The sequence below is a fragment of the Meles meles genome, chromosome 1 (genome assembly GCF_922984935.1).
Source record: "Meles meles chromosome 1, mMelMel3.1 paternal haplotype, whole genome shotgun sequence".
Classification (NCBI taxonomy): Eukaryota; Metazoa; Chordata; class Mammalia; order Carnivora; family Mustelidae; genus Meles; species Meles meles.
In genome coordinates, this window is record NC_060066.1 from 196,187,813 (window position 1) to 196,464,706 (window position 276,894).

The following is a 276,894-nucleotide window of genomic DNA, read 5'->3' on the forward strand; positions in this document are numbered from 1 at the left end:
TGGGTTAAAGCCTCTGGCTTGGTCTCAGGTCATGATCCCAGGGTCCTGGGATCAAGCCCCAAATCCGGCTCTCTCCTCTGCGGGGAGCCTGCTTCCCTTCCTCTCTCTTTGCCTGCCTCTCTGCCTCCTTGTGATCTCTGTCTGTCAAATAAATAAAAAAAAAATCTTAAAAAAAAAAAAAGAATACAATAGAGCCTTATGTCTGCTGTTCAGTGGTCCGCTACGGCCAGCTATCATGTTGGTAGCTTGAAATCAGCCCTGTTGGGAGTACTTATACCACAGAAATGAATGAGTGCTACAAATCTTTTGAACCTTGGCTCTGTCACTGACTCTGTGATCCTGGGCAAGTCACTTCATTTCCTCAGCTTCAGTTTCTTTCTTTGTAAAATGAGTCTAATAAATACCAGTTCCTTTCTCTTCCCTTTCCTTGCAAGAGGATAATTTGACACTTGGGATGGGGCATTGGTTGTTCTTGGATGACGGGGAGCCTTCGTAGCCCAGGTAACTGCTGATACCCCTCCCCCCTTCTCCTCAGTTGGTCACAACGCTGCCCTGGGCTGGTGTTGTCCAGAGAAAGCAACTGTCCAGAAATAACTCCACAGGCACTTATTATGTACCCCGGGGAGAGGAAGGGGAAGACTAGAAAGGAAGGAGGTAGCTATTGCTCTCCACAGTTCATTGTTTCATTGTTTATATTTGACCTTATGACCTGATAGTGGCTCCTCACATTATGGTTGTTTCACAACAAATGAACCTCAGCTACAGCAGCAGCCAAAACTCAGTCAGCAAGGCAAGATGTGGAATGGGGAAGAACGTGGGCCTTGGAGTTAGAGTTAGACTTGTCTCCCAGGGCTGTCATCACTGGCGGTTTGGTGTTAGGTAACTGTATGCCTATCACCGAGCCTCAGTTTCCCCACCTGTAAAAATGGAGACCATGACAATGACTGCACAGATGTGTCAGAAGTCTCGGGGGAGGTCATGGAGAGAAAACCATGTGTCCTCTGTCAGGGACCATGACATGTGTCATCAGATGTGAGCAACTAACCGCAGCGACATTGTTGGTTGCCTAATACCTATTCTCTCCCTCTTCCAAAATAGAAGAACCCCAATTTTATTTGGAGTAACAGTGTATCTGGCCTAAAGATGGCATTTCCTTATAGCTAGGGGTAGCCTCGTGACTGAGTTCCAGCCAATGAGATGTTAATAAAAACAGTTGCTAAATCTGGAAATGCTGCTTCAAGAGAGTTGACTCAGCTAAGTGATCCCCTTTAGCCTTCTCCTCCTTTTCCCTTCTTGCCTGGAATTTGGTGCCACAGCAGCCATCCTTGACCTTGAAGCGATCTTGAAAGTAGAAACTATTGGGACGCCTGTGTGGCTCAGTCAGTTAAGCGTCTGCCTTCGACTCAGGTCGTGATCCCAGGGTCCTGGGATCGAGCCCTGTGTCAAGCTCCCTGCTCAGCGAGGAGCCTACTTCCCCCTCTCCATCTGCCTGCTGTTTCCCCCTGCTTGTGCTCTCTCTCTCTGTCAAATAAATAAATAAATTCTTAAGAAAAAATAGAAACCATTTGCTGTGATGGTAGAAAGAATGATATAAGGAGCCTGGGGCCATATTGGGGTGGCACTATTTCCTGTTGTCTATTGCCTACCTCTGGACCATTTTTATGGGAGAAAGAAAGAAAATTATCTCTTGTTTAAGTCTCTGTTATTTGGGGTTTTCTTTATATGCAACTGAATCTAACCCATCCAGATATTACTGGGTGGAGCATGGAAGACATAAATGGAGAGGGGCTGCCTCTTATTGAGCACCTGCTATGGGCTCGTATGATTTACACTTTTACGTAGTTTCAGTCTTCTTACTTGACGTCTCAGAAGCATTGGACTCTGTTGACCTTTCCCTTCTCAAAACTCTCTCATGCCCTGAGTTCCATGACCTCACATTCTTCCTGGTTTTGAAGAGTCTCTTAAAAAAAAATTTTTTTTAAGATTTTTATTTATTTATTTGACAGCGAGAGAGAGAGATCACAAGTAGGCAGAGAGGCAGGCAGAGAGAAAGAGAGAGGGAAGCAGGCTCCCCGCCAAGCAGAGAGCCCGACATGGGACTCGATCCCAGGACCCTGAGATCACGACCCGAGCCGAAGGCAGCGGCAATTTTTATTTGGGGATAGTCGATACACACTATTATATCAATTTCAGGGGTCCAACTTACTGATTTGACAAATTTACACAACATGTAGTGCTCACCACAAGCGTGGCTCTCTTCTGTCCTGTTACGTTGCTTCTACGGTTATCACTGATGTGTTCCATATGCTGTGCCTTTTATTCCTGTGGTTTAGTCATTCTGTTCCTGGAAGCCTGTATCTGCCACTCCCCTTCACCCATGTTGCCCACCCCCTCGCCCCTCTGGCAACCATCACTTTGTTCTCTCTGTTTAGAGGTCTGATATGCTTCTTGCTTATTTATTCATTAGGTTGTGGTTTTTGGAGTTTACTCATTGTGGAATCAAATTCCGTGATGAGGAGAATCATATGGTATTTGTCTTTCTCTGTCTGACTTATTTCACTTAGCATGATATCCTCTAGGTCCACCCATGTTGTCTCAAATGGCATGATCTCCTTTTTTTATGGCTATGGAATTTTCCATCATATATATGAGATGGGGTCTTTCTTGATTATCAAGGGATAGAAATCTCAACTTCTGTGGGACAGAGGCAGAAGGAGAGGGTCTGCTCCCAATTTCTCTACTCTTGTGACTTTCATCAACTTTTCTGTTTTGTTTTTTTTTTCTTTTACTCAAACTTGCCTTGTTCTCTTTCACTGGTTAATCGTGGATATTCTGTGCAGTCTGGTGGATTACCTGTGACTCAACCCTCATATCCCTATAGACCCATTTTCAGCCTCCTGGACGAGATCATATTCTTTTTTGTTTGTTTGTTTAAGAAGCAGCTTTCTACTGAGCAAGGACTCCGATGCAGAATTCGATCCCAGGACCCTGGGATCACGACCTGAGCCGAAGGCAGACGCTTAGCCGACTGGGCCTCCCAGGTGTCCCTGCACTGGAGCATATTCTACCAATATAAACTCTCACTGCATTCCATTACAAACATTATAGATGGTATGGCTAACACAAGTATGCTATGGCTAACACAATTCTGATTTCCCATCTACTTCTGTACACATTTGATTAATACTTGTTCTCCCCAACACAACCACCACTAATTTGTAAGCTCTAGCGGAGCAAGGACCTTGTCTGTGTCTGTTCACCATTAAATCCCAAGCACTTTTTTTCCATAGGAATTTAATGTCTTTTACAAACATGGATGCATGTGCTCATTTTCAGATCTGGACACTGAGGCCCATTCCAAGGTCATACAGGTCACACAAGCATCATGGGAGTAGACTGCAAATTTGCCTCCTAAAACTGCCTTTTCCTCTTTTCACTCTACTGTCCTCTGAGATGGGGGAAGTGTTGGAATTGTACCACTTCTGGGTGTGCAGCTCTAGAAACCTTATCTGATTCCTGAAGTCTTTGGAAAGGGATCTGAAAAGAATGACAGTTTGCCTGAACTTTCAGGGGTGGGAGAAAGTTCTCCTTTTCCCTTTCTCCCATTTACGTCTCTCTTTCACGTCTTCCTCCCTCCCATCTCTATCCCTCTCTCCTTTCCTTTCTTTCTTCCTACTTTCTAAAATATGCCCAAAGTTCCTGTGCACTGTCAGACCCTCCTCTGGAAGATGGTGACATAGAGATGAACCAACCCCAGTCTCTCCCCTCAAAGTGCTCAAAATCTAGTCTGTTAGAGTTCTAGGTCAAGTCAATCAGTTTTAACCCAGTATGCTTTCCTCTCCTCGGACATTATTCTTACTACATTAGTTAGACTTTTTGGATGCAAGTAACCCAAACTGACTCAAGAATGGAATTTAATGGAAGGACATTAGATGGAGTCCAGAATTGAAAGGAAAGCAGGATAATCAGCCTCAGAAAACAGGAGGGTGGGCAACTAATGGAGCCAAGTTCACACTCCGAGAACTAGCTTGTGAGATCAATGCCATGGGCCCTGGCAATGCCACTGTCCCCACTGTGATTACTCCAGCTATCCTTCTGTCTGACAGTGCCCCTCAATATTCAAAGACCTGAGTGAGGGACGCCTGGGTGGCTCAGTCAGTTGAGCATCTGCCTTTGTCTCGGTTCATGATTCCAGAGTCCTGGGATTGAGTCTCGCATCGGGCTTCCTGCTGGATGGGAAGTCTGCTTCTCCCTCTCCCACTCCCCCTGCTTGTATTCCCTCTCTTGCTGTCTTTCTCTCTCTGTCAAATAAATAAATAAAATCTTAAAAACAAACAAAACAAAATAAAACAAACCAAAAAAGCCCTGCAAAGACCTGAGTGAGAGCATCCCATAAACCAAGCTTTGATCGCTTACTTGGCCTTATTCCAGCTGCCTGGATGCAGGGGAAAAAGGTAATTGCTCCCTTTCAGGGAAGGATGGGAGTTGACGGTCAGAGCTCCTGACACTGTTGCCCTCATTTCCCTATGGTTATTGGGTGGCACAAAGGTCAAAGGAACTCTTGAGAGGTCATGTATACATCACATCCCTGGACAATGATCAGCTGCTAAGTAGCAGGGCTGTGACCTGAATCTGAGTCTAGGTAGTGGAGTAGCAATTAAGGTTCTTTGTTGCAAGCAACAGACACCATCTCTGCCAATTTTCAGGGAATTTAAAAGGGAATTTATTGGAAGGATGTGGGCAAGGCTCAGAGAATTTGTGCGTAGCTGGGGAAGCAAGTCTGGGGACATACAGGAAGCCAAGGAGAGGTCAAGGGCTCAGGATTAGATTGCAGATACAGTTATCCCCAAGTGCTGCTTCTACCAGCACCATGAATGACCTCCAATAAGATCTCCTAGCTTGGCCACACTGTCTCAAAACTCAAAATTCTCAGGAGAAGATGTTTGATGACATTAGTTTCCATTTTGGCCCTGTCCTCCAGGGCAAGAAGAAGCATATGGTTCCTTTTGTGAAACGGGTCATTTGGAGTTATTTTCCGTCAAGACTGCAAAGGAAATTAATGCATTGGAGGGAGGGCAGTATACCAGGTATCCATCATCGCAAGGATGGCCCATAGTAGACAATCATGTGCTTCAGAAGCATGTAGCAAAAATAAGCTCATACATCTGTCTGTCAGCTGGGCAGCTCTGATGCTCTCGTTGGACTTGTCCACGTGTCTGGAGGTTTGTTGGCGGCTGCCTGATCTAGTCTGATCTTGGTTGCGAAGACAAGGACCTCTGGCTCTGTAGACATGTTTTCATGGATAATGGCAGAGGCACAAGGGGAGCAAACCTTATCACACAAGCGGTTTCTAAGCCCCAGCTTGTATCACATCTGCTGACACTCTATTGGCCAAAGCAAGTCACATGACTAAGGCAGCGGAGTGAGGCAACACTGCAAGCTTCCACGGCAAAGGGCGTGAATAGAGGGAAAGGTGAAGAATTGGTGCCACTTTTGCAATCCACCGAGGGAATGGTGTGTGCCACTATGAGGATCCAGCGTCTATGGCAGATACTGAATTCCAAGTTCTTCTCACGTTCCGCATCATCCGGCGCCCCAGGCAAAAATGCTTTTCTGTGGGATGGGACTCTGTTCCCATTCAATGGTATCCCCAGACTGTCAGATTGGTGAGAGCAGGGATTTTTGTCTGTTTTTTTTCACCACAGAATCCTGCTGCCTAGTATATGTGCTGCCGAAGCGAGCACAGAATCCTGCTGCCTAGAACAGTACCTATTACGTATCAGGTGGTTGAATGAAAATTCCACTGTGAACTTACCTTACACATCTCACCAAGGCTTTTTACTTTTGTGAGGAACATGTATGCTATGGAAGAAAGGACCTAGATTGGAGACATACCAATCTGGGTTAGAATCTGGACTTTATCATTTACTGTTGGTAAACTTGGGCAAATTCCCCAGTCTCCCCGAGCCCTGGTTTCCTATAATGGAAATCTTTGGGGGTCACTTCTCTGTGCAATCTTTCCATTTTCTTGTAATTGTCCCTCACATCTTCACATGTGTAGTGTGATCAGGCTTCTAGTATTAGGTGACCCCGGACCCCTCCCTCGACCCTATCTGATCTCAACTGATCCAGGATGACGATCTGACGGGAGATGGGCCAATCTCAGTCTCTTCTCTAGGAATTTGGAATTCCAGTTTTAGCCTTAAATGGAGGAGATAGGAACTCAGGGGGTCACTATGGCCATTTTCAGCTAGAGAGGGCTGGTTTATGGCAGGAGAGAGGAATAAAGCCCTCATTCCAGATTATTTCTTAGGCCTAGCCACCTGTCAGACAGCGAGGTAGGTAGCTAGGTAACCACTGGTGTGATGGTTTAGGGACTAGTCTCTTGTTTCAAATTACGTTGGTTAAGATTCTGGCTTTATCACTTACTAGCCATGTGACCCTAACTGAGGTATTGAACTTCTCTGTGCCCCGGTTCTCATCTGTAAAGTGGGAATGGTAGTAGGACCTACTTTATGGGGCTGTCATAATGATTAAATCAAAGGTCATAGAACAATGTCTCTACGGGGTGAGCACTAAGTGAGCACTACTTACATTATTCATGTCCATGGATTTCAGGTCACATCCTCTGATCCTTAAACTTAGTTCCCCACCTTTTCAGGAAAATCTCACTTCAGTGGATTGTTGATTCCAATGCAAAGAAGCTGAATGAACATCTTTTCACCTGTGCAATGGGGAAAGTTGAGAATTGGAGTACTTAGAGTGGTAGGGAGGGTTCAATGAGATGAGCAAAACTCTTGGCACTCTGTAGGTAGGTGCTCAGTCTGCATGGTTCCTGTCCTTCCTGCCTCAGACTTCAACCATGTTCACTCACTCACCTTGGCCAGATGAGGGCCAAGGTGGGAGATGGTGCTCCTGGTTGGGCAGTCTTGCTTGCAGCTTGGTTTGGCCCCTTTCTAAGGTCAGTTTGACCTGCTCTGAGAAAGCACTTGGAACCACACATCTCGATCCTTCATTCTGTACTCCTGAGGTGGTTCCTGATCTTGAGGTGGAATCCGTGATTTCTTCGCTCAGGAAGACTTCGTGTCTGGATGCACTCCAGATCTTCTCATTGCTAGGGAAGTGGCACAGGGCACAGCAGCCCTTGAGGGAAGGGGGCAGAGAGCTGAACCCACCCTTCATCATTTGTCCCCTGCTGGCACAATCCCTTTCCTGCTCCTTGGGAGCTACAAAGGAAGGGAGAAAGGCATGCCACTGGCTTAGGAGTTCAGAGGCAAGCAGCTTGGAAATGTGGACAGGAAATTCTTGATTCGTGTGGTAGTATTCTGGGGTGGAGAACAAGTCCACGATGTGGAGGTTTTCTTCCTCTGGGCTGGCTTCCTCGGCCTTCCAGCTCTTTCCTTTGGGGCCTCTTTCTAAGCCCACTCAGCCCCGCCCAGCCCCTGGGCCAAGCCCAGCAGGAGGTATGGGTAAGTAGGGTGGGAAGTTCTAGAGCCAGTTTTGTCTCCTGCATCCGTTTTCATACGGACGAGCAGGAGGGTGATCTAGAGCTGCTTTCCTTGTCCCTCCCCTGCCCCTTCTCTCCTGTGAGGAAAACTGTTGTAGACATGGAATAGTATTGGCAGATGATTCTGAGGACCCATAAATCTCTGGTCCTGAGATGTTTCCATGTTGGTCCAGTCCTGGGCTGGGATTCTGCTTCAGTTTCCCTACCTAGGTCTCCAGCTGCACATGAACATAGCTTCAGACTTTCCATATTGCCTTCTTCTTGGCTCCACTAGTCAAGCATCTACCCAGGCCACATCAAGTCCCCCACCTTCTCTTGGATCCCAAACATGGGACTGCCTGACTTCCTCTCCAGGATTTGTCACCAGAGCTGGGTCACCCCTAGACTCATCTTGTCAACATCCTCCCTACCTCCACCAGCTCAACATTCCCCATGCCTGAGCTGACTGCCGTCATTAGATTTTGATTCTTATCAAAGAGAAAACCTGGGGAGGGAGTGTGGGTTCTAGAGTCAGACCCTCTGGGCTAGGATTCTGGGATCATTTTCACTAACTTGTATGACTCTGAGCTGGTCACCTCTTCTTTCTGAGTCTCAATTTGCACACCTGTCTAGGAGGCTAATGATCCCCTACTTGGAGTTGGGAAGATTTCATGAAATGGCTTATCCATAACCCTTAGCATGTTCTGGAGGCTTGAGAAATGGCTGTCCACTGGCCCTCTTCCACATACCAGTGCAGAAGGGAAAGGAGTTTTGGATCATCATTACTCTCTAATGACTAAAGTCATCCCTTGCCTGAAGCTTTTCATAAACTTATTATCAGATCAAGATATCAGCATAGTGCTGGGGGTTGGGTCTGGGAACAGGAAACTGCACTGGAGCAACAGGTCCCTGACGTCAGATTGGGCAGAGACAGCAAAACCGTGGTGGAGCACGTGACCCAGGAAACAGAGTGCCTGGGTTGAAATCCCAGCTTTAACTCTGTTGAGCCATTGGCAAACTGCAGTACTTCCCACACCCTCAGTTTTTCCCACCTGCTATATGAGGGGTAGATTAGCATATGCTGCCTAGAAGCATTTTAAGGATTAAATGAGATAATCTGTGTCAAGTGTACAACACGCAACTTGCCACAAAGTCAGCACTCAAAACACCTTTGACATATAGGCCATTTCCAAGTTTTTGCTACTTGATTTTCTCTTTATTTGATTTAATTAGGAGAAAAATCCCAGGAGAAGAATTACTGTCTCCTAAAATACATTGGCAAATTGCTTTCGAAAGGGTTTTTCCAGTTACAATGCCACCAGCAAACTGTGTAAATACTGGTTTTTCGAATGTCTTCACCAGCACTGACCATTTTAATTTTTTAAAGTTTTATATGAGATTTCTCATAATTAACTTGGTTTTTTTTTTTAAAGATTTTATTTATTTTTTTCACAGAGAGAGACACAGAGAGAGGAAACACAAGCAGGGGGAGTGGGAGAGGGAGAAGCAGGCTTCCTGTCGAGCAGGAAGCCCGATGCGGGGCTCCATCCCAGGACCCTGGGATCATAACCTGAGCTGAAGGCAGCCACTTAACGACTGAGCCACCCAGGCGCCCCTAATTTAGTTTTTGTCCTTTTGACAACAAAGGTGAACAGGATGTGTCAATACGTAAAAGCTTATTAGAATTAGGGAGGGTTACTTTTTCGTTGAAGAAGGAACTTAGAAAAAAAACATATGCACGGTTGGTAAATATCTTGAAAATTGAGGATGTTCTTCTTCCTGTCAACTGCTGCTACTTCTCTTTTCTGAAACATCCATTCTATATATCTTGTTCAGTTCTCTCGGCTTCAATTGTAGGTCTGAAATGGGCAAAGTCCCCGAAAGATGATGATGATTTAACAGTTTTTGATGAAATTTCAGATCAATTTCTACGTCCCTTATAAAAAATATATTTTATTTATTTATTTGAGAGAGAGAACAAGAGGGAGGAGGGGAGAGGCAGATGGAGAGGAAGAAGCAGGTTCCTTCCTGAGCAAGTAGCCCTATGCCAAGCTCGATCCCAGGGATCCAGGATCATGACCTGAGCTGAAGGCAGATGTTGAACTGACTGAGCCACCCAGGTGCCCCTCAATGTCCCTTTGAACATGATGCATTTTATCATGACAATTTTCTGATTCAGGAGAAACTTAAATTTCTCTACAAAATTATTGAAGGTGACCAGACTCAGTTTCTCCATCTGTAAAATGGAAGGGAGGTGGGGATGAGGCCATCTCAAAAGGGCCCTACCTTTGAAAGGGAGCCACTTCATGGGCCTGCCAAGACCAGCAAGAACTTGGTTGGTAAAACATGTCTTGGTGGGGTGGAGGGCACCTGGGTGGCTCAGTTGGTTAAGTGTCAGACTCTTGATTACAGCTCAGGTCCTAATCTCAGGGTTGGAGATTGAGCCTTATGGCAGGGTCTATGCTGACCATGGGGCTACTTAAAATTCTCTCTCTCCCTCTACTCCTCCCCGCTCCCTGCACACACATGCTCTCTCACTCTCTCTAAAACAAACAAACAAACAAACACTTCTTAGAGGGAGGAGGAAGTAAGCCAAGACCAAGCAGCGTGGTGGTTCTCAATGCCCTGCTTGTTCATCCCCCGAACCTGTAGAATACAGGAAGCTAAGAATGCAAGAGAAGCAAAGAGGAGCCAGGGGAGACCAGAAGGTGACATTTCACTGACCTCCACCCACAATCACATGCATCCCTAGACATACAGGGAGGGGCTCTGAATATCCCACTCTCCAAGCTCTTGGAGTTCAAGCCAATTTTATGTAACTTCCCAAGAAAGACTGTTTTCCCCATCTCAGCAGCCCCTAGCTTTTTTTTTTTTTTTTTTTTTTTTGTCTGCATTGAATTTATCATTTGCATTATTTTGCATTTGTCTTCTTTGGCATTTTTGTTGGTTAATGTCTGTCTTCCGTACTAGAATATAAACTCCATGAAAGCAAGCCCTACATCTGTCTCATTCTCTGATATATCTCTGGTTTCTGGAAGATGTTGGGTGTTTAAGGAAGGGAAAGGTGACCCCAGTGGGCTGGAGATGTGGGGGTCATGCAGGTTGACAACCTCATGTTACATGTATTCATTTCCTTTATAAAAATGGTCTGGAACCATATGTAATTGGTAGAGGTGGGATTTGAACCAGGCAATCTGACTCCAGAGTCCATGTGCTTAACCATGATGCTTTGCAGCTTTGCAAAGGAAGACTGCAGCCATTAAATCCACATGAATATTTACTGACATGGGAAAGAATATTTTCTGCGGGAAAATATTTACAACATGTCGGTGATGGAAAGCGACAGGCTTCAGTATATGGCACTTACCATGCAAGGTTCTTGGGAGGATGAAATGGGTTAACACATGGAAAGCACCTAGAACAGTATCTAGGACTTGAAGTGCTTGTAGGAGTTGTCAAAGTAGTTCATGAGCCCTCTCTTGTCTTCAGGATGGATTAGGGAGAAGTCGGCTCCCCGGGCCACAGTGTGGAGAGGTTCCCGGATCATTGGAGAACAGCCTCCCTGGGCTGGAAATAGGGTGTATTATGCCTCTCTGTCTCTCTCTCTCCCTTGCCATTCTGGGGGTGGGGGATAAGCTGGTGGAAACAACAGGACAGACAAAGCTCTCTTTATCAAATTCTCCTCTTTCTACACTCTGCCCACCTATTAACATCACAGATCCACCCCGAGGTCCAAAAGTGGTAAAACAGGTTCTACCCTTTGCTTTTGTAACCTCTGCCTAGGTGGTGACTTCACATTCACTTTGCGACATGGTATCTATATTCCTGCATCTATGAGGCAGGGTAGGCCCCATTTCCACATCCTATTACATGGCTGCAATTATTGCCTTGGGTTTTCTAGGACCCTTGGGTTCTCATCGTGAATTCTTCTCTCTTACTGGTTTGGGTGGGTTTCTCCTACTGGCACAGGTCCTAATGATTTCAGCCGGGATGGGGGCTCCTTCTGAAGTAGACAGGAGTAAGAGGAATCAGAGCAGAGAGTCTGTGTCCAAATTCCCCTCAAGTTCAAAGGGCTAAAATGGGTGGAAAAATGAAGACAAAGTTACGGGGCCAGAGGCACGGCCCCAGAGCTGAACTGCAACTGAAGAACAGGAGGCTGAATTCCAAGTGGGGCGGAATCCTGGGCAGTGACCCACTCCTACCTTTTAAACTCTGCAGCTTCAAAGTGCAAGGTCTGGGAGGGCAGCTCCCATTATCTCTCCAGGCTTTCGGCCTTTGACTTTTGCGGAATTATTTTCAGAGTGAAATTATAGAGTCACAGATTTGATTTGGCATCTGCTACCAATGGCTTTGCCCAAAGTGGGGCCAATGAGCCCTGCCATTAGCCATGTGTGGACATATCTTGGGGTATAAAAGGGCAGAGTTACAGACAAAAAAAGTGCCCAGGATGCCCCCCAGGCAACGTAATACATTTTGGGGAAGAAACAGCTGCAGGAGAAGGAGATGGAGAACAAACAAGCTGGGGAAGATGGGACACCCAGTCAGCAGGTGAGTGTTCTGGATGTTTCTTTGGCTTCATTCTGCTGTGGATTCCTGACTCCTACTTCTTGATGATCCCCAGTTCCTGGCCTATGGGCTTTGCAGGTTCAACTTTTTCTAACCATATCTCCCTCCCCCTTTACCAGCTGGTTAGTCCTGCATGAAGAAAAGGTCATTGGCTCCTGCCATTCTTTCCCTTTCCAGCCTGGAGTCACTCCTTTGAGCTCTTGAGCCCACTCTGAAAGGACTCTACTTAAAGGTGCAGTCTGGTCTGGGCACTCCATGCCTTCATCTAGTCTCCTCTTAGCGAGGCAGGGTGATGGAAGGGTTAAAAGCAAGAGCTGAAGCCAGACTGTCTGGGTTTAAACACTAGTGGCGCCCCCTGCCGCCCCTCCCCCACGTTATGAACCAGATAACTAGGGCAAGCTATCTAATCTCCCTGGGTCTCAGTTTCCTCTTCTGTAAAATGGGGATGAAAATAATAACACCTAACTCATAGCATTGTAGGGAGGATTAAACCGAGTGAATGTCTGTAAAGCCAGGGACACTAAATGAACCACAGTGAGTTAGGTGGACAGTTCTGTACAACAAGGGTCACCCCACCCAAAATGCCATCAGAACTAGTTGAGAAACACTGGCTGAGAGCATGAAGCACAAATGCCTAAATTGAGTCACTGACTTACCACTTAGGTTTCATGATCTTAGACACTTACTGAACCTTTCTGTGCCTCAGTTTTCTTATCTGGCAATGAAATGAGCTGTGAAATAAGAACAATGATAGCTTCCCTCATAGGGGGTTGCCTTGAAACTTACATGAGTTAAAATATACAAAGCTTTGGGGCACTTGGGTGGCTCAGTCGGTTAAACCTCCAACTCTTGATTTCTGCTCAGGTCATGATCTCGGGGTCATGAGATGGAGCCCTGTATCTGGCCTTGTGTTCAATACGGAGTCTGCTCTCCCTCTCCCTCTGCCCGTCCCCCTGTGCATGCATGCCCGTGCTTGTGTATGTGTTTTCTCTCAAATAAATAAACAGAACTTTAAAAAAATGTATACAAAGCTTTTAGGGCAAGACCTGGCACACAATAGCCAAACATTTTGGCCAGTGTTACTATTTTCTGTTCCCCTTATCTGATGTTGTAGGCATAACAGGAGGCAGGATACCATATATCATAAGCATTTTTCCCATATCAGGAAACAAATCTTCTTTGACTGTTTCCTTTGAAATTTCTCCAGAAGAAAAGTTTTCCTTGGAAAACTTAATTCCTATATGTGTGACTCATAAGAGAAAACACTTTCCTTAAGGCAGGGAAAATGAAACCGGTCGTGTCCTAGCTAGTGGTGAATTAAACCAGCTTGAAGAGCCAAGGTGACTTAGGGATTGATACGCTGCAAATAAAAGAAACTATCGTGCACATGAGCCTAAGCAAGAAAAACACACTGGAGAAGGGAAAGGGGGGGAAATCTGGATGAGCTCACAGACAGGAAGTAGACAGGTCTCATGAGGAACTAGAACCAGGAACTAGAAACTTCAAAATAGACCCAGACTCCACACTCGCTCACCACTCCCTCTGCACTGCCCTCCTCTGAGCCATCACCATCTCTTGGCTGGATCGTTGCGACATTTTCTCTGATTTTCCCCTGGTTCCCCACCAACCCGTTCTTCATACAGCAGCCAGAGTGTTTTTTTTTTTTAAGATTTATTTTTTGGGGTGCCTGGGTGGCTCGGGGCATTGGACATCCAACTCGTGATTTTGGCCTGAGGTCATGATCTCAGGGACGTAAGATCCACCCCCACATAGGGCCACGTTCAGTGTGGAGTCAGCTTAAGATTCTCTCTCCCTCTTCCTCCACCCCCACCTTCCCATGCTGGCACACTCTTGCATGCATGTGCGCTCTCTCTCTAAAATAAATAATCTTTTTTTAGAAGATTGATTTATTTATTTGAGAGAGAGCATGAGTGAGCATGGGGGTGGGGCAGGAGGAGAGGGAGAGAATTTTCAAGCAGACTCCCCACCTAGTTTGGAGCCAGATGTGGGGCTTGATTCCATGACCCATGAGATCATGAGCTGAGCCGACACCAAGAGTTGGATGCCCAACTGACTGAGCCACCTGGCACCCCAGTCTTTTAAAGATGTAGTGATATTGTGTTTCTCTGCTCAAAACTTTTCAGTGGTTCTCCATCATACCCGAGGGCAGGAATGTGTCCCTCTTGTTCACTGCTGTATCCATGGGTATGGAACACAGTAGATGCTCAATAAATTTGTTAAATGACAGAATGGAAATGCACCAGGATTCAAGGCAGAACCACTCTCTCCTCCCTCTGAGGCTAATAATTTCTTATCATTCTTTGTGGCTCTATCCCTTGGCTCCTTCCTGTCTTCTTGGCACACCCATTCATGTGGCACAAAATGGCTGTCCTAGCCTGAAACTGTGTCACCTCTCAGCTCCAGCACCACCTGCTAACACATACCAGGGTCCTAATTCCAAATGTCCAGGAAAAAGATGTTTTGGTTCAGGTGAAGGGTCTGCCCCTATCCATTTGGTCTTGGCTGGGAAGCCCACATGTATGGAAAAGGCATTTTCAGAGAGGAGAAGCCTGGGCTGGCTGACCAGCCCCAAAAATTGCTGAGCAGGGGTGGGGAATCCTCAGTTCTCAGGGAGTCCAGTACTAGGTTTGGGTGGGCAGTTTAACCTCATAGAGAAGATCCCAAATAGAATCCAGGATATGAAATGGATATAATCAACGAACTACTATTTTTATATTGAACTACTGAACAATGTGCCAGGCACAGTTCCAAGAATTGGATAGGAATCCATCCAATCTTCCCAACAATGTTATGAACCAGGTCCTCTTATTCCCATTGAACAGATGGGGAAGCAGAGGCACAGAAAGATTGTGGTGTCAGAGCCAGAATTCTAACCGAACATTAGAACAGAATTCTAACCTGCACCTGTTCCTTAATTACCTAAACAAGATAAGGATATAATTCCCTTCATATACCAAGGAAAATGAGGCTCAGAGAGATAAAGCAGAACAAAGTACCAGGGTCACCTGGCTACAAACTAGCAAAGCCTTGATGGCAGTCATTCAGCAACTTGCTCCATCACCTAGCCCACCACAGGTGTTTAAAAAATAGCTTTGTTGAGATCTATTTCACATACCATCCATTTCACCTGCTTCAAGTGTACAGTTCCATGGTTTCTAGTATAGTCATGGATACGTACATCCAACACCACAGTCAACTTGCCAACTATAATTTTATGGATTCCCCCATCCCAAAGAGGGAAGTGAATAGCCAACAGGCGTATAGAGAGTAGTTGCAGAATGCAGGCCACTGCCTCAACCACTGTGAGAATGATTCTGGAAACCCCCATGGGAATAACTGTGTTTCAGAAAGATGACGGCTTGTCGTGGTGCAATGGCACGGGGCAGAGCTGGGAGGAGGCAGGAAGATGAAGCCCCCACCCCATGGAGACAGTGATGGTCCAAAGCTGAAACTCTGGCCTTTGGGACCTCCCCCGCCTATCCAGACAATCTCTTTTCTTGCCTCTCTCCTTTACTCTTTGGACAAACACCTGTAGTCCTTCAAGACTCAGTACAGTTATCTCCTCCTCCAGAAAGGCTTTCCTGATTCATGCTCCCTGGTTGGGCTAAGTGCTCTGCCATGGTGCCTGCTGGGCATCTTTTCTTCACAATAGTTTAGCTCCTCTCCGTCTTGACTCTACCTCTGAGCAGTCCCCTCAGTGCTAAGTGCCTGGACATTTTTTTTTTTAAGATTTTATTTATTTATTTGACGGAGAGACAGAAAGCACAAGCAGGGGGAGCAGCAGGTAGAGGGAGAGGGAGAAGCAAGCTCCCCGCAGAGCAGGGAGCCTGATGTGGGGCTCAATCTCAGGACCCTGAGATCACCACCAAGCCAAAGGCAGACGCCCAACTGACCGAGTCATCCAGGTGTCCCATAAGTGCATGGACCTTTGGAACTAAAAAGACATAGATTTAAATCCAGGGTCTGTCATGTCCTAGCTCTGTGACTTTTTTTTAAAAAAAGCGAACTCTCGCCCACAATGTGGGGCTCAAATACATGACCCAAGATCAACTGCCATGCTCCTGGGGAATCTGAGTGACTCAACCAGTTGTGTGTCTGACTTCGGCTCAGGTCACAGTCTCAGGGTCCTGGGATCAAGCCCTGCATTGGGCTCCCGGCTCAGCAGAGAGTCTGCTTGTCGTATTCCTTCTGTCTCTCCCCTTGCTTATGTGATCTCTCTTTCTCTCTGTCTCTCAAATAAATAAATAAAATCTTAAAAAAAAAACCAAAAACAAAAAGAGTGACATGCTCCACTGACTGGGCCACCTTCTGGTCTCCAACCGTCTCCCCCAAATTCCTGTGACGTTGGCAAGGGATAGCATGGCTGTGGGGAGACGACCTCTGGGTGGCCCAAGGAACGGTGTTTCTCACAGTTACTCTTGTTCTTCTGTGCTATATTTTTCTCGCAGCCCCTCTCAGGCACTTCTGGACACTCCCTGAGTCTCTCGTGCATCTGAGTGTCACTAGCACTCAGCAGATTTCACTGAGGTTTGGGCGAAGCAGGACAAGTCTACCATCATATGGGCACCAATTTGAAATGATCTAGAAGACATCGCTGTCCTAAAATTTCATTGGCCATTACTGCCAAGAGGAATTTCTTTCTGCCTGTATCCCTCTTTGAGAATCAGCTCCCTCCTATCTCCTCTGGCCTCTCCCTGGCGCCATTCCAGTTCCCAGCCGTCTACTCCGAAACCTCTCACACTCCACAAAGGATTTTCTTCTCTGGACCAGACCCCAAGCTAAAGGTCAGGCTGAAGCTGGCCCACTGAACACTCATTAACATGCCCTTCATAACAAAGGACCAAGTACACTTGAAAATCACAGTGTTTTGCGGTGCCTGGGTGGCTCAGTAGGCTAAGCCACTGCCTTTGCCTCAGGTCATGATCCCAGGGTCCTGGGATCGAGCCCCACATTGGGCTCCACGTTCAGCGGAGAGCCTGCTTCCCCCTCTCCCTCTGCTGCTCCTCCTCCTTGTGTGCACACACTCTCTCTCTCTCCCCGCCTCTGTCAAATAAATAAATAAAATCTTTTAAAAATATATTACAGAGTTTTTTTTCCCCCTAACAAAATTAAATTCTTACATTGGGGTCCCTTTCCCACCTGTTTTGGGGAAGCTCAAGAGAATATTATAAGACATAATTCTCCTGTCTCTAACAAACTTCCAGGAACTGTGGGAATCCCCCCACCTCACCAACTTGCCCCTGTAAATACATATTGCTAATAACAATTTTATTTGAGAAATAATTCACATATCACAAAACTTACCATTTTAAAGCACACAACTCAGTGGTTTTTAGGATATTCACTCACAAGCTTGTGCAACCATTGCTGCTGTCTAATTTCGGAACATTTTCATTATCCCCAAAAGAAAGTTGGTACCCTTAGTAGTCACTTCCTATTTCTTCCTCCCCCCGCTCCTAGCAGCCACTTTATAACTGATCTTAAGGGCAAACACTTAGTCTTTGACTATTAAGTATGATGTTAGCTGTGGGTTTTCTATAGATCCCCTTCATGAGTGTTCCCTTCTAGAGGGTTCCCTTCTACTCTTACTTTGTTGAGGGCTTTTATCATGAAAGGGGGTTGGATTCTGTCAGAAACTTTTTATGCACCTACAGGCATACCTTGGAGATACTGTGGTTTTGGTTCCAGACCATTGCAATAAAGCAAATATCGCAATAAAGTGAGTCAAATGAATTTTGGAGTTTCCCGGGGCGTGTTACAGTTATGTTCATGCTATACTGTAAGCTATTACGTGTGTGATAGTGTTATGTCTAAAAAAAGTACAGACCTCAATCAAAAAAATATTTTGTTGTGAAAAGACGCTAACCATCATCTGAGTTTTCAGTAAGTCATAATTTATTTATGTTACAAATATAGTAAAAGGGACAAAGTTTGAACTATTGAGAGAATTACCAGAATGTGGCACAGAGACATGAATGAGCAAATGCTGTTGGAAAAAAATGGTGTCGACAGACTTGCTTGACATGGGGTTGCCACAAACCTGCAATTTATTCAAGAAATGCAATAAAGCAAAGAGTAATAAAACAGATTAAGCCTGATTTGAGACAATCATATTTTTGACTTTTATCCTATTAATATGGCATATTCTATTGAGTGCTCTGTAAATATTATTGTGATTTTTTAACACATTTTAGGTTCATCTTGGTTTAGGAGGTCAGATGGGACTCATTTTAAAGGAAATTTGATAGATGACATTACAACTGTAGGCTTGGTTACTTAAGTTAACAGATTTTTTTTCCTTTTACAAAGTTTTCCTGAAGGAGAAAATTCATTATAAACATATAAAATATGATGCAAAATGAGATGCTCAGGCTTTTTAGGAACTATCTTTAGTTCTTTAGTGTCAGTCCCTCTGGGACTGAGAAAAACTATAGCATGCATGATGATGAGTTGTCTTGATTGGTGCCCTAATTGGTCAAATGGGCCTCACTGTAAAGTCTAAAGCCTCCTCAGGGATCCAAGAAGTCACCAAGGCAGGGGGGAAATTGATCAGTGGCCTCTCAGAGGCAGGAGTCTCCTTGTTTTATTTTATTTTATTTTATTTTATTTTATTTTACCTTATTTTATTTTATTTTTTAGGAGTCTCCTCTGTTGGAAGGAAAATAGAATGAGGTTTGAACAAAAATAATGGTCCACAGGAGTCCACTTTCTCCCTCCTATTATTATTATTATTATTACTATTATCATTATTATTTAATTCTCTCTTCTGGAACTTTCTGCCTCAAGAGGAGAAGTGGCTGTAGAAAATCTCACTCCAGATGGAGTTGTGCATTCAGCTTGGCCAATTACCACTTTGAGGACATCTGTTTTTGTATGTCCACCGTTCTTTCCTTTGGGGAACTTCCATCCACCCCATGTGATGCTCGCAGGGCTGCCAATCACAGGCCTCCACCTCCCTGACCACAGATGTGACTCAATTCTACGTCAACTAGAGTTTCTCAGGGTTTCGGAAGCTTGAGTGGAGGGAGACATGTGGGGATGAAAGGTAGTTGGAGGTGAGTCATTTGATGTGTTTACTCTAAAGCACTGGTTCTCATATGTGGTCCCTGGACCAACAGCATCAGCTTCTGGGAACTTGTCAGAAATACAAGTTCCCGGGGCCCTATACCACACCTAACTGAATTAGAAATTCTCTGGTAGGCCCCAGTGATCATCTGTATTGTTTTGCTTTGTTTTTTTCTTTTTTTTAAATATTTTATTTATTTATTTGACACACAGAGAGAGAGAGATCACAAGTAGAGCAGCAGACAGAAAGAGAGGGGGAAGCAGGCTCCCTGCGGAGCAGAGAGCCCGATGCGAGGCTCGATCCCAGGACCCTGAGACCATGACCTGAGCCGAAGGCAGCAGCTTAACCCACTGAGCCACCCAGGCACCCCTTGCTTTGTTTTTTTCTAAGTGTATTGATTTTTTTTTTTGTAATCTCTATACCTAATGTGGGGCTCAGGTTTATGACCCCAAAATCCAGAGCTGCAAACTTTTCCAACTGAGTCAACAAGGTGCCCCAGTAATCTGTGTTTTAACAAGCCCTCTGGATGATTTTGTCCTAGAGAATCTGGAAATTTCTGCTAGTGGGATTCCCAGAGCTTAGCTGGATCTTGACGGCAACATCTTGGGGTGAGAGTTACTTTGTTACTACAAGAAGGAAATCATGGATAATGGTGGACGAATAGCAATTTTTTTTTCACATTTTATAACCCTGAGTCGTATATTCCAGTGTTGAAGGCTCCAGTGCCTTCAGGGAAGAGCAGATGATGAACTGAACAAAGCCATCTGAGTGGGAGACTGGGAGTAAGGTGACCGGGACTGGGACAAAGGTGGGCAAGACCATGTCCTATCTAAAGGGGGCTGGTTACCTACCCAATATCCTTTCTCTCTATTTTGCTAACGGACCTACCTCCAAGTTTGTTTGGGTGATTGTGTAACTTGGGGATCATGATTTTCTAAGCTAATCATGAAGTTGCTGTTTCTAGTGTCCCCAGCCTCCCAAGCTGGGAGTGTCCATGTGACTCAGCCAATGAGAGGGTTACAGAAATCTAGCAGGGGACTTCTGGGAAAGCTCTTGGTTTCCTAGTAAAGAGTTAGCCATGACTGGAGCCTCCCCTTACTTGTTCTTCCTGCTTTGAATGTGGGCGTGCTGCCTGGAGCTGGGCAGCCATCGTATGACTGCCAGGGTAGGGCAAGCATGAAGGGAAATGTCAGAACTACAGTGAGACAGAGCCTGAGAGAACAACGCTAGAGGCTGCCTGCTTCCAGACCTTCTGTTACATGGGAAAAACCATAACCAAAAACACCTGTTTGTTGAAGCAGTTTAAACTTATCCCATTGTATTTTTTATAAATAAATATTTTTTTTGAACGTTTAAAAAAAAACTGGTTTATCTTCATAAGTTCATGGTCATTTGAAACTGAGTAAATCCTTCCAGACTTTTCTATGTGCATATTTACTTTGTAAAGGTATAAAATACACTTCTTTGCAGAAACCTGCTTTCCAGATGTACAATAAATGATGTGCAGTATTGTACAATATTAAAATAATGTGTAATATTATAAGCATCCTTCCCTGACATGTACTATTACTTAACACTTTTCATTTTAATGACTGAAGAATGTCCGTTGTATGACTGTAGCATAATGCCTTTACGCAGTTTTTTTTTAATTACAGTTTGTTTGTTTTTTTAATAATTGGACTGTCAAGTAGTTTACGGGTTTTTTGTTTTGTTTTGTTTTTTTGAGGGGGAGGGGGAGGTTTGCTCTTATAAACAATTCCAGAGAACATCCTTGAAACTAACTTGTAAACTTCTGAACTTATCCTTGTAATTACATTTCTGATTATTTCCTTAACTTCTTAGAAATGAAATGACTAAATCAAAATGTAATAAATAGCATGCTCTCTTAAGTAAAATGATACACGTGCCTTTGGTTCTGTTTCTGCTACTGTGAATAACCAGCCACTCATTTATTCATTATCCATTCACGTAAGAAGCCCAAGAGATGGTGTTAGGCGCCAAGTGGCACTAAATGGTGAGTCAAATAAGGTCCCTGTCTTCAAGGAGCTCATGATGGAATGGCAGAGACAGACAGGACAACAGGCATGACAAGATGGAGTAGAAGGAGTGACAATTGTGGTAGGCAGCTTCTCACAGGCTTCCAAATGTTCCCCATCTCCTGGTGTTCGTGCCCTTGTATAATTTCCTGCCTGTGGGTATGGGCTGGACCCAGTGAGTTGCTTCTAGTGGGTGAAATGTGACAAAAGTGATGAATGTCACTTCTGTGATTAGGTTAAGAAGGACTGTGATGTCCACAGAGAGTGCTGGCATGCTCTCTTAGACTTCTCATGAGCTCACTCTGACAAAGCCAGTTGCCGGACTTGCTTGACAGAGAGGACTATGTGGCAAGGAACTGAGGGAGGCCTCTGGCCAGCAGTTCTTGAGGAACTGAGGCCTCCGTCCAGCAGCCTGTGAGGAACCGAATCCTGCCAACAGTCCCGTGGGCTAGGAAACAGATCTTTTCTAGTTGAGCCTCAAGATGACCAAAGACTCAGCTAAACCGTGCCTGACTGCTTGATCCAAAGAAACTGTGAGATGAGGAATGTGTGTGGTTTTAAACCAGTACATTTGGGGGAAATGTGTTATGCAGCAATGGATAGCTCATACACGAGGGGAGTGGCACAAACAAGCACAGCATGTGACAGGTGTACCATGAGTGTGGGGCACCAACCCCCTGTCACAGGAGGGGCTATGTCTAGGAGGATGTTGAGAAGAGAGCAGGCTTGCATTTCAATAGGTAAGCTAAGAAAGCATCAGTTTGGGGAAGAAGGGAGGGAGGGCATTTCCAGGCCAAGTCTGCAGAACAGTGGAACTTTGTGTCCATTTCCCACACCTGTTACCAGCTCACTTGTCACAACCTTGAGGAGAGGCAGTTTTTAAAATTTTAATTCCAGTACAGTTCATACAGTGTTGCACATGTACGACACAGTGATTCAACAACTCTATACATTACTCAGTGCTCATCACGGTAAGTGTCCTCTTAGTCCCCACCACCTATTTCATCCATCCCTCCACCCACCTCCCCTCTGGTAGCCATCGGTTTGTTTGATTAGTGGTGAATATACTGTGGAATCACCAGAGCTTAAGTTTCAAGGGCACCTCACCTGCTCAGAACCCTTCCAAAGCCCAGGAAGGAACCAGGTAGTTTTGTATTAATAGTTTTGTATTCTTTTTCTTAAAGAGGTCTCATGACTTCTGGCCTCTGTCTCAATGGATCTGCCAAGACCTTTTCACTGTCCCTCACTTGGCCCTCTATCTACAGCGTAGACTCACTAGCTTATATTTTTTTTTATTTTATTTGGCTCTGTTTCTTTGAAAATTGATTCTTAGCAGCCTAACCTTCCCATCCTGCCTTCACTTCCTTAATCTAAGGACCCTATTCTTGAACTCTTTTAATCATCTTGACTACTGCTTTTGACATTTCTAAGAGTTTTCCTTTTCGGTAGTGGTGTCCAGAACGGATGTGTTTTTCTAAGTAGCAAATCTGGCCCCTGACCAAATGGCATCTGAGCAGGGCCACTTCGGTGGAGCTGACTAAACTCCAGGGAGAGACTCTCTGCCTTGTTTGCTCCCTGCCCCTCCTAACTTCAGAATGGCAAAGGTTTGGAGAACTAAAAGAGGGAGTAACTAAAAAGAAGGTAGAAGGGTCAACAGGACAGGGAGAGCTTTGCTCTTTCCTTAGGGGTAGAAACTCCCTGTTGGGAGGCTGAAGGCCATATTTCAAGATGGTGATGGTTTCCCAGAGGGAAGGAAACTGACACCACCCATGCCCACTCTGTGTCGGGAACCTGGGCTTTCCCGTCATTATCTCATGGAATTCTCACTACATTTCTTCAGGTTAAAATCAAGACTCCCCATTGTTTAGCCAAAGAAACTGAGGATCAGAGGTGAGAGGCAGTGAGCATGCAGGTCCAGGCCCAGCTGACTCGAGAGCCCATGACTTTGTCCCACCTCAGGATGCCCCATTCTTTACCGGTTCTCTGAGGTGGCACATCACCTACACTAAAGTTCTAGATGAAAACTGGTGAGCTTTGCAACAAACTTCCACCTGGAAATAACTTTTATAAATGAAAACTTCAGGTAGGCTAAAGTCTTGTTTCTGGAAAATATGTCTAAAGGAAGAAGACCCACCAGTGTGCTGAGAGCCGTCCTAGGTTGGGATTCATTTCTAGAGAGAGGGGGAAAAAAATGATGAGAGAAGGCAGGAGATCTAAGCCCCAATCTAGAAAATTGGGATTGAGAGGCATGGGGCTAATGAGGAAAGCCATGAAAATAACAAGCCCTATTTAGCAAGTTCTTACAAAGGACCAGAACGCTTTCTATAGTCAGTGCGTCTTAATCTCACAAGGTAGGGTTAGCGTCCCTACTTTAAGTTGGGAGCCTGAAGATGAAGAAATTTACACACAGGGAGTCAGTAGTGATGCAGGACTTGAACCTAAGTGTGTCTGGCTCCAAAGCCATTGCTTTTAAATTGGGCTTTACTACTTCCAGGAGAATCGGGGTGGGAGAAATCTAGTTCTTGTGAATGAAGTTAACATGGCAGAGTGGGGGTGAGTAAGTGCCATAAATTGAGAGGGTGGGTATTGGGGTGGCTAGGGTGCCCCCAGACCCGGTGTTCTGGGGCAGCCGAGGGGACTCAGGAGACTCTTGGCAGCCAGCAGCTTGAGCACTGTGGAAGAAGCTCTTGGGATAAGAGTGAGTGGAGAGAAGCAGAGTCAGTATCCACTGACTTCTCTCCCGATTGGCTCAGGAATTTGATGGGTAGGGACTTAGGCCTCAGGGATGCTGCTATGAGGCTGGACCTGGAAACTGGAGCTCGCTGGCCCTCCAGGTGCTTCCGCCCCAGAGCACTGGAGCCTCACACCGGTGTTGGGATCCTGCCCCTTTTTTGGGACTTTAGCTTAGTGATTTAACAATCTTAAACATCAGTTTTCTGTGAAGTGGGGATAACCAGAGTACAGATAGTCAAACAGTAAATGATAATTGAGTCACTGGGAGAATTCAGTGAAGTAATGGGAATGAAGGACTAACCCAGTGCCTGGGATCCTGGTAAATGGCAGCCATATTACTGTGAGATCCCATCCTCCATGGAGCAGGTGAGGCTTTTTCTACTTTCCACTTATTTTCACTCTCAATTCCTACTTTGGTAGGTGAGACTGTAGTTCGATGAGGGAATAAATTTAATGCCTCTTTCCTTTTTCCTTTGTTCACACTCTGAAAGAATTTCATTGGTTTTATGGTGCACAGTTCATTTCACAATTGTGATTTGTCTCTTACCTGGAAGTTTTTTGTTGTTGTTGTTTTGTTTTGTTGAGACAGAGAGAGAGAGAGAGAACACAAGCAGGGAGGAGGGTCAGAGAGAGAGGGAGAAGCAGACTCTCTGCTGAGTAGGGAGCCCAATGTGGGGCTCAAACCCAGGACCCTGAGATCACGACCTGAGCTGAAGGCAGATGCCCAACATACTGAGCCACCCAGGCACCCATTGCCTGGAAGATCTTTAACTGTCATATAAAAGCAAGAGATTTTTTATGCTAGGAATTTTCTCTATACAATATTTCTTTAAAAAAATTAATTTTAAGTGATCTCTACACCCAACATGAGTCTCGAACTCACAACACTGAGATCAAGAATCACATGTTCTTCCAACTGAATGCTCTAGGCACCCCATGTGTCTCTTGTAGACAAAACATTGGATCAGCTATGGTTCATTGGTTAAAAACATCAGTGACTAATTCTGATCTTAATGACAACAACAACAACAACAATATGTTATTGGGAAGCTATGGAATAGCTCAATGAAGAGAAGGCTGACAATCAGGCCTTGGTGAAAAGATCCAAGGTAGCTCCAGGGATCTAGGTAGTAGGAAGTGATGAGCAGTTTATCCAGGAACTATCCAATGTGCCTTATGTTGATCTACCCAAGGTTAAATTCTTCCATGAAACTGTTTGATTGACCTGAGTTGTGTTGTGTACCTAGCCCCTCTGTTCAGGGAAGGAAAGGGCACCTTGATTGAAATTCATAGTAAGGGAGCATACCCTGGGGGAGAGTAATGCTCAGAAGGTAGGTGGAGGTGCTGTTACTGGGAAAGGGGTGTGTACGCTGGAAGAACCTGTGTCGTCTACCTATACTGTTCTCTCTGTCTTGAAATATCAAGATTAGGAATTTTTCAAGCATTCTCAAATACGCAGAATTGTGGAAAGCATAAAACAACGAACACTCTTACGTCCATCTAAATTCCACAATCCTAACATTTGCTACATTTGCTTTCATTTTGCTCTGAATTTTTAAATTTGGGGAACTATTTGACAAGTGCAAACACTGTGGCCCTTTACCCTTTAAATACTTCCTGTATCTCCTGAGGATAACACTGATCTCCTACGAAAACGCGATACCATTACCACACCTTAAAAAGTTAATAAATATTCTGTAATATCTTACAGAAAGTTCATGTTCAAATTTCCTTAACTGATAGAAGAATGCATTTTATAGTTGTTGTTTTTTTTTCAAGTTAAAGATCAAATCAAAGTTCACTCGTTGCACCTGGTTTTGGGTCTCTTTATTCTTTCTTTCTTTCTTTTTAAGATTTATTTATTATTTGAGAGCGAGAGAGAGAGCAGGGGCAGGGGGAACAGGCAGAGGGAGAGGGAGAGAGGGACTCCCAAGCAGACTATCCACTGAGCCCGAGCCCAAGTTGCGTTTAATCTCAAGAACTTGAGGTCACAACCTGAGCTGAAACCAAGAGTAGGATGCTTAACTGAGCACCAAGGTGTCTCTCTTTATTCTCTCTCTCTCTTTTTCAATATTTTGTTTATTTATTTGTCAGAAAGAGAGAAAGAGCACGTGAGAGAGAGCAAGTGAGTACAGGCAGGGGAAGCAGTGGACAAAGGGAGAATCAGGCTCCCTGCTGAGCAACGAGCCCGGTGCAGGACTCAGTCCCAGAACCCTGGGATCATGACCTGAGCCAAAGGCAGACGCTTACCTGACTGAGCCACCCAGGTGGCCCTCCTCTTTTTTCTCTTTTAATCTAGAGCACTTCTTCTACAAGTTTGGATTTTTCATGACATCGACATTTTGAAGAGTCCAGACTACTTGTCTTGTAAAAGATTTTACATTGTTTTGTTTCCTTTGCATTGCTTCTGGGGGGGGGGGACATTTTTTTATTGTGTTAAAATATACATAACATAAAATTTACGGTCTTAGCCGTTTTTCTTTTTTAATTTTACCTTTTTAACATTTTTTAAGATTTTATTTTTATTTGAGAAGGAGGGAGAGAGAGAGAGAGAGAGCCCACAGTGGGAGAGGGAGAAGCAGACTCCCTGCTCAATAGGGAGCCCAAGGTGGGGCTCCATCCCACGACTCAGGGATCACAACCTGAGCTGAAGACAGATGCTTAACTGACTGAGCCAGCCAGCCAGATTCCCTCTTTTCAGCTTTTTAAAATTTATTTTTTATTTTTTATTTTTTTTAAGATTTATTTATTTGACAGATAGAGATTACAAGTAGGCAGAGAGGCAGGCAGAGAGAGAGAGGAGGAAGCAGGCTCCCAGCCAAGCAGAGAGCCCGATGCGGGGCTCGATCCCAGGACCCTGGGATCATGACCTGAGCTGAAGGCAGAGGCTTTAACCCGCTGAGCCACCCAGGCGCCCCTAAAATTTATTTTAATGCAGGCTCCACACTGGGTGTGAAGATCAAGACCTGAGCTGAATGAGACCTTGAGTTAGATGCTTAACCGACTGAGCCACCCAGGCCCCTCTGTTTTAGCCATTTTTAAGTGTACAAGTCAGTGGTGTTACATACACTGGTAGTGTCATACAACCATCAGAACTATCTATTTTCAGAAGTTTTTCATCATCCCAAACAGAAACTCTGTGTTAATAAACAGTAACTCCCTATTTCCTCTTCCCCCAACTTCTAATAACCTCTATTCTACTTTCTGTCTCTGTGAATTTGCCTATTCTAGGTAATTCATCAAGTGGGATCATACAATATTTGTCCTTTCATGTGTTGGTTATTTCAGTTGGTGTAATGTTTTCCAGGTTCATCCATGTTGTAGCATGGAACAGATTTTTATTCTCTATGTTGCTTTTCATTTTTTATTTATTCATAAAGATTTATTTCTTTATTTTAGAGGGAGAAAGAGTCAGCGGTGGGGGGAAGGACAGAGGGAGAGGGAGAGTGAATCTGAAGCCGACTCCACTTCCTGGGGAAGGCCTCACTCTCATGACCCCGGGAACACGACAGTGGAAACCAAGAGTTGGACGCCTAACTGACTGTCCCACCCAGGCGTCCCTCTGCATTGCTTTTTAAAATTAATCTGTCACTATGTTTGCCTTGACAGCACATAAACTAATTTTAATCCATTAGAGTCTTATATTTATTTTCTTAGAACTTTTTTCACAAAAAGGCACGATTTGGGTGTTTTACTAAATTTAAGAGAAACTGCCCAGACTTTTTAAAAAAAGAGTTTGTTTATTTATTTATTTTAGAAAGACAGAGAGCACATGTGGAAGCAGCAGCAGGCGTGGGGGTGGCAGAGAGAGAATCTCAAGCAGACTTCTTGCTGAGTGAGGAGCCCGATGCAGGACTTGATCTCTTGACCCTGAGATCATGACCTGAGCTGAAACAAAGAATGGGACGCTTAACCAACTAAGCCACCCAGACACCTCTGCCCAGACTTCTCTACTGGTCAAGTTAATTAGATCTAACTCAGCAAGGTCATAATTAGTGGCTTAATTTATCACTAAACTAGGGGGAGCCTGGGTGGCTTAGTTGGGGGAACATCCAACTCTTGGTTTCAGCTCAGGTCATGGTGGCAAGGCTGTGGGATCAAGCTCCCTGCTCAGTGTGGAGTCTGCTTGGGATTCTTTCGCCCTTCCTCTCCCTCCTCCTCTAATCCTCCCTGCAAGCACTCTCTCTCTCTCTCTCTCAAATAAATAAATAAAATATTTTTTTAAAAGAAAATTTTTCACTAAACTGGAATAAAATTAACCTTCTATAACAAACATAGTTTACATAATAACCACTGTTTTCTTTCCCTTTTTTTAGAGAGAGAGAGAGAGAGAGTGAGCAAGGTGTGAGAGGCAGAGGGCAAGGAAGAGAGAGAATCCCAAGCAGGCTCCATGCTCAGCAAGAAGCCCAATGCTTGGCTTGATCCCACGGCTCTGAGATCAGGACCTGACCACAAACCTGTGATACCCAGGCACCACCTCTTCTTATCTTTCTAAACAAAGGAGAATGGATAACCCAGGGCTTATCATTCTCCAAAGCACTTGAATTAATGGCTTCTCACCTTCTTGAGTTTCCTTATAAAGATCAGTATTTTAGGGTATATTACAATTTTTTCCCGTATTTCTAAACTCATGAAAGCTTCATAGCATAGCTTCTATGTCTCCATTCTTTTATGATTTTTTAATCATTTATATAAGTATGTATCTGAATAATTACAAGCACTTTACATATTTTTAATTCTCATACAGCTCTGTGAGATAAGGACTTTCCCCCCTCCTCTTCCTTCTTCTTCTTCAATAGGTGTTTTTTTTTAATTAATTAATTTATTTTTTCAGCGTAACAGTATTCATTGTTTTTAATAGTTTTTTTTTTAAATCTCCATTGTATAGGTGAGAAATAAGAGGTACTGAGAGGTTATTTGACCTGTGTGGTGTCATCATATAACTATCAGTGGGAGAGCCAGCAAATTCTGGGAGAAGAGACACAATCTCTCTAAAGAGGTCTTGTTCTTAATCTCTACACATTCTCACTTTAGGAAGAAAGAAACAAACAGAAACAAAACAATCCCAGCAAACTTGCCTGATATGTATAACATAGAAACGAATAGTCTCCTTCATCCTCATCAACAAGAATTAACTGTTTATGTTTTACTTTTAAATCTAAAGGAATACAAATGCACAGATAACAGCATTCTTAGGGGAGGACACAGACATAATTAAAAGCAAACATTAATCTATCCTCTGGTTGGCAGGAAACTTCCAAGAAGCTTAAGTTTGACCCATCTCTAGTCTAGGATAAGGGAAGGGGAAGGCTGGAATTGGACAGGGATAAGGGTTGGGGATGACTCAGCTTGGTTATGGGCAACTGGCCAGGATCCCCATAGCAAGGGGTCACCTGAACAGGAGGGGATCCCAGAGTGGGAATAGGAGGTCAAAGTGGGTCACACTGATGTTAAATACAATGAAAGCAGGGCAGAAACCAGGTATTCTAGATGAATCCAGTCAGAAAGGATGATCCAGTACCAGTAAGGGAAGGAGCTGGTCTGTGGGTCTCTTGTTGCCCACTCACAGTTATGTGGAGTTTCAAGGCTGTGCCAAGACAGCTGCTATTGGACATTTGTGCAAGAAGGTACTATCTCAAGTGTGTTAATTAAAATAGAAAGGCATCCTGGTAAAAGAGTGTTGGACATGGCAGGGATATGATCATGAGTGGGAGACAGGCACCCAGAAGTGGTTAAAGTGGGAGCTGTTGTAGATAGTACAAGAATGGGTATCACAATGGCCTAAGTCAGCAGTTCTTAAATGTTTTGATCTTAGGATCCCTTAACACTCTTAAAAATTATTGTGAACCCCAAAAGCTTTTGTTTAAATGGGTCATAGCTATGAATATTTGCTCTTTTACAAATTAAAACAGAAAAATTTAAAGTAAAGCACATATTTGAATACATATTCCTTAGCCATCAGAGCAATAACATGGGAAACTCCACCATACTTTTGGGAGAACAAGAGTGAAAAAGTAAAATACTGAATTAGTATTATTTTAAGATAATTTTTATTTCACTCACTCCCTAATAATGTCTTGGAGACTTCCATACTTGAAGAAACACTGGTCCAGATAATATGTAGGGTCTTATATCTAGGTGGTCCTGTATAGTCTACAAAGCTCCTTGAATTGGGAAGAGTACTCTTATTCCCAATTTTATAGCTGGAAAGCACATTGCCATGGGAGCGGGGGAGCGACCCGGCAGAGGAGGGACCCTGCCTCTGAAGAGTTCCTGCTGAGATGGTGCCCTGGGACCCTTACTGCAGCAACTGAGTCTTCTAAGCTTCCAATAATTCCCAGGACTGGTCATGTTCACTCAGATCCTGGAAAGCTGTAGAACTGTCTGGAACTCCAGGCTGTCTGGGGTGGGGGGGATGTTAAAGGCAAGGACATCAGGTGCTCAGATATCCATGTGAGGGACTCTAATATAGTCATCAGGCAAATATGGAAGGATTTACCTAGAAGGCAGAGATAGTGGGTACTGAGCATTTTCAATTTTAATGTTATCCCTTCTCAGCTTTCCCCATAGGAAAGAAATCATTCTAGGTGTCTAAAGCAGAGAAGAATTACTTTAGGAAAATAGATGTTTAGAAAAAACTGGAAAATCTGAAGAAGAGAGCTGGAGACCAACTGGGGGGTTACTGATCTCAAGAACATACCTCCGTAACTAAGGTTCGGGAGTCGGAAAACTAAGAATGGGGAACTGGTCTCTGTTGTTAACAACTACCTTTCTGACTCATGGAGCTGGAGACAGAAACCGAGATACTGCCACAGAAAACCCCCACATCTCTAGTGATGACCCTACTGACCAGTAGAAACAGCCGAAGTGCAGGAAAATGGCCTCTTTCTCATTTTTCTTGTAAATCGGACCCAAGTGCCTCTAATCGGCAATACGTAGTTTTTATCCAGAACCCTAGTGATCAGCGAGCCTGAGAGGTGCCATCTTTAACCTTCCCACTTCCGCAGTATAGGAAGGCTCACTAGAGAGAAGTGGGAATGGATATTGAGCCCCAGGTGAACATGTGAAACACACAACATTTCTGACCACAGATTGGTTGGAATGTGAGTTCCACAAGGGCAGGAGTTCAGTCTGATTTGTTTTCAGCTGTGTTCTCAGAGCTTAGTATATTACAAAGTAGCTGCTAAATAAATAGGTAGCTGCACATCAAAATGAAGGTTTCCCCAGGAGTTCTTCTGGTGAACATCAGGTGAACTACGGAAGAGGCAATAGGTCTAAGTTACTCTGACAATGGCCGGGTCTATCTGCATGGCCTCTATGTCTGCTTTGACCAATAGGCTATGATGGACATGTTCCTGTGTCAGCAGAATACTCTCTAGCTCCATCCGTGTAACTGCAAATGGCAAAATTTCATTCTTTATTACGGATGGGTAATATTTGCGCATGCACGCGCGCGTGCATGCGTGTGTGTGTAACATCTTACTTACACATTCATCAATCTATGGACACATGGTCTATTTCCATAATTTGGTTATCATAGCTACTGCTGCTATAAACATTGGGGTGTTTGTATCCCCTTGCATTAGTATTTTTATATTCTTTGGATAAATACCTAGTAGTGTGATTGCCGGATCATAGGGTAGTTCTATTTTATATTGCTCTTTAGAAAATATTTTATTGTGGCAAGAAACACATATCATAAAATTTACTACCTTAACCATTTTAAGTGTACAGTTTAGCGTATACTGAACAATTCCCCCATCTCCTCCCTCTAGTCCCTGGTTACCACTAGTCTACTTTTCATATTAATGAATTTAACAACTTTAGCTACTTCACGTAGATGGAATCATATAGTATTTGTCCTTTTGTGAATGGCTTATTTCACTTAGCATAATGTCCTTAAGGTCATCCCTATTGTTTTTTTTGTTTTGTTTTTAAAATATTTTTATCTATTTTTGTGTGAGAGAGAGAGAGAGCGCGAGCATGCCCATGCATGTGGCACATGACATGAAGCTGGGGACAAGAGAGAGAAGCTGGCTTCCTGCTGAGTAAGGAGCAGATGCAGACCCAATCCCAGGACCCTGGGATCATGACCTGAGCTGAAGGCACACACTTAACTGCCTGAGTCACCCACCCACCCAAGATTCATCCCTACTGTAACATATGACAGGATTTCCTTTTTTCTTTTTTAAAGATTTTATTTATTTATTTGTCAGAGAGAGAGATCACAAGCAGGCAGAGTGGCAGGCGGAGGAGGAGAGAGAAGCAGGCTCCCTGATGAGCAGAGAGCCGGATGCGGGACTCGATCCCAGGACTCTGAGATCATGACCTGAGCCGAAGACAGCAGCTGAACCCACTGAGCCACCCAGGCGTCCCTAGGATTTTCTTTTTAAGGCTCCATAGTATTGTTATACATATATATCACATCTTGTTTATCCTTTCGTCTGCTGATGAACATTTGGGGTACTTCCACTTCTTTGCTATTGTGACTAATGCTGCTATGAACATGGCCACGCAAACATCCCTTTGAGACTCTGCTTTCAATTCTTTTGGATATATACTCAGAAATGGGAATGCTGGGTCATACAGTAATCCTTTTTTATCCCACCAACTATAGATTGCTTTTAGAAGTTCAACTGTCGTGTGTATAATAAGATATTGTCTTAAACACAACAGAGAAGTGAACAGAAATAAAACCCAGGCCATTGTGCTTCAGATATATCAATGAGGAGAGTTTTAATTGAAAACTGTTAACAAAACACTGATCATACATTCACTGTTTTTTTAAAAATGGAGATGCATAACTTACAGATAGTATTTTTAGACACTTTCAGTGTGATTAGGCTTGTGTTTTGATTTGCATCTGTATTTGTTTAGAAAGAACTGGCTACAGGGGCACCTGGCTGGCTTAGTTGGAAGAGCATGCAACTTGATCTCAGGGTCATGTGTTTGAACCCCACAGTGGGTGTAGAAATTACTTAAAAATAAATAAACAAACTTTAAAAAAAAGACCTGGCTATAATATTTTTATCTATTTTATAGTTTTTAAAAAAGATTTTATTTATTTACTTGAGAGAGAGAGTGAGCACAAGCAGGGGGAGGGCACAGGGAGAAGCAGACTCCCTGCCTGGGGGACCCCCATGTGGGGCTCGATCCCAGGACTCTGGGATCATGACCGGAGCCAAAGGCAGACCCTTTACTGACTGAGCCACCCAGGCGTCCCAATTTTAGACTATTTTAATAGCCTTTCTTCTTTAATTAATTCTTTAATAGCATTTCTTAAATTTTGAATGAAATATTTGAAATATTTCAAATTTACAGAAAATAATATAACAAATATCTACTTACACCCAACTCAAATAAAACCATATTTTTTTGCATATTTCTTTAGCTCTGTACCCAAGAGTAGTGCAGTAGGTCAGGAAAATAAACAAACAAACTAACAATAAACATTTCCACTTCTATTGACGGTGACAGCAAGTAAAGATTCATGAAATCAGAGAACAGAAACTAGTAAGTAAAATGAATTCATACATGGCTACGTAAACTCTTCCTGTAGTTTGAGAGAAATCATGGTCTCTGAAGCCACACAGACCTGGGTTCAAGTCCTAGGTTTGCTTCTTGCCAGTTGTGTGGTCTTGAGCAAGTTCCTTAACCTATCTTTTTTTCTTTCTTTTTTTTTAAGATTTTATTTATTTATTTGACAGAGAGCTAGAGATCACAAGTAGGCAGAGAGGCAGGCACAGAGAAAGGGAGAAGCAGGCTCCCTGCTGAGCAGAGAGCCCGATGGGGGGCTCGATCCCAAGACCCTGGGATCATCATCTGAGCTGAAGGCAGAGGCTTTAACCCACTGAGCCACCCAGGCACCCCCCTTTCTTTTTTTCTATTAAGATTTTGTTTATTTATTTAAAAGAGAGAGAGTGCAAAAGAGCAGGGGTAGGGGAGAGGCAGAGGGAGAGGGAGTAGCAGACTCCCCACTGAGCAGGGAGCCTGACCCGAGTCTGATCCCAGGACCCCCGGATCATGATCCAAGCCAAAGGCAGACTCCCCAAACGACTGAGCCACCCTAGGTGCCCCTCCTTAACCTATCTTTGCCTAAGTTTTCTCATCTGTAAGATGGAGATGATCATAACACTTCCCAAGTTTGTTGGGATGATTGAAAGAGAAATATGAACACATATATTTATTATGTACAGTAAGTGACAGAGAAAAGCTTCAGTAAATATTAGTAATTACTTATTTTACTTATTGAGCACCTACTATATGCCAATCACTCTTCTAGTACTGAAAATTCAGCAGTGAACAAGGGAGAGAAAGACCCCTATAAGGGTGCCTGGGTGGCTTAGTTGTTTGGGGGTCTAACTTTAGTTTGGTTCATGATCCCAGAGTCGCGTGGGAAGCCTGTTTTCCTCCCCTCTGCCTGCTGCTCCCCCTGCTTGTGCGCGCGCACTCTCTCAAATGAATAAATAAAATCTTTAAAAAAGAAAAGACCCCTGTGGTGCTTACTTTCTAGTGATAGACATTAAACAAGGTAATTTCAGATACTAATAGGGACTCTGAGGAAAAGGTATGGGAAGGGGATGCAGGAACTACTTTAGACAGCAGACAGGAGGTCAGGGAAGGCCTGTGGGAAGTCTTCCGGGGTGAATTTAATTGAGAGTAGCAGAAAGAATTAGTCATTGGAAGGTTTGGAGGAGAGCAGGAACAGTATGTGCTTAGGCTCTGAGGTAAGAAAGCTTGGTTTGTACAGGAAGAAAGGACAGGATGGCTGGAACTGTATGTAAGGGGAAGGGAGGCTAGCATGACATCTGAGAGTTAGGGAGCACAGGTCAAGAAGTGCCTTGTTGACCATAGATCAGAGCTTAGATATTATTATTATTATTATTATTATTATTATTATTATTATTTTAGATTTTATTCTTAAGGGACTGTGACGATATTGGAGGGTTTTTACTGTTAGTAGGTACAGCATCCTTTGCTCTCGGGAGGAATTTGTATGCTTTTCTCTGGCCCTGTTCTAGAATTCCGTACGTGCATATGGTTTAGGAAAAACTGTTCTGGGGAATAGCACATTGGCTACTCATGGGCTCCCCCCAGTGGAACTGGTGGCTCAGCCTGCATGGTTTCACATGAGCAAAAGCAAAGTAAACGGGCAATTTATCTTTTCAGTCAACAAACATTTATTGGGCCCCTACAAAGTGCTAGGCTCTGTTTCGGTGTCGAAATACATCTGTGAACAAAACACAGACACCAGTGCCCTCCTGGAGCTTACATTCTGGGTGTGTATATGTGGGAGAAAGACATTTAACCACATTGACCAGCAAATTGTTGGATAGAATATTGTTATTGGAGAAAAATAAGTGAGGAATTGGGCTAGGAGGTGCAGGGTGTCTCAGTTTTAAACACAAGTGGCAGGGAAGTTCTCATGAAGAGGGTAACAGGTGAACAAAGATGTAAGGAGGTGACAGGGTGAATGATGAATTATCTGGGGGAAGAGCATTCCAGGCAGAGACATCAGCCAAGCACGAAGGGCCCGAGTGTATGTGCAGGTTTGAGGAATAGCAGGGAGGCCAATATGCCTTGGGAGGGGGGGCAATGGGGAGTAGAAGATGAGGTTAGTAGTACTTTGCGGGGAGTAGGGAGGTGTCACATGTTGAGGGGTTTCTAGACCAGTTTAAAGACTTTTTTTTTTTTTTTTTCCCACTTGAAAATAGTAGTCCAGGGGCATCTGAGTGGCTCAGTCCGTTAAGTATCTGCCTTCAGCTTGGGTCATGATCTCAGGGTCCTGGGATCAAGTCCTGCACTGGGCTCTTTGCTCGGTGGGGAGTTAGCTTCTGTGTCTCCCTCTGCCCCCTGCTCATATTCTCTCCATTGCTCTTTCTATCTCAAAAAAAAATAAGATCTTTAAAAAAGAAAAGAAAAGAGGAGTCCATTGGAGAAGGAACATGATCTGCTTAAAGGTTGTTTTTTTTTTTAAAGATTTTTATTTATTTATTTGACAGAGATCACAATTAGGCAGAGAGGCAGGCAGAGAGAGAGGGGGAAGCAGTCTCCCTGCCGAGCAGAGAGCCTGATGTGGGGCTTGATCCCAAGACCCTGGGATCATGACCTGCACATAAGGCAGAGGCTTTAACCCACTGAGCCACCCAGGCACCCCTCTGCTTAAAGTTTTAACAGAAGCTTGCTGCCGGGTTAATAGATAGTGGAAAATTAGGGTATGAAAAAAGAGCAGTCACACATTGTGGCTTTTACCAAGAGAGGCAGTGAATGGTCAGATTCTGAACAAATTTTGATGGCAGATTCTGAAGATCTCTCTGATGAATTCAATGTGGGGGTGCAAGAGAGGAGTCAAGGATCGTAGTAAATGACATTACTTAATAAATTGTTGTCATAGGAAGAGGTGATCAAAGAATATACAGCCAAAAACTTAGAAAAAAAGTAATTTAGAGGTGCCTGGCTGGCTCAGTCAGTTGAGCATCCAACTCCTGATCTTAGCTCAGGTCTTGATTTCACTGTGGAGAGTTCAAGCCCCACACTGGGCTCTACACTGGGAGTGGAGCCTAATTTAAAAAAAGGAAAAAGAAAAAAAGTATTTTAGAGGTGTATCAAGCAGTTTAAAAATAGTGGGTAATTTTTCTGAATTTTGTGGTATTAAGTTTTTAAAATTTGTAACTTGTGATTTCTCACCCCAAAGATTCATTTTTATACCTCGTATTGATTTGTAATTTTGGATTTTTTTTTAAAGATTTTATTTATTTATTTGACGGAGAGAGAGATCACAAGCAGGCAGAGAGGCAGGCAGAGAGAGAGAGAGGGAAGCAGGCTCCCTGCTGAGCAGAGAGCCCAACGCGGGACTCGATCCCAGGACCCTGAGATCATGACCTGAGCCGAAGGCAGCGGCTTAATCCACTGAGCCACCCAGGCGCCCCGGATTTTTTTTTTTTTAACAGGGCCCTCAAATTAAATAAATCTCAAGCCCCTGCAATACCTGCATTCAGTCTGGCTCCTTGCCCATATTTGGGCAGTAATTTAAAGTTATCGAAGCATTAATACTGTTTCTGACATAAAATAATGGGCACGAAATAGAAGTCATTGTAAGATTAATACAAGTTTAGAAATAAACTAATACTGGGGATTGAAACACCACCTTGGACTCGCCTCCCTACCAGTGTCTTCCAGAATTTCTCACCCATTCTTCCTCCTACAGTTTTTCTAAATCTGTCACATACATCGGCATTTCTTCTCACGATCGCTTTGGGGAGGCAGGCATTACACGAGTCTAAAAAAAAAACCCTCTAAAAATATGAATGCTAAAATATTCTTTATGCGGGCTGTTTGTGCTTCAGCTGCCCTTCACCACCGCCCGCTGGCAACCAAGCACCACCTCTCCGCACTACCACTTCCAGGCTCCCAGCGAGCCGTAACCAGGGGCGGGGCTCTCGGGAGGGCGGAATGGGCGGGGTCTATATCCTTCCTCGCCCCGCCCCGTGAGGCCTGACACATGCGCCCAGAGGCTTCTGGTGGAACGAAGTGTGGATTGTGCGGTGACCCTGGCCTCTGACTTCCGGTTCCTAAGGATGCGCATCCGGGTCACGCTAACGCCGCGGTTTCCTCCATCCGCTTGGTTCTGCTGTGAGTCTGGACCAGTACCCATGTCCTGCTTTGGGGCCTCTGCAGCCTGAGAGTGAGTCTTCGCCGAGACAGGGTCTGATGCGGCCGGTCGAATGCAGCCTGTAGGGGGACGGCTCAAAAGTTCTGTCTCGGTCCCCGTGGGTGGGGATTCTCTTTGCCTGTCCCTTGTCCCTGCAATGCTTCCCTCACTTCAGCCCTTTCCCTCGCCGGCCTCGCCTCATTCACCTCGCCTTAGCCTTGCCGGTCCCCGCGCACCTCTGGCCTGGCTGTTTCCCCATCTTCATCCGCCGGTTACAATCCCGGGTTTCTTGCCTTTTGCCTCAGCGCTTCCCTCACCACTGCCTCTCGTTTTCGCCCGGCTCTCCTGTTAGCACCTCCCTGGTATCTCGCAGTTCTTTCCCGAAGCAGGACGGCCCATCTGCTCATTGTGCTTCCCTTCCTCCACTGCGAAACTGAGCCTGTCTTTCTGGGGTCCTAGGTCCCGTCCCCCTACTTCCATCACCTTCGACCCCCATATCTTCCTGGGACTAGTAGGTGACATTTGTGCTTCGCCTGGGGTTCTCCCGCCTTTTCTTAGCTAGAGGAGGGCTTAGCGAAAGCCCCAGTCTGGGCCGATTTATCCGTCCCGGGGGAAGTTTTGCCTTGAGGCGTTGTATTAGAGTCAACTCTGGTAGCTTCCGTAGTTAGGGAATAACAAAGGCTTTCCCAGTTCTTTGCTGGAGCTCAGTTCCTGGGGGGCTCTCTCTGGAGAGGGCTAACAGGTGGCAGGCACACGGAACTGCTAGAGATGGGGCTTGTGTGGTCTTGTTAACTGACAGGCCATGAGGACGTCCTGTCATTTTTGTGTTCTCTCTCCCATGAGAATGGATGTGCACGGCTGAGGTAAAAGTGCAGATATTCTCGGCACGATCACCTTTGTTTTCTGCATAGGCTTTACTTACAGGACAGTTGCTATGACAGAGGACAGTGTTTCTTGGGAGATTTTTAGCCCCAGAATTGTAAGCTTGTTGCCAAAAATTTTAGTATCACTGAAATTTTGTTTCCTGCTAAAGAATGCACTGTTAGTAATTTCAAAAGTACATTTTCTTTGCTTGAACTCAATGTGCATATGTATCTTTATCCTTAGGTCTCATAAATTGTTTCTTCGTTTTTCCTGTATTGACAAGTTTTCTATTTTTCTTTCCATTTCTTCATAAGCCAGGCATTATACTACATTATTACTTCGACTGTTATTCTTTTACTTTTCTTTATTGTTTTCACTTTACTCTTTTTTTTTTTTTTTAAGATTTATTTATTTGAGAGGTGGGGGGAGCAGAAGTAGGAAGGGCAGCGGGGAGGAGAGAATCTCAAGCAGACTCCCTGCTGAGATTGGAGTCTGCTCAGGATGGATTTCATGACTAAGATCAGACCTGAGCCAAACCAGGAGACACTTAACTGACTAGTCTTAAAATCATCTTTTTCTCATTTGAGACTTAGGTTTCTCTTAAATTTCTTAAATTTCTGTAATGGCTCTTAGTCACCTCTAAGATGAAGAGATTGGATTTCATAGTGATTAGTGTCTCATTTCTCAAATTTTGTGATCTGAGGTGTATTTTGAGACACAGGTTTGGATAATTTTATTTTTATTTTCTGATGTTTTTAGTGGTGTCTAGCATTTGATTGCAAATGTTTTTGTGTGAGCAGCTTCTGAAATATAAATTGTGCTCTGAAATTTAGTGCTTAAGTGAACAGAATAAATACAGCTTTTAGTATCTGCTTCACTTTTGACTGGTGAGTTATAGAAAAGTTTCTCTCATATGATACATATACATATGCAAGCATAGCATAGACCTTGGCTCATTCCAGAATTGAGCTGCTCCCTTCAGCTATTTTTAGCAAAGGACTTTGGAACGTGGCCATATTCGTCCTGGAAGCCACAGAGAAGGACCCTTCTGGTTGGCTTTCAGGCCTATCTAACTGCTGAGGGAAGACCTTTTGAAGTTCCTTACCCATACCTCTTCCCCAGCACCTATACTGGAAACTCTAGTTTCTGTTCATCCTGGCCTCATCATCTTGCATCCTTAAAAACTAATCCCAGTGAGAGTGAGTATGGGCTGGCTCTCTCTGTTTCCTCACCTCCAGGTTTATAGACTTTTTTTTTTTTTTTTTTTTTTTTTTTAGCCAGGGGAATTCCGTAGATAGACTTTATTTGGATTGATGCAAGGCCCTTTTTCAGCCTTTTTCATTTCTCAACTTTTTATTTCTTGAGCATGTCTAAGTCTAAACCTAGATGGATTTCTCAGTTTACAGCTGGAGGGAACCATAGAGCTCAAACTTACCCCTTCATTTTACAAATAAGGAAATCAAGATTTTAAGAATTGGTGATTTTTCCAAGGTCAGTTTTTACAAATAAAGAAGTTTTGTGCATGCACTCAGAAGTGGGTTTTAGTTCCCTCAAAGTTGTAGGTCAGAGAGCACAACATAGTATTTAGTGGTTCGTTTCAATACATTTGTGTCACCGGAATGAGTTTTAGGGTAAGAAATTTATGACAGATTTTAAAATTGAAGGCTGGGGGCGCCTGGGTGGCTCAGCAGGTTAAGCCTCTGCCTTCAGCTCAGGTCATGATCTCAGGGTCCTGGGATCGAGCCCCGCATCGGGCTCTCTGTTCGGCGGGGAGCCTGCTTCTCCCTCTCTCTCTGCCTACCTGTTCTCTCTCTCGCTTTGTCAAATAAATAAATAAATAATCTTTAAAAAAATAAATAAATAAAATAAAATTGAAGGCTGAAGTCATTTCACCTTCAAAGATGGACTCTAGAAAAAAGTTGTGTTGTGCAGAAGTAGAAGTTGAAAAGTCTTAGGGAGTTTCTCTCTTTTTTCCAAAATTACTTTAGCTTATTATGATATAAATGCTGCGTAAAAGCCTTTACATGGAATGAACATCCTATGGTCTTGCTGGAGCAATTGTGTTCGCGCTCCTGGTCTTCCTACCCAATACTAACAGACCTTCTAGTTACTGAAAAGCCTGCATGTTGTACCTAACTTCCAAACAAACAAACAAACAAAATTATCACTAGAGATAGCTTAGTGTATGTTTGTAATGCTCAGGAGAGGAATCGCTGTCAGTTTTCTATAAAAATTTCTCTTTTAGTTTAGCAGTCTTAGCTTGTACCCCTGAGGGCTCAATTTAAAATAAATTTCTGCATATTAGCTTATGCCTACAAGATTTTCTGTTTTTATTTGGATTACTTATTTTTGAATGCTGTTGTTCTTCTTCTTCTTTTTTTTTTTTTTTTCATTTTACTTGCTACTGTGCTTTTCTTACATGGTTAATTTTTATTCTTGAACCCTGGGATATATTTTAAGGAAATGTAGCTTTAAAAATTTGAGAAACAAAGTACACCTCTTCCATGTTCTTACCAGTTGTACCTTGCAGCGTGATGGTTTCCGTGATCTGCTTGATCCACTTCATAACTTCATTCTTTTTGTTTTGCCTTCAGATAAAAGGCTGATCGAACTTTTTTGGTAGTTTGTCTAAAAGACTTTGTGTTCTGCATATAACAGCAGGGTATTTTAACTGAAATGTATTTTAAATGGGGGAAGAATAGTTCAAAATAGTTAACATAGACTAGTTTAATAATAGAAATAATTCAAAGTATATTTAAGAATATTAGGAATAGTTTATTCTTCTTATACATTCATTTATATCAAGGAGTTAATTTGGAATAAAGTTGAAAATAGGTGGGCTTTCCATCTGCTAATTAAAAATGCAGGTGCATGTTCTTATACAGAATATATGGCTTAAGCTGTGAATATGTTTTATTGACAGAGAACATAGTGAATAATGGAATGGTAACCGCACCATCATCTCAATATTTTTATTTGGTCCCATCAACCTAAATTTTAGGGTAATTATTAAATGTAAAAATAATGAGAGTATTTTCTTTGTTATTTATAGTATATTTAAAAACAGTTATTAGAAATATGGGCTTCATAAAATTTATCTTTACTATTTTCTCCTTTTAAATATGTAGTAGTGTTTTACTTTTTTTTTTCTTTTTTTAAGTAATCTCTGCACCCAACATGGGGCTGGAACTCACGACCCCGAGATCAAGAGTCATATACTCTACCAACTAAGCCACCCAGGCATCCCTATATTAGCATTTTAAATTAGAAAAGGAAATGTGTAAGTAGTGCTAGCCATTCAACACCCATTGAAATCATAAAATTAGATTAAAAACTCTTAACAGAGTAGGAGTAGAGGGAACATACCTCAACATAATAAAGACCATATATGACATTTGCATCACAAACATAGTCAACAGTGAAATAGTGAAAACCTTTTTTTCTAAAATCAGGAACACTGCAAGTATGCCCACTCTCACTGTATTTATTCAACATAGTATTGGAAGTCCTAGCCACAGCAGTTAGGCAGAAAAAGAAAAAAGAAATGTATCCAAATTGCTAAGAATAAGTTAAACTGTTACTATTTGCAGGTGACCTAATTCTGCATGTAGAAAACCTAAAGTTTCCATAGACAACTATTAGAATTAATGAATTAAGTAAATTTGCAAAATAAAATACCAATATACAAAAATCTGCTGCATTTCTACCAGTAATGATGAACTATTAGAAAGAGAAAACAGGAGCACCTGGGTGGCTCAGTTGTTGTTAAGTGCCTGCCTTCAGCTCAGATTGTGATCCCAGGGTCCTGGGATTGAGCCCCACATCAGGCTCATCAGGCTGCTTGGTGGGAAGCCTGCTTCTTTCTCTCCCACTACCCCCTGCTTTTGTTCCCTCTCTCGTTGTATCTGTCAAATAAATAAATAAAATCTTTTAAAAACAGAGAGAGAAAAAAAGCAATCCCATTTACAGTGGCATCAAAAAGAATAAAATGGGGGCACCTGGGTGGCTCAGTGGGTTGAAGCCTCTGCCCTTGGCTTGGGTCATGATCCCAGGGTCCTGGGATTGAGCCTTGTGTCAGCCCCACGTCTGGCTCTCTGCTTGGCAGGGAGTCTGCTTTCCCCACCCCTCTCTCCCTAATTGCCTCTCTGCCTACTTGTGATCTGTCTGTCAAATAAATAAATAAATAAAATCTTTTAAAAAAAAAGTAAAATGTCTAGGAATAAATGTAATCAAGGAAGTGAAGGATCTGTGCACAGAAAACTCTAAGAATTTAAAAATTGAAGATGACGCAAATAAATAGAAATATAGTCCATGCTCATGTATTGGAAGAACTAATATTATTACAATGTCCATACCACCTGAAGCAATCTATAGGATCAGTGTACTTTCTTTCTAAATTCCAATGGCATTTTTCATAGAACTGAAACAAGGAACTCTAACATTTGGGTGGAAAATTAAAAAAAAAAAGAAAAACTTAAAAAATAGTTCTGACTTATTGTAAGTTAACAGATCCCCCCTAGGCAGTCAGTGCTTAAAGTCTTAAAGATCTTGCTACAGATTGTGTTGGATACACTTCAACTTATTAGCTTGGTTAATATTTGTACTAGTTAGATTTGCTTTAATTTGCCTTAGAAAATAGTTAGCAGTAATCTTTGTAACACATGTCTTTTAGCAAATTTATTTTGGGTGCCTACTGTGTACCGTTTTAATATACATATATATATATATATATAGGTTGTTCATGTGAACTAGGTAACATTAAGGCTGACATATACACTTAAATCCCAAATTTGGTTTTCTTTGTACATATTTGAATTAAACTATAAGATTTAATATAATGTACATTATGGGGGGTAGCCAGAAAAAGAAGCAGCAGCAACAGCAGGTGGTAGAAAACATAATTAGAATTAAAATAAACCTTAGTCCTAAGAAAGTGTCACTTCTTACTTCTTACCAGTGACAGTGGTAGATGATTTTTTAAGCTAGATTTTATGGTTTTCTGTTTTGAAAATACTTTGGTTTTTCATCATTAATTGAGTTTAAGGTTCTTGTGTTAATTTGCATCACAGTTTAATATAAAATCCTATTCTTTATAGGTACAATTAAATAAATTTCATTTGGGAAACTTCACAACTGAACTGTAAAAATGTAATGGTAGGGGCACCTGGGTGGCTCAGTGGATTAAGCCGCTGCCTTCAGCTCAGGTCATGATCTCAGGGTCCTGGGATCGAGCCCCGCATCGGGCTCTCTGCTCTGTAGGGAGCCTGCTTCCTCCTCTCTCTCTGCCTGCCTCTCTGCCTACTTGTGATCTCTCTCTCTGTCAAATAAATAGAATAAAATCTTTAAAAAAAAAAATGTAATGGTAAAACAGTAAACATTAAAGGAGCTTTACATAGCTCTTACTATGTGCCAGGAACTATTCCAAGTGGTTTACATATATTAATTCTTTAATCTTTACAGCCCTGTTAAGTACTGTTCTTATCTCCATTTTACAATAGAGGAAGCCAGGCCAGAGAAGTTACATAACTTGTCCAAAGTAACAAAGCTAGTTAGCCAGAGAGCTGGATTTGAGTTTAGTCTCTCTGGCTTCAGCATTCATGACCTTTTTGTACAGAGTTCTACTAGTTTAGTGATTTCTTCCTTTATAGGTTAAGGTTACCTTAGGGGTTCTACGTGGTCTTTTTATCAATGCTGGCTTAAGGCAAATTGCAAACCCTGTATTTCCTATGTTTCTTAGAAGGCAAAAATCATGTATTAAGAAAGGAAAACAGGATTAGATCTTTCCGTCTTAAAAAAATTATCTTGTTGGGGCACCTAGGTGGCTCAGTCAGTTAAGAATATACCTTTGGTTTGGGTCATGATCCTAGGGTCCTAGGATTGACCCCACATTGGGTTCCTGGCTCAGCAGGGAGTCTGCTTTTCCCTCTCCCTCTGCTTATGCTCTGTCAAATAAATAAAATCTTAAAAAAAAAAATTATCTTGTGGAAGTTGGTTACTTTTGAGTTTTTAAGAGAAAAGGTAATACATTTAATACAGTACATTCTATATTATTAGAATGTCTTACCTCTAGATCTTAATATTTTTCCTTTCTTTGATCTGCAAAATATTAAGCAAATTTATGTAGTAGTCTCAAGCTCTGAAATCTTAGTGTCCCCAATATGAATTTAACAACTCTGAAATATGAAACAAAACTAAAACTGAAATTTCTGACTTAGATGTATCTCATTTTCAAATTTGGAAATTTGTGCAAAATTGTTTTTAGTTTTACTTAGAAAAAAGGAGAACTTTTGCAAATTAATTCCTTTGTAAATTGAAAAATGGAAATAGTAATTTAGAACATTGTTAATCATATTAATATTATTCTTTTGTTCTTTTATTATTCCCAAATATAAAAATTCTTGTGTGTCCTAAGGGAAGGAGATGATTTTACATCAGTTCAGGTGGTAGTTTAATGTAAGAGTCTGGGATGAGATATGCAGAGTGATTCTTCTGAGTATTTTAAAAACAGTTGAGAATCACAAGATCTGGTTAACAGGAAAAAACGACAGTATTCTGATAAGAAGAGACGCTTGTTTAGGGATACTGCTTATTTTATTTCTTACATATGAACTCCCATTTATTTATTCAGACATTAATTAAGTACACCATTTTTCATAGTCTTGATTTTTTTCTTTTTGGTGGGAAAATACTGTTATGGAGCTGAAAAGTCTAAGCTTTGTTGTGATGATTTACTTTTTGGTATTTAGAATGTTTCTTGCTTTGGTTTAAATGTTTAATTTTTATTTCAAAAACAACTCTTTTTTATATGTGGGTTTGATAATCAGTTTATCTTCTAAAATTTCAGTAGTTTTTTTTTTTCACCTGAAATTTAATAATGTAGCAATTACTGAATTTAGGAAAATTGTTTATTGCTATCAGCACTGTTACTATGGGAATAAATTAGAATGATTAGCTCTTAGGTGGAATTGAACTTTATTCTTTAGTTTCCATAGTAGTTGAAAAAGATTTAGGTCAGATTCACCTGTTGTTCCTCCTTTTTTCAAAATAAGAGGGAATTTTAATTTAGCACAATGATGTTAATTTTTTCCCACTAGATATGATAGTTTCTCTTTTTATTGATGGCATAATCCAAAATAATGTGTATATAATTTGGTTTTTAGAAAATTTCAGAATTTAGAGAACATTGTAGGATAAAAAATAGTATATACATGACTTAGGAAAAAATACCCTGGAAATCAGTGGGTTATTAATTCACTGAATTTTTCAAATCCGCTTTTACTTTTTACCAAATCTTTGCTGTCGGTTCAGAATCCGTGATTAGATAACAAGACCATGAACTCTGAATAAGAGTTCTTGAGAGTGAGAATGAGAGCTTTTGCAAAGAAAAGAAGCCGTCTCTAGTATTTGCGTGGCATTTAATAGCTAGATGAACTGAAAATCTTTGTTTTGTCTCATTTCTGTGTATCTCCTGTTAGTATGTATTTATTTAGTTTCGGTACCTCACATTCTGTGAAATTGTTGTCTATTTGGAATAACTCTGTTAAACTATTAATTCTTACACAGATGGTTTCCTTTTCCTTTTTTGTTCTTTTTCAGAGGGTTGCTTTGAAAAAACTGTAATTTAGAGAACCACCAAGACTCAATGTTATTTCCTGTGTAGTTTGAAGTGGATGTTTTCCTCCTTTTCTCTGGCCAGTTTTTTATATTCTGATTAAGTGGCTTTCAAATTTTTTTAATCATGACCCACTATAAGATGCAGTTTTTCATTGTTACCAAGTCCTTATACACATATGTACATTATCTAGTACTTGTACGTATTAATGTTTAAAAGTGAAATAGGAGTTTTGTGAAACAGTATTATCCTTACTACTGGTAATGAATTGTACTATTTTTTATTCTATTTTGTTTTATTGTATTTCATTCAAAACTGTTGGTCTCCACTAAGTAAGATAATATATTAATGCGTTTGGAAAGTTTGGAAAACGCAGTTTGGAAAATTCTAATGACTGCTAGATTTTTTCCAATATCGTCTTTTTTTGTAATTGAAATGTTTGGGTTTGTTATTTTCTCTCTCTGAAATGTATTTGATTCTGTTAAGCTTTTGATCTAAGTAACTATGCAGAACAATTGAGAGAGGGAGACCCTATTGCCCTAATTGTCGTTGCTGTCATCTGTGTTTTACTTTGTCTAGGCACATTAGTTTTAGAACCACAGTAATACGGAATCAGGAGCTTGAAAACGCTTGGTCACATGCAGCGCTTCTATCATTGGAATCCTTTGCTAGATTCCAAATAATAGTCAAAGTTTAAGTTGATGAAGTTGCTTTTCACCAACTCTGCTCCTGCTCTTGGCAACTAGTCAAAAGGTTACAAAGCTGCTTTATTCTGCTTTCTTCTGGCTCCAGTCCAGTCTTTGTAAGCCAAAAAAGAGAACTGAGGCGTACAGAAGTTTGCTTCTGTGTAGATGATCAGGTGAAAGTGATATGGTTGAAGAGTGGACTGCATGTATGTTTATGTATCGTCCGGACTCCTTTCCTGTAATCACAAAGGGGAAAAGATAGTAGAGGTCCCAGGAGTTCCTAGCATCTCGTAGCCATTAGAATGAGGCAGCGTCAGCAGCATGCCCTACCGTTTATCACCACCACCTCCTAACGCTTTATGTTCCAGGCACTGTTTAAAGCCCTTTTTTTTCACTTGGGGTGCCTGGGTAGCGCAGGCGGTTAAGCATCCAACTTTTGGCTTCAGCTCAGGTTGTGATCTCAGGGTCATGAGGTGGAGCCCTGTATGGGGCTCCACACGCAGTAAGGAATCTGCTGGTCTCTCTCCCTTTCCCTCTGCCCCTTCCACTTGTGCTCATGCGCTTTCTCTCCCTCCCTCTCTCTCTCTCTCTCAACATAAATAAATGAATCTTAAAAAAATAATAAAACACTTCACTTTATTCACTCATGTACTTGGGAAGCCTGGGAGAATGAGAAGGAGAGGATAAAGAAAACTTGCCTCAGTATTATTATCTGGCTTGTGAATTCTGGCTACTTGTGAGTGTGGCATGGCATAGTGTGCATTTTTAGCTTGGTCAGCTATCTGAAGTCATCAGTGTGGCCTGTGATGTTCCGTATTGAATGGCACATAACTGTGGTTTGAGACCTAAGGCTTTGAGGCTAGACTGTCTGGGCTTGAATTCCAGGCTGGTGACTTACTAGGTAAATAACCCTGGGCAAGTCCCTCTCTGTACTTTAGTTTTCCCATCTGTAAAATGGTGATAATAATAACTAGTACCTATCAAAGACTTACTGAGTGGATTAAATGAGTTATACATGTAAAGTACTTAGGACAGTGAGGCATAAAAAACATTCCATAAATGTTAGCTATTAATAACTCACAATGCACGGTTGGATCTCCTGAAAGTATTTGTGACCATGATGAGTTCTGTCTGTTTGCTAACAGGATGTGACTGACATTCAATGGTTTATTGTCCTGGAGCTTAAAAACAGCTTTCCTTGCAAAGGACTTACAGGGGAGGTTCTCGTGTAGGATATTTGGACTCAAAGCCAAATGAGAAGGGCAAAGCTACAGGTCCAACGTATTTAATTTCTCATAGGAATCTCTTGTTACTTGGATCTTATCCTTAATAATTTTAATATTTTTCCCTTTCAAAAACTAAAGACAACTAGTTGCTGAATTGACTTTCACTCAAGACCAGATTTCTTTCCTGAATTTATCTCGTGTCTAAGATATTTATTTTATTTTTCTTTAACAAATAGCTATATGATGTTTACTGTGGTGCTAGGCTCTATCCTGAGAGCTTCACGAATATTAGCTCATTTAAATCTTATAACAAAGACACTTTTTATTCCCATTTTATGGATGATGTATGGATGGATGGATGAAGTTTGAGGCACAGGAAAGTTAAATAACTAAACTCCCACACCTTTCATCAGTGTAGAGCTGGGTTTTGAACCTAAGTAGTCTGGCTCCAGAGCTAATGCTTCAGGCTTGCCAAACCCATCTCTTACAGAGGTAAATTATGCTGAAAAGAGTAAAATAAAAGAACAAGTGTTCAGAGTTCACTATTATTGTGAAACTAATATGACACTGTACGTTAGCTACATTGGAATTAAAATTTTAAAAATATGGAAAAAAATTCACTGTTCCTCACTCTGCTGAAATGACAGCACTGAATTTTTGGGTGATGAATTCTCAAAGGAGTAAATAAGTTTGGAGAAATAAAACAGTAATAAATGAATTGAACCTAGATTTTATAGTTCTGACAGCTAAAGACATGCATTTCAAAAGTCTTCGTTCTGTTAGTATAGTGTAAGATAAATTTTATGTGAATAATGGAGAGCTGATGTATAAATGTGTTATACATAGCTTTATAAAGTGTGATGTAAAGTTTTGACTTTTGAAGGTGGAAGAGGTAGGGTACAAGTTTTTCAGTATAACTGGAAACAGCGCCTTTGTAGGATATTCATGTTGGAATAAACCATGTATCAGGCCATAGTACCTACAGAAAAAATTATGATTCTCTTAGAAATGTTAACTTCACAGATTAAAGGAGGATAAAGATAAAATTTTGGAGGTTTTGAGTTCCATGGAGTCTGGATCTCTACACATTAAATTCTTGTGCTTGTGACTGACAAGTTACTGAAAACAAGGAGAACTGGAAAGAACATAGAACTGTAGGATTATCGTTAAGCTCACTTTGACAAATATAATTCAGATTAACTCATTCCTTCTCAATACTTTTTACTGTGGTTTGGAATTTTTCTTGTAGAACAGATCTCCTTATTTTATCAGAAGCTTGTGGGGATAAGTTTTCATAATTTTTATTAAAGATTGTCTTATAAACAACTTCAAAGGATGATTTTCCAAGAAATAATATTAGAAATTTTAAGAACAATTCTTCTTAGAGAATCTATTCCTGATCAAGTATTTTTCCTATTAAGAATTTAGTACAGGGGCGCCTGGGTGGCTCAGTGGGTTGAAGCATCTGCCTTCGGCTCAGGTCATGATCCCAGGATCCTGGGATTGAGCCCCGCGTCGGGCTCTCTGTTCGGCGGGGAGCCTGCTTCCTCCTCTCTGCCTGCTTCTCTGCCTACTTGTGATCTCTGTCAAATAAATAAATAAAATCTTAAAAAAAAAAAAGAATTTAGTACAGCCTAGGGGCCCCTACGTGGCTCATTTGGTTAAGCAACTGTCTTCAGCTCAGGTCATGATCTGGAATCCTGGGATCTAGTTCTGCCCGCATCAGGCTCTCTGTTGAGCAGAGTCTGCTTCTCCCTCTGACCATTGCCTTATTGTGCTCTCTCATTCTCTCTCTCTCAAATAAATAAAATCTTAAAAAAAAAAAAAGAATTTAGTACACTATAAATGTATTTTTAAAAAATTCTTCTCAGTAAGTTCTGATAGTATTCTGTTATTGTAAAGTTACTATAAATATTCCTACAGCTGACAATACCATAATATGTTGGTCAGTCACATCTCCCAAATAAAGTAACCAGAAGAATTCACCAGCTTTACCACAGTCAGTTGGCTGGGCTGTTTATTTATGGAAGGAGTTCACCAGCATGGTGATGGCTTTTGTCTATCCACAGACAGTTCTGTGGATACACAACTACACAGAAGGTGTAGTTGGTTAAAATTCCCCCCCACCTCCCCAGAAATGTGATTTGTGCTGATGCCTGAATTGTGAGAACTAAAAGGCTTTCTTAGGGTACCTTGAAAGACAGTCTGAAGGTAGATCAGCTGAGTATAGGTCTGCTTGATTTTTGTGTCTACTTCAGCAGGACACTTGAGTACAAAGGACTCTGAGTAATATGTTAGATATGTTAGAAGTTTTTTGAAAGGTAATATATCGAGAAAAGTTACTATCAGTTGATGAGACTGGTGAATTTCTAAAAGATAAGAAACAATAAGATTGGATCAGTAGAGACTAGGAGAAGTAGTCACAGCTGAAGGTATATGTAGAAGTTTCAGAAATGGCGGCACCTGGGTGGCTCAGTGGGTTAAAGCCCCTGCATTCAGCTCAGGTCATGATCCCAGGGTCCTGGGATCGAGCCCCGCATCAGGCTCTCTGCTCAGCAGGAAGCCTGCTTCCCCCCTCTCTCTCTCTGCCTGCCTCTCTGCCTACTTGTGATCTCTGTCAAATAAATGAATAAAATCTTATAAAAAAAAAAAAAAGAAGTTTCAGAAATGTATCAGACTCCAGGCAGACAATTATGAAGAAATGAAGGGTGCCTGGAGTATAGTGATTTTGAGCATTTGGTGTTTGTCCCCTGGATAAAGCCTGGGAAAGTGCTTTCCAGACACATTGAACAGTCTGCTTGTGGAGAGCATGTATTTTCCTATGGTCTATTCTCCCCATGGTGTTTAGTGTGTATTAATTAGATTATGTCATTCCTTTGTTTGAAACACCCATCGCCTTCCCAAACTCCATATCATGTATTATAAGGCTATGATCTTGCCCTTGCCTGCTTCTCGGTCTTTGTTTCCAGCTACTCGTTCACTTGCTAACAATGGCCTTTTTGCTATTTCTCAAACATGCCAAGATGTTGTCATTTCAGTTTCTTTTTTTTTCTATTTTTATAAATTTTATTTATTTGTCAGAGAGAGAGAACGCATGTGCGAGCGCACAAGCAGGGGACCCGCCAGGCAGAGGGAGAATCAGGCTCCCTGCTGAGCTAGGAGCCGGATGGAGAACTCAATCCCAGGATCCTGGGAACATGACCTGAGCTGAAGGCAGATGCTTAACTGACTGAACCACCCAGGTGCCCCTCCTTTCAGTTTCTTTTTACTTGTTTTCCTTCTGAAACCTCTTCCTTTGCATCTTCTTATAACTCTCTCCTTTTTGTTATTCAGATCTCTGCTGAAATGTTACCACCTCAGAGAAGTTACCATCCTGTCTGAAATAGCTCCCTTGTAGTCAGTCTCTGTTCTTTGTGTTGTTTTCTGTGGTACTTACTACTTTGTGAAATTACATATTTGTTCATCTTCCTGTTAGAATATAAGTTCCTTGAGTCTGGGGCCTTCGTGTTTATCACTGAATTTCCAATATCTAAACTAATGCCGGACACATAATAGACATCCAATAAATGTTTTATAAACGAATGAGTGAATCTTGAGATTAGAGAAAGAAGCATGGGGAGCCTGAAGTCACTGTAGAGTGCTATAACAAAAGCAGAGGAAGCAAAAAGCAAAATGAGTAGTTAACGCCAGTGTTTCTCCCCAGGATAAAGCTTTGCTAGCTACTCTGAAAGTGAGAGTCTTGGCATAAGAGGCCAGATATATCCTAATAATTTGTGATGTTCAGAAGAGACAGGGATTCATATCTAGAAAGCAGGTTACCAGCAGACCTGGCCTAACTGTGTATTTCTCCCCTCTTCATAATCAGTGGAAGTGAATATGTATAACTAGAACCTACTTAAAACAACAGATGAACAAAGATTCTCATCCACTCCGAGGAAAAAAAAGTTGAGTTAAAACGCCCAACTACAAAAATGAACTCTAGAGGCACCTGGGTGGCTCATTTGGTTAAGCATCTGCCTTTGGCTCAGGGCCCTGTCAGGCTCCCTGCTTCGTGGGGAGCCTGCTTCCGCCTTACTCTTCCTCTGTGCTCTCTCTCAAATGAATAAATACAATCTTAAACAGTGAACTCTAAAAATCTAGATTTAATCATTTGAGGAAAATTAATGCTATGAAAGAGAGGAATCAAATGTAATTGACGCTAAAGTCAATAGTGAATAGTATAAACCAAAGGAGATTTTAAAGATAAGCATTTTTAGTAATTTGAGGAAATAATGAAATAAATATAAATGTTGAAATTTTATTTTATTTTTTTTAATATTTTATTTACTTATTTGACAGAGAGAGAGGTCACAAGTAGGCAGAGAGGCAGGCAGAGAGAGAGGGAGAAACAGGCGCCTCACCGAGCAGAGAGCCCGATGCGGGGCTCGATCCCAGGACCCTGAGATCATGACCCGAGCCGAAGGCAGAGGCTTAAACCACTGAGCCACCCAGGTGCCCCGAAATTTTAAAGAGAAATAGCAAATATAGCAAAATAATAAGTGTAAAGGTTGAGTTAAGGGGCACCCAGGGGGCTCAGTCAGTTAAGTGTTCAACTCTTGATTTCGGCTCAGGATCCCAGGGTCATGTGATTGAGCTCTGTGCTGGGCTCCGTGCTGGGTGTGGAGCCAGTTTAAGATTCTCTATCTCTGGGGCGCCTGCGTGGCTCAGTGGTTAAAGCCTCTGCCTTCAGCTCAGGTCATGATCTCAGGGTCCTGAGATCTGAGCCCCGCATTGGGCTCTCTGCTTGGCAGGGAGCCTGCTTCCCCCCTCTCTCTCTGCCTGCTTCTCTGCCTACTTGTGATCTTTGTCTGTCAAATAAATAAAATCTCCTCAGCCCCCATCCCACTCGGGCACATTCTCTCTCTCTCAAAAAAAAAAAAGAGTGAAAGGAATTTCTCAGTTAAAAAGCAGGATGTCAGCAATAATGACAGTAAGATCCTCTGAAAGTTCTCTCCTTCATAAAAGCAATGGGAACACTGGCAGACATAGAACCAACTCTTCCAGAACTCTGAAAATTAGCCATAGGTTTGCAGCAAACTGGGAACATTTATTCAAGAAAAATGGCCACAATTCAGGAAAACAGTGAACTTTGTAACTTGACCAAATGCCATCCTCCTCTCCAGTTCCACAGTAGCTTTGAAAACTAGCAGCCTCCAATCATGGTGAAAACTAGCAGCTTAGAAACCAACTGGAAGCGATGGAACAAGATTCTTCAAAGCCCCATTCTCTTAGCTCAGGTCATGATCTCCCTCCGGGTCCTGGGATCGAGCCCTGCATCGGGCTCTCTGCTCAGCAGGGAGTCTGCTTCCTCCTCTCTCTGCCTGCCTCTCTGCCTACATATGATCTCTCTGTCAAGTAAATTTAAAAAAAAAAAAAAAAAAAAAACCCATTCTCAGTGAATTGTCAATTGAATTTGACCTGTCATTACTTGTTCTTATTGACCTGTCTGTTAGTTCCTTACAAGACCTCATTTGCACACTTGAAGGCCTTCCCCCCCAGGGTGTTCACTGAGAAAAATCTAGAGGCAATTACTGAACATCTCAGCTGCCTGTGGTAGTGAATAGCAGTTGGGGCAAACAGGCTAACCAAAAAAGCTTAAAAGGAAAAGCTGGGGAATAGATGTGCATAGGAGATCTGTAAAGCTCTGATGTGTTCCTGGGAATCTAGAATGCTGTTGCACAGATGTTGAGCATTATGCACGTTTAGGAAGGACCTGAGAAAGCCCTAAACTCTCAGTTCTGGTTCATCTTGAGGCTCTGTGCCTGCAGATACTAAGGCAAAGCCAGAATTGTGAACTGACTGGTTGAGTGCTGAAGGCGTGCCCTAATATATATAGAAAGCCCATCAGTAAGGACTGAGATATTTATTGGTTCCAGGGGACTAGGGAAATCTGTCTAATCATTAGCTCACCATTAAATTAACAGCAGAGACCTCAGTGGCCACATACAACAAAAAATCTAGATTCTGTAGAATTGGTTACTCTATTTCCTTGTCTTATATTCTATCCCTTACTGCTGCTTGAATAATAATTTACTTTTTATCTGTCTCTTCCTTCCAATTAGAACGTAATTGTACCAAGATCAGGGACTCTTTGTGCACAGTGCTTTATTGCCAGTGCCTAGAACAGTGCCTAGTACAAAAAAATATTTCTTTCTTTCTTTCTTTCTTTAAAGTAAGCCCTGTGCCCTTCATGGGGCATGATCCCAAGATCAAGAGTCACATGCCCCACCGCCTAGGCCAGCCAGGTGTTCCTTAAATATTTCTTGAAATGATGAGTAAATGAATGACTCCAATATTAATCCCCTTGAAGTCACTGTTTTTATTTCTTTATTTCATTTTAAATTTTATTTCATTTGTTTATTTAAGTAATGTCTGCTTAAGAAAAATTAAGTGGGTCTCAGACTCACGACCTTGAAATTAAGAGCCACATGTTCTCCCAGCTGAGCCAGTCAGGCACCCCACTGTTCTTATTTTATTGTTGTGTAGTTTATCTGTTTCATTCCTTTGCTGTTATTTTATTTTAAATTTATTTGACAGAGATCACAAGTAGGCAGAGAGGCGGGCAGAGAGAGAAGGGGAAGCAGGCTCCCCGCCGAGCAGAGAGCCCGAGGGGCTTGATCCCAGGACCCTTGGATCATGACCTGAATCAAAGGCAGGGGCTTTAACCCACTGAGCCACCCAGGTGCCCCCCTTTGCTGTTATTTTAATGGGATGGATTTCTGGAGAGAGAGAGGATGTAAATGGGTATGCTTCATCAGCTCTCCTGAACCAGAATGTTCTGATTACTGATTTTGATAATAGGAAGTTCATTGAGAGTAAACTGCTTTGGATGAGGTTTGGAAGGTTTTATGGTAGAAGTCATTCTAAAGAAGAGAACGAAAGAACTATACACACGAGGGGCACCTGGGTGGCTCAATCATTAAGTGTCTGCCTTCAGCTCAGGTCATGGTCCCAGGGTACTGGGATGGAGCCTCGAATCGGGCTCCCTGCTCAGGGGGAAGCCTGCTTCTCCCTCTCCCACTCCCCCTGCTTGTGCTCCCTCTCTTGCCGTGTCTCTCTCTGTCAAATAAATAAAATCTTAAAAAAAGAAATGAAGAACTACACACGTGCATTATGGTGTAAAACCTTGTGCAAAAACCTTGACAGACTGCATGAAATAGATATTTTAGAAAATGTTACCAAATTTGACCCCAGAAGAAAGAAATTCAGGAGACTAATAATAAAGGGAATCAAAGTTATCAAAGGACTGCTTCATAAAAACTGTTGGACCTAGATGTTTTTGTAGGTATGTTACCTCAAATAGCCAAGGAATAGATAACTCTGTTCCAGAGCATGGATAGAGAAGGAAAGTTTGTAGTTCTTTTAAGGAAGCCAGTGAAATGTTGATTCTAGAGCTTCATGAACACCACAAAATAGGAAACTATGGAAGAATCTTACAGGTATCAATGTAAAAATCTTAAATTCAGTACTAGAAAATAGAATTCAACAGTATGTTAAAATAATATTCTGTAATCCAACGGTTTTCTTTTCTTTCTTTTTTTTTTAAGATTTTGTTTATTTATTTGAGAGAGAGATGGTGACAGACATAGTAAGAGAGAGCATGAGTGGGGAGGAGAGGGAGAAGCAGGCTCCCCACTGAGCAGGGAGCACGATGGGGGGCTCGATCCCGGGACCCTGGGATCATGACCTGAGCGGAAGGCAGATGCTTGATAGACTGAGCCATCCAGGAGTCCCCCTTCCAGGGGTTTGATTTCTGAAATAAATGCATATATAGCTCAATACTAGAACATCTATTAACATGTTTTAATAGATGAGAGAAAAACCATATGGGTCATCATTTGGAATGCCAGAAAAGCGTTTGACCAAATTAATATCCATTCCTGATAAATGTTCTCCATTTAATTAAAATTGATGAATTCCTATTTGACATGATTAAGGAAAAACTTATTTCAAACCAAAATCAGTATCATACTTAGTAGTGTTATGGTAAAAGTATTCTCATTGATGTTAGAAACAGGAAAAGGATGCCCAACATTTAGTACTTAATATTATAGTAGAGGTATAAGGGAGCCTGGATGGCTCAGTCGGTTAAGCTTCTGCCTCTGGCTCAGGTCATGATCCACAGAGAGCCTGCTTCTCCCTCTCCTTCTGCCTGCTGCTCCCTCTGCTTGTGTTCTTTCTCTGTCAAATAAATAAATAAATTGTTGTAGGTGTATAAACCAATATCATTAGGCAAGAAAATGATATAAGAGGTTAATACTGGGTAAGAGGAAGGAAACTATTTTTATGCAGCAGGGGAAAATAGATTCATGACACTTAACAATCAACCATCTTACTGTTCTCATTATTAGAAAGAAGGAGACTTTGGTAAAATGGCAGTTTACAAAAGCACCGGTACCAGTAGCTTTCCTATATATACAAAATAACTTTTTTGGAAACTATAATGAAAAATATAAAAACAAAAAGATAAAATAGAAAAATAAATAGAGAGGGTCTACTAAGAGATATTTTAAAAAAGAATAACTGGAAATATATATTGGGCCTTTAGGTAGGAGAGCTTAATATTGTAAACTTAAATTTTTCCCTAAATTAAGTATTTAATGCAATTTAAAACATTATCGGTTTTTGAAAATTTGACAACATTGCTCTGGAGCTCATTTGTTTTTAAAAATTTTTTTTTTTAATTTGATGGAGAGAGAGAGTGCACAAGTAGCAGAGCTGCAGGCAGGAGGAGAGGGAGAAGCAGGCTCCCCGCCGAGCGGGGAACCCAATGCAGGGCTCAATCCCAAGACCCCAGGATCACCACCCAAGCAGAGCTGAAGGCAGACGTTTAACTGACTGAGCCATCCAATGCCCCTGGAGCTCATTTGGAAAGCATAAAATCTGAAAAAGGAGAATGAAGACTAGCCTTTCCAAGTATTAAAACATACGAAATTACTGAAAAAAAAAAAAAAAAAAAGCCTCTACAACATGTTATGAAATTATAATAATGCAAGTTACATCTGAGGAAGTACAAATAGATCAGCAAAACTGAACAGTTTATATACAGAAATTTAGTTTATTATAAAATTGGCATTTCAGATAATTGGAGAAAAAGGCAAGATTTACTAAGTGTTGGTACAACTGGCTAAGCATTTAATAGGTGAAACAGAAATAACGCCTAATGCTTAACAATTATTATGCATCAGTGTTATTATCATAAGCCCTTAACATTAATTAACACATTTAACCCTCCTAACATCCTTGTGAGACAGATCATATTATGGCCCCCCATTTTATAGTTTAGGAGATCGATGCATACAGTAACACAGCAATTAAGTGGCAGAAGGTAGGATTTGAATCTAGGCAGACTGATTCCATGATCTGTTCTCTCTTTTTTTTAAAGATTGTATTTATTTATTTGAGAGAAAAAGAGAGAGAGAGAATACACAAGCAGGTGGAGGGGCAGATCCCCAGGACCCTGGGATCATGCATGACCTGAGCCGAAGGCAGAAGCTTAACAGACTGAGCCACCCAGGTGCCTCCCATGATCTGTTCTCTTAATCACTATGCTATTATTGCCTCTCTAAACATATATGTAATGTAAGTAAGGAGAGCTCCTTACTTCAGTTATAAAGATAAATGACAAGGGGAAAGAAAATGTATAAGTGGAAAGACTCATTTACAAAATTTACAGTGTCCTCATACCAAATATTAAGAAAATGATCAACAATTCCCTAAAAATTGGGCAAAAGATAGGAGTAGGCAGATTTACTAGAAAAATGTCAAACATCTCAAAAAACTTATTTCCAGGGTGCCTGGGTGGCTTGGTGGGTTAAGACTCTGCCTTCGGCCCAGGTCATGATCTCAGGGTCCTTGGATCAAGCCCCACATCAGGCTCTCTGCTCAGCGGGGAGCCTGCTTCCCTCTCTCTCTCTGCCTGCCTCTCTGCCTACTTGTGATCTCTCTCTCAGTCAAATAAATAAATAAAATCTTGGAAAAAAAACTTGTTTTCACTTAAAATTAGAGATATAAATCATGCAGTTTGAGATCATGCTTTACCTGCTGAATTAGGCAGACATTTAATTTAAAAAGATTGATGGTACTTGGTACTGGTTAAGGCACAGGGAAGTGGATATTAATGGTTGCAGTCTTTTTGGGAGATGTCAGGGTTTTTTCAGTCTGGTAGATGTTAGGGTTCATGAGAGAAGCAGAACTACTTAGGAAAAAAAAATAGACAGACACACACATATATATACATGTGTGTATAAGGCCTAAAAGTACTTAATGTTGTGGGTAAAGAAGGCAATTTTCAGGTATCCTAAAAGGAATCTAGCACAGAGGGTGCAGTTAGCATCATCAGATCCTGCAGAAAATACAAGTAAGATATGGACCGAATACACCAAAATGAAAGGCTTTGGTACAGAGAAAGAAATCATCAACAAAACAAAAAGACAGCCTACTGAATGGGAGTAGATATTTGCAAATGATACTTATAATAAATAAGAGGTTAATATCTGGGGCACCTGGGTGGCTCAGTAGGTTAAAGCCTTTGCCTTCGGCTCAGGTCATGAACCCAGGGTCCTGGGATCAGGCCCCGCATCGGGCTTTCTGCTCAGCGGGGAGCCTGCTTCCCCCTCTCTCTCTCTGCCTGCCTCTCTGCCTGCTTGTGATCTCTCTCTCTGTCAAATAAATAAATTAGGTCCACTGTGCAGTGGACCTAAAACATTCAGAATGCTGGGGCACCTTGTGGCTCAAGTCGGCTGAGCATTCAACTGTTGATTTATTTTGGCTCAGGTCGATCTCAGGGTGGTGAGATCAAGCCCAGACTGCTCCACATTTAGCATGGAGTCTGCTTGTCCCTCTTTCTCTGGCGCCTCTCCCCCAACACACACTTACGTTCACACTCTCTCCCTAAAATAAATAAATAAAATCTTAAATTTTTTTTTTTTTCTTCAGAAAACCACATTGTAAATTGATGTGCTGTCATCCAGGCTTTGTTGTTATATTTACATAGTGCAGGCAGACTAGCTTTAGCATAATTCTTAAGGGCCCTGGCATTTTTGAAATGCAAGAGTCAGCCTGTCCTTTGAAGCTTTGAGGCCAGGTGTTGATTTCTTCTTTCCAGCTATGAAAGTCCTGGGTGGCATATTCTTCCAACTTAAGGCTCTTTCATCTGCATTTAAAATCTGTTGTTTAGGGTAGCCACCTTCATCAGTATCTTATCTAGATCTTCTGGAGAACTTTATACAGCTTCTACATCAGCACTTGCTGCTTCACTATGTGTTTTTATGAAACAGAAATGGCTTCTTTCTGTAAATCTCATGAACCAGCCTCAGCTAGCTTCACATTTTTCTTCTACAGCTTCCTCCCCTCTCTCAGCCTTCACAGAATTAAAGAGTTTGGGCCTTGCTCTGAATTAGGCTTTGGCTTAAGGGAATGTTGTGGCTGGTTTGATTTCTATCTAGACCACTCAAACTCTTCCCATATTAGCAAGGAGGCCGTTTTTCTTTTCTTTTTTCTTTTTTTTAAGATTCTATTTTATTTGTAAGAGTACAGGTGGGAAAAGGGCAGAGGGAGAAGCAGACTCCCTGCTGAGGAGGGAGGCTCTATCCTAGAACTCTGGGATGATGACCTGAGCTGAAGGTTTAACAACTGAGTCACCCAGGCACCCCTGCTGTTTCTCTTTCTTATCACTTATGTGTTCGCTGGAGCACACTTTTAATTTCCTTCAAGAACTTTTCCTTTGCATTCACAACTTGGCTGTTTAGCACAAGAGGCCTAGCTTTCATTCTGCCTTGGCTTTTGATATGCTTTCCTCACTAAGTTCAATCGTTTCTAGCTTTTGATTTAAAGTGAGAGATATGCAAAAAAAAAAAGGATGAGATCTTGCGACAATATGGATGGACCTAGAGGATTTATGCTAAGTAAAAGAAGTCAAACTGAGAAAGGAAAATAGCATATGATTTCACATATATGTGGAATCTAAAAAACAAAACAAACAACAAGAAGCAAAATCAGGCATAAATACAGAGAACAAAGTTATGGTTGCCAGAGAGAAGGATAAAATAGGTAAAGGGGAGTGGGAGATACAGGCTTCCAGTTATAGAAAGAGTAAGTCATGGGTATGAAAGACACAGCATAGGGAATATAGTTAATGATATTATAATAGCCTTGAATAGTGATAGATGGTAGCTACATTTGTGGTGAGCATAGCATAACTTATAGAGATCTTGAATCACCGTGTTGTATTTCTGAAACTAATGTAACATTGGGTGCCAACTATACTCAAATAAAAAAGATTTAAAAGAGGGTGCTTCAGTGGCTCACTTGGTTAAGCAACTGCCTTCGGCTCCAGTCATGGTCCTGGAGTCCCAGGATGGAGTCCCACATCGGGCTTCCAGCTCCATGGGGAGTCTGCTTCTCCCTCTCACCTTCTTAGCTCTCATGCTCTCTCTCACTCTCTCTCTCTCTCAAATAAATAAATAAAATATTTTAAAAAAAATTAAAAAGAGAAAGGAGACCTAATGAGATGGCACCCTATTGAGTCCAGCTAATTCAATAAATGGGTTATACTGAAAAAATAAAGTGAAAGGTGTGTGACTCTTCCTTTCACTTGAACATTTAGAGACCATTGTAGGATTACTAATTGACCTAATTTCAATACTGTTGCATTTCAGGGACTCGGGAGGCCAAGGAAAGGGCAAGAGATGGGGAAATGGCTGGTCAGTGGAGCAATCAGAACACACACAACATTTATGGATTAGGTCGGCCCATCTTGCATGGGCTCGGTTCGTGCTGCCTCAGAACAGTTGCAGTTAGTAACATCAGAAACTGCTGATTGCAGATCACTACAACAAATATAATAATAGTGAAAAAATTTGAAATATTGTTAGATTACCAAAATGTGGTACAGAGACAAAGTGAGCAAATGCTGTTGGGAAAATGGTGCCAATAGACTTGCTCAATGCATGGTTGTCACAGATCTTCAATTTGTAAAAATCAAAAGTGTCTGGAAAGTGCAGTAAAGTGAAGTGCAACAAAGCGAGTTATGCCCGTGCTTTATAGAGAAAAAGGAAGAAGTAGGGAGGGGCTGTTTTGAACAAAAGTCCATTGGAGGAGGGTGAGTTCTGGGAGGTGATGGTTTCTCACTGGCCGGGCTGGGAGGTTATCTTGTATCTTATCCACCGCTGCGGTAGTAGAGTAGGCTTCTTCCTGTTGGGAAGTTGATAGGGCTTGAAAGCACCCCCTTTAAGGCCTTCCAACTCCATATATGAGGTTTCCTTTATTCATGTTCACACTTAGCAAGGACATTTGAGATGGCGTTTTTGACCTACCCAGCATCATTTCCTCATCTAAAAATCTGTAATTACAATTGCAAAGACTCTTTTTTCCAAATAAGGTTACATTCATTGGTTCTGGGGATTAAGGTGTCGATCTATCTTTTATCAGAAATCTATTTTCTGTGTATATATATGTTGGGCAAGGGGATTCTCTCTCTCTTTCCCTTTTCTTTTCTTTTTCTAACTGTATTTATTTATTTTAAAAGATTTTATTTATTTATTTGACAGACAGATCACAAGTAGGCAGAGAGGCAGGCAGAGAGAGAGGGGGAAGTAGACTCCCTGCCTATCAGAGAGCCCAATGTGGGGCTTGATCCCAGAACTCTGGGATCACGATCTGAGCCGAAGGCAGAGGCTTTAACCCACTGAGCCACCCAGGCGCCCCATCTTTTTCTAACTTTAAACATTCATCTGTTAAGGGAGAGGAACGTGAGGCTCCTAATTTCTAAATAAGTAGCACCTGTGCTGTGATCCCTAGTTATGGATGTGATTTAAAAATTTGATTTACAGTATTTCATTCCTTGCTTTTACTTGAAGGGAACTTTTCAGTTAACACAGACTTCAAAATGATATTCTTCAGATCAGTTAACAAAACCTTGCAAAGATAAGTTGTGACTTAGGTATCTGTGGCTAGAAATGGGAAAAGTGAAGATTTGAATTTTTCGTGTCTCTAAATATATCAAGGTTTCTTAGTGAGCTAGTTTTCAGTAAATATATAGAGGAATCAAGAGCCTAGAAATTGTGCTTGATTGAATACGTGTTTATTGAATACCCAGAATGTGCCGTCAGATACTAAAAAGAAGAAAGTGGTCTCTGCCACTATGGAATTTAGGATGAATATTCCATAGGAATCTTAGGACCAACCAAAAGAAAATTAGTAGCTGTTTTCTTTGTGGGCAGATTTTGCTCAGAGACAGAGACTGTCTTTGCCAATAATTTATTTAACACAAATTATTTAACAATTTATTTAACATTACAGGAATTATAATTTATAATATTAATATTTTATAAGCCAGTAGCATGGGATAATGTCTTGTAATAAGCCAATAAAGAAACAACATACTGCAAACTAATGATAAATTAATTACCCTACTGCTCTAGGCAAAGGGGAGATGAAAGAAATAAAGTCCACATTTAGTTGAAGTGTACCTTTCTACAAGCTGGCCTTGGTGAGAGTCAGTCATTCCAATTAAAAGCTGGTTATCAGTTGCTGCCTTAGGTCCATTGCTGCCGGTGCATGTAGCTAGCAGACAGTAATAGTGGTGTTGCAGGCAAGGTGGGTTGCTTTGAAGGGTGTTACTCCAGGAACCACTGCCTGTGAGGAGAAGCCTCACCAAGGCCTGAACAGATGTGCCGTCTACTCCTGAGACTGCTACATGGTTTATTGCCCTGCTGACCACAGGTAGTATGGCCATAGCATGAGCAAGCTTCTGAAGATCTTAAGAGGGATGGGACGCCTGGGTGGCTCAGTGGGTTAAAGCCTCTGCCTTCGGCTCAGATCATGATCCCAGGTTCCTGGGATCGAGCCCTGCATCTGGCTCTCTGCTCAGCAGGGAGCCTGCTTCCTCCTCTCTCTCTGCCTGCCTCTCTGCCTGCTTGTGATCTCTGTCAAATAAATAAAAATCTTAAAAAACAAAAAATGATCTTAAGAGGGCTATGTAGATCTGCAAAGAATAGCCTTGCTCAGACTGAACACCATCGAGTTGGTCAAACCTTGTGGGTTTTTAAAGTTTAAAAGTCCATCACTTGCTGGACACCATTGCTCTTACCATGGTATCCGTGATGTAAAGGTCCTCTCCATTGCAGGTGCGAAAGAAAACCCTAATGCCCAACTTCAAAACAAGCTATTCAAAATAAGTTCATACCACAACTTTGTCCAAAACAAGCTTTGAAAACATGGATTTGAAATTATAACAAGTCGGTACATAACAATGGTATTACCAGAATTGTTAACTGCCAGACTTATAGACCATAGTCGAGGTCAGAAGAGTTTTGAAGAATTCTTAATTATTAACAATAGAGAGAGAAATCTTTCATTAACAACGTTGAGGTTTTAGTAAGTTAGGAAGTATTTTAATTTTCTAAAATCATAATGCTTATCTCTGAATAGAAATAGTAGAATTTATTTTCATATACCTTGTAATTAAAATTACTTGTTTCGTTAATAGTAAATCAGCCTGTACATTGTAAATTAAAGACTTATGGCTGTAAAGAGAAGTTAAATTGTTATTTTTGCTAGACTGCCCAGGAAGTTAAAAAGCAGCATAAAAAAAGAATCTTGTTTTAGGATTTGGGGGAGGTCCTTAAGATGCCAGTTAACATATCGATAAAGTTTTGAATTTGTAAATTTAAAACATTTTAAAATTATGCTATTATACCATGAAGTCAGAGTAATGTAACAGAATAGAGATTTAATGTAGGAAAAGGAATAAATAGCCTATGTTAATATTAGGAATGTGGTTTTAAAAAAGGGAGTCAGATACTCAATTCTACATCAAAGGAGAAAAGCTTCAGACCGGGGAGTTCATAGTCTTGGGTCCTACTACTGGTTCTGCTACTTAAGAGTCTTTGTGAGGCAGTGCCTTCCTCTCTTTGATTTTAGTTTACTCAGCTCTGAAATCGATTATCTCTAAAATCTATATGCCTTGTAGCATTTTATGTTATGTATTTTCTTGCATTCATGGAATGAGCATTTTCTCTCCAGTAGGGCAAAATCAAATGTGAAACGTCATCTGGTATCAAATTCTTTAACTAGTGAAAGTAAAGTGCTTTTGTACAGAACAGTAAAATGAGCCAGTTCTGTGCTTGCGTGCAGCGTCTAACTTCATTCTTATGAAAGAGATAATGGAACAAAAATTTAATGAATCTTTCCGCCTGTAGTGCTGTCTTGAACTTCTTTAAGATTTGGGGTAAGGGAAGATCAGTGCAATTTAAATTGCTTTTTCCTCAGGGTTTAAATTTTTTTTCCTGGGGAAAAAGAGTGAAGCAAGAATGGAGGAGTTGTGTCCAATTTTAGCTTAATGTCTTGAGGAACACTTTTTTTTTTTTTTTAATATTTTATTTATTCATTTGACAGAGAGAGACCATAAGTAGGCAGAGCAACAGACAGAGAGGCGGGGGGGAGGGGGGAGCAGGCTCCCCGCCAAGCAGAAAGCCCAATGTGGGGCTCGTTCCCAGGACCCTGGGATCATGACCCGAGCCGAAGAGAGCCCTAACCCACTGAGCCACCCGGGCGCCCCTTGAGGAACACTTTTTAAGGAGCATTTATAAACTAATGTGCATAAACATTTTACTGTCCGAACCTTAAGACATTGTCCCCTGGGATCTGCTTTTGACTCTTAACAAATTATATTTAGGCTGTTAGCATTATTCCATAATTAATTTAAAATCTTTTCTTTCACGTTATATTCTTTTTAATTTAATTTAATTTTTTAGTGTTCCAAGATTCATTGTTGATGCACCCCACCCAGTGCTCCATGTAGTTCATGCCGTCCTTAATACCCACCACCAGGCTCACCCATCCTCCCATCCCCCCTCCCTTCCAACTGTCAGCCTGTTTCTGAGAGTCCACAGTCTCTCATGGTCTTTCACTTTTTATTTATTATTGATTTATTTTTTTAAAAGATTTTATTTATCTATTTGTCAGAGCAGGAGAGCGCACACAAGCAGGGGGAGCAGCAGGCCGAGGGAGAAGCAGGCTCCCTGCTGAGCAGGAAGCCCGATTTGGGACTCTATCACAGGACCCTGGGATTAGGTCCTGAGCGGAAGGCAGATGCCTAGGTGGCTGAACCACCCAGGTGTCCTGTCTTTCACCTTTTAAAGATTTTTTTTTTTTTTTAAATTTTTATTTATTTGACAGAGATCACAAGCAGGCAGAGAGGCAGGCAGAGAGAGAGGGAAGAAGCAGGCTTCCCGCTGAGCAGAGAGCCCAAAGCGGGGCTTGATCCCAGGACCCCGGGACCACGACCCAAGCTGAAGGCAGAGGTTTTAACCCACTGAGCCACCCAGGTGCCCCATGTCTTTCACCTTTTAAATGAGCTTACTGAAAATAGGCTACAGTTTCCATTTTAATATAGGATATTCATTCATAGAATTACAGCATAGGTAAGCCATTCTCCACATGTTGATTATTATCTGATTTTTCATTTCTCTGAACAAACTTACTCTTTTTTGGAATTAGAGTTAGCTTTTTACCCCTTTGTTTAATTTTTGGGAAAAAAATTAGGAAATTAATCGGGCCATGGACAATTTTATGATCTGTTTTATAGTCTAACCGGAGAACAGTCTGAAGATAACATGATTTTACAGCTGTGCCTGAATATTTCTTATCTTATAGCTCAGATAACACTCAGTTTTGTTGTTTAAATTTATTTTTGGTATTTTCTTAGGTATGGAGTAGTATCTTTTTTTTTTTTTTTTAAAGATTTTATTTTATTTTAGTAGTGAGAGGCTTTTTTCCCAAGTGCTGATTTGATCTTGGTGGTTAAACTGTTTGTGTCCTTTGATGGATGTGTATTTAGTTATGGTTTGCTACATAACAGATGATCAGTAATGTTGAATTGGGTGGGTTTATATTGCAGACATTAAGGTTTATCATAATTATTGCAGGTGTTGCTTCTATTATATTCTTCCCTTTTAAATTTTTAAAAAAGATTTTCTTTATTTGAGAGAGAGTAAGTGAGAGAAAGAGCGAGCACGAGAAGGGGCAAAGTAGAGGGAGAGGGGGAAGCAGACTTCCTGCTCTGCAGGGAGCTCAATATGGGGCTTGATCCTAGGACCCTGAGATCCTGACCTGAGCCGAAGGCAGACACTTAACCGACTGAGCCACCCACATGCCCCATGTTACATTCTTTAAATCTTAGATTTGTTATTCCTTATTGCAGAAAGTATATTTTATATAATCACACCTGTTGATTTATTTATGCTTTCTTCTTTTGCACAGTTTTTATCTCTTTTCCACAGATAAGATAAATATGTTTAATCTGCTTTCTCCAAAATTTCTTGAATGTTTTTTGTTTATTTAGAATTAGTCATTTTTTTTCTACATTGATACTGTTTTTCTGGCAGTATACATACATATATATATATATATATATATATTTAAAGATTTTATTTATTTATTTGACAGACAGAGATCACAAGTAGGCAGAGAGGCAAGCAGAGAGAGAGAAGAGGAAGCAGGCTCCCTGCGGAGCAGAGAGCCCAGTGCGGGGCTCAATCCCAGGACCCTGGGGTCATGACCTGAGCCGAAGGCAGAGGCTTTAACCCACTACACCACCCAGGCACCCCATATATATGTATATGTATATGTATATGTATATGTATATGTATATGTATATATATACACACAACCGCAAGACCAAGAGTTGCATGCTGTACCAACTAAGCCAGCCAGGTGCCCTCTGGCAGTATTTTTTAAATTCTGACTTCTCTACTTATAAGCACTTTTGTTTGTTTGCTCTTGTTTCAAGTTTTTATTTAAATTCTAGCTTATAAGCTCTATTTAGATTTGATCATTGCTTTGGTATTTCTTGTTTCACGGGTCTTTTTTTTTTTTTTTTTTTTAAGATTTTATTTATCTACTTGACAGAGCTCACAAGTAGGTGGAGAGGCAGGCAGAGAGAGAGAGGAGGAAGCAGACTGCCTGCTGAGCAGGGAGCCTGATGTAGGGCTCGATCCCAGGACCCTGAGACCAAGACCTGAGCCGAAGGCAGAGGCTTAACCCACTGAGCCACCCAGGTGCCCCTCATGGGTCTTTTTATATCTTTTTATTATGGTAAATATATATAACAGAATTAACTATTTTAACCACTTTAAATATACCATTCAGTGGTATTAAGTACATTCACAGTGTTGTGCAACCATCACCATCATCCTCCAGCCTCTTTATGTGGTATATTTCTGCCTTAACCTGAAACATTATTGCTATTACTCTCAGGCAAATTGTTTAAATCTCTGAGCCCTAGTTGCCTTGTCCATAATATGAAGATAATACTTGTGTCTTAGGATCGTTGTGGAGATAAAACTTAGGTAAGACCAAAAAAAAAAAAAAAAAACCCAAAACAAAAACAACTAGGTAAGACAATAAATGTAAAAATATTTGCTGTATTATATATGCTTGGTAAATGATTGCTCTTATCCATCCCACTGTAATTGGTTTTAAAGGCTGTTGTAGGGTAAATCTTCCTTAGTTCCCTCAATAATTCTCCACTCCTCCAAGATACTCATTGTTATTTTTGCCTAATTTTCATAAGACATATGTAGGTATAGAATAAACCTTTGTTCTCTTCTTGTTTGAAACTAATATGTATGTTCTATGGATTATGAAGGCCAAATTACTACATGCCCCCTGACACTACTAATAAGCAATGTTCTGCAAGAGACCATAGAAATGTTTTCTTATATTTTGAAATCATTTTTCCTGATTCCTTTTATGATTTTGCCTTATAAGGCCTCTTAGTTTATAAATTAGAGTTTAAGAGGTATCTTTAGGTTTTATGTTTGGTACTTTGGGTATTAGGGTGCTAGTTTCTGAATTCATTTAAGGATCTTCTTTAGAATAGATCTGTTATTGTTGAATAACAATACTTGAAGCAGTTTTCTTAAAGCCATTAAAAGGTGGTATTTTGCCGGGCGCCTGGGTGGCTCAGTGGGTTAAAGCCTCTGCCTTCGGCTCGGGTCATGATCCCAAGGTCCTGGGATTGAGCCCCACGTCCGGCTCTCTGCTCAGCAGGGAGCCTGCTTCCTCCTCTCTCTCTGCCTGCCTCTCTGACTACTTGTGATCTCTGTCAAATAAAGAAATAAAATCTTAAAAAAAAAAAAAAAAAGATGGTATTTTGCTGTTTTCATTCTTCAGGCACACACGTAATTGTATTTGAGGATACCATGGTGGACATTTACTAATTATGTACTTTTAAATCCTAAAGTAATCCACGTTAATAATCTTTTTTTTTTTAAAGATTTTATTTACTTATTTGACAGAGATCACAAGTAGACAGAGAGGCAGGCAGAGAAAGAGAAGGGGAAGCAGGCTCCCCACTGAGCAGAGAGCCCGATGTGGGGCTTGATTCCAGGACCCCGGGACCACGACCGGAGCTGAAGGCAGAGGCTTTAGCCCACTGAGCCACCTTGGTGCTCCAATCCACGTTAATAATTTTAAGTGATGATATGCCACTTTTTTGATACTTCTTTTTAGATTACTTTTATTTATAACTTTTATTGCTGAGATATATTTAATTTTGGGAAGGATGCTATTCATTTTCCCCAGGGAAATTTCTTTAGCCTTTTATTTAGTGTGTTCTAAAATATATATATATATATATATATATATATATATATATGGCCTTGGAAGAAATGTTAAGTAGACTTCTAAAATACAGTGTGGTCAGTGATTAAATTTATGAGCTACCTGTTTTCTCTTTAGAATTATATGAAAGATATTCAGTTAATCTGTGCACACTTAGCCACATGAAAGTTTCCCTTCTAGGACCTACAGTCAGAATGTTGTGCTCTATTTAGACACTTCTCTTGATGTTATAATTAGGAGTAGTGTATACTTTATTTTCTTTGAAAGCAATTTGATCTTTGTTCTTTATGTGTGTGTTGTAGAATATCTATCTATCTATCTATCTAATCTATCTATCTATCTTTTCCCCTTTTCTATACTTGAGAGCTGTAATAACATTGCAGTAACCTAGGTTTTTGCTTGCAGCCATTTACAGTTAAAGGGTGAATAGTATGTTCAACTTGGTACAAAACAGAAATTATCAGGTAGGAATCTAATTAGAATTTTGAAGTAAGATATTTACTAATTATTTCCCTTCTAACATTTCAGGATTAAAAAGAGAAATTATAGCTGACATATTATAAAAGTATCCTGCTTTATTTATGAACATGTGAAATCACAGTATTTAAATTTGTGACCTTTTTGAATCCAAACAGAATTCCTTATTTTTTCATTGTCAGCATTTGCAGATAGGGAAAGTCTTCAGAAATAATACCATTTCTGTTCTCGGTTGTAGATTTTCCTAGATTTCTGTCCATAAAGGCATATAGATACTGACAAACTCTCATGATTAGAAAGGTGTATTTAGAAATCAACAGTAAGAGGGACGCCTGGGTGGCTCAGTTAAGCGGCTGCTTTCAGCTCAGGTCATGATCCCAGTGTCCTGGGATCGAGTCCCACATCAGGCTCCTTGCTCGGCAGGGAGCCTGCTTCTCCCTCTGCCTCTGCCTGCCACTCTGCCTCTGCCTGCCACTCTGCCTGCCTGTGTGCTCACTCTCTCTGACAAATAAATAAAAATAAAATCTTAAAAAAAAAAAAAAGAAATCACAGTAAGAATTGAAACTAGAAAATTGTGAGAAAACATTACTATCCAAATACTTAAAAGCACTTAAAAGATTAACTCACAGCGTGTTTTGTAATTTCACTGGCTGTTTGACTAAGTTATAAGTAACTGAATTCATTTAAGTTGCACTTAAAGAATCCACTTTATATAATGAACTGTATTCATTAAGTGCACTTAAGTTGCACTTAAGAATTCACTTTTCACTTCTATGTCAAGTCATTATATTTTTGGGTATTTTAGAAGATGAATTTCATTTAGTGTAGAATAATGTCAGGTTACATTAATGGTTTACAAAAACCCACTTAGATTATTAAACTCTAGAACTAGTATATGAAAAAGAGAATACTAAGATTTGTATAGTAATTCTGTACTTTTTAAATTATCAAAGACTGGAGCACTGTTTGTGTTATACAGCACTTTCATCTGGTTGCTAGTAAATGTGACTTGATTATAAGCATGTGCACTTACAGAAAATGGTATGAGATCTTAATATTAAAGTTTTAGCACATTGAGAAGTTCTAGGAATGTGACAAATACTTGAATTCTTGTATTTAGTAAGTCCTTATATTTCAGATTAGTCAAATTATAAATTATTGGAAAAATTTAAATTTGTAAATTTAAATTATTTGCAAATAAATTATTTTTAAATTATTTGTAAGTTTGCAATTTTAGGCATTTTACTTGTTGCCAAGAGAATCCCAGAAGATGCTGTAATAAATCATGTGCTTTCCTTGTAAGATTGCTTTTTTTTTTTAAAGATTTTATTTATTTATTTGACAGACAGAGATCACAAGTAGGCAGAGAGGCAAGCAGAGAGAAAGAGGAGAATGCAGGCTCCTCTTGGAGCAGAGAGCCCAATGTGGGGCCTGATCCCAGGACCCTGAGATCATGACCTGAGCCGAAGGCAAAGGCTTAACCCACTGAGCCACCCAGGCGCCCCTAAAATTGCTTTTGTTTGTTTTATTTATTTATTTTTTAAAAGATTTTATTTATTGGGGCGCCTGGGTGGCTCAGTGGGTTAAGCTTCTGCCTTCGGCTCAGGTCATGATCCCAGGGTCCTGGGATTGAGCCCTACATTGGGCTCTCTGCTCAGCGGGGAACCTGCTTCCCTTCCTCTCTCTCTGCCTGCCTCTCTGCCTATTTGTGATCTCTGTCTGTCAAATAAATAAATAAAATCTTTAAAAACAAAAAACAAACAAAAAAAGATTTTATTTATTTATTTATTCATTCATTTATTTATTTATTTGACACACAGAGAGAGAGAGAGCGCACAAGTAGGCAGAGTCAGTAGACAGGGAAAGGGAGAAGCAGGCTCAGGGAGCCCAACGTGGGACTTGATCCTAGGACTCTGGGATCATGACCCAAGCCAAAGCCAGATGCTTAACCAAATGAGCCACCCAGGCACCCCTGCTTTCGTTTGTTTTAAATGATCAAAATTGTTGGTGATCATTGATCAGTTACTTGATTTTTAAAATTTTTTCCTAACTATAGAAATTATGACCATTTTATTCGCCTAAATTGAAAAGCTGAGAAAATAAAAGTAATTTTTAAGATGGAAACAATAGTGCTTATTTTCAAACAAGAAATAGGAGAGGCAGAAAGAATGTCTTCCAATTTTTCCCTTAAAGTTTTCTTGCAACTTACCATACAATTTGTCTTAAGAAAAATGGAAAATTCCTTCCTTTTCATTATAAAATCACTGTTATTTTGCCGTATTTTTAGAAAACAAAATTCAAGATTTTAACATTTGATTTTGTATGACTTGAGAATTTATTTCCCCACAATTAAGAGTAGTATTTTTTACCTTGTAAAACCTATGATCCCTTTTGACCAATAAAAAAAGTTCTCCTTTAACGTTTATATTTTTTAAATCAGTTAGTTCCTGTGTTTAAAATTAAAACATATGTTATTGAGTATCCTTTTTTAAAACAAAATTTCTTACCTTCTTCTTGCCCAGAGGTAGATTTTATAACCCTTCCCCCATGAGAAGGAATATCCCTTCCCTCTCCCGTGCTGAGAATCTACTAATTAGAGATTACAGTGATTACGTATGGCTTTCAATTAAGTAAAACATAGAATACTATAACTTTTTGTTTAGGTGAGAGATGATCACACAAAAATCCAACAAATGAGTTATTAAAGGTATCACACTTCCCTCATGATTTGGCCCTATTTTGCTCCTTTGGGGATGAAATTATATATGTACATTAGTACATTTAGACAGTATTAAAAGCCCATAAAATAAAGACATTTCGATTTAAATCTAAGATAGGTAGAAGCTGATAAAACATAAAAATGTTTCATCTTTCACAGTTGTGAATCCGTTTCACGTCACATTGATTATGCTCTTCTGAGGAGAGCAAAACAAATTCAGGCAAGATAGCTCCTGTGGGCTTTAGTTACTGCGCCCTGTAATTCTGCAGCACCAGTTACCTGCGTCATGTAGTTGGAGAACTTGGCTTTTGGGGCTCTGTGTGAGCTACACGTGAGTATTGATCACCAAGCGCTTCTGACCTTTAAACCTTTTTTCTTTTGACATCTAAGTCAGGGAAGGGAGTAAAAGCCACGGTAGAGTTGGGCCGTTCTGCCTCTAATCACGTGTGTGTTCCCTCTTTTTCTCATTCTGGAGTGTGGCTGTAAAATAAAGTGTGTTGTATTGCATCTCTATAGAGCAAAAGAAGGCAGGGGTGATATTGGCACAACTGAAGGTTTTCATTTCCCTTTTCATGTTTTTTTTTAAATTTTTTATAGACTTTTTTTTTTTTAAAGATTTTATTTATTTATTTGACAGCGAGATCACAAGTAGGCAGAGAGGCAGGCAGAGAGAGAGGGGGAAGCAGGCTTCCCGCTGAGCAGAGAGCCCGATGTGGGGCTCGATCCCAGGACCCTGGGATCATGACCTGAGCTGAAGGCAGAGGCTTAATCCACTGAGCCACCCAGGCGCCCCCTTTTTAAAAAATTTTTATTTATTTATTTGACAGAGAGCATGTTTGTTTTTTTTTTCTTTAAATCTCGGTTCGTTACTTCAGCAATAAGGTTCTATACTTGATTTCGTTTTTATATGTTTAGTTACAGTGGTTAGTAGAAGTAAAACAGGTGTGACCTTCATTAAAAGCATAAACGGTCACATCTGTTTTGGAGAAGTGTCATTTTCATTTGTGTTGAATAGATACGGAGTTTTTGTTTTTATAATGTGTTTAGTTTAATGATATCTACCTATTTCTTGCCAGTAGGCCACAGTAGGAAGTTCATACCAGTAAATGTGGGGCTTTGAGTCCTCTATTTTTCTTTTTTAGTTTGAAAAATCAGGACAGGAAGAGCGGGGTCTGAGAAGGTAGAGTTTGCTTAAAAATTGACTTAGATAGTGGGGCTCCTGGGTGGCTCAGTCGTTAAAGTATCTGCCTTTGACTCTGGTCGTGATCTCAGGGTCCTGGGATCGAGCCCTGCCTCAGTCTCAGCAGGGATTCTGCTGCTCCTTCTCCCTCTGCTCCTCCCCACTGTGTGCACACACTCTCTTTTTCTCTCTCTTAAATGAAAAAAATATTGACTAGGTAATATATTTGTGGAGCTTATTATTTCAGAATAAAATTGGGTCTTAGTTTTACATAACTTTTCCTTAGTTCTAAAATTCAGGGTTTTGCTTTACTTAATTATTGGAATTACTAAAATAAATCCAGAAGAATTTTCTTTAAAATTAATTGCATATATACAGATAGTTGGTTGTGAAAGTATTTAATTGATATTCCAGTTTGTCCCATTTAAAGTGATTCAGTGTGTCTGTGTTAACAGTTATGTAAATGTTCCACATTCAAGCAGGTTAGATGTTATCATAACTTACTGACTTCCTAGGCTAGTTTTTATCATTTTTTAATGTAACAATAATCCTAAAATCATGTTTTAGTTATCTGCACATGGCTGTCATTATAAGATGTTTAGTGCATTAGGCACTATAGTAACCAGGTTTTAAGTACAGCAGAAGGGGTTCCACGTGTTGGGTTTTGCTAGGCAGTATAAAGGTCATTGTGTGCACCTATCTTGACTTGGTGCAGCATGTCAATTTTGAAAAGCCACGTGCAGGTTTGAGATTTTGAGATTGGGACTCACGTAGAAAGCTTAGAGTAACAAAAAATTTAAAAAAATTATTCTCTGATGGCCTCAATGATAATGCTTTAAGAGTTCATAAAGCTTTGAACCCCCCTTTTTTAAACAGACAGTGAAGACTGCTGACAGACACTCGCAATCCAGCCACATAAACGTTAGGAAGGAATACTGGTCCTCATGGAAGAAGAGCAAGACTTACCAGAACAACCAGTAAGTGTCTCCCTTAACAGTTTAAAGTTCTTTTTTTTTTTTTTTTTAATTTTTATTTATTTGACAGACAGAGATCACAAGTAGGCAGAGAGGCAGGCGAGGGGGTTGGGGGAAGCAGCATGCCTGCTAAGCAGAGAGCCCGATGCAGGACTGATCCCAGGACCCTGGGATCATGACCTGAACGGAAGGCAGAGGCTTTAAGCCACTGAGCCACCCAGGCGCCCCAATTTAAAGTTCTTTATAGAAAAGCTAATTGTAAAAGATTTTAAATATTACTCAGTTATACTAGAGATTCCAAATTAGAATAAAAATAAGGAGAAGACTTCCTAATACTTCCCTTCTAAGAAAACAGTGTTCTTAAATTCAGTTTTGTTAGCTTAATTCTAGAGAGTCTGCTTAGAAAATACAGTATTAACAAAGTACATATTGTATTTGGAAATGTCATTAAAATAGAAAAAACACCAATGGCTATTCTTAAAGTTTTTAGAAAATAAAAAAGGACACCTGTTTACCAGTAAAACAGTATATATACCATTTCTGCCTGAAAACTTAGTTTTATCTTTACCTAAATTTCTCTGATTGACTTAATTTAAAAAAAAATAATTGAAGAAAAGTATAATTTGACCACTACCGAATTGTTAAAAACAGATAAGATCCTAGAGTCTAGGTTAGAGTCTTAATTTCTTTTAAATATTTAATATAAATAAATAAAAATTCTAAATGTCCCCAGGTGATACAGATTTATTGCCTTTGCCATGGCCTTTTGTTTGTTTTGCTCTTTCTGTATGTTGACTCTTAGCATTTAAAAAAGGAAAGCAGGGGCACCTGGCTGGCTCAGTCAGCAGAGCATCCAAGTCTTGATCTCTGGTTTATGAGTTCAAGCCCCACCATGGGCGTGGTGCCTACTTAAAAAATAAATAAAATATAATAGGAAAACAATAGTAATCATTCTTTCAAGATACTTTTTTTCTTTTTAAGATTTTATTTATTTATTTGACAGAGATACAGCAAGAAAGGGAACACAAGCCAGGGGAAAGGGAGAGGGAGAAGCAGGCCTCCACTGAGCAGCGAACCCAATGTAGGGCTCAATCCCAGGACCCTGGGATCATGACCTGAGCTGAAGGCAGACGCTCAATGACTGAGACACCCAGGCACCCCTCAAGATACTTTTATATTAAAGAATCTTTTCCTTTTGTGTTGTTTCTCTTTCTGAAGTTAGATAAATTCTAAGTCAATTTACTATCCTGAATGAGCCTCTTGTATTTCATAGTAAGAAAGAATGTATAATAATAATATGTTTACATTTATGAAAATCCAACTTGGAAAAAAATTGAGTTTTGAAAGCAGATGATAGGGCATGTTTTTCATGTTCTAGATGTATTTTTTATATCACAGAAGGATGGGCACCGGCTTGCATCAAGTCCTTTAATACATTTTTAATATTTGTTTTTACATTGAGAGTATATGCTAATGATTACTTTGCCATTATTCTTTTAGCCCTCTTTCTTAAGGTATAAAACTAGAAAGAGCGGGACGCCTGGGTGGCTCAGTTGGTTAAGCATCTGCTTTCGGCTCAGGCCACAATCCGGGAATCTTGGGATTGAGTCCCGAATCAGGCTCCCTGCTCAGCAGGAAGTCTGCTTCTCGCTCTGTTTGCTGCTCTTTCTCTCTGTCTCTGACAAATAAATAAAGAAAATCTTTTTTAATAAATAAAACTAGAAAGACATAAGCAATTGGTAAAATGTCCTTGAATCATACGAAGTTTCATCCCTTATCTCTGATGGGGCAACAAGAATCAGGGAAATGGTAGAACTAAAAATCATCCTTAGCAGTGTTCCTAGGATATGCACTATGAGAACACATAGCTGAATTAGAGGTATTAAGTATGCCAAAGAAAATTATGTCATTGAGTTTTTATGTAGCAAGACAGAAGTCTAGTCAGGAGGTCTAGTTTCAAGACTTACGTGCTGACACACTATTGAAATGGGTATTATTAGTTACTCCGTCTTTATTGAAGGTAATGAGAACTGTGAGGCTGACCTGCTGGTGAGTCATCTTTTCTGCTCTGCTTCATTTCCTTGCTGTTCTGTTCAGTTTCTATAACACGATGTGCAAAACCTGACTGTTACTTAAGAAGATGAGAAATTAAAGCATTTTTTTAAAAATTAAAGCATTTTAAAAACAAATTTTCTACTGACTATAAATGGTGATTGTCACAGGGTGTCATTTATTTTGATTTGTGCCTGAGTCTTAATTTATAAAGTTAACTGAGTGATGACATGGGGAGGTCAGTGCCACTGAAAGAAAAGTTTAATGTTACTCATGGTCCTTAGATATGAGAGGCATGGCACACCACCCAGGGTCAGAGGGAGAAGCACCGGTGTCAGTTAGGAGGCAGGAAGGAGCATCGGGAATGCATAGGCCACAGGCTTTATTGGGATTACCACAGGCAAGGCAAGGTAAACAATTTAGGTTTAGTTTGTTTGAATAATTTCTGAGGGCTTTGGGGGCATTGCGGCTGTCAGTAGGTGTCTGGTGTCTGCCTCTGGGTGGGATGATTAGAGCAGAGGAAATACTGACTTGGTGTGTAAGTTGGAAAGGAGATGGATCAGAGTATGGGCCCTGCATCACAAGGGAGATGTACGTAGCTTTGGTCTATAGTTTGTTCCTATGATGAATGGATGCCAAATAGACAAATACAGAATCTAAGAAAACATGAAAATTTTTAAAAAACATGAATATTTATGAACTGTTAAAAATAATTAGAGTAGGAAGAGTAAATATTGTACTTTGAGGAGAAAAGTATTCATAGGCTGTAGTAGAGGTCTAAAATTTGAGTAGAAAAAATGGTTCTATCCCAAGTTGATGATAATAAAACCGAGAGTTTTAACTGTACTGTTACCTGTATACATAGAGAGATGTTACCGGTGGGCATTATTAGCTGGAGTTATGTTACTCTCATTAGCTCGTCTTGTCTCTTTCCTACTGAATTATCCCTTTCTTGTTTCTTTTCTTTCTTTTTTTTTTTTTTAAAGATTTATTTATTTGATAGACAGAGATCACAAGTAGGCAGAGCAGCAGGCAGATGGAGAGGAGGAAGCAGGCTCCCTCCAGGGATCATGATCCAGGGATCATGACCTGAGCCGAAGGCAGAGGCTTTAACAAAGCCCCAGCATACCTCAATTTAAAATATTTTTATTCCTGTGTGTATAAGCAAGGACCCAAGTTATTTCTGAGTCTGTTCCTCCAGACTTGCAGCAGTTTTATCTCATAAACCTAAAACTTTGAGATGTCAGTGCAGAGCCGGCATTGATCATCTGAGAAATCAGAGTCATCCACAGAACATGGATATTCTGAATTCATGCACAGTGTTGCTAGTATTCCCTTGCTCTGTTATGTTAAAAGCATAATTGTTTTGTTTTTTTTTTAAGCAGAGACACAAATAGAACCCTGATTCGCAAACTTGTCAGTGGTTCTTCTTTTTGTGTTCTCTTCAGTCATAACATGCCCTTAAGATTATGTCATTTTTAAAATAACAGGTTTAAGATACAATTCACATATTCTTTTTAAAATGTAATTCACTGGTTTTAGTATAGTCACAGTGTTTTTCAGTCATCACCAGAATCCATTTTAAAACATTTTCATCATTCCCCAAAGAAACTCCATACCCATTAGCAGTCACCCCCCAACTCCTCCATCCCCTGCAGCCCTAGGCAACTACTAATCTAATTTCTGTCTAAAAATTTACTGATTTGTGGACATTTCATGTAAATGGAATCATATAATTTGTGATTCTTTGTGACCGGCTTCCTCCACTTAGCCTAGTCTTTTCACACGGTTCATTTACTTTGCAACATGTCTCAGTACTTCATTCCCTTTTATTGCTAAATAATATTGAATGGATTTTTAAAATTTATCACTCATCATTTAATTTATCATTATTTTATCATTTTATTTATCCATTTATCCATTCATTCATGTTGTTTTTACTTTTTGGGTATTTTGAATAATGCTGTTATGAACGGCGGGGGGGGGATGCCTGGGTGGCTCCGTGGGCTAAAGCCTCTGCCTTCGGCTCAGGTCATGATCCCAGGGTCCTTGGATTGAACCCCACATCCGGCTCTCTGCTCAGCAGGAAGCCTACTTCCCTTTCTCTCTCTCTTCCTGCCTCTCTGCCTATAATCTTTTTTAAAAATGCTGTTATGAACATCTATGGACATATGTTTTCATTTTTCTTGGTTATATAGCTAGGAGTCAAATGGCTGGGTTATATGGTAATTCTATATTTAACCTTTTGAGGAACTACTAAACTGTTTTCCAGGGTAGCCGTACTATTTTACATTCTGTTGATTTCTGGATTATATTGTTTCAACTCATACTTCTGTAATCCAGTGAAATCTGTCTGTATCCTTTTAAGTTAGTTTACCTTCCTGGAGTACCAAGGCAGTGCATGTTTTCTATGTTTGATTTATAGGAGAGCATAATTGCCCATGTCAAGGCAAATAATGGGACATGAAAGGTAAAAAATTAGCTGTAATACTTCACTCAGCATCAGGGAAATACAAATCAAAACCACAATGAGATACCACCTCACACCAATCAGAATGGCTAAAATTAACAAGTAAGGAAATGACAGATGCTGGCGAGGATGCGGAGAAAGGGGAACCCTCCTAAACTGTTGGTGGGAATGCAAGCTGGTGCAACCACTCTGGAAAACGCATGGAAGTTCCTCAAAAAGTTGAAAATAGAGCTATCCTACGGCCCAGCAATTGCACTGCTGGGTATTTACCCTAAAGATACAAACATAGTGATCCGAAGGAGCACGTGCACCCAAATGTTTATAGCAGCAATGTCCACAATAGCCAAACTATGGAAAGAACCTAGATGTCCATCAACAGATGAATGGATAAAGAGGATGTCATATATATATATATATATATACATACACATACATATACATACAATGGAATACTATGCAGCCATCAAAAGAAATGAAATCTTGCCGTTCTCGATGGATGGAACTAGAGGGTATTATGCTTAGCAAAATAAGTCAGTCGGAGAAAGACAACTATCATATGATCTCCCTGATATGAGGAAGTGGAGATGCAACGTGGGGCGTTTGGGGAGTAGGCAAAGAATAAATGAAACAAGAAGGGATTGGGAGGGAGACAAACCATAAGAGACTCTTAATCTCACAAAACAAACTGAGGGTTGCTGGGGGGAGAGGGGTAGGGAGAGGGTGGTGGGGTTATGGACATTGGGGAGGGTATGTGCTATGGTGAGTGCTGTGAAGTGTGTCAACCTGGCGATTCACAGACCTGTACCCCTGGGGCTAATAATACATTATATGTTTATAAAAAAATAAAAAATTAGCTGTGATAATAACATTTTCTTCCCCCCAAACTTTTTTTGTTTGGTAGATATGATTTTAGGTACATTTTCTCCATTTCTAGTATTACTTATTCTTTGTACTGGGTTGGCACTGTAATAAATAAAAAGTGAAATAAAATTTGAAAGGCCCTGTGGTGTGGGTGCCTGGGTGTCTCTGTTGGTTAAGTGGCTGCCTTCAGCTCAGGTCATGATCCTGGGCTTCTGGGATGGAGCCCCATGTTGGGCTTCCCTGCTCAGCAGGAATCTGCTTCTCCCTCTGTCAGCCCTCCACTTAAGCTCTCTCTTGGTCTTTCTCTCTCAAATAATAATAAAAAAAAAAAACTTTAAAATAATAATTATTTTATTTTATTTATTTTTTTAAAGATTTTATTTATTTGACAGACAGAGATCACAAATAGGCAGAGAGAAAGAGGAGAATGCAGGCTCCTCTTGGAGCAGAGAGCCTGATATGGGGCTCGATCCCAGGACCCTGGGATCATGACCTGAGCCGAAGGCAGAGGCTAACCCACTGAGCCACCCAGGCGCCCCAGAAAAATAACAATAATTTTTAAAGGCCCTCTGGTATAATTTTTAATTATAAAAAATTTAATTATAAAAAATTTATATTTTTGTATAAAAATTTATTTTTATGTAAAAAGTTATATAATTATAAAAATAAATTTTTGCTCCAGTTCCCTTTTTTTTTTTTTAATGATTTTGTTTATTTATTTGACAGACAGAGATCACAAGTAGCCAGACAGGCAGGCAGAGAGAGGAGGAAGCAGGCTCCCTGCTGAGCAGAGAGCCCAGTACGGGGCTCCTTCCCAAGACCCTGGGATCATGACCTGAGCCGAAGGCAGAGGCTTAACCCACTGAGCCACCTAGGCGCACTTCCCTTTTCTTTTTTTGGAATTTCTTTTTTTTTTTTTTTTTTAAACTTAATTTGTTATTCTGTGGTTCTAATAAAATTAAGATTATGATAAGTTAGATTACTCAGTGGTCCAGTTTTCTTTGTATGGATGACTTAAAACTATATAGAGTGTTTTGGTTACCAGGTCACAAATACATTTCTTTTGTCATAAAGAGAGTCATAGGGTGAGCTAAGCATAAATTCATCCCTACTGTTGGAAAATTACATTATCATCTGACGTAATGTAAATACTATCATCTTTAGGTGGGAAGGGCAGCACATTTTATAACAAAAGCATATGTTTTGTCATTTGTGAAATTATGGCAGGCAGGTAAACTAGATAATTTTATTTTCTTTATGTCTGACCTTGCAATTTCCAGTCACAATGTCATCCATTATTATCTTACATAGCTCCTTTATGTCTCACCCCTTTCAGTGGGGTTACATCATACAGTTATAATAAGTTAAATGCTTTTGTCAAAGTCCGTATATCATCCTAGGAGTATTCAATCTCCTGGTTGGTTTATGGTATCTTCTATCACATAGAAGTTTTGAATTTTTGTAATATCAAATCTGTTTTTTATTTTATGGATTTGGAATTTAATGTGCCTAGTAAGAATTTATCTACCTCAAAGCTTTTTGTTTTTTTTTTTTCTTCATATGCTTCTGTAATTTTTTTAAATTTAGAGGATTAAAAAAAAATTTTTTTAGTTGACACACCATGTTATATTAATTTCAGATGAACGTAGTGATTTATCTACTCTGTGTTGTGCTGTGCTTACCCCAAGTGTAGCTGCCATCTGTCGCCATACAGTGCAATTGACTATATGCCCTATGCTGTGCCTGTTATTCTTAGAGGGCTTTTTTTTTTTTTTTTAAGATTTATTTATTTTAGAGAGATAGAGAGAGGGAGAAAGAGAGAGCACATGAGCAGGAGGAGCCAAAGTGGAGGGGAGATGAACATGGAGCCTGTTGTGGGACTTGATCCTATGAACCTGAGTTCACGACCTAAACCAAAACCAGGAGTTGGACAGTCAGCCAACCATGCCACCCAGACACCCCAACGGCTTTTTTAATGCCCCCCTTTTCTTGATTTTCTCTGTTGGTACCTATGAAAATTAAAGTAGCAGTAAATAATAACATATGTTAGTATGCCATAGGCAAGAAACCAAGAGTGATTTTATTTATTTTGTCATGTTTTCTTATGAGGAATAGATGTCCATGAGAAACGTTATGGGCCTTGTATTCATCTTTTATTTATTATTTAACTTATCTAAGGAACTGCTAGACTCTTTTCCAAAGTAACTATACTATTTTACATTCTGTCAGTTTCTGGATTATATTGTTTGAACCCGTACTTGTGAAGTTTGTCTGTATCCTTTGAGTTCATTTACCTGCCTCTGTGCCAAGATGGCACATGTGTCCTGACTTACAGGGGGACATAATTACCTGAATCAAGGGAAATAATGTCTGAGATGTTAAATTTATTCATATTAAATATTCATATTAAATAGCTATATTCCCACCTGATATTTTTGTTTAAAATTATTTAACAGTGTCTCTGCCTTTTGTTGGCTTGAAATACTTTGAAGGACCTATAATTTTGTATGGCTAAGCATAGTAAGCACGTTTCTACTATGACTAGTTATTCTAATCAAGAGCTCTAAAATCAGCTTCTCTGCAACATGAAAGCAGGGAAATCCACTAGCAGTGTTAAATGCTGATCTTCTGTTTGTGGATTCTTAAAGTATTTCAGTGGAAATGCTTTCAGCTCAGAAGGAATTAGCAAAGACGAAAATCTGGAATAAAATGATAGCATGCAGAATATTTTTTAAATTGCTCATAACCTGGGGCTCTTGGGTGTCTCAGTTGGTTAAGCATCTGACTCTTAGTTTTTGCTCAGGTCGTGATCTCTTGGGTCATGGGATCGAGGTCAGCACTCTGCTTGAGTTTCTCTCTCCCTTTCCCTCTGCCCACCCCCGCAATCTCCTCCTTCCCTCTCTCTCTCAAAATAAATAAATAAGTAAACTCTTTTTTAAAAAAATTAAAGACATTCCTGTTTAATAAGTTAATAAATGAGTAGATGACATTGAGATTGCCACACTTACTGTTGGATAATATAATTATGTGTCTGTTAAAATTTAAAACCAATTAGTTTGTATACATGTTTGGATATTTGATTCTGATAAAAATTTTTGTAAAGATTTTTATTTATTTGGCAGAGAGAGTGTGCGAGCACGCAAACAAGCACAACCAGGCTCCCCACTGAGCAGGGAGCCTGATGCGGAGCTCAATCCCAGGACCCTGGGATCATGACCCAAGCCAAAGGCATGCGCTTAACTGACTGAGCCACCCAGGCGCCCCTCTGATAAACATTTTATCTCGAGTAAAAATCTGGTAAATATTTTACCTTGAATCTGACAGACACTTTTTTCATTAAAGAGAAAAGAGCTCATGTGAAAACCAAGTCCATCTCTAACTCTAAAATAGAACAAAGGTTAATTAAATAAATCTAAGCAAAACAAAATGAAACAGTTATCTTGTAATGTATTAGTTAATATTAGCCTGCCATTTAAATAGCTTGATGATTTCAAGAGCAGATCACTATATTGATGCCTTTGTATAATTATTTTTGCAGGTAAAAAAAGCCAAGATGCAAGAATCAGGAGAGCAAACTTTAAGGTATGTAAAGTTGAATTTTTTTTTAATGATCTACTTACAGTCTTTTTTCATATGCTGATTAGTATAGGGGCATGTTTTGGGTTGACTACTCTCTTTTTTAATTTTAGCATCTCAGACTTTATGTGTTTTTTCTTTTAAGATTTTATTTATTTATTTGACAGAGATCACAAGTAGGCAGGAAGCAGGCAGCGAGAGAAGAAGGGAAGCAGGCTCCCTGCTGAGCAGAGAGCCTGATGCGATGGGGCTAAATCCCAGTATCCTGAGCTGAAGGCAGAGGCTTTAACCCACTGAGCCACCCACACGCCCCTTCAGACTTTATGTTTTGAAATTACTTGGTTTAAGATGAAAATTTCCTTCTAGTAGTTTGTCCTTGAAACAAATAAGTGCTGATATTTTCTTATTCATTCATTATTTATTCAGTAATATGTACTGAACTCATGTTATCTACCAGGTCCTGTGATATATGGAAGAGACATAACAGTAAATATTCTCCAGTCAGATGTACAGTGAACAGAATGGGAAGAATAAGTAGAAATAAGGGAAATCCAAGGGATTTGGTGTTAATTACCAAATGGATATGGAATGCCCTAGTCATTAGCTCCACTCCCTCTTAGATAAGAGGCAGCTTCTTTGCACCTCATACTCTCACTTCCACAGTTCTTTCTGCAGTTCTTACTTCCTGTTGTTTGTCTGTGAACCAGTAACTACATCACCTCTAACATCTTAACTTCCAGAATCTGACTGTTTTAGTACCACACACTACATTCTAGATCATGTAGCTACTCCCACACTCCCATATGATATCTTCCTACGCACTTCCCATTACATGAGCTGTCATATTTTCACTCTTAACCATTGACCCCTCCCACAAGAAAAGACTTCCATATCTTTCTCATGCTGTTTAAATGATAAGATCTATTAATTTAATCAGTCCCTTACAAACATTTTGTGAGGGACTTCTCCTTTTAACTTCTCCTTTTCCCCTGTGGCATGCTTCCTTAGCAAAACCACAACCCTGGTCAAACCAGCTATCCACCCATTCCATGCTTATTTCCAATCACCTGAACTTTGTGATGGAAAAACACAGAACTGTACTGATCTGTTTTCATTTATAATCACATCGCAAACAGGCACTTAAAGACTCTTGGTAGTCCATCCACCCTTCCCGGTGTGTTTTATTCCCTAGCCTCTAAAATTAACTTTCTTCCCCTCCCTTCCTCCTTACCTCCTGGTTCCTCCCCTTCCTTTCATCTCACCTCCCCTCTACTCTGTTCCCATTCACTCAGCTGAGGATCTTGCTCTCCCTAATTCAAAGAGAAATTAGAAACAATTCGATAGAAACTGCCTCCTTTGCCTGTCACCAAATCTACCAAATTTGATTTGACCAAATCTATCCATTTATCTACTTCTACTTTGGCCAAATCTACCCATTTATCTGCTTCTCTACAATATTCTCTTAAAATCAAGAGTCGGACGCTAAACTGACTGAGCCACCTAGGTTCCCCATTAGCACTCTTGCTACTGTTGAATCTCTAAACACTTAGTTGAATATGTAAGAGATTTTGCTATAACATAAGATTCTAGGACCATAGGTCTTTATACCATTGTATACCAGATTATACAAATAGACCTTCTAAGTTACAGAGTCTAGAAATGGTCTTTCATCAGTGGGTATGACAGTGAACCCCAGACTTATCCAGGTATACATAGGAGACAAAACAGTCATTGTAGTTGGAATAGGAAGTTCCTATCTAGTTTTATACCCATCTCCTGGGAATACTGTTTAAGTAGGAATGACTAGAAGTCTGTATTTTTACCAATTATTCAGGTAATTATAATAATAGACAAGTTTGGGAAACATTGATATAACCAGTCAGTATGATTTCTTCCCCTTACTCTTCAGTTCCCATAGTCACATCTTGGTTAGTATATAAAATGCTATTCCAAAAATACAGTCATTTGAGTAAATAGATAAACTTCATCTGGGAATTTAGCTTTAAAAATTAATTACAGAGGTGCCTAGCTGGCTCAGTTGGTAGACCATGTGACTGTTGATCTCCGGTTCATGAGTTCACACGCCAGATTGGGCATGGAGCCTACTTAAGAAAAATAAGGGGCGTTTGGGTGTCTCAGTCCTTAAGTGTCTGCCTTGAGCTCAGGTCATGATCTCAGGGTCCTGGGATCAAGCCCCACATCGGGGTCCTTGCTCAGCGGGGAGACTTCTCACTCTGCCACTCCCCTAGCTTGTGTTCCCTCTCTCCTGTGTCACTGTCAAATAAATAAATAAAATCTTTAAAAAAAAAAAAGAAAGAAAGAAAAATAAATAAATAAAAGTTAATTACAGGGACACCTGGCTGGCTCAGTCAGGTGAGCGTGCAACTCTTAATCTCAGGGTTATGAGTTCAAATCCCTGCTGGGTGTAACGATTGCTAAGGTAAATAAATAAACTTTAAAAAAATAAAAAATAAAAGTTAATTATATCTGAGGAAAAACTGAAAATTCAGAATACACCGGGGAAAGAAACCTTGATTTCTTACTTAAATGTTAGATGTTCATTCAGAAAAAATATAAGAGCTTTAAGGATTTTGATGCTGTGTATTTTTTATATAAATAACATTTCTTTTAAAAATTTTGCTGTGTAGAAACTACTCTTACCTTTTATTAGTCTTATCTTTGAAGATATGTGGAGTCTCTGGTATGGTGTTGTCCATTTCTCCCTAGAGTATAAAATAGCAGAGCAGATTTCTTTCTAAGGAAAATGAATGTGGGAAGGATGCCTGGACTGGGGTGAAGTTACAATATAATAATAATGGCTGTGGTTATATTACATTTACTCTCTTCTAGTCTCTAAGTACTTTTCATATATTAACTCATTAATCCATATAACAACCCTGTGTATTAGGCTCTGTTATTGTCCCTCTTTGACGTTGAAAGTGGGGTACAAAGACGTTTAGCTCAAAGTCTTTAAGCTAGTTTTGGCAGAGTGGAATATGAATGTAAGCAATCTGGCTCGAGAAACTGTACCCTTAACCACTATGCTATGCTGGTAATTGAGAGAATAAAGTAGAAAGTAGAGTAGAAAGTAAGGTAGAAAGGAAGAGGGAGGACACTGTGAGGGGTGAAAGTTAGTAAAGTCTCCCTTCCAGAATTTCAGTGAGAATTTTGCCATTAAAGTGTCTAACCTGATGATTTGTTCTCCCAGTTTATGTGATTTACCTTTTGTAATTTATCTGAATTTTCCTTATAACTTAAAAAAAGATACTGCTCAGGGGATATGATAACAAATTTTTTTAAAAATTTTAATTGGAGGGGCGCCTGGGTGGCTCAGTGGGTTAAGCCGCTGCCTTCGGCTCAGGTCATGATCTCAGGGTCCTGGGATCGAGTCCCGCATCGGGCTCTCTGCTCAGCAGCGAGCCTGCTTCCCTCTCTCTCTCTCTGCCTGCCTCTCTGTCTATTTGTGATCTCTGTCAAATAAATAAAAAAAAAAAAAAAAAAAAATTTTAATTGGAGAAAAAAGAGAAATAAATAGAATGAGCCATTTTAAGGTTCAGAACGCCCTTCTTGGAAGCAAGCATGTATAATTTGAAAGAAATTCTCAAGTAACTATGAGAACCACTGTCTGAAATCAGGAATCTCCTCATTTTACTCTGGAACTTTGGAAACAAAGTGACAGTGAAGTTTGGTTTGTTTTCTTGTTTTTTGGGTTTTTTACCCCAAGTTCTTTAGAAAAAGTCTGACTTGTCTCTGACTTAGCTGGAATTTCTGAGTGATAGGAAAACAGAAGGAGTCTCAGGACATGAGAAAGAAGAGTGAAATGCTGAATGTACCAGCCCCAGCCCTACCTCTTCAGGTAGCTGCTAAAAACCAAGAATAATGATACCATGAAGACTTACTTTGCCTCTTACTTGTGTAGCCTAGGAAAGGAAGTGGGTTTGTTGAAATCACTTTTAGCAACACATCAAGTCCATGAGGGTCTAATGTTTTCATTTGGTTCTCTCAGTCAAGTGAGCAGCCCTGAAGTCAGTGATCAGAAACCTGAAACTTCAAGCCTTGCTTCAAACCTTACCATGTCAGAGGAAAGTAAGTACTGTATTCTGTGCACGATGAAAGAGGTATTCCTATAAATGGATGATGCTGTTCTTTTATAACTGGTTTTCATTGATTGCCTTGTTTATTCCATATACCCAGAAGCCTTTCCTGTCCGTGTGTGTGTGTGTGTGTTTTCATCCTTATGTTCTCATATATTTGACATACCAGCTGAGGAAGAAAATCACATGGAATCCATTTACCTGAGGAGCCACACTTGGTGATTTTATTTTTGTTTTGTTTAGAAGTTGATGTTCTGGAAGTAATACTGCCTTATTCGCAATCAGAAAAGTTTATGGGCCAACCTCTGACTGCTCCTCTGAAGGCATTACTGTTTCTCAACCGTTCTAACAACCAAATGACTCTACCTATCCATCTGTGCAAAAAAGAAAAGTAATCCCCTAAAGAGCCCCAAATTGAAGGACGCCTGGGTGGCTCAGTCAGTTAAGAGTCTGCCTGTGGTTCGGGTCATGATCATGATCCCAGGGTCCTGGGATCGAGTCCCACATCTGGCTCCTTGCTCAGCAGGGAGCCTGCTTTTCCCTCAGCCTCCTGCGCCCCCTGCTTGTGCTCTCTCTCTATCTCTCTCTCTCTCTGACAAATAAATAAAATCTTCCCAAAAAAAAGAGCCCAGAATTGATACTGGACGCTGGAGGAGATCCACCCCAATAAGATACATCCTCCACTTACCAACCTGCTTTCTCCTATAGAAAAGATAAATTTAGGGGCACCTGAGTGGCTCAGTGGGTTAAGCCTCTGTCTTCGGCTCAGGTCATGATCTCAGGATCCTGGGATCGAGCCCTGCATTGGGCTCTCTGCTCTGCAGGGAGCCTGCTTCCCCTCTCTCTCTCTGCCTGCCTCTCTGCCTATTTGTGATCTCTCTCTGTCAAATAAATAAATAAAATTTAAAAAAAAAAAGAAAAGATAAATTTATAATGGACAAAATTTTATAGAGTGTTCTGGGTTTGTTTGGTTGGGTTTTTTTGTTTGTTTGTTTGTTTTTGCGAAGATGTAAGTTTTCTCTAGCATACCCACATATGCCCCCAGGTTGCCTCCATAGGACAAATAGTCATCCCTGAAATTAAGTATCAGTGCCCCTCCGTATTTTACCATGTACTTTAAAAGAATAAATTTGTATAAGACACTTTTTTAAAAGACACTTGTTTAGGGGATTTTTTTCTTCTCTTAAGGTGGTTATGCTTAACTTGACATATTTCCATGTATTAGAAAATGATGACTTTAAAAAAAAAAAAAAGGAAGGAAATAGTATATCTTGAGCTATGTATATTATTTCCTCAAAGGTACTAGTCTAGTGGTTCTCCAGCTCTTACTGTACTTAAGAATCTGGAATGCTTGTTTATAATGTAGAATTTTGGCCTCATTTTCAGAGATTATCATTCAATAGATCTGATGTGGATTGGAATGTATAAGAAGATAGGTGATTCTGATGCATATGAGAAACAGCCCATACTGTGGGAAACTGCTCTAATACGTGAAAAGTCTCTGATTTTTTTGATGTCCCACTCATCCCCAAGAAAAAACCTATTTTTTTTATATATTCCAGGGGCAGGAAGTAAGTTGAGTCTTCTTGCTCCTTCCAGATATTTCTTTCTCTTTTTCCCTTTCAAAAACTCCAGTTCCTTTGAAGTGCATATTTATGCCTCCCTTGCCTTTCTTTTTACCCTAAACTGAACTACTAGTCATTTTGCTCTTTAAAGACTAGGTCTTCTTTGTTTTCTTCTCCATCCAAACTCATACTATTCTTGATTTCGAAATCCATGTAGATGACCTATCCAATACCTGTCATCATATCTGCCTTTATGTCCCTTTCACTCCGCCTGGATTCTGTGGCTCTTTATTATAATTGTTCCCTTACAAATACCTTCAATACCTTTGCCTCTTGTACTCTTCTTGCTAAACCCCAGTCCTAATTTAATACAACTCTCCATCTTCCCTTTAAGTGCATTCACATAGCTAAACATTATTGGATAAATTATATACCTGGCTGACTCACAAGGCCTCAAATAGGCATCTAGCATGTTTGGAAATCCTACTACATTTTGCTAATGAATTTTACCTTTTGATATTTCACAGAATACCATATCCTCACTCACCTTTTCACATTCTTAACCGATGGCTCCATTGCAAATAGAAGTTACCAGACCAAAAAAAAAAAAACCCTTATCCTCCCACCACTACCAAATCTTCAAGCCTTCCTGTGTTTTACCCATGTTTTCTTGCTTCATTTTTATCAGGACTAAAATAGTCCTAGTCCATAGAAACAGTGCTCCTGTCAACAGTAAGACCTTTTATTTGGGCTCCATATCTAACCCTTTCTCACCTTCCCCAAGGGCTTTGGTATTGTTAACTAAGACCATGCCTGCAGCATCAGATTCTTCTTCTCTTCTTAATCCTTCCTGTCTGTAAAGAGACCTGACACAGTATTTGCCATCTTAAAACAGAAACAAAACCCTCCTTTGGCTCCATATTCTCCACCAGTTATAGACATTTCCTCTGTTCCATGACCCATTGGAACTTCTGGAAAGAGTTGCACTTTCTTGTTTTCTTGCCTCCCATTCATTATTCAGTCCTCTCAAGTTTAACTTCTATCACCACTCTTCCACTGAATTGCTCCTGTCAAGGTCATTAGTTACTTGAAGTTACTCTGAGGGAACTAGTGCTAGTGAACGTTTCTTCTCATAATCTGCCTCTCACCGCTTTTCCTCCCACCTTTCTCTTCTGTTGGCCCTTCTTCCTCTGCCTGAACTCTGAATGTTAGGCCTCAGGATTCATTTCTAGTCCAGCATTCTTTCCTCTTTCTGCATCCTCTCATCCACTGCATTACTTTAAATATTGTATACATTGTTGATGAATTCCAAATTTTTATTTCCAGTTTGACTTCTACCCTGATTTCATTTGTGTATCCACCTGCCTGTTTGACATCACAACTTAGATTTCTGAAAGGAAAGTCATACTTAAAATGTGGGAAAACTTTTGGGACACCTGGGTGGCTGAGTGGATTAAACGTCTGCCTTCAGCTTAGGTCAGGATCCCACCAGGGTCCTAGGATCAAGTTCCTCTCCCTCTGCCTACTGCTCTCCCTGCTTATGTGGACGTGAGCCCTGTCTTTCGCTCTCTGACAAATAAGTAAAATCTTTTTTAAAAATGTGGGAAAGCTTTTTATTCCCTTAACCCCATCAAATCTCTTCTTTTCCCAAACTGCCCCATCTTTAGGAAGTGGTTTCACTATCCCTCCAGTTGCTCAAGCTGGAAATTATCCCATATTCCCCTGTTTTCATCATTCCTTACAAACAGATCCGTCAGAATGTCCTGCTTTACCTTTAGAATGTATTTCAAGGTTGTGCCTCATCTCCACTGCTGCTATTCTAATATTATAGCAGATTATGCCTTGACTGTTTATAATCCTTTCACGGTTCCTAAGTACTGCAAAGATAAAGCCTTATTCATTCTACAAAGAAGTACATATTGGTCTAAATCTCCTAGGATGTTTTGTCAATCTCTTCTAGAATTAAATCAGAGGAGGAGAAGGGTTTGGGTTTTTTTTAAAGTAGTTGTCAGCAGGGAAGGAACCGTCATGCAGAATCCAAATGAAGTTATGTTTTCTGTGATGGAGGTGAAGACCCTTTAGACCTAATTGAGATCTTACATTTTTGTCAAAATTATTATGGATGAATGTGATCTACAGATTTCCAATAATTATTTTTAAAGACCTTGAACAATGGCAGTGGATAAGATGTCGATTTGTCTTACTATTGGCCATGAATTGCCGGCAGCTCATGTGCTCTTGACCAGAGTTCCCTTTTTAGTTCAGACTCTCAGGAAACCCAGCTAGACGTAAAGTTAGTTGGTTTACTCTAAATCCCTACTAATAGTAGAACAACCACAACCTCCTTCTCAGATGTTGAAGGAAGTTCTTGGACAATTCAGAGATCTGGTACAAGTTCTTTATGATACAACTCTGTCTACAGCATGGACTGAAATAGTGCATAATGAATAGGATTTTGCTACCCATCAGACTTGAATTGAATATTTACAGATGAAATCATGAGGGTTAAGCCTTCCCAGCAGCTATTTCAGATGAAGTCATAGGGGTCAAGAAGACCCTAGCTGTGAAAGTCTCTTTACTTGATGGTTCATCAAAGCATCACATCAGTTCCTCAGATCTGTCTTTGCTTTGCCAAACTTGAAAGCCTTCACCACAAAGCTGAAAAAGTAGTGGTATGGAAGTGTACTTGCATCTTTTGCTGCACTATACACAGCAGTACAACAATTTTCTAATAAAGCTGGGTACTCCCACCCCAAATCTGTCTTCCTGCAAATCGTTCTTACAGCTTTTTACTCAGATGAGTGGAAGCACCCAGAGAACGAATAAGCTAAAGAAATATAATGTAATTTCTTAGATATGGATCTTGGTTTTTAAGTTTGCCTGTGAGCACAGTGAAAGCTTAGGGAGTTGCTTCATCTATGGCTTTAGATCAGTGACAGATAAAGATAGAGATCAACTGGTACTAACCTTCAGCTTTTCCCTAAACCCCCCACATTCTGGCTTCTCCTACTGTCTCTAAAAGTCTCTAAATCCATTACTATAAGAGAGAGGGATTTTCTACTGCATAGTCTTTTTAAATTTCTCAGGTGCCGTCTGTAATCTGTTATTTAGTTTGAAAGACTCTACAGTGAGATATGCAATTTTCTCATTTCATTTTTGAAATGTTCTAACTTTTTACCTGATGATATCTTTCTTTCAGTTATGACATGCACCGATTACATCCCTCGCTCATCCAATGATTATACCTCACAAATGTATTCTGCAAAGTAAGTTCAATAATTATTTCAAAAACCTATATGCCTTTTCTCTAGGTTCATTTCAAAATTTAGTTTGATATTTAACTTAGTAAGTTGACATTTAACTTCATTTCACCTCTCATGTTTTCTGACCCTACTCCAATTTTTTTATTCCCTCTAAATGTGGAGTCTCTGTAACATGCTTTTAAAAAGTAGATGGCTGCCTGGAATAGATCACTGTTACACAGGAGCTTGCTGTAAATGAATGGCCACTGAAAATGAGAAATACTATTCGTGATCAAAGCATATCACTGATTGACCTCTGATCAGTCTCTTTCCTCTGCCTTGCTAGATCAGTAACACAGCTCAAGCCAGCCTCCTAGTGGGACTTCTCAGCCTAATCTATGTTCAGTTTCTTGCTTTAGGAATGTCCTCAAAGTAGAATTTAGGCTTGAAGTTAGGCTTAGCAGGTTGAAGTCACTAAAAGGCAATGTGTTCTGGGCCTTCAACAGGTAAGATCAGCATTTAAGATCCACAAGCTAATCATCTCCAAGATGAGCAGTACAGAACTGGGTGTATGCCAGACTACCAACCATCTGTTGATAGAGAGTGAACCTGCACATACATCGATAGATACATAGGAGTGTATTTATTGAGGTTGGATGTATGCCCAGGTGCTTACATAGGCAGAACACATGAAGGAATTGGTAACAGAGGTGACTGTTATCTATGGGGCTGTTCATAAAAATAAAGCTGGCATTTTTTCCCCTTTTTGTGCTCGTTTATACTGTTTTGAATTTTTCATCAGTTAACAAAGAACTAAAAAGGTCAATTCAATGAGTTATCCAAATTCTCATCTGATATTTAACACTAATAGCATCTTTGACCCAGTCATTTTCACATGATTTCCTTCTGTGAAATGACTGAACCTATTCTCTGAGATCATTATGAAGGAAATAAGAAAGTAACTTTGAGCTATAAAAACACTACAGGAAAAAAGGATATTATGATCTTTAACATATCTGGAGATCAATCCATTTGAAGTCACCAAGATTTTAAATTATTCCCATGTGAGTTGATTAACAGCTATGACCTGAGGTATTTCTTGGTTCAGATCTGGGTAAGAAGAACAGATGTGAACATGAGGCATATTCCAAATTCATCTGACTATTCAAAAAATAATTTACGTACCTGTTGCATTCAGGACACCTTATTAGCTATGCATTCAGTCTTAATTCAGACCTCTTTTGCACTTACGTGAATCATTGCATTATAGCTATTTTTTACTGGACCTCTACTTCAACTTTCTCCCCCTTCTAACCCATTTTATAAAGCAGTGTCAAATTAATCTTTATTCAAGAACAGCTCTGATCTTGTCACTCTTTGCTCAACAATTTTAGTGACTCCCGATTGTTACAGATTGGTCTGAACTCAGCCTGGAATTCAAGGTCTTTGCTGTCTTTCCTTCTTTTGCTACTCCCCTTCACTTCATGTATGTCCTTTAATATAATCTTTGCTCCTTATAGGCTTAAGCCCTTGTTTGCCTTCTTCTGTACCTTTACCAGAGTTTTTCTCTTTTCCTTGAACACCCTTTCTTTCCCATTTCTGCACATCTTATCTGCTCAGCTCACATACTGCTTCTTTATAGCCTTCCTTCATTTTCCTTTCCCCCAAAGCTGAAAAAAATGTTTTCTCTTTCCTCATAGTATTTTATTGTTCAGATTTATGTGGTACACAAAACGCTTGCATTGTAAGTACAGCATAACTCACCAAATAAAATAACTAGTATCTAAAAATTCAGTGCACAAAACGTGGGACCATTTTATTGTATGGATGAAATGACCGGGTCTTCTAGCTAAAGTCCCAGAAGTTTCACTGCTGAATTCAAATTCCCTAGCTAAACCTGATGTGGTTGGCTGCAACTAGTGGCAGTATATTCTGGCTTAAACATCAGTGGGAAGATTCTGAGTCCTGTCTGGGACTTCTCAGATTTTATTATCTGGCCCCTGATTTGTAGACTTGATCTGGGAATATTGGGGTCCACCGCTACTCCCCGTTCTTTGATGTGTAGTGGTTGCTTGCCTTTTCTCTACCAGCCTAACCCCTCTCTCAAGTCCTGCTCTCTCTCTTAGAACTTGTTTGTCCCAGAGGGCTGGGTGAAGAATAAGAGCCAATTGTGAGTCCCATTCTGTCCAGTTTTCTGTTACGTTCGGGGTTCATTTTACATGTAGATAAGTTTTATCTACAAGTTTGCATGTAGCATATTACAGATGGTTGTAGCATAGTAATTGGACGTTGGGAGGATACTTGGAACTATTAAATTTCCCATAAAAATGTTTCTTAAGTGATAGTAGAACTTGGAAAGGAAAAATTAATTCTACCTTCTGACCATAGTAAGAGACATTTTATGTGGAAGGTTAGTCTCCTCATTGCTGATTTTTTGCTTTTAGTGTTTTTAGCTCTTCCCTCTATTTCTCATTAAAAGTAAGTCACATATGAAAGTTTTTATTTTCTTGAACTTTTTATAGACCTTATGCACATATCCTCTCAGTTCCTGTGTCGGAAACTGCTTACCCTGGGCAGACTCCGTACCAGACACTACAGCAGTCTCAACCCTATGCTGTCTACCCTCAGGCAACCCAAACATATGGACTACCTCCTTTCGGTAAGGCATTCTATTATAAGCAGTTTCTAAGAGTGTTGATTTTTCCCCCTAGAAACTTCGATCTTTCCCCAGATATCAAGTATGGCTAATCAGGAAGCTGAAAGATGATGGGTTGTTCTTTATAGAATATTTACTCAGTTACAAGTGTGATAGATGTTGGGTGTGCAACTTTCCAACAGTATGTTTGATGCATATTAAATAAAATCATAACTTCCAATACTCATTTGTGTATCTGCCAAAATTTAGCTGTTTCCAGAAAGGTACTAAATCTTGACTGTTAAGCTTGGAATCTTCAAGTGTTGGGGGAAACTCTTTGAGGAATTACTATTACTTTCTTTATACAAAACACATTACCATGGTTAGATAAGCATAATAAATATATTTTGAGATGACTCATTTTCCTGCTAAAACTTGGTAATCTAAATATCCAGATAGAGTATGCCTTATAATGTACTCTCCTTTTTTTTTTTTTTTTTTTTTTGGTCAATTTCTCCCTCTCTTTTTCTCCCTCTGCCTTAAACCGATCAGTTGTTGCTCTGCTGAACTAACAAGTTATCTTAGAATGAGGAGAATCCCCAATTTTATATAGCCCTATCTTTGTGCGTAGTTTGTTCTGTGGTTTTAGGTATGTTGGACATGAACTGTGAATTAGGTTGATTTACCGGAAGTCAGTTTGAGACTCTGGGAGCACTTAATATCTGTGCTGATTTTTCTTTGTGTAAATTGATAGATATTTGCAGTATGCCTTATTGTCCCTTCCCTGGTTTCCTAGAACCAGTGTTAGAAAGTTGAGCGAATACTGTATTATTTTCACATATGCAACATTTTAATAAAATTTTATCTCTGTAGCCTTTACTGAAACTAACTGGAAATTAGAAAGATCTCTAAACAGATCGCCACAGATTCTGGATGTATTAGTGTTGCCTGCTTTTGGTTTCTACATTCTTGCTTTATCTGGCCCATTTGACTAGTCCCTTGTGACAGGGACAGCTCTCTTAGTTTTAGGCTTGTTAATATGCCTTGGCTCCTGGTAACTAGTAGAAATAAAATGGGAGGTTATGTTTTAATGATAGTGATGTGTCCATAATCAAAGGAACAAGACTGATAGAAAGGGAAAGTCAAGCAAAGCTTTATTTTGCGCCAGGTATTGGGAATCAAACTGACCGTTCGGGCAGCCTCTTATAAAGAGGGCAACCTCTCCCAGTCTCACAGACTAACTTTTACAGAACAAAGGCCATGTGGTTGAGCCTGGCCACACAAAGGTGGCCAATGAGATTGTAACACACAGAGAAGGCTGCACAGTCATGCTAGGTCACACACGGGTGGCCAACTGAATTACAGTTCACCCCATAGTAGCTATTTGAACTAGCCTATTACCTTGGTCAGGATTGGCGTCCAAAAGGCGGGGCCCACACTCCTTGGTCGCTAGGGAGACAATATGCTCGCTTTACTGATTGGATGTCTCCACCTGGCCCTATTCATCCCTGCTTTCGGGCTCTGTTACCTCCACCTGACCTGACCCGCCCTTGTATTTGGGCTCTGTTATCAGGGACTGGTCGACCATATTCTACTGGTTTCCCGGACTTGCTTTTAAGTAAGTTACCCTTGTGGGGGTGGGGGGTAGGGTCAGTTTAAGTTTTACTGCATAAACAACAAAATCACTGTTTAACCAGATGGAATCGCTCTGGCTAAATAGGCCCTTACAATAGTGGTAGTTGATAACTTCATGAAAGAAGACAAACAGAAATGCTCTTGTTCCCCCATTTGTATGTCCATACCTCCACGCCTGTCAGTATCCACCAGTATACTAAAATCTTAAATTTGTTATATATTTAACCAGCCATGACTGAGCAGTCCTTTTGGAAATGGAACTCTCTATGAATACGTTTGTGCTTATATCTTTTTGCATATGTTAAAGTTAATTTTTCAACAACTGACTAGTAAAAGCTAGCAAGTATAAAGTAAGTATTTTTATATTAGTTTTTTACCTTCTGTTTTGGTTGAAATTCATTGTTAGCAAGCCCAGAGCTCTTTATGACATTGTTGAACAGTTGATCATTCCTGCTGTTCAGTATTGAATAAAACTCCTATTACATCTCTGAACTCAGATTATGGAACACCTAACACAGTGCCATGTGCGTATTATGGTATCTTTTATGAGACTGACGCGCTACCTACTGCGCTAACGAGGCACCTTATGGTATCTTTTATGATCACTGCATTTCCCATGTATTAAAGAAAAAAAATTCTGTATTTTAGGTCCTTGATAAAAACTTGAAACTGTTTATATTGTAAAGAAATATTGGTAATAGCAGGCTCTTTTATTAATCTGGTTTTGTTTAATATTTGGGAGTGAGGGAGACTTGTTTCATAAATTCCTCTCTCAGTATTTCAGAGAAAGAGAATCAGCTAAATCTGACTCTTAAATAATATATGAAGCTTACTGCAGGGAGATTTAGGTTGGGGTAATGTGAATGAAAAATGTGGCATATTCTCAGAATTTATTAAGGAAATTATAGATATGGCTGTTTTTTTAAAAAGTGTGTTCACTCAAGTAGAAAATACTGTTTCTTTCTTGTGAAGATTTGGCAATTTTATCTTAGTGCTGCCTATTAGCATTAAAACTAGATGAGCTAGTCTGTTACTTCATTTCACATGTAAACAGGGCTTCAGGAAATCTCTAATATCTAATGTTTATGAAGTGCTTTATATACCAAGCAGTATGCTGGGAATAAGTACCTCACACTTTACATTATTGTCTTATTTAATCTTAGAACAGCCCTCGGGAGTGAGCAGTAGCATTATCCCTTTTTATAGATGAGGAAACAGGCTTAGAAGGATCAAATGACTAGCCCAAGGTCATACAATTAGGAAATGCCAGGATTTAGAATTGAACCCGGATCTGCTTAATTCCAAAAGTGCTCCTAAATTTAGTCTGTGTCTCAGAGTTGAGTTTGAAATTAAAAAATATTCCTCTTGATGAAAGGAGAAAAAAACTAGAGGAAATCTAGGAGGCCTATACTGTGAGCAGTCTGTAATGCTCACATGTAATGTGAGTAATGTAAAAGTAAAGAAATAGTGGTCATACTCTTTTAAGAGCTCTGTAGAAATGTAGTGGAATGGCAGAAAGAAGAATGGGGGTTAATTTCCAGTGATCTCAGTGAACATGTGGGAGGAAAGGGGCACCTATTTATTTTTAGGAGTTCTTAAAATATTACCTTAGTGCCACTATTCCGGCTTCTTTTGGAAGAACTCTAATGTGAGTTGGAGATTTGGTAATACTAAAACCTCAAGGACGTTCATGCCATTTCCCCCAGCAAATTCACTTCTAGGGATTTATCCTATGGGACTAATTAGAGATATCCACTAATAGAGATATTAGAGATATCTTATCAAAATAAGATACTCATCACAGCATTATTTATAACAGCAAAAGATAGGAAACAGTCTACATTTTGAATTGAAAGCCGTGTGTTAAATTGCAGTGAATTTATAGAATGGGAAAGTTAGAAATCATATTCTTATAAATTCACGTTCTTAAAGAATATTCAGCATCTTGAGAAAAGTTTATTATTAATTTAAAAGCAGTATGTAAAATCAAAAGAAATATAATATGCCAAGTTAGTGTTTTTTTTAAAAAATATGTACATAAAGAATAATTTGGAAGAAAAATGTGCATGTTGCTGTACAGGCATTATAGATTTGATCTCAGTTATCAGGGAACCATGCAAGGCAAGGACTTAGTTGCATTATGTGCAGATTTCTGGTAACAGTCCTCTACAAAAGCAAGAACTGCCTGTATTTTTTTTTCTGTGCAAGGAGATTATGCACTTTTTTTTTTTTTTACTTTCTGTGTTTTCTCAATTTTCTATAATATACATCTACTCACTTTATAATCAGGGAAATCTCAGATTAATTATTTAGTATTTGTAATAGCTCATCCCAGTGAGCTGTCCAGTCAACAAACCAAGATATTTTTCATTTGTTTTTTCCTGAGCATTGCCATGTTCCTAACCAAATTAATTTTTCTCTAAAGATCCACTACTCTGATATATATTACTATAAATGGAAGTGCTCAGATTAGTTTGGTTAGAGACTAACCAAAGATGAAGTATTTGTGCTGAGAAACTTGGGTAGAGTTTGTGATAAGACCCCAATGTGGGACAGTAAGAAGATAGAGCTTAGAGACTGGCTTCATTTGCTATTGTTAGACCAGCTGCTGTTCCACATCAGGCCCGTGGTGCTTAAAAGGCCTTGATAAGCTTGGTAGTTGTAGGGATAGAGCAGTGGACTGGGAGTCAGTAGACCAGGGTTTGGTTTCATCTTCGCTATGGGCAGGATTGCTATATAGTCAGACCATTTGGTCAAGCTGCCTGTGACTTGGAATTCTGGGAAGGGCACTTTAAAGGAAGATTCTTACATGCTTTCAGAGCAAGGCTACCGTGATGCCAGAGGCAGTGTTCATGTGGTCTTTTATTCTTATCTTCATCATAAAATAATTGTAATTTTAAATACCAACTTCTTGTTTCTGGTCAAAAACATTCAAAACTACTATAGTCATTTTCCTACTTTGCCTTGGACACTTTGCCCTGGTTTTTGGTCTTATAAGAAGGTCCAGTTCATAGACATTTTGCATTTTGAAACTGAAATACATAACTAAATAATGAGACTGGCAAAACATTTTCAGGGAATAACTATTCTCATGAATAAGATTGTATTTTAGTACAGTGTAATCTGAATGTGTTCACAGATCCAACACCTCAGATTCAAAACCTATTTAGAAAAAAAAAATCACATCTATTACAATAAATCTGAAAGTTATTGTGAAATTGAAATGGCAGTTTGCTAATTAATACTCAACCACAAAGAATCATGGCACTGATATTCAAATTTCACATAACTGTTAAAAAATAATATTTTCAAATATTTTTAGTCTTGAAATTTAGGTTTAGTTAGGACTTTAGCTGTGGTAATGATAATAAACAAAGCACAGAACAGGGTCCAACCCTCCAAATGCATGCTGTAGAAGATGGTATTCTTCATTTTCCTCAAATAAGTTATTTCATATGTTTAATAGGTAAGAAAAGAATATGACTTTTTTTTATGTTTTAAGAGTTTGGGACAAGGCAATTGCCACATCCCATGTCGAATTGAGATTTTCGCAGCTCCCTTACATTTAGTAATTAACAAATTTTACAGAGCTGAGTTGTACCTGGATATCTCAGTGCCCTGGTGAAGCAGAGGGCCCTATTGTCGGTGCATTTCTATATTTCTATAAATTCAGTATCAGGTTAGAAGTAAATGAAATGAGTTAATATTGAATTTGGAGCTGTGGCTGACCTTGGTATTGATTTCTTACCTGAAATGTGATTGATGAACCTTCTTGGACTGGTTAGCTTCAACTACACTGATCCACCAGCCATAACTCTTCAGAACACAGTGAACAACCAGACAGTAAGATCTTTTTTTTTAAAAAGATTGTATTTATTTATTTATTTGAGAGAGAGGGAGGGAAAAGCAGATTCCCTGCTGAGCCAAGAGCACGATGTGGGCCTCGATTCCAGGACCCTGGGATCATGACCTGAGCCAGAGGCAGATGCTTAACCAACTGGCCATGCAGGCACCCAGTAAGATTTTTTATAGATAGATTTTTGCATAGCCAAAATTATCACTAAAAGTGTTCACCATAAAGGACATCCTTAGGCTGTCATGTAGAAGCAAAGCTTCATTTATGGTTTCCTAGTTTATTGCAAATGAACAAGGAGGTAAAGTGAGAAGCAAGAGATTGTCAAGTGACAGGTCACAGAGAAAAAATCAAAATGATGTAGAACTATAACTGAGTTGTATTTAGTACTAAGCAAATGTCTTCACATATCCCAGTAACCTTCGGGGGTGTCTCTGTAATATATATATAGCACAGCACACTATTAATCTTTGTGACAATAATTCTGAGACAATCTAAAGGTACATTCACTATTTCCTCCCTGCAGAGAAGGCAGGAAAGGATATAAATATATTTTTAAAAGATTGTCACTCAGGAGCATTGTGATAAAAATAAAATAAAAGTGAACAGCTATGATATCTATCAGTATGAGAAATTTATGTGTTCTGACGTGGAAAGATGTCTTTCACAGGTATTATGTGGAAAAGCAAATTATGAACAGTATGTATAATATCCCATTTTTATTAAAAAGGAAAAAGATTAGTAAATATGTAGAAGAAATCTAAGTGACTTCTGCAAACTGTTAATAGTGCTTAAGTCTGGATGCTGGGATTATATATGACTTTATTTTTTCTAAGTTATATATTTCTGTAATATTTTTAATTTATAAAAATAAGCAAGTATGTCTTTCCTAATCAGAAGAAACAGGTAATAAAATAACCAGCTTAAGAAGGCAGAAAAGTACTCAATACATTTTAGAAAGTTTTGGTGCTTGTTTAATGGGTAAGTGAATTTTAAATTTATGTGGAATGTCTCCCACTTTGATAATGGATAAATGATTTATCACTGTACATGATCATCAGGCACTCTCTACAATAAACACTCCAGTTGGGTGTCAGTAGTTTTTTTTTTCCCTGAACCCTGATCAGTCTCCCTCAACCATTGAAATGAACTTATATACATATCATTATGGGGAATTTTGACAAGATTTTTGTTTCTGTGGCCCCACTCCCCAGTTTTTGAAACTGTATTTGCTTGTGGTATATTAGGAGTGGGACAATCAGTAATTTTCTCTTACAAGCAAATTTACTTTTGTTCTAAGATTTAGGTTTTAAACCTACTGGCTGATATTTGAAAGCATAACCATGCTCCTCAGTCCCAGTGTATTGTTTGTAATTGGTCCAATTTATCTGATTCAGGTGCATTGTGGCCAGGTATGAAACCTGAAAGTGGTTTAATTCAGACTCCATCTCCAAGTCAACACAGTGTTCTTACCTGCACTACAGGGTTAACCACAAGCCAGCCAAGCCCAGCACATTATTCTTATCCCATTCAAGGTAAATAGGCATGGTTGTGTGTGTTTTATTATTGTTGTTTTTGTTGTTTTCAGTCTATCTGTATCTCCAAACAAATTGGGTAATACAGGAGCACTGTCTTGTAAAAACAGAAGGGGGTGATATTTGCATTTATGCATGCTTTTTGTGTTAGGCACCCAGAAATCGGGACTGTGGTTTCTAAGTAGTTTAGCCTTTAAATGTGAATTGTAATTCGTAGAACTTCAGCCTTTCCTTTTGCATGTTGGTGTCCAGAAAACCTGTCTGATTTTATTTTAGTCTGTTCTCAGTGGCACTTTGTCCTATAAATGAGCAGAAGACTCCCCATGGGGCAGAACTTTGCTGATTTCTTTCATGTGAAGTCCAGGGAGGGCAGAAGTGGGATGCGTGCTGCGTTTTTTTGCTGCAGTGTTGTCATACCTCCACCCCCACTTGCTGCTTCTTGGTGAGAGCATTTTTCCTTCTTAAAAAGTTTAGTCTTGGGGCGCCTGAGTGGCTCAGTGGGTTAAAGCCTCTGCCTTCGGCTCAGGTCATGATCCCAGGGTCCTGGGATCGAGCCCCGCATTGGGCTCTCTGCTCCGCAGGGAGGCTGCTTCCTCCTCTCTCTCTGCCTGCCTCTCTGCCTAGTTGTGATTTCTCTCTGTCAAATAAATAAAATATTAAAAAAAAAAAAAAGTTTAGTCTTTTTTCTGTTTCATGATAAAAAGCATAGTCTTAAAGCTTGAACTCTGAACATCTTTTCCTTCCTGAGTTGTTCTTCTAAAAGGTTAGAATTATGACAGAACTATTAGGAATAAAGAGAGAGAAATTCAGAAGGCACTATGGGATTAATTCCCAGCCCTTCCAAATCTAACACAGGCAATTTGTCATTCCTCCAGATTGGAAATTAATGTCCATGTAACTGACTTCTCATCTGCCTCCTTTCTCCTGATTTCTCCCAACTTTAAAATTTTATTCCCCATAAAATGGGTGCTAGAGGAGTGAGGATGGGACAGCAAAAACTGGTCTGAGGTACTCTTAAGATATGAACTTTGGTGATAAAAAAGTGTTTTGATATAGATTATAGTAAATAAAATATTTTGCTACTCAGTTTTAATTGTTTTCATTTAAATGATTAAGAACTACTTCTGCTTGATCCATTTACCAGTTAGTAAATAATTAAGTCAGGATGTAAGCTGGGCAGTCTGACCTCAGAGCATGAGTGCAATATTCATGATTTTCGGTATTGAAATCATGATGTCAATATCAGCTCTCCCATAAGAGAGAACCTTTACTGACAAACAAGTAAGTTTATTTTTCCTCCCTTTTCTGGTTAACCTCTTGGCACATTTTGTTGTTCGTTAGAACTTTGGCAGAGGGTAGAATTTAAGGCCGAAGGTAACTAAAGTTACTAATTTTTGCCTTGATTCTAAAGAAACAGTTGATAGAATACAAATTGAAACAATTGGCCAAAGTGAAATATGAGTATTGACATAGTCAAATTACCTAGGTTGTCTGCTATCAATATCACTTTCCTCTCTCCCACCTTTAGTTTTACTTAGCATGGATAGTGAATGGCTGTCCAGAGCTGCTCTGTTACCCCTGTATAACTGTCCAGTCCCTCCATGGAAGAAAAACAAAAAGAATTCTGTCAGTCTTTGAAAAATGGTCAAGATAGCAGTGTCTCCTCATCGTACCCTAGAGTATTCTACAATTGACATATAGAGTTGTCTAGAGTTGTCAAATCACTATGTTGTACAGCTGAAGCTAATGTAATATGTGTCAACATACTGCAATTTCTTTAAAATGTATAATTTCAACCAAAAAAAAAATTATACTTCTGGCTTGATCAATTCTGATCAAAATCCTTTCTTCAGTTTATACAATGCTTATGAAAGCCCTTCAGTTAAGTAGATCTGGCTGCTTTATATCAACCTTTTCCTACAGTATAAATATGTGGCCAGTCTCTGGTTATTTTCTTCAGTTGAGGTGGTTTAAGTGGTTAATATTTAAGTGGTAAAATTAATTTCAGAAATTTCAAAACTAATTTTAATGCAATCTTGACTTTGAATGTTTGTGCTTAATTTTGTTGGTAGCACATGATAGTCTTTTTGGATAGTCTTTTATTGATTAGGAGTTTTGTTTTGTTCTGTTTTTTAATAGACATTAGTTTTTAGATTAGTTTTAGATTTATAGACAAATTGAGAAGACAGTATAGAGAGTTACAGATCCCCCCCCATCTTGTCTATAATTTCCCCTATTATTGACCTCTCACGTTAGAATGGAACATTTATTATAATTAATGAACCTATATTGGTACATTATTATTACCTAAGTCCATAGTTTATTCATAGTTCCTTAGTTTTTACCTGATGTCCTTTTCTTTGTTCCAGGATCCCATCCAGGATCCCACATTTCATTTAATTGTCATGTCTCCTTAGGCTTCTCTTGACTATGCAGTTTTTCAGGGGTTTTTTGTTTTTGATGACCTTGACATGCTATACATGAGTCCCACAAGTTATTCGGGAGTATACCTGTCTACAGGATAGATGTGAATCCCACAAGTATTTATCGAGCATCACCTACTGTGTACCAGGTGTTTTGCTAGATATTGGAGATAAGAATAAGATAGTAAGATTCTGCCTTCTTGGAGCTTACAGACAGATGGAAGAAACAGAAAACAAGCAAGTAAATAATTAAATAGATTTTGAAAAGTTCTCTGAAAGAAAAAAAAAAGAACAGATTGCTTTGATTGGGAAAACAAGGTTTTGTTTGGGGTTTTTTAAATTTAATTTAATTTTTTTAATTAGTGTGCAAGCAGGGGTAGGGGAGTGGGGGGGAGGGGCAGAGGGAGAGAGAGATGGAGAGAAAGGATCTTAAGCAGGCTCCATGCTGGGTGTGGAGCCTGATGCAGGGTTTGCTCTCACGACCCTGAGATCATGACCTGTGCCAGAGTCAGGAGTCGAATGCTTAACTGACTAAGCCACTCAGGTGCCCCTCAGGTGCCCCAAGGAGTTAGTTTTAATAGAGGGGTCAAAGAGCGTGCCTCTGAGGAAGTAGACGTGCTGAGCATGAGCCATCATGCTGGGAGGGCAAGAGAGACAGGCCAGGGAGAACAATCCAGGCAGAGCAAGCAACATTGCCAAGGTGCTCAAGTGAGAAAGAGCTCATCTTATTTTGAATAACTTGAAAGCCACGTAGGCAAGGGGGGCTCTGCTCCCTCTGGAGATATGTATAAAGTTAAGACATGGGTAAAAAGTAAATCTTGTACCAACCTTTATATACCATTAACCTTTAGGTCAACCTTCTGGCTTTGGGGCAGTGTCATTTAATTCACAGTGCTATAACCACTGTCTTCTGATTAAAGCTGTCTGTGTATATTGACTATATTATTTGGACCTCTACTGGGGCATGGTTTTTCACAACACACCTATGAGGAAACTACTGAGTCTCCTCTTTGCACATTTATTAATTAGACCTCTAGTGGGGCATGGTTCTCAGAAGCTTTGTTCTATTATTTCATGGCTCCGTTGTCAGAACAGAAGTGGAGACTATCCAAAAACAGTTGGGTGTGTCATTCACATTTGGAGAGCAAATAGTCTTCAGATATGTATCAGTAGGATTGACCACTTGAGTTGTCTTTGATCCTCTAAGTTTGTATGTGTTGTTGCAATTTTATTGCTGCTATTTTTGTTTCTTAAATCTGCAATCAAATATTATTTGTTGAGACATATATATGTGTATATATATATGGGCAGAATGATAAGTACTTTTTAGTACTTTTAGTCATAGTTATGTATAGGGTAGGGTATACAGTGATGTGTGTGCCCTTTTAGGTGAGTTTGGCTTGGGTGCAATGATGGTTACAAGAGCCTAAAAAATTATGTATTTAATTGTTATCTCACTCCATCAATGCAGTCTGATCTCCGTGAGAGCAGGGGACTTTGCCTTGTTCACTGCTCTATTCCTCAGTGACTGGAACAGTTTCTGGGTACATAGTAGACCGTGGTTTGCTGAATGAATGAATTTGGTACATATGAGAAAGGATTTGATTGAATTAGAGAAAGAAGTGTTACTGAACCCTATAAACTTTCTAGGTCAGCAGGCCAACATTTTCTGTAATAGAAGTCACTATTGCTGAAAGTAGTTTATGATCTTTAGGAAGTTATGTATTAAAAATTCAGTATCAGCAACTAGCTAATCAAGTCATTAAACTTCCTAGTGGAGATAATAAGAGTATATGACTGGTTGTTTATAAGGTCTACCTTGTTACCTTTAGCCCAGTTCAGTAAGTGGTCTGAAAATTGTTAAATATATTTAATATTTTATAATATTTATAATAAATAATATATTTATATTAAATCATATATTTAATAATTATATATAAAATTGTTAAAACCACTTTGTCAGTCAGAGTACCTTTTCCCCATGTATGCGAAGATATGAATGGGTTGTACTGCTAACCATTTATAAGTTAGTAAGAAGGTAGAACAAAATTAAAGGTAAATAGGAGGAAAAGAGGATTATATGCTAGAATAAAGACCAATGAAAAATTGAGCTAGATATGGACTTTGCTAGGAGAAATAAACTTAAGAGATTAACTAAATTATTCATTTTCTTTTCCACCTTAAATCACCTTATGTCCTTTGTGTTTTATTACTTGGCTACCTAGCATAATTACTGGTAATAAAACCTGAAAGTCACTCAAAATCTCTACCCACAAGAATGATTAAAAACTACTTACAGAATCATCTAAGCCTGTGTATTGTACAATAATTCCTTGTACTTCCCCATGGGGGGGAAATGGGTTAAGCCATAGTAAAGAAGAAAATGAATATTGGTAGGAAGAAAATACCATCTATGAGGTTATAAAATCTGTTTCATTCAGTTGTTATGTTTAAGAAAGTAAACTCTTTTCAGAGTCCTGTAGTTCCCCTGGGAGAAGAAGTATTGTAGAAAAAATCTCCCTGGATCGTCAGGAAATCTGATCCCTGGCTCATCCAGTTGGGAGATCCTAGATGCCATCATGACTACCACTGGTTCCATAACAGTAGACAAATTACCTTAACTCTTCTTTGCCCCAAGTTCTTCATCTGAAAGCTGGGGTTTCTCTTCTGATCTCTTCTAGACTTTCTTCTAAGCAGAATACCCTTAGGTACTTAGGTACTTAGGGGAAGGAATAAAAATTTCCCTGATTTTGATGAGTACTCTCACATTTCTGCTTCATTTGTTCATCTGTTCTCTTCTTAATGGAGGTTTTCCTATTAACTTTACCTGTAAAGGACTTTGTTGCTAATGGGATAGGTAGTCAGATAGTCAGGTCTACCTGATGGTAAATCCTTATGTCATGTGTGACTGCAGCAGGAACCAGGTCTAAGTGTGCTTGTGATAAATGAGGGAGCGGACCAGTTCAAGACCCGTACCTCAGTTACCATACTGGTCCACCTGAAAAAGTACCTTGAACAAATAGTAGTCACTGAAGATTTGACTAAAACGCTGGTGGAGTCCGTGGTAGAAGGATATGAAAAAAATTAGCTCAAATTCCTTGTCCCAAGACAGACAGCCTAAATAACTTCCAGAGTATATTGTTACCTGGCCAGAATAATATTTAATATTTTCCAGGTTTTTCCAGGCTCATTGGTAAAATCATTAAATGCCAGATCATGTTTATTGATCCACATTAATAATTCATGACATGAGTAGAGCCCCAAAAGCAACTCCAGGCAGGTTTGGGGGATCAGCTCTATTCCTCAAAGTTAATTATGTTGCATTAGGAGAGTTATGTTGCATTAGGAGAGGCATCATTTGGGGCCAGTGACAACAAATGTCACAGTCTAGGATTTACATGCGGATTTACCAGAGCTCTCGTGGTTTCTGCTGGTTGTCAGTCGGTCACACTACAGGTGAGTCATCTTTCAAGAGCTCAGAAGATAGACTGGAGATTTGTTTAGCTACTGATTCCATTGACTTCATTAGTATGAGCCAGTGCATTGTACATGTGTCCTTCCTAGGACTTTAATAGGAAGAGTTGAAGACTCAAGTTGAAACAGAAAAATGTTTGAACTGTTTTATTTAGAGTAAGGTATGGCATGCAAAAGAGCAAAATCAGTATTTGTTTCCTTTGTGCAATGTTCTTTATCTCCTTGTAGATCTGTTTACGTAAGACACAATATGTTTTCCATTTCTCCTAGGCTTTTACATGATATCTTTAACATCTTTTCACACTCTCCATCCTATAGCTTCAAGCACAAATGCCAGCCTGATATCCACTTCATCTACAATTGCCAATATTCCAGCAGCAGCAGTTTCCAGCATCTCAAACCAGGTACTGTCTACTGCGTTCATCCTATTTGATATGGTTCATCAAGCTTGATCTTCTTCTCTTCACTCTCTGGTCAATTTGCTAATCTAAGAAACAACCAGAACTGGGACCTTGGATGGTTTCTCAGGCTGCCCTCCAGTTTCTTTCATTACTCTCCTGTCTGACTGCTATAGTCTGTCTGTTCCCTTACCTACTTGGTGTGTCTGCCTCCTACCTTGTCCCTACTTGAACGTAAGCTCTATGAGGATAAGGACTTACTTTACTTTTCTATTTTATTCACTTACATATTCCCAGAGTTCAAAAAAGGCCTGGTTCTTTCCACTTTTTTATTTAGGCACTCATTCCTTCTTTGTGGTCTGGTCTTGATCACTGTTCTATTAATCCTTTATGTTTAGATCACTGGTAATAGCTTCAGTGTTTTAGGGGTTTTGTTTTTGATGTTAGGTTTTTATTTGTTGTTTTCTCTGCAGCAATGAAACCTTTCTCCGTGAATCTCTCTTTTGGCTATAATTAACATTACTATTCTGGTTCATCTTTTATGTTTGACTGTTTTTGCATTTCTTCATTCTTAGAGTTCACAAATTACTGAGTTCCTACTATACACCTGGCACTCTTCCATGTTATTTATCTTTCTTTTTTTTTTTTTTAAGATTTTATTTATTTATTTGACAGACAGAGATCACAAGTAGGCAGAGAGGCAGGCAGAGAGAAAGGAGGAAGCAGACTCCCTGCAGAGCAGAAAGCCCGATGTGGGGCTTGATCCCAGGACTCTGGGATCGTGACCTGAGCCGAAGGCAGAGGCTTTAACCCCCTGAGCCACCCAGGTGCCCCGGTTTATCTTTCCCTTTCTTAAGTTTTCTTTTTGATCCTGTTTTCTCTCATGGACAGTGTAGGTAGTTTTCCACATGTTTATTACTTCATCCCCAGAAATGTTTAACCACATTCACAGTGTCCATTTACTACCTCCGAAATGAACATTCTAGTCCTAACTTCATGATTTCTACAGGCTTCCTGCTGATTGATGGCCATGTTTTTCTTTAATGTCTTGCTATTTCCCTAAGTTTATCATATCAAAAACCAGGCTTTCATTCCAACTTTTTTTGTCTCGTTGTCCTTCAAAAGTAAAAACCACTTTTCCCTATGATTTTTCAATTATCAGTGAGACCATTTTTAGATAAAGCTAGGCCTCAACCAAACCAGTTGTTTTCAGTTTTTTTTCCCTCATCCATTCCTAATGCAGCCATTTCTAGAATTCTTTCTTTTCCATTTTGGCTACTATTTCCTATGCTTTGGTTCTTCCCCTTTAATCCTGAATTACTTCAGTTAACTGTTCATCTCATCTCCAGTTTTCCTCTGTACCTAACCATTTCCTGAAACACTATCTGAGGGCACATGGTTGATTCAGTCAGTGGAGCATACGACTCTTGGTCTAAGGGTCATGAGTTCAAGCTCCATGTTAGGGTTAGAGATTACGAAAACAATTAAAAAAAAAAAAGATTTAAAAACCCTATCTGAATAATGTCCTCAGAAGTCCACTTTTATCCATCAATCATCTGTCCAGAGTCTTTCTGTATTTTTTTGTTGTTTTGATTTTGATAGTCCCTGTTACCTGCCCCCCCCACATACTATACACCATGGTCTTAAAGAATCCAAGTCACATTCATAGGCTTGCATGACTCATTAAAGCCTGCAAGATCCTTTGTTTCAACCAGACTCAATATCTCTGGTCCCTTAATAAAACCTTTTCAGGGCCTATTCATGCTCTTATTTCCTCTGTCTGTTTAGCTTAGAAAGCTCTGACTACCACAGTCTGCAGGATAGTTGTCTTCCTCTGTATTTCACTCATTTGGCATATAATTTCCTGCCAGTTTGTTGGAAATATTGTTGTCTTCTCCTGCTAGACTTTTAACTCCGTTGAGTTCAGCCAATACAGCTTACTCTTTTCTTTAATGTTCCAGCTCATACCCAGACACATACCCTGACTGAGTTGTATTTGGTTTATGATAGATTCTCAGTACTCTTTATAATTGGTCTGGTTGATTAGCTTCTTCCTACTTCTTACCAACGTCAGTATCGGTTGAAATTTTTTAAGGTATGTATTTGAGCTATACATCATACACATTTTTTGTACAGCTTTATTAAGGTATAATTGATATACAATAATCTGCATACATTTAAATTGTAGTTTGGTAAGTTTTGACATGTGTGTGCCCATGAAACCATTAAAAAGTTTCCTCCAATTTTCTTTTTTTTTTTTTTTAAAGATTTTATTTATTTATTTGACAGAGAGAGATCACAAGTAGACAGAGAGGCAGGCAGAGAGAGAGAGAGGGAAGCAGGCTCACTGCCGAGCAGAGAGCCCGATGCGGGACTCGATCCCAGGACCTCGAGATCATGACCTGAGCCGAAGGCAGCGGCTCAATCCACTGAGCCACCCAGGCAGGCTCCATGCCCAGCATGGAGCCCACAGTGGGGCTTGAGCTCATGATCCTGAGATCAAGACCTGAGCCAAGATCAAGAGTCAGAGATACTTAACGGGCTGAGCCATCCAGGTGCCCCAATACTCAGTTTTCAAACTAGGAAACCTTAATGTAGGATATATGCTTTTTTGTTTAAGCTCATCAGTACTTAGAAAGCACTAGCATCTAGTGAAGTTGCTTATAAACTTCTTAAAGAATAGAATCATCAGAAATTCTGTGCAGAAATTTACACAGAAATTCAATACCTAAAATGGAAAAAAAAAGAAAGAAAGAAAGCCGTTAGAGTAGAAAGGGGACATTGTGTGTAGAGTGCATGGGACCCTTCTCTCTCAGCCTCCTGCTCATGGCAAAGATAGTCCCTGAGGTCTCTCCTCTTGACTCTTAGGTTGCCACAGAAAACATTTTGAAAATCATCGGTTTAGGTGGAAGCCATAGATGGGTAAATGAGAAGTCAAATAAATGTTTTAGGAAACTAACAATGAATAAGAGGGACATGAAAGTGGGGTGCCTAGGTGGCTTGCTTCCTTTTGCTAAGGCCATGATCCCAGGGTCCTGGGATCGAGCCCCATATCGGGCCTCCTGCTTGGCGGAAAGCCTACTTCTCCTTCTCACACTCCCCCTGCTTGTGTTCACTCTCTTGCTCTCGCTGTGTCTCTCTCTGTCAAATAAAGAAATAAAATCTTTAGGAAAAAAAAAAAAGGACAGAAAGTCTCTTGTGTTGAAATCAGCATTTTGCTCTTTCTAAAAATCTTGTTTTCCTCCCTTATTCCCCTTGGTCTACAGGACTATCCCACCTATACTATCCTTGGTCAGAGTCAGTACCAGACCTGCTACCCCAGCTCCAGCTTTGGAGTCGCAAGCCAGACTAATAGTGATACCGAGAGTACGACATTAGCTGCAGCTACATACCAGACGGAGAAGCCTAGTGTCATGGTACCTGCGCCGACAGCACAGAGACTTTCCTCTGGTAAGCACTGTACCTCTCAAGCCTTTGGCTTAAGGGTACTTCATTCAACATTACGGAATAGTAAAGATCATTTTGTTCTGGTCTGAGTCACTGTTACTGTGCTATTGGCTTTCCTTCTCAGGTGAGGAATATTTAAATATTAGAACCAGACTATGTGATGAGTCATTGGCAGGCTGAATGTAATACCTGATATTGTGGACAGAAAAGCACCAAGAATGAGAAGACTGTGACAGCCACTCCGCCCTTCAGCTTTACTGTGTTTGTCATGGGGAACTTCAGAATCTTGGCACATTTTGTCAAAGCTGAAGGACTCTAGTTTTAGTCAGTACATATTGTGGACGCCTGCTGAGGCCTCAGAGCAGTAGTCCTTAACTTTTTCTGTGTCATGGATCTCCAAGATCACGAGGAAAGCTATGGTCCTTCCCCCCTCAAGGAAATATATAGTTAACCTACAAGTTTAAACCTGTACATTTAGGTTTAAAATGTGTCGGTGAATTATGAAGTCCAAGTTAAAAAAAATACTCTGGCTTTATACACATAAAGGCTTTATACACACAATCAGTAAGTAAACATACGTATATCATTTTTGTCTCTAAATTCAGGAAAATTTAGTGGTTGGCTGTCACGTCATATAATTGGACGAAGGATTGTTTATTGTTAGCACCAATGCATTTTTAAAAACAGTGCTCTATCTCAACTAAAGCAGTTTTTTGTACACCTTCACTTTATAGTCTTCTAAGGATGCTGCTTCAAAATTACATAACTTTGAAATAGTTACACTTGTTGATGCCTTAGTTTTGAATTCATAGCTCTAAATATCTGTATTCTTCATAACAATTTTAACTTCTTAATAATAGGGAATTTCAAACCTAGAAGTTGTCAGAATAGTATAATGAACATATTATGTAGCCATCATCCATGTTCAACAATTAACTCGTATTTCAACTGTACTTAATCCATTTCTCTCGCCGAATTCCAGGCATCGTATGTCTAAGATAAATATTTGCTAGTGTAACCACAATGCTATCCCCTCTGAAATAATTCAGCAGTAATTCCTTACACTATCATAAAATACTAAAAGGTATTATTTCTACTATTCTCATAAATGTGAAGAGTTTTATTTTCCTTTTTTATTAGAGTTTTTAATTTATTAAAAATTAACCTATTTTATTTAGAGTTTATTTAAATTAGGATCAAAGTAAGGTTCATACACTGGGATTGGTGGATATATACTTTCTCTTTTAACTTATAAATTCCCCTCTTTTTTTTATTCTCTGATGTACTGTATTTGTAAAGAGACTGGAGTGTTTATCTCATGCCATTTCCCAGTCTGAATTTTGCTGATTATCTCTGTATTGGGTAGATCAACGTGTCCTGCTGGCTTCTGTATTTTATTTTAAATTGGTAAATAGATCTAGAGTCATGGTTTTCAACTAAAGTGATTTTTGTGCTTTGCCCTCTCCCGCATTCGCCTAAGACATTTGGCAGTGTATGGAAACATTTTTGGTTGTCACGGTGGGTAGGGAGTGCTACTGGCATCTAGTGGATAAAGGCCAAGGGTGCTGCTTAGCCAGTCATCCTATAATACATAGGACATAGGCTCAACAAAAATTACCTGGCCCAAAATGTCAATCGTGCCAAGTCGAGAAACTCTGAGTAGAAACTTGGCCAGATACAGGTTCAGGATTTTTGGGGGGGGTGGAGGTGGGGGTTGTGAAACAACTTTATAGCTGTGTTCTTGCATTGAGAGGCAGGTATATAAATTCTATTATAACTCTCTCTCTGATATTAGGAGCTGTTGATGCTCGATGTTGGTGCCTGGGTCTGCATTCCTAAACTGATCAAGCAAAGTTTGATTTTCCAGCCTTTATCACTGTAGTATGGTTCTTATGGACAGAAAGCATGCTGACCTTCTTCCAGCTCTGGTTCTTATAGCCTGTGACTACTGGCAAGATATGTCTCACTTTTCTTTCCAGGAGACCCTTCTTCAAGCCCATCTTTGTCCCAAACTACACCAAATAAAGATGCGGATGACCAGTCCAGAAAAAACATGACTGGCAAGAACCGGGGCAAAAGGAAAGCTGATGCCAGCTCTTCCCAGGACAGTGAATTGGAAGTATGGGAAGAAACTCATTTGAGTTACCTACTTTTTTTTCTCATTCTTTAAGTTCATCGAACATACTTATCTGAAACTCATGGAAATACTGTAGTTCTGTGTTTAATGTCCCCCGACCCCCCACCCTGCCGCCACCTGTGATTCTTGGTCAAGAGAAACGAAACTGGCCTAGTGAAGAGAGAAATGTAAAAAACACATTTCTCCAAGCCCATAACTTGCCATATTACTTTCGGATGCTTTTCACCAAAGCATTGCAGAAGCTTTTTTGAATTTAGGTAGCCAGGTAACTTTTTATTTAGTTTGTTAGTTTGTTTAGTTTGCCAGAACAGTTTGCCCTCTGTGTTCCAGAGCAGAACAGAAAGAACAGTTCCCTCATATTCAGAAAGCACAGGGTGTCACAGATAATGTCATAGGGTTCTCCATTTAAAAATCTAAAAGTAAAATGAGAAGATGAGAGTGCTTTAGGCCAAGCTTCTGTGAAACTGCATAACTTACTGATGAGATGGGTACTCACTTATTTTGTGGTTAAGCACTATAAGCATTTATTAGGGACATTGCTTTTGGCTTCGTTATTAAAAAGATTAGAAAATCATACAAAATGCTAATAATGGTGGAGTTTTTATATGCTTTTGTTTTTGTATTTGATTTTTCTATAATATGAGCATTTAACAGGCAGGGAAATGCTGTATTTAAAAATGAGTTTATCGGGGCACCCACTGGGTGGCTCAGTGGGTTAAAGCCTCTGCCTTCAGCTCAGGTCATGATCTCAGGGCCCTGGGATCGAGCCCCGCATGGGACTCTGCTCTGCAGGGAGCCTACTTCCTCCTCTCTCTCTGCCTACTTGTGATCTCTGTCTGTCAAGTAAATAAATAAAATCTTAAAAAAAAAAAAGCCTCTGCCTTCGGCTCAGGTTGTGATCCCAGGGTCCTGGGATCGAGCCCCGCATTGGGCCCTCTGCTCGGCGGAGAGCCTGCTTCCTCCTCTCTCTCTCTCTGCCTGCCTCTCTGCCTACTTCTAATCTCTGCCTGTCAAATAAATAAATAAAAATCTTTTAAAAATAAATAAATAAATAAATAAATAAATAAATATAAAAATGAGTTCATCGATAGGTATTAAGACATGAGTAAATTAAGGCTGTGTTTGGGGACTCTCTTTCCTTTTGTTCCTGACCCCCCCCAAAAGAAATCTAAGTCCTTTTACATTTATTGGGAAAAACAGAACCAATTTTTTTAGTAGTGGTAAAATATACATAACATAAAATTTACCATTTCAACTATTTTTTAAATGTGCTGTTCAGTGACATTAAGTACGTTTACAGTGTTGTTTGTTGCCACTATTTCTAGAACTTTTTCATGATCCCAAACAAAAACTCTGCCTATTAAGCAATAACTCTCCATTCTCCCCTCCCACTAGCCCCTAGCAACCTCTATTCTACTTTCAGTTTCTAGGAATTTACCTAGTCTGAGTATCTCACATAAGTGGAATGATACAATATCTACCCTTTTGTGTGAGACTTCTTTCCCTTAGCATCTTTCCAAGGCTCATCTGTGTTATAGTATGTATAAGATCTTCATTTCCCTTTGTTGCTGAATAATACTCCGTTGTATGTATATACCACGTTCTGTTTACTCATTCATTTGTTGATGGACACTAATGGTTTTTTTCACCTTTGAGTTATTGTGAATAATGCTGCTATGAACATTGTTACCCAGATATTTCTTTGAGTTTCTCTCTTCAGTTATTTTGGGTATAAACTAAAGAGTAGAATTGCTAGATTATATGGTGATTCTGTGGTCAACAACAAAATGTTTTCCATAGTGGCTACATCATTTTACATTCCCACCAGCAATGCATGAGGGTTCTAATTTCTCCACATCCTCCCCAGCACTTATTATTCCCCACCCTCTTTTTTTAAAATAATAGCCATCCTAGGGGTGCCTGGGTGGCTCACTGGGTTAAAGCCTCTGCCTTCTGCTCGGGTCATGATCCCAGGATGCTGGGATCGAGGCTTGCGTCCAGGGAGCCTGCTTCCTCCTCTCTCTCTGACTGCTTCTCTGCCTAATTTTGATCTCTGTCTGTCAAATAAATAACTAAAATCTTAAAAAAAAAAAAATTAAGGCTCAGTCAGTTAAGTGTCTGTCTTCAGTGCAGGTCATGATCTCAGGGTCCTGGGATTGAGCCCCACATGGGGCTCTCTGCTCAGCAGGGAGCCTGCTTCCCCTTCTCTCGCTCTGCCTGCCTCTCTGCCTACTTGTGATCTCTGTCTGTCAAAAAATAAATAAAAATATTAAAAAAAAAATAGCCATCCTAATAGATGTGAAATGGTTTTGATTTCCATTTCCTTAATGGCCAATAATAGTGTTGAACATCTATTCATGTATTTTATTTATTGGCCATCTGTATATTTTCTTTGGAGAAATAGCTGGTCAAATCCTATGACTAGTTTTTAATTGGGTTGTTTGGTATTTTGTTGAGTTTTAGGAATTCTTTATATATGCTAGATATTAATCACTTATCACATATCTGATGTGTAAATATTTTCTCCCATTCTGTGGGTTCTTTTTACTCTCTTGATAGTATTCTTTGATGCACAAAAGCTTCACATTTTGTTGAAGTCCTGTTTTTCTTTTATTTGTTGTGCTTTAGTGTTAAAAATACAAGGTTATAAAGGCATTTACCTATGTCGTCTTCTAAGAATTTTATTGTAGCTCATAAATTTAGGTCTTTGATTCATATTGAATTACTTTTTTTCATATTGAGTTAATTTTTGTATATGGTATAAGGTAAGGGTCTAATCTCATTCTTTTGCACATGGATATCCAATTTTCCCAGCACCTTTTATTGGAAATATTTTCCTTTCCCCATTGAATGGTCTTAGCATCCTTGTCAAAAATTGACCGTATATGGGGGCACCTGGATGGCTCATTCAGTTAAGTGTCTGCCTTTGGCTTGGGTCATGATCCCAGGGTCCTAGGATTGAGCTAGTATTTTTGTGGAGAATTTTTTGCTTTGATGTTCATAAGAGATATTCGTCTGCAGTTTTCTTGTAGTGTCTCTATTATCTGACTTTAGTATCAGGGTAATGCTGGCTTCATAGAATGACTTAGGAAGTAGTCCTTCATCTTCAACGTTTTGGAAGAGTTAAAGAAGGATTGGTGGTATTTCTTTAAATGTTTGGTAGAATTTAACAGTGAAACCATCTGATCCCTGGCTTTTCTTTCTTGGTATCTTTTTGATTACTGAGTTCAACCTCTGTTAAAGGTCTATTTAGATTTTCATTTCTTCCTGAGTCCGTTTGGCATTTTGTATATTTCTAAAGTTGTCCATGTCCATCTAGGGTATTTGTTAGTATACAACTGTTCATAGTATTCTCTTATAATTCTTTTTATTTCTATAAAATTGATAATAACATCCCCACTTCCATTTCTGATTTTACTAATTTGAGGCTTCTTTTTTTCTTAACCTAGCTAAAAGTTGTCGATTTTGTAGATCTTTTCAAAGAACCAACTTTTGGTTTCATTGATTTTTTTTCTGTTATTTTTCTACTCTCTGATTTATTTATCTCCATTCTAACCTTTAGTCTTTCCTTCTGCTGGCTCGTTCCAGTTCCTTAAATTGGACAGTCATGTTATTGATTGAAATCTTACTTCTTTTGAAGGCATGCATTTTACAGCTATAAATTCTCCTCTTTGTACTGCTTTCACTGCAGCCTATAAATTTTGGTATGTTGTGTTTTAGTTTTCATTCATCTCAAGGTATTCCTATGTTTGATCTGTTAGTTGTTTAAAATTGTGCTGTTTAATTTTCACATATTTGTGATTTTTTTAGTTTTCTTTCTGTTATGTATTTCTTGTTCCATTCCATTGTATTAAGAAAAGATGCTTACTCACTATTTCTGTTTTCTTTCCTCAGCGGGTATTTCTGTGGGACTTGGATGAAACCATCATCATCTTTCACTCTCTTCTTACTGGATCCTATGCCCAGAAGTATGGAAAGGTAATTTGAGTCTTTCTTCCTTTGTTGTAGTATCCTCCTCCTGACTATATGGGCTTGTAACCAAAATCACTTTTTTCTGCTACCTCTATCTTACCCTGTTGGCCTTTCTTTCACTTTCCATGTAAAACTTCACCTGATGGCTGTACCAGGCAGGCTACATGGTCAGGCAGTATTAATAAAGCTGGAGACTAGACCTAGGACCAGTGCTATGTCAGCTTAAGTTGTTCAAGACTACTATTTTATAAAGACTAAATATGGGAATGAAGCTCAAAACAGAATGGAGTCTTAGGATTATATATTCCAAAGACATATCTGTTAACGTTAAGTCACTTTTAACAGCCCAAACTGAGCGTTTTATTTAGCTGAGTATATGCCGGATATGTAAATTTAAAATATATATAAAGTAAAAATATTTTTCTTACATAGATTACATACCTCCTTAAACTAAATATACCAAGCAGAATTTAATTTTATTAGTCATCAATATAAACAGGGTTTTGGGAGTGGGACGTTGTTTGTTTGTTGTAGATTGATTTATTTGAGAGAGAGAGTGAGAAAGAACACACATGCACAGGGTTGGGGAGGGAAGAAAGAAAGAGGCAAATCCAAGTAGACTTCACACCAAGAGTTGGGCATTTAACCAACTGCACCATCCAGGTACCCCAAACATCAGCTTTAATAGAGGAATAAGCTATGTATTTCTACATTAAATTATCTCCAGGCTTCTATTTTTTGGTTTCTATGAATAAATTTTATGAAAATATCTGCCTTCTTTGCTTTCTTACTATTCCCATTTACTTCTTATTATCATTCATGTTTCTGTTAGAAGTACTTTCCACAGGCTTTTAGTATCCAGGCTGGTAAGCTGACATTAGCTCATACACTGTATAAGCTGATTATAAAAGTATATAAAATAAGAGCACACTGAAGGCTAGATAGTTATTGAACAAACAAAATGTTTGTGAACACTTTGTGAAGTGAAGACCTGATGGTTCACTTTAAAGCTAAATGCATTGGTTTTCCTACAGATATTTTGACTTTTCAGCCTTCTTCACATATTTCCTGACTGTTGAGATTGTCAGATAACTGACTTCCAGTATTTATACTGTGTGTTTGTGTCTGTCTGTCTGTGTGTCTGTGTCTGTGTCTGTGGCGGGGAGACTGAAGGGAAATAATGGGTATTACAGTAGAAATATTTCAGCAATAGTTAGCATTTCTTACAAAACAGGGAATTTCTGCTCAAAATGGTTTTTTTTAAGTGGGTTTAGTTTTCTAAAAACTGACTTCAGAAATTAACTTTGCATAATCCCAGATTAGATTCCTCTCACTGTGAATGAAATTGCATGAGTAATAGGTAGAAGCACTTTTGTAGGCCTGTGTTGTTGTGGCCTTGACCCAGAATAACTCCGAAATACCTGAAGACTAGACCAGTGCTGTTGGTACCAAAAAACAAATTTTTCTCTTACTGTCTTCTAGGATCCAACAGTAGTGATTGGCTCAGGCTTAACAATGGAAGAGATGATTTTTGAGGTGGCTGATACACATCTATTTTTCAATGACTTAGAGGTAAGCATTTTAAAGTGTTCTGTGCTTCAGTGAAACATTTTGTTTGTTCAATAACTATCTAGCCTCTGCTTACGTATTGAGAGGAAATGTGGTGAGAAGGGGTGGTTGTGGAGAAGCCAGCTGGCCACTTAGGCTTTTATAGTCTTAGAAGAACAGTACCTTAGCTTGGTCATCAGTCTTGGTACTGGCCCTCAATTTTATTGGTTCAAAAATTTGATTTTTGTTAGCCTCTTTGGAAATGATCTAGCTCTAGAGGAAATGCCAGCCCTTCACACGAAATAGTGAAATATAAACCAACATTCCTATTTATTCATCTGCCTTAAATAACAAATAATAAGGTGGGTTTGACTCTGTACTCTTAATTATATCTTGACTATCTTTTGACTTTACTTTCTTAAAATATAATCTCTTGATTTGTCAGATCTATAAATGGCTATTCTAACTCATTATACTTTATATATGCTTATTATCCATGTATAGGTTAACCTTGATGTCCAGAATCATTTTATAGTTAGATGCAAGGAAAACCAGGGACACGGAGAATTTCTTGGTGAAGTTTTTTGGCTTTGACATTTGAGTTCACCTTTGAGGTGACCGTGGTGTAGTGGCAAGAGCACAAGACTGGGAAGTCAAAAGACCAGAGTGTGAGTTCCAGTTTAGGAAAGTTACCTCCCCATTCTGGGCCTCAGTTAAGCAGTTACCCTACACAAGAAACTAGTAACAGTTGTTCTGTCTGGGGAAGGGGATATGTTGCTGGGACACAGGTGGGAAGGAGCAGACTTTTCACTTCATGCCCTTCTGAGTTTCAGACTGTGTACTACTTACGTAACCTAGTTTTTTTAAAACGGTGAAAATTGTAAGTTAAAAAACAAAATAGTGGGGTGCACGGCTGGCTCAGTTTGAAGAGCATGCGACTCTTGACCTCAGGGTTGTGAGTCCAGTCCCACATGGGGTGTAAAGATTACTTAAAATAAATATAATTAATTAAAAATAAGATAACATTTTATAAACACAAAATAATCCTATTTATTTTTAAATATAGTCTAGTTTTACTCAATAAACAGTTCTCCAACAAATTGAATTACCAGGGCTCTAAACTCCAGTACCTTTGTCTAACCTCCACGATGCTTTAATCTTCCTCAACTTCACATGTTGATATGTTAGGACATCGTAGTTTTTACTCAGCAACATTTATTGAAAACCTACTTTGTGCCAATAATTATTGCCAAATTGTATTTGTAATGATTTTCTAGACATAGACCTCACTCAGGACTGAAAGTTCTGTGAAGAATTTGACCTGAATGTGTTCCTGCCCCCCAGGTCAGTGGTTCTCAACTTTAGGGGGCATAAGAATCACCTGGGGAGCTTGTTAAAAATGAAGATTCTAGGACTTCACACCCAGAAATTCTGATTGAAGTAGGTCTGGGGTGGACCCAAGAATATGCATTTTTAAAAAACTTCCCCAGGGGATTCTGATACAGGTGGACATCACAATATTGCCTTAGGTGGTATCAGAGGAGTGAATCTCTCAGCGTTAGGCAGTGGGTGGCATTTTATGTCCATAGTAGCACAGGCTTGGTGGAAAGAACCTTGGATTCAAATTGGAAGGCCCAGGCTCTTTCTAGTTCCTTTTTATCACTCAGTAGTTATATGAATGCGGGTAATTCGTTTCACCTCACTTTTGGAACATGAGGAGATTAACTTAGGTGACCACTTCTAATTCCCAAGTTTGGATTTACAGATTTCTGTTATAGTCATCCTCCGTTTTGATACCATACTCTACCAGCATCTGTTTCATCTGCAAAAACGTATTGGATACATGCTACCTTAAGAGCGAGCACATGCTACACAAGGACTAGACTGGAGGGGTACAGAGAAGCTATAGGATACAGATTGTGCCACAGGAAGGCCACAGTGTATAACAGAACTTCACAGTCTGGCATAGGACATTGACATCCCTGACAGTGGAAAGAGCTTGTGTTTATACCCATGAGCTATTGTGTTATACCCATGACTACTGAGAGAAGAGCATACTTGAGAGTTGGGCTGGGTAAGGAAGATTTCATGAAGACCGTGGGACATGACTTAGGCCTTAAAAGAGGTTGGACAGCAGGGGGGTGAGAGTGGTCCTCCACACACAAGAGAGTGTATAAGGTATTTCATCATCTGCCATTGTTTGTGGTCTTTATAATATGTCATGGTGGTGGTGGCGCTTCCACTCCCCGGACTGAAATAGTTTTTGGTTTTGTCTTTCAACAGGAGTGTGACCAGGTGCACGTGGAAGATGTGGCTTCTGATGACAATGGCCAGGACTTGAGGTGATAGAAGCAGTGATGTCTTAAACATCAGTATACCTGCTAGGCACGAGACACTGTCTAGGTTCAGAGGAAAACAAAGACGAGTAAGAGGTGGCCCTAAAAGATCTCACAGTCTTAGTGGAGACCGAGAGGTAACGATGGGCCATGTGCAGGGGTGCCTGTAGAGAATGTGACGGAGCTCAGAAAAGAAAGTAATTCTGGTGGCTGTGGTTGCCAGCATTGGAGGGGTCTTCTCAGTCCAGTAGAATTTGAGCATGGCCTTGAAGAATGGGTAGCAATGATGGAATGAAGAAAAAAGGCTTCAAAGTAAAGGATACACTAGTTTCTCTTTGCCCAGATTTTCAGTCAGGAGGAGTGTGCTTCCAGACTGGTTAGTTTTAGATACAAATAAGCATGGGGCATTTTACCAGGGAAACTAACTGTGGGGTCTGTTGGTATCAGAAATAACCATATCAGAGACAACCTTAAACATTGTGTCAGTGAACACTATACCAAGGGGATCTTGATGGCAAAGTGCTTGTTTTGTGTCCTCATTTCTCTCTTGACTACTGTCTTTTTACCCAGTAGTCTTACTGAATAATCCAAAAATGTATCAAGTTTCTATTTAAAGACGTACAGAAAAAAAGACTGTCACACTTTTTCATGTTAATTTGTTTTCATGTTTGTCCCTTTCATAGGTTCTTCCCTGTGTCTACCCTAAAATTGTTTCCTCCATGAATTCTCAAACATAGAGCAGAACTGGAAGGATCTAATCCTGTAGGGCTGCGAAAGATTACGAGGTCCCACGTGAGGAGCAGCATCCAGTCATGCACGTGGCTCACATGGCCACGGAATGCACTGTACTAATGAGATCTTACTGGACCTTTTAGGAAAGTCCCTGGTCTGAAGCAGTTTATGATCCACTCTGAAGCCCAGAGTTTTTTTCCTCTTATACATGAGGCTAACCAGTAATTACCTAAATGTCTTGACAGCTTTATTTTCTTAAAAGTAGAAACTCATACTTAGTGAACTCAGTTTTGACTTTTTTTTTTTTTTTTAAGATTTTATTTATTTATTTGACAGACAGAGATCACAAGCAGGCAGAGAGGCAGGCAGAGAGAGAGAGGAGGAAGCAGGCTGTCCGCAGAGCAGAGAGCCCGACGCGGGGCTCGATCCCAGAACCCTGGGATCATGACCTAAGCCGAAGGCAGAGGCTTTAACCCACTGAGCCACCCAGGCGCCCCTCAGTTTTGACTTTTGATTGAACCAAGTTGTCTCTAATTCTGTTGGTCATTTTTTTTAAATCTTTACTTAAGAAGTGTTCACCTCTCCCAGCTTGTTTAACTGTATTACTTATTTCTATGGCAGTGTAACAGATTACCCCAAAACTTAGTAGCTTAAAGAAATAAACATTTATCATCTCATAATTTCTATAGGACAGGAACTTGAAAGTGACTCAGCAAGATAGTTTTGAATCAGGGTCTCTGAGATTAAAAATCAAGATACTGACTGGAGCTTAAATCATCTGAAGGCTTGATGGGAGCTGGAGGACCTGCTTGCAGCCTCTCACACGTGGCTGATAACGGGACACCTCAGTTCCTCACTGTGCATGCCTCTCCGGGGGGGCAGCTCAAGTGCTCTCATGACAGCTGACTTCTTTCTGAGCAAGTGCTCCAAGAGAGCAAGAGAAGCCTGTCTCTGCGGTCTGACACCATCACTTCTACCACATCCTGTTTACCTTGAAATGCAGTCCATACCCATAGGAATTAGAAGAGAGGAGTTATTAAAGAATTTGTGGACATTTTAAAGCCACCACTTTGACCCATGAAATTAATAAACCAGCTAACGTATGTCTGAAGAACATCTCCATTACACCTCGCAATTATTAATATTTGGGGTTATTTCCATTATTTCTTCACACGTTTCTCCACATTACATAGTTGCCGTGTGTGCGTGTGTGTGTGTGTGTGTGTGCACGTGCCCCTGTGTCTCTGTCTGTGTACATAAAAATGTTATATTCTGGGTTTGGGGTTTTTTGTTTTTTGGGTTTTTTTTTTTAAAGATATTCTATCACTGGGGCTCCTGGGTGGCTCAATGGGTTAAGCCTCTGCCTTCAGCTCAGGTCATGATCTCAGGGTCCTCAGATCAAGCCCTGCATTGGGCTCTCTGCTCAGCAAGGAGTCTGCTTCCCTCTTTCTCTCTCTGCCTGCTTCTCTGCCTACTTGTGATCTCTCTCTCTGTGTCAAGAAAAAAAAAAAAAAAGACACACAATGATATTCTATCATTAATGAAAAGATGCTCTATTCCCAAGACAACCTCTAGGGGATGCTGGTGCTTGAATGGGCCCTAACCGCTCTTTCCCTGTCTCTCCCTCCTTTCTTTGATGGCAGTAATAGGGGTGAGGTAGACAACTAACGAAAGATAGATTCTGACAGAGATTAGGAGAGAAGGTTCTCAAAGCCTTTAGACTTTGGGGCGCCTGGGTGGCGCAGTTGGTTGGGCGACTGCCTTCGGCTCAGGTCATGATCCTGGAGTCGCAGAATCAAGTCCTGCATCGGTCTCCCTGCTCAGCCGAGAGTCTGCTTCTCCCTGTGACCCTCCACTTCTGTGTTCTCTCTCTCTCGCAAATAAGTAAAATCTTAAAAAAAAAAAAAAAAAGCCTTTAGACTTGATGTCAGATGCCAGGAATAGGACAGAGAATCCAGCCCAAAACCTTGTACAGTTAAGATATTAATTTTCATCATCCTCTCTCTCTCTCTCTGCAGCAACTACAGTTTCTCAACAGATGGTTTCAGTGGATCAGGAGGCGGTGGCAGCCATGGTTCCTCTGTGGGTGTCCAGGGAGGTGTGGACTGGATGAGAAAACTGGCTTTCCGCTACCGAAAAGTGAGAGAAATCTACGATAAGCATAAAAGCAATGTGGGTGGTAAGTGTGTCATACAAAAGTCTGATACTCTGTTTCCCTCTTATTTCCTGTGTTCTTTTCCAGGGATTCCTCAGAACTCCCTAGCAACTGCTTAGAAATTGGGGCCACAATCACATTTTAACTTTGTATTTAAAAAAAATGAGATTTGACTGAAACTCTTTGAGGAGGAAACTCTGCATTTCTCATGGACTTCTCTTAGTAAAGCTTTGCAGAGTTCTCTTGTTCTTTTTAGATAAATACCTTTTTAAAGAAGTGTGTTTCAAAGATTATATCTGATTACGTATGTTTTATTCTGGAGTCACAGCTATTGTCAATACTAGTTAATAGGTTGCCATGTTTTTTTACTGACTTATGTAACTATCAAAACAAGTCAGGCAGAAATAGTGGCTAGATTTATAAAGGATGGAAAACTTAGTCCAGAATTAAAGGTTGGCAGTAGCCATGTGTTGGACCTTGGAAATCCTGCCCAGAAATATCTCAAATATCAGGTGTCACTTTGCCTAAAATAGTGTTATTTAAGATTAATAAATTAGCCATAGATTGTTGAAATTAGAAGAGACATTAGAAATCTAATCTGAGGGAGCCTGGGTAGCCAGGGGGTTAAGCCTCTGCCTTCTGCTCAGGTCATGATCTCAGGGTCCTGGGATTGAACCCCACATCAGGCTCTCTACTCAGCAGGGAGTCTGCTTCCCTCTCTGTCTCTGCCTGCCTCTGCCTACTTGTGATCTCTGTCTCTGTCAAATAAAAATCTTTAAAAAATAAAAATAAATAAATACATTTAAAAAAAAAAAGAAAGAAAGAAATCTAATCTGAGGGGCGCCTGGGTGGCTCAGTCAGTTAAGTGTCTGTCTTCAGTGCAGGTCATGATCCTAGTGTCCTGGGATCAAGCCCCACATCAGGCTCCCTGCTCATCAGGAAACCTGCTTCCCCCTCTCCCGCTCCCCCTGCTCATATTACCTTTCTCGCTGACTCTCTCTGCATCAACTAAATAAATAAAATCTTTTAAAAAGAGAAAGAAAGAAAAAGCAAATTCATTATTTAAAAAAAAAAATCTAATCAGAATCCCTCGTTTGGCATTCGAGAAAGCACATTTATCATGAAGGTGCTCAGGACAGCTTACCCACGATCACAGCTGGAACCCAATCCCCTAACTCTTGGTCCAGTGAACTTTACATTCATGCAGGGCCCCCGCCTTTTTTAAGTATGAAAGGTGTTTTTTTTTTTAATTTGTTTGTTTGTTTATTTATTTATTTATTAAAGTAAGCTCTGTGCCCAGTAGGGGGCTTGAACTCATAAGCCCGAGATCAAGAGTTGCATGCTTACTGACTGAGGCACCCAAGCGCCCCGATGCAGTTCCTTTTTTAGTGTTGTACCCTTATGAGAAAAAACTTTGAAGCTGTGAACTGTCACCCTCAAAACATGAAGTTTCAGGGATTCGATAGACTGTCTAGAGGTATATTACCCCACATCCTCTTGCCGCGCTGTGCTGCCTCACATTGCGCTGCAGAACGTGAAAATAGGGCTTCAAAGGTAATTTGGTTCATTGCTGTTAGAGCCCCCAGTACCAGATAAAAAGCACAGGCATCGGGACTTTGGGAATTTAATTTGCTTTTTTTAGAGTGCCCTCTTTATGGCCTCTATTTTTTTTTATGGTTCAGAGCCAGCACTTTATTTTGGCAACTCCATCTTTTTGCTCTACTCTTGCCACACATTAGCCTTTCTTTTGTTTTCGTATACAGCCCAAGTGTCTGATCCTTTTTCTGTTCGTTGGGTGCCAGGACCTGGTTTCCTGAGGAAGGTGATATAACCCTCTGTGAGAATCCCCTGAGCCTGCCCTGGGGAACATATTAAAAGTAATGTCCACCTGTATTTTGTAAAATAGGAATTAACAGGGGCACCTGGCTGGCTCAGTGGGTTAAAGCCTCTGCCTTTGGCTCAGGTCATGATCTCAGGGTCCTAGGATCGAGCCCCGCATCGGGCTCTCTGCTCAGCGGGGAGCCTGCTTCCCTTCCTCTCTCTCTGCCTGCCTCTCTGCCTACTTGTGATCTCTGTCTGTCAAATAAATAAATAAAATCTTTAAGAAGAAATTAAAAAGGAATTAACAGAAGTGCCACATCATATTTGATAGTTAAGTGTGTGACGTGTACTTAACAAGTAGGGCCACACATGACCTAAAGGTGCTGGTTTTGTTGTTGTTTTATCAGAGACCTTGAGAGTCGTGTAATTCTAGGCTTGCATTGTGAAACCATCAATCTGTAAACAAATTATATACCGTTCTCACAGAAATGCCTTCTGTCTTTGTGAAATACTTGTAATAGAATACACGATTTCTCTTTTACCTTCACTACAGAAAATACAGGGTCAGATTTATGGTTTCAATATTATAATTCAAGTGGCTGATAACATGCTCCCATCAGATGAATTCTGTTTTGTTCTATGCTTAATTGTCTGATCTTAAGCAGTGTTTTAGTCTCTTCTTAGCTGGAGTTGTTTCAGAAGTAGGTACAGTACAAATAAATGACGTTCATGAAATTGGTCATTCAGCCTGGAATCTCAGGTTGATGCGCACTGTGCAGGGATGAGAATTGCACAGTCACCGTGGGCGCAGGATATGACAGAACAAAGACTTCAGAAGCCAAAAGCCACTAACTTGCTGTGTGACCTTAGGCAGCCCCCCTTTCTCCCTGCACTTCGGTTTCTTTAGAGAGATTGGAAATGCTGCAGACTCTTCCAACTGTAACCCTCATTTCTCCCTCCTTGATTCTTGATGTCACATCTAAAACAGTGCAGCTCAGAGTATGGTCCACCCATCTGCCTCGTGGTGAAAGAGTGAGCTTTGGCAGAATGTCATCACAGTGTTTCTTTCAGCTGATTTTGTGGTTGTGGTCCCCCTCACCCCCTGCCCAGCAAAACATTCTGAGGAGGAAAGTCAAAAGGGTATCTTAATTAAGGAGGCTACTCCAGGGTTTTACCAAGAAGAGAAACCTATTAGCTCATTGGAATATTTCAGTGACTCACACTCTTTCTACATTGAATTTAGAAGTTGCTTCCTCAGTGTCAGCAAGGATACACTGTCAGATGACAAATGTGTCTGCTTTTATTCCCAAAGGCCTACTCAGTCCCCAGAGAAAGGAAGCGCTACAGAGACTAAGAGCGGAAATTGAAGTTTTAACAGATTCCTGGTTAGGAACTGCATTAAAGTCCTTACTTCTCATCCAGTCCAGGTATGGAAATGGTTCTCTTAGTTCTCATCCTCTCCTAGATGCATCTTTCCTATCCCAGTCCAGGATAGGCCACTCCCTAACATTGGTCTCGGATAGGGGCGAGAGGAGTCGAAAAGATGCAGGCAAACACTTGGGTTAGGTGGGAGGCAAGGTCATTCCGTGCTGACAGCACGTGTTCAGATCTTCAGAGAATATTGATATTTGAAAGCCTTTGTTCTTTCCCTTACTTTTTGCTCACAGAACTAAAGTTCGGTATCCCATAATCTCCAGCCCAGGAATGGGCCTGGTCGCATCAAAGTATCCTGTAGGAGACACATCACATATCCTAAGTACAGGAAGCGCCCAAGAAATGTATCAGAGCCCCTTCAGGAAGGCGGGATTCAGAAGAAAAGGAAAATTTAAACAGTTTAAGGAGATTTCTGCTTGAAGCTTAGAATGGGAAATATAGTCAAATACAGTCTACTGTAGTATTCTTTTGCGCCCTCCCTCGAAGCAGGAATTCCAGGTACAACCTAGTAGAGCAAACGGTAAAACTGACACCAAGGGGTGGATATCCGTGAAGGTAAAGGACATGTGAAATTAACGTATATTCTGGAATCTATGTTGCCATTGTGTGAAAGGCAAAGAGGATTTAAATCATACCTTATTAAAGGGCTGAGTTGCATTCCGATGAAATAGTGCTGTGACTGAAAGTCTTCGTTACTGGTTTTCTAGAGTCTGCTATCAGTGGCATGGGTTGGTGGTTTATTTGCTAACAAGTGCAGTGAGCTAGAATGGTCAGAAGGGAAATGGGACAAGAATCAAGTTGTTGGCTCAGTGCCCATTAAATATATAGAATCTCTGTCCTTTAATATGGGAAATAAAAAAACCTGACGTAATTAGAGCAATAACCAAACATGGCACTGAACAAGTATCAGGCCCTTTGCAGTTAGTTTTTTATTAGTTAGATTCTAAAGAGGTTAGTTTCTATTAATTAGATTCTAAAGAATTCTTGCTCTCAGATGGGTTTAGTTTCACTTTTTCCTTTTCTTTTCATTTTGTTTTTTCTCCCTTCTAGAAAGAATTGTGTGAATGTTCTGATCACTACGACACAGCTGGTTCCAGCTCTGGCCAAGGTTCTCCTGTATGGACTAGGAGAAATATTTCCTATTGAAAACATCTATAGTGCTACCAAAATTGGTATGGTTTCAGTTCTGTTTCTTGTCACTTGCCTTACATAATACTTCATAATTATGATGTACTGAATTACTTATCAGTCCCTTAATTAGACACTTTATGTATATCTCTCTAATATTCATAGCAGCCTTTTCCTAATATTAGTGATGGGCCAGTTCAGGCTTAACAGTTAGTTGTGTAGCTTCCTCAAGGCTTCACAGCTAGTAAGTTACGTAAACCGGATTCAAATACAGGTTTGTAGGACTTAAAGTTTATCATATTCTTTCCATTTATAATAATTGAAAGGACATAATATGTAGCTTGGAAATCTACTTTTGCCTCATCCCAGATTTATTTTTATTTTCCAGAGAGAGTGGTACAGTATAGTCTAATAGAAAAAGCACTAGATTAAAAATCAAAGACTAAGCTGTATACTTAAAACTGTTTAAATTCCTCACACCCATTCAGATGGCTGCCATCAAAAAAAGAAAAATAGGGGCACCTGGGTGGCTCAGTCAGTTAAGCATCTGCCTTCAGCTCAGGTGATGATCCCAGGGTTTTGGGATCGAGCCCTGAGTTGGGCTTCCTGCTCAGTGGCCAGCCTGCTTCTCCCTCTCCCTCTGCCGCTCCCCCTTGCTTGTGCTCTCTCATTCTTTCTCTGTCAAATAAATAAATAAAATGGAAAAAAAAAATGGGGGGATTACCTGCCTGACTCTGTCAGTGGAGCATGCAACTCTTGATTTCGGGGTCATGAGTTCAAGCCCCACATTGGGTGTAGAGTTTACTTAAAAATAAAATTAAAAAAAAAATAAGAAAGAGAAAGAATAACAAGTGTTGACAAGGATGTGGATGAATTGGAGCCCTTCTGCCTTGTTGGTGGGAATATAAAGTGGTAGCATTACTGTGGAAAACAGTATGATGGTCCCTCAAAAAATTTAAAAAAGAACTATGATCAGCAATCCCACTTCTGGGTGTATATCCAAAAGGATTGAAAGCAGGATCTCAAAAAAATATTTCCACACGCATGTTCAGAGTAGCGGTATTCACAATAGCCAAGAGGTGGAAGCAACTCAGATGTCCATCAAATGAATGGATAAACAAGATATGGTATATACATACAGTGGGATATCATTGTGCCATAAGAGGGAAGAAAATACTGTCGTATGTTACCACATGTGTCAGCCTTGAAGACATGATGCTAATGAAGCAAGGCAGTCACAAAAAGGCAAATACTGTGAGTTTCTTAGTCAGACTCATAGAAACAAAGTAGAATGGTGATTAACAGAGGCTTAGAGGAAAGGGAGATAGGGAATTGTCGTTTAATGGGTATAGAATTTCAGCTTTGCACCATGGAACGTTTTAGAATAATGTCAGTGTACTTAACACTGCTGAAATGTACATTTAAAAATGTTAAGATGGCAGATTTTACGGGTTTTAGTACAGCTTTTGAAAAGAAAAACAGTAGTAAGGACCAGAATTCAGGGCGCCTGGGTGGCTCAGTCGGTTAAGCATCTGCCTTGAGCTCAGGTCCTGATCCCAGGGTCCTGTGATCGAGGCCCACATGGAGCCCTGCATCGGGCCTGCTTCTCCCTCTCACTCTGCCCCTCCCCCTGCTTGTGTCTCACCCTCTCTCTGTCATGAATAAATAACATCTTTAAAAAAGAAAAAAAGAACTAGAATTAAAGTCCTATCTCCCCCACTTACTGGTTCTAACCTTAGGCAAATTACTTTATCTCCTGACCCTCAGGTTTCTCATATAAAATGAGAAACTTCCAGAGAGGTTGTGAAACTCAAATGGGACTATGTATATGAAGGTACTATTTAACCCCTAAAAATGTATTCAGTACCAAGTATGGGAAAGAGTAGATACTCAATAAATATTTGCTGAATTAATTAATTAATTAATTCGCACCAGGTTTATACAAAACCAACTTGTTCCACTAAGAAGGCAGCAGAGTGTGTCACTCTTTTTCTTGTGTGCCGCACATGGTCAGAAGAAGAGAACTCTGGCGGCCCTCTCCTCATCTCTCCAAACTCTTACAGTTCCTACTTCCCTGTTGTTATCAAAGGAGAGGGTCCTGGAGTTTGAAGATGAGCTGTGGTTATTCATTATTTTTTAAAATCTACTACATACCTGTTGTAGTATGCTTTCTCCATAAAAAGTAGGTCTAATTTTATATGTTTACACACACACACACAAACACAGTGCGCGCACATACCCCAGGACCTATGGAGGCAATAAGCCCACCAGGTCCTGTTGACATTTTCTTTCTTCATTCATTCACCAAGTATTTGTTGGTCACCTTTATCTGCAAGGCATTTTTCTAGGTAGTGGGGATACAGCAGTAATCAAAAAAAAAAAAATCAAAAAAAGATCAAAAATCCTTGCTCCTAGTGGGAAGAAGCAGTCAGTAAACAAGTAAATTAAGGAAAAGAAACCACATACATCAGATGGTGGTAAGTGCTATAGCTAAAAAGCAGTTAGGAAAAGAAGGCCATGTTTCAAATAGTGTAGTTAGGTGTGCCTCAAGGAAAAGCTTTGTGTCTCTTTCTTTCCCTCCTTCCTCCCTCCCTCCCTCCTTTGCTTCTTTCCTTCCTTCCTTCCTTCGTTTTCTTGAAAAGTTAAGCAGAGACCTAACAGAAGTGAAGGAGTTAGCCATTAGCCTTTACCTGGAGAAAGAGCATGCCAAGGAGAGGGAACAGCCAGAGGAAGAGGTTGGAGGCATGTTCAGGGAAGAGCAGGGAGGGAAGAATGTTGGGAAATAAAGTCACGAGAGAGCAAAGGAAAGGGTGGGGAGAGCCTGCAGGTCCTTGTAGATTATTTTAAAGACTTCAACTTTTATTCCAATGAAATGCTATTTTTAGGTTTTTGAGCAGAAGACTGACAAGAAATGACTTGCCCATTAAATAGGATTTGTGTAGGAGCTTGAGGAAGATAGCTAAGAGGCAAATTGGGAGGTTGTAAATACAGCATGAGATCCTGGATGGCTTGAAACAAGGTAGTAGTAATGGAGGTGGGGACGTAGTCATATATGACGATAGATGTGTCTGTGATATATATAGGATATATTATGAAGGCATTATTTTGACAGGCATTGCTAGTAATTTGGATATGGGGTGTGAAAGAAAAAGAAGTTAAGGAAGAGTCCAAGGATTTTGGCCTAAAGCAGCTGAAAAGACGAAGATGCCATTTACTGAGATGGAGAAGGCCGTGGTAAGAAAGATTAAGGGTCTAGTTTTAGATGCTATGTTTGCAATAATTATTAGATAACTATGTGGAGATGTCAGGTAGGCAGTTGGATATCTGAATCTGGAAGTCAAGGGAGAGGTACTGGTTGGAGACGAATAATAGGAAGTCTTCGTGTGTGTGCGGTTATTAAAAATGACTGGATAAGTCATAGGAATGAATGCAGACAGAAGAATAGAGGTCTGTGAACTAAGCCCTGAGTCCGTCTGATATTTAAATATTTGGATCTTAAGGTGGAACGAGCAGCAGTGTTAGAAGGAGAGGTATGTGAGGTAGGAAGAAAAATGAGAATGGTGTCTTAGAAGAAGACAGAGGGAGAGTGTTGGACTCAGATTTTGCTAATGGGTCAGATACGATTGCTACATGGAGGCCATGAATAAACTTGACATGCAGTTTGAGCACAGTGATGGGAGTGACACCTCATTGGAATGGGCTTAAGAGAGACTGGAAAGAGAGGAGCTGGAGATGGTAACCATATGACTCTTTAGATCAATTATAAAGAAGGACAAAGAAATGAAGTAGTAAGTGGGGGTTATATGGGCTCAAGAGAATTTTTGAATGTAAGAGAAATTTATACAAAGTTTATATGCAAGTGGTAACGATTCACTAGATGAGAAAGGACGATAGCTGTTGCCTCCTGTGTGTCTCACATTGTGAAGGTGCTAGGAATACAGCAGTGACAAAAATCCTCTGTCCTCATGGAACTGACCTTCACTTCCTGGTATGAGGGTAACTGGGTTATCCATATGAGGAGAAAAGCAGAATTGTATTCCTGCTTTGTGCTTTTTGCAGAAATAAGTTCCAGGTGGGTAAAAAAAAACTTAACATGAGAAGCAAAACTTTAATTTTTAGAAAAAAATACAGAAGGGTATCTATGGCCTTAAGGTAGAAGAGGATCTTATTTAAAAGTCCCCAAAAAACAGTTTTAAAAACAGCAACAACAAAATGATCATTTCAATTGGATGATGCTCTATTTTATATTGAGTGAAAATACAAAGTTGGCAAAACAAACCAGACTGGTAGAAGATAACTTGCAACTCTTTTACTTGTTAATTTGTGTACAGAGTCTGTAAAGAACTGTAAATTATGAAGCAGCAAACAGCATTTTAGAAAAGTAGGCAGAAACCTTGGAACAGTTTGCAGAAGAGGAAAATCAACACCAGTGAACATATGGCGAGTTCCTTAACCTCACCAATTAAGGACATGCAGATGTCCTTAAAGTGTGATGCATTTCCTATTTATCAGATTAACAGGAATTTAAGTCTGGCAGTGCCACAGTTGTCAAGGAAATGGGAACACTTAACTCTGCCTATGGGATTAAAAATGGAGATAGCCTTTTTTTTTAAAGATTTTATTTTTTAAGTAATCTCTATAACCAACATAGGGCTTGAACCCACAGTCCCAAGATCAGGAGTTGCATGTTCTACCATCTGAGCCAGCGATGCGCCCCTGGATATAGCCCTTTTTGGAGAATAGTTTGGCAATGTGTAGTGGTTTGAGATGTGCATAACCCTATGATCAAGCAACTCCACTTTTAGATAAATACACTTTAGTCCAAGGCTCTGCAGACTATAACCCCTGTGCCAGATTCTGTGCACTGCCTGTTTTTGTAAAGTTTTATTGAAACATAGCCATGTCAGATTATTTCCATAGCTACTTTGACACTGTAGGAGCAGAGTCCAGTAGTTGCAACAGAGCAAAGCCTGGAATATTTATTGCCTGACTCTACACAGAAAGTTGGCCCACCCCTGCCCTTGAGTAATTTTCATGTGCACAAGGAGACGTGTGAGGATTTTTTTGATGCCACATTGTTCATAATAGAGTATAATGGGAAACAGCCACTCTGTGAACCTGTCCATGAAAAGAAAATGATTGCTGTATCCAAACAGTGGGATGCTATATGGCAGTTAAAAGTGAATGAATGAAAAGTACATACATCCTTAAGGATTAATATGGAAGATAATGTTGAACACGGGAAACACAGTACAGGTAGATATGTACAGTGTGTATTATTTATCTAAAGGTCAGAAGTGTTCACAACCACATACCATAAATTGTTTATGGATATATATACGCACAGAGAAAGGAAGGGTCAGTGGGTACACAGGAAATCAAATCTGTAGTTTCTTGTATTCTTTTTTGTATCGAAAGCAACTGAAAGTGTTACAGTTCGACAAAAATGGAGCGGCAGTAGGTATATGGGAGTTTATTTTTATCCTCCTTTTTCTGTATGTTGAATTATTTCATTTGCAAGGGATTGGGGGAAACCCACCCCCCTTCATGTTTTGCTCTCGCGGCCACTGCTTCACTTTGTGTTTCATAAGAACCCAGAGCACTCACTAAGCCTTTCACTCCTGAAAGGTGGAAATTCAGAAATACTCCTGAAAGGTAGTGCTTGTTAGAGTGAGTTCTGACACCCAAAGTCTCATCAGACTAATGGGAATGAGTTTATTCCCTCTGACAGTACATGTGTTTATTTGGTAACTATTCTCAGTCTCGTTTCATCCAGAGCTCACTTGCAAAGCTGTGGGTGGGTACCTAGCACCTTGGGAATAACTACAATGAGAGACTTGAGGCTTTCCTTGTGAGATGGGAGCAAGGAGAAGAAATATTTGATTTCAGAGTTATGATTCCTTTAATGGTCACTCTGTTACCTTGGACATTAAAAGGAACTCTCAAAATTATTTCTGAAAATCTCAGAAGTGTTTTTGATAGGGGAAGCCCAGAAACCCAATATTCATTCACCAAAGGTTTAGTTGGTCTTGGGTTAGATTCGGCCATTTGACGTTTGGTAAGCTAAGTAATCATTGGCCATATCCTCCTGAGTGGAAAGCTCATCTTCAGGATTGTTTGCAGAGTGTAAAATGGAGAAAGTGTATTTACCAGCGGTAGGGGAGTCATTTTTTTATGTAGCTGCTTCTTTACTGTGAGCTGTTGATAACTCTCTCTGTCTCCTAATCCTTTTAGAAGAGACATTCCTAAATTTATTTCGTCCTTGACCATTACATGCCATGACCATGAAAAACTTTTTATGTCCTTGTCCTCTAAATATGAGACATTCCTGGGGCCCTTGGGTGGCTCAGTTGGTTAGGCGTCTACCTTCTGTTCAGGTCATGATCTTGGGATCGAGCCCTGCATCAGGTTCCCTGCTCAGTGGGCAGCCTGCTTCTCCCTCTCCCTGTGTCGCTCCCCCTGCTTGTGCTCTCTCACTCCTTCTCTCTGTCAAGTGATTTAATAAAATATTCTGTAAGTAAATAAATATGAAACATTCCCTTTGTTAGGCCTTAGGGGAAAAGTCTAAAATCTGACTGACTTAAGGTTATTTTCCATAGACAGATCATAAAGTAGATTGGGTCTGGCAGAGGTTGTCTTAGTTTATAGGGATGTAATGTTTGCCACGGAATTAGGCAAACAACTCTTCAACACTTTGAACATAATAAGAATTTATTAGTTGAACTATTTAATATTTGAATTAGGGCTCAAGACATGGACTAGTCATCTGTTGAATCATTTATGAGATTAATTTGCATTTATTCTGCAGACATTGTCTGCACTGCCTGATTTGATTGTCGGGCATGACGATGCTATTGTAAAATGTTAGCACTGAAAGGGACCCAAGTGCACCTGAACCAAGCTTTTTATGACAAGTGGGAGACTGAAGCCCGAAGCAGACTAGGTGTCTGGTCCGGGTGACTTGCTCAGTGGGGTGAGGTGCCAGTTGGGCTCGGGATTTCAGAGACTTGCAGTTGCTCAGATGTGCCAAGCAGGACTTCTGGGTATGGGTAAATAGGTTCTTGTGGATTATGGTGGTGTCGCAGATTCGTGTATTTGTATATTTATTACAACAATCTTCCAGCAGATGGCAGTCAAGTGCCTTGAAGAAGAGGCAACCTTTTCTTGTTCACACAGGAACCCTGGTGCTAAGTCACTGCATCTGGAAAGAAGAAAGGATGAGAAGGTTAATGGAGCAGGATGAAGAAGGAAACAGAGTTAGGACCTTGCTTAACTGAAGAAGGTGGCAGAAACAGGGAAATAAAGTATAAGATGGTGAAGAAAGAGCAAGGGAGATAATTTCCCTTTTATTTATGTAAATAAAGTATCTTTTCCCACAGCAGTATCATCTGTGCAAGTTGCTGGTGCCTTCCAGATGGGATTTGAATTTTGATACACTGCCATGTTTCTCAGCTGTCTGCAGTGGATTGGAATCACCCTTTCCCAAAGTCAGCTTCAGAGATCCACTCTCTGAGTTGCAGTTACAGCATTCAGTAGATACTCTGGATGTGACATTCTAGATATTCTGGTCTGATTTACTGCCATAATCATTGGTACTCTGGTGCTTTTACCCCCCGTGAAAGACCTAAGACCCAAGCCAGAACTGTTTCTGGAAAATGAAGAATTGGAGGGAGATGGACGTTTGCCTGTTTCTTGTTACTAATACGAAGTCAGGACCTTATGCTTCCACTTTTTTTCCGTACACTAAAACAGTTTCCCTCCAAAATTATCCTTTCATCATGGCAAGATAGCCACAGCCTAGATTGGATCCTGGAGCCCAGAGTGTAGCTACTAGCTTGTTTGTGATCTGAGACAAGTAACTAACATTTCGATCCCATTTTCATCTTTCCAGTAGGGAATTGTACTGATCTCACTGGATTATTTTCAGAGTTCATTACAGGAATTACCTTTGTAAGCTATAAAGTAGGGAGGTGGTATCCTAGCTTTCACACTGCCTAGACACCATTGCTTTTCATTTATAAAAATTCCCCACACTGAGGGGTGCCTGGGTGACTGGCAGTTAAGCTTCCAACTCTTGATCTCAGCTCAGATCTTTTTTTTTTTTAAGATTTTATTTATTTATTTGACAGAGATCAGAAGTAGGCAGGCAGGGAGAGAGAGAGGGGGAGGCAGGCTCCCCACTGAGCAGAGAGCCCCATGCGGGGCTCGATCCCAGGACCCTGGGATTGTGACCTGAGCCGAAGGCAGAGACTTTAACCCACTGAGCCACCTAGGTGCCCCTCAGCTCAGATCTTGATCTCATGATTAGGAGTTCAAGCCTCCACGGGGTGTGGGCCTACTTAAAAAAAAAAAACAAAAACAAAAAACAAAAAAAAACACCCACACTTATTAAAATAAGAACCTAAAAAGCACAATGCTTAGAAAGTCTTGTCTTAATAGCACAATTCCACATTCTTTGGACACCAGGCCTGCTGGATCTGCAGCTGCCACCCCCACTCCCCACCAAACAAATTACATGCACTGTCACTTGTTTTTTCTAAGCCTAGGCAGGTGAACCAGCAGCAGCTCTTTTCTTTGGTGTTGAAAAAAGGGGGAATGTCCTAATGGGAAATTTCTTTTTCTCATCAGGTAAGGAGAGCTGCTTCGAGAGAATTGTGTCTAGGTTTGGAAAGAAAGTCACATATGTAGTGATTGGAGACGGACGAGATGAAGAAATTGCAGCCAAACAGGTAACCATGGTAAAAAGAAGAGTCCCTGTGGGAACGCATCAAGTAATTAGAAAAACGGTAAAAGTCAGAAATCCTAGCAATCTTGAGCATTTACAGTGTTTCCCCCTCTCTGTCCTGTTTTACTTTAAAGAAAGATGTTCATTTTCCCCCCAAATAGGGTTTTCCCTTAAGTTATTAGATCTTTCCTTTCCCCCCTCCTCCCTGCCACTCAGAAATTTTAAAATCTTTGAGTCCTGCTGTAGGGCCCTCCATCGTTAAACCGAATATGGGCCCCATCTTCTATCTTCATCCCAAGAACATGAGACTTCACTACAAAAAGGTGAATCGGTCTGACTTTTCCAGGCTTTAGATTCTCAAAAAGCCAGTGAAATTTGTTCAGATGAAATCCTTCCTATCTTTGAGCCCAGAAAATCCTGTTCTGCTATTAACCTCCTCACTGTGCGGGTCCCAACTCCAGGCCACCTCATCTCACTGCAGGAAACCGTAGATGAAAGAGTCTTGACTGTGGAATCTAAAATTAATTTGGGTCAGCTCTCCTCCCTTGGTTAGCTGTGTGACTTTGGACAGTTTACTTTTCCTCTTGGAGTTTCCTCATCTGCATTTATTAAATGGATCTACAGAAGTTCTTTTTCTATGCCCTAGTTTCCTTCCAGCAACTCGGTTTCTTACGATTGGAGGTGGAGGGTTGCCAGCCAGGACAAGCTGTCCTGGTTTTCTTCATCCAATTAATGTAAAAGCTTCAACTATTAATCAACTGTGAGATTGCTAATCGGGTGGCATTATTACCTCATTACATTTTCATTCACGATTTTATGTAGCAATTCAAGGACCTTTATCTTTTTTCTCACGTGTTATCTTTGAGGCTTTGGTTCCGAAGTGCTTGTTGCCCTCTGGGGGGGAAAAGACACTAGTGGATGGAGGCAACAGGGCTGCTTGGTTTGAGGAAGGGAGTCGGGGAGATAAAGAAGGATGACGTCACTAGCGGGGCAGGCGCCTCTCAGCTGCTGCCTGTGATCACCTACCGTAGCATGTACCCATTGGAAGATGCCTTAGAGCTCCATCCATTCCAGCTTCTACGCTGTGAGGGACCTTTTCTGCAGCCCCTTTCCCAAAGGACTTTCTAGTCCTTGTTTGAATAAACCCAAGGATGGGGAGACTGTTTCCTGTGTGTCGTGTTCTACTATGGGATCATCCAAACTGTTAGGATATTCCTCCTCCCACTGAACTAAAACTTGTATCTCTAACTTTCACATCCTGGTCCGAGTCCTGAGTACGACATAACAAGTCTGTTTCCTGTTCTGTATATGAAAAGCTGTTTAACTATGTGTGAGCAGCATGCTTGAAAAACACTGAGCTTACTGCCAGAAGAACTGCTCTAAGACCGGTATTTCGGGTAACTTGCAACCAGTCAGAACAAAACGATCAGTAAGGCTAACCCCCTTCGGCTTCACAGAACATGGTCTCCCACACTTGGATTTTTTCCGATCCCTTCTTGAAAATGTGGTTTCCACAACAGCACACGGTATTCTGGACCTGATTTTGACAACGTGGTAAATGGGATTATTACTTCTTAGATCTGTGTATTCTGCATCTCAGTTGTGAACAAGATTTGTCCTTTGTCAAAACGTGGAGAGGGGCACCTGGGTGGCTCAGTGGGTTAAAGCCTCTGCCTTCGGCTCAGGTCATGATCTCTGGGTCCTGGGATCGAGCCCCACATCTGGCTCTTTGCTCGGCAGGGAGCCTGCTTCCTCCTCTCTCTCTGCCTGCCTCTCTGTCTACTTGTGTTCTCTCTCTGTCAAATTAATAAATAATTTTTTTAAAAAAAGGTAGAGAAACTTTGTCTGAAATTTATACAAAACTAACCATCTGTGGGCGCCTGGGTGGCTCAGTGGGTTAAGCCGCTGCCTTCGGCTCAGGTCATGATCTCAGGGTCCTGGGATCGAGTCCCACATCAGGCTCTCTGCTTGGCGGGGAGCCTGCTTCCCTCTCTCTCTCAGTCTGCCTGCCTCTCTGCCTACTTGTGATCTCTCTCTCTCGCTGTCAAATAAATAAATAAAATCTTTAAAAAAAAAACAAAACTAACCATCTATAAGAAAATGTGATAGATTAATAGTAATTTCTCACAAGGGTCATTTTATTTGATCCTGAGGACCCTATATAATGGCTAGAACAAGGATGTATCATAAAAGCACAGTTACCATGAAAGACCTGGTAAAAATCTCTCACATTTGGGGCGCCTGGGTGGCTCAGTGGGTTAAGCCGCTGCCTTCGGCTCAGGTCACGATTCTGCATCGGGCTCTCTGCTCAGCAGGGAGCCTGCTTCCCTCTCTCTCTCTCTGCCTACTTGTGATCTCTCTGTCAAATAAATAAATAAAATCTTTAAAAAAAAAAAATCACATTTGTAAAGTGTCCTGTAATGTACAAAGTCCTTATACATATGACTTACTTGATCCTTATAACAATCCAGTAAGGTGGGCAGGAGAAGAGAGTGTTACCCAGTGTCTTGGGGAGTGGAAGAGGTGTAGAGGTAAATATAAGCTCCCAAAAGAAGTTGGGTTAATCCGCTATGAACTGTCCCCCTCTCTTCCAGCACAACATGCCTTTCTGGAGAATCACCAACCATGGAGATCTAGTGTCCCTCCACCAGGCTTTGGAGCTTGATTTTCTCTGAGAACTGGAATGAAGACCCTTCCCTGTGAGCTCCTTTTCCCTCCTGAAAGGAGCTAGAGACCAGAACCATCTGGGAACTCTCTCTCTCTCTCTCTGTGTGTGTGTGTGTGTCTCTGTCTCCCTTTCTGTCTCTGTCTCTATGTGTGTCTCTCTCTCTTTCTCCATGGAATGCTGGCGAGAACACAATCAGAACCAACAGCTGCAAGGGACGAAGCTTATTTTTGCTAAGAGTTAGCTGCGGCCCCATGTTCACCCTCGTGCAGAGGCAGGAGACACGGGGCTGGGGAGGACAGTAGACTCACCGCCGCGACAGTGGCGGGTTTAATTCTTCCGGGGTTTGTTTCGTTTTATTTTGTTTCAAAAAATGAAGAAAAGAAAAGGCATTTCTTGGGGCAGAGTTGCACTCTTAGATCGTGCGCAGTTTGAGAACTGCTCTGAACTTGCGGGAACAGGATACATGTGGCAGACTTTTGTGATACCATCTCTTGTGGTCTTTGTAATCTCCTTAGCTCTAGAACATATTCCCAGGGAATGTATATGTTATTTTTATAGTTAAGGGTCTGGTCTCTGAAGCAGGTTTTCCCTCCTTTTTCTAACAAGAAAGGGGTGTGTAACTTTTCCTTGGAAAATAGCAATTGAAATATCTAAAATACCTCTCTGTGACAGTCGCGCCCCCTTTAGCTGCTCCGGTGGTCTGCTCTCTAGGGCGGTTTCCTTCCCATTCTTCCATCTCCTAGTTTGCTGAACTGTGGAGCACTAGACACTGATAACCTTGAGACTTTGGAATTTCCCATCCTAGAAGCCTTAGTCCCCTCTCCAGTCCCTCTTCCCCTTCAACCAAATGGCACAACCCTAGAAACTCCCTCTCAAGACGTAAATTCCAAGCCTTCAGCTTGACTTTTATTCAAAGACTGTGTCCCAGAGGGCTTACCTCCCAACTGGAGGGAAAGGACTAAGGCTTCGTAGGAATTTCTGCTTCTTTGGCTCTTGAAACAAGAAGATTCCACCTTCTCCGGCAGAGAAGCACCCTTCCCCAGCAGAGGCTCACCCCTCCAGCCTCCTCTTCCTTCTTAGTCACCAGTGCTAGACTCTTGCCCCTGCCCTGCCGTCTGTACCTCACATCCACCTCCATGCAGCTCTGGCCAGTCCCTCAGCTTTGGACCCAAGAAGTTAAATCAAGCCTAAGAACAGACTCGTAACTACATTTGACTTCCTTTGAAGCCCTTAAGCCAAGAAAGGTATTTTGGGCATGTATTTACCCAAATTTCTTGCCTGAAACCGAAGAACAGATTGCTGTGATCAAAACCCACTTTTCCCATGGAACACCCTTCCTGCTTCTCAAATCCCATTCTAAAATGGGAAACCAGAAGGCCAGAAAGACTTTCCTGATTTAAATGAGGGTGCTGGGACCCTACTCCATGCCTGAAAATTTAACCCAGGGCTACATGCAGGAACATCTGTCACCCTGACCTCTAGGAAGATTGGTGGGTGCCCGGCAGCTAATCCCAGCCTTAGAGCCCAGCTGTGTTTGCGGATGCTCCATCCCTCCAAGACGAACATGGGCCCCTGCTCGGGCAGGATACAATTCCTAGCGCTCAGGAAGTTGAGGCTCTCCCAGGCTGCCTGGAGAGGTGATCATGTCAGCCCCTCAGGCGTGCAGTCTGGGTCCTCAGGAAGAGGCGTCCTTGACCACCCCCAGCTGTAATCGCTCGCCCCCAGAGATTCTGTGTATCCATTTCTGGAGATGTTGCGGCACTGAGGGGCCAGGCTCCTCCTGATGCCAGGCCACCAAATGGCAGCAGAGAAAGACTGATAGACACATTCCTTCAGAACGGATTGAGAAAGTGCTCCATTCCTCACAGGTTTGGAGAAGGAGCTGAAGTCAGTGCTCATTACTTAGCTGTCTCTCCGACCTCGTCTCTTGACAGGTGGGGAAGAGATGAGGCGTGTAGTCGGAGGCCGACCTTCCACGGTCTGTGTTCAGCCTAGTTGTCCACATGCTGCTGCCTTGCTTGATAATCGATCTTAGAAAGCTCTATGATGGGCCTTTCTTCCAGGCCCCAAGCTCTCCCCCTACTAGCAGTATAACTGGGGGTTCCCTGAGCTGGACAGAGGCCATCTGGTTGGTGCTGCATGTCAGGCTTGTGAGGCTGTGCTGTGGTCTCCCCGTCATGCACACAGGGCCACACACAAACACTTCCCTTCCCCTGCCCTTTGGGAGAAGCTTTCTATCCCTAGGAGTTGGACTTCTCGTTCGATGGTATTTCCCCCACCGCCCCCCTGACTGCCCAGCCTGGGTCTTTGCAAAATGAACTTGGAATTGGCTAAGAGAAGTGAGGAAGCTCTACCGAGCAGAGCACCTCTGCTTTCTTCTGGTTGTTGCTGCCCCCATTACGGAAAATGAGAGCATCTCGATTTCTCTTTGCCAAAATGAATTGTGCAGGGAACACAGTGTTCTTTTACCCTGTGTTTTCTTTCTTCCCAGCACAAAGATCTGGAAAGGAAAGTAAGTGGGTAGCACCAAGAGCTCTTAGAAGTTGAGGGCAAAAGGATACCATGGGTCATTTCTTCAAGGGGAAGCCCTCTTTACTAGAAAGCGTCCCCATGAAGTTACCCACATGATGAGTCTTTCCCCCAGCCAGGCACTGTGGGTTCTGCCAGATGGGTCTGCACGTCTCATGGCGAGGACTGTCTCTAGTGCGGGGTCTGGAGTTGTCAGATGTGTCCTGGGTTTAAGAGGTGGCTTGACTTTCGAATGTAAAACTGACTGTGCCTTAGCATCACCCTGTCCAGTGCCCCTGGGGCGGCTGGTGGTGTCCAGGAGAATAGATGCCTGTTTCAGACTTCGATGCCTGTTTGGGCTTTTATTTGGTTTGGGATGTTCCTGTCTTCTGCTCTGCAAGTTGAGGGGCAAAACTAGCATCCCAGGAGATTTGTGCCGCAGCTTGTCCACAGTTTATACAAACTCACTTTTCAAGCTCCAGGTAGAATCTGATTGGCAAACTCTGGCTGCAGCACATGGAGCATCTAGACATTCGCTACATTGAATGGGTGTTGGCGCCACCGAACCACAGGGCAGAGGCCGGGAGGGGCGGGGCCACATTCTTTCTCTTTCTGGGAGAATGATGGTCTAAGCCAAGGGTGGAGAGCCGGGGGGCCTTCCTCTCCTCACTCCTGTAGAATGGGGACAGTTAGGGGCCTTCTTAAACAGGCTTCTACTTCTTACCACCTTTTTCATTGGCTTCCTTTTTCCTCCAAAACTTGGAGCTCCCAAGATATTCTCACTTATAAAGAAGCCAAATCTGATTTCTGGGATTCTAAAATATCTTAAACTATGAGAGAAAAATCTAGTTCTGTCCCATCCCCAACTTGCAGGCCCTCTGTCCCTTTCTCTCCTCCGATTTAGACCGCTCCAGCAAGCAAGGCTCCGTGGCTAGTCCCTAATGCACTGACGGGAGCCATCTCATTAAGGACAGCTTCTACTCAAAACGTAACCCTCTGGACTTCAGATGCCTCATTTAGCAGGAAAAGGCATTGAGTGGATTGGATATATTTATGTGACTGCGGGCATTCGTGGCTGTGTAGAGTCCTTGACCATAATGTTATATGTAATGGGAACTATCTTATAAACTTGAAAAAATAAAGTTTTTATTTTCTATACAGTTTGCTCCTGTGTCTTTTCTGAGTAGGATCAGCCCAGTTGCCCAGCTAAGTAGGCTTCTGAGTAGGGCTTCATAAAAAAATCCGAAGAGCTTATTAGAAAGCTGGCACCCTTCAATAACCCAGTCATTAATTTCATCGAAAATAAAGACTAACCATTTGGTATAAACAAATGCACATGGGGAAATAAAATAGTATTTTAAAATAACTTGCAAGGGGAAAATTTATTTCTTTTTTTTTTTTTTAATATTTTATTTATTTATTTGACAGAGAGATCACAAGTAGATAGAGAGGCAGGCAGAGAGAGAGAGAGGGAAGCAGGCCCCCTGCCAAACAGAGAGCCCGATGTGGGACTCGATCCCAGGACCCTGAGATCACGACCTGAGCCGAAGGCAGCGGCTCAACCCACTGAGCCACCCAGGCGCCCCGAAAATTTATTTCTTAATTGTTTCTAAAATCTGCTTTTTAAAGTATAGGACTGGAATGATAAGAGGCTTCGTTTGCTGTCAAATTGTGCTGAAATTTAATTATTAAAGAGAATACATTGCTGTGATGAGCTTAACATGCAAAAGCAATAAAACTGACAGTCTAATATCAAACCTCGCTTGATTTGGCCTCATTTCCTGTCACATCAACTACTTTTGCTCATTTCGTTTCTTCAGATTTGGGTCTGACTATCCCTCACTGGCCTGGAAAACAGTCAAGAATCCCTTTGCCTTCTATTGCGACGAGGGAGGCCAGAATTTGGGCTAGCTTCCAAGTGCCACGTGTCAGACTGTTAAGATGTATCTTTTTTTCCAAATTAATTCCCTCTTAGAAAAGAGGGTTGCCTTGTATTCTAGGCATTAAATTTTTTAATCAGAAGGGACATATTTCGAACCACATCATAGCTGAAGCAGACTTGTTACATCTTTAACTTGGTCATCAGTACAAATACTGGAGTATTATTTGCTTTTCAAGCCCTAGGAGTAAACATCTCCCATCTCCCCTATAGTAAGTGTAACATCTGCGCATTTCTCAAAAACCTTTGGTTGGCAGGTAAAAATTAGTAATTCAAGGTGGTTTTATTCTTCAAAAACAAGTTTCTTGACCTTTAAAAGAATTTTTTTTTTTTTTAAGATTTTATTTATTTGACAGAGAGAAATCACAAGAGAGGCAGGCAGAGAGAGAGGAAGGGAAGCAGGCTCTCCGCTGAGCAGAGAGCCCGATGCGGGACTCGATCCCAGGATCCTGAGATCATGACCTGAGCCGAAGGCAGCGGCTTAACCCACTGAGCCACCCAAGCGCCCCGCCTTTAGATGGGATCTTGAAGGAAATTTCTAATTGCAAATCATGTCACTGCCATCTTTTTAAAACTCTTAATTCTATAAACTGGATATACAAATGAAGTGACTGCTTCGTTCCACAGATTTTAGGTGGTAGACCTTGTAATTTCAATTTAATTACGTATTACCATCATTTGACAATTTCATTTAGCGATTACAGATGACAGTTTAGCCAAAACATTAAGAATACACATCTTGGGGATTTTTCTCAGGAAAGTAGGGAGTTGCCTAAAACACTGTCTTCTGTTTGGGCATATATGGCATCTCCCCTGAACCTAATCTCTACATATGACAGGAAGCTTGGAAAAGTAAACAGTACCAATGTTTTAGTGAAACCTTTAGGACCTATGTCCAAAGCTAGGTTGGGCACTAAGCCTACCCTCTGGGTTCTCAACCCTTGATATTCTCAGTGACTTGAGAGAAACTATAATGATTTCACTTATGGATGTATTTATGGGTGTTTAAATATATTCAATTAAAAGAACCGTCCTTTTATAATACCGTATGTCAATTATACCTCAATTAATTTAAAAAAAACCCAGTTGGAGAAAAAAAAATGATCCTTTTTCTAAGGCCATTATATCTTATTAAGAGACGATGAAGATAATAATAAATGGTAGTTTTTACTGCCTTTTTTTGTTAAAATTAAGTCAGCAGCCATGTTGGCCATTTTACTGGCCCATGAAATTCAAGTCTGGAAATCACTGGATGGGATGATCCTGGAGATCCTGCCTGCCTTACCCTTCTATGTCAAAAATCACCAGCATCATCTCCCCAGGGCTCCGACCCCCCACCCGCCCACTTCTATCATCCTTGGCCCCAGGCCAGCACAGGTGCCAAAGCCTCCCGCCAGGCCCTGCTGATTTGGCCCCAACGACAGAGGGCTCGGTGTGGTTCTCACCCTCCCCCCTTTAGGGCTGAATCAGGTTCTCAGGGAGGCCTTCCCAGGCCATGCTACGCAGAACTGGACTCCCTCCCACAACACGCATTCATCCTCTTCCTGTGCCCTTCCCTACTTTATCTTTTGCACTAGCTCGGACAGTTTCACTTATTCTGTTGTCTCCCCTAAAATGATCACCAGAACAGAACTATCCTGGTTCCCCTCACACGGATGACTGCACCTTTTTCTTCTGTCTCCAGTGCCCTTTTCCTGTTCCCTGGTTTCCCCAAACCACGTATCTTCCAGGGCAACAAAAGTTGCTCTGGACCCGCGGCCCACATCCACACCCCTAGGCACACGTACCATTCCTCCCCCGGGCTCTAGGGTCCACTTCCTGGTGCCAGAGGTGTTTGTGGCTCCTTCTGCCAGGCCCAGCAGCAAAGCTGGTTGAGAACACACAGCAGAGTGGCCCCAGATCTGGGCTCTGATGCCCACCTGACGATAATCAACCCCACAATGGCCTACCAGATAACCAAAAGTTGGAAAACAAGGCCGAGAACCATCCCTCTTCTCTGGTCCCAGAGCCCGTACCAATTTCAAGGGTGGACTTCATGTCCCTGACCCTTCTTTCCAGGTGTCTTTGAACTCTGTAAATTTAATGACACAACTAGGTTGCAGGGTTTCATGAGGTTTTAATAATAATCTAATAATACCGTTAAACAAAAACAACACATACATGTCCTTCACTTGCAGAGACACGTATGGACGCACGTTCTCTTCCTCTCACATAGACTCTGAGGTAGAAAGTGTACTGCCTAAAGTAGAAAAATACGCAACGGGCTGAGCCATGGCCCAGGCCGCAGGGTCACAAGCACTTGGCTGAAAGGTGGCCCCTTGAGAGCAGGGCCAGAGACTGGGCTGGCTGCACTGAGGCCTTGGGGAGGCGGACAGGGCCACTAGCTGGACATCCCTGGCTTCCAGCATGACCACCCACTCAGGAGTAGCTAGAGAGGGTAGTCTTGTTCCAGACTCCAAGGACAGAATATTCCTGCCACAGACAAGGCTCTCGGTAAACATCAGGGGGATGACCAGAATGACAGGTAAGGCAGAGAGGAAGAATTCTGACCTTGTAGCCCAGGATCAGGGAACCAAGCTGTGGGACAGCACCTCCACCACTGATGTTGGAGGTGGCCGGGGAGGCGAAAATACCATCTCTCGGAGCTCTGGGGTACCAACTCTACCGGTTGGTGGGGGAGGGGTGGGGAAAGAGGGGGGGGTCTCTTCTTTCCTTCCAAAGTGTCTTGTATATAACTGGAGCCCCTGACTCTCCAGAGCCCAGCCCTTTTCATCTTGTTCTCATCCTCAAAGACAGGCCTGAGTCTTTGCTCAACTCTGGTCTCCAGGGCCTGGCACATCGGGCATCGGGTGCTTCTGGAGGGAATCAAGGCCGATAGCAGCATCATTAGCTTATCCTCTGCATTCTACCAGTTGAGTCCATCCGTTCTGGGCCTGCTGGGTCTGGCCTCGCCTCAAAGGACCCCATTCACCTCTTCTTTCTGTGGCAAAGCAGGCTCCTCCTCCCTAACCCTAGGGAAAAAGTTCTGCGCCAACCGGGTCATGCGGCTGTTGTGAGGCAGCCTAAGGCCCTCGAGGGAGCGGAAGCCCCGGGTCCCATCCACCCGATCAGGCTCCCAGCGGCAGCTTGGGTGCAGCCAGCGGTAGTAGGCGAGCCGCAGAGCCAGGCCCAGAAGGAAGCAGAGGCCGCTCGCGGGCACCAGCACATGCAGTGGGATCCCGCTGGGCAGCCAGCTGGTATGAGTCGACCAGGTGACCGCCAAGAGGATGCTGTCGCTCAGGAGGAATACCAGGTGGATGGTGGCACGGCCCTGGGTGTGGCCCTCAGCCACGTTGAACCAGGAGAAATAGAGAATGGTGGCCACGGTGGCCCGGTACAGCCACTCGGAGCGGGCATCTGGCATGAAGTCCGTGCCCTGCAGCCAGACCCACAGGAGCAGCACCAGCCACAGGCCCAGGAAGTGCAGGGCCACGGAGTGGGGGAAGAGAGCGGAGAAGAGGGCCACGGCCAGGACCCGGGGCCACAGCAGCAGCAAGTTCCACAAGAAGTAGACCACAGAGGAGCCCAGCCCCAGGGGCGACTTGGAGGGGAGGCAGGTGCGCAAGGCCCGGTGGTAGTCAAGCAGCGCCCACGAGATGCCCAAGAAGGACGTGCCGATGCTGACCCCTGTGGAGAGGAAGCGGGAACGGGTGAGCCTGCCTGGCATCCCCTAGAGGCCACACATTCCACCAGGCCCCACGGCCACCCCGAGGCGGATATGAGAGCCCCTGATGGCTGAAGGGAAACTACAGCTAGAGAACGTCCCTTCAAACAACCGAAAATGGACCGAGGGTCGGAGCGTGGAGTCTGCCCTTCGCCGCAAGGCTTAACTTTTCAGGTGCTGCCAGGGTGAGACCTTCCGGGATTGGAGGGGGGAGGGCTGTGTGACCTACACCCCCTCATCTGCACCCGTGTCACCCAGCATCTGAGGCCCCGGGGCCCTGGCCACACCCTGAGCATCTTCTCAGGCCCCGTAACCCCTCCTTTCCCTGAAGAGCCCAAGCCTTTCTGGGCACTGAAAATCAGTAATCCCGGTTCCCTGTCTGCAGTCTTGCAAACGGAAGCGGGAACTTCCACGGACGGCAACCGGGCTGTGGCGGAAGCCGCCCTCCAGGCCAGGAGAGCCAGCTCTGCCACACACATAGAATGTCCCGGCTCACACTGGGCCTTCACCTCGATTCTTCAACGCTAGCAGTTTAGGGTGGCGAGCCTCTCCCACCTCTTGGTTGCTCAACCTGGACTAGGAGCACCAGGACCTCCAGGGAGGGGTGCAAGCAGCACTGGAAGGCCTCTAGAATGCTCACTCCCCAGCCCTTTCCCAGTCCATCAACAGATGTTTACTGGGCATCTGTTGTGGACCAGGAGGCCACCCCAACCCTGCAAGCAGATCTGGGGCAATGGCCCTTCTACCGCACAAGAGGTCTCGGCAGGGCTGCTATCCTCCCAGTTCGCCCAGCATGCTGCATTCGCTGACCTGGACAAGCTCAGCCCACAATACTGGGGAGGCCAGGAGCTAGAGTCACCCATCCTGCCCCCGCCCCGCCCCGCCCCACAGGTGACCCGGTACACCTCACCCACTTCCATCTGGAATCTTAGCACACAGTCATTCTCTGTTGCCTTGTCTCTGAGCTCCTCCAGGGTACAAGACCCCCTTGGGGTCCCCAGCAGCGCCGTACCTGGCACATAAGAGCCACTGACGGAAATGTTCACTAAGTAGAAAGTCAGGAAAATCTGTCTCTTCCCTCACTCCCTGCCTCCCCACCCCCCTGACAATGGAGACCGTCCCCATAGTGGCCCTGATCCTAGACACCCACAGCCCTCAAACAGAAGGATGTGCCCCGGAGTGCCGTGTGCCCCAGTCCAGATGCCTCACCTCTGCACCTCGGTCCTCTCATGTCCAGTGGACAGAGCCAGCGCCAGCCCCTAGGGCCGCTGTGCGTGGAAGCAGTGTGGTCCGCAAAGTGCTCCACACGGCGCTGGCCCAATGGCAGCCCCTCAACCCCCACGGCCGCCGCACTAGTCACTGGTCCTCACTCGGAAGGCTAAGGGGTAACTTCCAGATTGAACGCACACCTGCCTAAGGGACATCCTCCTATTTTCCAAGCGACCTTTAGAAAAGAGTGAAAACCCTCCTGACATTCGTCGGCAGCTCCCCCACACCGTAAAGGGGGGACCGGCCCCCGGCCCATCACTCACACTGGTAGGGTTCAGCCCGGCCACTCTGCAACACGATGGCCAGCACCAGCGTGAGCTGTGGCGTCGTCTCCAAGAAGGTCTCGAAGAGCCGCAGCATGCTGATGTCCATGGTCAGGAAGTCCGCATAAGCCAGGTCAAACTCAGAGGGCGCCTCCTGCTGCCACACCAGGAGCCCCTGCTGCAGCCCCTGCACGCACCTAGGCAGGGCAGGTCCAGAGGGCCCCAGGGGCCAGGTTAGTGTGCACTGCGTTCCCCCTCCCACTGTGTAGATAGAGGCGGGCTCTAATCCTAGCTCGTCACTCACATACTGCGGGGTCTTGGGCACGAGTGACTTAACCTCACCCAACTCTTTCATTGTAAAATGGGGATGGGAACCAACTGCCACCGCTCGGACTGGCCAGGATGTCCCCGGGTCATCCCAAACCCTGGCCCATTTCCCCCTTACAACATCCCCACTTGACAGATGGGGACACAAGACCAAAGAGCTAAGGAATGGTAGAAACAGGATTTGGACCCACAACTGTGTGAATTTCAAAGGCATGCTATGAAAATGCCCCAGGTGACAGTTCTCAATTTTTTTTAGAAAGCCTAAGATTTTCGGGGCGCCTGGGTGGCTCAGTGGGTTAAAGCCTCTGCCTTCGGCTTGGGTCGTGATCCTGGGGTCCTGGGATCGAGCCCCGCATCGGGTTCTCTGCTCAGCGGGGAGCCTGCTTCCTCCTCTCTCTCTCTCTGCCTACTTGAGATCTCTCTCTGTCAAATAAATAAATAAAATCTTTAAAAAAAAAAAAAAAAAGAAAGCCTAAGATTTTCTTAGGACCCTATGGGGGAAGGGGAGCCACCGAGAGCTCCTGAGCACAGGCAACATAGGTCAGATTGTGCTGTAGAGAGATCTCTCTGGCTATAAAGGAGTGGAGGGGGAGGAGGGGTTAGACGGGAAGGACAGGTTCATTTAAGAGGACTGTCCAGAGTGATGGACATGGAGACAGACACAGAGTTAGGGGAGTCCAGAGGTTAGACAGTCAGGCCTGGGTGACCCGTCGGCATGTGGGGAATAGTGGAACGTGCACCACGATCTCCCCCACCCGGAACTGATCTCAGCTGGCCACTGGGAGGTGAGCCCATTCCCTCAGAGCCAAGTCATTCACCAGGCATTTACTGTCACTTCCCCTGGATGGACTTGACAGCACATTAAGGAGCAGGGGTGGCAGGCCCAGGCTCGGGCTCTCCCTTAGCAGGAGCCTCTGCCCGGGTCCCCTAAGGCCTCTGCCTCAGTCCAGTCAAAGGCAGGAACAGACACCCCATTTTCAAAACCAAAGTTCAGTAAAGGCTGTCTGCCTGCTGCTCAGCAGAAATGGGACGAGAGGGGCGCCTGGGTGGCTCAGTGGGTTAAGCCTCTGCCTTCGGCTCAGGTCGTGATTCCAGGGTCCTGGCTGGGATCGAGCCCCGCATTGGACTCTCTGCTCAGCAGAGAGCCTGCTTCCTCCTCTCTCTCTGTCTGCCTCTCTGTCTACCTGTGATCTCTGTTTGTCAAATAAATAAATAAAATCTTAAAAAAAAAAAAGAAAGAAAAGAGGATTCCCTGCATTTTAACGAGGCCCTTGCAGTCCCTCAGGCAAAACCGCAATATTCAAAGCTCCTCTTGTCCCCTCCTTGAGACTCAATGCAGCTTTGTCAAAGCAAGATCTGGAGAGAATCTGCAAAATGGTTTCAAGAACAGATCCTGGCTCCAGCCGCCCCATCTCCACCCAGACCACAGCGTGTCCTGACTCCATCGCAAGACTCTCATCCCTTCATTTCAGCTTCTTCATCTCTAGCGGGCCCTGTGCATTGTGAGGGGTACCACCCACACAGACTTTCTGGAACCCAGCCTCTGCCCAGCCCTGGCTGGCTCAGGGGACCCGGCTGAGTCAGACCCCATCGCGGCGCTCTTGCTTGCTCTGGGGACCAGAGGGTGGGGCAGGGAGAAAGAAACTGGGAAAGAGGCCTTGAGAGGACAAGCTCTGCTCTGAGGGTTGGGGCTGCCAATGCTCCCCGGTGACCCGGGTAATCAAGCCGCTGACATTTCTTGAAGGCTTACTCTGCGCCAAAGCAATTCAATCCCTTATTTCTTTTAATCCCTACCAAACAGAAGCAGGTGCTACAACCATCCCCACTGGAACAATGAGTAAACTGAGACCCGGAGGACTCAAGGGACTTGTCCAAGGAAGGCCCCACCCACAACAAAAAGGAACATTTTTTTGTATGGAACAGGTCAGGGGTCGGCTGTTACACTAGAGTCCACCAAGAGCCCAGAGCACCAAGCTAGGCACACTGGACTCTTGCCTGCGCTCCCCACAACAGGCCAGCCGGCCAGACCTGTGTCTACACTCCTGTCGCCATTTCACAGAGGAGGAAACTGAGGCAGAGATGAGGCCACAGATGGTAAATTAGGTAGGACTGGAGCCGAGACAGGTCTGACTCCAAATCATGTGCCTCCTTTTCTTTTCTGGGCTTCAGTCTCTTCCCTAGTGCCAGGAGGGTTCTGAGGGCCGTCAGCCGGCCCCTCGTGCTTTAGGGGCGGGGAGCTCACCTGTAAGCAGAAGTCCCCACAAGGGCTTAGCTTCCTCTCCTGAGTCCCGAGCCTCTCCTTCCCACCCCTCCCCCGTGTCAGGGCTCCCCCAGGGGCTAGGGCGCGGCTGCAGGGGCCGCGGGCTCCGCCCTCCTCCCCCTCCCGAGGGAGTGGTGCTCACCTGTACAGGTAGCCCAGCTGCACGACATGCAGCAGCGCCAGGCAGCGGCCCGGGGGCTGCTGCGCGTGCAAGCCGGCGGGGTCGGCGCGCAGCCAAACCCAGCTGAAGAGCTGCAGCGCGACCGAGGCGAGGCCCAGCAGCGCCAGCACCAGCGCGGCCCACAGGTAGCGGCCGCTGAGCACATACTGACCCGCGGCCCACAGGTCGGCGCCCAGGTCAATCAGGAAGGCGGCGGTGCCCAAAAAGCCCAGGACCACGTCCCAGAGGAGCGCGGCGCGGGGTGACCAGGGCATGACCCGCCAGCCTCTCGCGTACCTCCTCCTTTAGGCACGGACCCACCCTCCCGGCCCGGGGTCGCCACTGCAGGAAGGAGGCGGTGCAGGCCTAGGGGCCGCCCGGGGCCCGGGCCTCCTGGGCGGGACTTCCCCGTCCCGCCCCGTCCGGGGAGGAGCAAGGCCCGCGGACCCCGAGCTTAACGGCGCCCGCGGTCCCAACACGCCCTTGTCCGTCTGCGTCCCGGAAGGCCGCCCCCCGCTGCGGCCCAGCAAACTGCGCAGGGCACCCGCAGCAGTCCCGCTGAGCCCCGAGGACCGCTAGGCCCGCAGACGGCCGGGCGCGGCCACACCGCCCTTCCGTAGCGCGGCCGCCGTCTAATTGCCTTGATTTGCAATTGAGGCCAGGGAAGGCCCGAGACGATGGCAGTGGCTCAGGGCGTAGCGCCCGGGGTTGGACCGCGATCCCTCGCGTCCGCGTTGTTGCAAAACAGGCCCGTTCTGCTCCCCGATTGCGGGACTTCGCAAGCCGAGTGTGCCTCGCGTGCAGGCGAGGGCGGGGGGTGGGGGGACGGATGAGGACACGGGATCCCTCAGGCGCATCGTCCCGGTGGCTCATCTTACTCTGTTCTGTAACTGTTCAATCACTCTACGGGAGTCGCAGTAAGCATGAAACATATGAAAAGGGAAAACGCACAAAATGAGATGCTCGAGGAGCATTGTGTTTTGGAGGAAACTTGGGGGGTAAAATGTGCTGGGGACGGGGAAGGTCTTCGGCGCTTCATTTACTGCCCAGGCTGCTGCTCCACGCGGGTTCCCGCTGCGGACGCCGGACCGGGGTGGCTCCAAGTCTCCGCCAGGGTAGCGGCCGACCGGCGCCTGAGGTTAGGGTGCGAGTAGCGCGCGCAGGCCCAGCAGCGCCGCCAGCAGGAGCGCGAGCCCGGGCGCGGGCGCGGCGCCGGGGGCGCGCAGGCAGGCGGCGTATGCGTCGAAGGCCACCTCGCGCAGCGCGCACACGTGCTCGGCGCGGCAGGCCTGGTCGCAGGCCTCGAGGTCGTAGGCGACCGAGTTGTAGACGTAGTAGCGCTGCAGCGCCCCGGGATCGTCGGTGATGCGGCCTAGCGCCGCGTGCATGGAGCGGGCGCCTGCGTCGGGCACCCCGTAGGCCTTGGTCAGCCGGTACTCGAGCTCCCAGAGCGGAGTCCCCTGCGCGTTCGCCTGGCTCAGGTTCACGAAGTAAGTCACCCCGTCCTGGAGAGAGGGCGTGAGGAGGGCTGGCCCTGAGCAGCTGGCAGTTTCCACCCAACCCCCAATCCTACACCTTGCATTTGCCGCCTCCCCCCCAGATTCTTTATAGCTCTAACAATGACTGCTGTTAGCGAGCATTTCCTACTTATGGGGTGTGCCTGGTATGCTAATGGGGTAACTGCCCGTGTTACCCCATTTCACAGATGAGGAAACTGACTCCTAAAGAGGTTAATTCATCTGTCCAGGGTCCTACAGGTGTTCAGTGGCAGAGGAGGGCTTGGAATCCAGGTTGCTAACCCTACGAGTTTTCAGCCCCAGGTATGTAGAGAAGCTCAGTAAATATTTACAGAATTAATGGATAAAAAGCAACTTAAAGAAATGGCATGGAGTGCCTGGCTGAAAAAGGTTATGGAATTGTGGTTGACGAGGGTTTGGGATACACCCAGGACTCCTAGGATCAGATGCGTCTTTGGAACTAGAATCTGGAAAGGCTTATCTGTCTGATGCTTTCCACTTAAATTTATCACTAGAAGTGGGGTAAGAGGAACTGCCATGTACGGAGGGCAGCCTCCCCAGAGGCACATTATGTTACTCCATTTGGTCCTCTCCAAACCCTGTGAGGGACTGATACTACCATTTTCCAGATGAGTGGAGGCGGGAAGAGGTCAAAAATCTCATGAGTGGTGGAGCCAGGATTCAAACCCAGGCCTGTGTGACTCCCTCCCTGAGAAGGCGTGTTGGGGTGGGGGAGGGGCATGGGAACCAGCCAGTGACTCCTCTGCTAAGGCCCTCTGAGTGCCCATGTGGACAACAGGCCACACTCTTGAAAGACCTCAGACGTCTCCTCCATGCACACTTACTCTATAGTCAAGGACCTTGGTTATCTGGTCCAGGCTTTAAATGTCCTCTCTCAAGCACCCAATTAAATCTCTATACCCACCTCTTCCTGGGCCTCCAACTTGAATACCCAGCTGCCTCATCGCTGGGCATTTTCACTGGGACACAACTTAGACCTCCCCAAGTGAGCAGGTCCCAAACCAGACTTCTGATCCCTCTGAAACCTGCTCCTCCCACGGTGATCCCAGTTCAGTAAAAGGCAGCTTCACCCCTCCAGACGCTGAGGCCAAAGCCCTGGCTCCTCTCTTTCTCTCACACCCTCATCCAGTCCCCAAAAAAATCCTGTGTCCTCTGCCTTCAGCAGACATTCAGGCTCTGGGGCTTCTCGCTGTCCCACTGCCACCCTGGCCTGTGCCAGAGTCACCTCTCAGTAGTTATTGTGGTCACCTCCCAACCCCCACCCGTTTCTGCCCTTGCCCGCTACAGCCTGTTCTCTACAGAGCCGGCTAGCCGGCAGTGGGGGATTTTGTAAAATTGTGTAAGTCAGAATATTTCATCCTGCCCCAAACCCTCCAGATCCAGAGTCCTAATCACAGCTGACAGAATCTGACCTCGTCCCTCCCACCCTCTGCCTGTGCCTCCCTCTGCAGCCATGACCTCCACATTCCTCCCTGACACTCACCAAAAGCACAGTCCCACCCAGGGCCTCTGACTTGCTCTGTCCTCTGCCTTCCCTGGATGCCTGCAGGGCTCCCTCCCGCCATCTACTCAGAACTCACATGTCACCCTATGGGTGAACTTCCGTCCCACCGACCTCACGGCACGCACGTGCGTGTGCACACACACCCCGCAACAGAGACACCTGCCCCCTCACTCTGCTTTGTCCTTAGCGCTTCTCTCCACGTCACACTAAACGTTCCTTTTCACAGTGTCTACTATAGGATAGGATACTACCGCGTGTGTCTCCTGTGAGAACGCCAGCTCCAGGAGAGCAATAACTTTGTCACCATTCACTGACATATCTCCTGAGCTCAGCACAGGACCCCGCTCACGGTAGATGCTTAGTACATTTTGTTGAATAAATTAAGGAATACTGTTTCTTTGCCATGTCCACAATTACAAGCCCAGCCCAGGAGATGAGGGGTTGCTCGGTGAGTCAGGGGTCTGCTTTGGCTGAGGCCTAGTCGGTGTAGGCATAAGGCGGGCAATGGTTCATGCTCCGGGAGGCCTTGAACACCAGGCCAAAGAGGTCCAGCTTATCTTGTGGGCACTGGGGAGCCATGGAAGGTCTTAGAGCCTTCTGTAATGTGTAGTGGATGAGCTACAGCAGGGCACAGAGCTGGAGGTAGGGAGGCCCGGTAGGAGGCTATGATCTAGGCTGAAGGGAGATTTGGGGACAAAGAAATATCTGAGTTGGTTGCAGGATCCCGAGTGGCTCAAGGAAACCTGAGCTCTAGAAGAGGGCGGATTAAGCTGGAATGATCAGGTAAGGCAGTGATACGTTCAGGTCCCTCCCCATCCTCCCCCTCCAGCCCCAGGAGACCCAGGGCTCCTGACCTGCAGGCTCAGTGTGGTTCGGTCGTATTCAAATACCCGGATGCCGGGATTGTTGGCCCCATTGACCACTCCAGGCAAGGTGGTTTTCCACGGGGTGACTCCAGGGGTAAGGAACAGGACACTGATGGGGGCACCTTTCAGGAGAGAGACCGCAGGACTGAGATAGAGGCCGGCAAGAGGAGGAGGCAGGTGTGGGCTGGCCGGTGTCCTCCGCGGCGAGTACCTGCATCATCGTAGAACATCCGGAAGCTGTCGGTGTGGTGATGGCCGAAGAACTGCCCTGCGATGACCCGATGGTACTTCCGGACCACCTTCAGGTACTCCTCATTGAAGCCCTCCCGGAACCACGCTTTGTTCCGTGTCTTCTCGAAGAAGCCCGGGGGCACGTGGCCAATTATGTACACCTGCATGGACGGGGTGCCCAGGAGGGGCTCAGGGATGCCCTCCCCGACCCTTCATGTCCACCTCTCAACACCGGCCCCTCTCGCCAGAGGCAAGCAGACAGGATCCAAGATCCCCCCTCAAGCCCACCTCCGGGCGGATGCCAGTGCTCTGAAGACCCAGCCATGATTTTTTTTTTTTTAAGATTTTATTTATTTGACAGAGATCACAAGCAGTCAGAGAGGCAGACAGAGGAGGTGTGGGAAGAAGGCTCCCCGCTGAGCAGAGAGCCCGATGTGGGGCTCGATCCCACGACCCTGAGATCATGACCTGAGCCGAAGGCAGAGCCAGCCCTGATTTTACCGGGTGTTTCCCACCTCTGTGCCTTCGTGCATGCTAAGGCCGCCCCCCGGAGGACCCCTCTCTTTCCCAGGCTGTCGTGAGGCTGGAAAAAGAAGCCCCCTCCTGGTGCCAGGCTGCTGAAGGACCGTCAGGGATACAGGCCCCTGAAGGGAGTGGCTGAGCTTGTGCAGAGGTGGCACACTGACTCAGAGGTGACCCCAGAGAGGGTAGCAGGTGGAGGTGAGAGCCCTTACCATCTCCTTAGCTTGGGATGCACTGGTCAGCACGGCTTCCAGCCACCGGAACTGGTGCGCAGGGTCTGCCACGCCAGCCGTCTGCTCGTTGTTGCTGTAGTACAGGTTGGTGTTGAGGACCACTATTCGCCCGGCTCCACTCGGGCCCGGCAACTTCTCAGAATAGAAGGCACCTACGGCGTCACAGCCAGGGAGAATCTGAAGGGTCCCCTGCCTCTGATGAGACACTTCTCTGTGTCCCCCCAACTTCGCTCCCACTGTCTTCTGCCCCAGTGTCCTCCCTTCCCGTCTTGCCCATAGGAGGACCACGGTGAGAAGACCAGAGGCTCTGGGGGCCTGCTGCCCCGGCTCCAGTCCTGGCTCCCGCAGCTAGCTGTGCAGCTTGGGAACATTTTGACTTGACCGCTCTGTGCCTGGGTTTCTCCCTTGTTTGTCCCTCCAGATCCACTGTCAACCCTGTTCACTCAACTCTCTGTCCTAGAAACTGATCTCCGGGGGTGCCAGGGTGGCTCAGTCGTTAAGTGTCTGCCTCAGGCTCGGGTCATGATCTCAGGGTTCTGGGATCGAGCCCCGCATTGGGCTCCTTCCACCATGAGAAGCCTGTTCTCCCTCTCCCATTCCCCATCTTGTGTTCCCTCTCTCGCTGTGTCTCTGTCAAAGAAATAAATTAAATCTTAAAAAAAAAAAAGAAAGAAAGAAAGAAACTGATCTCCATGGACTACATCAACGGGTTTCTGGTTGGGTTTGACCCGCTGGGACTGAGGACAGGCAAGAGAGCAGCCAGGGTCCCTGTGGGCTGCTATGTCTCTGGATCAGTGGCTCTCAGCTGCTGATTTTGTACCCCCCGGGGAACATTTGGCAGCGCCTGGAGACATTTTGGATTACGGTAATGGAGGGTGTTCCTCGTATCCTGCATCCTTGGATGTTACTAAATATCCTAGAATGTGTAGGACGGCCCCCACGATGAATTATCTGACCCAAGATGTCAGTAGCACCAAGGGTGGGAAATGCTGCCTGAACCAGAGGTCGCTTCCCCTTCCTTGTTTCCATGAGGAGTCTTGGAATGTGCTGAGAATGGTGCCTGGCACCCAGTAAGTGCTCAGGAAATGGTCCGTTATGATCCTCCTTGGAGCCACTGAGAGCATGGGCAGCGGAGTCAGCCCCAGAGTCTGCCCCCTAAGCCGGCCACCTCTACATTGGCTGATCTTCGCCAAGGGACTCAACATCTTTAAGCCTCTATCTCCTTATCTGTGTAATGGGGATAAAATTGGTACCTGTTTCCTGGGGTCTTGGTGAGGACAAAATTCTATTCGATGAGACCTGGGCAGACAAGGAAGTGCTTATCGTTGCAAAAAGTACCTTCTTTGAAGAGAGCGATGGATTCATTACTGAGCCAGGGTCTCCACAGCTCTGCTACTTGATTGTAGATATTGTTGCTCCCTGCTGGGAACTGGTTTTTGGGATGAAAGTCATGATTTCCCAGAGCAGCGTAGACTTTGGTATCTGGGAGGAAAAAGAGACATGTAAACATGTTTATGGGAAAACGCTCAGCGGAGCTGGTACTTTTCAGTCCACCACTGACCGTGGGAGCCCGTGGGAAGAGCCATAGCACAGATGAGGGAAATACAGAGATAAGCAGAAAACAGCATTCAGTAGAATCTGGCCGAACATGGCTCAGACCTGGGAAGGAAGAGCAGTGAGTTCCCTGACCCCAGTTCCTAACCCCATTCCTAGCAAAGGGTTTTCCGGTCAGAAGAAAGCATCAGAAGATGAGAAGACGTAAGCTAGAAGATTGAAATAATTTTCCCATCCCTTACAAGCCCCTCGGTAATGTAGAACTTCTTGTTCTATTCCATTCCAGGTCCACCTACTGTTAGGGAAGGGGTCTGGTTCCCTCTGGGAGCCTTAGGAGTTTGACAAATTCCGTGATTCAATAGGTGTTTACTGAACACCTTGTGTGGGCCAATACACGGTCCCCAGACCAGGCACCCAGTCCCAGTTCCAGGGGCCTTGAAGTGCAGTAGGGTTGACAGGTATTCAGTAATCAGAGAGGGGAGAACTGTCACAGAAAAGGGAAGAGCCACTGGCTGTGGAAGTGGGGGTGGAGGTGGGGGTCAGAGGAGGGAGTGGCTTGTGAACAGGGGTGGGGGGTGGGGGGTGGCCCTTCAGATACATTTCCTCCTCATGAGTAGCCTCATTCCTGCTTTTAGTTTATGTCTGTGTCTGCCCAGTAGTAATTGCTCCATAAGTGTTTGGCCAGAAACAACAACTCCTCTGAGCTCAGGGCAGGGTTTTGCCCTTACAGGAACTTGGCAGTCCCCAGGACATGAGTGACCTTGAACCAATGAGGGAGGCAGGAGCCTCTAATTCCCACGTGGGAAGATGTTTTCACCAACTTTTCACCCTGTAGAGCAGTGACCTTGAACCAATGAGGGAGGCAGGAACCTCTAATTCCCACGTGGGAAGATGATTTCACCAACTTTTCACCCTGTAGAGCCCACAAGATCTGGGAGGGTTGAAAGCCCCACGTAAGGTTCCCATCAGGAATTGCTTGCCAACCCAGAAACCAGCTCTGTAACTGCCTGGGAAAAAAACCTCCCCTCTTCAACGTAACTGCCGGCAGCCATTAAGAATCCCTTTAGAGGAGGGGCGCCTGGGTGGCTCAGTGGGTTAAGCCTCTGCTGTCGGCTCAGGTCATGATCTCAGGGTCCTGGGATCGAGCCCCGCATCAGGCTCTCTGCTCAGTGGGGAGCCTGCTTCTCTCTCTCTCTGCCTGCCTCTCTGCCTACTTGTGATCTGTCTGTCAAATAAATAAATTAAATCTTAAAAAAAAAAAAAAGAATCCTTTTAGAGAGGCTCCTGGGTGGCTCAGTGGATTAAGCCTCTGCCTTCAGCTCAGGTCATGATCTCAGGGTCCTGGGATTGAGCCCTGCATCACACTCTCTGCTCAGCAGGGAGCCTGCTTCCCCCTCTCTCTCTGCTTGCCTCTCTGCCTACTTGGGATCTCTCTGTCAAATAAATAAATAAAATCTTAAAAAAAAAAAAAAAGAATCCTTTTAGGGGGGTCCCTGGGTGGCTCAGTCATTATCTGCCTTTGTCTTGGGTCATGATCCTGAGGTCCTGGGATCAAGTCCTCCATCAGGCTCCCTGCTCAGAGAGGAGCCTGCTTCTCCCTCTGCCTGCTGCTCCCCCTGCTGTGCTCTCTGTGTGTCAAATAAATAAATAAAATCTTAAAAAAAAAAAAAAAAAAAAAAGAGAGAGAGAGATTCTGTCTCTTAATTCCGCTCAGGTCACGATCTTGGGGCCACGCTCCGGTGGGAGTCTTCTTGAGATTTTGTGCCTCTCCCACTGCTCCTCCCCTCTAAAATAAATAAATCTGAAAAAATAAATAAATATAAGGATCCATTTAGAAAAAACACAAAACCCTGGAATTCCAAGGACAGATGAGAAGGGAGGGACTCTCCCCTTTTCTTGCTGCTTCTTTGTGCCGGTCACTCTGAGAAACCCCTTATGAGCATAAGCTCCAATGAGGGCACGACCTGGCCTCTAGTCCACGGCCAAGTTCCCTCCTCCTAGAATGGCATCTTGCTCTTAGTGGATACTCAGTAAATATTTGTTCACTAGATGAACGAGTGGATTACTCTACTGAATCCTAACAACATCCTTCTGGGCAGGGACCATGATTGTCCTCGCTCTGCGCAGACGCGACACGGAGTCTCCAGGGCACCGCCCAGCCAGAGCATTTACCGGTGTCCCGGCTCAGCAGTTCTGGAGAAGTTGGGCCGGCGTTCACAGTGACTCACGGGGGAACGCAGGTGGCACATGGCAGAAAGAACACGTGACACGTGATGTGGACCCAGAAATCTCGAGCTTCCGTCCCTTCCTCCTTGCCAGCGAGTTGCCTGACTGCCCTGTGCTTCCGCTTATTTATCTACAAAGCGGAAAGTGTTCTGCTTCACCTGTGTTGCCGTAATTCTCAAATAAGATAATGTCTCCTTTTACTTCTTCTAGTATGTTCTTAGTTTAACATCTCTGCAGGTGGGCTGTGACTTCTCATGGAGGCCGAGCGCCGTCATACTCTAACAAACATTTTTTTTTCTAACATCCAACAACATTTTTTTTAAGATTTTATTTATTTGATAGAGATCACAAGTAGGCAGGGCAGCAGGCAGAGAGAGAGGGGGAAGCAGGCTCCCCGCTGAGCAGAGAGCCCCATGTGGGGCTCGATCCCAGGACCCTGAGATTATGACCAGAGCTGCAGGCAGAGGCTTAACCCACTGAGCCAACCAGGCGCCCCAACATTTTTTTTCTTAACAGTACATAAAATAATGATGCATCTCACAGTCAATGGCATGTTGGATATTAGGAAATTCAATAAATGTGCAAGTATGTTTATAAACGAGAGACTCTTCTAATTTACCTTTGTACGTGAACTCAGTTGTAAAGCGTTTTCTTTTTTTTTAATATATTTTATTTATTTGACAGAGAGCACAAGTAGGAGGAGCGTTAAGCAGGGGGAGAAGCAAAAGGAGCCCGACATGGAGCTCAATCCCAGGACTCCAGGGTCATGACCTGAACCAAAGGCAGATGCTTAACCGGCTGAGCCACCCAGGTGCCCCTGTAAAGCATTTTCTTGTCCATTATTTCACATTTATTCCAGAAGCCTCTCTGGAGTAGAGAAAAGGGTGCTCGGAGTCGGACTTGAGTTTGACTCCCTCCCCAGGAACTGACCAGCTTTGAGCCATCCGTGCCTTCCCTACACATCCAGACAACTGTGCATAGAATGATTCGGGGTGAGGGAAGGAGGTGGGAAAGGAGGTTGTCTCGAGGACCAGTGTGAGCTGGTGACAGCAGCTGAGGGCCCCTCCTGGAGTGGTGGGTCAGATGGGCGCTCAAACAAGGATTTGTGTCCCCGCCCTTGCCACATGACCTTGACCTGTTTACTTGACTCCAGGGCTCACATTTCTCAGCAGTAAAATGGAAGTATCAGTAGCACCGCTCTGCAGGAGCACCACAAGCGTGAATGAGCTACAGCATATCGTATACTTAGAGCAGTGCCTGACACTTAGCCCGCAGTACATAGATCCGTGCAGTTACTGCTGCTGCTAATACTTATTTTTATTATCATCAATCCTATCTGGGACCTGGGGATCTGTGTCTAAGGCCTTAGAGGCTGCTGTTTCAGAACCCCAAAGGGGTGAGGGTGGGGGCTAGTGGGCTGCTCTGACAAGTCCCCAGCGGGTAGCCTGAGAGCCTGATTCGGTCCCTGGCACCTTGGGTTCAGCACAGGTTGCTTAAAGACATCTTCCAGGGCCGTTAGATGGGGCATCAGGTCCCACTCGTCTCGTCAGGTCCCACGGGCTCTGCCTGCTCTCCTGGGCTCTGAAGTCCTTGCAAGCACTAAGAACAGCACCTGGGCTGGAAATCAGCATCTCCCAGAGGCCCGGGCAGCCAGCGTGGTTGGAGAGCCGTGGATGGCAGCTCTGGGGCGGCAGCAGAACATAGGGCTACATGCGAGTCCCCAGGAGACCTCCAGGAACGATGCCTTTTTATAGCTGCAGGTGCCCCGAGAAGGGGCTGTGAGTCGTTGTAAAGCAGGCTCGGGCAGAAGGCAGAACGGAAAGTCAGGCATTTCCCTTCTGCATGGAAACAGGGCAGGGGTGGCTCACGTTCCTCGATGGATCGCTGTGAGACCTGGCCAGCGGCCAGCATTGGGGCTGTTGCTGTCCCACCCCCACCGGGCCAGACACTGTCGGGCTTCAGGCAATGCTGCGGGGGACAGATGGCAGGGGCTTACCTGGAAAGACCTCTCTGATGAGCCTGGTCAGGCGCTCCACGATTCCCAGCACAGCGGCTTCTCCCAGCCTCTCATCGGGCACGTGAGGTGTGTCATCACTGCAAAACACCACCAAGCCCGGTCGGTGCAGGCAGCTCAGCAGGGGGCCCGAGAAAAGGAAGGAACAGCTCAGCCATCAGAAAACAGGCCGTGGAGCCGGCTTTCTGCAGCCCCTTCGAGGGGAGGGCCAGGATGGAGCCGGAGTCTCTCAGGACAGAGTTCAAACCTGGGTTCTGCCAGTGACCTGATGTGGGTCCCTGGGCTGGCTGCTTAACCCCTCTGAGCCTCCCTTATCTCATCTGTAAAATAGGGATAATAATGGTACCTACTCCTAGAGTATTTCTGAGACTCTAATAAAGCTGGGAAGATAATATACATAAAATATAGCCAAGTGAGACGGGACCACTCTCCCTTGTGAAGAGCGTATTTCCCGGGCAGCTGTCCTCACTTGGGCTCCAATGAAACTCTTCTCCTTTCTTTCTAAAACAATAGATAAAAACAAAGGAAAATAAAAAGCAGAATAGTAGCTGCCAAGTTGCAATTAATATTATTATGTTAAAAGGGAAGCTTGGGGGTTGGAGTCCCATCTGCAAGTCCCCAGGGAGCTTGGGGTGGAAAAGCTGTCTCTGAGTCCTGCTCCGTCTCCCAATGGTTCTAGGGAGCTGGGAGCTGGCATCAGAGTTTAGAGTTCATCTCTACTCTACGGCAGATCTAGGACCTGCCCTAGGACAGTTTAGTCCACTGTTCTGCTGACCTAAATTCCTGGATCCAAGTTAGAAATGGGGCACGTGGATGGCTCAGTCGGTTAAGCATCTGACTCTTGATCTCAGCTCAGGTCTTGATCTCAGGGTCATGAGTTCAAGTCCCACATTGGGCTCCACACTGGGCATGAAGCCTACTTTAAAAAGAAATATACAGCAAGGTCAGAGAGCAGAGGAGAAAGGGAAAAGGTAGGAACCCCAACAATATAAAGCTTGAGGACCCAGCTGGACCCGATGGGGTGAGGCAGCTGCTGCCTCCATCCTCCCCCAGGAAGTTAATCAGCTTAATAGCAGTGCTACTGTTGCCTGCAGCAAACCTGGCTTGCTTTGTGCCCCGGACTTTCTGTGTGTTGTACCCACATCCCCGAATTTGTTCTCCATGATAACCCTCCAACGTGGGTTCTGTTATTCCTGTTTGACAGATAGAGAAACAAGGCACAGAGAGGCTGTGGATTCTCAAAGGGGTGGAGCCAGGGGTTGAACCCAGTCGGCCCCGACTCCACTGTCTACACTCACACCCATTACTCCCTGCTGCGTCTGTGACCCTCCTTAGGGCTGCAGGAGGATCCTAGCCCCCTGCCCACCCCAGAGACAAAACTCCTCTGCCCTTTATTTTTCTAGTGTGGAGGATCTAATTCTTTCTTTTAGAAAACACTTCCAGTTTCTACACTGTAAGGGATGGCAACTTGCCCCAAGAAGTCAAACTTTTTAGAAATTGATTTATAAAAGGTCCCAGAGGTCATCTCATTCAACATCATATATATCCGCAAGGCCCCAGAGATTTCCCAGAAACATCACGTTTCTGTTAAAGGATCGTGAATTTCCCAAAGCAGTCGCCTTTCCCAGAGGGATCACATCACATCTTTCAGAATATTCCTCCTGAGCCCCTCCTTGGAGAATCCAGAGGCTCCTGGAGCACAATCCCTCTTGGGAGCAAGAGTTCAGGGTCAAAGCCTAAAGCTCACTCTCTTCTTAGACTGATTCCTGAGCTGCCCAGACTTCTCCTGAGACATGGTCCCTTCCTTCCTTCTTTCCTTCTTCCTTCCTTCCTTCCTTTCCTTCCTTCCAAGATTTTATTTATTTGTCAGAGAGAGAGAGCACAAGCAGGGGGAGTGGCAGGCAGAGGGAGAAGCAGGCTCCCCACCCACCAGAGAGCCCAAAGTGGGACTTGATCCCAGGACCCCAGGATCATGACCTGAACCAAAGGCAGACGCTTAACCAACTGAGCCACCCAGGCACCCTGACACTGTCACATTTCTGAAGTGTCCAGCCCTGCAGCCTCCTACTGTCAACCAGAGGGTCCATCTCAGGGTCATTCCCAGTCACTACCACACCACACTGAGGGACAGCTGGGGCATCAAGGGCTTAATCCCACCCTGTACAAGTGTCCAAGGAGGCTGGAAGAGGGACCAGAAAGTCAGAGCACTGGCCAGCCTTCCTCACCAGCCCACTGCTTACCACTTCCTGTGAGATGGAGTCAGGTGCCCTGCAAAGCTCCCACATCTGCCAGTGAGCCTCCCTCCCGGCTGGGATACAATGATCCGTGGGCTTGTCACCCACAAGCCTGGGAACTCCTTGAAGGCCAGTCTGGGTTTGTATCATCTTGGTTCCCCAGTGTCAACCCAGGGCTGAGTGCAAGACGGGCTGCTCCACCGAGGGAGAGAGAAAGGAGCCAGGGAGTGAAGGGTGGACCGCGAGGGACTAAGACAGCCAGTTCTGAGGGAAGTTGGAGGACTCATGGCATGTCCTTGGATGAGAAGTAGAAATGGAATCTGGCTGAGGAGAAATCACCCACCCCACAAGCTGTCCTTCGGCAGAGCAGTGCTGTGACCAGTGAGAACCCCCCCAGGCCAGGGCAGCCAGAACACTGGGTCCCAAAGCCAGGATGACTCTCAGCCCCCCTACCTTCTTCCCTCCTTGCACGTGGATCCCTAAACCCCAGTGGGAGTGGCCCCAGTGTTCATCGCCCTGACTTAGAATCTGGGAGTTCTTGGGGCACCTGAGTGGCACCGTCTATTAAACCTCTGACTCTTGACTTTGGCTCAGGTCATATCTCAGGGCCATGGGATCGAGCCCCTTGTTGGGCTCTACACTCAGCGGGGAGTCTGCCCGGGTCTCTCCCTCTTCCTCTGCCTCTGACCCTCCCCCTGCTCTCCCTCTCGCTCTCTCTCTCAAATAAATACATAAATCTTAAAAAAAATAAAATAAAATAAAATCTGAGAGTTCTCCACATACCCAGATGTGCCCTGACTGTGTCCCCAGCCTCAGAGAGAGCTGTGTTCTACTAAGGTCAGGAGACAGAGTCAAGGGCATAGACTATGGGATCGGCCAGGCCCACAGTTCCCTCAAGCTTCAGGTCCATCCTCTCTGAATCTGGACCAGTATGAGGACTAAGGGAGCTGGCCGGGGGAGGGAGCCAGGCTTGCAGGTGGCACTCAGCAGCGGCCTGGTGAAGGGTGGCTTTTGTGACTACTCTCACCCGGTCCAAAGGATGAAGTCTGGCTGCGGCTCGATCTCCTTCATGGCGTAGATGGAGGAGTTGATGAGGACCCAGGGAGAGTCACAGAGGTAGTCGCCCCAGGGGCCTGCGTTGGGCACTGGCTGGGAGCCAGCTGATGGGCACACCTGGAGGGGGTCTTCGGATACCTTGTAGTCAGGGTCGAGGTGCAGGTCAGAGATGTGCCAGAACTTCCCTGCAGGGGAAAGGAGATCGTCTTTGATGCTGGTACTTCCCTGAGCCTGGATGGGGAGGAAGCCCAGTGGGGGTCCTGGCTTGGGGAGAACAGGCTCCAAATGTGAGACACTTTCTTCAGAAGCCAGGGTTCACAGAGAAAGAGCCACAGGTCTGACTTGGCCCCAGGAAGCCCTGAGAGGACCTGTGACCTTTGAACCCTCTCCATTTCCCTACCTCGGGGGACCCAGCAGCAGCAAGGGGATTGGGCTTCAATGACCCTCAAAGAATCCTTTGGAAATTCTAAGCAGCGTTCTTGTTTGAAAGCTAAGTTTGGGGAGAGTCATGGTGAAGGCTCTGGGGCCACTTACAAGCTGTGTGACCTTGGGTGTGTCGCTTCACCTCTCTGAGCCCAGAACTAGAGCCACAGCTTCCAACCTAGGCTGGCCGGAATGTCAAAAATCTCTTGGCATGAGGAGCGCCTGCCTGACTCAGTCTGAGCAGCATTTGACTCTTGATCTCAGGGTTGTGAGTTCAAGCCCCATGTGTGGTATAAAGATTATTTAAAAAGAAAATCTTTTTTAAAAAATCTCTTGGTGTGATCAAGAGAAAGGAATCCCAACAAAGAAACAGGCCACACAGAGTGGATTTGTCATCTGTACCCAGCAGGGGGCCGTGGAAAAGTAGTTTCAACCATTCTTATTGACCACATTCAGCCTCTGCCCTAAATCCTGTGTTTTTAGCTACGACCAGGGTGGGGCCTGGGATTTCCTTATCCTCCATCACTGCTGTCACTTCCTCCTCTATTTCTTGTGTCACTCAGTGGCAACAGTCATACACGCCAGCCCCACCCCCAGCCCAGGAAACCCAGCTTCCGCCAGGGAGCCCCAGGGTTCCCAGGGCTGCTTTCAGGGATGGATAGCCACTGCACCACGCAAGCCACAGGACACCCTGTGGGGCTGTAGGAGAGATCCAAAGGTCAAGTCCAGCCCCTGATCCTCTCTCCAAAACTTCTCCTCACCTCTCCTTACCTAAACCTGGTCCCAGGAGAGGATCAGAACCTTGTTTATACTAAGGTGCAAATGACTGATTAAGTAAGTCATGATCCCTCCCATGGTCATTACACAGTCTCTACAGCCCTGGAGGGGCAGTTGGCCCTCAGACAATGCAGATTAGGGGCAACGACACCCACACAGTCAAAAATCTGTGTATAACTTATGACTCTCCCAAAACTTAACTACTAATAGCCTATTGTTGACCGGAAGCCTTTACTGATAACATCAACAGTCAATAAACACATATGTTGTATGTTATATGTGTTATATGCTGTATTTGTACAATAAAGTAAGCTAGAGAAAAAACGTTATTAAGAAAAGTCATAAAGGGGCACCTGGGTGGCTCAGACGGTTAAGGGTCTGCCTTGGGCTCAGGTCATGATCGCAGGGTCCTGGGATCAAGTCCCTGGTCGGGTTCCCTGCTCAGCAGGGAGTCCACTTCTCCCTCTACTCCTCCCCCTGCTACTGATCTCATTCTCCCTCTCTCAAATAAATAAATAAAATCTTTAAAAAGAGAAAAAAGAAAAATCATAAGGAAGAGAAAATACATTGCAGTACTGTATTTATCAAAAAATCTGTATACAAGTGGACCTGTACAGTTCACACTTGTGTCCTTCAGGGGTCAACTGTATTGATCATTATCCCCATTTTGCAGATAAGGACACTAAGGCTAAAGTCATGTTAACTAAGATCAATATGCCTGAGATCAGCCAGCAAAATGGTGGAGGTTCCGTGGCTCTCGATTTTCTCCCAGGAAGATGTGATTGCTAAGGGCGTAAAACCAGTGCCTTTTTTTTTTCCCTAAGTAGGCTTCACACCTAATATAGGGTTTGAACTCACTACCCTGTGATCGGAGTTAGATGTTCTACCCAGTGAACCAACCAGGTGCCCCAAAAGGGTGCCTTTTTATTTTTGATATTTTTTTTGTAGACAGTCTATGCCTGCATGTTTCTTTTTTACCCAAACAGAGAGTCTTTGTTTATAATTAGGGGAATTCAAACTTGTCATACAAATTGTGATCACTATATGTGAAATTACTCCTAAGAGAAAATCCCAAGCCAAAGAAACTAACTGCCTCATTTCAACTAGTAAATGGGCAGAGTTGGTAGGCTCTCCTGAGCCCATGCATGGAGACTGGAAGGGGGTCACACCTGCTTCCAAGCCTGAGACCAGGCTGGGGCCAGGTCAGATAGAGTGAGAGGTCCTTTGCCCTTCTCTCTGGAATGCGGTCCCCTGGCTTCCTCTGAAGACCAGGCAAAGACCAGTCCCCCGCCTGGAGCAGGCTCTTCAGCTAACCGTAAGCAGGAAGCAGTTCTGCCCCTTTGATGTCAGCCCTCCGAGAAGCCAGGGAACATTGCTTCACTCCAGAAACTCCTTGTCTGCTGACAGGCTCACATGTCGGCTGTCAGCTTCTCTTCCCACAAGCTCTGGTCTAGTCAGAGTGTATAACTGAAACTCCTTCCAGCCTCCCCGGGATTCCTAGTGATACGTGTATGCGTGCTTGTACGTGTGTGTGTGTTAGTGAGGTGCCCTTTATCCGCTCATCTCATTTCATCCTTACAACCATTCTGTGAGGTGGGATTCTTATGCCCATTTCACAGATGAGGAAACTGAGGTTCAAACCCAGCCTTCTCTGGCTCCAGAGCTGAGGCACAAAGTTGACTCAGAGCATTCAGAAGGTGGCTTTTACAAAACACATATGTTACCCATAAAACAGTGGAAGCCACGGGCTTCTATAGAATTAGTCACAGACTGTGAGGAATTAAGCTCTAAAACATCATGGAGAAGAGAGTGAGTCTAAGGACCCTGAGGGAGGTGGGTTGTCTGGTTTCTTTTCTTTTTTTTTTTTTAAGATTTTATTTATTTATTTGAGAGAGAGAGAGAGAGAAAACATGAGAGGAGAGAGGTCAGAGGGAGAAGCAGACTCCCTGCTGAGCAGGGAGCCCAATGTGGGACTCGATCCTGGGACTCCAGGATCATGACCTGAGCCAAAGGCAGTCGCTTAACCAACTGAGCCACCCAGGTGCCCCGACTGTCTGGTTTCTAATCCAAGCTCTCCCCTGTGTTGACTGAGGATTCTGGCAAGCCCGTTAGCCTTCCTGAACCTCGGGGTGTTTGACATCTGGCCTGCTTGTCTCAGAGCAGCAAATAAGTTGGTGGAGAGAAAGGGCTGGTAGAGAAGAATCCCAGTACACCATGGCCCCTGGTAGCTACCCCTGGGGCAGGAGAGACTGGGAAGGTGTGGGGCATCGGGCAGTGCAAAGTGTTGCACTGCCCGATGCCCCACACTTTCCTCTGAGACCAGATGTCCTCAGACTTTCCTGTGTGTAAGCCGCACCTGGGGGTCTCATTAAAATTAAGAGCCTCTATAGATTCATGCTGCTTGAATCTTTTACAGTAAGAAAGTATTCGTGTGTTCCTTCAGTTTTAAGAATAGGTATACCAATCTTAGCTGTCATTATTATTCATTAATTAGTGAGAATATGAATAAATTGGGGCACCTGGGTGGCTCAGTCGGTTAAGCATCTGCCTTCAGCTCAGGTCATGATCCCAGGGTCCTGGGATTGAGCTGTTATCAGGCTCCCTGCTCAGCGGGGAGTCTGCTTCTCCCTCTGCCTGCTGCTCCCAGGCTTGTGCTCTCTGACAAAAAAAAAATATATATATATATATATATATAATTATAATATAATATATATAATATATAAATATAATAAATATATTATATATATATAAAATATATATATATATTTTTTTTAAGAGAATATGAATGAATTTGGTATTAATTCCATTGAGTAGTTGAGAGCACAAACCTGGGTTGAAATTCCAGCTCCACTGCCCACTAGCTGTGGGACCATGAGCAATTCTGTGCCTCAGTTTACTCAGCTGTAAAAGGGGGACAGCAGTGCTCCCTATCTCTTCCGGTTGATGTGAGGGTTAATTGAGATAACAGGAGACAATGCCAAGGCGCTCAGCATTGCAAAGCAGCATGTATGCTGAATCTGCTCCCTGCGGGTTCCTGCAAGTCCCCCCTTCACCATGGGAGGGAGACAGGATGTGGGGGGAGTGGCTACCACTTTCCACAGTCACCCCTGCCTCCCCTCATCTGCTGTCCTCTGCAGATAAAGTGCAGAGGGCTAGGACTTGAGAACAATGTGAAGACAGATCCTGTCTCCTCCTGGACGGCTCTCCCTGAGCGGAGGGCTGGTGGGCACAGTCCATCCTCCAGTTTAAATTCTGAGAGCTCAGTTCTGTTCTTCATCCCTGGATAGGCAAAACAGTTTCCTAGTCTTCCTTCTCCATCACACAGGTCACCAGACCCCCTTGTCCACTAAAGGACAACAAATACAGGACCCAGGGCCTTGTAGCTCTGTAAGGCCCATGGAAATGTTTGAGAGCTGGAAAAAAAGTGCATGGGTTCCCAAGCTCAGCCATCAAAATCTATAATTCATTTGAAAAGCAATGATGTATTTAAAATTTATTAAAATCGTATAATGTGAGATCCTTTAACTGTGATTCTTGATGGGGGCGGGAGACTTGCAAAAGTAATTCCTAGAGCCTAAGAAAGTCTTTAGCTGAGTCTTCTTTTATGATTGGCGACAAGAAGAGGAAGGCAGGAGCACACCTGCTATTAATTTAGCATCTACTGAATGCCAGAAGCTGTGCCAAGCCTCTATCATGACAGAATCATGATATACATTCTAGTATTGTATCATTTTACAGATGAGAAAAGTCAACCAGTCAGTGGCAAACTTATGATTCAAATCGCATCAGAACAGAAAAGATCATGATACACTTTACTTTGTCGCTAGCTAGCAGTATGACCTTCGATGTTTATTTATTTATTTTTAAACTTTTTTAAAAAATATTTTATTTATTTGTTTATTTGAGAGAGGAAAAACGAGATAGTGACAGAGAACAGGAGCAAGGAGGAGAGGGAGAAGCAGGCTCCCCCTTGAGCCCGACATGGGGCCTCTATTCCAGGACCCTGGGATCATGACCCCAGCAGAAGGCAGACGCTTAACCTATTGAGCCACCCAGGGCTCCCTGACCTTGGATTTTTTTTTTTAATGGTCCTTTAAACTTTTACAGTACATTACAATGTATGTACTTGATCTCACTTAGCTATCGCGTTTCAACTCTCCTCTACCTTATCCCTATCTTATTTTATAGTAACATAAGAGAGTCAAGGTCACATAGATACTAAAAGGTAGGATCCAGGTTTTTTTGGCTTAAGGCAGTGGGGTTGTTCTGGAAAGGTCAAGTGTGGAATGTGGAATAAGGGAAATCTGGTTTTGAATCTAGGCTCCTCCACACTGGCAATGGCAACCTGAATGAGAGATTGCCCCAACTGAGTCTCAGTTTCCTCATCTGTACAGTGGGGATCGCAGTGCCAGTGGCAAAGGGGTGGATGGTGGATGAGAGGAGCGATCTCACATGCAGCTCCTGGCCTCGTAGCGGACAAGCCAGCCCGAGTAATGCTTATTCCCTGAGCCACTCTGCCCCGCGGGCCTCGGTTCTTCTTCTCTTCCAAAGCCTCTGTTTCCTCAGAGGGTAAGAGGACGGTACTGTGCAAAGTTATCTGAAGGCCCTGCCAGTTCTAAGGCTCTGCGATTCCATGACTTTTTTCTATGATTATGTGTAACCCACATCACAAGATGATCCGGTCGCTCTTTTAGTCCTTTGCATTTGACCTTGAGCAATCACCTCCCCTGTAAACTGAGGCCCTCCGAAACACAGGCCTCCCTGGTTCAAGCCGACATTTACTGACGCCCTGTGTTAAGCCCGCAGACGGCTCTCTCCTCACTTGACAGCCCCCCAGGTTCATTGTTGAGGGAAATGTTAGCCTACTGTGCTAACCCCCCATGCTAACCCTGGGACAGGGTTTGGCTCTCTCTCTGGTTTGGAGGATAACCTAGGGCGGCAAGGGGCAAATGTGGGAGGAGAGGGAGCCCGCTGGCTCTTCTGTACCCGCACCCAAGGTCTTGGCTGAGGAAGTGGAAGTCCAAAGGCCACAGGCATGACGGCTCTCTGCCAAGGGTCTCAACCTTCTGCACTTAGGGAAAGACCCGGAGTCTGAAAAAACTTACGGGTGCTGTGGAATTTTTCTAAAATTTAATTTTGTTTTTATCAAGATGAAATCAGAGAGAAAGACAAACCAGAACAGACTCTTAACCGTAGGGAACCAACTGAGAGTGGCTGGAGGGGAGGGGGGGGTGGGGGAGCGGGAGGGGGTGGGGTGGGGGTGGGGGGATGGGCGTGAAGGAGGCCACGGGATGTCAGGAGCAGGGCGTGTTACACACACGATGAATCACTGACCTCTACCTCCGAAACTAACACCCATATGTTGATTAATTGAATTTAAATTTAAAAGAAGAAAATAAATAAAATTTAATTTCCTTTTAAAGTATAGATGTATACATTCCAGAAAGTTTGGAATAAAGAGAAAAAAAACAGTACCTATAAAACCCACCATCCCAGGGGCGCCTGGGTGGCTCAGAGGGTTAAGCCTCTGCCTTCAACTCAGGTCATGATCTCAGGGTCCTGAGATTGAGCCCCACATCAGGCTCTCTGCTCAGCAGGGGGCCTGCCCCCCCCCCCCCACCGTGTGCCTCTCTACTTGGGATCTCTCTCTGTCAAATAAATAAATAAAATCTTAAAAAAAAAAAAAAAAAACACCATCCCAAGAAGACCTTTCAAAGGGCATACTGGGTAAGGCAGCTGAGAACAGACTTGGTCCTGCCTGCCACTTCCTAGCTGTGGGGCCCTGAGCAAGTGGTCTGCTTCCTCTGGCTCTCACTTGCCTCGTCTGCAAAATGGGTATCATGGGAATAGTACTTGCTTTACAGGGACTATAAAAACCAAAAGAGGTTTTTCTTCTTTCATTTTTCAAGGGGGCCTGGCCCATCCTAAGTCTCAAAACCTAAATGTTCACCCTTCTTGGTTCTTTCCTTTGTCTGTTTCAGCGTTCCTTTGACAGTATTATTTTCTAAACAGGGTGAAGTTGTACAGCCTGGGTTCATGTCCCGACTTGGACACTTACTACGTGTGTAACTTCGGGTAAGGTGTTTTACTTCTCAGTGACCTCGATAATCCCCACTTGACAAGGCTGTCATGAGGGTATAATGCAAAAAACTTTGGCAGCACCTGGCACGAAATAAGTACTTAATAATTGTCAGCATTGGTCTTGGTTTTGCTGTATCGCCTTGAATCTTTCCACAATCCATTGAGCTCTTCCCTTACTGCTGTCAGCGTTTTTCATGACCGTAAATGATGCTCAATGAACATCCTGTGCATTTATGGGGGAGGGATCCTTTTTAACCCCCAGGCCTCTGAGCTGCGGGCGCCCAGTGGCATTTGGATTCCCAAGAAAGCATAATTGAAAGTGAAAGAGTAAGAGAGTGGGAGGTCCTTTCAACTATTCCCACGCTTCTGCCAGACCGGCAGGGCCCTGGAGTCCCTCAGTGGGGACTAGGGTCTGCCTTCTGGGTGGAAGGAGGGTGGCTACTCAGCCTTCTCCCAGGCAGGTCGCCCTCATAGGGAATGACACACACTCAGGGCTCATCCCAGCGGTATTCCCAAATTTGGATCACAGCGTTTGGAGACCCTCTTTGGCATTTTGCTTTGGTCTCCTACCCCCAGGCTCTGGTGCTCTTCCTCGCTGGCCTCTGAGATGCCTGGCTGCACGAGCAGAGCACTTGGGCGGAGCACCCAGCCTCTCCTGGGTTGTGTCCGAGGGCGTGCCCTGAGTACGGGAGCACCTAGAGGCCACCGACTTTCGGGGTCCAGCCTGGAAAAACTGAGCGCCACAGAACAAGCAATGAGCAGAGCCCAGAGCCTGTCCCTCCCTCTTTCAGCCTCATTCCTAGAGCTACAGAAAGGGTGTTGGGTTCTCTGTTAGGTCCCTTCCCAGGACTCCAGGAAAGGACAACCTAGGATCATTAAGGAGAACCATTAAGGGGTCCAGCCTGGCCACTGACTCCTTTTCCACCTCATGGAACTCTAACGGGCATCTCCAACTGGACACATCCCTAATCAAACCGCCATCCTCTCCTCCTACACCTCAGCCAATGATAACTCCGTCCTTCCAGCTGGAGGCAAAGACCCAGGAGTCACCCTGGAGTCCTCCTGTTGCCCCACATCTGCCAGCAAGTCTTGTCCAGAATCAGACCGTCTCCAACCCGCCATGCTCCTACCCTGACAAGCCTTCATTTCCTCTCACTGGAGGATGACAACAGCCTCCCCACGGGTTTGGCTGCTTCTCCTTTACCACAGTGGCTCAGGTCGTGACCAACCACCACAGTGCACCCAGGGCTGAGGGAGTACTCAGGTCACAGAACTTCAAGTGCTAAGATTAGGTACGTCTTGGGCGCACTGAGACATGTTGGTCACCCTGACTTTTACCCCACTATGGTCTCTTCTCAGGGCATAGCCTAGGGGGCTTATTTTCAAGCTTATTCGAGTCAGATCACCCCACGGCTCTGCCTAAAAAGTCTCTAATGATGTCGCACTCCACCCCGAGGCCTTACACCGTCTACATGTTTATATGTGAGCTCACGCCAGCCCCCCACCCCCACCCCCATGACCCTCAACTTCATCTCTCCCATTCACCTTGCCTACTTTGCTCCAGCCACTCTGGCCCCGGGCTCGTCTTCACATGCATCCCCTGACTGTCAGGTGTAGGGCCTGTGTGCTTTCTATGTTCTCTTACTGGAAAGTCCCCTGGATGTCCCCAGAAGGAGAGATGCTCCCTCCCTCACTGCCTCAGGTCTCTACTCAAATGCTATTCACTCGTCTTAAGCCCCACCCCCACCCCCTACTCCCACCCCTTTCTTCTGCTTTATTAGTCTCCATAACACTTATTACTCCTGGAATATCATGCATTTATTTGTTCAAGTGTCTTTTGGTCTGCTTCTCCCTAATTGAAGGAATGCTTCCCTAGGACTGGAGCTTTGTTTCCTTTCTTTTCTGACACATTCTTGGTTCCTAGAAATAGGGTGTTGGTATGCAGACGGCCCTTAACGGTTGTTTGTTGAACGAAGTCATGAATCTGCCTGCCACCTTCCACCTCTACCAGATAGCTGGCTCTTATGTACCCGCACATCTTTGCGAAGTCGGTGTCCCTCCCCTGGCCAGCTGTGGCCTCCACTTAAGATCTTCAGGCTCAAAGAGCACCCCCACTGCTCACCCACTCTCTCTCCCCGGGCCTCCCTGCCCCAGCTTCCCACCTTGCTGTTTTTAGCAGCATTTCAGCTCCCTGTGAACCACTTCCAGTAGCCACCGACCCCAGGTTCACAGTACAAAACCAAAGCATTTGCAAGTCCTACCTAGTTCAGCTCTGGCGACTCCCCAAGGGGCCAGGAAAAGGAGCAGTTTGAGCAGCCTCATCTTTGGAGCTCACTTCCTGGGAGCCCCGGGCTTCTCCAGCAGCTGGGGCCAACACTGCAGGTTTCCTATCTGGATGCTCTTGGCCATGGGCTTGAGCAGAAGTTCCGGCCTGTTGCCCTGTGTGCCCAGTGATCCGAGGCACTGCCTCCTCTGGCTTTTCTTCCTTTGCCTAGCAGGGCGTGAGCTGGGCTGGCCCAAGGAGGGGCATCAGCCAGGCCTTTGAACTCTGAGGTGGAAAGCAGCACTCGTCCTGCCTGTTCCGAAGAGCACACCCTTCCAACCAGCAGCTGGATTCTCCAGGAACCTCGCCCAGCCCCTGTGACTGAGTGGCAAGTATCCACCCACTTTCCTCGAGCTTTTATGTAGCCCCACCCCCGCAGAACCTATCGGCCTGGATGAAAAGGAGGGACTCACTGCTAGCTGGCGCTCTAGACGCTTTCCACAAGCCAAGACTAGGTCACACATGCATTTATGCCAGGAGCCATGTGCCCAGGAGGTGGAGGGGACCCAGGGCAGCCCCTGCCTTCAAGAGGGACAGGGAAACCAAGGGACTGCCGTTTGGCACGCTAGAAAGTTTGACAAGCTCAGAGGAGGAATCTAACCCTGAGGAAAGGGAGGTGATAGGCCTAATCTCTTCTTTTATTATTGAAATTGCCAAACAGAAACAGAAGTAGACAGAATAAGATCATGAACCCTCGGCGCCCACATCCTCCAGTTACAGCAACTGGGAATTTAGGGCCAAGCTACTCATTTGTACCCCACACCAAATAGACTGGATTATTCTAAGGCAAATTCCAGAGATCATATTGTTTTGCCCACAAATACTCTAGAAGATAAGGATTCTTTTTTTTTTTTCCTAACAAGATGATAACATAGTAATTCCTTACTATCACTGGGTAGATACTTACTTGGTCAATGTTTAAATGTTTAATTTTTTTAATATTTAAAGTCCCGATTGTCTCATGATATTGTTTTTTTGGGTTTTTTTTTTTGTTTTATTTTGTTTTGTTTTTTACAGTTGATTCATTCAGATCAGGTTCCAAACCAGGTCTGAGGCAGGCAGGCTGAGTCTGAGTACCCAGGGGAGGGTTCCCACCAGACCAGCCAAAAGGTCCTCGGCTTCTTGCAGGGTAGAAATCAAATGCAAGCCAGAGAAAGTGAAAACAGAGTTTATTGAATCGTGCAGTGACAGGTAGAGAAGAGCTAACAGTGTCTGGGAGCCTCGGAAAGGAATGGAGATGGAGTCTCGTTGTTGCTTGGAGCTAGAGTTTGTTATTAGAAAAGGGTCTAAGGGGGTGGGGCCCTTGGGTGGCTCAGTGGGTTAAAGCCTCTGCCTTCTGCTCAGGTCATGATCCCAGGGTCCTGGGATCAAGCCCCGCATCGGCATGCATGGGCCCTGATCTCAGGGTCCTGGGATTGAGCCCCACGTCCAACTCTTTGCTCAGTGGGGAGCCTGCTTCCCCCTCTCTCTCTGCCTGCCTCTATGCCTACTTGTGATCTCTCTCCCTGTCAAATGAATAGATAAAATCTTTAAAAGAAGAAAAAGAAAAGGGTCTAGAGTACGTGTTCCTCCAGGAATCCAGGGTAGGGTCAATCACAGACAAGTATCACTCCTTTGGCTTGTTCAGAGAAAATTACGGAACATGAGTAAATGGGGTCCAACAGAAGAACAGCAGACACAGAGTCTTTCGAAAACAGAGTCCTTGCAGCTTTCCTACTTCAGGTCCACACATTCCAGTTGGCTGATGGATCTGTTAAGTTTCTCTTACTCTGTATCCCACCCCACCTCCCCGCTTTCCCCTTGTTCTTATTAAAGGAACCTGGTTGTTTGTCCTATTACAACTCCCACATTTGGGAGGATTTGACTGGTTGCTTCTTGCTGGTGGTCATTTCAGATGTTCCTCTGTCCCAAATATCCCTGTTAACTGGTGGATAGACCTAGAGGTTCGATGACATTCTGGTTTGCTTTGTCAGCAGGGAGACATCTCGGGTAGTCTTGTGTCACTCCTGTTACACCCCATCCCAAGGCATATAAACTGTATTGTTGATCCTGACGTATAAGCAGCAGGTGGCTAGGAGAAGGAGGAAACAGAGCGGAAGTTGTCCCAGGCCGAAGGAACAACACCTGCTAAGACAGAGAGGCTGAAACATTCCAGGGAGCGGTGTTGGGTGACGGGGGGCATTTGAGGTCCTGAGCCCGGGGAAGCAGGGAGGAGCCAGGTCATGCTCGGTTGCCAAGCTGAGAGTTGTGGGGAGCCATGGGAGAGTCTTAACTAGGGGAGAGACCCAGCCCAATTAACATCTTAGAAAGACTGCACTGGCTCTGTGGAAGGTGCATTTGGGGGAGAGACCAGCAAGGAGGCCGAAGCAGAGAAGTCCCCGTGAAAAGCAGTGAGGGTCTACACTGGGGAATTAGTAAATAGCAGTAGGGAAGAATGAAAGAGACAATGGGCGGAGCCTTGGTTGGGGTGTGAATTTGTATTCTCGCCTTGTTTTTTTTTTTTTTTAATATTTTATTTGTTTATTTGACAGAGAGAGGTCACAGTAGGCAGAGAGGCAGGCAGAGAGAGAAAGAAACAGGCTCCCCACTGAGCAGAGAGCCCTATGCGGGGCTCGATCCCAAAGGCAGAGGCTTAAACCGCTGAGCCACCCAGGCGCCCCTCGCCTTGTTTTTTTAAGTCCTGCTCCCAGCAGGTAGCAAAGATCCCTCCCCTTGGGGGAGCATATGTGGGGTGTGGGGGGGGGAGGCCACAGCTTTTTGAAGACAGCCCCCTCCGGGCTTTTGTCCTCTGCCCTCCTAGAAGGGAGAGTGGAAAGGGGATGGGGAGGAGAAGCGCTTCCAGGCTGCTGGGTGCCAAATGTGTCCAGGCTGTTTCTAGCGGGGAAGCAGATCTTCAGATAAGAGGTCCTTGGACATGTACTTGGGTTTAGTCGATATTGGATGTCTATTGGCTTCCGGGGACCAGGGACACAGTGGTGAACAAAACAAAGCCTGTGCTCCCATAGACTCACATTCAGCAGCAGGAAGGATGTTACATAAACGAGTCAACAGGGCTCCCGACCTGGCAAAGCCCCACGGGCCACAGTTGCAGCAGAACCTCGGGCTCCTTGAAACGGTACAAACTCAGCCAGCGGACTTTCAAAAAGAAAACCATGGGAGTGCCTGGGTGGCTCAGTTGGTTGAGCATCTGACTCTCCACTTCAGCTCAGGTCATGATCTCAGGGTGGTGGGATCGAGCCCTATGTCTGGCTCAGCTCGGGGTCTGCTGGAGAGTTCTCGCTCTCCTTCTCCCCCTACACTTCACCCCGCTCAAACTTTCTCTCTCTAAGTAAATAAATTAAATCTTTTCAAGAAAGAATTAAGAAACCCACAGGCCCAGAATGGAGCCAAGTCATTACACTGGGACTCAATCCCCAAACTAACTGCAGTTTTAACTCCCCTCAAGTAGTCTTAAGCAGTCAGTCAGGAATTTTCTGGTTAGCACCAATGAGGTCATCTGTCACATGGGCCTTCTCTATCCCTCCCCACAAAGGAAGATGAGGTAATCTGCGTGATCAAACCTCCTGCTGTTCCCGCTAAGGGAAAATGATCTTGCCTGAAATAATCCTTTCTTTTCCTCAGCTAATAGCTTCCTTGCCCTACCCTCTTTCCTATAAAAACCTTCCATTTTGCACACCTGCTCTGAACTCCTTGGTGGATGGGATGCTGCCAGATTCATGAGTCACTTAATGAAGCCAATCAGTCCTTCAAATTTACTGGGTTGAATCTTTTTAAAGGGGCCACAAATAACTGAAGAGCAAAGTCCGGCCTGTGTTCAGGGCCCAGGGTCACCCCAAAGAGGAGGAGGGGATCATAATAACCGCTAAGAGTGAACTTCCCGCCAGGGCAGGAGGAAGAGGGCTCAGAGACCAAGTGCTGTTGACTTAACAAAAATAACGCGATGTGGGGGCGCCCGGGTGGCTCAGTGGGTTAAAGCCTCTGCCTTCGGCTCGGGTCGTGATCCCGGGATCCTGGGATCGAGCCCCGTGGCCCGCTTTCTGCTCAGCAGGAGGCCTGCTTCCTCCTCTCTCTGCCTGCCTCTCTGCCTGCTTGTGATCTCTGTGAAATAAATAAATAAATCTTAAAAAAAAAAAACAAAACCACAAGGCGATGTGGCTTCTTGCTCCTGAGCCTACAGCCTGATTCAAAACCGCTGGGCAGTGTCCAGGCCACATGGAGGCATGATTGGAAGGTAATCTACGGGACTGCGGAGGGGAAGGAGGGCAGGCAAGGGGTTAGGGTAGGTGGCTCCCCCTGGGCTGAGCAGGGAGCTGGTAATGACTAGGCTTGAAACTGGAACAAGGAGGAGAGGTCTGAGGGGGCTTGGGAGCTCCTTACAAACCCATCTCAGGGGCTGCTAGAGTCCCACTCAGCTTTTTGCTGGAGGCAGAGGCTTCTTTTATTTTTATTTATTTGTTTGTTTATTTTAAAGATGCCTATTATTTTATTTGAGAAAGAGAGCATGTGTGCACAAGCATGCATAGGGGGAGGGGCAAAGGGAGAGGGAGAAGCAGGCTCCCCACGGAGCAGGGAGCCCCATGCAGGACTCCCTGTCTCCCTCCCATGGGAGGACCTTGAGATCATGACCTGAGCCCAAGTCAGATGTGTAACTGACTGAGCCACCTAGGTGCCCCAACAGAGGTTTCTTTTTGGTCAGTGTCCCCAGAAGGCCCTCATCACTGTCACCCCCTGCTAACCTGTAAGGTGTCTACAAGTAGAAAGGGGCACCCCTCCAGGCCTTCTGTGAATTAGAAAAAGATGCCTCCCTCCCAGACAGACACAGCCAGGGCTCAGGGTGGAGCTGGTGGGAGCGCAGATTTCAGCCCCCATCAGCCCCTGCTGGAACTGGGTTTGCTGGAAGAGGTAAGTGAGGCAGAGAAATCTAAAGAGTTAGGATTTTGCCTTCTTAAGTACAAAGAAGCTCCTCTTCTTCATATCGGCCAAAGCTTTTTTTTTTTTTAAAGATTAATTAATTCATTTATTTGACAGAGAGAAATTACAAGTAGGCAGAGAGGCAGGCAGAGAGAGAGGAGAAAGCAGGCTCCCTGCCAAGCAGAGAGCCCGACGCGGGACTCGATCCCAGGACCCTGAGATCATGACCTGGGCCGAAGGCAGAGGCTTTAACCCACTGAGCCACCCAGGCGCCCCAAAGCTTTTTTTTTGATTCTTGGCAGCTGAGATCTCCAGAAAATCCCTATTGCTCTTAGAGAAAAGCTAGTGTAAAAGCTCACCTCAGTAGTGCCTCTAAGGCAAACAGCCTGGGAGCAAATCCCTGGAGGTGTAGGGGTGGCCCTCAGGTGACTGATGCCCTTTGTCCAGGCCTCAGAGTTTCTGGGAAGCCAGGCTGTAGCTGTGGTAGTCTTGGGGTTCAAGTCCACAGAGTTCAAGAAGGTCAAGAGTGAGGCCATGATAACAGATACATGAAAAAGTGCTCAACATCACTCGACATCAGGAAAATACAAATCAAAACCACAGTGAGAGGGCGCCTGGGTGGCTCAGTGGTTTAAGCCGCTGCCTTCGGCTCAGGTCATGATCTCAGGGTCCTGGGATCGAGTCCCGCATCGGGCTCTCTGCTCGGCAGGGAGCCTGCTTCCCTCTCACTCTCTCTGCCTGCCTCTCTGCCTACTTGTATCTCTCTGTCAAATAAATAAATAAAATCTTTAAAAAAAAAAAAAAAAAACAAAACCACAGTGAGATACCACCTTACACCAGTCAGAATGGCTAAAATTAACCACTCAGGAAATGACAGATGTTGGCAAGGATGCGGAGAAAAGGGAACCCTCCTACACTGTTAGTGGGAATGCAAGCTGGTGCAGCCACTCTGGAAAACAGTATGGAGGTTCCTCAAAAAAGTTGAAAATGGAGCTACCCTACGACCCAGCAATTGCACTCTTAGGTATTTATCCAAAGGACACAATCACAAGGATTTGAAGGGACACCTATACCCCAATGTTTATAGCAGCAATGTCCACAGTAGCCAAACTATGGAAAGAGCCCAGATGTCCACTGACAGATGAATGTATGAAGAAGATGTGGTATATATGTACAATGGAATATTAGTCATCAAAAAGAATGAAATCTTGCCATTTACAACGATGTGGATGGAATTAGAGAGTATTATGCTAAGCGAAGTAAGTCAATCAGACAAAGACAATTATCATTTGGTCTCATGCATATGTGGAATTTAAGACACAAAGCAGAGGATCATAGGGGAAGAGAGGGAAAAAAAAAAAACAAGACAAAATCCAAGAGGGAGGGGCGCCTGGGTGGCTCAGTGGGTTAAAGCCTCTGCCTTCGGTTCAGGTCATGATCCCAAGATCCTGGGATGGAGCCCTGCATTGGGCTCTCTGCTCAGCAGGGAGTCTGCTTCCCCTCCTTTCTCTCTCTGCCTGCCTCTCTGCCTACTTGTGATCTGTCTGTCAAATAAATAAATGAAATCTTAAAAAAAAAAAATCCAAGAGGGAGACAAACCATAAGAAACTCTTAATCATAGGAAACAAACTGAGGGTTGCTGGAGGGGAGGGGGGAAGGGGGATAAGGTCACTGGGTGACCGACATTGAGGAGGGGACATGATGTAATGAGCACTGGGTTATATGCCACTGATCAATCACTGACCTCTACCTCTGAAACTAACAATACATTATAGGTTAATTAACTGAATTTAAATAAAATATATATATTATAAAAAAATAAAATAAAAAAGAACTTCTTTATTCATTAAATCAAAGATGCATTGTTAGAATTAATTACTATTGCTGTATTTCTGTAAGGTAATAAAATGATATTTCTTTTAAAATTAAAAAAAAAAGAGTGAGGCCATGATAGAACCCATGAATGTTGACAGTCCAGTTACTCTAGAGCAAACACATTCCTTCATTTACTCATTGAGCGCCAAGTGCTGGTGATACAATGATGGACAAAAATAGTTTATAGTTTGGGGTGCCTGGGTGGCTCAGTCAGTTAAGCATCTGCCTTCGGCTCAGGTCATGATCCCAGGGTCCTGGGATCAAGCCCTGCATTGGGCTCCCTGCTCAGCAGGAAGTCTGCTTGTCTCTCTCCCTCTGCCCCTTCCCTCCCCCTGCCTTGTGTTCTCTCTCTCAGATAAATAAATAAAAATCTTTAAAAAAAAATAGTTTACAGCTTACTGAGAGAAATGGGCTTTAGTAAAATTCATACAGATTTCTGTGGAATTATAACTCTGGTGGTATCCAGGTTGGATGCCATTCTAAAGGACCTCAAACTGTTTCCTGTAGGTCATGGGGGGGGTCACTGAAGGTTTTGCAGCAAGGACATGAAAAGATCATAGAGTAACTCCTTCCATTTTCCCTTTGCAGCAGCAGTGCCTGACCCAAAAGAATGACTGTTTCACGATGAACCCTGAGATGCCTCCAAGTATGCCATATAATTTGTGTCTGCTCCAAGCTGAGCTTTTCATGATGATCGATTCTTAAAGATCCCAGAGAGAAATTCTGAAGTTGGCCGGACCTGACAAACTCAGCATGACCAAATCTTCACTGAAGAGGCTTGCTTCTGCTCCTGAATTCCTGCCTGTTTCTCCTTGTCACCCAGATTCAAAACTAGAGTCGGTGCAAGGCTAGCATAGCTCTTGACACTCGACAGGCACTAAATAAACATGTGTTGAGTAAATGAATGCTGGAGTAATTAAGAATGAATGAAGAACAAATTAATAAATGGCAGGCCTCTTACACTCTTTCCTTCCCTATGGCTTCTGCCTTGACTCTGCCTCTCTTCCTCACTGCCTGCCCTGGTGCAGGCCCACAGCACTGCTATCTTGGCAGTTTTCACAACCTCCTAGCAGATCACCCTGCCTCCGGTCTTGGCCTCCCCTGGCCTGCCCTTGCTCCCTCACTCTGCCGGTGAGATCATCTCAAAACCTAGAAGTGATCATGTAAGTCCTCTGCTCCAAAACCTTCAGTGGCTCCCCAAGGCCGAGGGGAAAAAGTCAGGTTCTTAGCAGGACATCCAGGTGGGGCACAGTGGACCCCTTTGTTGGCACCTCTCTTACCATCTGTCTTCTTGGGCACATTTCCTCTTCCTGAGGCACTGTTCAGAGTTGCAAATATTTTTGAGAAAAGTGAATAGAAGCCCCTTTTACTTCTGTTGGTTTCAAAGTGTTGAGTATTTAAGGATGAAGCAGTAAGGACTGACTAGGCTGGGTGGGGGGGAGGGGCACAAAGGAGACACAGAAGGACAAGTGTTGTGGTTAAGAGTTAGGCTTGGGAGTCACGTGTGGCTGGATTCATTCCTGGCTCCTCTCTTTACTAGCTCTGTGACCTCGGGCTGATGGCTCCATCTCACCTGAAATGGGCAGGCACAGCAGTGAACCACTGGAAGTTTACAAGAGCAAAGTCAAATTCATCCATAGGCCAGCCAGGCCTGAACTGGACGTGGGGCAGCCAGACTGGACGTGGGGCAGCTAGAGACCCCTGGCCAGGCTCCTCTGCAAGGATGGCTAACCATCTTGGTTTGCCTGGAACTAGAAGGTGTTCCAGGACATGGTACTTTTGGTTTTAGAACTAGGAAGTCCTGGGAAAACTGGGACTAGGGGTCACCCTCTAACTTTGGCCCTTGCCAGCCTTGTATATTCAATCCAGGGTGCCATCCAAGCATAATTTTGTACATGTGCCTGTGGTATGGAAAAGGCTGGAGGCTCGGTTTCCTCATTTGTAAAATGAACATGCCAAGAGAGGTTACCTCATTTGGCTGTTGTGAAGATTAGGTGAATAAAGCAGGACCTTTTAATTCTGCCTTTTTGACCCAGAGGCACACCCAGATTCTATGTCTTCGCCAATCTGTTGCCCCTCACCCCAAGAATACTACAAACAAAACCATCCACAAATTATCTGCCAGTGTAACAAATATAGGGTACAGTAGCACTCTATGTTAAATTGGAAAAATAAATGCAAACTCCTAACCTTAAAAAATAATCATTGTTGGGGTACCTGAGTGGCTCAGTGGGTTAAAGCCTCTGCCTTTGGCTCAGGTCATGATCTCAGGGTCCTGGGATCGAGCCCCGCATCGGGCTCTCTGCTCAGCAAGGAGCCTGCTTCCTCCTCTCTCTCTCTCTCTGCCTGCCTCTCTGCCTACTTGTGATCTCTGTGTCAAATAAATAAATAAAATCTTTAAAAAAATAACCATTGTCGGGGCACCTGAATGGCTCAATTGGTTAAGCGTCTGCCTTCAGCTCAGGTCATGATCCTGGGGTCCTGGGATAGAGCCCTGCATCAGGCTCCTTGCTTAGCAGGGAGCCTGCTTTTCCCTCTCCCTGTCCCCACCACTCATGCTCTCTATTTCTCTCTCTCAGATGTTTGAATAAGAATCTTTTAAAAAGATAACTACTGTCATTGCTGAGTGATTACTAAGAGGGCTCCAGGAACAGCAGCCCCGGTGCCCCGCCCCTACCCACAGACAACACTCAAAAGGCTCAGGGGTGCTGTTCTCCACCCAGAGGAGGGGTACTAGGCCCAAAGCATGGAGAAAGAAAAAGAATCAGGCTGCATAGCATTAGAACATGCTCTCCTGTTGCCAGAAAGCCAGAAGGCTATAAATAACATTAGCAGCACTGGCAGGACAGAGGGACCAGCCTTTCACTGGCCAAGACATAACAGCTGTGGCATCCACAGCAACATGATGATTATTGTATTACTATTGCTGTCAAAGTTACTGGACAAATTGAATCTGAAAGGCCATGAGTTCATGATGACAACCCAAATAGGAAAGTTCCAGATAGAAAAAGAGCACAAGGCGTGCCTGGGCGGCTCAGTGGGTTAAAGCCTCTAGGTCCTGGGATCAAGCTCCACATTGGGCTCTCTGCTCAGCAGGGAGCCTGCTTCCCCCTATTTCTCTCTCTCTGCCTGCCTTTCTGCCTACTTGTGATCTCTGTCAAATAAATAAAATCTTAAAAAAAAAGAAAAAGAGCACAAAAACTGGTTGAAATGCACAAGAATGGTAACTACTATAGGATATGTTTAACTTTTTACTTTTTCCCCCTCTTTTAAGTAAGCTTGACACAAAACCTGGGGCCTGAACTCAAAACCCTGAGATCAAGGGCCATACGCTCTACCGGCTGAGCCAGCCAGGTGCCCCGTAACTTTTTAATCTTAGTAAGTAATGTTAACCCATATGGATACTTTACTTCTTTATTAACTAGACGCCTATTTATAAAGTATATATGTGTACTTGTTCCCATGTGGATAAGGAAGCAATTCACAGGACAGTGAGGAGTCAAATCATTCAGACAAAGGGCAAAATCACTAAGTTGGTGAGGACTGAAAGAACCAACTAGCCAACCATCCTCTCATCCTGCTAACCCCACAGAACTCAATTCATTCCTCTTCTAGAAAGTGAAGCCTTCAAGTGGGCCTATGAATATAACAAAATAACGTATTGATGAGAATATATGAACTTTCAAAAACCCGAAAGTCCTCATCAGTGTTATCAAACAGGACAATGAGTTGTATAACGGTGCCCAAGTGAGGCTGAGAGCTGATGATTTTGAGGAAAAAGATCAGGTTGCAAAACACTCAAACCTCTCTTAAAGTATGACTTCCATCCAAAGTCTTAAAGACACAACAAAAAGAAGCTTGTGTGTAGCCTACTGACAGTCCCCTTGGACCGCACAAGCAAGCCTTGAGTCCTGACCAGAATGGACTGATGAAGGACCCACATCCAACAACTTCCATTTCCACTGGACTAAGATGATGTTTCTTTTTTTTTTTTTTCTAGTCTGATGACATTTTTGAAAGCCCAGAGAGGAATAAAAACAGTCTTACAAGGATGCCTGGGTGGCTCAGTGGGTTAACACCTCTGCCTTTGGCTCAGGTCATGGTCCCGGGGTCCTGGGATCTGGGATTGAGCCCCGCATCGGGCTCTCTGCTCCATGGAGAGCCTGCTTCCTCCTCTCTGCCTGCCTCTCCGCCTACTTGTGAACTCTGTCAAATACAGAAATAAAATCTTAAAAAAAAAAAAGAAAACTGAAAATGGCTACTTTACCCAGCAAAATTATCTTAGACCAAAAAACCCAAACAAATGAAAAGCAAGAGAATCACATGTTGTATATAACACTGAAAACTTCAGAAAGTGCCCTGAATCAAACTGTACTTGATAGAAATAGTGAGCACCCATAAACTAAAGTAGCAGATCTGAAAAAATTTTAGTAACATTTGGTATGGATCAAATTTGAATGACGAATTAAACACTCCTTATAAAATTTGTCCAGGAAAGAACTGACTCACACAAAAATGATTTTAGTAAAATTAGAACTGGAAAAAATTAGAAATGGGTAAATCTCACCGTGGAGAAAACTGAACAGAAAATTAAGTCTAGGGCGCCTGGGTGGCTCAGTGGTTTAAGCCGCTGCCTTCGGCTCAGGTCATGATCTCAGGGTCCTGGGATCGAGTCCCACGTCGGGCTCTCTGCACTGAAGGGAACCTGCTTCCCTCTCACTCTCTGCCTGCCTCTCTGCCTACTTGTGATCTCTCTCTGTCAAAATTAATAAATAAAATCTTAAAAAAAAAATTAAGTCTAAGTGAAAATTCATCATTGTTGGGACAGTTCTGATTAAAATACGTACACTTATAAAGTGGAGGCAAAATGACGTTAGAGGTTGAAATAGAAAGTCAAAAACATCAGAGAGGGACACCTGGTTGGCTCAGCTGGAGGAGCATGTGACTCTTGATCTGAAGGTCATGAGTTTGAACCCACACGGAGTGCAGAGGTTACCTAAATAAGTAAAACTTCATTAAAAAAATAAGGAGATAATGCATATTAAGCATTTAGCAGAGGTAATACATGTACGTGGCATGTGGTACATGCTCAGTAAACACCAGAGTGGTCGGCTTCAGGGAGATACAAATCAAAACTGCAATGAGATACCCCCTTACACCAGTCAGAATGGCTAAAATTAACCACTCAGGAAATGACAGATGTTGGTGATGATGCAGAGAAAGGAAAACCCTCTTACACTGTTGGTGGGAATGCAAGCTGGTGCAGCCACTCTGGAAAACAGTATGGAGGTTCCTCATAAAGTTGAAAATAGAGCTACCCTACGACCCAGCAATTGCACTATTAGGTATTTATCCAAAGAACACAATCACAAGGATTTGAAGGGACACCTATACCCCAATGTTTATAGCAGCTATGTCCGCAGTAGCCAAACTATGGAAAGAGCCCACATGTCCATCAGCAGATGAATGGATAAAGAAGAAGTGGTATTATAGGGCACCTGGGTGGCTCAGTTGGTTAAGTGACTGCCTTTGGCTCACGTCATGATCCCAGAGTCCCAGGATCAAGTCCTGCAACGGGCTCCCAGCTCCAAGGGGAGTCTGCTTCTCCCTCTGACCTTCTCCCCTCTCGTGCTCTCTCTCTCAAATAAATAAGTAAAATCTTTTTTTAAAAAAGGAAGTGGTATCATATACAATGGAATATTTTTTTTAAAGATTTTTTATTTATTTATTTGACAGAGAGAGATCACAAGTAGATAGAGAGGCAGGCAGAGAGAGAGAGAGGGAAGCAGGCTCCCTGCTGAGCAGAGAGCCCAACGCGGGACTCGATCCCAGGACCCTGAGATCATGACCTGAGCCGAAGGCAGCAGCTTAACCCACTGAGCCACCCAGCGCCCCTATACAATGGAATATTACTCAGCCATCAAAAAGAACAAAATCTTGCCATTTGCAATGACGTGGATGGAACTAGAAGATATTATGCTACATGAGATAAATCAGTCAGAGAAAGACAAATATCTATGATTTCAGTCATATGTGGAATTTGAGAACAATATGAACACAGAGGAGGGGAAGGGAAAATAAAATAAAAACAGAGAGGAGACAAACCACAAAAGACTCTTAACTATGGGAAACAGACAGAGGGTTGCTGGAGGGGAGGTGTGTGGGAGAGACAGGGTCACTGGGTGATGAGCATTAAGGAGGGCACTTAATAGAATGAGCACTGGGTGTTGTATGCAACTGATGAATCACTAGATTCTACGTCTAAAACAATAATACACCATATGTTAATTAAATTTAATTTAAATTTTAAAAATTTTAAATAAATAAAAGATGATTAGCCACCTGCCAAATAAATAAACACCAGGGTGGGGCTTTTTTTTTTTAAACTTGTGGTCAAAAAAAAATAACAATATTTACCATTTTAAAATGTATAGTTCAGTGGCATTAACAACATTCACCTTGTGGTACAACCCTCACCACTACTCATCTGCAGAACTTTTGAAAAGAGAGAGTATAAACACTGGGCCACGGAAACACACACACACACACACACACACACACACACACACACACAAGAGGCAAATACCTGTTATTTGAGTGCTGATTGAGAACTCTGCTCGATATACTGGATCATCAAGCTCTTGAAAAGACGTGGAAAAAAATTTTATTTTAATGTTTTGCATTGTGCAATATTTTAGTTAAGACACTTTCATTTCATTTATATACTTTTGTATTTCTTTTCTCTTTCACTCTTTGAAAATATTTTATTATTATTGAAACCTCAAACAAACAGATACATAGGGTTACCAGCACTCCCATCCTGGATACGAGATAGCTTCAGCCTTTGCATGCCTGTATAAGAAAATACTTGTTACACATCCTTGTCAACTCCCAGGAAGATCTTTAGCAGGAAGCAGAGGAAGCTTTGACTCTGAAGGTGTGATCATAAGTAAAAGATCACCCTAGGAGCTGATGCAGGCATAGTGAAACAAATCCCTATGGAAAAGAGAGGTCAATGTGGGCTACAGGTTCCTGTATACCCGCCATGCCATAGTTTCCTTTATTTAATTTACTTATTAAAGTTTTTAAAAATTTATTTACTGAGAGAGAAAGCGTAAGCAGGCGAATCAGCAGGCAGAGGGAGAGGGAAAAGTGGGCTCCCCGCTGAGCAGAGATTCTGCAGGAGGACCTCAATCCCAGGACCCTGAGATCATGACCTGGGCCAAATGGGCTTAACCTACTGAGTCACTCAGGCGCCCCATTTCCTTTATTTTTAAGAGTATGATTTTCTCAGCTGAATTTATATCTAACTGAACTCCAAATGAACCCAATTACCCCAAGTGAATTCACAACTTAAATTTCCCAGAATAATACTCTTAATGTCAAATATTTTATCCTATATATCATAAATACGCTCTTATTTAGACTCTGTAAATTCCAGTCACCTTACACTTAATGTAACAATGTACTCATGACATGCCTCAGGTTTCTGTCCTTGGCTGTATCTTGTTTATTTCTCAGTGATGACTTGGAGGCTTACAGAATTTACACAGGTAAGAGGCGGCAGACATGCAGCATCTGACCCACAGATACCTTTTCTCTGGCCCACATGGTGTTTTTAAAATTTTAAATTTACCTAAAAACACTTAAAACTCAAAAATTTTTACACAATAATCAAAACTTCTGGAGTCTGCTAAACATGTATCGGTGACAACACTGTACCCATATTTGTTGTCAGTTGCTATTTACCATTATGCTTGTGTAGTTGTTTTTCTCACTGTGGACAAAAAAAAAAAAAAAAGGTTAAAAAAAATTTCCCTTTATTATCCAGCCCACTACATTCGCAATTTTCCTGCCTGATCCCAGTTGTCAACTTGAGTTTGTGTCCCAGTTCTGGGATGTTCAAGAAGGTACAGTGTCTACACTAGTGGATAAAATCAGACTTCCTGGGGCGCCTGGGTGGCTCAGTGGGTTAAAGCCTCTGCCTTCAGCTCAGGTCATGATCTCAGGGTCCTGGGATAGAGCCCCGCATTGCGCTCTCTGCTCAGTAGGGAGCCTGCTTCCCCCTTTCTCTGCCTGCCTCTCTGCCTACCTGTGATCTCTGTCTGTCAAATAAATAAATAAAATCTTTAAAAAAGAAAAAATCAGACTTCCTGGGCTTGAATGCAGACTTCCACCACTTAGCCTCTCTTTGCTTTGGCTGCCTCCCTTGTAAAACCGGGGCAGGGACAGTATTCACCGACCTTACAGGACTGAGTTACTGAACGTAAGGAATTTAAGACAATGCCTGCTGTTTTAGAAAAATAAAACGGCCCAGAAGCCTAGGGACCATGTCTGTCTGTCTTACCGTTGAATCCCAGTGGCCAGCACAGAACTTGTAACAAAAGAGGCAGCAATAAAAACTTTTTTAATCAAAGTAAGTGGGGTGTGAGAGGGCCTAACAATCTGGCGATATTTAGAGGAAGGAGCTGACAGACGCGTTCTCCCCTCTACGGGAGGGACAGAACAATGTTACATGAAAAAGAGTTTAAAATCAGGGATGCGGAACCCTATTAAATCAGGCAGAGGAGGGGGCAGGGGCGGGATGCGATCCTCAGATCTTCTAAAAGGCCCTTCCGGGGAGGAGGGTGTATTTCCCCACAGCCTTACTGGGGAAAATCAGGACGAGGGAATGCCGATACAAGAACAGAACCTGGCTTTTTCTGGGGAAGGAACTAGCAAACCCACGACCTGCCCTGAAGACAGCACGGTGACACCCCGGGTGTGAAAGCGCCGCACGGGACGGCGAAGCGGAGTCACCGAAGCAAGAATTCTGCCGCAACCGTGTAGATTAAGGCGTCGTCTGATTGGCGAGAGTTTGGCGGGAACAGGGGTACTCCAAACAAAGGAAGTGATGTAAGATGTCGCTCACTGTCGGGGGTGGGATTATGCGGCCAGATTCGGAATTATCATTTTGATTGGTTGTTTTCTTGAGACACGGCCCTATCAGCCTCTCGCCGCTCCTTGCTTCCGCTTGCGCCGCTTGTTTTGCCCTTAGGAAAAATGGCCGCGGAGGCTTCCAGCCCCCTCGGAAGCAGAGTGCGCGTTTTCACAAGCATAGCCCGAGAAGACCGGAAAAAGCCTAAAGTTCGTGAGCATTGATTGGCTGAAGCAAGAAGCGTTCTGGACGCTGATTGGCTCCATTGTTCGCGGGAAGGAGTTTGTGGCACCAGCGGGAAGTGGATTTAACAGGGCGGCCGCAGCAGGGTCCTGAGGAGCTGGACGAACCCACCAGACAGGCGTCTTCTGGACTTCTTTCCTGAGGGAGTCGGGACCAAGATGTGGTTTAGTAAGGATGAGAGTCGCAAAGAGGATTCAGCAAGAGGGCAGGGGTGGGAGAGGCTTGCGGCGGTGCGAGTGGGGGAGGGACGGGGTGGCGAAGGCGCGGGGGACCCGTGTTAAGGTGGTGAGGAATATTAGGGCGATGCTGGGAGTGGTTGGCGGTGGGGTGAAGTCTGAGGGGGCCTGTGGGGTGTTCTGAGGCTTGGAAAGCGGCACAGGCATTGATACTGTTGTTTAAAACCAGATGCATCTGAAAGCTACAGCAGCTCCTCCTTCGGCGGAGCGGGCGGCTACACGCAGTCCCCCGGGGGCTTCGGATCGCCGACACCTTCGCAGGCTGAAAAGAAATCAGTAGGTTGAAAGAGTATTCGTTTTATTTCATTCTGTTCTGAAGTTCCTAACTCGTCCCTGAGAGAAAATTTATGCGGCGAAAAGTGTCAAACATGAACTGATTGGATAATTACCAGTTACTGCCTTACCGAATCTTAGAATTAAGTGCTGTAAGTTTAAAAAAAGGACATTTCTCCTACTTTCGCTTCCATCGTTGAATTGGCTTTATTCTGAAATTTGCCAATATAGCTAATGAATCAGTCTTGTGGAAAAACTGGGCTTTTGTTACTAGCCTATTTTGCATTCTTCATGTATTCGAAATTTTTTTTTTTTAATTAAATGTATTGAGGTGATGAAAAGCGGTGGGAAGAGCATAGTCTTGGAAGTCAGGCATATCTGTGTTGTACCGTTACTCTGACACATAGGGTTTCATTGGACAAATTTCTTAACATCAGGAATCAAATGAGATTAATAATACATACCTTATAAAGTTGTTATGAGACTGAACATTCTAATATATGGTATATATGAAGTGACTGTCCTGTAGTCACTTTCAATAAATGGTCCCAGGTTTTACTTTTTAAGTTTGTATTTATTTAAGTAATCTCTGCACCCGACGTCGGGCTTGAACTCAGAACCCGGAGATCACGTCACATGCTCTTCTGACTGAGCCAGCCAGACACCCCTGGTCCCAGATATTTTTGTTAAAAAGAACATGAGTGTTGGAACCAGGATCGATAGTGTCTGGAATCAGCTTTTAAGGGGCAGTATCTTTAGTGCCGCGACCTGAACCTTGTGGCCCTTAGTGTTTCTCATCAGGTGATGGTACTGGTACTATTTATATCACACAGTGGTGCTGAGAATTGATAAATAAGGTAATGTAATGTAGAGCAAAGGTAATGTAATGTGGAGCAAAGTGATCTATAAAAAGCTGTCTAAATGCTTGTTATTCAGTCTTTCAGAGGTGAGTTTGCATTTAACTGCTGTTGATTTCATCTTTTAAATACAGGTTGATTTGGCTACTTATTAGGTGTCATTCAGATGTGTTTAGGTTCAATACTAGCAGGTTCTATATTTTTTGTACAGGTTGATAAGCTTTTACCTAAACTGCTAATTCAAGGTTGTGTGTCAGTGGGAAAGAATTGATTGATAATTCCTATACATTTGGACATTGCTTTTTATTTTTCATACAAATTACATCATATAATTCCATAATGTATTTATTGATTATTCCATTGTACAAAAGAGGGTCTGGGAGGTGAAGGGACTGCCTAAGCTTCTATAGCTAATAAGTAAGTGGAACTAGACAGTGCACACAGGATGCTGAGCAAATCCAAACTCTGGTAAGCAGCTTCTCTATTGCACTTTTTCTTTTTTCGCAGGAAGACCAGGGAGGACTCTAGTATTCTTTGTCTTTCTTGAGATTGTGAAGGAGAAAACAAAAGATAGATCATTGGTTTTCATCTTTCCTAAGCTTAACTGTTTTCTTCATGCCAGTCAATAGAGTTTTTCTCAGGATCCCTAACTTGGGCAGTGTATTAAGACGGCATTTCAGAGAGTGATGATGGTTATAAGCTGGAGACTCAACCTAGATCTTTTTGTTTTTAAATCTAGTCCCTTTTCCACAATAAATTAGAAAAATATGCTATCTAAAAGGTTTCCTAGGGGCGTCTGGGTGGCTCAGTGGTTTAAAGCCTCTGCCTTCGGCTCGGGTCGTGATCTCGGGGTCCTGGGATCAAGCCCTGCATCGGGCTCTCTGCTTGGCGGGGAGCCTGCTTTCCCCTCTCTCTCTCTCTCTGCCTGCCTCTGCCTGCTTGTGATCTCTGTCAAATAAATAAACAAGCTCTTAAAAAAAAAAGTTTCCTATCTACTGTAAACCTGTTACATTTTATTGAACCATGTGACATTTTCAATACTGACTACTTTTTTACCCATAAAAAATGGTGGTTTCATACAATGCTGTCAGAGTAACCTGTGATTAATAGTCAGCTAGAAGAAAATTCTTTTGAACTAAATATACTTATGCTAGCACATGCTCTATGCATCTCTTTGGAACAAACCAGGAATTCCTTGTAATCATAATAGGTACTTGTTAAAAAACAAGAAATAGCTGTGATTTGAGATGACTTTGAAGGTATTGCTGGCACCTGAATCATTACCCATATGTAACTTTTTTTACCTGAGGAATAATAAAATTTGTTGAAACATACTACGTGTAGAGACCGGCATTAGCACTTCTATATACATTATATGTTTTATTTACAATTTGGAAGGTGGATATCCTCATTTGACATTTGGCATGTCCAGAGCTATGGAGTTGGGATTAAACACAGGGCTATAGGACTATGTGGCCCATGTTCTTATTCCTGTTCCCAACAGTGGTTCTTATTTTTCTTACAATGAAAATCTCACCTGTGATAGGTGGAAACAGACTGTATCACAGTGAGAGCTAAAACAGGGGACCTCAGCAAATTTTAAATCTATAAATACCAATACCTGTACAGTTCTGTAAGGTGAAATTAAAAAGCCTTGTTCACTCCTTAACGTCCTTAGTGAAAGCCGTTGCAGATCTAAACGGTGAGGAACAGTAGTTGACAGAATAACATTTGCTCACATTTTTTTGAGTATTACTTCACCATATACTTAATTATTTTCATGATTTTATCACTTCTAGTCTTATAGATAAGAAAAGTAAGATACAAATAAGTTGAAAAACATGACCAAGAGCACACTGCTCCGGAGTGACAGAGCCACAATCTTAACCCTCCTTGGGCGCCTGGGTGGCTCAGTGGGTTGAGCCTCTGTCTTCAGCAGGGTTGTGATCTCAGGGTCCTGGGATCGAGCCCCGCATCAGGCTTCTGCTCGGCGGGGAGCCTGCTTCCTCCTCTCTCTCTCTGTCTGCCTCTCTGCCTACTCAAATAAATAAAATCTTTAAAGAAAAAAAAAAACCTTCCAGCTTAATTGCTGCCTTTTATGACTGTGCGCCGGTCGTTGGCAGGGCATACTTTATACCATCCTGGCAACACTCACCATTCAGAATTGGGCTTCAGCAGAAGGAAATGTTGCAAGTATCATGGACCTTCAGGGCAAAGCTGCAGCTGCGAAATCCATGAGTGCCAAGAGTCTGTTACGTTCCATCTTACGTGAAGAATAGCTGTTTGGTTGTTGATTTCTGACAAGACCTCTAATCTTTAATCCACCATGCCTTTTCTTCCTTGTGCTTATTTCCTAAATGAATTTATGAGAGTGCATATTTACCCGTAGCCTGTAATGCCCGTGCCTTATTGTTTTTTTAGTGTTGACGTTTTCACACTTCAGGGTAGAGCCTGAATGCTACCTTTGAAAGTGCCAATATGTTTTTCTGGGATCCCATGTAGTGCGTCTCACTCTGTAGTGTATCAAGACCAGGTTTGTTATTTACATTTGTGCCTCCATTAGGTAGGAGTGTCTTGAGGGCAAATCCTATTCCATTTTCCTCATCTTTATGCCATGAGACCAGCCCTGGCCAGTGGTAGGTAACAATAAGAGTTTACACTGTTGTTAGGCTGCTTTTGAATGGGATTTCAGTGTCCTTGGGTAGACATCACCTACCCAGCGCATCGTGTCTTTTCCCTTTAGGATGTCCAGCATGGTCAAGCCCTTATCCCATTTTCCCCAGGACTTCCATCCGATTGTCAGAGCATCTGTCCTTAAGAAAACTCTGCCTCGAACTTTTGTTATATTTTATCACGAGACTTAGGGCAACTCCAAAGTCCTGTCTCTGCTGGCCATTTCTCACACCCTTTCCAAATACCATCTCCTGTCATTGGTGAACTAAACAGCCAGCTCCAGCTTGCCTTTGTCGTAAAACTGGAGTATACGTTTTGTCTGGAAGCAGGTCATCCTTCCTTATGTTGTCCCCACTCTGGCGTGCTCATTTTAGTGAATCCATGGTGCCACACAGACTTAACCCATTGATCAGGAGCTTTGGAGTCAGACACCTAGTTTGAATTCTGAAGTGTGGCATTTGTTAGCTATATGATCTTGGTTTCCATCTCTGTGAGGCAAGAGTGATGAGATTCATTCTGAGGATTCAATGTTAACGATGTATGTCAAGTGCTTGGCCCATGAAAGGTGTCAGTGGGTGGTAATTATTATTTTCTTAACTGAATTTATACATCTTCTTTTCAGAGAGCCCGAGCCCAGCACATTGTACCCTGCACCATATCTCAGCTGCTTTCTGCCACTCTGGTTGATGAAATGTTCAAAATTGGGAATGTTGAGATTTCACAGGTAAGTAAAACAGTTTATGGAAGAGTTCCTTCATCACGTGAAGAATAAAATAAAAGTTACTCATTTAAAAAGTACATGAATGTTGTTTTAGTTTCCAGGAAAACCCGACTTTTCTTTCCTTCTGATCTAGGTCACTATTGTGGGTATAATCAGACATGCAGAGAAGGCCCCGACCAACATTGTGTACAAAATAGATGACATGACAGCTGCGCCCATGGATGTTCGCCAGTGGGTTGACACAGACGTAAGCAGTTATTTTTGAATTTGGGGTGGGGCTACTTTGGGACTCGAGATGTTGGACTTTTTTACTTTTTAATTTCTTAGTATAAGAATAATTTATAAGCAAGACGTCAAAGGCAGAAACCCTAAAATGAAAGGTTAACACATTTGAATTCATAAAAATTTGAAATGTTCCAAATTTCACTATATATAAGCAAAGTTAAAAGGCAAGTGACAGGACGCACTAGAATATAAACTCTGTGAAAACAGGGGTTTGTTTTGTTTTGTTTTTGTTTGTTTAGAGAAGGAAGGGGTGGTGGGACAGAGGCAGAGGGAGAGCGAGAATCTTAAGCAGGCTCCACGCAGGGCTCACTCTCACGACCCTGCGATCATGACCCAAGCCTAAATCAAGAGTGAGACACTTAACCGATTGAGCCACCCAGGCACCCTGCCATTTTTAATTTATTAAATTAGCATAGGAAAAAAAAGAATGACAGTGTCCACTTCTGATAAGAGTAGTAGCTATCAGGGCACCTGGGTAGCTCAGTAGGTTGAATGTCTGCCTTTGGCTCAGGTCATGAACCCAGGGTTCTGGGATCAAGCCCCACATTGGGCTCTCTGCTCAGCCGAGAGCCTGCTTCTCCCTTTCCCTCTGCCTGACGCTCTGCCTACTTGAGCTCTCTCTCTCTCTGTCAAGTGAATAAATAGAATCTAAAAACGTATATATATACTCTTTTAAAAAAAAAGAAAGTAGCTACCACAGTGCCTCTAGCACTTAGCAAGGACTTAACTAAATATTTGTTGAGTGATTTGTCATGTTTGTCAAGGGAATTGGATGCCATCCTACCTTGATGGTTTGAGTATAAATTGATACAAGCTACCTCACAAATCAGTTAGTGATCAAAATCATCCGTCATAAGAATGTTGATCTAGCTATCCTCTGCCAGAAGCTACGTTAAGGAAATAATTAAAGATGTGCGCAAAGGGACGCCTGAGTGGCTCAGTTGGTTAAGCATCTGCCTTCAGCTCAGGTCATGATCTTACGGTCCTGGGATCAAGTCCCACATCAGGCTGCTTGCTCAGCGGGAGGCCTGCTTCTCCCTCTGCCTGCTGCTGCCCCTGCTTGTGCTCTCTGGCAAATAAATACAATCTTTAAAAAATAATAATAATAAAAGATGTGTGCAAAGATTCAGTTGTAAGAGTGTTGATCATAGCATTGTTTATAATAACAAAAAATTAAAAACAGTTTCAGGGGTGCCTGGGTGGCTTGGTTGGTTAAGTGTTAGATTCTTGGTTTAGTCTTGGGTCTTGATCTCAGGGTTGTGAGTTTGAGCAGTGAGTTGTGCTCTGCACTCAGCAGGGAGTCTGCTTCCCTCACCCTCTCCTTTTGCCCTTCTCCCACTTGAGTGCACTTTCTCTCTCAAATAAATCCTTTAAAAAAAAAAACAAAAACAAAAACAGGGTGCCTGGGTGGCTCAGTGGGTTAAAGCCTCTGCCTTCGGCTCAGGTAATGATCCCAGGATGCTGGGATCGAGGCTTGCGTCCTGGGAACCTGCTTCCTCCTCTCTCTCTGACTGCTTCTCTGCCTAATTGTGATCTCTGTCTGTCAAATAAATAACTAAAATCTTAAAAAAAAAACAATTTCAGGGGCACCCAGGTGGCTCAGTTGGTTAATTGTCTGCCTTTGGCTTTGGTCATGGTCCTGCAGTGCCGAGATCAAGCCCCACATCAGGCTCCCTTCTCAGTGGGGAGTGTGCTTCTCCTTGTGCCCCTCACCTGGTTTGTGTTCTTTCTCTCTCTCTCAAACTCTCAAGTAAATCTTTTAAAAAGAATAATTATTTTTATTTTTTTATTTTTATTTTTTTAAAAGATTTTATTTATTTGACAGACAGAGATCACAAGTAGGCAGAGAGGCAGGCAGAGAGGGAGAGGAGGAAGCAGGCTCCCCGCTGAGCAGAGCCTGATGCAGGGCTCCATCCCAGGACCCTAAGATCATGACCTGAGCTGAAGGCACAGGCTTTAACCCACTGAGCCACCCAGGCGCCCCAACAATAATTATTTTTAAAAAACGATTTCAAAATGCAAGGACCGGGCCCTACTAAACCGTGGTGTATTTATAATATATAACAGGTGATACAGAAATGTGTAACTGTCATGAAATGTTTACCATAAACTTGAGAGGAAAAGAGCGTATTACAAGATGGTATACGTGGTATGACCCCATTTTTGGAAAGCAACATGTATGTGAGTATCTGTGTAAACATGGAGAAAATAAACTAAAAGGAAATCTATACTTTTTATCCTTTTTATTTTTAATTGGGTAAAAGACCTCTTGGTGTTTTATATATATTTTTTAATGTTTTATATATTTATTTGACAGACAGAGATCACAAGTAGGCAGAGAGGCAGGCAGAGAGAGAGAGAGAGAGGGAAGCAGGCTCCCTGCTGAGCAGAGAGCCAGTTGGGATGTGGGGTTCGATCCCAGGGCTCTGAGATCATGACCTGAGCCAAAGGCAGGCTTAACCTGCTGTGCCACCCAGGTGCCCTGGTTTTTTATATTTTAAAAATACATTCATTATAGAAAATTTAGATCACAAGTACTTTGTATACTATTTTCACTTAAAAAAGCGTAAGTTATCTATGGAGAAATAACTAGGTAGTTCTGCTTCTTTAATTTTTGCTTCTTGGAAAAATACGGAATAGTTCATTCAGTAATTATTATTAGAGTACCAATTTTGAACCAGTGCTTGGTCCCTTGTATACAAAGAAAGACCCAATCCTTGACATCAAGTGGGGAGGTAGATACTATAATGCCTAATACTACATGAGCAAACAAAATGTACCATGCTTATTTATAAAACATTTAAAAGTCACCTGAAATCCCACATTCCAGAAGGGACAATTAATTGCTCTAACCAGTTTTGGTAAATATCTTTTCATACATTTCTGTCTGTATATCTGTACATAGAGATGTGTGCAGTCTTACATAAAAGATAAGATGATATGTAATTTTTTATATATGTGAACATATATATTTTTTTTTCTTTAAGATTTTATTGTTAAGTAATCTCTACACCCAACATGGGGCTTGAACTTACAACCCCGAGATCAAGAGCAGCATGCTCCCCCAACTGAACCAGCCAGGCGCCCTTAAACTTTTTTTTTTTTAAGATTTTATTTATTTATTTGAGAGAAAGAGAGCATGGCAGGGGAGGGGCAAAGGGAGAGGCAGACTCCCTGCTAAGCAGGGAGCCCAACACGGAGCTCAATCCTAGGACCACAAGATCATGACCTGAGCCGAAGGCAGATGCTTAACAACTGAGCCACCCAGGAGCCCCTATACTTAAACATTTTATGATCAGAAAAGAACTTTAAGACTTAGTTAATACATATTTGTTATAAATCATATGTACATATTTTAGAAAACTCAAAAAGACATGTTAAAATTAATGATAATTATCCTAGTTAACCATTGTTAGCATTCTGGTGTGTCTTTTCCTCCACAAGGGAAATCAGCTTTTTTTCCCACGTGCCACCACAACTGGTCTTCTCTGACAATAAATAGAAATCTACATTATGAATTGCAGTGGTGTGAAGTATCCCATTGTATGAATGCATGACTTGTTGGTTATTTAGGTTGTTTTCGGTTTTTTAGTATTTTAGATTATGCCATATGAATATTCATAAGGCTAAATTTTTAAACTTCTTTTATTTATTTCAATAATCTCTACACCCACTGTGGGGCTCAAACTCAAGACCCTCAGATCAAGAGCTGCATTTAAAGCTAAATCTCCGGGCACCTGGGTGGCTCAGTTGGTTAAGCATCTGCCAAGAGGCAGGTCATGATCTCAGGGTCCTAGGATTGAGCCCTGCATTGGGATCCTTGTGCAGCGGGGAGCCTGCTTCGCCCTCTGCCCCTCCCCTTGCTTCGGTGTGTGCGCTCCCTCTCTCTAACAAAAAATCTTTAAAAATAAATAAATAGGGGCGCCTGGGTGGCTCAGTGGATTAAGCCGCTGCCTTCGGCTCGGGTCATGATCTCAGGGTCCTGGGATCGAGCCCCACATCGGGCTCTCTGCTCTGCGGGAAGCCTGCTTCCTCCTCTCTCTCTGCCTGCCTCTCTGCCTACTTGTGATCTCTTTCTCTGTCAAATAAATAAATAAAATCTTAAAAAAAAAAAATAAATAAAATAAATAAATAAATAAATAAATAAATACATCTAAATCTTAATACAGGTTCTTAATTAATTCCTTAAATTCCTAAGTGTAGAATTGCTGTGCTGATAAGTAGATCCCCTGGAAAATTTTGTGCCCAACAGCAGTGAACAAGAGTGCATACTTGTTTGCTTTTTTTTTTAATTTGTCAGAGGGAGAGAATGCACAAGCAAGGGGGAGCAGCAGCAGGCAGAGGGACAGGGAGAACCAGACTCCTCACCAAGCAGGGAGCCAGATATGGGACTCAATCCCAGGACTCTGGGATCATAACCCGAGCCAAAGGTAGATGCTTAACTGTCTGAGCCACCCAGATGCCCTTTTGTTTGCTTTTTTTTGATGATATACATGACATAGAACTTTGGAACTGGCAATTATTATTAGAGGTCTTTTTATTCTAATGCCTGATTTCCTAAAAAGGTAAATTCTAAAAGGCAGGCAAACTAGTTAGTGCTACGTGAGGATCTGTTAGCACTCTTACTTTATAATGTTCTCTTTCTGTACATAATTTAGCAGGTTATTTTGGTTTTTTTTAGCAGTTTTAAAGTTTTACCAACATCCCTAAAACCTTCATGTGATACATTTTTTTCTTTCAGGATGCCAGTAGTGAAAACACAGTGGTTCCTCCAGAGACATATGTGAAAGTGGCTGGCCATCTGAGATCTTTTCAGGTGAAGTAAGAGAAAATGATAGTTAAGTTATATTTTGAATGAAGCAGTTTCTGGACTCCTGCCTGAGTTTAGGATACTTAAGATTGAAACAAGTCTTTCTGTTAAATGGGAATTAGATTGAAATTACTTCATTATTCTCTTCAAAGAGAAATAACAGGTTTTTAGCTTAATATAAAACTAATAGGGGCGCCTGGGTGGCTCAGTGGGTTAAAGCCTCTGCCTTCGGCTCAGGTCATGATCCCAGGGTCCTGTTTTCGAGCCCTGCATCGGGCTCTCTGCTCAGCAGGGAGCCTGCTTCCCTCTCTCTCTCTGCCTGCCTCTCTGCCTAGTTGTGATCTGTATTTGTCAAATAAATAAATTAAATCTTAAAAAAAAAAAAAAAAACAACTAACAGAGGGGTGCCTGACTGACTCAGAAGAGCATGCAACTCTGGATTTCTACATTGAGTTCAAGCCCCATGTTCAGTGGAAAAAATCACTTAAAAATAAAATCTTTAAAAATACACACACACGGGCGCCTGGGTGGCTCAGTGGGTTAAGCCGCTGCCTTCAGCTCGGATCATGATCTCAGGGTTCTGGGATCGAGTCCCGCATCGGGCTCTCTGCTCAGCGGCGAGCCTGCTTCCTCCTCTCTCTCTGCCTGCCTCTCTGCCTACTTGTGATCTCTATCTGTCAAATAAATAAATAAAAAAAATCTTAAAAAAAAAAAAAATACACACACACACACACACACACACAACTAATAGAATGGTAGAGCAAGAACAGGATTCCTGCCTATAATTGCCATCCACGACATCCGCTAGGGGTAAAGGGGAGGACACCAGATTTGGAGTCAGCAGACTACTTTGCTTGGTTGTGTAACCTTGGGCAAGTTACTGAACAACTCTAAGCTCGTTTTGTTTTTTCCTCCCATTAATGACTATATTAGGATTAACTTGAGTTAAAACTTTTAAGTATATAACACATTTTTTCCATATTGGCAGAATATCATAACCAAGACAAGTGCCATAGTGTTTTGACCTAAGGTTGATTTGAATGTGCTTGTCCTTTATTCACGTTTTTCTCTTTATTTTATTAGAACAAAAAAAGCCTGGTAGCCTTTAAGATCATGCCCCTGGAGGATATGAATGAGTTCACCACCCACATTCTGGAAGTTGTCAATGCACACATGATCCTAAGCAAAGCTAACAGCCAGGTGAGCAACTTTACTCTCAGAATTTTTTCTCTTCTCTAGAAAAACATAGCTTCTGTGCTCTGGCTTCGATTTTCTTGATGTTTTGAAGGTTGAGCCAGAAGAAAGGCCTCACTCAGTCCTCAGAGCATTTTCTTCATGAGGTTTGCCATGTTATTTTATTCCAAAGGAAGCACTCCTTTTTCTCTCAGAATTCCAAGTTCCTCTAACCCCACTGACTCGGAAGGCCGAAGCCTAAGACAGCCTTCTCATGTAGACACGTAACTAACTGTAGGCTGAGTGCTTGGCTCCAGGATTGTATTCAGAGAAATATCCCAACATGGATAGCATTTTACTGCTTTTCTTCTAACCTGTTGGCTAAATAGGAAAAATTATGCACCATTATTTTGTCCCTGAAGTTATCTTCCCTGCTTCATATTGAAAATTTTCAACATTATTTTCTACCATGTAAATTCCATTTGACCAGTCCATCTAGGGCCACACAGAGGGTTTATTCTTATATTAGAATGTCCTTAGATTGGGGTGCCTCGCTGGCTCAACTGGTATGGTAGAGCATGTCACTCTTGATCTCTGGATTGTGCGTTCAAGCCCCATGTTGGATGTGGAGCCTACTTTAAAAAGGGGGGGGGGGGCAAAAAAAAGTCCTTAGATGATTCTGGTGCCCAGGTGAAGGACTGTTGGTTACAGAGTAGGAAAGGTTAAAAAACCCATGAGCCACTAAGGATGCTATTGCATCCGGTTCTGTGACAATTTGGTAAGCACTGGGGATACAGAGAAGTCCATTCATTTATTCCTTCCTTTGAGAAATATTTACTGAGCCTGATGTGTACTAGTCATTATTCTAGGCCCTTAGAAGGTTTCAACGAGGGAGTGACATGGTCTGATACGTCTTTTAAAAAATTCACTTGGGCTGGGCTGCTATATGGAGTGTAGATGATGAGGCACCAGGAATAGCCACAGAATTAATCTGGGAATGGTAGCAGCAGCTGGGGCAAGGAGTTGATGGCTGATGTAATTTGAAGGTAGAGCTGACAGGACTTCTTGGTATGACTTTGGGGCTTGAGCAACTAAGTGAAGCTAGCACATTTGGAAGGTAAAATCCAGAGTTCTGTTGGGACTTGCCAAGTGTGAGGTGCCAGGTAGATACCCAAGTGGAGAACAGAATGGATGGTTGAATATGTATAGGGGATCCAAGGGAGAGGTCAGGGCTAAAGGTGGAACTTCAGGAATCATCGTGTAGGTGATATTTAAAGCATCGGATGAGATGAGATTACTGGGGAGTTAAGAGGTCAGAGACCTGAGCTCTGGGGCACACTAACCTTTAGAAGTCTGGAGTAGAACAGAAGCCAGTGGAAGTCAAAAAAAAATTGCCAGTTGGGCAGGAGGAAACCAGGAAATGTCATTCTGTAGAATATTCTGAAAAAAGAGTATTTTAGGAAGGAGGGGGTGGTGATCAACCGTAGAATGAGGCCTTGAAGTCAAGGCAGGTGATAAGAGACGTCTGCCACTGGATTTGGAAACCTGGATCTTCACAAGGGAGTCTTCGGTAGAGGATGTGGGAAGTGGGTTAAAAAAACAGAATTTGGGGCGCCTGGGTGGCTCAGTTGTTAAGCATCCACCTTTGGCTCAGGTCATGATCCCGGGGTCCTGGGATAGAGCCCCACGTCGGGCTCTCTGCTCAGTGTGAAGCCTGCTTCTCCCTCTCCCACTCCTCCTGCTTGTGTTCCCTCTCTCACTGTGACTCTCTCTCTGTCAAATAAGTAAATAAATAATCTTTAAAAAAGAAAAAGAACAGAACTAGGTAGAAAGTTTAGAGTGTTTATTTTATTGCCATACTTAATGACATATACGTGTATGGATCACATATTTCATAAACGTGATTTATAAAGTGAGAATGGATGGTGAGGGAGTGGAAACCAGGCATAAAGACAGTTACATTGAGGAGTAAATAAAACACTCTTGCCTGCAAAGAGTTCATATCGGCAGTGAAGGCAGGATGAGTGGTAAGCACAGGGTACCGTGGAACCACAGCAAAGGGTTTCCCAACCTGACCTGGACATCAAGAAAGACCCTTTGGAGGAGGTGATGCCTAAACCAAGTCCTAAAAGGTAAGTGAGGTGTGGGGTTCCCTGAAGCAGGACCCGAGGCCCTTTCAGCAGAGTATTTGGGTAAGAACTAGCCTTCAGTTCAGTATTCCTGGATCATAAGATGTAAGACTTCTGGTTTTTTTTGTTTTTTTTTTTTAAAGATTTTATTTATTTATTTGACAGAGAGAGAGATCACAAGTAGGCAGAGAGGCAGGCAGAGAGAGAGGAGGAAGCAGTCTCCCTGCAGAGCAGAGAGCCCGATGCGGGGCTCGATCCCAGGACCCTGAGATCATGACCTGAGCCGAAGGCAGTGGCTTAATCCACTGAGCCACCCAGGCGCCCCGTAAGACTTCTGTTTTACCAGCAGGCAGCGTGAAGGTATCTAGCTTGAAAACAAGAGACCATGACTGATTTTTATTTATTACCTCAAAGCAGTAGGCATTTAATGAGCATTTACTGAATGAATGCGTCTCCTCACTGGGTGGGATTTCTCCTAACGAGTTTCCGCAGTGCTTTTATATCTGTTTTGGGTACTTAACACATTTGACGTTCTGTCATCCTTATTTATTCAGTTCAGTAGATAAAACATTGTTCACAGGTTGCACCAGGCACTGTGAAAATGGAGGGGCTTGTGGCAGAAAGTGCCAGGCAAACAGTGTGCTGGCTGCTATGAGAGGGAATGGGCCAAATGTTTGAGAGCTGAGGAGGAAGAACTTGGCTGACTTGGCTTGGGTCATGTTGGAAAGCTTTACAAAGGCAATAGCGATTAAGTTGGGCTTTGCCGGATGGGAAGTCAGTGTTTACCAGGCAGTGTTTACCTCTCTCGTGGGGAGGAGCATTCCAGACAGGGAACAACATATTCAGGGCAGAGGCATGTTTGTAGCTGGCAAGAAGTCCAGGTGCAGCTGGGGAGTAAAGTGTGTCGGGAAAGAACAGCCAAGAATAAAGTAGAGATCTTGACATCCGTGGTGGGTCTTGACTGTCTAGGTGTATATTATTTTCACAGGCAGGGGGAGCCACCTGAAAGCTTTCCGACACAGGAGGGACATGATCTGAAGCTGTTACTGTTACCTGAAGTTGTTATCTGAGGCAAAGACAGGAGTTGACTAGAGTAGGGGAGACTAGTGGCTGAGATGCCATCGGGAGGCCAGGGTGACGAGGATGGACTTGAGCTACACTGAACTTGTGTGGTAGGCTGTGGTGACAGACTGGGAAGTGAGTGAATGGACTCAGGACTGAAGTCTACAGGATTGGGTTAGCTTTACTCGCTGAGGTGGGATAGAGCAGGGCAAGCAGGTTTAGGGAGGGTCATAATCTTACTTTGGAGTGCGTGAGAGCACGAGGTGGATGTATCCAGTCCATGGCTGGGAACAAGAATTTGTGTCCCAGGAAGAGGTCTGGGGTGGAGTCCTGGGGGATCTATCACCCTTTTGGGGGATAGGTAGAGAGAGAGGCTGGTGAAGGATGCTGAGAAGGTAGAGTTTGAGAAGTAAGTGGAGAACCAGAAGAATTTGCCATCAAGAAACCTAGGGAGAGGTGGGTACATTTCAAGAGGAGTGTGGTCAGCGTGTCTTTCTGAGAGGTAGTGTTAGGACTGAAAGGGACTGTTGGGTATATTGGTTGAAAAGTCATTGGTGACTTCAGTGAGAACAGTTTCTGAGGTATATTAAGTAAGAGTGCAAATATAGTGGGCTGGGGAGTGGACTGAGAAGAAAGAAAATGGAAACAGGGATTATAGTCTGTTGTTATTAAAAAGAAGAACAGAGTGTGATGGGAACTGGGTTTTTTTTCCCTCTTGTCATGCTTCATGCCTAGGTGACAGTAAATGCTTGAGTTGGGGTGGGGGCGGTGAGTGAAATGGGTGAACCCTTACTATGGTGAGCATCTGGTAATTTATAGAATTGTCCAATCACTATGCTGTACACCTGAAACTAACGTAAATAACACTGTGTGTCAATTATACTTCAATAATAAAGTTTTTTTTAATAATAATAAAATCAGGAGCACGGTAGGAATTCCCAAAAATAAATAAATGAGTGAGCCAAGTGTATGTTTGAATAATAAAGCACCAAGGATATATTCCATCATAGTAGATCTCCAGGTAATTTCCTTCTCGGTGCTGTTTTCCCTCTGGTTCCCCTCAACAGCACGAAAACAAGAAGGAGCTAAGAGGTACCTTTCTGGGTGATATTATGTGCTTCAGAGAATCACTTTCTCTTTCTTGGAAAGATTCTTTAATGATGATAGTTGTTCCTTCCAGTGTAAGCAATTGTTATTGGGGAAACTGCTTAAATTATTTTTGTGAGCTGCTTACTAACACACTATAACACAATACAAGGACTGTATTTAAATTGGTAAATTTTCTAATGCTGTGAACTTCTTTCTTAATGCAGCCCCCAGCAGGAAGAGCACCTATCAGCAATCTGGGAATGGGTGAAACAGGGATCTTTGGTGGGAATAGCTCCATACCAGTAAATGGCCTCACTGTGGCCCAAAACCAGGTAAACGCTGAGTGTCTCCGGAAATCCAAGACACAGACCGTCTTAAATTTGTTACTTCCTTGATGAGTCTAAGGCTGTCTAAGGACCTGACCCATTTCTTTCTTATCAAAGGACTCGGGTTTACATAAGGGAGTTGATTTAGAGTAGTTGCTAAAGACTTTCTCCTTTGAATCTTCAGGTGCTGAATTTGATTAAGGCTTGTCCAAGACCTGAAGGACTGAACTTTCAGGATCTCAAGAACCAGCTCCAACACATGACTGTAGCCTCAATAAAGTGAGTATTTGGTTCCCATCAGCTGGGGCTCCAGAATTGTACCCATTTTACCTCACCAGGGTTTCCTGGTAATGAGAAGTTATTACACATAAAAATAAAACTGTCAGCTGCCATCTTTTTGACAGAGGGGAGTTGTTCCATCATGGAAAGATAGAAAAAGGACTCACAAAGGTGACGCTACCCATCACATCACTGATTCACTTGTTATTTAACAAATAGTGATTCCCATTATGTGCAGGGGATACAGTTTTGAGCAAAATTGACCAGATAAAATTTGACCGTTTTGTGGAATTCCATTTGGAGGAGTGAGATCCTTACCTCCTGGTCCTCAGACGTATGGGCCCGTTAGTGTTACTGTTTCCACTGTGGAGATGTGCATTTGGCCCTCTGGATCTGAAACTATCAGTCCTTCCAGCATCCTTCTGATTCCATGTTAGACAAGCTGCTTCCTGATTCCGATGAATCAATCAAACAAGCTGAGTATTTTGGTACCTATAATAGTTACTTGTTAATGTAAATCTGTTGATATTCTAGGTTTACATAGAAAAGAAAGGCTTAGGTGTAATTTCATTTCCTGTTTTATAAAATGAAGAAGTTAATTCCTATCTCAGAGTCCCAGTGTATGAAGAGGTACAGAAACATTGTGTCACAAAGGGGCGCCTGGGTGGCTCAGTGGGTTAAAGCCTCTGCCTTCAGCTCAGGTCACGATCCCAGGGTCCTGAGACTGAGCCCCACGTCGGTCTCTCTGCTCGGTGGGGAGCCTGCTTCCTCCTCTCTCTCTGCCTGTCTCTCTGCCTGCTTGTCATCTCTCTCCATCTGTCAAATAAATAAAATCTTTAAAAAAAAAAAACAACAAAACACTGTCAGGTAGTAGTTGCTCTGTTACTGTTAGTAAACATTTTAGTAGTAGTTAGAAAACAGTTACTGTTAGCAAACATTATTAAATATGTTACACTGATCCTGAGGGTCTCAAAGGGTTTGAAGGCATCCTCCCATTTCTGGAAAAGACCTTTCTTAATGTCCTGCAACTTTGCTTCCCAGAGGGTTGGTGTGTGGGTAGGGAGAAGGAACTTTGAAAAATAGCTATTTATGCTAGGAGTTTCATGTGCAAGCTGGACTGCATTTTAATTTTTATTTATTTATTTTTTTAAGATTTTATTTATTTATTTGACAGGGAGAGATCAGAAGTAGGCAGAGAAGCAGAGAGAGAGAAAGAGGAGGAAGCAGGCTCCCAGCCAAGCACAGAGCCCGATATGGGACTCGATCCCAGGACCCTGAGATCATGACCTGAGCCAAAGGCAGAGGCTTAACCCACTGAGCCACCCAGGCACCCAGGACTACATTTTTAGATTATTGTTTTCATTCGCTTAGCCTGGCATTCGAGTTTGGCTCTATTTTCTTGCCTTTACACAGACTGGGAGAAGGGTCCAAGGCAGCTCTAATAATCAGTGTCTCCGTGCATGATCTCACTTTGGCAGTTTTACTGCCTCTTCCTGGAAGAGCCCTCTGAGCAAAAGGGCTGTGACTTCTTAGCTAAGGTAGAAAGTGGGAAGTGAGCAAAATCTGTGGTTGCCCATATCCAGAAGTCAGTTTCCTTTCTTCTTTGTCAATTTGAAAATGAGCCTTTTTCCCCCTTTGTTTCTTTCTAGGCAAGCTGTGGATTTTCTTAGCAACGAGGGACACATCTATTCCACTGTGGACGATGATCATTTTAAATCCACAGATGCAGACTAACTGGATCTAATTGAGTTCCCGAGGCATTTTCCAGCTGGACCTGTTCTCATAGTATGTTTTCTCCCACTGTGCATCTGTTTGGCCAGTTGGCTTCTAGGGAGGAGGTTTCATCTAGAAAGGGTCTCACTTAGCATCCTTTTGAAACTTGCTACTCTTCTGGCTTTTTGTTTGTGGTTATTTTTGTTTCTTGAAGCTCAATTTTGGACAGTTGATAAGAATGTAAACCTGGGTGGACTTTCTTAAAGAAGTTACAGATGGGGCGCCTGGGTGACTCAGTCTGTTAAACGTCTACCTTCAGCTCAGGTCATGATCCCAGGGTTCTGGGATCAAGCCCCAAGTCAGGCAGGGGTCTGCTTCTCCCTCTGCCCCTACCCCTGCTTGTGCCTTCTCTCCCTTTGAGATAAATAGATAAAATCTTTTAAAAACGAAAGAAGTTCTAGATCAGCTGTTTACAACATCAACACGTTCCACAAGGTGGAAGTGGAAGAAACATGCTACCAAGGGAGTTGGGTGGTGCTGCTTAAAGGATACGCGGGAGTTTCTGCTCCTGTAATGTTCCCTGTGGAGAGAAGATGAGCAGAACCAGCCTTCAGCAGGGAGCTAGCCAAGAAACCCACTAACCTCTGCCTGGTTTTATTCCCACCCTTTGGTTGGTTATATGGTGTTATTTTCAGAATTGCACTTTCCTTTACCTGTCATGACTGCTTCCAAAAGTGTGTTTTTATGAACACGAAGTTCTGTGGTGGCCTCATGAGGGTGGAGGGGAGAAAGACGTTTGCTCGATTTTGTACCAGATAAGTACATTAGTATGTTTAATAATAAAAGCTCTGTTGTAGAATTTGTGAAGATGTTCTTTTTCTTCCTAAGGTGGTAAAATTACTACTTTATCTAATGTGTGCAGCGTAGCTTGACTTGGGTTTGAAATCCTGGCTTTCCCCTTTTAGTTAGGATCTCGCGCAGGCTACGTCAGTTCTCAGGGCCTCCCATTTCCTTATTTACGAAGACAACTGTGTCATTTCCTCATAGATGTGTTGTGAAAATTGAGTAAAATAATGTTTGCATAGCATCTAGCATTGCCATTGGTAGAGGTTATAAAGCGGTCCTTAATCTTGACTCTAGCAATATGTGGTCACGTAACTGAATTGGTAATACACCATTTGACCTCAAAAGGAGACTAAGGGTACCTGTGTGGCTCAGGTGGTTAAGCACCTGGCTTCTATTCAGATAATGATCCCAGGGTCCTGGGATCGAGCCCCGAGTTGGGCGTCCTGCTCAGTGGGGAGCCTGCCTCTTCCTCTCCTTTCGCCCTCCGCCCCTCCCTGTGCTCATGTGTGCATTCTCTCTCTCAAATAAAATCTTTATTAAAAAAAAATCAAAGATGAGACCGTTTAAAGGCCTACAGGCTTTGGCCAGCTTAATCGGTTCTGTTTCTTACGGGAGAGCAAACTACCTCAAAGATGTTTTTGACAACTCCAGAATGTAAGCTACGTTTTGAATAAAAGAACTGATTGTGAGGTAAGTTAATGAGGCGTAACATGCAAATAAAAATTCTATAATCACTTTAACTGTGTTTCAGAATGAAACCTACCAGCAGCCATGTGGAAAATGCCCCACCCTCTGGTTTCTAAAAGTGAACAAGTCTGGTATTTTGTTTCTATACATACAGAATAGTTCCTATCTAAGGAGCTAGATGGATGCTTAAAAGTCTGTCAACCAGGATGTTTATCTGCAAGTCTGTCCACTCTTAATTATTTTCTGAAAGAAAGGGCACTGGCTTAAAATAGGTTAAAAAATCATATATTTGAGGGCACCTTGGCACAGTTGGTTAAGTGTTTAATGTGGTTTTGGCTCAGGTCATGATCTCAGGGTTGTGGGATTGAGCCCCACACTGGGCTCCGCTCTGCAGAGTTGGCTTGGGGTTCTGTCTTCCCTCCCCTTCCCCGCCTCGCGTGCTTGCTTGTGCTCTCTCTCAATTAAATCTCTTTACAAAAACCACACATTTGGGGTGCCTGGGTGGCTCAGTTGTTAGGTATCTGCCTTTGGCTTGGGTTGTGATCCTGGGGTGCTGGGATCGAGTCCCACATTGGGCTCCCTGCTCAGTGGGAAGCCTGCTTCTCCCTGTCCCACTCTTCCTGCTTGTGTTCCCTTTCTCACTGTGTCTGTCAAATAAAATTTTTTAAAAAACAGCATGATTTGAATTTGGAATGCATGGTAGGATATGTTCATGCATAGTTGACTTCTGTAGTTATCAGACTAGCACTCGCAAACAGGCAAGGCAAGAGCAGTGATTCTGGGTAGAAGCCTTTTTTCCTTTTGATCTTGAAGCCGATGATTCAGCAATTACAAACTACTTAATAATTCAACAAGTATGTGTTGAATACCTACCGTGGCGGCCCACTGGTCACGCACTAGAATACAGAGCAAAACAGGAGGTAACGTCACTGGCGGTGCTGGTCCCATGTTGCTCGTAGCACAGAGTGGTGCTCAGTTGTGCAGAATTCCCAGCCGTGCGGAATTCCCTGCTGTCCTGGCATTTACGGCCCCACAGCCATGTGGCTTCTGAGCACAGGCAGGCCTCCTCGTTAGAACGAAACACCAGCCTTCTGGGTGACCGTGCCCACCGGATGTCAAGTACACAGTATTTTTTTTTGCGCCTTTATTAAGACTGCAGGAACAGCAGCTCAGCTCGTGTTCTCAGAAAGCCCCCAAGAGCACAGCCAAGCGATGAATCCAGCTTGTTCTGGGGAGAATCTCTAGGTATCCTGCCACTTTCCTAACGGCCCAGGGAGAAGCCTGAGGCACAAACACGTCAGCTGTGAGAGGGAGCAGGGGACCACAGCTGGAAGGACTGTGGCCTCCTCAGTCCTGTATTTATTAGATACAAGAGAGCAACAAAGGAGAACAAAAGGTTGTACAGTAGCCATCGTTCTAGCAGGTCAACAAGAAGGAATGTGAGTCATGTGGGTCACAAGTCTTAGAGGTGAACGGGGTAAAGAAGAGTACGGTGTGTGGTCCAGCAGCACGGATTTGTAGTTGAGCAAGCGTGCTGGAAGGGATTAGCTCAACAGCAGGCTTTCTGGGGAGACAACGAAAAAGGGAAGCAGGTGGCCTTCCCAGCTGCTCATCTTCAAGGACCTGTTTCATCCTCTCCCCGAGAGGCTGTGGCTAGTACATGTTTTTCTCAATGTCATCTTTAAGCATGCTTGCGTGACCAGCACAACTCATTAGTTATTTTGAGCAGTATGTTATTCTGAGGGACGGTTACAGTATCCTGGTGGGAAATTAGGCTCCTTGGTTACCAGTAGTACTTAATCAGCTTTAACTAGAGAAGAGCCAGTAAGAATTAGCATCCGATGTGGAAGAATAAATGGGGGTTTTTGTTTCGTTTCTAAGATTTATTTAGTGGCGCCTAGGTGGCTCAGTGGGTTGAAGCCTCTGCCTTTGGCTCAGGTCATAATCCCAGGGTCCTGGGATTGAGCCCCTAATCAGGCTCCCTGCTTGGCGGGAAGCCTGCTTCCTCTCCTACTCCCCCTGCTTGTGTTCCCTCTCTCGCTGGTCTGTCAAATAAATAAAACCCTTAAAAAAGAAAGATTGATTGATTTATTTTGGGGAGTGTGCATGCATGTGTGTGAGCAGGGGGAGGGGCAGAGGGAGAGAAATCCTCAAGCAGATTCCCCACTGAGCGCAGAGCCCCATACAGGGCTTGATCCCAGGACCCCGAGATCAGCACCTGAGCCAACATCAGAGTCAGACGCTTAACCGACTGAACCACCCAGGCATCCCTGAATAGATGTTTCTTTTTTTTTTTTTTTTTTTTTTTTTTTAAAAAAAACGCCGTTGAGGTAGGGATGTCTGGCTGGCTCAGTCAGTGGACTGAGACTCAGTCCACTCAGTCAGTGGATTAAGACTCTTAATCTTGGGGTCATGAGCTTGGGCCCCATCTTGGGTGTAGCGATTACTTAAAAAAAAAACCAACTTGAAAATTCATTTGGGGAGATTGAGAACTCGGTCCAGTTTTGAGTCAGCACCGCCAGTTCACGTTCATTTATTCAGCAGTCGTTGACACCTGGTACAGTGTCCGCATGCCCTCTACATCACAAGACATTCAAAAATAGAAATGAGAAAAGATAGGAAAAATAAATAAGAAGGGATAGACTAATCTTTTCTATTTCCCAGGGTACATCTTGTATGTTCCCAGGAGTGTGTGCTCGCCTTGGAGAACATCGCCTAGGGGGAACCCCTAGCCCCACTCTAACACCCTCCCCACTGCCCAGTGGCTTAGTCCAGAGTTAAGACAAAAGCACCCCACGGGCATTGTCTGCCTGCGGTCCCTGCTGCCCCCCCCCGCAGCCCTGAATTGCTATCATAAGCCACTCACAGTTGTGGTTTTCAAGCATGTTTTCCTTTTCAGTCCAGCTTTCCTAGCTATGAAATTGCTTCTTTCTCTTGCAGCATCGGGACACTCAGAAACACCCTTCTGTAGGAGCTGGTCGCCCTCTCTGGCCCCCTTTTGTGATCTTGCTCAATTTGGTGCCACAATTAAATGCAGATGTGGAAGTGAGAACTACTGGCGTTCTGCACATGAACTTGGCCCTTGGGGTCCTGTGCCCAGGAGGAACTTTTTTCCATACTTTCCTTATTGCTTGTCCCAGAGCACACTCTTCTCAGCGTGCCCCAGTGCAGCTGAGCTGGTCTCTGGAGGCAGGCCTGGGAACTGGCCCGCAGCTTGTACTTGCTGTTCGGGGCTCCTCTGGAGCACTGCTTGCCTGGGTGTGGGAGCCAGGAGGCCTAGGAAGGACACACTCAGGTGCACTCCCTCAAATCCGGGAGCTCCAGACTGACAGTCTTTCCATTCCCACGTCAGCCAGAAATTCTGGTTCCCTTTTTATCTACCTCTTGTCCTCTGCTGACTGCGGTGTGCTTGGAACCAAAACCCTGCCACTTCCAGGAAGTGAGGCCTGTGGTCTTACCGCAAGGAATAGGCCTGGACTGACCTTGGAAGCTGGGTTAGTGTCTGCATAGACCCAGGTTTATCTCCGTCACGCTGGGTGGGGAGGCCCTCCAACCAGTCCACACGTGTCGTCTCCACAGTCTAGGAGCTCAGTATATTCCAGACACAGAAGGATTCCATGATTGGGAGACAGTGTGGGGGTGGGGAAAGAACATAGGCCTCAGAGACAGAGCTGCGCTATCTGGGTCAACGGGAACGACGTTAACATTTTTATTGAGTGTGTATTATGTGCCAGGCATTGCGCTAGATACTACACCAAGATTATCGCATTTGATCCTTAGAACAATTCTGTGAGGTAGATAACCGTTAGTTGTATTTTACAAATGAAGGAACTGAAGCTTAGGTTAAAAGAACTCGCTCACAGTCACAGCCCAGATGGTGGTGAGCCCAGATGCTAACCCAGGCCCATGACTAGTCAGCCCTCCTGAAGTACCCGACCACTCAGGCTAGTTTTCTGACCTTTAAAATCAGCGTGTTGTCTATCCAGAGAGTTGAGGATTTAGATAATGTTTAAAAAGGGTCTGGCACGCAGACCTTACTACATGGTATCTGTTCCCATATTTCCAGACACCCACGTGTCATTTTTATTCTATGGTTTTCGAGCAAAAAAATCTTGGATCGTCATGTGTAACTATCATGTTCCTTCACAGACAACCCAGTCCTGCTCTCTCAGGGGCTTAGGGTATGGTGGCAGAGGATGAGGGCGAGGGGGTGGCAAACAGAAGAAAAGGCTCTCAGTGCGGGGTGTTCTGGGTTGAGTCCCCTTTACCGAGAGGCAGGAGACACGGTGCCACCGCCATCAAGGTTGGTGATCTCGAATTCCTTCCTGCACCAACTCATGAGACACGAGCGTTGGGGACTCAGAACTGAACCAAACCCAGCTGCCTCCTCTGGACACCAAAGCTCTGAGCTGAGAAAGGTGAGCGCGAGGTACTGGCCCCAAACAAGCCGGTCCTCGGCAACAGGAACCTGGAACATGAGGAAAACACTAGAACAATGTCCACCCCTTTTCATGTTGGTCTCCATGAAGCCATTTCCTGTCCACAGTCTGAGTTCAGTGAGCTCTTGTCTGAGGTCTTGTAAAGGCTTGTAACGGTTGGCTGGCCTTTGATTCCCCGAGACAGCAGGTAAGAAGCAGGGCTGCTCCGGCATCTAAAGGGTATTCTGAAATTTCTCAAGTATCTCTTCATAATCATGTTCGTCATCATCTACAAAAGAGTTCAAGTCAATGATGATCTTTGGCGTTAAGGCAGGTTCCTGAGGTCCTTGCTAGACCATAACTACAAATTATTCTGTCTGAATTCTGTATAAATACTCCCCTTGCCTGCCTCGGGGAGGGTATTATGTTGGAGATGAACTCATTTTCCTTGCCAGGACTCCGGAGCCCCTGGGGAAGGAACAGTGGGAACCCCTTCTCTCTCTCTTCTTTTAAAGATTTATTTATCTGAGAGAGGGAGAGGGAGGAAGGGAGCACAAGTGGGTGGAGGGGTGGAGGGAAAGGGCGAAGCAAACTCCCTGCCGCGCAGGGAGCCTGACACGGGGCTCAATCCCAGCACCCTGGAACCATAACCTGAGCTGAAGGCAGACGCTTAACCGACTGAGCCACCCAGATGCCCCTAAGCCCATCCCTTAAAAGCCTCTCTGGGGGCACCTGGGTGGCTCAGTGGGTTAAAGCCTCTGCCTTCGGCTCAGGTCATGATCTCAGGGTCCTGGGATTGAGCCCCACATCGGGCTCTCTGCTTGTCAGGGAGCCTGCTTCCTCCTCTCTCTCTGCCTGCCTCTCTGCCTACTTGTGATCTTTGCCTGTCAAATAAATAAATAAAATCTTTAAAAAAAAAAAAAAAGCCTCTCTGTCCAACTAGGACTGCAGAAGTTTCTGCTCAAGGGCAGGGTCTTGCCGAGGGTATGGCCAGCATCACCAGAGGCACGAGCAGGAGCAGAGCAAGGAGAGGAAAAGCAAGGACAAGGGTGAGCAGGGGCTAAAAAGGTCCCACCTGGGTCCACGATGGGCTTAGTGTGCCTGAGGCCCTTCCTGTGGGCCGCAACCTTGCTGTACATGCTTGCGCTGTCCGTGGCACCCTGTGGCAGTGTCTTCATCTTGGCTTTGGGGAACACAGGAGCTTGCTGCCGTTCTGACACTTGACAAGACTGAGTGGGAGAAAAAACAGAAGTCAGCAGGGTCCCAAGAAACAGGGCAGCAGAGTCCATGAAATATAATTTCCTTCCAAGGTCACTTCCTCTGCTCCCCTCTTGACTTCCTGTTCAGGGTAGGGCTTCCTGGGACCCCAAGTGTTCTTGTTTCTAGCGCATGAAATGGTCTTTGGCGGGGGAGACAGGCCAGGATGAGCGATGGAAGGGCTGGGGGCTAGAGACGGGGGTGCCCTGAGTTTCTCCAGGGGGGGTTTCAGTCAGCGTCCTTCACCTCTGCTGCTGAAGTGGTGAAAAGCAGTGACAAAATCTCAAGACAGAGTGCCCGAGCTGAGAGGGGTCCCAGAAGGAGGAGGACTTTTGTTGAACTCCCACCTCGGGCCACAGGCACACCTGTTCGTTTCTCCTCAGGGGACCCTCCGAGGAGCTGTTTGAGCTCCTAATGTACCCATGAGGAAACCGGCTCAGAGAGAGCGAGTCATGTCATACCTCACACAGGACCTCAAGCTGGGCCGAGGTTCAGATGCAGAACCACGTCTGTGACCTCAAAAGTTCACGCTCTTTCTAGCACACTACGATTTGGAGAGCAAACGGGATCGCACCTCTGCTCAGTGGTGGGGAATACGGATGCCCACAGAAGAAAAGTTACAGGATCAAGGGCAGTGAGCAGGGATGGGGCCCAAAGTCACTTCCAACAGGAGCAAAGGCGGGGCCCGAGGTCTCACTTTTCTGTGCTGTGTTCTCTCCTGTACTGTCAGGCCTGTGTTCTGTCAGCAACCGACTGCCCTCCTCCCGCCTCCACAGATACAAGCCCCTCCGGATTCATCTGCTGCCTCCCCTCGCGGTACAAGATGCGGGTTTCCCCAAAGCCCCGCACAGCAATTTCCTTGCTACACTCTACAACATGGCTTTGGATGTGGTGAGGTGCCCGGGCTGGGTCGTCGGACCCGGCGTCAAACCCCAGCTCTCCCGTTTGCTAACTGTGTGACCTCAGGGCGACTCATCTCCCTCTCTGTGCCTCTTGTTTGCTCCACTGTAGAAAGAGCCGTCTCTCGGTGCCCACCTTGCAGGGACATCAGGAGAGCCGTGCGGGGTGAGGCGCAGACAGTGTCTGCCACGGAGAAGACACCCAGCAGGCCGCGGCCAAGAAGCCAGCACTGACCTTATCCCCGGGGTCACTGCGAGAAAATGGGAGAGCAGAGGCCACAGAGCGAGTGAACTGGGCCATAAGCGGGTCTTTCTGCTTCTGTGCCTGCTTCTTTCCCCATCCCTGGGACTCGGTTTGGGTCAGTTCAGCCCTCACCGGCGCTTTCTGCCCACCTGTGAGCCGGTGGGGTCCCTGTCCTCAGACCCCTCATGGCACGCTGGAAACTAGGTGTTGTCCCGCCCGCACCACCCCTACCCGCAGGGCTGGGTGAACACAGAAGGGGGAGGGCTTTCACTGCCAGGGGAAGCCTGAGCGGAGCCTTCCCTACTGAAAGGAGGAAGCACATTCTGGCAAAAGGCCCAGCATGTGTTAAAGTGCTGAGGCAGCGATCGCGGCACACTGAGTAGCTGTGGGAGCCTCTCAGCGGCTGAGTGCGGACCAGAGTGGGTGGCGGAGGAGGGGTCTGTCAGGGGGAGAGTGAAGTCAGCTTATAAATGACTCTCCCCGGATGGCACGCTAAGGGGTCAACATTACGACCTGGCCGTGGGGAGTCACTGAAGGTTCAGAAGGCTCAGAGGACAGGGCCGAGGCCCATCGGTGACCAGGGAAGGGCCTGGGAGGCCATTCTGACAGCGGCTGGGGCGGGACGGGGGCTTGGAGGCTGCTGACACGGTTTAGGTGACAGCTGATGAACCGGAATGAGGGGACGACAGCAGGGAGAGCACGGTGAAGCCTCCCGCTCCCGCTCAGGCCCCCCACGTCTGAACTGGGACTCTGGGCAAGTCTCAAGGTCTCCAAGCCCTCATGGTGTCGCCCATAAAATATGAATCCTCATACCAGCAGCAGGTGGTCCGCACTGAGTAAGAATGATGGGCGCACAGCGTGTGAGCATAGAGACTGTAAGCTCTGTACGACTGAGCTGTGACTCAGGACAAGGAACCGGCAGGACCCGCAGTGACCCCAGCGGGTTCCCCTCCCCACCCGCTTTGGTATGTTGGTACCTGGCCACTTTTGTCCTTGCCGCTTTGTTTCTTCTGCCCACTGAGGCCTTGACCTTTGGGGGGCCGCGGTGGGGGGCGCTGGTTCTCGAAGGTCGGTAGCTGCCGGAGCGTATAGTAGAAGGCTTCCGTCACCTCCTCCACGGTGGCGACCAGGGGAGGCCCAGCTGGCTGGCCGGGCTGCTGCTCGGTCTCCACGACAGTCAGGTCCAGCCACCGGGGAGGGAGCTCAAAGCACATGTCAGGGTTAGAGTCGAAGCTGACCACCAAGAAGGGTTCCATGATCTTCTCCTCCAGCCGCAGGCCTGGGAAGGAGGGCAGAGGGTCAGCAGGCTGGCTGCCGTCCTTGGCCACCACCTTGACTTCACAGGGCAGCGAAAACTGGGCAGTCAGGTCTCCCAGGCTGTAGCGCCGATTATCACTCATCTCCTCCACAAAACTACCGGAGACGTAGAGGGGCAGCAGGATCTGGTCTTCATTTTCTATCTCTTCATAATCTTCCTCTTCCTCCTCATCCTCCTCGGCCTGGTCACTCAGCCGCTGACACACCAAGACATCTATGTCCTGGCCTCCAGCCCCATGGGCCTGGCCGGGCCTCAGCACCTCCATCCTGTCACCCACAGCCAGGGACGTGAGCCTAAGGGTCTCTAACCCTTCGACCTCACAGTCCTTTGTGGCCACGACCCGGAGCGGCTGGCCTGGCTGGAGGGCACCCAGAAGGTCACAGGCCGTGAGGAACTCTCTCGGCCGCCGCCGCAGCTTGCCCTGATAAGCCCCGGAGACCATGAAGTGTCTGGGCACCTTCCGGCCCTTGGTCGAGACCAGGATCCGCCAGGGTGGTGAGGACAGGCCGTGGACGCAGAGCCGCTGGCCTTTCTTCAAGGAGCCCGCCCACGGGCTGAGGAAGATGGGGGGCCCCTCTGGAACCTCCAGGATCTCCGCGGACAGAGGGAAGGGGCCTCCTCGGGCCAGGGCCTCACTCAGCAGCAGAGGCTGGATAAAGTGGATGTGCTGAGAAGAGGCGGTGACGTCTTCCACGTCGACCTCCAGGGTGGAGGGGATCTTGACAACAGTTCTGCGCACTGTGAGGAGGGGAGGTCAGCTCAGGGGGTGCCCCGCACACCAGCCCAGGGGTGTCCCTGCACTCCCAGCAAAGAGGTCTGAGCTGGCTGACCTCCTCCCTGGCTGTTCTGCCAACCTTTTCCTATGGCATCAGATTCCTTGCTCACTCTGTTCCTTAACCTCTTTTCGAAAGCTATTATAGGAATTTTTTTTTTTAATTTTTTAAAAATTAAAAAAAATTGAGAGATCACAAGCAGGCAGACCGACAAGCAGAAAGAGAGAAGGAAGCAGGCTCCCCACTGAGCAGAGAGCCCGATGTGGGGCTCGATCCCAGGACCCCGGGATCATGACCTGAGCAGAAGGCAGAGGCTTTAACCCACTGAGCCACCCAGGCACCCCTTGAATGTAATTTTATAAGCTACCTTGCCAAATCCTTTCTGTGTTTGTGTGTTTGTGTGTGTGTGTGTGTGTGTGTGTGTTTTAAGGTTTTATTTATTGATTTATTTGTCAGAGAGAGAGCACGTGCGAATGCACACAAAAGAAGGGGGAGTGGCAGGCAGAAGAAGGCTCCCTGTGCAGCACTCGATCCCAGGACACTGGGATCACAACCTGAGCTGAAGGCAGACATTTAACCAACTGAACCACCCAGGAGTCCCTCCTTTCTGCATTTTAAATAAAGAGATAAAACCACATCAAGAGGGGTGCCTGGGTGGCTCAGTCAGTTAAATGTCCAACTCTTGATTTCAGCTCAGGTCATGATCTCAGGGTTGTGAGATTGTGCCCCGAGTCCAGCTCCGGGTGGCGTGTGGCGCCTGCTTAAGATTCTCTCTCCACCCCCAACGCCCCACCCCACTCATGCACGCTCTCTCTCTCCTTAAAAAAAAAAAAAGAAAAGAAAATTAAAATTAAAATTAAGAAAAACACCGGTTGGGGCTCCTGAGTGGCTCATTTGGTTGAGCTTCCGACTCTTGGTTTCCACTCAGGTGGTGATCTCAGTGTCATGTGATTGAGCCCCAAGTCTGGCTCCTCACTCAGAGGCGAGTCTGCTTGAGATTCTCTCTCTCCCTCTCCTTCTGCCCTTCCCACTTGTGCACGCTCTCTCTCTCTCTCTAAAATAAGTGAATGACGGGGCGCCTGGGTGGCTCAGTGGGTTAAGCCGCTGCCTTCGGCTCAGGTCATGATCTCGGGGTCCTGGGATCGAGTCCCGCATCGGGCTCTCTGCTCAGCAGGGAGCCTGCTTCCCTCTTTCTCTCTCTCTCTGCCTGCCTCTCTATCTACTTGTGATCTCTCTCTGTCAAATAAATAAAATAAAATCTTTAAAAAAAAAAAATAAATAAAATAAAATAAGTGAATGAATCTTTATTTTATTTTTCTTTAATATTTTATTTATTTATTTGACAAAGAGAGATCACAAGTAGGCAGAGAGGCAGGCAGAGAGAGAGAGGGAAGCAGGCTCCCTTGCGAGCAGAGAGCTTGATGTGGGGTTCGATCCCAGGACCCTGAGATCATGGCCTGAGTCGAAGGCAGAAGCTCAATACACTGAGCTACCCAGGTGCCCCTGAATCTTGAATAAAAATAAAAATAAAAAACACTGGCTAATGACCTTGGCAACTTGTTTCCTCTCTGGGCATCAGCGAGTACCAGGTTTATAAATGCAAGAGGCGGCTCTGTAAGTGAATGTCTCTTATGTGTGAGCCATACGGGAGACAAGCGAGGAGCAACCTCCCCCCTCACAGAGGGAGAAACTGAGGCTCGGGTGAGGACAAGCCTCAGGCCACAGTGCTGGGATTGTTGGGGCGAGCCAACGTCTGGTTGAAGCTAGGAGGTAGCCACAGGGGGTTCATTCTACGGTTCTGGTTTTCTTCTTCGAAGGACTTTATGAATTCCCAGAACTGCCTCATCATCCAGGGCAGACGCCAGACCCACCATTCAAAGCCCTGGTCCCCCAGACAGTGCTCTCTGAGTGCTATTTCCCACAAGACGCCAGGGCTCCCTGGGAAAGAGAGAACTTCCTGGAGCGGAAACGTCATAGTCTGGAACCTCTTAAACCAGAAAGCAAGAAAAATGTATTCGAGACCATTGCAGGTGTGTCAAAAGGCTCCCCTGGGCCAAGGCTGAGATAAGGTGAGCACCAATAATGATGCCAGTGTATTGGAACACTGAAAATATTGAGTTCACTGAATATTGAAAACACTGAAAATCTGTGAGTTCATAATGATTATTAAAAAAAAAAAAACCCACTCTAAATAATCATCCTTGAAGAATGCTAGGGAGCCAACTCATTTTAAAAACTAGGAAACGGGGGGGGGGGGGCGGAGGGGGGAGCTCCTGGGTGGCTCAGTGGGTTAAAGCCTCTGCCTTCAGCCCAGGTCATGATCCCAGGGTCCTGGGATCGAGCCCCGAGTAAGGCTCTGGGAGGCGCTGCACTCAGCAAAGAGCCTTCTTGAGAGTCTCTCCCTCCTCTTCCACCCCTCCCCAACAACCACTCTCTCTCTCAAATAAATCTTTAAAAAACAAAACAAAACCAAAACAAACTAGTAAACAAAGTATAGGTCATCTCTTAGGACGTTCCTCCCTATAGGCTGGAGGCAGCGTGCAGAGCAGGGCTCGAGAGCCAGGCAGAACCTGGCCAGGTTTGCCAGAGCAGAGGGAGAAGGGTACTCCGAGACCCTGACTTGCATAAGCACGGTGTCCCGCGCTTCTCAGGCAAGTGAACCAAAGCTGGGGTGGTGGGGGTGGGGAGTTGCTTTTTATAGTCCTCTCCTGACTACCAGATGAAGAAGGAGCCCTAGGACTCAAATCACTATTGCAACAGCCACTCACGTCACAGATGCCCGCCCATGCTTTGCATCTGATCACACCGCAAATTAGGCTGAGGACAGACACAGAGCCCGCGGTGGGGGGGGGGGGGCGCGGGGGGGGGCACTCCTTGCCTCACACCTCCTGCAGCCATGAGAACCGCCTCCCGGTCTGGTCAAACCTCTACAGATGCGTGGCAAAGAGCCAACAGCCAGCCTGAGGCTTCTATCCCTAGAAAAGCCTACCTACAAGGCTGGTCCTCGGCTGGTGTCTGGGGACGTGGTTTAGCGTGTTCCCACCATCCTCTCACTGCTGGGGGTGGTTCCCCGTCCTTAGCCTGTACAGTCAGGGATGCCAAACACGTGCTCTCTGACTGAGGTCTGGAATTGGGGTGCGTGCTAAGCAGAGAGGACCTACATGACCAGCCCCCAGTAAAAACTTGGGCACTGAGTCTATGAGGTTCCCTGACAAATAACAGCTCACACACGTTGCCACAGTTCAGTGCTAGAGGGACTCCGTGTGTCCTGTGTGACTCCACCAGGAGGCAACTCTCACGTCCTTTTGCTGCAATAAATCACGGCTATGAGTACAACCCGATGTCAAGTCCCATGAGGCCAATACAGGGGACAGACGCCCACTGGCTCCATCACAAGGACGCTGTCAACAAAATCCAAATACGAGATGGCCTGCAGGACAAAGGGCCGAGTCCCTTCAACAAATTAATTATAAGAAAAATAAGAAAGGCGACCCTGTAGAGTAACAGATTTAAAAGGCCTGAAATCAACAGCAGTCTTGTGGGTCTTGTCCGGATCCTGCTGTGAACACACGGTAGGACAATTTAGGAGACAGGAGAGGAAGTACAAACACCAAATAGTGGTACAAAGAGTTATTGTTAATTTTTTTGGTGTGATGAGGGTATTGTGTGCCTGTTTAAAAAAATTGTTTTTAGGAGCACATGGGTGGCTTAGTGGGTTAAGCCTCTGCCTTCGGCTCAGGTCATGATCTCAGGGTCCTGAGATTGAGCCCTGCACTGGGCTCTCTGCTCAGCCGGGAGGCCTGCTTCCCCCTTTCTGTCTGCCTGCCTCTCTGCCTACTTGTGATCTCTCTCTGTCAAATAAATAAATAAAATCTTAAAAAAAAAAATTATTAAAGATTTTATTTATTTATTTGATCTATAAAGAGAGATCACAAGTAGGCAGAGAGGCAAGCAGAGAGAGTGAGAGGGAAGCAGGCTCCCTGCCGAGCAGAGAGCCCGATGCGGGACTCGATCCCAGGACCCTGAGATCATGACCTGAGCCGAAGGCAGTGGCCTAAACCACTGAGCCACCCAGGCGCCCCTTTAATAATTTTTTTAAAGACACACTGAAGTATTTATACGAGAAATGATGGGATACGTGGGGTTTGTTTTGAAATAATCAGCAGGGTAGGGAGAGACGAAACAGGACAGATAGGTCCTGAGTTAGTACCTGTGATGTCGGGTGATAGGGTCCAGGAGGTCCTCAAACTCTGTCCTCCAGGGAAGAGGCCCCAGGGCACCCATTCACCTCCGCTCCGGCTCGGCCTCCCAGCAGCCAGAGTGGCCGGCTTCCACCTGTTTCACCAGCCTGCTGGGCACGCTGCCGCCAGCCTGCCCTCAGACAGCCGATGAGACAGCTACGGATTCACCCAGTGTCCTTGTCATACAGACAGGAGGGGGCCTTGAGGAACAATCCCTTCCTCCCCAGAGGCAGGAAAATCTGTTTCTCCTGAGCGAATGGTCAAGGTTTTACTGTGTAGCTGTTGCTTTGTCCTAGTTGCTAGCGAGCTCATAATCCAACTTTTGCCCAATTTTATAAAGAGTGGGACCTCACTCTTACGTTCTCTCATTTTTCTGTCTCCTTTTAGTAACACCCCACTATGTGGGACTCTTCATTCTGTTCTATTGTATGTACTGGGTAAGCGACCTGGTACTTGGGGTACCTTCCACCCGAGCAGCTTTCCAGGAGCCCCTTTCTCACCCCGTCAACCCTCCCCGCCCCACAATCTACCCCAACGACTCACTGTGCATGATGGCTTGGATCTCATACTGGGGCCTCAGGAGCAGGGACTGCCAAGGGAGTGTGGGGCAGGTGAAGAGGCGGTCACTGAGGGCTCGATCCTGCAGGGCCTGGAGCAGGGGCCGAGGGGCCCCAGGCTCCCATTCCCAGAAGGGGCCCCTCTGGGACAGGGGCAGGTGCAGAGTGAAGTGCTGGGTTTCGGTGTCCAGCACACAGCGGGCACGGTAGGTCCTATGATACTCCTCCACATCCTTGAGCAGGAGGGGCTGGTCCCTGGGCACCACCCTGGCCTCTGTGGTGATTCTGTGTGTCGACATGAAGCCAATGGGCAGCTTCCTGGAGCGCTGGGTTGCAGCAGAGAGCAGCTCCTCCAGGGTTCCATAACTCTGAGGGCCGGTGAGGGGGCTGAAGTGGCCTGTGGGGCACAGCAGGTGTCAAGGTGGGACGGGCCTTTGGGGGTCCAGGGACACACATACCAGGCCCCGGTGGGCCACAGAGAACCCAGTCAGAATTCCCCGAAGACAAGTCCCAAGCATCTGGTCATCCAGGCCGCAGGGCTGAAGGACAAGCAGCAGCCAGTGACCATGTGTGAAGGGACAGCGACAGGTAGAAATGGGGACAGTTCCTCCTTATGCAGAGAGGCAAGAACTTAGAGGGATTGTCATCAGAGACAGAACAGGGATGTGTTTTCCCACAGACACTGATAATGGCCACCTGGGCCTACCTCCTGACCCGTACCTACCTCCAACGCTGCCAACCTTGCTTCCGTGTTCCTCACCACTCCAATCCCATATACCCAACACCTATCACTCCATGCTGGGGTAGCGCCACGGTCCCCCTCTCTCACAAACGAGAAACCAGGAGCTCCTAGCCAAATGACCTCTGACCACTGCCCTTCACCCCACAACCTGTCTGCCAATTCTGGTGGCCCGACTGTTCTTCCCCCATCCAACTTCTTGCCCTGTCCCCATTCACGCTTCTCCTGCCACTGTACTGGCCTAAAACAGCCCACACCCAGACATCGCTTCTGGTCCCCTCTGCAAGTTATCCCAAGTTACCTCAAGGCCCCCTCCTGTCTGTGTGACAAGGGCTTTCTGCAAAGGTACCCGTCTAGACTCTTCAAGAAGCTGATGTCAAGATAAAAGCTAAAGATTTGTTCCAGCCTGAAGGAGATTAAGAAATCCATATGTGATCTGGGGGCATCTGGGGGACTCAGTTGGTTAAGCATCTGACTCTTGATTTCAGCTCAAGGTCGTGAGTTCAAGACCTGTGTTGGGCTCCGCGTTCAGTGCGGAGCCTACTTAAAAAAAAAAAAAAAAAAAAAAAGTGGCTCAGTTGGTTAAGCCTCGGACTCTGGATTTTGACTCAGGTCCTAAACTCAGGATTAGGAGATCAAGCCCCACGTCCTACTCTGCAGTGGGTGTGGTGCCTGCTTAAGAGTCTCTCTCCACCTTTCCTACCTCCCCCTTCCACCTCACATGCTCGCTCTCTCTCTCTCGCTAAAAAAATAAAATAAAATAAAAATAAAAAGGAGAAGGAAATTCCTATTCAAAAAAAGGAAAGAAATTGATGTGATTTGGGATTGGCTTCTGGATCAAGGGGAAACCGACTATAAAGGACATTTATTAGGTCAGTTGTTGGAATCTGAATAGACCAGGTTAGACAGAAGTATTCTATCAATATTAAATCTTCTGAATTTGATTACTGAACTGTAGTTTATGAACAAATGTCCTTGTACTTAGGAGTAATATTAGTAAATATAAGGAGTAATATTCAGGTATAAAGGGTCATCATGTCTGCAATTCACTCTCAGATAGTGCAGGAAAAATATATACATACACATACAAATATGGTAATGTTTGTTCATGAATATGGTAATGTTTGTTCATGAATATGGTAATGTTTGTTCATGAATGTGTGGGCGGGGGGAAGAGGGAGAGAAAAAAATATAACAAAATATTGGTAAACTGGAAAACAACTGGTCAGTCTGGATAAAGGGTATACCGTGGTTTTAGCAAGTTTTCTTTGAACTTGAACACATCACAGAATAAAAAGGAAAAAACCCCAAAATACGAAATAAAGCATACTACTTCCGTATCTAAAACCCTCATTAGCTCTTCAGTGCTCTCAAAGACCAAACTGTGCCGGTGGCCACCCAGAGCCCTCTGGGAATCGGCCTCCCACCTGCCTCCCCACCACCTGCCTTCACCAGGAACCCAAGCCCCTGCCTGTCGCACTCAGGCGATCACAGAAGTCATACAAAGAAGGTGCACTCAGACTACACCTGCTCTGGGCTGCGCCCCGTTCTAAGCCCTTCCTGCCAGGCCACTCATTTACTCCTCTCCTCAAGCCTGACTCCCCTGTTCTAGAGGTTCAAGTACACTGAGACACTGAGGTGCAGAGAGGAGCCAGGAACTGGCCAAGGCCATGGCCCACAGCCAGCAGAGTGGGGCTTCCCATCCAGGCTTCAGCGTCCCAGCCCCCGGCTCACGACACGTGTCCTGCAGGAACCGAGCTCTGTCACTCCTGGAGAACCACATATGCCCATGCTACTCCCTGTGTTACTCCCTCTGGAAGTCCTCTTTCCTGCTCAGGTGCCACCCCCTCCAGGAAGCCTGCCCAGACCCCTGAGGTGGTCTCCGCCTGCCAGGAACCCTCTCTAAACTCTGTGTTGACTCTTGTCCTCCCCTCGCTGTCGCCCTCCCAGGTCATCCTGCGCTCCACACCCCCAGCCCCGAGCACACACCAGGGGTCAGTAAATGTGTGGCGGGGAAATGTGTGAGCAAACACAGAGACAGGCACGTGGACAAAGATCCGGAACAAAGAGAGTCCCAGCTGAGAGGCAGATGTGACCAGAGACATGGATATGGAGAGGGTGCGGCCTCTCCAGGTTAAGGGCATCGTCAGACCCCTCAGAGGACATCCGGGGCCTTGGGGCAGAGCAATGGGGGATGTGAGAGCACAGGGGCCAAACTGGAGGGTTGGGAGTGCATGCTGGGGCTGGAGGGGGCCGGGGCACTCAGGGTTGGTGGGGTGGGGGGATCGGGGGGCTGGGGGAGTTTGGTGGTGGACGGGACACAGAGCTGTCTGCCTTACCACAGAAGTTGGGGGGGATTTCTATGGTCTGGCCTGTTCCTGGGTTCTCGCAGACCACCTTCTGGAGGCGAACCTGGGTGACTTTGATCAGGTCCCCTGTGGAGAGGCAGCACTCATTCCCAGAGATCTCGTAGATGGAGCCTGCCAAGAGACAGATTCGGTTTCTGTGTGCCACAGGAGCCAAGTGCTGGCTGGCCTGCGCCCTGGTCCCCGACAGGCTGCGCTCTGTCTCCGCTCTGTCCCGGTTCCTGCTGCCTGGAGCGGCCTCCCCTGTCCTTCCCTGCCCAATGGCCCTTGGCTCAGCCACACTCAGGCCGCAGGAACCCTGCCTGTGTCTTCCTTCAGCACTGGATGGACCCTTCTGTGAGACACTTCTCTGGCCTTCTCCACACCCTCATGCCTCCTGAGCGGAGCTCACAGGCAGGGCAGGGCTGGTCCACCCCAGCATCTCGGGCCCTGACTCAGGCCTCGCCGCCAAGCCTGGGCTGAAGTCCTGGGCGAGTAAGCAACGCCCAAAGTCCCAGCTCCCTCCGTACAGCTAGGGCATCGAGCCCAGAGAAGGGCAGGCTGCCTGGAGGTCACACACACAGCCTGACACCAGCACCAGCGCTTTCTTCTTCACGTGAGCTGTGTTTAAAGGAAGCACGGGAGGAAGCAGAGGGCCACCGACTGGTGGGCGCAGGAGGCAGGTGTCTGGGCTGCCACCACCAAGCACAGTAGTCCCACTTAATGATTTTAAAGTGTCTAAAGCAGTGTCCAGAAGATAAAAGGTGCTCGATCCCCCCTCCCCCTGCCCACAGGCTGGACAGACTCCATCTGTGGACTCAGGACCCAACAGCGCACAGAGGTCTGCCTTGAGGACACCTGGCCCCAGCCTTTCCAAGGCATCCCCAGCAGGGCTTTCAGAAGCTGATGATAATCCCACCCCCATACTGGGAAAATGCACACGGGCTCATAATCTGCAGTTTCAGGGGGCGGCCCCGCAGGGCTGGTGTGAACAGCAGCTGGGGCACTGGGCATGGGGCTGCCGCCGATGTGCTTTGCAGTGAAGATCCATGACTGTCCTCTGAGGGAGGACCTGTTCCTCACCCTAAAAATAATGAGCTGCGCCCGGGTGAGGCTGGGTGGGGTCCAAGGGGGCAGAATGGGGACTCCAGCCCCGGGCGCATGTCTCTACAGCTGGAAGCCCTCAAGACGCAGCTAACTGCTTCGGAGGGTGGGGTCCCTTCCCCTGCCCCAGGATTCCCACCACCTGGCCTCCTCCCAGGTTCTTCTCTCACCAAATGTCCACCACTTCCCATGCCCCGGGTCAGGCAGAATGAGGAAGCAGCCATTGTGACACTCGGTGGTCAGGGGATGATGTCAGCAGGAGCGCAAACACCAGAGGTGCCGGCAGGGAGCCCCCAGAAGAAAGTCAGCCTTTGAACCCACATCTGCCAGATTCCCAAGAGTTCCTGGCCAAACCCAGTGTGTGGTGGCAGGTCCTGTGCCCTGTGTGGCCCTCCATATGTCGCCCCATTGGTCTGGGCTCCTCCCTTGGAGCCTCAGAACACTTCCCCTGGAGCCAGCTGTGGCAAAGCAAGGGAAGAGAAAGAGGGAACAGATGCGCAAGGGTACCCCTGCCTTAGTTTGCTTTCTCAGGAAGGAGCCTCTCCCCCTCCACCCAGTCTCCCAAGTTCCCTCTACCTCCGACGTCCCCACTCCCTCGCCTCACCCTCTGAGCGGCTTCCCCGCCCCTCCATCGCCTGTCCATCTCGCCCTTAGGCAGCAGGAGCCGTTGAGCCTCTCTGCTCTGCACCCATTCCTGGGAACCAGGTAGGCAGATGTGCAGGTGCGCAAGGAGCAGAGAGCGGGGAAGTCTGCTGCGGGGAACAGCCACGCACGCTGAGAACCGAGCTGACAGATCAGGTCTCAGAGCTGAGAGATCAGGTCTCAAAGCGGAGGGCGAAGGTGGGCTGAAGCACTGAATGAAGGCGCGTAGACCGGCGTCAAGGGGGAGGAGTGGGACGGCAGGCGGAGGAGGGGGCTGACCTGGCACGAGCCCCCATGTTCCGCTTTCCCACGGTCAGACCTCCCGGGGTGCGCACCGCGGTTTCAGCCCCGCTTGGCTCGGTTCCACCCACCTGAGTGTCTAAGTTCATTGACGTCTCATCATCACCCTGCGGGCAATCAGAGCTCTCCCATTCCACGAAAGCAAAAGCCGAGGCCCAGAGAGGTTGAGTGTGGCCCCAAGTCACACCTGGGCTTGGGCAGTGGCAGCGTAGCTGGGTTTCCCGGGTTTCCGTCGCCTGGGCAGCGCCCCTGCCCCACCACCCAGCGAGAGCCAGGCAGCGGCGGGGGCGAGGGTCGCGGCCCTTCACTCACCCTGGAAGTAGACCCCCGAGCAGACCCGCAGCACACGCGGGAGGGAGGCAAGGTCCAAGGCGCAAACGAAGTCGTGCAGCGACACCGGCTCCATGGTCCTCGCGGTCCGTTGGACTTAGACCCAGTGGCCGCTGCCCGCGCTCGGAGCCCTCAGCCCGGCCCCGCCCCGCCCCGCCCCGCCGATGTGGGCGGGATGCTCCGCCCACGTGGGCGGGGCCTCTCCATCTCAGGGCGAGGGGACCTTGCGGGTGCCATCTGACCGCCTAGGTTTCCTCAGCCCTAAAATGGAAAGCAGCGCCTACCTCTCACCTTGGCGGCGCGACGTCAAAGGTCTAGATCAGGGCCTGACGCCCGGAGGCTCTGACTAAATGTCCCCTCGTCCCCAGTGGTCCGTGATGTATCCCATGGCGGAGGAGGGGGCGCTGATGGAGATGAAGGAGAAGTCCCTGCGGCTCCCCACCTGCCCCTGTCGTCTTCCCAGTTAGAAGGAGGAAACGCGGCCGGCCTGCTGTAGTTCTGGGTCTCACGGAAGACCTGGGCCCTGCCCTCTGCGTCCGCGGAGAAAGATGCAGTGCCAGGTCTCCTGACGGACTCCCTCTCCGGGACACTCGCGGTCCTCTGCATGGTCCTCTGGATGGGGAGCTCACCACCTTCCCAGGACGCTCATACCTGCGGACATTTGTAGTTAAAATTTCTTCCTTGGGCTAAAGAGAAATCTGCTTAGGCGAGAGCCCTCTTGCTGGGTATCTAACTTTAAACAAATCACTGACTTCTCAGTTTCAGTTTCCTCATCTGTAAAATAGGGCAAAGAATCTTTTCCTAGCTGGTGGTGAGGATTAAATGTCATTTAGGTACTGCGCAAAATTATTTCACTTTCTGTTACCAGAAAATAGACTTCTAATCAGAAATAATAAAAGGTTTGGGGCACCCCAGTGGCGAAGTCGATTGAGCCTCCAACTCTTTTTTTTTTTTTTTTTTAAGATTTTATTTATTTTTTGACAGAGAGAGAGAGATCACAAGTAGGCAGAGAGGCAGGGGAAGCAGGCTCCCTGCTGAGCAGAGAGTCCGATGTGGGACTCAATCCCAGGACCCTGAGATCATGACCTGAGCCGAAGGCAGCGGCTTAACCCACTGAGCCACCCAGGCGCCCCGAGCCTCCAACTCTTGGTTTGGGCTGAGGTCATGATCTCCCGGTGGACAGAGATCTGAGGGGAGGGACCTACCTGAGATGCTCTCTCTCCCTCAGCTTCTCCCCCTGCTCTCTCTCTCTCTCTCTCTAAAATAAATCTTTTTTTTTAAAGTAATAATAAATGTTTAAAATAAAAGGAATAAACCCTAATTAACCCTAATTAAAGACACTGATAAAAAATGACAAAAATAAAAAAAAATAAAGACACTGACAAAAAGAGGACATTCTTTACCACTATCCAAATATACTTACTACAAACACTTGGCTGTGTTTCTTTCAACTCTTTATTCTGTTTGTGTGCAGACTTTAAACTTTTTAAAATTTACATTAAAGTTGCAAAAAATAGATTTTCCATACATCCCTCAGCTAGTTTTAAATTCTCCTAATGCTACCATCTCACATTACCTGGGCACATTTGTCAAAACTAAGAAACCAACGTTGCTACATTAATGTTAACTAAATTGTAGACTTTATTTGGATTTTATCTGCTTTTTCTCTGATGTCCTTTTTCTGTTCCAGAATCTCACCCAGGAGTCCGTATTGCATTTAATCTTCATGTCTCCTGTTTGTGACCCGTTCTCAACCTTTTCCAGTTCTTCTTCTAAGCTTGACAGTCTTGAGGAGAACAGGTCAGGCATTTTGCAGAATGCCCCTCAAATGGGCTTTTTTCTGATGTCGTCCTCATGATTAGACTGGGGCTGTGGGTTTTCCGAGAGGACACTGCCAAGGTGATATGCCCTTCTCATCACTGCCTCTCCTAGAGGGCACATGACATGGGCACAGGACTTTTCACGGTGATGTTAACCGTGATGGCTTAGTTAAGGCCATCTGGGTTTCTCCACTAGAAACTTGCTATTTCCACTGTCCATACTCCATTCTTTGGAAACAAGTCGCTAAGTGCAGCCTACCGTTAGGGAAAGCTAAGCCCCACTTCCCAGAGTGAGGAACATCCAAATAAATGATTGGGAGTCCTCTGTAAGAAAGATGTGTTTCTTCTCCCCCATTTATCTATTTATTCTGTTATTTATTTACATCAGTATGGAGTCATGGGTATTTACTTTACACCTTGACTTAAAATCTAAAACTACATTATTTCTGTTGTTGCTCAAATCGTTCCAGCTTGGGGAGTTCCTTCGGGTTGGCACCTGGGTCACTTGGCCATGCCCTCCTCGTTCTGCATTCTCAGCACTTCCTTACTGTCTAAAGCTACAAGATGCTTCAGGCTCATCTGGTCTTTCTTCTGCCCCAGCCCTGCATGCAGCCATTTCTCCCAGAAGCCTGGTTCCTTTTTTTGGAGAATGGCATTTGGAACCCACGATCTGTCAGAGTACACCGTGCCACAGGTTTGCCTCTTATTTTTGTCTTTTTCTTTCTTTGCATAAACATTACAGACGCAGCTGCCCACCCCATGACCCAGCTGACATCAGGTCCAGCCTTGACCTTCAAGGAGAAGCTCCTGAGTGATAGCACTCAACAGAAAACTTTAAAATCCTCCCTTTCCTGGGGTGCCTGTGTGGCTCAGTGGATTAAACCTCTGCCTTCAGTTCGGGTCATGGTCTCTGGGTCCTGCAATTAAGGGAGCCTGCTTCTCTCTTTCTGCCTGCCTCTCTGCTTCCTTGTGACCTCTTTTTCTGTCAAATAAATGAATAAAATCTTAAAAAAAAAAATCCTCCCTTTCCTTTGCCTTTGGCTTTTCCCAGATTCTTGGGCACAGAAGTGGACCTACCAAATTAGCAGGCAAAAGCCTGCTACAACACAATACACTGAAACATTTCCTTGCCATTACAATGTTGCAGTTTTATATTTATATGTGCAATTGTTTATTTAATGTCTCCTCAGCAATTAGTCAGTTTCTGGGGGCGCCTGGATGGCTCAGTGGGTACAGCATGCGACTGTTAATCAGAGTCACGAGTTTGAGCCCCACATTGGGTATGGGGCCTACTTAAAATAAAATAGAAAAAAAAAATTTTTTAAATCCAGAACTTTAAAAAAAAGACCGTTGTCTTCTGGTGGTCAGAGGTTGGAGTAGCAGTCTGCTTGTTCCCCAGTAGAGCCCCAGCATATCACAGGGCCTGGCAAACAGTAGATGCTCAATAAATTACTGTTGTTAATGACTCACTGAATGAATGCGTGGAAAATGTTTCCTTGAGATAGATCCCCAAAGTGGAATTTCTGGGTCAAATGGTATGCTGGTGTTTGTAGCTTCTGTGGGCTTATTTGTCACGTTGAAAGGTTGTTGAGCCTCCAATGGACCCAATAAGAAAGGAAGGACTCTTGCAAGAGCTGAGAGGAGAGGTACACAGGTATGCCAGGGACCATGGGGCCGTAGGCCGGAGAGGAGGATATGTGAAGCCGAGGGGCCATTTCTATGTTTCCAGAAGCACGGTCAGGTGTGATTCTGTGGGCACCTATTCTGAGCAGGCCCAGTACAAACATATGTTCACTTATGCCTCCCCACAAGCAAGACAGACAGACATTATCATTCCCATTTCACAGGTGAGAAAACAGACTCAGAAGAGGCTCAGAACAGTATTGCCTGAGATCATGTGACAAGAAAGTGGAGGAAGCTAGGAATTTTCTTTTTAAGTTTTTATTCATTCATTTAAGTGATCTCTATACCCAGTATGGTGCTCAGACTCAGTCTGCTCAGACTCAGACCCCAAGACCGAGAGCTGTGTGCCCTACCACCGAGCCGGCCAGGCACCCCGAGGAAGCGAGGGCTTCTGAGACAGGCTGGAAGAGACAGTGACAATTACTCATCTCTCCCCAGAGGCTTCAGTGGACCAAGCGAGTCTGACAGATTTCTGCTCTGTTTGGTTTGGCCTAGAATTGCAGCAGAGGATGAAGAATAAGAAGACGAGCTTTGAAAATAGAGCTGGGCTCAAAGTCTGGCTCCACCACTTCTTAGCTGTGTGATCTTGGGCAAGTTCCTTAACCTCTCTGAGCCTCGGTCCCCTCTGTCCAGTGGGCGCTGGTGGGAGCAGGGTCTTGGTGGAAATGATAGTGTAATGGGCACAGGGCACGTGCCTGTCGCTCAACATCTGTTCTTATGATTGTTTTCTGAGGGCCTCCTGTGCCTCTGAATTCTCTCAGGAACCTCATCTCATTTACTTCTCTTAATTCCCTGTCTTCTAGTTGCGGAAAATGAGATTCCGAGTGGAAAACTGTCCTCCTTGCTGTTACACAGCATGCAAATGGAGGAAATGGGATTGGAAGCCGGGCCTGGCCTGGGGTAGCCTTGGCCCCACCTCTTGGCACTTTTCCCAGTCTGGGAGCACCAGCCTGGGTCTCCCACTCCTCAGGAGTTGAGTGGGGTGTGGAGAGGTCGGGGTGGGGCCTGGGAGAGGGGTAGGGGGAGGAGGGGCGGGCAGGCAGGGGGAAGTGGGGAAGGCAGCCTGAGGAGAGGCCTGCCACAACCCAGAACTGGAGTTCCTCATTTCTGTAAGTCTCACAGTTTTCAGCATTGGAGGATGAGTGGCTCCAGGCTTCCTGTGGTCACAGTAGTAGGGTGACTCAGGGTGACTGTGGGTGGGAGGGTAGGGGTTGTTGGGTCCCTGCCTGCTTTGTTGGCACCAAACACTCTTGCACTTGGTACTTGGCCCTTCCAGGGGCGGGGTCCTCTCCAGGAGGGCAATGCAGCATCTGTCGAGGGTTGTTAACAGCAACCTGTTGTCCCCTTATGGCCCCCAGGGTGGCCTGCTAGCCAGGGGACCGGCGGAAAACACTGTAGCAGTCAGGAGGCTTCTGGTGCTGTGGGCTTCTGCCTCTTGGCACAGGCTCCGCTGGCTGCCCAGAGGTGGCCCCTTCCCAAGTCCCAAGGCTCCTGTGGGGTTCGGGGGTGCCTGCCGGCACAGTTCCACACATGCTCCGTAGGCTCAGCCCTGGGGACTGTCACCCTCCACGTCAGCAGAGACAAGTTCCCAGAACTCATGGATGAAACCAGGACTGCTCACCGCACTGGGAGCCTCCGGGACTTGAAGAGCCATCTGTTGTCTTTTCCCTGTTTTCTAGATTTTCTAGAACATGGTTTGTAAGGATAATATAAGCAGCTCCCTGCCAAGGATTCCCTGAGACCGTGGCACAGGCCATCCTGAAGGGAGCCCCCCCTCCTCCCGCCGCCGCCATTGCAGATTTCCAAGAGGATGGAGGGACTGACTTCTGGAAAGAAATGCTCACTCTCCCTATGTCCTCAATGAAGACTTCACGTGACTGGTTGTGAAGCTTTGAAGGGCTGTCAGGCTCCCTGTGATGAGAAAGTCCTTCAAACCTTACCTTCTAGACCTTGTGAAGCAGGGGTAGGCGAAGGAGTTTTCACAGCTCCCAGTGTTGGGGGGAAAGAGGAGGAGAGGCAGGGCGTGAGAGAGGAGGAGAGGGATGAGGGGCAGAGAAAAAAGGAGGGAGACGGAGAGGAGAGAAAGGAGGGGACAGAGAAGGTGAGGGGAAGAGAGAAAGGAGGGGGGGGAGGAAACACGAGAGGGGAAGGGAGAAGGGAGGGGATGGAGGATTGGGAGGTAGAGAGGGGGAGGATGGGGAGGGGAGGAGACTGGAGGAGAGAGGAAGAGGGGAAGAGGGGAGGGAAAGCAGCTGCTGGGGAGGGCTGGGCAGGAGCTCCTCGGGCCAGGGAACTGACTAGGTCTCAAATTGGGCGAGAGCCCAGGAAGGAACAGACCAGAAAGTGAAACCATCGACCTCCAGCCTAGGGAAGCGGGTTTGAGCCCAGAGAACTTTCTGGCCCTGTACTTCCTAACTGGGACCTGATGGAGGCCAGACCACCTGCTCCTCTCTGCGAAGGGACCACAGCACATGCTCGGCTGGTGAGCAGAGGGAAAGACCGGGGCTCCCTTCTGGGACAGGGATCAGGCTTTCTGGGCTAGAGGAGAGCAGCCCGGGTCTGCTGCCTCCTTTCAGCAGAAGTTAAATGAAAAGTGGTCTCTTTATCAAAATATTAAAAATAGAGTTACTGTATGATCCAGCAACCCCACTTCTGGTATGCATACGCCCCAAAGAATTAAAGGCAGGGACTCAAATAGCTATTCGCACGATGATGCTCATGGTAGCGTTATTCATAATAACCAGGAGGTGGAAGAAATCCAAGTGTCCCTCCACAGATGAATGGACACACGTACAGTGGAATATTCTTCAGCCATGAAAAAGGATGAAATCCTGACATGTGCTTCGACAAATATGAACCTTGAGGATATTATGCTCGGTGAAATAAGTCAGTCTAGGAGGTACCTAGAGCAGCCAACTTCATAAAGAAGGTAAAATGTGGCTGCCGGGAGCTACAGGGAGGGAAAATAGGGAGTTGTTTAAAAAGGTCGAGTTTCAGTTTTGCAAGATGAAAAAATTCTGGGGATTGGCTGTATCACAGTGTAAATGTACTTAACATCACTAAGTCTGTAGTTAAAAATGGCTGGTCGGGGGCGGGGGCGTGTGGTGGGTGCCTGGGTAGCTCAGTCGGTTCAGCGTCGGACTCTTGATTTTTGGCTTAGGTCCTAATCTCTGGGTCCTGAGACCGAGCCCCACGTGGGGCTCCATGCTCAGTGCAGAGGCGGCTTGTCCCTCTCCCTCAGCTCCTCTCCCACTCTCTCTCAAGTAAACAAATAAATAAAATCTTCAGGAAGAAAAATGGTTGAGATGGGCAGTACGTGGCTGGCTCAGTTGGAAGAGCATATGTTGCTTGATCTTGAGGCTGTGAGTTCAAGCCCCATGTTGGGTGTAGAGATTACTTAAAAAAAATTTTTTTAGGCATGCCTGGGTGGCCCAGTAGGTTAAGCATCTGACTCTCGATTTCGGCTCAGGTCATGATCTCAGGGTCATGAGATGGAGCCTGGCATCAGGCTCCACAGTGGAGCCTGCTTAAGATTCCCCCTTCTCGGGGCACCTGGGTGGCTCAGTAGGTTAAAGTCTCTGCCTTCAGCTCAAGTCATGATCCCAGGGTCCTGGGATCGAGCCTCGCATCGGGCTCTCTGCTCAGTGGGGAACCTGCTTCCCTTCCTCTCTCTCTGCCTGCCTCTCTGCCTACTTGTGATCTCGGTCTGTCAAATAAATAAATAAAAATCTTAAAAAAAAAAAAGATTCCCCCTTCTCCCTCTCCCTCTGTCCCTTCCCACCACACACACATGCTCTAAATGAAGATAGATAGGTAGGTAGGTAGATAGATAGATAGATAGATAGATAGGTAAAATTTTTTAGATGGTTAAGATGGTGAATTTTATGTTATGTGTATTTTATCACAATCTTTAAAAAAATCATCTCTGATTGTTTCTAAACCTAAAATCCAATGGCTAACATCGTTTATTCTTATGTCTTTTTTTAATAAGTCTTTTTAAAAAAGATTTTATTAAAGCAGAGGCTTTAACCCACTGAGCCACCCAGGCGCCCCTAGCATCATTTATTCTTCAACAGTGATCTGGCTGCTATTGAGGTGCAGGTTGTAAGCAATGTTCCCCACAAATGTGGAAGCATGGCTCCATGGTCTTGTAGTAACGTGTTTGCTGTTGGGAAGTCCAATGTCATTCTTATCCTAGACCCCTTGAGTATGAAGGCTGGGAGTCTTCTCTCAGTCCCTGAGGCTCATTTCACACGGTCAGCCGTCTGTGGGTCTCCCATTCTTGCTTCTGGACACCTATGGATTTTTTTTTTTTTTAAGATTTTGTTTATTTGACAGAGAGAGATCACAAGTAGGCAGAGAGGCAGACAGAGCGGGGCGGGGTGGGGGGGAGGAGGCTCCCCGCTGAGCAGAGAGCCCAGTGCGGGGCTCGATCCCAGGACCCTGGGATCATGACCTGAGCCGAAGGCAACGGCTTAACCCACTGAGCCACCCAGGCGCCCCACCTATGGATATTTTTAATCTGGTAACTCACACCCCTCAGTTCTAGAAACTTCCTTGCTTTTTTGTTTGTTTGTTTTCTGGTTTTTTGTTTTGTTTTGTTTTGTTTTTTCTTTCAGGAGCTCCTTTAAATATATGTTGTATCTTCTGGGCCACTTCTTTATCTCCTGCCCTCCTGTTCTATGTTCTAGGAAAGTTTTAGGAAATTTCAGACTTCATCTTCTAACCATTCTTCTACTTCTAATAGTTTCTGCTTTTATATTTTTAATTAACAAGAATTTCTTTAAAATTGTATATTTGAGGGGTGCCTGGCTGACATGGTCAGTGGAGGGTGTAAGTCTGGAACTCAGGGTTGTGAGTTTAAGCCCCACATTCGGTGTGTAGAGATTACCTAAAAATAAAATCTAAAAAAAAAAAAAATTGCAGTTTTGATTCATTCTTTTCTTCATGAGTATTACATATCATGTGAGAAAGAGGGAGTTGCCAAAGATTGTCTTCTGCTTTGACCCACCCCTCCACAGGAAAAGGCTTAGAAGTAACTAAGAGATGACATTTGTATCATAATTATCACAGACCAAGTTATCAATGAAGATAGCCAGGTATCATCACAGGCTGATTTTTGTTTTCCTTTTTTTTGTTTTAATTTTTCTTAAGGTTTTATTTATTGGACAGAGAGAGAGAGAGAGAGATCACAAGTAGGCAGAGAGGCAGGCAGAGGGAGAGGGAGAAGCAGGCTCCCCGCTGAGCAGAGAGCCCGATGTGGGGCTCGATCCCAGGACCCGGGAATCATTACCTGAGCCAAATGCTGTGGCTTAACTGACTGAGCCACCCAGACGCCCTTATTTTTGTTTTCAATTAGCAATAATTGCCCCTCTAATAGGGGTTTTTAATAAGATTTAATAAGATTTTTTAAAAATATTTTATTTATTTGACAGAGAGAAATCACAACTAGGCAGAGAGGCAGGCAGAGAGAGAGGAGGAAGCAGGCTCCCCGTGGAGCAGAGAGCCCGATGTGGGGCTCGATCCCAGGACCCTGGGATCATGACCCAAGCTGAAGGCAGAGGCTTTAACCCACTGAGCCACCCAGGTGCCCCAAGATTTAATAAGATTTTATTTATTTATTTCAGAGAGAGAGAGAGAGAGTGTGTGCATGCATGAGTGGAGGGAGGGGCAGAGAGAGAGGCAGAAGGCCTACTGAGCAGGGCGTCCCCTGCGGGGCCACTACCCTAGCCAAAGGCAGACGCCCAACTGACTGAGCCACTCAGGTGCCCCAAGCAACTGAGTCTTGATTTCAGCTCAGGTCATGATCTCCAGGGCCTGAGATCGAGTTCCTACTCACCCCCAGCTGGGTGCTGTGCTTCCTCTTTGCCTCTCCTGCTGCTTGTGCTCTCTCTTCTCTCTCTATTCATAATAAATAAGTAATTTTTTTAAAAAAGACTCTCCTGTGCAAGGACAGATTTATATTAATAAAGCTAACATGTTTTTAATGAACAAAATCAAATTCCTATATTGGACATGAAAAGAAGATGGATACTTTTTTTTTTTTAAGATGGATACTTTTATGAAAGTTCTTATTTTGACCCCTATCGTGTCTGATCCTTAAACTCATTTTTATGATGGAGTATAATAAGTATTTCTTTTTCTACAGCTTCAGGAAACAAAGGACAGGTACCGTCTCATCTTTCTGAGGCTTGTTTTCACAGTTCTTGTTCATTAGGAAGATTTTCATTCTTACAGCCAGACATCGGAATTTCATTGACCTAAGGAGGCCAAGTCTTAGAACTAGAAAAAAGACACAATTATTTAATAATTCCATTATTCAACAATACTGGAATACAGAGCATTTGATGCTTTTCTACAATATTATAATTTGAGGTAACTTCCTAGAAGTATCTTCCTAAAAGGTGGTTTCTGTGTCTTGTACTTCTCATCCTATATATGTGTGTGTATATGGGTAGGGAGTGATTTTGGAGAAGAAAAGGGAAAGAAGATGTCTCCACTTCGCATTCTTGAAAAGGTAAACCTAGAGCATTTTTCTAGATTGTATTGTACTTCTTCCACCACAGGTGGAAGGTCCACCACAGGACCTTTGCATATGACATTCCCTCTGCCTAGAATACACATCACCTTCTTGCCTGGGTAACTGTGTAGGGAAAAAAAACATCTTCCCAGGAAATTTCCTCCATCCCAACTAATTCCCTGTGACACCAGATGGGTGGCCTACCATTCAACTCAATTCTGACACTATCTACCCAGAGAGAGCTTCAGATCCCACAGGTTAAGGGCTCAGTCCCATGGGACTGCTCCCCTCCTTCACTTCATATGCCAGTTGCAAGCCCAGGTCATCACCTGTGCTTCTGACCAACTGGACATTGATTGGAAAATGACCCTCTCCTTAGGTTTGATTAATCTGTTAGAGTGGCTCACAGAACTCAGGGAAACACTTGCTTACACTTACCAGTTTATTAAAGGATGTGATAAAGGATCCGGATGAACACTCAGGTGAAGAGATACAAAGGACAAGGTGTGGGAAGGTCCCAAGTGCAGGAGCTTCTGTCCCCATAGAGTTGGGGTACACCACATTCCTGGTGTGGATGTGTTCACACACCTTCTTATACTATTGGGATTTTATGGAGGCTTCCCATAGGCCTGATTGGGTAGTAAGTCTGTTTCCAGCCCCTCTCCTTTCCCTGGAAAAGTGGGAGGCCACAGGAGCTGAAAATTCTAAGCTTCTAGTCATGGTTTGGTCCCTCTGGTGATGAGCTGCCCTCCAGGAGGCATCCAGGAGCCCACCCAGAGTCCCCTCCATAGAAGAAAGATGCTCCTAGTGCTCTTCTCACTTAGGAATTTTTTTAAGTAATCTCTAGGCCCAACATGGGACTTGAACACACAACCCTGAGATCAAGAGTCTCATGCTCCACTGACTGAGCCAGCCAGGTGCCTCCACTTAGGAATTTATAAGGACTTAGGAGCCCTCTGTCAGGAACAGGATGTAGAGACCAAGATACAGATTTCCTAGTAACCTTCCCATCCTGAGTCTCAGCCTAAGCATCACGTCCTCAAGAAGGCTTCCTGACCCTCCCACAGACAGGGTATGGTCCCTTAGATCACCCAGTACAGTACCAGGAACCCCTTCTCCACAGCCCTCCTCTTGGTTACAATGTGACCTTTACTTGTGATTTCTCTTCTCAGCATCTCTTACCTGGCAGGCTGTGCTGGGAAGGAAAAAATTCTCCTCTACCGTTCAAGATTTTCTGGATAGTCTAAGAATTAAATTGACAGGAGACAGATTAACAGAAAATCAAATGTAATTATGTTATCTATGGCAACGCCATAAGAATATGAGACCCAGTCAGGCAGTTAAGGTTTATAGGCCACGGGGAGCTAAAAAGAAGGGCTTAGTAGTCTGGAACTTCAAAGAGAAGGAAGACAATTCACAGGAAGGTGAGAAAGAGTAAATGTTTGGTAAACAAAGGTTTGGGGGTGGGGGTGCCTACAGAAAAAAATGGGGCCTAGAGAGGAATGTTGGCAAGCAGACTTTCCTAGGCTCCTCCCTGTCTACCACACCAGGTTCGTATGGTACTGTAGTTATCCTTGGTGATAGCTCCCTTCCTGGAACAGGTCTTCCACCAAAATCCTTTTAAAGAGTTGGGGGAGAGGCAAGAAGAAAAACTTCTTGAGTTTTCTGTTTCATAAAAATAATTAGCCTAGGGGCGCCTGGGTGGCTCAGTGGGTTAAGCTTCTGCCTTTGGCTCAGGTCATGATCTCAGGGTCCTGGGACAGAGCCCTGAATCAGACTTCCTGCTCAGTGGGGAGCCTTCTTCCCCCTCTCTCTCTGCCTGCCTCTCTGCCTGCTTATGATCTCTCTCTCTCTGTCAAAAAAAATAAATAAAATCTGGGGCGCCTGGGTGGCTCAGCGGTTTAAGCCGCTGCCTTCGGCTCGGGTCGTGATCTCAGGGTCCTGGGATCGAGTCCCGCATCGGGCCCTCTGCTCGGCAGGGAGCCTGCTTCCCTCTCACTCTCTATGCCTGCCTCTCTGCCTACTTGTGATCTCTCTCTGTCAAATAAATAAATAAAAATCTTTAAAAAAAAAAAAAAATAAATAAATAAATAAAATCTAAAAAAAAAAAAAAATCAGCCTACACTAATCTTCTTGCCACAGAGACACATTCTATTCAGGCAGATTTTCTCCCCTCCGGCCACATGCCCCATGGGAGAGCTGGGCGTATCTCTTCTTTGCCTATTTCCGCAGAGCCTAGCATTCCTCCAACAGGTAATGGGAAGATTCTGGAATGGGATCGGCCCTCATTCCCCCAACCCCCACACCTTCCTCCTGATCCTGGGAGGATGACACTTTCTGGGACAGAAGAAAGGGTTCCAGGGAGTCTGGAGCCCTGGGTTCTTAGCTTGTCACACAACAGCCTCTTCCTTGTGACCTTGAGCCAAGGAATTGTCTGAGTCTAAAGCATGTGGCCTCACCACCACGATTCTCTTGGCCTGGCTTCCAGAAAGAGGCAAAACTTGCATTCATTGCAGTAAGTTCAGGAAAGCAGCGGTACCAAACTTGGTTCTGAGTGATACTCGGGCAACAACAACCGCTGCTGCCCACTCTTAGCCTCAGTTTCCCCAGCTGTAAGGAGAGTGGACTGAGGTAGGTCAGAGGCCCCTCTCCCTCTCATTAGGATTTCCCCGTCTTCCTCAGCCCCAGGAACTTGTCCCACAGCACAGAGATGGCCCCCAGCACTCTGCCTTGTGGTCCTCTTCCTCCTCCGCTGGGTCTGCCCCATCCATCCCCTGCCAGGCAATGCACAAACTTGAATTTGCATATACATGAGGCCTCGAGAAGGCCCAGGAAGGGGAACTTGGCTCACCAAGGGCAGGCACCATGCCAGCGGCTTTCTGTACATTGTTTCATGAAGCCTGCAAATACCCTGAGGGGTGAATTATCTTCTTTCCATTTTACAGATGGGAAAACTGCCACCTAGAAAGGTAAAGCGGTATGTGTCAAGTCCCGCAGTCAGGAAGGGACTGAGCCAGGATCCCGGCTTCGAACCACCCCTCTATGTGGCTCAGAGAAGGGAAAGTTCCCTTCCTCATCCTCTCTTGTGCATCTCCGCAGGAACCTGTGCCCTGCCTTACTCATTCCCTTACTTCCCCAAGGTTTGGGAGTCTTGCGGAAATGTGACTTCAGATTGGTGATGTCCCTCTCCTCCCAGCACCAGTGGGAGGGCCACTGGGCTCAGGGCTGGTGCCTTCTGGGGTCACAAGCGAAAGGACACAGCGTCGGGACTCAGCCTGTTTCTTCTAGCTGGGAAGAATCTGATTTCCCCATGGGGCAGGATCCAAGGATCCAGGGACGAAAGGGGGTTGGAAGAGCTCCATAACCATCTCTATTTTTGGCCTCCTGTGGGTTTGCTGGGAAATTGTGGTGAACAAGGCTACCAGTCTCTGTCCTCTGGGCTCCCGGGTGGGGGAAAACCCAGCCGGTGTGGGTTATACAAGCAGACCCTTCCGCACCCCGGGACCAGAGAAGGCTGCCCAGAGGAAGTGATGGGGGGCGGAGACTGAGTGAGATCAAGGGGGAGGGCAGCAGGAAGGATGCACACTGAAGAACTGAAAAGTTTTCTGGTAGGAACAGGCCCTGCAAAGCTCCAGAAAGGAGTTTGGCCTTTAACCCAAAGGTTTTGGGAATGAGTCCCTGATTCACTGAACGAGGTGAATTGCACTTTAGCAAGATTCTGGTGGAGGTGAGCAAGAGGGCATGGAAGGCAGGGACAGCTCTGAGGAGGCTATTGCTGGGCTCAGAGGGCATGTGGGGGGCTGGGGGGAGGCCCCACCAGGCCTGGCAGGCGAGGGGGCAGGAGGCAGACCAGAAAGGCATTTAGGAGGCAGCATGGTAGTGGGAGATGGAGCCCATGGGCTCTGGGTTAGAGCACCTGCCCTTTCCCACCTGGGCAGGGCTGCCTCCGGCTCAGGTGGGGGTCGTGGGGGAGCTGGGGGCTGGGGCCATTGGGATGAGGAGGGACCATGCCAGCCTGTGCCAGGCTCGCCACCAGCCCTGCTGCCTGTGGACTGCTGATCGTGGCTGGACTTCCTCTGGTGACTGCCCACTTCAGCCCCGGTAATACTCTTTCCCAGAACAGCAGGGCCTGAGTCCCAAGGCCAGAGCACCGTCTCCGCCTCCAGGCGGGGCTTGGTTCCAAAGTGGCCACTGCTGCGTCTGTCTGGGCTGGTGCAGCGCAGAACCTCCCACCCCTACTACCCCCTCTCGTCCCCCCCACTCTGCCCCCACTTTTGAAAGAAGCAGAAAGAAGTTTGAAGCAGCGAATTACTCATTAGCAGAGACAGGAGCCCTCTGTCCTAGCAAGTGACCCCGAGCCCCAGACAGAAAGGAGGAGAGAAGTAGGCCTCCCTCCGCCCTTCCTAGAAGCCCTTCCCACCATGGCTTCTCTGGCAGAAGTCTTTGGAACCCCCCACTGCTCCTTCAGTGTTATTTGCCAAGCCCTGTCTCCAGTCCAACCTTGAACTCCAGACGTGTGTTCCCCTCCGTGGTGACTGGCACCTCTGCACCCCCAGATGCCCAGACCAGACACCCAGGATTCACCCTGGGCTTTCTCCCTTCTCCCCAGACCCTACCCCTTTTCTCCAGCTGCCAATGACCCAGCTAACGGCATTTCACCCTCCAGCAGGCACGCCCTTGGCCTTCCCAAGCTCACTTGCTCCCCAGCACAGTCCGCCGCCCCATGACCGGGCCTCTCACATCCCGGCCCCTGACAGCTCTCAGCCTCGTCTGTTAGCTTGATTCTTCCAGAACCTCCTCTTCAGCCACCGTGAATTGCTCATTCTCCTCCAATCTTGAAGTAACCCCTTTTCTTCCCAGGCTTCTGGCACATGCCAGAACATTCTCATAAAGCCCACTCTTGTGCCTGGATCATGTCTGTTTACTCATCCAGTCCCAGCCCCCCACCCCGGGCCCTTCCAGGGAAGCTTTCTCAATGGCCAGACTGGTTAGCAGCTCCCTGGGCTTGCTCCTGGCCCGGCTCCCATTCCCTCGCTCAAGAAGTCTTCCCCGAGAGCCCACAGAGGGCTGGGTTCTCGCGATTTTGAATAGGTCCAGGAACAAACCGGACAAACAATCCCTGCCCCACAGTGGAGTTCACATTCAGATGGGGGAGGTGGGGGGAGACAGACCACAAACAGCACAGAGAAAGTCACTAAGGTGACCTAGTGTGGGACAAGGTGGGGAGAGGCAGGGGGAAACGGAGAAGGGGAGGGGGTAGGAGAGAGGGAGGTGGGTCGGCCTTTGGGTGAAGATTTTGTCAGTGCCATTCAGCCACAGAGGGCTGGGAACACAGGACACTTAGCAAGTTGGGTTTATGACTCGGGAGCGAGGGACTGCAGGTTCCACAGGGATTACAGGTGACTCGGCGAGGGAGGGTTAGGACAGCCTTGTTGTAGGATTTGAGCTTGAGGTGGGGGATTTGGGGGCGCTGATGGAAGCAGGGCTTGAATCTAGATTGGGTGCTTTCAGGAAACCAGGCTAATTCCACTCCTGGGGATCCTAATAAACTCTAGAAGGAGGGGAAACCAGGCTAAGGCCACAGCTGTCTTTGGTAAGAAGCAACACCCTCTCCTAGGAGCTGGCATGGGAGAGTGCATTCCTTTCCGGGGTTCGCTGTAACAAATCACACACGCTGGATGGCTTTGGCGGGACTAATGTGGCCGTTCCCAGAGGCTGGAAGGGCGTATCAAGGTATTGGCAGGGTTGGTTTCTTCTGGAGGCTCTGGGGGAAAACCTGTCCCATGCCTCACTCCTGGCTTCTGGGGGCTGCAGGCAATCCCTGGTATTCCTTGCCTTATAGACACGTCATTCCAATCTCTGTGCCATCCTCGCATGCCTCTTCCTCTGTGTGTCTCTCCTCCTTTCTGTTCTTTAGAAGGATATTTGTCATTGGATTCAGTGCCCATTCTAATCCAGGTGATCTCATTTCAAGATCCCTACCTTATCCTTTAATTACATGGCAAAGACTCTTTTTCCAAAGAAGGTCACATTCTGAGGTTCTGGGTGGACATATCTTTTGGAACCACAAGTCAACCCATGATAAAGATAGTGGTCTTTTTTGTGGTCTGGGCAATGTTCATGTTTTGTCTGTGTTCAGACCCGGTTACCGAGTGGTCCTGTTTGTGTTCATCATCGACACAGCAGGGCTTTTTCTGATGTCGATGTGCTGCGAAATTTTGTTTGATAGGAGAACACCAAGGCCCAGCGTTGAGTGCCAGGCCAGCTCCTAGAGGTCAAGGCCTGCTTTCCTCTTTCATGACTTGAAGGCAGTGAGGAAAGGGTCCAGGCTGATATCTGGGGAAGAGTCCTATTCACGGGGTTAGGGTTGGGGGACCAGCCAGCCCCCCCAGGGTGGCTGCAGCATGTCAGCAAGGAGGGGAGAATAGGAAAACTGAGAGATATTAGGGGCGGGTGCGGAGTAGGGCCAGACTTGCAGTGGAAAGATCGGGTCTTCCTCTGGAGGTAAGGAGCAGCCTCTGGAGTATTCTAGGAGGAGCAGTGATTGTGACATGACTGACGTCAGGTGATAAGCAGGTGAGGTTTTGATGGAGTGTTGGGGCTGAAGCCTGCCAGGAGTGGATGCAGGAGGGAGTGGAAGAGAGGAAGCTGATGCAGCAAGACAAGACCATTCTTTCCAGGAGGTGGACAGCAAAGCCCAGCAGAGAAATGGAAGGAAGCTGAGGTAGCTGGTGGGGAAAGGGAATCAAGAGAAGGTCTAGAGTGGTCTGAGCTTAAGTGCTCAGTAATGGGCCTGGGAGAGGGCGGGCTTGACCGTCAGTAGGAGGGCATAGCTGCAGGGAGGGCAGACAGGCTCTGGTGCCCGGATGACCGCCTGGCTGGTGCAGGAAGGCGGAGGCAATGGCGGGCGGGGGCCTGAGGCAGCCAGGCAGGCCGGGAGACCTGGGCAGCAGAGGCCCTCTCCTGAGAGCTCCTTGCGCGGCTACTCTGCTCATCTGCTTGTGGGTGATGAGTAACCTTGCCCCCAGGCTAAGGTGCGATAGTGTGTGTGGTTCGTTCCCCCTGGCCTAGGGGTGGAGAGAGCCCAGCCAGAAGAGGGCACCAGAGATGGAGACAGAAGGGGTAAAGAAGCCTCGCACGACCTCCATTTTGACCCCAAACTTTCTAAGTTCCTTCCAGCTTACCTCTTAACTCAGGCGAAAGACGGAGCAGGCAAAGCCTGCCCTGAGGGAACCGCAACTCCCACCTCAAGCAATAAGGACAGCCCTGAGCCAGCAAGACCCCGTGACCCCAAGACAATGATGGACCTGACTGACCTTCACTGTCCCCCTGCTTGGACCCACTGGCCCCTGTCCCACATTCTTCTAATATAAGCCTGGCACTTTGGCACTTGGGAGAAAGTCTTTGGGACACCCGTCCCCTGTCTTTCTGGGGTCGGCCTCACTGAATAAATCCCCCCCTTTTTTTCTAAAGATTTTATTTATTTATTTGAGAGAGAGAAAGAGAGAGAGAGAGAGCACAGAGGGAGCATGAGAGAGAGAAGCAGGCTCCTGCTGCGCAGAGAACCTGATGGTGAGGCTTGATCCCAGGACCCCGAGATCATGACTAGAGTGGAAGGCAGCAGCTCAAGCCACTGAGCCACCCAGGTGCCCCAATAAATGCCTTTCTTGTCCTGCCACCACTCGTCCCTCTGCTTTTGGATTTTGTCCGTGGTGAGTGGCGGAACCTGCTCTGTTTGGGGGCCCCGGAGCCGGGTGTTCTTGAGCCCCTGTGTCCTGGCCACAGTAGGACATTGAGAGGGAGAAAAATAATGGCCCAGGCCCAAGCTCCAGTCTCTCCAGTCTCTCCTGTCCCCCTGCCCGGACAGGGCAGCAACCCAAGTCAGGAGCTTCCTTGTGCCCTTCAGAATCCAAAACACCAGGCCCAGGCTTGAATCCCTGCTCTACCACTTGCCAGCATATGACTCTCCCAGAGCCTCGAGTTTCCCGGCTGTGAAATGGGGCTCTCCTGGGGCGCCTGGATGGCTCAGTGGGTTAGAGCCTCTGCCTTCGGCTCAGGTCATGATCCCAGAGTCCTGGGATCGAGCCCCCGCATCGGGCTCTCTGCTCAGCAGGGAGCCTGCTTTCCTTCCTCTCTCTCTGCCTGCCTCTCTGCCTACTTGTGATCTCTGTCTGTCAAATGTCAAATAAATAATAAATAAAATTTAAAAAAAAAAAAAAAAAAAAAAGAAATGGGGCTCTCCTGGCTTCCTCTCAGAGCTGTTGGGAGAATGAAGGGGAATAACATATACGAAGTGTGGGAAGAGGGCGCGACCAGGAGCCAGACCGGTTTCCTTCCTCTTAGCTTCCGCTCCCATGCCACAGCCCTGGGAGGTCACACTGGAACCACGGCGGCTCCAAGAATGAGAGCGGGGCCCCGCCTGCTGGCCGAGTTCGGAACTGCACCTCTGCCCGGGTTCAGAGAGGGTTGCCTCTGAATCCAGGGGGACAGGCAATGGTTTCCGAACTCTGTAGGTGAGCACTCCAGAGCCTTCCCGCCACCCTCATCATATGCCGGGGACTTTAATCCACCTGCCCCCTCTCTTCCTGCGTACCCTCCCTCTGCCACTTGAAAACATGCCCCCCCCCAAAAAAAAGAAGAGAAGAGAAAAGAAAAAAGGAAAAAGGAAAAGATAAGATCATCAAAGGTCACCCCTCTGAAGCGTTCCAGGACCCTCTCGCCTGAGGCCCATCTCCCTTCCGAAGACAGAATTACTGGAAACTTTCTCTCCCTTATTCCCTCGACAGGTAGACTTACTTCTAGGTTTGCTAACCTGTGAGAGAGGAAGTGCTAGAACTGACTGGCTTCAGGGAGACTCACCTGCGGTCAGGACAGCCATTTCTATCATTTGATTCCTGAAATACCCCCACAAGGAAGCCTCCATGACTCTACGTGGCATGCGGCGAGATGCCTGAACTCTGGATTTTCTAGTATTTCTATATGAGCATGCCTCTATTAACCCTTCCCTTTCCCTTTCTTCCTCTTCTTTTCTTTTTTAAAGTAAGGAGGAAAAACACCTTTTGTGGTCTCCTGGTAACTCAAAACTTTCCAATTCCCCGGGGAAAGCTTACAGGGTGGCATCTGGCCTCTGCCTTTCTGATTCCCTCCTCCCACTACGGGTCATACCCACGTCCTTCTGGTTCCTCTCTGCCTGGAGAAGCTTGAATACACACTCCTCCTTATGGCAACTCCCTACTTTTCTTCAGTGCTCTGCTCCAAAGTCATCTCCCTAGAGACCTCCCTGACCTCCTTGCCCACCTGTGCTGTCCTTACCCTGTCCGTCCTCGTTCCACTAAAGCCCTCAGCAGGTGACCGCATCACTAGTGTGTCAAGCCTCTTGCCGGCAGGGTGGTGCACTTCTGTGTGCCCAGCTCGCACATTTCCATGCCTACGAGTTGAAAGAAGTGGGTCCCCACGGCCATGGTTTGCTTACAAGCAAAATGAAGGATCCAGACAGTATCTCCTAAGTCCTTCAGACTCTAGAACTCTATGATTTGCAGTTAATGGGCATATTTTTGGCAAGCTGTCACCAAACGGCTGATCCTGAGCCAGGAACACCTGGGGGAATCAGCCGCTTCCTGTCAACAGGTATCCTTCTCTGTGGGGTTCATCACCCTCTCCTGTCCTGGGGAAGGGAACAACGGTCATTCCCTCCCTCCTTAGCTGATGGTCCATGAGTGGACACGGGACTCCATGGAAACCTGCTTCTCTTGGAGTGGGTGTGTGTCCTGGGCGGGGGAGGCGCTGTGTTCCTCCGCAGAGTCACGCTCACTAGAGCGACAACCATCTACGGATCCTGGTGGGAACAGGAGGGGCTTAGGCCCCTGTGGCCCATCTAGAGCCGCATTAAGGGTGGGAGGCAACCGAGCCCCTCTCCGTGGTGCTCATCTCTGAGAAGCACTAGGACACGACTGGAATGACTCAGAAGCGTGGTACGGGGGGGGGGCCGGTTTCTCCGCACGCACACCTCCTTCTGTCAGGAACTACTGGATTAAGCCGGTCCTGCTTCCACTGAAGTCAAACGGACCCTTACAGTATCTTGGCAGGCTTGGATATTCTCTGCTGAGCCTTCTGAGACGACACTGCGAGTCCTCCACCCCCAGCCCCAAACTAAAATTCTGAAACCAGCAAGGGTTTACTTTATCATCTCAACTACATCTAAACCCTTTAATGTAACTTCCAGTGAATTAGTTGTCCAGTTTGGGAAACTTTTTTTTTTTTAAACTTCTTGACCAACCTAGCCCCCGAACAGAGCTACAGGCTGCCCAGCACATCTGTCACCTCCGCCCTGGAGGCTGCGTGAGCCCGTGGTCGGGCTTTGGATTCAGGTCGGAGTTTTGCTACAGTGGGATCAGGGCAAGTTTGTCTTTTCTGTTTTCTCACCTGTAAAGTGGGAATAAAAACAGGCCCTTCCTCAGGGCTATGGAAATGAAATGACTTGCTGTAAATGGCGGGCAGGGTAGACAGGGACTTGGTGAGGGGCTGTGACCAGCACGGACGGTCACCTTCACTACAGGTGAAGGAGCCCTTCTAAGACGAGGACCCTCATTTTTACAGAAGCCAGCTAAGAAGTCAGCTTCTTACACAGCTGGGATCTTACGGATCCCTCTTCTTCCGCAGGCTACTCCTGCCCCCAGTCCGCGCTCTTAACCCAAGAGATCTGGAAGCCACTCAGCATCTTCAGCAAAGTCACTCCCCGCATCAGAGGTGGTGGGTACAGACCTCCCCAGGCGAGCGGCTGGAGCCAGAGCACGGGTGGCCAGGCTGGAGCAGTGCCCACCAGGCACCTGTGGCCTGAGGCCGGGTGTCCCCGCGTCTGTCGCGCAATTCTGCCTCCCGAAGAAGGGCAGCAGACACCTCTTACCCCACTTTGCTCAGTGAGGCTCCAGTCGGGGAACTGGAATCTCTAATGAGAATTTCGGCAGGGGGCATCTTTATTTGTGGTCATAAAACAGGGCCAGAGCAGCGCCTCCCAAGCCCATCCACCGTACCTCTGCTGCTCCGACAGCAGCCAGAATCCTGACGGCGACGCAATCACGGCCAGCACGAATGACAAAAGGTACGTTTAATTTACAATGTAATAAAGGTTACAGGTAAAAAGCTACACATAAAGCGTGAAAAGGCCTATTACACAAATGTACAAATCTCTGTACAAAGCTCGTATCACTGTTTGCTACCTTCGTCTCCTAGGTTTGTTAGCTGGGCCCAGTCCTGGAGCTCTGGATTATGAGAGCTCTCAGTGAAGGAGGGGAGAGCCGCTGAACCAACATTTTAAAATGTCCTCTTAAAGACATCAGTTATTTGCAAAGTAATCTTTTCCTTTTTAATGGAATTGCTGCTCTGACTGGTCATATCCTTAAAAAATTACCTTCACAACACACTTGAAAAGGAAAGCAAGGCTTTAGCAAGTAGAGGACAGTACTCTGGAATCAAACGAGAAACTTTGGGAAGTAGAGCACTCAGGTGTGACGAGAGAAACAGGTAAAATTCCAACAACACTGTAAGTTTAACTACCCATCCGTGTCTATGGCACTGGTCACAGATGAAGGAAAATCAAAATGTTCTCATTCCAACAGAAAGGACAAAAGAGAAAAAAGCCTAACTATTGGACCTCAAAACCAGTGACCTAGGCAAACATTTCTGAGTTGAAACCTTAGCTTAACTGAAGAATTCTAAAGCCCCTTCTGATCGATCTGGGATCCATGGCAACCCCTTTGCTATCTGGGACTTGCAAAGAAAGTCAACAGAAATCAGGCTACTGGACCCACAGGCTGCTGATGCCGCTGCCAGCGCCATGGCTCGAGATCCCACCCGAGGGCCTGGAGTCTCCCCTAAGGGTACATGACTTTAAATCAAAAATGACCCTAAAACGAGGAAGAACAGAAAAAGGAGGTGATGGAAGGCCTGGGAAAGAGCCAGGGCAGCCTACTTGGCAGGAAATATGAAACACTGCTGTACACTCGAAGTGTTCTGAAGACAGGTCTTTATGGGCTACTCCCCAGCTTTAATAGTACATGGTTAGGGCCCCAGGAGACATTCTGAAAGACGAGACCGCACACATGGAAAGTTTTCTCCCTAGTTCATTAGCTCCCCCCTCACCCTTCCACCCAATTCCCACCCAACCCCACCCTTCTCCATGACCAAAAATATCAAATCAGTAAGGAAGGTGTGGGCTTCTTGCCCGGCCAAGCCTCTTTTGCATATTTCTTCTTCTTGGGTTCATTGACGGCTTCGGGGTTATAGACCGCAGGGTTGGGTGCAGGGTTCATGTTCACTGCTGACGGCACGACGGGAGTCAAGTCCACGTCAGGGGCGAGGTTCGGGTATGGCATGGGCAAGCCACCGATGAGTGCTGTCCCGTGGATGCCGTGTGGCTGGGAGCCGGCTTCACTGTGCGTGGGGGGCAGGCCCCCGTAGAGTCCTCCACTGAAGGCAAAGTTCTGCATGCGCCTGCTCCCCGACTCCTCCAGGCCCAGGGAGCCAGGGCCTTCCACCCGCTTCTTCTGTGGTTCATAAGGAACAGAGGAAGCAAGACGTGAGGCACAAGAGCGTGTTAGTTAGCCTTTTCTATTCCAGCCCTAGAACACAGGGAGAAGGCCCCCAACCTTTTAGCTTGTTTTGTTTCCCAGACAACCTATTTCACTGTCCTAAAGTCTCAGGATTTGAAGAGACCAGACGGTCATTGTCTAACACGATGGCTCCCGAACACCACTGCCCACAAAGCGTTCACCATCCTACATCACGCTGAGAAAAATGAGGACAATGTGTGAGCTTTTCATAAAGCAAACCTATCCAGTTTAAGTGACTACTCTTTTTCCTACAGTCATAGCCTTCCTCTCTTCTGATGTTAAAATACCCTTTTAGGAAGCAGCAGTGTTATTAGGCAGTAATAAGAATTTAAGTAAAAAGCTAATATCTTCATACTGACAGCCCGATTTCTGAACATTACTCTGAGAGCAAAACAAATCTGTAGTGATGGAAAGTAGTCTACTGCGTGCCTGGGGCTGTGAGTGAGGGGAACTGACAGCAAGGGGGACATAAGGGAACTTTCTGGGGTTTCTAATCTATGTAATTAGAATAATGGTGGCTACCCATGTGCACACATTTGTCAAAACTCAAACTATACACTTAAAATGTGTGTATTTTATTGTATGTAAATTATAACAAAACTGACAAAGAAGTAAAAATATCTACTGGTTTTATGCCTTTTTTTTTTTAAGTAATCTCTGCACCCAAAGTGGGACTGAAAACTCACAACCCCAAGATTGAGTCACATGCTCTATTGACTGAGTCAGCCAGGTGCCCCTTGCTGGTTTTGTATTTTTTTGTTAGCAGGGGAGGGAGAATCTTAAGCAGGCTCCATGCCTGCACAGAGCCGGACGCAGGGCTCAATTCCACAGCCCTAAGATCATGACCTGAGCCACAATCAAAAGTACTCTTATAAAACCAGGAGTCCCTGGTTTTATACTGGAATGGTAAGAGAACACTCCAAAGGAAGAAGCAAAAAGAGAGAAAAGAGCTCTAGGAGAAATGTGACATAAATGCTATGGAGATGCAGAGAAACATTCCCTCTAGTACTTTTTCACATTTATGAACATTCACGAAAGATCCCCCTCAAACCTCTACCCCTTTTGGATTAAAAAAGACTAACCAAAAACTTGACATAGGTAATCAGTGTAGTCTACTGTAGTCTGAAGATTTTTTATTTTTTTTAAATATTTAATTTATTTATTTGACAGAGATCACAAGTAGGCAGAGAGGTAGGCAGAGAGAGAGAGGGGGAAGCAGGCTCCCCGCTGAGCAGAGAGCCCGATGTGGGGTTCGATCCCAGGACCCTGGGATCATGACCTGAGCTGAAGGCAGAGGCTTTAACCCACTGAGCCACCCAGGCGCCCTGAAGATTTTTTATTTTTTAAAGATTTTATTTATTTGACACCGAGAGAGAGACAGAGTGTGCACGCACAAGGAGGGGGAGCAGGCAGAGGGATAGGGAGAAGCAGATTCCCCGCTCAGCCAGGACACTGGGATCATGACCTGAGCCAAAGGCAGATGCCCAACCAACTAAGCCACCTTGGTGCCCCAAGATTTTTTTTTTTTTAAAGCGGGCTCAACACCCAACATGGAACCCAACTCAGGGCTTGAACTCACAACCAATCGTGAGATCAAGACCTGAGCTGAGATCAAGAGCTGGACACTTAGTTCTGGAACTGACTGAGCCACCCAGGTGCCCCTAAAGATCTTTTTTTTAAAAAAGATTTTCTTTGAGAGAGAGCAAGAGAAAGTGCAAGCACAAGCAGAGGGAGTGAGAGAAGGAGAAGCAGACTCTCCGATGAGCAGAGAGGCCAATGTGGGTCTCAATCCCTGGACCCTGGGATCACGACCTGAGCCGAAGGCAGACGCTTAACCGACTGGGCCATCCAGTTGCCCCTAAAGCCTTTTTTTTAGATAAAACTTTCTGTCACACCTGCGACCATCTTCCAATCACTTCTTGAACATCTCTAATTCACAGGGATCTCACTACTTCAAGGGGCCATCTGCTCTCTTTGGACAGTCCGAGCGGTCACATAGTTCCTCCACGTGTTGAGCAATGAGACCATCTCTGTAACTTCTATCTCCTGGCTCTTCAACATATCCGACCTTTCAGCCTAATCCACATCTGGGCTGTCTTTCCTATCCACGCCATTCCCAATAACAAAACAAAGGCATGGCCAAAGCTGGAGAGGCCACGCAGAAATGCAACAATGCCTCTTCCTCGCCGATTAGCTTACTTGGAGTCAGAAGGGCAAGGCTAAAGAAAGGTGGGTCTCTCTGCATCCTGCTGGGAGGTAAACTTACAGACTCCCAGTGTACCACAATTTACACGCAGCATCAAGCTGGCCAGTCACCTGCGGTCTTTCTATGGCACTCCAGGATCCCCTAGATTCAGGTGGAATGAAAATATTTCCACATGATGAAAAGCAAAGAATGTGTTTTAAAATTAAGCACACAATGAACACTTACCTACACATAAAAGAATGGGTTTTTTAAACCAGACTGTATGGCATTTCAAATACCGTTACAACACGCTTCCTACCTTGACTGGGACCACTGCAGTCTGCACCATGTTCCGGAAGCGACCGACTGAGGGATCCACATCCTCTGCAGGAGACACAAGATTGGGTTAGTGTGATGCTCTGCTGGAAAGATTAAGGGAACAGGACCCACTGCAAACAAAGTAATCGCAACTTGTATCAAAACAGTAAAATGCAGTGAACACTTCAAGTGCTTACTCAGTGCTGGCACTGTGTTAAACCCTCACAACCCCACGAGGCGGGCACTACCATTTAGCACCATTTAACAGACATGCTTGGGCCTGCAGGGGTGAAGCGCCTGGTCCAGTCACCCTGCTGGGGAGTGGAGGGACCAGAGTTCGCGTCCAAGCAGTCAGAAACAGGCCTGGGCTTTGGACCACTGCACTTTACTGCCTTTCCCAAGTTCTTTTCCATTCCATATACGTCCCTCTTTGAAGGGAGAAACGGAAGAGCAGATTTCATCAACCCCATGCTAGTGATAACACAATGACACGTGACATATGGGAAGGGATCACACACCACGTACCTTGCCAGTGCCTGCTCTTAGCAAACACCAGAAATAGGATTCAGGCTCAGGGCTTCCAAGTTAACCCGGCCTTGTGACCTGAACAACTGTATACAATCAAGACTTACTAAAGGAGTTGAAGCCCAGTGTTCAGGCAGGGTGGCGAGCAGCCCCCTTTTCACACGGTATACACACGCTATTGGCTCTAGCCTCATTCACTGCAGGAAGAAAGTGCTAAGACCAAGGAAGGGACATGCCTGCAGTAACTCTCTCATGCCTCATTTACTGGACACCAAGCATAGAAATAAAGAGCAAGATACTGTCCCACCTTTAAGAAGTTCACAGCTGAAAAACATAAGCTACAATATAACAGAGGGGTGCAAGATAGTGTTCCTGGAGCACACAGGGGACGACTGGCCTGGATCACCTTGGATAAACAGGACCTTTCTCGCTAAAGGCTGAGGGTGTGGAAAAAGGCGGGCACACTTACTATCATTACTGAAAAATGACTCCATGTGCCCTTTGTCTTAATATATGGGTGGGGAAGGAACTGTTTCCCTAATAGGGGCTGTACAGCTTATTTTAAATGCAAGGAGGGTGTCTGCTATTCAAAGAAACATTCCGATGAATCCCTTTGAACAGATTCAGTATTTGAGTAATTAATCCCTGGTTTATTTAATAAGTCTGGTTTTTCACAAATACGGTGCCTCCAAACAAGAGACCCTGAAATTGTGTTCACAACCAGTCTTTGCTCAGTGAACGAAAAAATGAACGACTTCTATATAGAGTAAAGAAGGAAAGACATCCAGCCTCATTAGGAAAGAGACAAGGTTTCTAAGAAAAGCATTCTTCCTTACCTTTTTCCTCATCCCCATAGGAGCCCTGTTCCAACCATCCCTTCAGCAAGGCAGGCAACATGAAGCAGAAGAGCAACTTGGGCTGGCTCATGGGGTATGCACCCCACATGTGCAACAGGCCTGCAGAGGGGCAGGCTCACTTTGTGGGGGACCCCGTCCTGTGCTGCACTGGCTGAACAGTGCCAGGGCCTCTCACCCTCTCCTCATCTCTAGCCACTCCACTCCAAGGAAGAGGATACACCCATTCCATGACATCTCTGCTCCTCGAAGCTCTCTGCTACTACGTCTACTTCTGGTACAGGAACGGTGGCATGGATAAAGAGCAAAAGCAGGGCTTGATGACAGTGGGGTCATGGCTAACATTTGTCAGTGGCTTACTAAGTGCTGAGCGCTGATCTAAAATATTTATACACAGATTAATCATTCAGCCTCCCTACCAATCCTGTGAGGCTGATATCTATTATGTCACTTGGTCAAGGTCACAGAGCTTATACTAAGTGAAGAGGTCCATTTCAAACCCAGGTCCTCTTAACCGTTATGCTGGGCTCTGTCTGAATATACATTTCACTCCACGGAAATGTTTTTTTTTTTTAATTTTTAAAAACGATTTATTTATTTGAGGAAGAGGGAGTGACAGTATAAGCATACGAGGGGAAGGGCAGACAGAGAGACAGAGAAAGAAACTTCAGCAGACTCCATGCTCAGCACAGAGCCCAACAAGGGGCTTGATCCCACAATCCTGAGAACACAACCTGAGCCAAATCCGAGAATGAGATGCTTAACTGACTGAGTCACTCAGGTGCTCCTCAGGGCAATAATTTTCTTTTTTTTTTTTAAGATTTTATTTATTTATTTGATAGAGAGATTACAAGTAGGCAGAGAGGCAGGCATAGACAGAGGGGAAGCAGGCTCCCTGCTGAGCAGAGAGCCCGATGCGGGGCTCAATCCCAGGACCCCGAGATTGTGACCTGGGCTGAAGGCAGAGGCTTAACCCACTGAGCCACCCAGGTGCCCCAGGGCAATAATTTTCAAGGAGAAAAACAGAGCAGACCAGACCCTGAGTTCTAAAGGGGATTTAAAAGACTGACTAGTCCAGGGGCACCTGGGTGGCTCAGTGGGTTAAGCCTCTGCCTTTGGCTCGGGTCATGGTCTCAGGGTCCTGGGATCGAGCCCCATGTCAGGCCCTCTACTCAGCGGAGAGCCTGCTTCCCATTCTCTCTCTACCTGCCTCTCTGCCTGCTTGTGATCTGTCAAATAAATAAAATATTAAAAAAAAAAAAAAAAAAAGACTGACTAGTCCAGTGATTCCCAAATTGCTGGCTGTTCATCAGTACAAAAAAGAGCTTGTTTAAAACTATAAAATTTCTAGGTCCAATCCCTAGGAATTCTTATTCAATAGGTTCTGGGGCCCAGAAGTAAGTTTTCCCAACTGGTACTCAGCCCCTGCCTGAACACTTCCACTGGGCACCCACTGCTTGGATAGTAACCCTCTACTTCACACACCAAATGGATGCCTGGATCTTTCATATGGCTCTTTTTGATTCTTCTAAATTTAAGAAGGATTTGTTATTTCTTTTTATGCTGAGCCAAATACTTACTATTCACTGGCTCTAGGTTTGCCTACTCCTTCCTTCCTAAGGTCAGCCCCGCAAATATCCAACGGCTGCCGTAGCTCCTCAAGCATGGATCCCCCCATTCCCAGCATTTGGGGGATGGTCTTCCATAGCTCTGCGTCTCCTTCTCCCTCAGGATCTATACAACACATTCGAGGGTTGAGGCTGTGCTTGCATTTGGTAACCTGTCTGGGTGAGTTCTGCTCAGAATGCAGATGAGTGGGGTTACTGTCTTCTGTGAACTAAGCACTTGCTTAGTTTCCCGATGCCCCGATGACTCATTCAATCAAATGAACTCCCTAGATCTTTTTCATGAGCTGTCACTGGGATGGATCCTCTCCATTGAAATAACTGGTATTTCTGAACCTAAATGCAAGACCTGAAAGTTATTCTCACTGTATTTCCTTTGGGAAGTAAAAGCAACTTATTAGTTTGGGATCCTTGTTTCTATCCACTGAGACTGATTTCTAACAAGGTTTTCAGAATCTCAAATTCAACCTCATCATACAAACGATACCTCCTGGCTCGATGTCATCTATCTACCAGGTACCTGACGTACAATGTGAGCCCAAGAAATGGATGTTGAATGATGGAACAAACTGGTAGAAGTGGTGGCCTTCCCATAAACAAGATGCTCTCATCTTGCTGACATTGCCATACAAACTCTCTACACATTACTTCCTTACAGAGAAGCAAGTCTTTAGTGCACCTTATGGTGGCAGCAGAAGGCTTTCCAATCTTCCAGTTACTACTCACACTCAGAATTCCACAAAGAAAGTTATCCTCTACTCTGAGATAAAACACAACAAACAACTCTACTTCAGCCTCCACTGTGACACCGACCTACTGGATCAGCAGGTGGGAATTAGAGCCTGGCTCTGTTTACGGAATTCCATATGCCCTTCCGCTGTTTCTCTCACACTGCAACTGCATGATGCTAGAGGGCTGGAGCGCACACCATCAGTGACCTGTAAGAATTCTCATTCCTGGTTATCCTATACCTTGTTGAGAAACATTACAACCAGCCTACACATTGTGCATACTATTCTCTGAAGTCACAGCTTTGTCATCGGAAGAAGCTAGGAAGACACCTCACCTGGGTTGATGATTTCATCATCCTCACTGAAAGTCACCCGCGAATTCTTCCTCTTCCTCTTTGGTCTCTGAATGTCAAGATTCCCCTCCTCAATGGTCAGGGTGGAAATCCGCTTGTTGTGGGCAGTGTTGAACTCTGTCAGGTTCTAGGCCAGGGTTCACACAAGACAGACAGGAGTCAGTACACAGGGAATCTGAAGAATATAGAGCTAAATAAAGGGCAAGAAGGCTTTAGGAGCGAACATTAACTTCTCCAGGAAAAAAGTTTCTCTTTTTGTATTCAGAAAAAACTCATTACTGGCCTTAGACTGCTACTATTAACAAGCCTCTTTCGACAAAAGATGGAACATCCTGACTAGTGGGGCAGTGATGGTCAAAACGAGGTGAAGAACCTTGAGTTGAGAACAGTTCATCTGTGCAAATATCCCTGAGGTGAGGTTCTGTTTGCGGGGGGGAAAGACTATCATGTCTTCATGCTGAGAATTAAAGAACGTGACTGGGAGGAACTCTACGAATTGCCTTAAAGTAATGAAACAGAGATCAGAGAGGGCAACTGACAGCATCTTTCCCAGCAGCTCTCCCCACTGAAGCTCAGAAGGACAGGGCCAGAGCACTTAATATTTGGCAGTAATAGTTTGTCGCAACCCGGCCCTGCCTATAGCCCCATTTCTATTCATAACCACCCATCTATTTCAATGATTAACTTGGCCTCAGCACTGCTGCCTGCCTCTTCCCAATTCCCTGGACTTATTCCAATCTGCACTGCAGTCTGAGACGCTCCAAAAGTCTTGAGAAGGAACACCCAGGGCAGACCTAAGAAACTAAACTTAAAAGACAGGAAAACAGGGAAGCAACCTGGAGGAGAGATGGGCAAGAGTGACTCTCAGCAAGGTACCCGGCTACGAGGTTACTTTTTTAGAACAAATAACTTCTAAATGATAAGATTTTTGCTGTGCTTTTTTTCCTAAGGGCCAGGAAACTGCCCTGATGAACAAGAGGTAAATGCATGAGGATGGCTGAGGACATGCTGGCATTTGGTCCACGTGAATAGACCGGTCACACCAGTGCAGTGACGGACATGTTAAGGACAACAGCTGCATCATAAACCACTGCGGCTAGCCTCTAGAAAAGGACAACTTTAGCACTTTAAAATCACATCCTATAAATTCACGGCCTTCAGGGCAGCTAGGTCCATAAGACCAAAAGCAATCTAGTTCTACTCAGAGATTCTTAGGCCTTTTGAACCGTATCAAAAAAAGCAATGTAAATGAACAAAAGCTTCAGTCTCTCTAAGCCTGTGCTGTCTACCAGAACTTTCTGGGTAACAGAAATGTTCTATATCATTGTCATTCAATATGGTAGTCGCTAGCCACATGTTGACTACTGAGGACCAGAAATGTGTTTAGTAGCTACCACACTGGACAGGGCAGCTCTAGAAAAGTCCAACTCCCAGCCTTGGCTTCTAACGTCCAGTGATGGGGCACAGACTACCATGAGGTCTGACAGGAACTCCTCTGAACGCCCAGCAGGACATAACCAAGCCCACACGGCACAGCTGTCCCAGGTGCATCATATCTAGCCACTCTGTATGGCAAAATGGCAGAGGCCCACTACTGCGCTCAAGAAAACTTCCCGATGCTAAGTCACTGGCATTTCAAGCTGCACAGAACAGCTACATACTGCAAAAACCAGAGTCCCCAAAGACAAAACAACACCGTAGATGGCGTAGAATTACATCAAGCTCAGTCTCCTCCTCTGGAAGCCCCAGTAAGCCCTTGAGCTCATCGTCCTCTCCACCCATCTTCTCATCTCCCTTCACAGCTGATGGCAGTGTCTGAGGCTTCTCACGTAGAGTGTAGGCCCTTGTGGATGCGCCAAACGAGACCGTGGAATCGATGGGAATCTGCTGAGGCTTGTGAGGTTCCAACCGAATGTGACCCAAGAAAGTGCCGTGTGCTGGGAATAACCAAATCAGAAATATGAGAGAGAAAAACAGAAACAAAAACCAATCTGAGTTGTAGAAGGGCAAGTAGCTCCTCCCAGCACATCATTTTTGCTTTTTAAAATGAAAATAGCACTGGGTCCACTTTGCATCTCTTGTCATGGGTCACAATGAAAAGGACACTCTTCACTGAATCTTGAATCTCTTCAGTGGATTTCTTACGCATCTCCAGACCTGTTGTTACCCCACAGAACGAAGACCATGGCCCGTTCTCTGCTGCCAGATAGGTTTGGCTTCATTCTGGGTCCAGCAGGTATGACGCTAACCCAGCAACAGCCATGCCCCACAAGGCAGAAGACAGGTACTGCTTTGGTCTGACCTCTCCAGCCCCAAGTGTAAGGAAAATAAGAACTTCTGGCCTGGTAGCAGTTATGTTTGGGTTTTCCCAGGGCAACAAAGGACATTGGCTGAAACAGGTGCAATATGTATGCCAAGATAAGCCAAAATTCTACTGGAGAGACTCAGTGTTTTCTCATGTCAGCATTCTGCATGTTACAAAACGGAGAAAAGATGCGATAAATTTGCAAGTAAGTACTTACGAGACAAGGCTCTCCAAGGCCATTATATAAGCACACTGGGGTGTGTGTGTGTGTTAGGGAAGGGAAGAGGAGGAGAAGGCTTTACATTTTACACTATATTGATATGTGGGCAAACTGAACAAACTTGAGAGCCCCATGCAGTGAAGTCTCAAGTGCATTTCTGAGATTATCTTTGGCAAAGATGAAAATCTTACTCGGAGTGTGCTCATGGAATTAAAATTGGTATTATTAGCAGTCAGAGCAAAATGCAGCTGGAATAAAGAACCCACTATAAAAAATTAAATTTTGCTCAAAGTAAGTATTTTTTAACGTCCTGCAATACTACTCTAATACATTAACGTAACTTTCCATGGCTTCTACTTAAACCAGACCACAATTTTATTGCAGTCCTATAAACACCTGAATACCTGGAGCCCCTGGTTCCTGGGTACATTTTTTTGTTCTCTGTATATACCTTTTGCCATTCCAGGAAATTATTCCCCAAAACCCTCTTCTCTCTCTAGTCATCAATTATTTCAGGAAAATGAGAGCTATCACAAAGAAAGAGCTGATTTAAAAACCAAACATAAGCTTCTTCCTAGAAGAGCAATAAAACATGATTTCAAAACTGAAGAACCCAAAGAGCATTTGCACATTGCCCCAAAGGGAATGTGTGAAACAGGATGGGATGTGAGTTACTTACTACTGTTGAGATCTATTAGGAAAACTCTCTTCAGATGCTTGTGGTAGACCAAGGCAGCGTGGACCCGAGAGCAAGACTGGTGGTCAATGGTAAAGTCACACAAATCAGGGTTTCTCCCAAATAAGTAATACTTCTTCTCATCAATAATCAGTTTCTAAATAAATATTAAATTAAATATTACTTAAATCTTGTTTCAACAGGGTTCAGCAAAAATTCTTCCAATCTAGTAAACAGAGAATCTTGAGTAGATAAAATTCCTTGCCATGGTAAAAACAAAATTATTTCCCACTATTCTTCAAGATAAAAAGCTCAGAATAATATACTAGCATTTTTGGGGGGTGGATTGTAATTAATCTCCCCAAATGCAGTGGTTAAATATCTTGTGTTGGTACGAAAAGAACTTTTCTTAAATCTATTAGGCGAATGTAGCCCGTGAGAGTGGCTGTCTTCCACCCATTGGAAATTTAAGATTTTACTAGATCTTAATTTCAGGTCAACCAGGAAACAAGAAGTACAAAGCATAACTACAAAGTAATGAGAATGCTATTCAGAAAACCTACATTCAGATGAATATTAACAACTGGTGAGGAAAGAAAAGTGGTGTAAACACCTATGGGTATTTTTTTTTTTTTTAAGATTTTATTTATTTATTTGACAGACAGAGATCACAAGTAGGCAGAGAGGCAGGCAGAGAGAGAGGGGGAAGCAGGCTCCCTGCTGAGCAGAGAGCCCGATGCGGGGCTCGATCCCAGGACCCTGAGACCATGACCTGAGCCGAAGGCAGAGGCTTAACCCACTGAGCCACCCAGGCGCCCCCACCTATGGGTATTTTAATCGTGCTGCCATAGCCCCACAGTATTTTTGGAACCCTCTTTAGGAAGTACAATTACATTACATACCATGGTATGGGTATCTAAATCCAACTTCATTAGCCAAGAAAAGTATTACTCTAAGTTAACTCTAAGTATTTGCGATGTCCAAACATAAAACTACTTCATGCTGCAAAGATTTTCTAGGTCTGGGTTAGAAGGGTATGGGGATAACACTGACTGACAGACCATTTACTGCTAGGCATTTTAAGCATGATCTCATCTAATTCTCAAAACAACTCTGTGAAACAATATCACCTCTATTGTTAAAGACAAGAACACCGATGGAAAGAGATGAAGTCACTCATCCAAGGTGGCCCTGCTGGTTAAGTAGCAGAGCTAGGATTTGAACTCAGGTGAGAATGACCTGAAATGCCAATTGTAAACAATGTGCCATTGTCTGAAACAATTCTAAGAGATGAGCTCTAGAACGTTTCTAGACACTGCTATGGCACGAAAAAGAACCCAGAACTATAGAATGACCCAATATAACACCATAAAAGGAGATTTCACAGACCAGCAAACTATTATTTAAAAAAAGCTATGAGGAGAGTAGGAGCTGATGTAGCACTGTTAACTTTTGACTTTGCCAAACAAGGACATTAAAAAAAAAAAAAAAAAAAAACAACTGTCACCAATTAGTATCATCATAATCATTTTATAAAAGGTCATTTCAACATCAAATAAGTAGGAAGGATAAGGATAAAGGACACTGAGCTCATTTTAGCTTTATGGAACACTCACATTATCCTTACTTTTATTTATTTTTTTTAATCTTTATTTAAGTAATCCCCACACCCAATGTGGGGCTTGAACTCACGACCCTGAGATCAAGAGTGGCATGCTCCACCAACGGAGCCAGCCAGGCTCCCAATCCTTGTCTTGCTTTTAACCCTCAATCAGTAAAGCCTTTGCTGGTTGGCTGTAGACTGCATTGTTATAGATGAAGGACTCTAGATGAATTACACGTCTCCCAGTTCCAGAAGTCTGTAACTTGACCGCTCAAGAAAATGTTTGTGTTTTTTCTTTACACACAGGTCTCCTTAAGCTCTAGTTCACATTTCACACTACACTCCTCCTAAAATCCCCAAGAGAAGATAGCACGAAGCTGAGTAGAGAAACAGTCAAGTTAGTATGGTACCAGGTAGGACCCAGAGGCTTAGATTTAATTCCTGGCTGTGTCACTGAACACACAGTGGGCCACAATTCTCCCCCATGCTTTAGTGTTCCCCTTGTGAATCCAGAAATATATCCCCCACGGATACTGCAGCAACTGCACAACACTTCGATGCCATGCACTGTGCTAGGTTTCCTGCTGTGTCCCTTCATCTCCACAACCACTCTGTGCAGGGGGCAGATACTTTTATTCTTATTTTGTGATAATGAAGAGCCAAAAGAAAGTAATTAACATATTCAAGTTCAGGCAACTAAACACAGCAGTTGCCTCCTTATCTGCAGGGTATACATTCCAAGACCACCAGCAGATGCCTGAAACCTCCTATAACACCAAACCTTATATCCTGTGTCTTTTCCTGTACGTACATACCTGTGATAAAGTTTAATTTATTAATTAGGCACAATAAGAGATTAACAACAACAATAAAAGAGAACTGTAACAATATACTGCAATAAAAGTGAATGTGAATGTGGCATCTCTCAGAATATTTTATTGTACTATACTCACCCTTCTGGTGATGATGTGAGATGATAAAATGTCTATGTGATGAGATGAAGTGAGGTGAATGACAGAGATACTGTGACACAGCATCAGGCCACTACTGACCTCTGACAACATGTCAGGAGGATCAGCTGTGCCAGTAACTGAAATGGTGGGAAGCAAAACCATGGATAAGGGGGGATACTACTGATTTGTAAGCTGGATTAGAGATTCAGGTCCATCTTACTTCAGAGTCCAAGCTCTTTTAGCCACTACATTATATATTTTCTTCACTCTACCTACATCAAAAAAAATGCACCATAAGGCAAGGAACATTTTAAGAAGTGAACAAGTACTATGGGTCGCATTGTTCATTTTTCTTTTAACTATCACTTACCCAGTCTCTTCCAAGCTTAGTCTTAAGGCTCAATTGGTTCAAGCTAGTTTAGGTATGTGGGTCACCTCTGGGAAACTCTGTCCTGCAGCACCCATCTGCTACTGGCAGAGCCTGTGCAAGGTCCGTACCGCTATGGAGCACTGAGACTGAACCATAGCCTGACAGCTCAATCAACCATCCCACGTCACCACCGAGTTTTAAGATTTAGGTTAAAAATAAAACATTGATTTAGAACCGAGAGATCCTTGAAATTTCAACATCTTGTTCTTTCCAGGTACTATCTATGCAGGCTAAATCTCACAGCATTTTTCGTTTATATTTACATGCACAGAGATTATGTATGCACAAAACCTCAATTTGGTAACTACAGTGCCCATAGGCTGGTCTCAAGGAAGTAATATGTAAGATCACCCACTCCTGGGTTCTAATATAACACTGACCAGATTTAGGTGTCTGGTCACCTAACCTGGTATCTCCAGGTGGGGAAGGAGATACCAGGTTATCTCCTGTAACCTGGTGGGGTGGGGGTGGGGAAGGAGAAAGGGTCTCCAAATTAAAAAGATATACATTTGGGCACCTGGGTGGCTCAGTGGATTAAGCCGCTGCCTTCGGCTCAGGTCATGATCTCAGGGTCCTGAGATCGAGCCCCGCATCGGGCTCTCTGCTCTGCAGGGAGCCTGCTTCCTCCCCTCTCTCTGCCTGCCTCTCTGCCTACTTGTGATCTCTCTCTGTTAAATAAATAAAATCTTTAAATTTTTTTTTTTTTTAAAAGATTTTATTTATTTATTTGACAGAGAGAAATCACAAGAGAGGCAGGCAGAGAGAGAGGAAGGGAAGCAGGCTCTCCGCTGAGCAGAGAGCCCGATGCGGGACTCGATCCCAGGATCCTGAGATCATGACCTGAGCTGAAGGCAGCGGCTTAACCCACTGAGCCACCCAGGCGCCCAATAAATAAAATCTTTAAAAAAAAAAAAAAAAAGATATACATTCATTAGTAAAGGTATCTCAAGGGATGCCTGGGTGGCTCAGTGGGTTAAGTGTTTGCCTTTGGCTCAGTCATGATCCCAGGATCCTGGGATTGAGCCCCATATTGGGCTCCCTGTTCAGTGGTGAAGACTGCTTCTCCCTCTCCCTCTGCCTGCCGTTTCCCCTGCTTGTGCTCTCTCCCTCTCTGTCAAATAAATAAATAAAATCTTAAAAAAAAAAAAAAGTATCTCAATTACAGGAACGTTCAAATATATGGGGGTAATAATATGTCTTAGAATCAAGGAAACGTGTTAATTCTTGAACGATACCAAGTGAACAAAATAATACATTGCTCTTTCTATAGTAACTAACACCACAATTTCTTGCCTAGCTATCGCTAGTAACACTATTCAGTTGTGCCTCTGAGTTATAACTCAGAGTGTGTCTTTACACACTGGGCTTAAAAGACTCATGGCTTTTGTTTTAATATTGCACTTCTTAAACCCAGCTATCACAACACATCACAAGCCTTTGACACAAGGCTAGGATATAGATAGCCCGGTTAGTATCAAGTGCTGCCTAAATCCTTAAAAATAAGCACATCTTAGGTCTATTCCCCTCAGAAACAATACAGTGACGCCTAAGGATTGTAATTTGACAACTGTGGCAACTGAGCGTACCTAAGAGCACTGACAGAGAACATCATCTCTTATCTTAGAAACCAGTCATCAGAGGGATATTTGACAAATTAGTGCTTTGAAAATATAAATTGTTTCACAAAGGAATGTGATATTAGCTTTAAGGCTATGCCTCATTGTTTCTTTCTACTATAAACTAAAGATTTACTAAATTCTAGTACGAAAATAAATTCCTTTTTGTCTTCAAAGCTTCATGCTATTTAGCAACAATATTTTACATCTGTGGAACAGGCTGTAGTAAAAAAGACAGACATTTTAGCTAAATTATTTCCTTGAATAATCTGGGTGTTTCGTAACCTCTAAGATAGAAGAACTCAACACAAAATGCCTCTATCAGTGACTGGCTAAGGGCATGATGAATTAACAGAATTCATCACAACTCATGCCTTAATACTTTGCAAAACACCTGGGTCTCCTCCAGATCTCAGATGCCTTTCAACCACGGAACATCTTGATCTTTACTACACACACCAAAGAAAACCAACTGCATTCAATAATGGGGCCTTGAACCGAAATTCTACCTAAGTAAGCAAACATAAAATTGTCTTAAGACATGGAGACTCACAACTCTATGGTCATAGGGGGCATAATCTCCATTTCTTGGTAAGTAAATGGCACCATAAGGATTAAAAAAACTTACAGAACCTAATAGCTAATCAAAATTCATGTTCTCTTGAAGTTCCATGTGGTGTCCATTCTAAAGACTTGTATAAAAGCTGGAATTCTGCTAAACTTTTCCTGTATAGTACTTCTTTCCATTATAGTCATGTAATTTTTGTGTGATTGTATTTCCTACCAGATAATTTGAGGATAGAAACCATGTTTGTTTTGTTCATTGTTGTAGTCCCTCCTCTGCTAAGCACAATGACTGGCTTACAGTAAGCATTCAATAAATGTTTTGAATGAATGAATGAGTTTCATCACCATGCCATTCTCTAAGCAATCGTCTTAGCTTACTATACTTCTCTGAAGGGCTTGGGCTTGAATTTTCACCATAAAAGGAACTTAAAAGTGAAATGCAATCTACATCATTCACTTTCTTCTACAGTTACTGCATATCTTGCAACTTCCACACAACTCCATGTACTCAGAGAGACAGAATTCCCCAAGCCCAGTTTCATAGGGACCCATAAGCTTATGATCAATTAAAACCCTTCATTTGGAAGGTGAGAGAAGTCACAAAAAAAATGAGTGTCTGTGGGAGATACCAGGTTTGAATGTGTTATATCACCATGTGCTTTTAATAGGAAAAAAAAAATCAGGATGAACGAAAGTAGCATTGGTGGAAAACAAAGCACAGGAGAGGGGGTGGAAAAGTGAGTCACTGGCAAAAATGTTTAGTGTGACGAGAAAAAAAGGGAAGACAAGTATTTCCATACCTCAATTAGCTTGTCTCCTTTGACTACATCCAGATGTAAACCAGGTGGGGGTTTACCTGCCCTGAAAAATAAGAGTGAGAACAGCATTTTCAGGATGAGTTTGTATATGCCATTTACAATCACCGTCCCATTCAGCAATGCAGCTCTTCTACCAGCCTATAATTAGTTCATGTTCAAGCAGAAATGTCATCTACTTCACTGTTATTACAGCTCCTTTCTACATTTGACACTTCCCCAGTGATTCAATTGCTCTAAAACAGACTTTACTGGATCTGAATTTAGAGCAGCACCAAAGAAACCTATATTTTAACACTGGATATCAACCTCAGAGAAAAAGCAGCACAGAGAGCCCAAGCACTACAGCTAGGGTAGTTTGGTTACTTGGAGTCTGAATCTAAGATTTACCACTACTACTCATACCCTATAAAGGTAGATAGAATAAATCGGTTGGTGATTGGGTCTGATCAAGATTAGTCTCATCACAGAATAAACAGAGGGTACTGTCCTGAGCTCTTGAGACCAAATCAGGGGTATATAATTATAGGGAGCTAGGGCAATCCAAAAGCACGCCCATAAAACCAGGTACCAATAAATACAAGAGATGTTTGTCACTTTTGAACAGGTCTTCCTACAATGGCATGTTTAAGGAACTGTTCTCTATATTTCTTACAACACCATTCATGGGGGATACATAAACGTCGAAACACCAAACAGTGCCTGATACATACCAGACTCTGAGGAAATGGTAGGTGATCACAATTAGTCTCTTCTAACTCTAAGTCCTGGTCCAACTTCTGAAATCAATGCAGCAAGGGACCAAAATAGGCATACAATTTGTAGACTGAAACAACTGGGTGCTACAAAAATGCAGAGGGACCCAGAAAACGGCCACCCTTTCACTTGCTTCTGGTCTTTGCTCCTTTTAAGTTTGAAGAAAGAACAATCTTGCCAGAGCCCCTACATTTGCACGCACACACACACAATGCATCCTCATCCATCTAACTGAAGATGCAACACAGTCATCTCACAATCCTGCCCCAACTCCTCTACCGCAGTTGAAAGGGCAGTGTATTGGGCAAAAGCTCATTTTGTACAGAAAACGCGGATAGGAGTGTTAAATGTTACATCCACAACATCCTTTCTGAACTCCTACTATGTGCCTGGTTAGGCCCAGGAGCTAGGAACAGGAAGATGAATCAGGCAGCCCTTGCCCTTGAGGAGCTCACTATAAAGGGAAAGAGAAAGAAATAATGCAAAAACTGTGATGAGCTACAGCAGAAACAGCTCTTCCTCGGATGGGTCTCCTTGCAAGGCAATTCAAATGTATTCATCTTGTACCCTGCTCAAAGACTAAATTAAATTACTCCATTGTTACCAAGAGCTTGAGAAGGGTTGAAAGGGGTTCATCCCAACAACTATTGCCTGCCGGCTTCGATGTGGGTCAGAGACGTCCCTACCCTCAGGGCGCTTCCAGTCTGCGGGAGACAGACAAGTACCGCAAGAGAGATGCTGAAACGACAGAGGGATGCGGGGCACTGAGCTTGGGCTGGGGCCGGGAAGCGGGCTCGTGCGCGCTCGGGACAGAAAGCAGGGGGGCAGGTACGGTGCTCCTCAAGAGCACCAGGCACTCAGTCAGGAGTTGAGGTAAGTTCGGGGCCAAGGCCCCGAAGCGCCCCGGCAACCGGCTGATCGCCCAAGGGACTGCCTAAGCGAGCACCTCAGAGCCCCCCAAGTCTGGGTTTCCTCAGTTTCTGGGCCCGGGCTCTAGGCTCCCGGTTCCTCCACACGCCGCCCGGCCCGACGGGCAGTTCTCCCTCAATCAGTTCCAGGGTCTCTGAGCCGTTCGGCTTGCTTCGAGAAATGAGCCGCCCTGCCAGGCCGAGCCAAGCCGGTCCAAGCAAGGCCACTCCGGCCCTGGCCGCCCCGCCACTCACCAGGTCGGGCAGTCGAACAGCGGGAGGCTGGAGCCGGAGTTCGCGGCTGCCGCCATCTTGCGTCTCCCCCTCCCATTTGGCGGGCCCTAAGCACGCCGGGAAACTGGAAGACCCGAGAGGAGAGGCGGCATCCCAGCAGTCCATGCGTACGCACGCGCGCGGGTGCGCGCACGTACATCTACGCACGCGTAGGACGTGTCTAGCCGCCGTGGAGACTGGGATGTGGTTTTTAAGTTCTTTTTCGGTGTTTTGAGACAGCTGGCTTTCTCTGGAAGAGTCTCGGGAGGGTAGGGCTTTCCTTGGCCGGGGAGTGTCTGAGGAAAAGGACTTGTAAGGAGGGGTATCGGTCTACCCTGTGTTCTCTTCCAGACATGCCGCTGGGCCCTAAAGTCTTGGGACCCTGTCCTTGGCGCTGGGCTTACGCCATCAGCCTTTCCACCCCAATCTGGAGAGAAACTAGAGGGCAGAATTCAGAGCATGGAGTGCTCAGCTTCTCTTCTAACGGCCCTTCTCCGCAGAGCTGCATGCATGCCACTACATCCCCTTCCTAATCCAAATCTGGGTCTGAGGATTTCTATAGATATCTGGGAGGCTGCTTTAGGGGGGTCTTCTAGTTTTTTTAATGAAAACTGGACAAACTGCAGCAGAGGGCGGATCTAATTTGAAGGCAGGCGTCCAAATCTTAAGTGTGCATGAATGAAATAGTCTAGCTGTGGCCCCTTTGGATTTTAAAATTTTGGTCATGGTAATAAAATAGTGCGAGGAAGCATTAGGATTCAGGCCTGCCCTAGGCCTACGGCGGGCTGAAAGAGACCAATAAACAGCAGGGCCTCTGATTGTAATGGCTTTATTGAGTGCTTACTTGTCTGTGCAAGTATGTGTTTTACATGAGTCATCTCATTTAATCCTCACTACACTGTTGAGATAGGTATAATGATTCCTGAGGGGAGACTCAGAGACTGAGTTACCCAGTCTCACCCTAGAACAAGTGGTGAGTGGGATTCGAACCTAAATCTGCCTGATGCCAAAGGCCATGCTCTTAAATCACCACTGTCTCTCATATTTAGATGTTAGTACAATTACATTTATTATTAGCACACAGTTGATTCCTGACACTTTCTCATTTTTGTAGAAAACATGAGAGGATTATCTGGCCATTTTTAAAGACACCAACTGCAAAATTATTGTTCACCCTAAAACAGACCCTGCATAGCAAGTTATCTCTATAGTGGGGTTACTTCTTTTCTTCATTCCCTGCTGCTGGTGCTTTAGATTTTTAAATCAGACATCAGCCTGGTGTTTGCCCTTTTGACATTTCCAAGGCATCAGAATTTTTTTTTTTAAAGATTTTATTTATTTATTTGACAGACAGAGATCACAAGTAGGCAGAGAGGTAGGCAGAGAGAGAGAGGAGGAAGCAGGCTCCCCGCTGAGCAGAGAGCCGGATGTGGGGCTCGATCCCATGACCTGAGCCGAAGGCAGAGGCTTTAACCCACTGAGCCACCCAGGTGCCCCAAGGCATCAGAATTTAACTACAGCATAATATTAACTGGATTTTTAAATTACCAACTCTTAGGCAGGCAGGAGAATCACATTTTTCCTCTGGCCTTCAAAAGCACAGTAAACTTATCTGGCAAGGATGCTAACTGATTAGGAACACTTATCAAATGACCTGTTAATATCCTCGTTTCCAAACATGGGATTCCAAAGACCAGGCTGATGGGGAAAATACAAATTCTGAACTTAGTTTCAAGGAAACAGGCTACGGCTCCTCCTTTGAGCATGAGTACGTGATTCCTGAGAAGGAATTATTCTCAAGTGTTTCGAGTGTAACAGAAAAGAACAATGTACTTTTATCTACAGAAATTGTCCAGGCCTTCAAGTGTCCATGCCCTTTTCAGGCATAAGGTGGTATTGAAACCATTTCTAGCTAACAGTGACCTGATAACAAATGTCAACTTTGCCTTTCAATTTCTCAGCTTCTCTGTGTGGTCCATTATTTGATCCCTTCTAGTGCTGACTACACACCCAAGAAACCTAAAGCTATATTCTTACCCTTATGATACTTTACTCCTTGGCCATGTTTCTTGTTTCCAGCACAGCTGATAGTCATACTGGCTTCTGATGTAATGGCACCTTACATTTACCTAGGCCTTATAAGCAAAATGCTCTTTGTTTGGGCGCCAATGATGTCAGTATAGACCAGCAAACTGAAAGGCAGCAGTCCCTTAATTGGAAAGACTGATGGGCCAGCTGCCTTGGGATCTGGTGCCTCAACTAAGATTAATTTCTTCAACTTTGAGACCCCTTAGAATAGAACCTTCAGACATTAGGAGCATATTGATGTCAGAAAACTTTCTTAAAACCTTTTTGATTTAGGGCCGCCTGGGTGGCTCAGTGGGTTAAAGCCTCTGCCTTAGGCTCAGGTCATGATCCCAGGATCGAGCCCCACATCAGGCTCTCTGCTCCGCAGGGAGCCTGCTTCCCTTCCTCTCTCTCTGCCTGCCTCTCTGGCTGCTTGTGATCTCTGTCTGTCAAATAAATAAATAAAATCTTAAAAAAAAAAAAACCTTTTTGATTTATGAGTGAACAAATGGAGACACAAAAATTTTCTTTGTGACTAGATACTACAAAGCAGAGGCTTCATTTAGCAGGGTGGTGAATGAAAAGTTTTTCACAAGGTGCTGACCAAAGAAAAGATGGGCAGAAATCCAGATTTTTAGAGACCGCTACATGAAAGAGGAGGTGGACAAAAGACAGTGTAGAGGGTCTCAAGATGTGGTTTTAAGTCTGAGTGCTTGAGATCAAATCCTGGCTCCGTCATTCTTAAAATTGTATGCCCACGGGCAGACAATGCTTCAGTTTACTATGCTTCAGTTTCCTAATCCATAAAAAGGGGACAAGAAATATATAAAGAAATTTTACATTTAGCATAGTAAGGTAGTAAGGGTTCAAATGTTATCCCACAAGTGACCATGCATACGTAGAACATTTCCTGTAGCTTTAAATTCCTGTATTAGGCTGCCATTCCCAGCCTCAGTTTCTTCAGTTGTAAAGTGATGGGGCTCATCTAGACGAGTGTCTCACAGAAATTAGAGATGTTGTAGACCAGGGGGAAAAAGTAATACAGGGATGTCAACTTTTGTCAACTAAGATTTAAAAATGAAGACTTCTAACTGACATCACCTCCTATGTTTATAGTTTTGAAATAGCCTTTTTAAAAAGGTGGAAGGTTGGGGTACCTGGGTGGCTCAGTGGGTTAAGCCTCTGCCTCCACCTCAGGTCATGATCTCAGGGTCCTGGGATCAAGCCCCGCATCGGGCTCTCTGCTCATCCCCCTCCCCCACTTACGATTATTCTCTCTGTGTAATAAATGAATAAAATCTTAAAAAAAAAAAAGGTGGAAAGTCATTATCTCAGACTCAAAGATGGTACTTTAAAAAGCCTACTACTGGGGCACCTGGGTGGCTCAGTGGATTAAGCTGCTGCCTTCGGCTCAAGTCATGATCTCAGGGTCCTGGGATCGAGCCCCGCATTGGGCTCTCTGCTCCGCAGGGAGCCTGCTTCCTCCTCTCTCTCTGCCTGCCTCTCTGCCTACTTGTGATCTCTCTCTCTGTCAAATAAATAAATAAAATCTTAAAAAAAAAAAAAGCCCACTACTACAGGGGCACCTGGGTGGCTCACTTGGCTAAGCTTTTGCCTTTCAGCTCAGGTCATGATCCCCTGGAGCCCTGTGTTGGGCTCCCTACACAGCAAGCAGCCTGCTTCTCCGTCTCCCTCTGCAGTTACCCCTGCTTGTGCTCTCTCAAAAATAAAAAGCCCACTACATCATTTTTCTCATTTCTTCACGGACTGGTAAAAACTTGGTCCATAATCAGAGTCCAACATTAAAAATTCTATTATTTCAAGTTTATCCCTTAAAAATCAAGTGCCACATTGTCAATCAAATTTCATTTTGGATAAGTATTAAAATGAATTACTCAAATGGCCTGTAAGTACGATCAGGGGTTGGGCATCAAAACCCTTCACACTATATCCTGGTTAAATGGAGAGTCTAAAATAGTTGTATTTCATAGCACTGAAAAACAGTACTGAAAAATCCTGTGAAATTTAGGGATACACTTAACATGTTTAGAAAAGCAGGGAGAAGCAGGTGATTCCTAGCCCTAGGAAATAGGATAGAATGAAATCTGAGTTGGGTTTTGGTCTGCATTTAGCGATCAAAAGCAAAGGCTTCATTCCTGTGACTAAGGATAACCTCTGAATAGAAAGGGGGGAAAAAAAGAAAAAAAAAAAAGAGGGGCACCTGGGTGGCTCAGTGGGTTAAGCCTCTGCCTTCAGCTCAGGTCATGATCCCAGGGTCCTGGGATTGAGCCCCATATCTGGACTCTCTGCTCAGCAGGGAGCCTCCTTCCCCCCCCCTCCCCGCTTCCCTCTCTGCCTGCTTGTGATCTCTCTGTGTCAAATAAATAAAATCTTTTTTTTAAAAAAAGGATGGAGTTGTTTGGATTTTCTAAAGGACTTTATTTTTAAGTAATCTCTACACCCAATATGAGGCTCAAACTCATGAGCCCACGGTCAAGAGTCACACACTCCACCAACTGAGCCAGCCAGGCACCCGTAAAAAAGAACGGAGTTTTAAGAACAAAAAGAATAAAGTTGGAAATATCATATGCCTAGATTCCAAACTATACTACAAAGCTGTAGTAATTGAAATAGTATGTTACTGGCACAAAAATAGATACATGGATCAATGTAACAGAGTAGAGAGCCCAAAGATAAACTAACTCTCATATGGTCAATTAATCTATGACAAAAGAGGCAAGAATATATAATAGGGGAAAAGAATCTCTTCAATAAATGTTGTACGCAAAAATGGACAGCTACATACAAAACAATGAAACTGAACTGCTCTTCTAAGTTATAGACTGTGGACTCTGAGAAAGAAACTGAGGGTTTTGGAGGGGAGAGGGTGGGGGATTGGTAAGACTGGTGGTGGGTATTAAGGAGGGCACATATTGCATGGAGCACTGGGTGCGGTGCATAAACAATGAATTTTGGAACACTGAAAAAAATAAAACTACAATATTTTTTTAAAAAAAAGTCCATGTTGCAGGCAAAAAAAAAAACAAAACCCAAAAAACCAAAAAACAACACACTAAGCCAAAGTGGTTAAAGACTTAAATATAAGACCTGAAACCATAAAACTCCTAGAAGAAAACAGGCAGGAAGCTTTTTGACATTGACCTTAGCAACAGTTTTTTTGGATCTGTCTCCTCAGGCAAAGACAACAAAAGCAAAAATAAACAAATGGCACTATATCGAACTAAAAGGCTTTTGTTCAGTGAAGGAAACCATCAATAAAACCGGAAAGGCAACTTACTGAATGAGAGAAGATATTTGCTAATGATATATCCAATAAGGAGTTAACTTCCAAAATATATAAAGAACTCATACAACTCAATATTAAAAAAATTCAATTAAAAAATTGGCAGAGGACCTGAGTAGACATTTTTCAAGACATCCAGATGGCCAATAGACACATGAAAAGATACTCGATGTCACTCATCATCAGAGAAATACAAAGCAAAACCACAATGAGATAGCCCCTCACAGCTGTCAGAATGGCCAGTATCAAAAAGACAAGAAATAACAAGTGTTGGTGAGAATGTGGAGAAAAAGGAACACTTGTGCACTGTTGGTGAAATGTAAATTGGTACAGCCTCTATGGAAAACAGTATGGAGTTTCCTTGAAAAACTGAAAATAGAAAAAAAAAAAATAGAACCACCACATGATCCAGCAATTCCAATTCTGGGTATTTATCTGAAGAAAACGGAAATACTAATTCAAAAAGACATATGCACTCCTATGTTCACTGCATTATTTACGATAGCCAAGGCATGGAGGCAACCCAAGTGTCCACTGATACATGAACGGATAAAGAAAATGGGATATATATATATAAAATTTCTCAGCCATAAAAAAGAAAGAAATATTGCTATTTGCAATAACATAGACAGACCTAGAGGGTATTATGTTAGATAAAATAGGTCAGAGAAAGACAAATGCCATATGATTTCACTTATATGGAATCTAGAAAACAAAACAAATGAACAAAGAAAATAAAACAGAAACAGACTCATAGATACAGGAGACAAACTACTGGTTACCAGAGTGGGGAGGGGTCGGTGGCAGGCAAAATACGTGAAGGGGATTCAGAGGTACAAACTTCCAGTTATACAATAACTCATGGGGATATTATGTAACAGCATAGGTAATATCATCAATAATGTAAAAACTTTGGTGATAGATGGTAACAGGACTTCTGTGGTGACCATTTCATATTGTATATAGGTATCAAATCACTATGTTGTATACCTGAAACTATGTAATACTGTATGCCA

General features: G+C 44.2%; 6 protein-coding genes and 1 non-coding gene across 13 annotated transcripts; 2 read left to right on the forward strand and 5 right to left on the reverse strand.

Annotated features, from left to right (window-relative positions):
• Positions 1-11,786: 11,786 nt before the first annotated feature.
• Positions 11,787-143,544, forward strand: EYA3 (EYA transcriptional coactivator and phosphatase 3). Of its 5 annotated transcripts, none has more exons than XM_046000668.1 (18): positions 11,787-12,034; positions 73,867-73,970; positions 82,888-82,929; positions 86,930-87,009; positions 91,782-91,848; positions 94,347-94,483; positions 101,345-101,482; positions 107,698-107,783; positions 111,044-111,227; positions 113,204-113,343; positions 117,256-117,339; positions 118,816-118,905; positions 121,165-121,223; positions 123,968-124,128; positions 127,238-127,352; positions 128,410-128,531; positions 137,116-137,216; positions 139,807-143,544. In XM_046000668.1, exons 3-18 carry the CDS (start codon positions 82,901-82,903, stop codon positions 139,885-139,887), a joined length of 1,674 nt encoding a protein of 557 aa, XP_045856624.1. In that variant the 5' UTR covers positions 11,787-12,034; positions 73,867-73,970; positions 82,888-82,900; the 3' UTR covers positions 139,888-143,544. The 5 variants fall into 5 exon arrangements, with proteins under 5 accessions (XP_045856624.1, XP_045855818.1, XP_045855017.1 ...); XM_045999862.1 differs by having other exon boundaries at positions 73,867-73,967; positions 82,886-82,929; XM_045999061.1 differs by lacking the exon at positions 11,787-12,034 and adding an exon at positions 37,498-37,592 and having other exon boundaries at positions 73,867-73,967; positions 82,886-82,929.
• Positions 143,545-146,426: 2,882 nt separating this feature from the next.
• On the reverse strand, positions 146,427-152,591 carry XKR8 (XK related 8). Its single transcript, XM_046004228.1, has 3 exons — positions 152,292-152,591; positions 149,563-149,759; positions 146,427-147,993 (listed from the first exon to the last, which is right to left on the reverse strand). The coding sequence occupies exons 1-3, from the start codon at positions 152,582-152,584 to the stop codon at positions 147,281-147,283; spliced, it is 1,203 nt and encodes a 400-aa protein (XP_045860184.1). The 5' UTR covers positions 152,585-152,591; the 3' UTR covers positions 146,427-147,280.
• Positions 152,592-153,264: 673 nt separating this feature from the next.
• On the reverse strand, positions 153,265-176,064 carry SMPDL3B (sphingomyelin phosphodiesterase acid like 3B). The gene is made up of 8 exons (XM_046003284.1): positions 175,830-176,064; positions 166,259-166,472; positions 162,980-163,077; positions 158,542-158,685; positions 157,183-157,355; positions 156,429-156,609; positions 156,206-156,339; positions 153,265-153,814 (listed from the first exon to the last, which is right to left on the reverse strand). The coding sequence occupies exons 1-8, from the start codon at positions 175,888-175,890 to the stop codon at positions 153,449-153,451; spliced, it is 1,371 nt and encodes a 456-aa protein (XP_045859240.1). The 5' UTR covers positions 175,891-176,064; the 3' UTR covers positions 153,265-153,448.
• A 15,792-nt stretch (positions 176,065-191,856) lies between these two features.
• RPA2 (replication protein A2) lies at positions 191,857-210,325 on the forward strand. The gene is made up of 9 exons (XM_045981730.1): positions 191,857-192,005; positions 192,243-192,349; positions 196,499-196,600; positions 196,731-196,844; positions 201,624-201,698; positions 202,776-202,892; positions 207,370-207,477; positions 207,656-207,750; positions 209,400-210,325. Exons 1-9 carry the CDS (start codon positions 191,996-191,998, stop codon positions 209,482-209,484), a joined length of 813 nt encoding a protein of 270 aa, XP_045837686.1. The 5' UTR covers positions 191,857-191,995; the 3' UTR covers positions 209,485-210,325.
• Positions 210,326-213,519: 3,194 nt separating this feature from the next.
• Positions 213,520-230,765, reverse strand: THEMIS2 (thymocyte selection associated family member 2). Of its 3 annotated transcripts, none has more exons than XM_045980512.1 (6): positions 230,455-230,765; positions 227,782-227,922; positions 224,690-225,100; positions 218,792-219,870; positions 216,490-216,643; positions 213,520-215,703 (listed from the first exon to the last, which is right to left on the reverse strand). In XM_045980512.1, the coding sequence occupies exons 3-6, from the start codon at positions 225,000-225,002 to the stop codon at positions 215,648-215,650; spliced, it is 1,602 nt and encodes a 533-aa protein (XP_045836468.1). In that variant the 5' UTR covers positions 225,003-225,100; positions 227,782-227,922; positions 230,455-230,765; the 3' UTR covers positions 213,520-215,647. The 3 variants fall into 3 exon arrangements, with proteins under 3 accessions (XP_045836468.1, XP_045836447.1, XP_045836457.1); XM_045980491.1 differs by lacking the exon at positions 230,455-230,765 and adding an exon at positions 230,146-230,283; XM_045980501.1 differs by lacking the exon at positions 230,455-230,765 and adding an exon at positions 229,905-230,129.
• A 20,508-nt stretch (positions 230,766-251,273) lies between these two features.
• Positions 251,274-270,626, reverse strand: PPP1R8 (protein phosphatase 1 regulatory subunit 8). Its single transcript, XM_046025740.1, has 7 exons — positions 270,490-270,626; positions 268,556-268,616; positions 262,590-262,743; positions 261,102-261,322; positions 259,368-259,512; positions 255,299-255,363; positions 251,274-252,728 (listed from the first exon to the last, which is right to left on the reverse strand). Exons 1-7 carry the CDS (start codon positions 270,543-270,545, stop codon positions 252,375-252,377), a joined length of 1,056 nt encoding a protein of 351 aa, XP_045881696.1. The 5' UTR covers positions 270,546-270,626; the 3' UTR covers positions 251,274-252,374.
• Positions 266,891-267,056, reverse strand: LOC123928840. Its single transcript, XR_006815828.1, has one exon. It is a non-coding gene; the product is annotated as a small Cajal body-specific RNA 1 (non-coding RNA).
• Positions 270,627-276,894: the final 6,268 nt, after the last annotated feature.

Bases quoted from the DNA above. Each gene is read 5' to 3' on its own strand.
- EYA3 (XM_045999862.1), top strand. From the start codon at position 73,935: ATGGAAGAAGAGCAAGACTTACCAGAACAACCA. The intron at 111,228-113,203 runs GTAAGCACTGTA...TTTTCTTTCCAG, and splicing joins AGCACAGAGACTTTCCTCTG to GAGACCCTTCTTCAAGCCCA. The intron at 127,353-128,409 runs GTATGGAAATGG...TCTCCCTTCTAG, and splicing joins TTACTTCTCATCCAGTCCAG to AAAGAATTGTGTGAATGTTC.
- XKR8 (XM_046004228.1), bottom strand. From the start codon at position 152,584: ATGCCCTGGTCACCCCGCGCCGCGCTCCTCTGGGACGTGGTCCTGGGC. The intron at 149,760-152,291 runs GTGAGCACCACT...TGCCCTGCCTAG, and splicing joins CAGCTGGGCTACCTGTACAG to GTGCGTGCAGGGGCTGCAGC. The intron at 147,994-149,562 runs GTGAGTGATGGG...TCCTCTCCACAG, and splicing joins CCGGGCTGAACCCTACCAGT to GGGTCAGCATCGGCACGTCC.
- SMPDL3B (XM_046003284.1), bottom strand. From the start codon at position 175,890: ATGAGGCTGCTCAAACTGCTCCTTTTCCTGGCCCCTTGGGGAGTCGCC. The intron at 157,356-158,541 runs GTACTTTTTGCA...GTGACGCCGTAG, and splicing joins CATCGCTCTCTTCAAAGAAG to GTGCCTTCTATTCTGAGAAG. The intron at 156,340-156,428 runs GTACTCGCCGCG...CTCTCCTGAAAG, and splicing joins GATGTTCTACGATGATGCAG to GTGCCCCCATCAGTGTCCTG.
- RPA2 (XM_045981730.1), top strand. The intron at 192,350-196,498 runs GTAGGTTGAAAG...TCTTCTTTTCAG, and splicing joins CGCAGGCTGAAAAGAAATCA to AGAGCCCGAGCCCAGCACAT. The intron at 202,893-207,369 runs GTGAGCAACTTT...TTCTTAATGCAG, and splicing joins TAAGCAAAGCTAACAGCCAG to CCCCCAGCAGGAAGAGCACC.
- THEMIS2 (XM_045980491.1), bottom strand. From the start codon at position 230,239: ATGGAGCCGGTGTCGCTGCACGACTTCGTTTGCGCCTTGGACCTTGCC. The intron at 227,923-230,145 runs GTGAGTGAAGGG...GTCTCTTGGCAG, and splicing joins CTCGGGGGTCTACTTCCAGG to GCTCCATCTACGAGATCTCT. The intron at 225,101-227,781 runs GTAAGGCAGACA...TGTGCCCCACAG, and splicing joins AATCCCCCCCAACTTCTGTG to GCCACTTCAGCCCCCTCACC.
- PPP1R8 (XM_046025740.1), bottom strand. From the start codon at position 270,545: ATGGCGGCAGCCGCGAACTCCGGCTCCAGCCTCCCGCTGTTCGACTGC. The intron at 261,323-262,589 runs GTAAGTAACTCA...GGTTATTCCCAG, and splicing joins CCTAATAGATCTCAACAGTA to CACACGGCACTTTCTTGGGT. The intron at 255,364-259,367 runs GTGAGGTGTCTT...TGTCTCCTGCAG, and splicing joins TGATGAAATCATCAACCCAG to AGGATGTGGATCCCTCAGTC.